Source organism: Oncorhynchus masou, chromosome 29 (genome assembly GCF_036934945.1).
Source record: "Oncorhynchus masou masou isolate Uvic2021 chromosome 29, UVic_Omas_1.1, whole genome shotgun sequence".
Taxonomy (NCBI): domain Eukaryota; kingdom Metazoa; phylum Chordata; class Actinopteri; order Salmoniformes; family Salmonidae; genus Oncorhynchus; species Oncorhynchus masou.
This window is the reverse complement of record NC_088240.1, coordinates 44,068,430-44,356,787: the sequence shown is the minus strand read 5'-3', so window position 1 is coordinate 44,356,787 and position 288,358 is coordinate 44,068,430. Positions and strand designations below refer to the sequence as shown.

The 288,358-nt window shown below is 41.9% G+C and overlaps 5 protein-coding genes across 18 annotated transcripts in view; 3 read left to right on the top strand and 2 right to left on the bottom strand.

Moving 5' to 3' along the window:
* Positions 1-69,230, top strand: part of LOC135519891 (nck-associated protein 5-like) — a 117,651-nt gene extending 48,421 nt beyond the window's left edge. For 2 of the 8 annotated variants that reach the window (XM_064945096.1, XM_064945098.1), the window contains 8 exons: positions 3,036-3,155; positions 38,074-38,247; positions 38,405-41,307; positions 41,901-42,018; positions 46,839-46,920; positions 55,286-55,675; positions 62,656-63,048; positions 69,172-69,230. In XM_064945096.1, the coding sequence (XP_064801168.1) occupies positions 3,036-3,155; positions 38,074-38,247; positions 38,405-41,307; positions 41,901-42,018; positions 46,839-46,920; positions 55,286-55,675; positions 62,656-63,048; positions 69,172-69,188 (4,197 nt within the window). In that variant the 3' untranslated portion in view covers positions 69,189-69,230. Of the gene's footprint in view, positions 1-3,035; positions 3,156-38,073; positions 38,248-38,404; positions 41,308-41,900; positions 42,019-46,838; positions 46,921-48,332; positions 48,587-55,285; positions 55,676-62,655; positions 63,049-69,171 lie in introns of those variants that run through there. The other 6 variants (XM_064945097.1, XM_064945101.1, XM_064945100.1 and 3 more) reach the window with 6 other exon arrangements.
* Positions 69,231-92,769: 23,539 nt separating this feature from the next.
* On the top strand, positions 92,770-151,495 carry LOC135519890 (ly6/PLAUR domain-containing protein 1-like). The gene is made up of 3 exons (XM_064945095.1): positions 92,770-92,950; positions 104,496-104,630; positions 150,667-151,495. The coding sequence occupies exons 1-3, from the start codon at positions 92,902-92,904 to the stop codon at positions 150,921-150,923; spliced, it is 441 nt and encodes a 146-aa protein (XP_064801167.1). The 5' UTR covers positions 92,770-92,901; the 3' UTR covers positions 150,924-151,495.
* A 2,205-nt stretch (positions 151,496-153,700) lies between these two features.
* On the bottom strand, positions 153,701-210,783 carry LOC135519889 (G-protein coupled receptor 39-like). 2 transcript variants are annotated; one of them, XM_064945094.1, is made up of 3 exons: positions 210,488-210,783; positions 209,435-210,289; positions 153,701-154,881 (listed from the first exon to the last, which is right to left on the bottom strand). In XM_064945094.1, the coding sequence occupies exons 2-3, from the start codon at positions 210,222-210,224 to the stop codon at positions 154,379-154,381; spliced, it is 1,293 nt and encodes a 430-aa protein (XP_064801166.1). In that variant the 5' UTR covers positions 210,225-210,289; positions 210,488-210,783; the 3' UTR covers positions 153,701-154,378. The 2 variants fall into 2 exon arrangements, with proteins under 2 accessions (XP_064801166.1, XP_064801165.1); XM_064945093.1 differs by having other exon boundaries at positions 209,435-210,783.
* On the bottom strand, positions 154,793-254,668 carry LOC135519887 (solute carrier family 35 member F5-like). 6 transcript variants are annotated; one of them, XM_064945090.1, is made up of 17 exons: positions 254,461-254,665; positions 252,996-253,092; positions 252,565-252,671; positions 252,314-252,448; positions 251,619-251,768; positions 251,376-251,441; positions 251,147-251,228; positions 242,086-242,276; positions 232,454-232,535; positions 232,142-232,229; positions 231,985-232,049; positions 231,559-231,663; positions 231,148-231,307; positions 230,101-230,191; positions 229,334-229,491; positions 228,909-229,009; positions 154,793-154,881 (listed from the first exon to the last, which is right to left on the bottom strand). In XM_064945090.1, the coding sequence occupies exons 4-16, from the start codon at positions 252,446-252,448 to the stop codon at positions 228,928-228,930; spliced, it is 1,455 nt and encodes a 484-aa protein (XP_064801162.1). In that variant the 5' UTR covers positions 252,565-252,671; positions 252,996-253,092; positions 254,461-254,665; the 3' UTR covers positions 154,793-154,881; positions 228,909-228,927. The 6 variants fall into 6 exon arrangements, with proteins under 6 accessions (XP_064801162.1, XP_064801163.1, XP_064801159.1 ...); XM_064945091.1 differs by lacking the exon at positions 154,793-154,881 and adding an exon at positions 199,406-201,852; XM_064945087.1 differs by lacking the exon at positions 154,793-154,881 and adding an exon at positions 223,530-225,793 and having other exon boundaries at positions 254,461-254,664.
* Positions 254,669-261,251: 6,583 nt separating this feature from the next.
* Positions 261,252-288,110, top strand: LOC135519886 (actin-related protein 3-like). Its single transcript, XM_064945086.1, has 12 exons — positions 261,252-261,439; positions 270,276-270,331; positions 270,611-270,723; positions 272,298-272,408; positions 274,339-274,434; positions 274,666-274,773; positions 275,590-275,733; positions 285,526-285,699; positions 286,456-286,548; positions 286,769-286,894; positions 287,100-287,183; positions 287,850-288,110. Exons 1-12 carry the CDS (start codon positions 261,396-261,398, stop codon positions 287,943-287,945), a joined length of 1,245 nt encoding a protein of 414 aa, XP_064801158.1. The 5' UTR covers positions 261,252-261,395; the 3' UTR covers positions 287,946-288,110.
* Positions 288,111-288,358: the final 248 nt, after the last annotated feature.

Sequence of the window (288,358 nt, the reverse complement as noted above, 5' to 3'; positions counted from 1 at the left end):
TACTAATACTATGCATATATTAGCAGCTGGGACTGAGGAGCAGGCAGTTTACTCTGGGCACTTCTGGGCACCTTATTCATCCAAGCTACTCAATACTGCCCCCAGCCATAAGAAGTTAAATAAAGGTGAAATAAAAATAAATAATAATTGGGGGTGTACCTGTGGATGTATTTCAAGGCCTACCTTCAAACTAAGTGCCTTTTGCTTGACATCAGGCATTGGAAAATCTAAAGAAATCATCCAAGACCTCATATGGGTCTTGGCTGACCGCATATGGGTCATAACATGTAACCAGATATAGCTAAATCTGGTTAACTTCAGTATGTGGGTATCATACCAAAATACAGTGCATTCGGGAAAGTATTCCGACCCCTTTTTTTCCACATTTTGTCACATTACAGCTTATTCTAAAATTGATGAAATAAATCAACAATCAATACCCCATAATGATGAAGCAAATTGTTTGAACATTTATTAAAAATATAAAACAGAAATACCTTATTTATATAAGTATTCAGACCCTTTGCTATAAGACTCAAACTTGAGCTCAGGTGCATCCTGTGTCCATTGATCATCCTTGAGATATTTATACAACTTTATTGGAATCCACCTGTGTTAAATTTAATTGATTGGACATGATTTGGAAAGGCACACACCTGTCTATATACAGCTGAAATCGGAAGTTTACATATATTTAAACTCAGTTTTTCACAATTCCTGACATTTGATCCTAATAACAATTCACTGTCTTAGGTCAGTTAGCATCACTACTTTATTTTAAGAATGTGAAATGTCAGAATAATAGTAGAGAGAATGATTTACTTCAGCTTTGGCTATTTATTTCATTACATTCCTTGTGGGTCAGAAGTTTACATACACTCAATTAGTATTTGGTAGTGTTGTGGAAATTTCCTCTATTTACCAAATCAAACCACACACACAAGTCAGAGTTAGTTATCAAAGTCCATCTTTAATTATATGAGCTCTATAGCATTTTCTGTGACTCTCAACAGTTCAGTATCTCTACTCAAAAGTTGAGAGCCCCCACACAATGGCAAATGGGATCCTTTATAGCGAAGATCCACCCCCTCCTAGACGACATGACAAAACACAGGTCTTAGGAAGTTACACAAAGAAATACTTTACTTCAAAGAGGAGTATCCCCTAGCCAGACAGAGTTGGCTATAAATTATCGTTCAGTTTTGTCTCCTTTCTCAAACTCAGACCCATAAACCAATCCTTCATATCAACAGGCATATATCAAATTGTCATTTAGATACAACCAATTCTAAATACAACCAATCCTGGACAAGCTCACGGAGAGGAGATTGAGGCTATAGGTTAAGATAAAAGGGAGCATGAGAATGATTCCAGACACTGCCATCCTCCTTTTCCCCTATGAGAAAAGTAGCGTGTGACTGGCACACACATAGTGGAGCAAAAGATATATTGACACATGATGACACTTTGACCTCTCCCCTCTCTGCAGCCCATGCAACTTAGTCTTGACATAGAACAGATAACTGCAACCTCGCCACAGTATTATACAAAAATACCATTCTGATGAGAAGTAACTTGATGAATATAAAACATCTTACATATGTTACCCACCAATTCTGATTATTCCCTAACAGTAGCGTTGCCTTTAAATTGTTTAACTTGGGTCAAACGTTTCAGGTAGCCTTCCACAAGCTTCCAACAATAAGTTAGGTGAATTTAGTCCCATTCCTCCTGACAGAGCTGGTGTAACTGAGTCAGGTTTGTAGGCCTCCTTGCTCACACACGCTTTTTCAGTTCTGCCCACAATTTTTCTATGGGATTGAGGTCACGGCTGTGATGGCCACTCCAATACATTGTCTTTGATATCCTTTGGCCATTTTGCCACAACTTTGGAAGAATGCTTGGGGTCATTGTCCATTTGGAAGACCCATTTGTGACCAAGCTTTAACTTCCTGGTTGATGTCTTGAGATGTTGCTTCAATATTATCCACGTCATTTTCCTTTCTCATGATGCAATCTATTTTTGAAGTGCACCAGTCCCTCCTGCAGCAAAGCATGATGCTGCCACCCCCTTGCTTCAAAGGTTGGGATGGTGTTCTTCAGCTTGCAAGCCTCCCCCTTTTTCCTTCAAACATAAGGATGGTCATTATGACCAAACAGTTCTATTTTTGTTTCATAAGACCAGAGGACATGTCTCCAAAAAATAAGATCTTTGTCCCCATGTGCAGCTGCAATCAGTAGTCTGGCTTCTTTATGTCGGTTTTGGAGCAGTGGATTATTCCTTGCTGAGCGGCCTTTCAGGTTATGACAATATAGGACTCGTTTTACTGTGGATATAGATACTTTGGTACCTGTTTCCTCCAGCATCTTCACAAGGTCCTTTGTTGTGGTTCTGGGATTGATTTGCACTTTTTGCACCAAAGTATGTTCATCTCGAGGAGACAGATCGCGTCACCTTCCTGAGTGGTATGATGGATGCATGATCCCATGGTGTTTGTACTATTGTTTGTAGAGATGAATGTTTTACCTTCAAGCGTTTGGAAATTGCTCCCAATGATGAACCAGATTTGTGAAGGTCTAAAAAAAAAAATCTGAGGTCTTGGCTAATTTCTTTTGATTTTCCCATGATGTCAAGCAAAGAGGCACTGAGTTTGAAGGTAAGGCCTTTCAATACATCCACAGGTACACCTCCAATTGACTCAAATGATGTCAGTTAGCCTATCAGAAGTTTCTAAAGCCATGACATAATGTTCAGAAACTTCTGACCCACTGGAGATGTGATAGAGTGAAATAATTTGTCTTTAAACAATTGTTGGAAAAATGACTTGTGTCATGCACAAAGTAAATGTCCTAACCAACTTTTCAAAACTATAGTTTTTTTAACCAGAAATGTTTGGAGTGGTTGAAAATGAGTTTTAATGACCCTAACCTAAGTGTATGCAATCTTACGACTTCAACTGTATAATTCTAAAGCTGGTTTATACTGTACAAAGTGTAAACCAACCATTATTGTGTTTATGTGGGTGAATCTCCAGGACCTGAAGGAGGAGTGTGTGAAGCTGAGGACACGCGTGTTTGACTTGGAGCAGCAGAACCGCATACTGAATGTTCTGTTCCAGCAGTGGGTCAAAACATCCACCGACCCTATCTCACAGGTAGGCTGGGCTTGGCATAGACTGGATAAAGACAAATATTGACCAGTCATAAGCATGCCACAATAGCATTTGAGTAGGTTCATGGGTTTATAATAACAATATAAGGTGATGACCTTGAACGTGTAGTCTAGAATTGGTAGATACATTTTCTTTGACTAGTCATTTTGACTTTTAAGGTAACGATATATAGCCATTGGTTATTGAAGACTATGACTTACAAAAGTCTCATGAGCTTAGTTCTATTGTCTTACCCCAGCACAACTCAAAAATTGTATTGTTTTACTTTCAAGTTCCTAAACGATATAATTGTAAACAAACATTGTATAGCTTCAAAACATGGGTAGAACTATTATTTTGAGCTCATGGATAGTCAAAGCTTTCATCCATAGCCCTGTCTTTGAATTTAAGAGCCGTTCCATTTCTCTAGATCCATCCCTTTGCTGTTTACCAAAACAAGTTTTGTTTCAAATCTAAGATTGTGCCTTTAAAGAGAGATACAGAGGTTTTCTTTAAGAGCAATAACATATCAATGCACGTTCCACCATAGAACTGTACTTGTCTACTTCAAATTCACTATGAATCTTAAGAATAGGTTCAATGAGTAATATCCAAGCAAGTTATAATAATTACAGAATAAATCTAATTTATTTATATAGCCCTTCTTACATCAGCTGATATCTCAAAGTGCTGTACAGAAACCCAGCCTAAAACCCCAAACAGCAAGCAATGCAGGTGTAGAAGCACGGTGGCTAGGAAAAACTCCCTAGAAAGGCCAAAACCTAGGAAGAAACCTAGAGAGGAACTAGGCTGGAGATTATAACAGCCAAGATGTTCAAATGTTCATAAATGACCAGCATGGTCAAATAATAATAATCACAGTAGTTGTTGAGGGTATCAGCAAGTCAGCACCTCAGGAGTAAATGCCAGTTGGCTTTACATAGCTGATCATTACGAGTATCTCTACTGCTCCTGCTGTCCATAGAGAGTTGAAAACAGCAGGTCTGGGACAGGTAGCACATCCGGTGAACAGGTCAGGGCTCCATAGCCACAGGCAGAACAGTTGAAACTGGAGCAGCAGCACTGCAAGGTGGACTGGGGACAGCAAGGAGTCATCATGCCAGGTAGTCCTGAGGCATGGTCCTAGGGCTCAGGTCCTCTGAGAGAGAGAAAGAAAGAGAGAAAGAGAGAATTAGAAAGAGCATACTTAAAACCTCTTGGAACTCTAGGGGCAGTATTTCATTTTTGGATAAAAAAACGTTCCCGTTTTAAACAAGACATTTTGTCACGAAAAGATGCTCGACTATGCATATAATTGACAGCTTTGGAAAGAAAACACTCTGATGTTTCCAAAACTGCAAAGATATTATCTGTGAGTGCCACAGAACTGATGCTACAGGCGAAACCAAGATGAAACTTCAATCAGGAAATGAGCAAAATATTTGAAGCGCTGTTTTCCAATGTCTCCTTATATGGCTGTGAATGCACAAGGAGAGAGCCTACAATTTCTGCCGTTTCACCAAGGTGTCTGCAGCATTGTGACGTATTTGTAGGCATATCATTGGAAGATTGACCATAAGAGACCACATTTACCAGGTGTCCGCCCGGTGTCCTGTGTCGAAAGTGGTGCATAAACTTCAGCTGCAAGTATTTTTCCATGTGATTGAGAGGAGAAAGCAGACTTCCACGAACGATATATCAATGAAGAGATATGTGAAAAACACCTTGAGAATTGATTCTAAACAACGTTTGCCATGTTTCAGTCGATATTATGGAGTTAATTTGGAAAAAAGTTTGGCGTTTTGGTGACTGAATTTTCGTGTTTTTTTGGTAGCCAAACGTGATGTACAAAACGGAGCGATTTCTCCTACACAAAGAATCTTTCAGGAAAAACTGAACATTTGCTATCTAACTGAGAGTCTCCTCATTGAAAACATCCGAAGTTCTTCAAAGGTAAATGATTTTATTTGAATGCTTTTCTGGTTTTTGTGAAAATGTTGCCCGCTAAATGCTATGCTAAATGCAACGCTAGCTATCAATACTCTTACACAAATGCTTGTTTTGCTATGGTTCAAAAGCATATTTTGAAAATCTGAGATGACAGTGTTGTTAAGAAAAGGCTAAGCTTGAGAGCTAGAATATTTATTTCATTTCATTTGCGATTTTTATAAATAGTTAACGTTACGTTATGCTAATGAGCTTGAGGCTATAACTGGATACAGGATTTTTCGTAGCCAAACGTGAACAAAACGGAGCGATTTGTCCTACACAAATAATATTTTTTGAAAAACTGAACATTTGCTATCTAACTGAGAGTCTCCTCATTGAAAACATCTGAAGTTCTTCAAAGGTAAATGATTTTATTTGAATGCTTTTTTTGTTTTTGTGAAAATGTTGCTGGCTATCAATACTCTTACACAAATGCTTGTTTAGCTATGGTTGAAAAGCACATTTTTTAAAATCTGAGATGACAGTGTTGTTAACAAAAGTCTAAGCTTGAGAGCAAATATGTTTATTTAATTTCATTTGCAATTTTCATGAATAGTTAACGTTGCGTTATGCTAATGAGCTTGAGGCTATAAATAGGATCCCGGATACGGGATTGCTCGTCACATGAAGTTAAATTCACACAGAACACCAGATAAGACAGGAGAAGTACTCCAGATATAAGAAACTGACCCTAGCCCCCCGACACATAAACTACTGCAGCATAAATACTGGAGGCTGAGACAGGAGACACTGTGGCCCCATCTGATGATACCCCCGGACGGGGCCAAACAGGAAGGATATAACCCCACCCACTTTGCCAAAGCACAGCCCCCACACCACTACAGGGATATCTTCATACTTATGCAATTAAATGATATTTCTGAATGATTTATTATTACAGTGTTATGACAGCCAATTATCTTGTTATTTGTTCTATTAGATATTCAAAAGGAACATGTTGTTGATTTCAAGCGAGCTTCAGGCATGTCCAATACAGATGACACCCAACCTCTATTGCCTTGAACAGCTTAAGCCTATGACACGAAGCAATCTGGATGCATTTTATGTTGCTTGCAACATAGTTGCATCTGGGTTACTCAGTGTGTCACCCCCCCCCCAAAATTGAGATATAAATCAATTCTATTTCACGCGACTGACTGTACAGTAGGCAATGTCCAATCAGTGAGCGTTTGGAACTCCGACCCAGTTGTCATGTCAACACAGGTGTCAATGCTGCTGCAAACCATGACAAAGCAGACAATCCAAATGGGAAATGTATGAAAAATTCTGGACACCATGGCCAATCAGGGTTTATGTAAATGATGTAAAAGCTAACGTAGATCTATCTCTGTCCAGTTTCAACAGAAATGCTCCAACATGAACTGCATTAATCTAGCTAGTTTGGTAAAACACTGTTGGCAAATAGGCAGCATTTTGGCAAGCTAGATAAATTGTACAGCCAGCATTTTGTCTATGTTGATGCTGTTAGAATTACCAAACATTTGATAATCAAATCATTTCTGAATCCATGATGTTGTGTATTACAGGGTTGCATTATGCATGCAATTTCAAATGCATCTGAAATGCTTTGTGTATCAGCAAAGTTGCTTGAGATCATGTCACTTGCAACTTTCATCTGGAACAGAAATTGCATCCAAATGATATTCTGTCATCTAAGAGTATTGCTGACCTAAAGAATTCTAGGAGCTACTTTGTTAATACCTTAATGTTCAAAGTAGATTAGCCCATGTAGACAGACACTATTCATATATTCATCCAGTGGGGGATTCAGCACATCTACTCCCTGTGTAGTGTTGCACAGTGTTTTGACATCTACAGTATGGTGGGTTGTTCATCTCTTTGCAAAGCCATGAACAGCAGTAGGAGGCTGCACAGATCCACCAGGGAGTAAGAATCTTGGGAGATTTTCCTATTGCTATTTCATCTGAAGAAAAAAATATTACAATAGAGAGAGGAACTAACAGATACAAAGAATTATATTAATCAAGTCTCTTTCTAGCTATTTTCAACCAAAAAATGTCCTCACTTGAAATGGTCATGGTTTGAACATAGCATAGAACATTTATGAAATGTATGAATCCCCTGCCAGTTCATTAAGTCTACTGTATGCTTACAAGTGCAGTAAGACTTCGTTCCACATGCCTGGCCTTTTCTATTAAGGTCAAATTGACCAACTTACCAAGGGTGCAACTGACTGGGCTTCTTCCTGCCGGAGATCAGTGGGTGCGTGGAGTTGTATTGGTACAGATCTGATAGGGTGTAATATGTGTTACTACAGTACAAGACTCAAGTGGGATTAGACATAGCCATGGGAAATTATTTTGAGTAGTGGTGCTTTATAATAAAGCATTGCTTGCATCTATGCAGACTAACAATAAAATATAACTCCTAATGTGATGAGTAGCCTAAGCATAGGACAAGATTCGCTCGGTAACACTATCACTGCAGCCTCAATTAATGTAAACTTCTTGTGACTCTCAAACCCAGAACTAATTAGCATAATGCAGCGGACATAAATCTTCCTAGAAAATCTTCCTATTCATGAAAATCACAAATGAAATATATTGAGACACTGCTTAGCCTTTTGTTAATCACACTGTCATCTCAGATTTTCAAAATATGCTTTACAGCCAACGCTAGACAAGCATTTGTGTAAGTTTATCATGGCAAAATGCTATGCTAGGCTCTGCTAGCAGCAGGCAACCTTTTCACGAAAATAAGAAAAGCAATCAAATAAAATCATTCGGATGGTTTCACTCAGGAGACTCCCAGTTAGATAGCAAATGTTCCTTTTTTCCAAAAAGATTATTTTTGTAGGCGAAATAGCTCCCATTTGTTCTTCACGTTTGGCTGAAAATCGTCCAGAAAATGCGGTCACTACAACGACAAACTTTTTTCCAATTTAGCTCCATAATATCGACAGAAACATGGCAAACGTTGTTTAGAGTCAATCCTCAAGATGTTCTTCACATATCTATTCGATAAAATATCCGTCAGGACAATTTGGTTTCTCATTAGAAGCGATTGGAATAATGGCTACCTCAGTACTTTACGCAAGATTTTCTGCGGGAGCCATCATGTGACCACTTGCTCAATGTGGTCCCTTTCAGCTATTCTTCAACATAAATGCGTAAAAAGACGTCACAATGCTGTAGACACCTTGGGGAATACGTAGAAAGCGTAAGCTCATTCGTAGCCCATTCACAGCCATATAAGGAGTCATTGGCATGAAGCGCTTTCAAAAAATGCGACACTTTCTGATTGGATTTTTATCTGGGTTTCGCCTGTAACATCAGTTCTGTTGCACTCACAGACAATATCTTTGCAGTTTTGGAAATGTCAGAGTGTTTTCTATCCAAAGCTGTCAATTATATTCATAGTCGAGCATCTTGTCGTGACAAAATATCCCGTTTAAAACAGGAACGTTTTTTTATCCAAAAATGAAAATACTGCACCCTAGTCGCAAAAGGTTCATGTAACATGTGGCTGTTTGCAAAAAAAAAAGCCTTTTGCGAACAGTGAGCACATTTCTTTGTACTGCATAATTACAACAGGTGTGTGAGAGAGATAATGGGAAAAACTAGAGGGGTGTTGTAACTAAATTAGTAAACAAAATATTGCACTTAATAAAACGGAGCACATAAAAAAAGTTTTAGGACCATGGACAGCTATGCGAGCCATCACGGAAAAAAGCACTGACTTGATCCAGCACCGGCGGGGCTGTGCCCTGTTGCTTGCTAGTGGGCTACGTGTTTGACATGGGCCGGAGAAGGCCTGCGAGCCGAGTGCGAGAGAATGCCATGCCCCATATTTGGTGTTGTTCTTATTTCCTTTTTTTAAAATTGTAAACTAATATAAAATAGAAGTGGGAGACTATTGCGAGCACTGCTCCAGATCACTTGATGTCTACCACAAGGGGGAGAGAAGAGAAGAGGGAGAGAGGGAGAGGGACAGAGATGAAGGAAAGAGAGATTTGAATCATCTTAAACTAAACTGTCTATCATACAGAAGAGCATGTGTCCGACTCCTAACCCCCACAACTGAATAGATGAGAGCATAAATCATGAGCTCACAACTTACAAAACAGAGCTGAGAGCTCTCCATGCAGAGTCATGCAGTTGCCATCCAACTAAATCCAGAAAAGTGGACTGACTCACTTATCACTGGAACCTCGCACCGAAGCACTACTCCCAATTACTCAACAAACCACAACACAACAACTGCGTTCAAGAAAATGCACAGTTGATTCATTTCAGTAGCACCACACAATCCACAAGCTATTGCCTATGGCGCACAAGAGTAGCCAACACATTAACATTGCAATAATATGACATTTTGTAACGCAGCAAAAAACAATTAATACATCTCCGAAAAGCATTGAATAAAGAATATTAACTTATTAACCCCTTGTAGTCCAAGAGCCCCGGGCTGCGTTTCTACTAAGCTAACATGGAATTGTTGGTCATACCAAGGATAATTTAGCTATTTTGATTTTGAATGTAACTTTTGAACGCGGGAGTTGCGCGTGATATCAGAATTCGCTCACTGTTCCAAAATGTGATTGTTATGCAACAGGACAGTTAACCGAGCTGCCCTTAAACCTAGGCATGATATGCCTGCTAATTATCTGTAGGCTGTTTCAACTTGTCAATTTTACATGATTTTCTAACAACAGTTTGAAATGAGGTGAGTTCTGCCTCTTTATTAATTCACAGAAGCAACCTATTTCACTGTGGTTGAATACTTATATTTGAGGCATGCTATGCTAATGTAAAGCGAGGATTAGCTAGATGAGCTCTCTTCGATGAGAGGCCTACAGCCCAAGCACTCCACCGGTGTTTCCTCAGGTCAAGTATGGTCACTTGGTCATCACAGAACGTGCCCAACTTTTCTCCGCTGCCTTTTCTCCAACGCCTTAGTTCGTATCAAAGCAAGTGCCTTTTTACTTTATTATACATTTTCTGTATATCATGTCATTTCTCCTGTAGCACATAGTATTTACACATGTAGCATAATGTATTCTGTGTGTATTCCTTGAGAACCCTGGACAAGCAAGGTACTGATTTCATAACCTTTATGGTGTGATACTCAATTGTGCTCATGTACTGTACACTGAACAAAAATATAAATGCAACATGCAACAATTTCAAAGATTTTAATGAGTTACTGTTTATATAAGGACATCAGTCAATTGAAATCAATTAATTAGGCCCTACAGTAATCTAGGGATTCCACATGACTGGGAATACAGATATACATATGTTGGTCACAGATACACATAAAAAAAGGAAGGGGAGTGGATCAGAAAACCAGTCAGTATCTGGTGTGACCACCATTTGCCTCATGCAGCGTGAAACATCTCCTTCGCATAGAGTTAATCAGGCTGCTTATTGTGGCCTGTGGAATGTTGTCCCACTCCTCTTCAATGCCCATGCGAAGTTGCTACCCGGTACAGTTGAAACCAGGATTCATCCGTGTAGAGCACACTTCTCAAATCAAATCAAATTGTTTTGTCACATACACATGGTTAGCAGATGTTAATGCGAGTATAGCGAAATGCTTGTGATTCTAGTTCCAACAGTGCAGTAATATCTAACAAGTAATCTAACAATCTCCAACAACTGCCTAATACACACAAATCTAAAAACAATATGAGAATATGTACATGTAAGCATATGGATGAGCGATGGCCAAGCAGCATAGGCAAGGTGCAATAGAAAGTATAAAATAGAGTATATACATGTGATATGAGAATTGTAAGACATGTAAAACATGATTAAAGTGGCATTATTTAGAGTGACATTGTATAAAGTGACTCGTGATCCATTTATTAAAGTGGCCAGTGATTGGGTCTCAATGTAGGCAGCAGACTCTCTGAGTTAGTGATTGCTGTTTAGCAGTCTGATGGCCTTGAGATAGAAGCTGTTTTTCAGTCTCTGTCCCAGCTTTGATGCACCTGTACTGACCTCGCCTTTTGGATGGTAGCGGTGTGAACAGGCGGTGGCTCGGGGGATTGATGTCCTTGATGATCTTTTTGGCCTTCCTGTGACATCAGGTGGTGTAGGTGTCATGGAGGGCAGGTAGTTTTTCTCCGGTAATGCGTTGTGCAGACCGCACCACCCTCTGGAGAGCCTTGCAGTTGAGGGCGGTGCAGTTGCCATACCAGGCTGTGATACAACTCAACATGATGCTCTCGATTGTGCATCTGTAAAAGTTTGTCAGGTGTTTTGGATGACAAGGCACATTTCTTTCGCCTCCTGAGGTTGAAGAGGCGCTGTTGTGCCTACTTCACCACACTGTCTGTGTGGGTGGACCATTTCAGTTTGTCTGTGATGTGTACGCCGAGGAACTTAAAACTTTCCACCTTCTCCACTGCTGTCCCTTCACTTTGGATAGGGGGGTGCTCCCTCTGCTGATTTCTGAAGTCCACGATCATCTCCTTTGTTTTGTTGTTGTTGAGTATGAGGTTGTTTTCCTGACACCACACGCCGAGTGCCCTCACCTCCTCCCTGTAGGCTGTCTCGTCATTGTTATTAATCAAGCCCACTACTGTTGCGTTTGCGTCTGCAAACTTGATCAAATCAAATCAAATGTATTTATGTAGCCCTTCGTACATCAGCTGATATCTCAAAGTGCTGTACAGAAACCCAGCCTAAAACCCCAAACAGCAAGCAATGCAGGTGTAGAAGCACGGTGGCTAGGAAAAACTCAATAGAAAGGCCAAAACCTAGGAAGAAACCTAGAGAGGAACCAGGCTATGGTGGCCAGTCCTCTTCTGGCTGTGCTGGGTGGAGATTATAACAGAACATGGCCAAGATGTTCAAATGTTCATAAATGACCAGTGTCGTGACGTTGTATTAGTTAATGTGATGACTTTTGCTCATCGAATGATCACAAGTTTCTAATTACGTGACTAACTGAATCAAGCAATTATTAACTCATTAACCTGGGGCACCATGGGAAAACTAGTTTTTATTTCTATTTCCCAAATTAACTCAAAGAATATCAGAATATCGATTTTACAACAGCCGCTAATTAACCAGTTGCCTCTGACAGTCTCGTTCTGAACGTCGTATAGCCCGTGAATCTGCACGGACCCGGGTCCCACTAATGAATTCGTACCACACCAATCTTCATTGAATATTTATTTACTAAAAGCTAAAATGATGATAAAAGATACACATAGACAAAACACATTATAGGCTATTGATTAGAACTTAGTATAACGGCCCAACACATTATGGCGCGTGTTACCCACAATGGGAATTTCAAAGGAGAGAGGAAAAAAGAAGTACACAAGGGAAATATACATATGGGTGAATTTGTCAGCTATGCTATTCTAACCCTAGCCTTGCCTCAAACTGCCGCTCCTATGGGTCAGAATACAATGATGTAATTACATGGTGATGATCTCCGGGGATTCTCTGCGTAGGCCTTCAGCTGTTCGATGGCGCGCTACTCCAGCGCACCTCTCTGACCGTCTTACTGGTGTCAGTATCCTTTTTGGCTTAGGAGTCTGTTCCCTCACCCCTTTCTCTGGAAGGGGTCTTCTGAGGCCAGGCAGCTTTGTAGCTCAGAGCTCACAGCATAGGAATGAAACCCTTTAGATACCACGATTCGATGGGAGATAGGTGGTTCGACTTGAATTCACCCGCTTAGACACAGCTACTCATCCGTAGCTTGGGTAGAAAATGATTTCTTTGTCCTCAAACTTGCATTGTGTTCTGGGTTTGTTGACTTTTTAAGACCCTGCTGCAGCTGGGGTCACATAGTCCTATTGTAAATTCTATACTCACAGATTTTATACCCTTGGGTCAGAAGTGGGCGTAGCCGCCTTCAGGGCAATTCTCTGGGCGTTCCAAGTTAGAGGCAAGGGCTAGGTTTTTCTCAAATCCCATTTTAGGCAACTAACTTAACATTTCATCTTCCCCAAAACATTCCCTTTGATTTGGACATTTTCCACACAACGTACAATGTATAAACATCAAACATATACTAGGAAAACTCTTCATGTTACAATGTTTTCGTAATAACGTCATCTATTAACCTTTAATAACAAAACAAAAATGACAGACATTTTCATATTCCATCTATCGTCATGACCACCATGGTGGCTGATGGAAACCATTGTTCCAAAGTCTGTTTATTTCATGTTTAATGTTCTGAGGCTGGTTCTCCATAATGACAGGACAAAGGAATTTGTCTGTGGCCTGAGATTTACCAGGGGCGTGAGGGCCATAAAACTCCCCATGTCTTCAGACCCCTAGATCTCTCCTCCTCTGTAATACATCATTACATTTCCTCCCCAAACGAGCGGCATTGGGCTCTACTGCTTCCTAAGTGTCAAAGGCAATGAAACGAAAAAATAATGGAATAAAAACATAAAAGTATACAAAATGTGTCTACCACACCATAATCATCTAATTTGGACTATGTTCTATATATGTCCAAGGTGGCTAAATGACTATCATGGCATTGTCTCTAATGTCATGTCTAGGGTGATCCTACTTGCAGGTGGGTAGTTAAGGCACTTGGAAAAACTTGGCCCCTGAAGGCCAAAGCTTACATTGGGCACATTACTGGGCTGACCTAATGAGTTCAGGAGAGGAGGCTAGTAGTATAAGACCCTCATTTGGTCTTCCATTGCACGTGTGCGCCTGTGTACCTTGTAGGGGCACCCGCCAAGGGAAATAAGACCAAGGATCATGGTAACAGTCAGGATACTGTCCAGCACCGTCCAAGAGCGGGCGACAGACCAATCTTTCGTTCTGTAGTCAGTCGGGTCAACTAAAAGTGCCTCATCCTGTACACTAAGATCAACAGTCATGGGTCCCTCGTACTGGATTTGGTTTTGAATGGCTTGTGGTAACTCAAGGGAACGTTTAGCAAAAGCGTCCGGCATTTCAAACTCTGTGTCTATCCTGTCGCCGGGAAGTTGGTATAGATCGAGGTCGTCTATGTGAATAATCGCCCTCTCTGGTACCTTAGCTAAAAACAGTCTGGTTGGGGAGGTTCAATTGGGTGAGGGACTCATGGCGTTTGTAAGTCATAGTGGCGGACACGAACGGTTGTGATGACCAACCATCGGTTCCCTACCACCTCCACTTGTGTGGTTGGTGGCCCCATCCCTGGCTGTTAGTTTGGCTATACAGCATTCTTCGCCTGGTGATTAACTTTAATACCACAAAGACGCTCAGTGTTATCCCTGACAAACGGTTTGCTAGGACAGAGGTAGTGGACATCTTTGGTTAGAGTACACATAAACAGGTTAGGGGTGAGATAGAAATCTGTGTTGTTTTCCTGGTAAGCTACAACTGGGGGCATGACAATCTTTACGTGGGTACCGTCGCGCCAAAATCCTACATTGAGAACTGTTTTCAATCTGTAGATATTCTCCATTTCAACAACCGGCAGCGTCAGTAGAAATCCCACTTCATTATGATCAACATCAACGTGTATTGGGATGGCCGACCCCAGACTATAGGCCAAATGTGACTGTAATGGCCTTATCGTGGCCAAGTGGTCCATAGAATATCCTCCAGTAACAATCAAACCAATTGGGCATGGGCATAGTCATGGTTCATGACCTCTGCTAGCTTTCCTACAGACAGGAGAGTTTTGTTCAGGAGAGTAGCGTGTGTGTTGACCACCAGAATAGTGTCCTGGAGAGACTTTCTCACATGTTGCAACCTGAGGGCCTGTGCCTTCATCTGCTGCTGAATAAGTGGCAGATAAGTCTCTTCAGTAATCTCCCTAACATTCCTGTTGACTGTGGCTAGACTGACTGCGTTGACGGCAGTGGTACCTAGGGCAAATAGTGACCCTACGGCTGCCCCTATCGATAGTAGCGCCCCGACGAATCGTTTCTCTCACCTGGGCTCTGCTAGTTCTGGCTGGGTTACTGTGAACTTTTGGAGTTGGGCCAACATATGGGCAGTGTCTAGCTGGGTGTGCTTAATTGCCTGGCTGGTCCAGTCAGCCCTGGCCCAACTCAAATGTGCCGCAGGTGGAATGTGTTGGCGGTACACATTCTCTTTATCGAGGCGGACATACACCCTTTGCGTGTGTACTCTGCAGATAGTTATGAGGAGTCCTGGGTCGTCGCGGAGAACGATTCCCGTAGGGGGTCCGTTCGTGTATACGTCTGCAGGGCGCAGAGTATCAGAATCAGCCAAAGGAACTCCATCCTACAGAAACGCATAATCAGAGATAGTTGTTTATTTGTTTTTGTAAACCAAAAATGTTTTGACAACTATTTTTCTGGTTTTCTTATTTTGAAACAGTACAGTGCAGGACAATATCAATAGTGTCAACAGATGTATATCTGGTAGCTGGGAAGCAAATAAGAGATGTTAGGTGCAACGTACTGATTCCCTGGAGATTTTATTAGTGCCTCTGACTTTGCTAGGCTTTTATCTATTTGGTGCTGGCTAGTGTACAACTTGATTTGGTTCCGGTGGACCCACTTTAATGTGGCGTTTTGTCGACCTTTGCTGATTCTGATCTGTTAAGCTACAGGTGATAGCTTCACCACAATCTCGTGTGGCCCCGTCCAGTGGGGCAGGAACTTTGTGGCGACACCCGCGGGTTTGGTGTATATGTAGTACCACACATTGTCCCCGACCTCGAACACCTGGTGTGAGGCCTTCTTGTCGTAATATGTCTTGTCCCCTTCTGCACTTCTTTCCAACTGTCCTTGAGCATACGCAAAGGTAGTCATCTCCTATTGATAAGTTGGTACAGGAGATGCAGTGGAAGCGTCATTTCGAAGGGTGTTATTCCTGTAGACCTGTTGAGTCTGGCTCTAATCGCCATCTGTACTAATGGGAGTTTGAGGTCCCAATCTTTGTGGTTGGCTGCCACATATTTCCTCAAGATTCTGTCGATTGTTTGGTTGCTCCTTTCTACCCTGCCCGGGCTCCTGGGGTAGTATGCGATGTGGAGTTTAGCTTTGACTCCCAGAAGCCTCTACAGTTTGGTCATTACAGCTGCCGAAAAGTGGGTTCCTCTGTCGCTGTCCACGATTTCTCCTTGGCCGAAATGACTGAAAACGTGGTTTAGCAAAAGAACGGCCGTGGTTTCCGCTGTGTCATTGGTCGCCGGCAGGCACTCCACCCACTTTGTGAATGCGCAAGTCACTGTGAGGAGATACTTGTTGCCTCTGGCTGACATGGCAACTGGGCCGACCCAGTCGATCTGGATCAAGCTCCAGGGGTAAGACACACCCTTGCATTGCAGTGGTGCTCTGTAAAGTGGCTTGGAGGGTTGAAACTGGCAGCAAACTAGACATCCCCTCACATATTGGGCCACGTCTTGTTCCATGTGAGGCCAGTAGGCCACCTGTCGCAATGTTTCACATGTAGCCTTGACCCCCCTATGGCCTCCACATGGCTTGTCGTGGGCATGTGTTTTAGGAACCACCTACCTTCGCGCCATGTCGGTTTCTGAAAAATACACCAGTAGGTCATCTACAAGTGTGAGGTGCTGTTTAGTTGTGTACAGCGAACACAAGTTGTGTGAACCTGCCAAAGCCAGTTCGAACACTGGGTGGTTGACAGGATCCGACAGGAACACCATCAAAGTGGCGAGGGACTCATCTTGGTGTTGCCTTGCTACCAGATCGCTTTTCAGGAATGAATGCGTTAGCAACACATTATGTTCGTGCGCAGACGTTGTCTGTGGTGCTACAAGGCTACGCGTTACCGCAGACAACATAGCCTCCTCAGTGGTTTTTTCGTCTCGAAACACTCAAGGGGTGCCGTGAATTGCACCGAATTTCACCATTGCCAAGTTTGTCACAACCAGGTGATTTGGAGTGTCCCTTTCTTCCAATACACCTGTATGTCGTTTTTGGTGATGAGGTAATCACAAGCTAGGATGAGCTCTTTGTTTTTCACATCTTTACCACTTGAAGTAGTCATGTGCTTTTGTTTCCAAAATGGCAAGAAGGTGAGTCTCGCGTAGTTTGAGTCGGTGCAGATCGCCAGTTCTGACAATTTGTATTTCACCGCCGTTTGCAGGGTGATCAGCATGATCAGCCACTTCTGCAAACTGGCTGGTATTGTTGCCAAACTGAAATTGAAGTTGTTTGCACGGAATGTCGTTGTGCCATACCAATCCCACACCAGCTTGCAAGTGGTCTAGATGGAGGTAAGAACAGCCATCTACAAATGCCAAATGCCACATGTTCTCTTCAAAGTAGTGATGGCTCGAAGGCAATGGCGGAGCGATGTCACGCGGGAGTGGTGCTGAGTTGGTTTCATCATCACCACAGCATTGACACACCGCCAAAACATTTCCCAAAGGCAGGTTTTTCGCTTCTGCATAGTTGATTACTACATCATGGCTCTGCAGCATCATAAGCCAAGCCGCTATCCTGCTGTTGTGTACAGCACCCTCACGGAAGTCACAGGCTAATGACATGTTTCTATGATCACCTTCTGTCCACCGACATAACTGGTGAAGTGTTTGATTGCCCAGACTGTCGAAAGCAGCGCTTTTTTGCAGTCTGAGTATTTGTGTTCAGCACGGTTGAGTGTTTTGCTCGCGTAAGCTACCACACGTTTGTCTTGGTCGTAGTTTTGGTACAACCCAGCGCTAAGGCAGTGCTCTGAGAAACCGACCTCCAAAAAGAATGTCTTGTCTTTATTGGGGTATACCAGGCAGCGTGCCTTGCAAAGCTGGTTTTTCAAGGAAGCCACAGCTTCGTTGTGAGTGACATCCCAGGCGAATGGGGTGTCTTTCTGAAGAAGACAAGTCAATGGTTTTGACAAGTCGGCATAGTTTTTGATGAATTGACGGGAGTAATTACATACTCTCAAGAAGCTGCGCACCTCGTGAAGGTTCGTAGGTGTTTTGATGTTGCGGACTGCTTGGATTCAGTTAGACTGTGGCAGGATGCCCTCGGCACCCACCGGAAGCCCAACGTATTTTACCTTGGTAAACAAAAAAAATTATCCTGCACCATTGTCCTTTCATGATGGCCAACTTAGCCCCTGCAGTCCCGAGTTGGGTGAGAACGTGGTCCATTTCATTGAGGTGATGTGACCAAGTCTTACTTCTCATGAGAACGTCGTCCACGTAGATTATCGTCCCCCTAGAGGCTGCGTCTGGCATTGCCTTGTGCAGGAAGATGTTGAACTCTGAGGGGGAGTTCGCATACCCGAATGGGCAACAATTGAACGTGAAGAGCTTGTTAGAGAAAGGGAAAGCCAACTTGTGTTGGTCACGAGGGTCAACTGTCATAGTCCAGAAACCATTAGCCACGTCAACGGCGGAGAAGTACTTCTCTCAACTGATGGCATTCAGTGTCATTGACAAGAGCATCAGTCTCCGACAGTAGTTGTATTACCTGTGCATGGAAACCAGGATATGGTTCGGTGACATCGTATAGGTCTTCATCGTGATGGCATGTGATGGCATGTCACTTTTGGGAGAGTTTTGGGAGAGTCATCGGTTGTTACCTCACAAGAGTGTACTTCGCATGCAGGAGGAGACGCGATATCATCCTCTGTGACGATGGGGTATATTAACAGGTTGCTGTCAGAATCGACATCCAGCCTGAACTTAGATGTGTCGTCGAGTGGCAATACGGAAGTTAGTGCGATTGCGTTTGACTGACAAGTAAACAGCGTACCTCCCTCTCCATCTAGGTCTAGGGAGGACGGAAGAGGCCCAATCACGGGAACAACCAGTTCAAAATCATGGAAGGAGTAATTGATCAATGTTCCTAGCTGAGTGTGCTGAGAAATGGAAATATCCGCTTGTGTCAGATTTTGCACCAGGAGGTAAGTGGATCTAGTGGTTAGTTCCAACAGCGGGTTGCCATTGATAGTTAGCCCCAAGTCGAATAGTTGCGGAGAGGGTTGGAAGATCCGATGATAACCCCGGACAGGGCCAGACAGGAAGGATATAACCCCACCCACTTTGCCAAAGCACAGCCCTCACACCACAGAGGGATATCTTCAAACCACCAACTTACCATCCTGAGACAAGGCTGAGTATAGCCCACAAAGATCTCTGCCATGGCACAACCCAAGGGGGGGGCGCCAACTCAGACAGGAAGATCACATCAGTGACTCAACCCACTCAAGTGACGCACCCCTCCTAGGGACGGCATGAAAGAGCACCAGTAAGCCAGTGACTCAGCCTCTGTAGTAGGGTTAGAGGCAGAGAATCCCAGTGGAACGAGGAGAACCGGCCAGGCAGAGACAGCAAGGGTGGTTCGTTGCTCCAGAGCCTTTCCGTTCACCTTCACACTCCTGGGCCAGACTATACTCAATCATATGACCCACTGAAGAGATGAGTCTTCAGTAAAGACTTAAAGGTCAAGACCGAGTCTGCGTCTCTCACATGGATCGGCAGACCATTCCATAAAAATGGAGCTCTATAGGAGAAAGCCCTGCCTCCAGCTGTTTGCTTATAAATTCTAGGGACAATTAGGAGGCCTGTGTCTTGTGACCGTAGCGTACGTGTAGGTATGTACGACAGGACCAAATCAGAGAGATAGGTAGGAGCAAGTCCATGTAATGCTTTGTAGGTTAGCAGTAAAACCTTGAAATCAGCCCTTACCTTTACAGGAAGCCAGTGTAGGGAGGCTAGCACTGGAGTAATTTTTTATTTATTTATTTATTTCACCTTTATTTAACCAGGTAGGCTAGTTGTGAACCAGTTCTCATTTGCAACTGCGGCCTGGTCAAGATAAAGCGTAGCAATTTGACACATACAACAACACAGAGTTACACATGGAATAAATAAAACATACAGTCAATAATACAGTAGAACAAAAGAAAACAAAAAGTCTATATACAGTGAGTGCAAATAAGGTAAGTTAAGGAAATAAAGATGCCATGGTGGTGAAGTAATTACAATATAGAAATTAAACACTGGAATGGTAGATTGGCAGAAGATGAATGTGCAGGTAGAGATACTGGGGTGCAAAGGAGCAAAATAAATGAATAAATACCAGTATGGTGTCAGGATTTGGCCAGGGTTGTTCCGGGTTTTGGTCACTAGATGCCCCCATTGTGCTTTTTGACCTTATGTTTTTTCCCTTGTTCCCCATTATTATTTGCACCTGTACCTCGTTTCCCCTGATTGTATTTAAACCCTTAGTTTCCCTCAGTTCTGTGCTCTGTGTTTGTATGTTAGCACCCAGCCCTAGTGTTCTGTGTTTTCTTGTCGATTCCGGTGGATGCTCTTGTGGAATTCTGTTTTTGTTTTTGAGTGTCTCTTGAGGCTTTTTTTGTGCTATTCCTACCACCTTTTGGATTTGCCATTTTTGTATTTAAGGACTTCTCCTTTTTACTTTATTAAATACACCGTCTTAAGTACTGCTGTGTCTGCCTCATCTTCTGGGATCTGCTGACTATTTTTGGCTCAGTTGGTTAAGTGACTGTTTCTCACTCCGGAGACCCAGGTTCGTAACCGGGTCCTGACATATGGGGATGAAGTAGGTAGATGGGCTAAGTACAGGTGCAGTGATCTGTAAAATGCTCTGACAGCTGGTGCTTAAAGCTAGTGAGGGAGATGTGAGTCTCCAGCTTCAGAGATTTTGCAATTCGTTCCAGTCATGGGCAGCAGAGAACTGGAAGGAAAGACGACCAAAAGAAGAATTGGCTTTGGGGGTGACCAGTGAGATATACCTGCTGGAGTGCGTGCTATGAGTGGGTGCTGCTATGGTGACTTGTGAGCTGAGATAAGGCGGAGCTTTACCTAGCAGAGACTTGAAGATAACCTGTAGCCAGTGGGTTTGGCAACGAGTATGAAGCGAGAGCCAACCAACGAGAGCGCACAGGTCGCAATGGTGGGTCGTGTATGGGGCTTTGGTGACAAAACGGATGGCACTGTGATAGACTGCATCCAGTTTGTTGAGTAGAGTGTTGGAAGCTATTTTATAGATGACATCACAGAATTCGAGGATCGGTAGGATTGTCAGTTTTACGAGGGTATGTTTGGCAGCATGAGTGAAGGATGCTTTGTTGCGATATAGGAAGCCAATTCTAGCTAATTGACATCATCTGAGTCAGTTGGAGGTGTACCTGTGGTTGTATTTCAAGGCCTACATTCAAACTCAGTGGCCCTTTGCATGACATCATGGGAAATTCAAAAGAAATCAGCCAAGACCACAAAAAAATAATTGTAGACCACAAGTCTGGTTCATTGTGAAAATGCTGGACCTTGTGAAAATGCTGGAGGAAACCGGTACAAAAGTATCTATATCCACAGTAAAACGAGTCCTATAACCTGAAAGGCCGCTCAGCAAGGAATAATCCACTGCTCCAAAACCGCCATAAAGAAGCCAGACTACGGATTGCAGCTGCACATAGGGAAAAATATTATACTTTTTGGAGAAATGTCCTCTGGTCTGATGAAACAAAAGTTGAACTGCTTGGTCCATAATGACCATCCTCATGTTTGGAGGAAAAAGGGGGAGGCTTGCAAGCCGAAGAACACCATCCCAACCTTGAAGTACGGGGGTGGCAGCATCATGTTGTGGGGATGCTTTGATGCAAGAGGGACTGGTGCAATTCACAAAATAGATGGCATCATGAGGTAGGAAAATTATGTGGATATATTGAAGCAACATCTCTAAACATCACTCAGGAAGTTGCAAATGGTTCTTCCAAATGGACAATGACCCCAAGCATACTTCCAAAGTTGTGGCAAAATGGCTTAAGGACAACAAAGTCAAGGTATTGGAGTGGCCATACAAAGCCTTGACCTCAATCCCATAGAAACATTGTGGACAGAACTGAAAAAGCACAAGCATTTCGCTACACTCGCATTAACATATGCTAGCCATATGTATGTGACCAATTAATTTTGATATACACTAGGTATACCAAATATTTGGAACACCTTCCTAATACTGAGTTGCACCGACATTTCCACTTAGAACAGCCTCAATTCATTGGGGCATGGACTCTACAAGGTGTCGAAGCATTCCACAGGGATGCTGGTCCATGTTGACTCCAATGCCTCCCACAGTTGTGTCAAGTTCGGCTGGATGTCCTTTGGGTGGTGGACCATTCTTGATACGCACTGGAAACTGTTGAGCATGAAATATCCAGCTGCTTTTTAGTTCTTGACACAGTCCTTGTCTCAATTGTCTCGAGGCTTAAAAATCATTCTTTAACCAGTCTCCTCCCCTTCATATATACTGTTTGAAATTGGATTTAACAAGTGACATCAATAAGGGATCATAGCTTTCACCTGGATTCACCTGGTCAGTCCACGTCATGGAAAGAGTAGATGTTCTTAATGTTTTGTATATTCAGTGTATACTTCCATTTAAAAAAATTAAACTGGTATGGGGCTACTGTAGTAGGGTAATATTTGATATATGTGCATATTATATACACCTCACATGCAACTCGTAATAAGACTTTGCGATTAGCCTATTAAAATGTTTATCTGACTCCATTTAGATTATTTAGCAATATGCATGAGAATATAGTTGAATTACAGTAATAAGAAATCACGAAAGGTCCAAATATGGAATTCTAAATACAAATAGATTTAGTATAAATGTAAAATGTATGGATTCACATACAAAGCATACCGCCTAAGCTACAAAGCATTAATAACAAGCATTAATAGGCATTTTCTAGGCATGATCAGACAGAGAGAGAGACAAATAATCCATGGCTTGTGCGATGGCCCATAGCTCTTGGGGGAACGATAGAAAGAAAAAGCAGGTTGGTAACACAGAAAGAGGGAAAGACAATGAAGCTAAGACCCTTTTATAACCATTTTACCATGTTTAGATTCAAAATTTGAGTTGCTGACCAATAACATTAATGTTGCGTTAGTTTATATTTATATATTGTTAATTCCATTCCTTTACTTCGATTTGTGTGTACTGGGTTTATGTTGTAAAATGGTTAGATATTACTGTACTGTTGGAGCTAAAAACACAAGCATTTCGCAACACCCACGATTACATCTGCTAAACACATGTATGTGACCAAAACAATTTGATTTGATTTGAACTTCCAATGAGACAGCTGACTACAGGATGTAAAGACAACAGAACCTCTGCTTCTTCGAAGTGTGGCAAGAGGGTTGGTGAGATAATGCAAAGAAGGCTGAATTCCTGAGAAGACAATAAATGTTGATATTATTCACTTCGGAGGCTGGGCTGCCTACACTACATTCAGACTAGTCTTCTGGGCATCCTAGATCGAAACAATCTACATGTACGTGCTCGGGAGAGTCTCACCTTTCGATGGAGGGGTAATATTAGTCTGCAGCCCAAACTGTTCGGACGCTACAGTCCTATTCATGAGAAGACCGATTTTTGGGATGTCTCCTGGTCTGACAAACATCGCTGTAGCTCTGCCAGCTTCTACCGCAGATGTGGAAGGCCGACATCGGCGGATGCTGTGGATTGAGATGCAGCCCATGCAGAAAAAAACTGATATCTCTAGCTTAAACAGACAGATTTGATGGAAATTTTTGTAATATGCCAATCAGATTTCCACAGTGGCACAGACATCAACGGGCTTGGTCTTCCCTCGTGCTGCAGGGCCAGGTGTGCCGGCAGTCATAAAACTCAAAAAGTGACCTTGCTCTCCAGTTGAGCTGTGCTTTCTTTTTCTGCGTCAATTATGGTTTTCTTTCCTCTTCTGATTGCACCAGAACCACTGCTTCAAATAACTTGTCTCCACCCGAGTTCTCATACTCCAGCACTTCAGCATTGTGTGGCGATAGCGGGATGGGGATCTGCTCACTCTGGGGGATACGTTGTCTGTGAGGCCGATTTGGGTAGCTCATGCCGTCACATCATAAATGGAATCGTTCTTAATTACTATTAGGCTGTCATTGTTATTTTTTATTTTAATTTTATTTCACCTTTATTTAACCAGGTAGGCCAGTTGAAAACCAGTTCTCATTTACAAATGCGACCATGCCAAGATAAAGCAAAGCAGTGCGACATAAACAACAACGCAGAGTTACACATATACAAACGTACAGTCAATTAACACAATAGAAAAATCTATGTACTGTGTGTGCAAATGTAGAAGAGTAGAGAGGTAAGGCAATAAATAGGCCATAGAGGCGAAATAATTACAATTTAGCATTAACACTGGAGTGATAGAGTCGCAGAGAATGATGTGCAAGTTGAGATACTGGGGTGCAAAAGAGCAAGAGGATAAGTAACAATATGGGAATGAGGTAGTTGGGTGTGCTATTTACAGATTGGCTGTGTACATGTACAGTGATCGGTAAGCTGCTCTGACAGCTAATGCGTAAAGTTAGAGAGGGAGATATGACTCCAGCTTCATGGATTTTGCAATTTGTTCCAGTCAATGGCAGCAGAGAACTGGAAGGAAAGGCGGCCAAAGGAAGTGTTGGCTTTGGGAATGGCCAGTGTAATATACGTGCTGGAGCGCGAGCTATGAGTGGGTGTTGCTATGGTGACCAGTGAGCTGAGATAAGGCGGGGCTTTACCTAGCAAAGACTTATAGATGACCTGGAGCCAGTGGGTTTGGCGATGAATATGTACAGCCAACCAACGAGACAATACAGGTCGCAGTGGTGGGTAGTATATGGGGCATTGGTGACAAACAGATGGCACTGTGATAGACTGCATCCAGTTTGCCGAGTAGAGTGTTGGAGGCTATTTTGTAAATGACATCGCTGAAGTCAAGGATCGGTAGGATAGTCAGTTTTACGAGGGTATGTTTGGCAGCATGAGTGAAGGAGGCTTTGTTGTGAAATAGGAAGACGATTCTAGATTTAAATTTGGATTGGAGATGCTTAATGTGAGTCCAGAAGGAGAGTTTATAGTCTAACCAGACACCCAGGTACTTGTAGTTGTCCACATATTCTAAGTCAGAACCCTCCAGAGCTGTGATGCTAGTCGGGCGGGAGGGTGCAGGCAGTAATCCATTGAAGAGCATGCACTTCATTTTACTAGCATTTACAAGTAGTTGGAGGCCATAGAAGGAGTGTTGTACGGCATTGAAGCTCGTTTGGAGGTTTGTTAGCACAGTGTTCAAAGAACGGCTAGATGTATGCAGAATGGTGTCTTCTGCGTAGAGGTGGATCAGAGAATCACAAGCAGCAAGAGCGACATCATTGACATATACAGAGAAAAGAGTCGGCCTGAGAATTGAACCCTGTGGCACCTCCATAAAGGCAAGTTGCTGCAGGGGGTTCTGAGATGTTGGCCAGAGTAGGGTTAGCCAGGTGGAAAGCATGGCCAGCCATAGAAAAATGCTTGATGAGATGATCGATTATCGTAGATTTCTCAGTGGTGACAGTGTTTCCTTTCCTCAGTGCAGTTGGCAGCTGGGAGGAGGTGCTCTTATTCTCCATGGACTTTACAGTGTCCCAAAACTTTTTGAAATTTGGGCCAAATCCTGGGCCAGGTCGATTAGAAAGGCTTGCTCGCTGAAGTACTCATTTTATTAGCATGGTTTTATTGATGTTCCACGTTATATTATTACTTTATTATGTATGTCTTGCATGTGTTTTAATCTTGTGTGGTCAATGTGTGTCATCCATTTAATTACGCTGTATTTGAATGCAAACCTTGGCGTTCATCTCTTCCACGACATGGTCATCTCTCAGTGCCCTTACCCGTTCCCTCAGCACATTGGCACATTTGAGGGCGCCAAGTGCACTCACCTTGGTGTTCTGTAGGGTCCTGGCCACTGCCTCACATGGATTGAACAATGCTTCACAACACAATATGCTGAAATTGTTTCTTGTTTCCCCCTTGACACTCCTGTCATTCTTCAGCATGTCGTGTGTGAAGTGGAGATGACTTTATGCGGTGCAGACAGACGAGATGAAAACCCCCAAAACTCAGTGTGACTCCAGGTTCGGGCCGACATACTGGAGACTGCTGAGAATTAAATCAAATTTGAATTGCGTTGTTCCATGGTTCTCATGTCAGTTGCACCATCAGCAGACACTCTAATATGTGCGACACAATCTCCCTCTGTACTGGGTGAGCCAGTTGTTGAATGAGCTCATTCTGTATTGTGTCCGACATCCAGTTGTCTCTCCTGAGAACCCATTCCTTTGGTAGACTGTAAGTGCATTTTATTATCAATGGTGTTGTGTCGCCTCTAAAATGCACTCCCTAGCGGATGAGAACTCACATCGATCTAAAGCAGCCACATCTGAAAACAAGGCACTGATTGGGGTGTTACCTAGAACAGCACATTTTTTAAGGGAGGTGACTTTTCATGTTACCTAAACTTCTCGGCTGCTTTGCGACAGTTTGAAAGAGTGTTATCTGTGAGTGCAGTAGGCCTAGTATGCTCATCCGCCTGGGGCTGGGCTAATGTGGAGCTGTTGCAGCCTGTGGAGTTAGCATATTGCTCCTTGGAGGCGAGGGTTTCGGTGCCAGTCACATCAGTAGGGCCTGGGCACCGAGTAACTGGTGGACTGCTGCAGGTGCTAGATGCAGCAGTCCCGTGGGTTTCATCAGTTGGAGCTGCTATGATGGCAGGTTTTTTTGGTTGGCTAGTACCAGGTTTGAATAAATCCAAAATCATTTTCTGAGACATTTTGATTTTGATCTTGTAAATACTAACTGCTAGCCTACAGGAAAGAATGAACAGGAAACCTTCAACCTTGCGGTAATGCATTGTCAATGATTGGTTGTAGTCTACAATTTGAATAATAAAAAATAAAAAATCTTCATCTCCCCTACCCCAATCCCATTATAAATGATATCAATAATGCAAAGGAAAAATAGCAGGGGGTGCTTCCATTTTGCCGCACCCCCAGCACCCCTACTTCCCACGGCTATGTATCATAGATGTTCGTAACACTACAGCACATATGGTGTGTTACAGTTAGGATTCTTAGGATATCAGTGCCCTTTCTTGTTAGAGTTTGTGTTTTCAGAAGAAAAAGACTCCTGGAGTTCCAACTGAATCAAAAACGGTGGCCAGGTGTTTCGATAATTTCCCAAGGAACCCTTGGTTTTACTTTTTTCAGTTTCTGATGAAACCCCCCAAAAAAGTTTGGGACAGATGGTAGTCGTGATTCAGATTCAGATTTGGAGTGTTTAATAGTCACATGTACAGGGTTGCAGGTGTGATTCCAGGGTACGGTGAAAATCTTAGGCGCCAAGCTCCAACATGCAGGATGAAATGAAATAAAATCATGAAAATGTCCATAGGGGGAGTAGCAGAGGGGAGGGGAGGGGGGAGGATGTAGCTATTTAGCAGCCTGTTAATCGGAGGGTAGAAACTATTGGTCAGTCTTCCAGTTTTTGCCATGATGCTCTTGTACTGCCCACGTTTGAGTGATTGAAGCGGGGACAACAGGGCATGGCTATGGGGTCCCAGATGATGTTCTTGGCCTTCCTGCGACACCTGGTGTTGTAGGTGTCCTGTAGAGCAGGCAGCGTGCACTCAATGGTGCGTTTGGCAGCATGCAGAACCCTCTGAAGCGCCTTGCGGTCTGCGGCAGTGGAGTTGCCGTACCAGGCTGTGATTCAGCCCGACAGTATGCTCTCGATGGTGCTCCTGTAGAACACAGTGAAGGCCCACGGAGACCAGGCAAATTTCTTCTGCATCCTGAGGTTGAAGAGTCGCTGTTGTGCATTCTTCACCACTGTGTCAGTGTGGTTAGACCATTTCAGCTTCTTTGAGATGTGTACGCTAAGGAATGTGAAGTTATTGACCGGGGATGGGGAAGGGGATGAGGGGGTGTCCAGCCTGGTTCCTCCTGAACACCACAATTAGCTCCTTTGTTTTGTTAATGTTGAGGGAAAGGTTTTTTACCTGGGCACCACGCCGTCAGAGTGCCTACCTCCTCTCTGTCTCGTTGTTGTTGCTAATCAGGCGCACTACTGTTGTGTCTTCAGCGAACATGATGATGGAGTCGGAACTGTGTGAGGAGTGTGTGATGCATGTAACAATAATTTTATTTAAAATCTACTCATAGTTATGCAGATAACATTTGCGCATAATATTTGTCTGTCAAATGAAAAGAAGAGAGTGTGACCTGCAGTGAGATTTCAGGCTCTCAAGCAGTTCAATCTACTGCTGGCCTCCTGGGCATCTTGAGTTTCTGTGATAAGACATTATGATGCCCCTAGCATTGGAATGAATTAGTAATGGCTCACAGGAGCATGTAATGTGGCGAATGCTCCCACTTGATTCATTGGTTCAGCACACGCCGTTATCCAGTATGCTGTGGGTGTACTAGACCACCTTACAATATAGAAATGATTTAGGCAATGACTTCATGCTTTTAGGCAGAATCCTAACTTGTTATCTGGGCACTTGACACAAATTCTTATGTTATTCTTCCATATACATCAATAAATGATTTTCACCTAGTCTATCTTATTTCAGGGTTTGTAAATAAAGATTATTCATTGAGGCAATTTGCATTGTTTCTGATGTGATTATGTAAATTGTGGATCATATGCGTTCATATGCCATTGGATTTCAGTATGGATTACAGTACATATTTTATCATGTTCAATTTAGATTCACATTTACTCTGCCCACATGACATTGGACAGTTCCCGACTGAATAAACAATTTCCTGTTTATTTGATCATGATTCCTGAATCATGTGATATGTGATGTGTACACGTTATTTCCGTTCAGAGCTTCAGGGTCAGTTTGATGTGCTCTGAAAGGACTTTCACTGGGAGAGCTCGGTGTGTCACCTGTCCCTTCCAAACGTTGGCTGACAGTGTTGAGTGAGTCACTCTACCCATTGGTGACATCGGCTTAGCCTGAGCCTCAAGCTGATTCAGTACATACATATATAAACAGACAGAGATCCAGAGATAGAACAAGAGTGAACAAAAGAGGTAGATGAAGAAAGCAGATAAACAAAGAAAGGAAAGAGGTAGCGACAGTGAATGAAACAGGTTTAAATTCGGTACCTTGTGATTTAGAAAGTATTAGCTATTTTCAGTTCAATATAAGACATCAAGCGTGTTCTATATCTGAGACATATTAGATGTAGCATGTAATATGGTAATGGTTGCTCCTGTAGAAGTTTTTGCTCATGCAGAGGCTCATGCAGAGGCTCATGCTTGTGTTTTTGCTCATGCAGAGGCTCATGCAGAGGCTCATGCTTGTGCTTTTGCTAATGCAGAAACAGTTCTAAGGCCACGGGTCATGTCTTTCTAATGACATTGGTATATGCCCTTAGAAAAAATTAAGCTTGTGATTACCAAGAAAATTAAATCAAATCAAATGACACATGCTTCGTAAATAACAGATTTTTCAACAATGCAGAGTTAAAGATAAAAAAAAATATATATATATACAGTGCCTTGCGAAAGTATTCGGCCCCCTTGAACTTTGCGACCTTTTGCCACATTTCAGGCTTCAAACATAAAGATATAAAAAACTGTATTTTTTTTGTGAAGAATCAACAACAAGTGGGACACAATCATGAAGTGGAACGACATTTATTGGATATTTCAAACTGTTTTAACAAATCAAAAACTGAAAAATTGGGCGTGCATTCTCTTAACCAGTGTCATGAGGTAGTCACCTGGAATGCATTTTAATTAACAGGTGTGCGTTGTTAAAAGTTAATTTGTGGAATTTCTTTCCTTCTTAATGCATTTCAGCCAATCAGTTGTGTTGTGACAAGATAGGGGTGTTATAAAGAAGAATGCCCTATTTGGTAAAAGACCAAGTCCATATTATTGTAAGAACAGCTCAAATAAACAAAGAGAAGCGACAGTCCATCATTACTTTAAGACATGAAGGTCAGTCAATACGGAAAATTTTGGAGGTTTCTTCAAGTGCAGTCGCCCAAAACCATCAAGTGCTATGATGAAACCGGCTCTCATGAGATCTGCCACAGGAAAGGAAGACAAAGAGTTACATCTGTGCAGAGGATAGGTTTATTAGAGTTACCAGCCTCAGAAATTGCATCCCAAATAAAGGCTTCACATCTCAACATCAACTGTTCAGAGGAGACTGCGTGAATCAGGCCTTCATAGTCGAACTGCAGCAAAGAAACCACTACTGAAGGACACCAATAAGAAGAAGATACTTGCTTGGGCCAAGAAACACAAGCAATGGATTTTGTCACGGTGGAAATCTGTCCTTTGGTCTGATGAGTCCAAATTTTTGATTTTCCGTTTCAACCGACGCGTTTTTTTGAGACGCAGAGTAGTTGAATGGATGATCTCGGCAAGTGTGGTTCCCACCGTGAAGCAAGGAGGAAGAGGTGTGATGGTGTGGAGGTGTTTTGCTGGTGACATTGTCTGTGATTTATTTCGAATTCAAGGCACACTTAACCAGCATGGCTACCACAGCATACTGCAGTGATACACCATGCCATCTGGTTTGCGTTTAGTGGGACTATCATTTGTTTTTCAACAGGACTATGACCCAACACAGCTCCAGGGATATTTGACTAAGAAGGAGAGTGATTGAGTGCTGCATCAGATGACCTGGCCTCCACAATCACCCGAACTCAACCCAGTTAAGATGGTTTGGGATGAGTTGGACTGCAGAGTGAAGGAAAAGGAGCAAAGAAGTGCTCGGCATATGTGGGAACTCCTTCAAGACTGCATTCCAGGTGAACCTGGTTGAGAGAATGCCAAGAGTGTGCAAGCTGACATCAAGGCAAAGGATGGCTACTTTGAAGAATCTCAAATCTAAAATATATTTGGATTTGGATTCGTTTAATCCTTTTTTGGTTACTACATGACTCCGCGTGTTATTTCATAGTTTTCATGTATTCACTACTATTCTACAATGCAGAAAATAATACAAATAAAGAAAAAAGCCTGGAATGAGTAGGTGATACCAAACTTTTGACTGGTACTGTGTATACAGTGGGGCAAAAAAAGTATTTAGTCATGTAATTTTCATCAAAGGTACACTTCAACTATGACAGACAAAATGAGGGAAAGAAAATCCAGAAAATCACATTGCAGGATTTTTAATGAATTTATTTGCAAATTATTGTGGAAAATAAGTATTTGGTCAATAACAAAAGTTTATCTCAATACTTTGTTATATATCCTTTGTGGGCAATGACAGACTGTTGCTGGTATTTTTGCCCATTCCTCCATGCAGATCTCCTCTAGAGCAGTGATGTTTTGGGGCTGTTGCTGGGCAACACTGACTTTCAACTCCCTCCAAAGATTTTCTATGGGGTTGAGATCTGGAGACTGGCGAGGCCACTCCAGGACCTTGAAATGCTTCTTACGAAGCCACTCCGTCGTTGCCCGGGCGGTGTGTTTGGGATCAATGTCATGCTGAAAGACCCAGCCACGTTTCATCTTCAATGCCCTTGCTGATGGAAGGAGGTTTTCACTCAAAATCTCACGATACATGGCCCCATTCATTCTTTCCTTTACACGGATCAGTCGTCCTGGTCCCTTTGCAGAAAAACAGCCCCAAAGCATGATGTTTCCACCCCCATATTCAACAGTGGGTATGGTGTTCTTTGGATGCAACTCAGCATTCTTTGTCCTCCAAACACGACGAGTTGAGTTTTTATATTTTGGTTTCATCTGACCATATGACATTCTCCCAATCTTCTTCTGGATCATCCAAATGCTCTCTAGCAAACTTCAGACGGGCCTGGACATGTACTGGCTTAAGCAGGGGGATATGTCTGGCACTGCAGGATTTGAGTCCCTGGCGGCGTAGTGTGTTACTGATGGTAGGCTTTGTTACTTTGGTCCCAGCTCTCTGCAGGTCATTCACTAGGTCCCCCCGTGTGGTTCTGGTGTTTTTGCTCACCGTTCTTGTGATCATTTTGACCCCACGGGGTGAGATCTTGCATGGAGCCCCAGATCGAGGGAGATTATCAGTGGTCTTGTATGTCTTCCATTTCCTAATAATTGCTCCCACAGTTGATTTCTTCAAACCAAGCTGCTTACCTATTGCAGATTCAGTCTACCCAGCATTGTGCAGGTCTACAATTTTGTTTCTGGTGTCCCTTGACAGCTCTTTGGTCGTGGCCATAGTGGAGTTTGGAATGTGACTGTTTGAGGTTGTGGACAGGTGTCTTTTATACTGATAACAAGTTCAAACAGGTGCCATTAATACAGGTAACGAGTGGAGGACAGAGGAGCCTCTTAAAGAAGAAGTTACATGTCTGTGAGAGCCAGAAATCTTGATTGTTTGTAGGTGACCAAATACTTATTTACCACCAAAATTTGCAAATAAATTCATTACAAATCCTACAATGTGATTTTCTGGATTTTTTTCCCTAATTTCGTCTGTCATAGTTGAAGTGTACCTATGATGAAAATTACAGGCCTCTCTCATCTTTTTAAGTGTGAGAACTTAAACAATTGGTGGCTGACTAAATACTTTTTTTGTCCCACTGTATGTATTTATATCTATATATATGTAAATAATGACACAATGAATAAATACACAGTAAATGACGAGTAAAATGACGAGTACAAATTACATGGCTATATACAGGGAGTACCAGTACCGAGCCAATGTGCAGCGGTACGATGTAACTGAGGTAGCTACAGTATGTACATATAGGTAGGGTTAAAGTGACTAGGCAACAGGATAGATAATAGACATTTGTGGTATTGTGGTATTGTTTAGCAGTTTTACGTGTTGGGGTTATCACCATAACTGGAAATTCCCTAAATAGCCAAAGCAGACATGCACATATGATAGATTTAACCAATTCCTGGACAGACACACAAATATGAATAGTGCCATCATGGCAATGTTAATAACCAAGTAATAAGGCCCAGAAACATTCAATATTAACAACACAAAGGAAAGTGAAAGTATTTTCAATGAATACCATGTCCTCACACTGACCTGGAGTGAGTTTCCTAAAAACCTTCTTAGCTAGTGGTACTTTATTTCTATCAATGAACCAGATGTGCACCACACGTAGTAGTAACTGTGGAGCGGTAGTCACATAGAGGCACACAGGAGATTCTTTCCCTCAGGGTTACGTAACGCTGCATGGGCCCAGACCAAGCTTGGTCTATTGTGCTGGTTTCCCCCGTGTCTCTGTCTCGTGTGAAAATGGAACGTGAACAGCAGTACAGCCTAATTACTGCATGGACTGCAAGCCATGGTGCTCAGCAACCCGAGAGGAAAGAGGAGAGATGAGGAAGAAAATAGGGGGAGGGTGTGAAAAGGCTTCATCTTTGCATGACCTTTTTCAGACCCTTTCTAATGCATATTTGGAGTTTTGTGGAGATGCATCTTATCCCAGAAAATTCTGAATCTTATGTGTGTCTTTCAGACATATATGATATTGGGATGGTTCTCTCTGCTACCTTACGTCAAGCGGTTCCCGTCGCGATCCAAGAGGCTTCTAAACAGTTTCTACCTCCCAAGCCAAAAAGACTCCGGAACATCTAATTAAATGGCTACCCAGACTATTTGCATTAACCCCCTCCCCCTGTCTTTTACACTGCTGTTATCATATATGCATAGTCACTTTAATAAGTCTACCTACATGTACATATTACCTCATTACATCGTTTAACCGGTGCCTTCGCACATTGACTCTTTGCCGGTACCCCTCTGTACGTAGTCTCGCTATTGTTATTTTACTGCTGCTTGTTACTTTTATTTATTATTCCTATTCGTATTTTTTTTTAACTGCATTGTTGGTTAGGGGCTCGTAAGTAAGCATTTCACTGTAAGGTCTACAACTGTTGTATTCGGGCACTTGTGACTAATAACATTTGATTTCATTTCATTTGATTACTTTCGAATATCATATATGGACATGTCCTACGGCCAGATATGGACTCACTCGACATCCTGAGATATGCGGCATCTTATTTTCTGTCTTCACGTTGACAAATATTGGCTGTATACATATCATAACTGTGTTTTCTCAGCACATTCAAAGGCCTTTCTATGAATTTTGTCCGAATTTTTTGATCCGTAATAAAGGTCAATATTATAAGTGTGTTGATGCAATCAAGGTGACATTGGTTATACCCGGCTTTTATTTCACATTCAAAATGAATCTTAACGGCAAAAAAAAAGAACATTTTAGTTATTGTACAGTATCCCCTGCTTTCAAATTCTCCTAAAGTCATTCAGATATGAAAGCAGGAAAAATTCTCCCAGCACTGGAACCGAAGTCGCCCTTGACTCGTAATCGCTGCTGTACATGGAATGTTTTTGTTTTACTGTATCGGTGATGTCAAATCTCTGAGAAACTCTTGGAGTTGCCAGCGGTAATTAGCTTGCAGATTAATCCGCTTGAACGTGCTTTTGTTTGGCATTCTCCCGCAGCGCTTGTGAAATAAAGTATAGAGCAGATCACCAAATACTAGGTGAATATCAATGAATGGACTAAATCGGCCCAGTCCCCAGCTCCCTGATGCAATTATTTTCTATTCACATTAATTATTGCTAACAGATGACACTAATGACTTTGAGCGAACGCTGGCAATGGCAGCCCTGTTAGGGATCAATTCTATTTAAAAAGGGGTCACAGTACACCTAACACTTTCCGTCTTTCAAAATGTTTTGCATGTCAGCAATCAAGTTTTCAACATATAGAACTTTCAAAATACAAGAAAGTGTCTCGGTACGATGCATTTGAAAGTTCTATATCTTGAAAACTTGCTTGCTGACATGCAAAACATTTTGGGACTGTATCAACATTGGAATAATGAAACAAATGCCAAAATATAGTTCCTGAGTGGTATTTTCCTTAAAGTTTAAATCAAAGTTTGTTGGTCTCTTACACAGTTTAGCAGATGGTATATTGAAATGCTTGTGTTACTAGTGCCTAACAAAAATGTCAGACAACTACAACAAAAGATAGAAACAAAAAATCAGGAACTAACCCAGTTCAAATCAAATCAAATATTATTTGTCACATGCGCCGGATACAACAGGTATAGATAGACCTTACAGTGAAATGATTACTTATTTACAGTTAGCCACATGTACACTTTATCAGTAATCCAAATGCAAACTATGCATATATACACCAAATTAAGAATGATATGTACACCAGTGAGCTATGTTGAGAATTCAGTGTCAATAAACAGTATAACAAAATGTGATGCACAGTAGTAGATGTATTAGAATTAGCTATGTGAAGAATACAGCACTAAATGAATACACAGTGTGAAAAACATTATAAAACAAACAATCCCGTGTTTAATGTCTCTATATACATGGGACAGCAGCAGTGGTTGTGTGTGAGTGTGTGTATACACTACCAGTCAAAAGTTTTAGAACACCTACTAATTCAAGGGTTTTTCTTTATTTTGACTATTTTCTACATTGTAGAATAATAGTGAAGACATCAAAACTATGAAATAACACATATGGAATCATGTAGTAACCAAAAAAGTGTTACATCAAAATTCTTTAAATAGCCACCTTTTGACCTTGATGACAGCTTTGTACACTCTTGGCATTCTCTCAACCAGCTTCACCTGGAATGCATTTAAATTACAGGTGTGCCTTGTTAAAAGATCATTTGTGGAATTTATTTTCTTCGTAATGCATTTGAGCTAATTAGTTGTGTTGTAACAAGGTAGGGGGGTATACAGAAGATCGCCCTATTTGGTAAAAGACCAAGTCCATATTACGGCAAGAACAGCTCAAATAAGCAAAGAGAAACGACAGTCCATCATTAATTTAAGACATGAAGGTCAGTCAATAAGGAACATTCCAAGAACTTTGAAAGTTTCTTCAAGTGCAGTCGCAAAAACCATCAAGCGCTATGATGAAACTGGCTCTCATGAGGACCGCCACAGGAAAGGAAGACCTAGTTACCTCTGCTGCAGAGGATACGTTCATTAGAGTTACCAGCCTCAGAAATTGCATCCCAAATAAATGCTTCACAGAGTTCAAATAACAGACACATCTCAACATCAACTGTTCAGAAGAGACTGTGTCAATTAGGCATTCGTGGTCAAATTGCTGCAAAGAAACCACTACTAAAGGACACCAATAAGAAGAAGATACTTGCTTGGGCCATGAAACACGAGCAATGGACATTAGACCGATAGAAATGTGTCCTTTGATCTGGAGTCCAAATTGGCTTTTGGTTCCAACTGCCGTGTCTTTGTGAGATGCGGTGTGGGTGAATGAATGATCTCCGCATGTGTATTTGCCACCGTAAAGCATGGAGAAGGAGGTGTGGTGGTGCTTTGCTGGTGACACTTTCTATAATTTATTTAGAATTCAAGGCACACTTAACCAGCATGGCTTCCACAGCATTCTGCAGCAATACACCTTCAAATCTGGTTATGGGCTTAGTGGGACAATCATTTGTTTTTCAACAGGACAATGACCCAACACACCTCCAGGCTGTGGAAAGGCTGTTTTACCAAGAAGGAGAGTGATGGAGTGCTGCATCCACAATCCCCTTGACCTCAACCAAATTGAGATGGTTCGGGATGGGTTGGACCGCAGAGTGAAGAAAAGCAGCCAAAAAGTGCTCAGCATATGTGGAAACTCCTTCAAGATGGTTGGAAAAGCATTTCATGTGAAGCTGGTTGAGAAAATGCCAAGAGTTTGCAAAGCTGTCATCAAGGAAAAAAGGGAGGCTATTTAAATAATTTTTATTTGTTTTTGGTTAGTACATGATTCCATATGTGTTATTTTATAGTTTTGATGTCTTCACTATTATTCTACAATGTAGAAAATAGTCAAAATAAAGAAAAACCCTTGAATGAGTAGGTGTCCTAAAATTAGTGTACAGTATGTGCTTGTGTTTGTGAGTATGGGCTTTTGCGCGTGTAATTAGATATGTGAGTACTGGAGTCTGTGTGTTTTAGGTGTCTATCTTTGTCTCTTACTACAGGAGATGACGTGATGGGTGTTCAACAGTCTGATTGTCTGGAGATAGAAGTTGTTTTTCAGTCTCTTGGTACTGGGTTTGATGCACCTGTACTGTCTCTGTCTGCTAGATGGTAGCAGAGTGAACAGAACGTAACTCGGGTGGCTGAGGTCCTTGATGATCTTCTTGGCCTCATCCATCAAGTGTGGCTGAGGGTTGGCCAAGTAGACCTACCATTCTGGGAACAAACACATTCTCTCTTTGCTCACAGGCTATGTGATTGAAAGTTAGATAAAGCATTTTCCTTTTGGAAACGACCTCCCATGGTTCCAGCCAGAGAGAGAAGTTAAAAGAGGAGGAATGAGGCTGAGTCATAGACCACTTGCATGATTATCAATCACTGTCCATCCTGTAGACTCACGCTAAACAACATTATTACTCATCTGACATTTGTCATTTATTATGCATTCACTTTTGAGATATGATAGAATTCCAAAAACCCAAGGGTCTACAGGCTCAGTGTATTGTACATCTTTGTCTTGGCACTGAGACCACAGATTGTAAAGCGTTCAGAAACTGGGATACAATCCAATGTATGTTATAGCAGAGGGCACTATAGAGTCGTCAATGCGTCAACAGCATTTTCGCTGATGTCCACATAGATTACATTCATCAAAAACTCTGCACATGTCAGCTAAATGGGAAATTAGCTCTAAAAGTATGTTATAGTGCCCTGTGCTGTAATGCACATTGGATTGAATCTCGGCCTTAGTTTCTGACTGTTGACCATGTGTCCAACAATACATAATCGAGACAAAACAAAGATTGTCTGCATGCACAGAGAATAGTGAATGCCTGCATTGTAGAGTGAGATTTCTGTGACAAGTGGAGTGGAGAATGTCATACCTATCCTTAATTAGCCTTTGGCTGGAAAGGGACAGTGATGTATTCAGTAGTGCATTTTTATGTTAATCGGGAACTGCTTAACCTATTTGGTAAAACTATAAGATTTAAAAAAGAATTGCTCTGAAGATGTGCTTTCTACCAAAATCGTATCAAAATAAACCTTTCTTTTTCATTAAAGTCACTTCTCTCTGCTGACACTTCACTTCCATGTCTATCTTTTGAATTTCAGTGCGGGGACAATAAAGTTTGAACTGAATTTCTGAACACACTCCTTATTTTCCAGGAAGTTCAGCGGAATGGGAAGGCAAGTGTTCCTGCAGGGAGGTGGCCCAGCCTGCTTAGTCTAACCTGTCCACGCAGTAGCTGCAGTGGCAGTGAGGCCTCATTATCCAGCGCCTCTACTGAGTACTCCAGTGGCTCACATACTTGGGCAGAAGGACGTCGCTCCTCCAAGCAGGTGAGTCTCCCAGTCTGAACTCAAACGAATTGTGTGAAGGAAAGTAATTTTTCATAAATTACAATGTAGAATGGATCCTCAACGTTCATCAAGAAATTCCAATGTCTTTAGTTTTTGTTGTTGTTGACAACTAAAATGTCTTTCTCTTTTGTCACAGTCTGTGATAAGTCGGGAGAAGAGAATGAGCGCAGGGTCAGTGTCCAGCAATCAGTCTGTCCCAGCAGAGCAGCCCGATCTAAATTGGAAGGAGGGCCACATTCTGAAAGGCCTGAAGAAGCTGCAAATGCGCAGCACAGCTCCCAAGGAGACATCTTCACTCGCCTCCACGTCACATTTCAAGGACTGCATGACCTCCAATGAGGGCATATACTCTTTAGGGGTTAAGGGTGGGCCCCACGGGGTAGTGCCTAAATTGGCATTGGCAAAGGGAAATTATTTTAAGCCAGGAGAAGGAGTCAGTACCTTAATCTCTGACTCAGACGATGCAGAGGATGAATTGCCTCAATCACCAGCCAGGGAGTCCTGCGCCCAACCCATTAAAGAGACTCTCCATCTGAAAGGAGAGCCTGCGTCTGAATTGGGAACGGCACAAGGGGGGAAGAGCTCTACGGTCTACAACTCCCAAGAGGAGCCTGTAAGACTCGTAATTCCCAGCAACTCCTTCTCACCTATCAAAGATGTCTTCTTGCTCGAGGGTCCCACACTGAAGCCTGGACTCAGCCCAACGGAGAGCCCTAACTTTATGACTGGACTTCAAAATAAAGACAAGCTAGTAGAAACTACAAGACATAGTTACAATTTGAGGCCAGAGAGCGTTAAACAGCCACAAAACAAAGTTACGGTCAAACATCTAGAGGCACAGGCTAGGGAAGTGAGCCTACCCATTCAGTATGCAGCAGCCAGAGCTCTGAGTTGGGTTAGTGAGGCCAGACAGCGCAGTGCTTCCATGGATACGAAGCAGTACAGAGAGCCGAGCAGCCAGGGTGGAGTTGACTACACCATTTTGCAGTCCCGACAGAGGAAAACAAAGCCTACGGCTTGCGACTCAGCAAGGAAGGCCTTTATCCTCCGACGCAAGAGTGCAGATGGAGGTCCAGACCAGGCCAAGCTACACCAGCCCCTACGTCAGAAACTTATCAAAGTAAATCAAAGGGCCAAGAACCACTCAAACCCTCCTGGGCCCAGTGGCCCTCGCACAAAGATTAACCTCAGCAAGGCACCAGGTCCAGCTAAGGCATCAGTACAAATGACTGAGACAGTTGAGACTGCTAGTGGGGCAAGAACTTCAGGGCCCCTTGAGAATACAGTACATGGCTCCCCTTCTTCCTCCCCTCAGAAACTGGTCAACGTTTTTGAGCCACCTGTGCTGAATGACTGCCCCAAGAGCACATCTAAAGTATCCCAACCAGTTTCCAAACTCCCATCAAGAAACGACTGTGGGGTAAAAGGCCCCAACTCCAACAATTCAGCTTGCTCTCCACTGAAACAGAGGCTGCAAGACCAGCACTCGGATTCTTCTCGCAATGATATCAGGTCTCCTTCACCTCCACTCCCACCAGGTCGGACCACCTCCCTACTTATTCGACCTGGTTATGGCTCCTTACCTCAGGCGCATAAGCCTGTGGTTATGCTCCAAACCTCTAGCACAGTAAAGGCAACTGCCCGTAGCACCAAACCTCCATCAAGTCATCAGTCATCTGTTTTACAAATGCAACCTCTAGCCCCCAACAAAATCCAAGACACTCATCATATGGCTCCCAAAATGGGTATTGAGGTGAAAAAGCTACCAAAATGGGTCCCTGCCAAAGTCTACCATCCTTTACCAACTTCGAACACTCTTCAAGAATCCAAGGAAACAGACTCTTCCCAATCCTCAATGAACAGGACTGTGGCACAAGCCTCCCATCAAGAAAATAGTGTTCCCTTTGTGGTGCAAAATCAGGACAGCTTATCTGTGTCCCAGCAAGGCAATGGTGAGCCACAAAGTACAGAGCTCTTACCTCAGGCCTCAGCATCTCTACTTTGCCATGACATAGTTAGTATCTCTCAACATTCTGTGACCAGGGCAGTAAATGCATCCCTTTCTGTTGGCTCCAAAACCAATGAGACAACCACAAAGCTGGGCAACAACTTTGCAGTTATCACTGCTATAAAGGGAGTGCAGACTTTTGACACCTTTAACCAGGACACGTACAGACGTCCAATGATGCACTGTGTCAATGCAGCTGTAGCCAAGGCCAAAGCCGGGAGAAAGCTGGAGACCCACTGTAGCTCACTAGAGGAGGCTGCACTCCCACCTCCAGTGGCAGAGAATGGTGTAACTTTGGACTGGGGATTTGATGAAGAGAGCTGGCTATTCAAGCGCTCGGTCTCAGTCTCGACCCGACCTCCTCTCCACCCGGTTATGGGCATGAATGGAGCAAAGGCTCGCAGTAAAAGCTTCGGCGCACGCTATATGGACAGACCGAACATCAGCAGGTCTGGAAATGTCCGTAGTCACATCAAAACTAACTCAGGAAGCTCTTTGAATTCTCTTGGTGATGTATTCCGGGGTAGTATGAGTTGCTCCAATAGCTACAATTGTCCAAAGAACAAATCCCACAACAATTTCATGATTGAGGAAGGCTTGCCAATACCTCTGCATCTGGAGGCCTCCAGTGATCGATTTGGTCTCAAACACCAGAGAGTAAACTCATGTTCACATCTCCGGACTGAGAAACAGTCCCCTAGCACCTTCTATGAACGTTTCCATGGGGAACCAGAGAGAGAGTCAAACATCTCCACCATCGAGGAGAAGGTCATGATGGGAATCGAGGAGAATTTGCAGAAATCTCAGCAGAAGGAGAAAACAACTGAAACTAAGCAGAAATCCGGTTCACTGTCAAACTGGTTTGGATTCCGCAAGAGCAAGCTCCCTGCTCCGATTGGTAAAAAAGGAGATTCTCCAAGGGGAAAAGAGGAGAGGAAGGAACCTAAGCTTGGATTTCTCTTGGGTGGGAAGCAGGCAAAGTTCGACAAAAAGAAGGAAGGGAAGAAAAGTGAAGGTCATCAAATGGATGGGTAAAGCTTTAATAATGTTTAGGTGGGGTAGCTGAGAAGTCATGTTCACCGTTTTACTGCTGGGAAAATAATGTTGATGAGAGGCTTCAATACAATGTAACTTCTTATTCATTACAAAAATAACCCTGCTTTAATGTAATGCATTGGTCATATTTACCACAAAGGCCGAAATCTACTGTTACTTTTCACTTAAAGTAGATTTTTGATATTGTTTTCAGTAATGATTGAAATCAATTAAATTCAAAATCAGTATCTCTGCTTAAAACTACTGAGGTCTATAATTTTGAGTCATACCTCATGTACACTGAACAATCACAACTTGACTGAACCATCAAACAGATCTCTTCATATATTTCCATGAGGTGATTTACTGCCCCAGATAGCCTAAGCCATTTCTATCAGGCACTGTCAGAAACATGTATCACTCCACTAAGTCCAGAGACCAGTTCAGACATCTTTCAGACCCATATAGCACAGTAAGGTAGGCAGTGGCTTCACAGTATCATTTATTATCGGAAACACCCTGGGCATGTTGAGTCAGTATGAAAGACTCACAGATTATAGTGGTAGCGTGAAAACCTGTTTTCTTTCAGCTCGGTTGGGAAAAGAGACTCCCAAGATACATTGCTCGTCTGCCTTTCGATGGCCTCCCTGGGAGCCCCAGGTAACAGCAACATGCAAGGACAAACCGACATCAGTGGGGACGCAAAGGTACATTCAATTATACAAGACATAAGGATTTTATGTCGATTTCAGTCAACATGGGGATTAAATAGAATTTGAAATTAGAATTGAGAAATTAGAACTAACCTTATGGGCATTTTCCCATACAAATTCTATGTCCAATTCAATTCCTGAATTGACTGGGAAATGTATTGACCATAACTCTACAATGTGTCCATTTCATGTCTAATGATTAAATTATATGCATGAAACTCTGAAAGGCCAATATTTATGTTTATGACAATGTGTTTCAACACCCATTTGTATGGACCTCATATCAGATAAGTGAAATATACATTTAACAGTGCCAGTCCATTTCTACCTGTCTGTTTTTCTGGAATACTAGTATTACTACCTCTTCCCTAAGCACTAGAAGACACACTTTCTGAAAGGAAGTATTCTGTGTAATACCATAATCTGTACAGGAAGGAAGTGGAGCTAAGAAAGACATACTGTATGATAAAAACTGACCGAGCAAGGTCCCATCTATTAGAAAAACAGAGATGTGAGATTAATACAAAGGGAAAAGGGGTGGGTGACAGAAAGAAAGAAAGAAAGAAAGAAAGAAAGAAAGAAAGAAAGAAAGAAAAAAGAAAGAAAGAAAGAAAGGAAAACATGAGAAGAATATAAAGGACCCAGGAATAAATGTGGCAGATCAGATGGATATGGAGTTCGGGTGAGAGACAAGAAAGACAAGAATGGAGAGAGAAAATTGTAACAAAGACTTACAAATAAATAAACACCAAAGAAACATAGATAACCGGAACAAACCCTTCATATGTTTAGTATGGATCAGTGTAGGTCGCTGAGGGGAGGACGGCTCATAATAAATCGCTGGAATGATGTGTTTGATATCATTCCACCTATTCTGCTCCAGCCATTACCAGGAGCCCATCCTCCCAAATTAAGGCACCAGCTGTCTACCTAATTAAATAAGAATAGCGCCGGAGGAGATGGCTGCCGTTTGTTCGGGCTCCTAACCAATCGTGCTATTTTGTGTGTTTTTTCGCATTGTTTGTAACTTATTTTGTACATAATGTTTCTGCCACCGTCTCTGATGACTGAAAAGAGCTTCTGGATATCAGAACAGCGATTGCTCACCTTGAACTGGACAAAGATTTTTTTCTTTAATGAGTCGGAAGCGAAGGATTTACTCCAGATACTGGACAGGCCAAAATCCCGTCATTCGCATGGAAGAAAAGACGGTGAAACAGGGGACGCAGGTCCAGGTGCCTTGTGAGAATTTGTCGGCGAGTGGGTAATCCGCCTCTACCATCCGTCCGATTGGCCAACGTGCAATCATTAGAGAATAAACTGGATGAGCTCCGTTCAAGACGATCTTACCAACAGGACATTAAAAGCTGTAATATCTTATGTTTGGACAGCATGGATAATGACAGTTGGCTGGTTTTTCTGTGCGTCGGCAAGATAGAACAGCTGCCTCCTGTAAGACAAGGGGTGGCTGTCTGTCTATTTGTCAATAACAGCTGGTGTGCAAAATCAAATATTAAGAAAGTCTCAAGGTTTTGCTCACCTGAGGTAGAGAATCTCATGATAAGCTGTAGATCACACTATTTACCAAGAGAGTTTTCACCTATATATTTCGTAGCTGTTTATTTACCACCACAAACTGATGCTGGCACTAAGATCGCACTCAACGAGTTGTATAAGGCCATAAGTAAACAAAAAAATGCTCATCCAGAGGCGGCGCTCCTAATGGCCAAGGACTTTAATGCAGGGAAATGTAAATCTGTTTTACCTCATTTCTACCAGCATGTTACATGTGCAACTAGACCACCTTTACTCCACACACAAAGCTCTCCCCCGCCCCTCATTTGGCAAATGTGACCATCATTCTATCCTCCTGATTCCTGCTTACAAGCAAAAACTAAAGCAAGAGGTACCAGTGACTCGTTCAATACAAACGTGGTCAGATGAAACAGATGCTAAGCTACAGGACTGATTTGCTTGAACAGATTGGAATATGTTCCAGGGCTCATCTGATGGCATTGAGCCATGGATTACAGGCAACATCCGCACTGAGCTAAAGGGTAGAGCTGCCGCTTTCAAGGAGCAGGACTCTAACCTGGACGCTTATAAGAAATCCTGCTATGCCCTCAGATGAACCATCAAACAGGCAAAGTGTCAGTACAGGACTAAGCTTGAATCCCACTACAAAGACTTCGACGCTCATCAGATGTGTCAGGGCTTGCAAACTATTATGGACTACAAAGGGAAGCCCAGCCGCGAGCTGCCAACTGACACAAGCCTACCAGACGAGCTAAATGACTTCTATGCTGATCCTCAACATGTCGGTCCCTTCGGGGTGTGTTCTTAGTCCCCTCCTCTACTCCCTGTTCAACCATGATTGCATGGCCAAGCATGACTCCAACACCATCATTAAGTTTGCCAACAACACGTGGTGTTGGTTTGATCACCGACAAAGATGAGACAGCCTATAGGGAGGAGGTCAGAGACCTGACAGTGTGGTACCAGGACAACAACCTTTCCCTCAACATGATCAAGACAAAGGAGATGATTGTGGACTACAGGAAAAGGAGGGCCGAGCACTCCCCCATTCTCATTGACTGGGCTGTAGTGGAGCAGGTTGAGAGCTTCAAGTTCCTTGGTGTCCACATCACCAACAAACTAACATGGCGCAAACACACCAAGAAAGTAAGAAAGAGTGTAGGAAAATGCCTATTCCCCCTCAGGAGACTGAAAATATTTGTCATGGGTCCTCAGATCCTCAAAAGGTTCTACAGCTGCACCATCGAGAGCATCCTGACTGGTTGCATTACCGCCTGGTATGGCAACTGCTCGGCCTCTGACCTTAAGGCACTACAGAGTGTAATGCGTACTGCCCAGTACATCACTGGGGCCAAGCTTCCTGCCATTCAATACGTATACCATGCTTTGTCAGATAAAGTCCATAAAAATTGCCAAAGACTCCAGCCACCCTAGTCATACACTGTTGTCTCTGATACCGCACTGCAGACATTACCGGAGCGCCAAGTCTACGTCCAAAATTCTTCTTAACAGCTTCCACCCCCAAGTCATAAGACTGCTGATTAGCTAATCAAATGGCTGTCCTGACTATTTGCATTGACCCATCACCCCCTTTTTTATACTGCTGCTACTTGCTGTTTATTATATATGCATAGTCACTTTACCCCTACCTACATGTACATATTACCTCAATAACCTCGACTAAAACTGTACACCCACAAATTGACTCGGTACCGGTACCCCCTGTATATTGCCTCGCTATTGTTATTTAATTATTTAGTAAATACTTTTCTTAAATCTAATTATTCTTAAAACTGCATTGTTGGTTAAGGGCTTGTATGTAAGTATGTTACAAATAACATTTGATTTGATCTCCTGTGGTATGGATCACTCCAACACATTCACACATGATCACAAACATGGCTGAGATACTGGAGATATTTAATCTACACTTAAGAAGAAATAGAAACACATCATGTAAAGTGTTGATCCCATGTTTCATCAGCTGAAATAAAAGATCCCTGAAATTTTCCATACCCACAAAAATATTATTTCTCTCATCTTTTGTGCACACATTTGTTTGCATCCCTGTTAGTGAGCATTTCTCCTTTGCCAAGATAATCCATCCACCTGAGAGGTGTGGCATATTACGTTTCAGCATGATAATGCACGGCCCCATGTCGCAAGGAAAGCCTACTGGGGCGGCAGGGTAGCCTAGTGGTTAGAGCGTTGGACTAGTAACTGGAAGGTTGCAAGTTCAAATCCCTGAGCTGACAAGGTACAAATCTGTCGTTCTACCCCTGAACAGGCAGTTTGCCCACTGTTCCTAGGCCGTCATTGACTGACTTGCCTAGTAAAATAAAAGGAACTGTACAGAATTCCTCAAGCTGAAAATGTCCCAGTTCTTCCATGGCCTGCATACTCACCAGACATGTCGCCTGTTTAGGATGCTCTGGCTCAACGTGTACAAAACAGTGTTCCAGTTCCTGACAATATACAGCAATTGAAGAACACTGGAACAACATTCCATAGGCCAAAATCAACAGCCTGATCAACTCTATGTGAAGGAGATGTGTCACACTACATGAGGCAAAACAGATTATGGCCTAAATCAATTTATTTCAAATGACTGGAATGTAAAATCTTTGAAATTGTTCCATGTTGTGTTTATAGTTTTGTCCAATGTAGATACAGAGGAAAATCTATGGACTATTTAGATTTGTACAAACATTCACAAGCAGTCTTGATAATAGAGTGAACATTAGAATGAACATTGCTTTGAAATATTTTCAGTGAAAGTCCATCATTGTCCTGATTTGATTCAGATACATATTATTTACCTGTTGCATGGATAAATTATCAGATAGTCTTGACAGCTAAAATGGCAATTGAATTCGAGTTTGTTATAGACCTATCGGAGATTTTCCACCAAACTTAAGACCTACACTGTTCAATTACATTACCAGGGGTGAAAATAAGTCAAATCTGTCAAGTTGCCTATTGGCTAAATGGTCTTCTTGCTGGTTCAGAAACTTTTGTGAGATTGTGCTTTACAAAGAACTTAAATCATGTCTTAACATAGAGGATTGGGGACCATTTATGCCTTTTAATTAATATATTCATACCACTTTATAATCATAGATTCAAACCGTGATGATAGATTGCCACCACAAATTAAATATAAAACATGTAATCACAAGTACAGACAACTCATCTGTTGCTTTACAATTCACATATCCCAATTTAGTCCCCTATTCTGTACATGTATAATTATGTTTTCTTCTTGCTTCCACAAACAGACAAAGATACAGAGGATGAACCTCAGGACTGATAATGACAACAGAGTTGCTTTGAAGAGCCCCAGTGAAGATCACTTTATCGGTAAGGGTATTAACAAAACTATTTGTATTGTACTTGATAGATGGGCCACATCGAAAATGAACCCCTTGCTCCTACCCATGGCAACTTCATGTAGATTTGTAAGAATTGGGTAGGTGTTTTATGGTAGTAACTCCACTCTAAAATCCTATCCAGATCTACACAAGTGCACTCTCCATCAGTCAATGACCATTTTACCCTCTGCTTTGACCCCTATGCAGTGATCTTCAAACGATAGAGATCCTATGAAATGAGTATTCTAATTACAAATTCTATGCTTCAAACCTGGTCCTGAATACATTAAAATCTTTCAACCATTTGAATTGCTCAAGCACTGGTAATGCTAGCAGATTTCCTTCCTAGCCCCCTAACCTCTTTTCTGTCATGTCATTTTAACCTATGAACCGAAGTGAAAGGGATGGAATCGCAGTTGAAAGAGCAAGGTTGAGAGCAAAAACAGTTTTCACTGTACGTGACACCCCTTCACTCAGCGTTAACGTTTCCTTTTATGCATTTAACTTCACAGAGAAATACGGAAGCACAGCGTGTTCGGTCTTTCTCTCATTAAGGATTATTTAGATAGGATCAAAGTGATAGCCAAGCATGCTAAAATTAAGTGTTTAAGCAGTAAGTCTAAGCAGTAACTTCCAAGTGAGTGGAGGTCTAAAAGTCACTCAGTATATTTTAGCAATTTGAACATTTAAGGACAATATGCTGACCTATGGTTAAACATTTGGATATTTGAATCCTTTACTAGTTAAATAGGTCTGCCAAAGCCATCTGTAAAATTAGCATGTCAAAAATGCATTTAGTCAAACAAAGGAAAACAATCCTTATACTTCACTGAACAAAAAAATAAACCATTTCAAAGATTCTACTGAGTTACAGTTCATAAGGAAATCTGTCAATTTAATGAAATTCATTAGGCCCTAATCTATTAATTTCACATGACTGGGAATACAGATATGCATCTGTTGGTCACAGATATCTTACAAAAAAAGTAGGGACGTGGATCAGAAAGCCAGTCAGTATCTGGTGTGACCATCATTTCCCTCTTGCTGCACGACACCTCTCCTTCGCATAGAGTTGCTCAGGCTGTTTATTGTGGCCTGTCTAATGTTGTCCCACTCCTCTTCAATGGCTGTGCAAAGTTGCTGGATAATGCACAGCCCCATGTCCCAAACATGCCAAATGGGTGACATGTCTGGTGAGTATGCAGGCCATGGAAAAACAGGCACATTTTCACCTACCAAGAATTGTGTACAGATCCTTGCGACATGGGGTCGTGCATTATCATGCTGAAACATGAGGTGATGGTGGCGGATGAATGGCACTACAATGGGCCTCAGGATCTCATCACAGTATCTCTGTGCATTCAAACTAAAATTGAATGCAATTGTGTTCATTGTCCATAGCTTATGCCTGCCCATACCATAACACCACTGCCACCATGGGGCCCTCTGTTCACAATGTTGACATCAGCAACCCACTCGCCCACACAACGCCATACACACGCTCTGCCATCTGCCATATGCAGGGATTCATCCATGAAGGGCACACTTCTCCAGTGTGCCAGTGGCCATCGAAGGTGAGCATTTGCCTACTGAAGTTGGTTACGACACCGAACTGCAGTCAGGTCAAGACCCTGGTGAGGACAATGAGTACGCAGGTGAGCTTCCCTGAGACGGTTTCTGACAGTTTGTGAAGACATTATTCCGTTGTGCAAACCCACAGTTTTATCAGCTTTCCGGGTGGCTGGTCTCAGGCGATCCAACAGGTGAAGAAGCCGGATGTGGAGGTCCTGGGCTTGTGTGGTTACACGTGGTCTGCAGTTGTGAGGCCAGTTGAACATACTGCCAAATTCTCAAAAACAAGGTTTATTTTAGAGAAATTAACATTACATTATCTGGTAGACATTCCTGCAATCAGCATGCCAATTGCACACTCACTCAAAACTTGAGACATCTGTGGCATTGTGTTGTGTGACAAAACTGCACATTTTGAAGTGGCTTTTGATTGTCCCCATCACAAGGTGCACCTGTGTAATGATCATGCTGTTTAATCAGCTTCTTGATATGCCACACCTGTCAGGTGGATGGAATATCTTGGGAAATGAGAAATGCTCACTGACAGGATATAAGCAAATTTGAAGCCAAAATTTGAGAGAAAATGTGAAAATTTTGAGGATATTTTATTTCAGCTCCTGAAACATGGGACCAATTGCGTTTTGCATTTATATTTCTTGTTCAGTGTAATAACATGTGTAAAGTAACAATTGTTTGGAGTGGAGGATTATTTGGGTGATTTTCCCTTTCAAAATCTTTTTTAAAGGGCCTGTGTGAACAATTTGATGGTGTATCCTGCAGCCCTGTTACATTCACCTGTCAAGTGACCTCCCTCAACCATTTGAAAACCTTGAAATAAGTTCAATAGACATGAATAAGTAACACCATTTCCAGTGAATAAAAAATGAGCAGATGGTTAACCTTCTAGCATTGGTCTCACCCCTAATGAAGCCTTCACATAGGGCAGGGGTCCTTAAAATTTTTCGGCCTGGGACGCAAATGAGAAATTCAGTGTTTTCCTGGGACCCAAGCTCATAAAAACATGCCACCTTTTGGGGGCCCTAATCAAGATTTGGTTAGGAGGTCCCCCCACCTCGAAGGCAAAACATTTCAGTGGCCCCCTCTTGATGATGGAGAGAAAATGTAAGTATTAGTTAATTTTCTGTAATTCAACACATGTTGCCATGGGGTGTAGAGAAAAGGTCCAATGCAGCTGTTTTTTTAATCTCATTATCAAATCCTTTCTGGCTAACAATTGAGTACCTTACAGTGATTGTTTTCAATTCAAATGATTAAAAAAAGAAAGAAAAATAGCTTCTTAACAAAGAGCAATTTCTCAAGCAAGAATTGTGCTATGATTTTCTGGGAGTTGTTTGGGTGGGGCCCTCGGGTGGGGCCCTCCCCAAAAACTGAAAATGTGCAGTTATTGGCAGAGAGGTTTGGAACTCTCCTTCCTCTTTTTCTATTAACTAATTTACCACATTGAACTTTGACTTCTATAACCAAACGTTTAGTACTCACAATACTCTATACCAAAATGACCTCATACTATATGCCACGGCAAAAAAAGGCATATTAGCTAAGTCACAGAATGACACTTCCCGCTTTGGCACACACTGGTTGAATCAACATTGTTTCCACGTCATTTCAATGAAATTACATTGAACCAATTGACGTCTATCCCCAGTGGGTTGATCCAGACAGATAAACTCAATCGTTGGCCGTTTTTTAAATTCGATTTGATGTAAACATTTTCCAGAGACAGCCATGTATGCATTAAGGAATCAATTATACAATCATGCAATTCATTTGACTTTGTTTTTACCAATCTAACTACATATCAACATAATGGTAATGATGTATTTGAATGGTAAATCTCTATTCATAAACTGGGTAAATCAAGATATAGCCTAAGCCTATTCACAATACAGGTGAATGCATATTCAATAGGAATCTGTGCATGCATTCGCTGTTTTCCTGGGGCTACAGATGACATTCGGTTTCCCTTCCATTTGGGAATTATTTTATTCTAATGATCAAGAACATTTGCATAGAAGTAGGAATCTCTTCTTTTATAAAAGTGTGCGTCTCTTTAACCCAGTTATGACGTCATTCATGACCAGGCACATGCCCACATAGTTGCTCCCGAGGATGAACCAGACTTGTGGAGCTCTACAATTATTTTTCTGTGGTCTTGGCTGATTTCTTTTGATTTCCAATGATGCCAAGCAAAGAGGCACTGAGTTTGAAGGTAGGCCTTGAAATACATCCACAGGTACACCTCCAATTGACTCAAATGATGTCAGTTAGCCTATCAGAAGCTTCTAAAGCCATGACATAATTTTCTGGAATTTTCCAAGCTGTTTAAAAGCACCGCCAACTTAGTGCATGTAAACTTCTGACCCACTGGAATTGTGATACAGTGAATTATAAGTGAAATAATCTGTCTGTAAACAATTGTTGGAAAAATGACTTGTGTCATGCACGACGTAGATGTCCTAACCGACTTTCAACTGTACATACACAACATGGCCAAAAGTGTGTATATATATATATATATATATATATATATATATATATATATATATATATATATATATAAAGAAAGAATTCAGACCCATTGAATTTTTCCACATTTTGTTACGTTTACGGCCTTATTCTAAAATGGTTTTAAAAAACAATAATATCTTGTCAATCTACACACAATACCCCATAATGACAAAGCAAAAACAAGTTGTTGTTTTTTACTCTTAAATGAGCTCAGGTGCATCCTGTTTCAATTGATCATCCTTGAGATGTTTCTACAACTTTATTGGAGTCCACCTGTGGTAAATTAAATTGACTGGACATGATTTGGAAAGGTACACACCTGTCTATAAAAGGTCCCACACTTGACACTGCATGTCAGAGCAAAAACCAAGCTATGAGGTCGAATGAATTGTCCGTAGTGCTCTGAGACAGGATTGTGTCGAGGCACAGATTTGGGGAATGGTACCAAAAAATTTATGCAGCATTGAAGGTCCACAAGAACACAGTGGCCTCCATCATTCTTAAATGGAAGACGTTTGGAACCACTAAAACTCTTCCTAGAGCTGGCCAGCTGGCTAAACTGAGCAATCGGGGGAGAAGGGCCTTGGTCAGGGAGGTAACCAAGAACCTGACAGAGCTCCAGAGTTCCTCCATGGAGATGGGAGAAACTTCCAGAAGGACAGCCATCTCTGCAGCACTACACCAATCATGGTAGAGTGGCCTGACGGAAGCCACTCCTCAGTTAAAGGTACATGACAGCCCGCTTGGAGTTTGTCAAAAGGCACTTAAAGGACTCTCAGACCATGATGAACAAGATTCTCTGGTCTGATGAAACTAAGACTGAACTCTTTGGCCTGAATGCCAAACGTCACGTCTGGAGGAAACCTGGCACCATCCCTATGGTGAAGCATGATGGTGGCAGCATCATGCTGTGGGGATGTTTTTCAGCAGCAGGGACTGGGAGATTAGTCAGGATCGAGGAAAAGATGAACAGAGCAAAGTACAGAGAGATCCTTGATGAAAACCTGCTCCAGAAGCGCTCAGGACCTCAGACTGGGGCGAAGGTTCAACTTCCAACAGGACAATGACACTAAGCACATAGCCAAGACAGCGCAGGAGTGGCTTCGTGTCAAGTCTCTGAATGTCCTTAAGTTGCCCAGCCAGAGCCCAGACTTGAACCTGATCGAACATCTCTGGAGAGACCCGAAAATAGCTGTGCTGCGACGCTCCCCATCTAACCTGACTGAGCTTGAGAGGATCTGCACAAAAGAATAGGAGAAACTCAGCAAATGCAGGTGTGCCAAGCTTGTAGCATCGTACCCAAGAAGACTTGAGGCTGTAATCGCTGCCAAAAGTGCATCAACAAAGTACTGAGCAAAGTGTCTGAATACTTATGTAAATATGAAATATGATATTTCATTTTTTTTTTGTACATTTGCTAAAAAATCTAGAAACCTATGTTGGCTTTGTCATTATGGGGTATTGCGTGTAGATTGATGAGAAGAAGAAAAAACAATTTAATACATTTTAGAATAAGGCTGTAATGTAACAAAGAATGGAAAAATTCAAGGGGTCTGAATACTTGCACATAGCTTATGAAAAGGAAGAGATGGTTAGGCCTAACCACACATCGGTAGAGATATGCCGGTGACATGCTACGACACCGGCATGCATTTCTTTATGTCAGATGGCTTCTGCGTCTCCTATACAGATATAAATGTACAGAAGGAGGGTGTTTCGTTCTTTTTCGATCTGAATATTTTGTATAAAGATAGGCATTATATTGTTATATTATAAGGGTAACTCTGATAGACCTTAAACAGTCTTCTTGACCTTAAATTCAACTGTCAGAGTCAGTTCGAGTGCCGGGGCACACTGCCTTCATATCATAGGCCTGCAGTAGCTAAAGCTTAATAATAGCCACACCATACCAAACCTTCACAAATGTCTCTAAACTTTGTTAGGGTGATGTCAAAAGTAAGTCAAGCAATTGTTAATAGGGATAATATGATCAGAAGAGCTAATGTGAACCAGGGACAAAAATGCACTATCCTCCCCTGTGCCCCCCAAAAACCCACACAACCCTCCCCAAAGCATAAAAAGTTTGACAACCCACCCCTATTTTGGACCACCCCTCTTCCAGTAAATTTTGATCTGTCCTTTACCCTGTAGTGCGAAAAATATAATTCATATTGCTATGTGGTTTAATCACCAGTGACATTTCTATACTCCGCCAACTAAGCCAATGTGTCTCATTTATCTTGTCTCCTCTGAATTAATAAATGGTCTTATAAAGATCTTTGGTCTTTACCAAAGTGATTTTCTAACTTTTTTGGCCAAGCACCTTATCAACCCTTAGCAAACCTTGAAACCTGTGTGTTAAAATCTGCGTTTAAATTTGACACAAAAAAACTGTTGATTAAGTTGATTATTTTTGTGTTCAACCACCAAGCCACATTTATGCAAAGTTGATGAAATCGAATAAAGTTTATTGGCCGTGTACACAGTTTAGCAGGTGTTAAGACGAAGACTTTGAACTATGCTGCTGGGCATTGAACTTATTGAACTCATTGAATGTGGATGAACTGTAAACATCATGCCATGAATACTACAAAATTCCTTCTCATTAATATTTACACACGAGGACACCCAAAGGACTTCTGTGCCACTTTAAGATATTGATTATACAGTTGACCTTAAAAGAGTTTAGATGTTCATACTGTTCCATTTGTGCATCTTCAGTTATTTGTAGCCACTGAACTTTGTAGGTGTTAGCTTGTCAGTCCTTGTTCAGTGTCTTTTCATTCTTTCAGGCAAATTGAAAGGAGATCAGACAAGGACAGGATCCTTAGGTAGTGCCAAGGGCTTTTTGAGGTAAATCAATGGTCAACCTCTCTGATGCTGCCTTCCCATGCAAGGAAGTGTCACAGGGGGCCTTGTTAAGTTTTTCCTTCAAAAACACTCATCAATAACGTCTGCGATCTGTATCGTGCTCTTGCCTTTATTAGTTAATCCTGTTTGTGTGACAGGAAAGTAAGAGCTACTTCAATCGTTGTTGTTATTTATTTCGAGAGCTGTTTGTCACAGGTTTGTCACAATTTGAAACTGACCCTCTGAATTGTTGTCTCTGACTGTATAATTAAAACACATACTGAATGAAGACACCCAATTATCAGTGAAGTTGTCAGTTAGCAGCCCACCTGTTTCTCTGGATTGCTGAAGAGGAACCAGTATTTTATATTCTGTTGCTAAAGAAGTCTAATGGCTGTTAGGTAGAAAATCATGCCAGCATGACAAGGAGACAGGGACCTTGATGGTTTGATTTCAATATATGTTGTTCTGAGCTGTGTTTGTCTGTGCCAGGTGCATGTGAAAGAATGCAGTGTGAGAATGCAAAATGACAGAGTTGTCATTACTGTACTTTAACTATTGTATACATTAAATATTCAAACATTGTGTTGTCCAGCATACTACATGAAGTGTACAGTTGTATTACAGTTGAAATAGATACGTATTCAATATTGCTTGATGGCATTAGCAATCGCTTTGTCACCAACTGTACAATATCATAAATGCACTTGATTTGACACACTGCCACTACATTACAATCTCAATTGGTCTCAAAAGTGCCACATTTTCCCCTAAGCTTTATCCACCATGATTCCTCTCTGTTTGGGTGAAGCCCATTCTCTCTGGTGGCAACCATGGTATCATGCGCTAATTAGCGAGGAATCATTAGCCAACATCACAGTTAAACTACCATCCATCTGGCTTGGCTCTTAGAGAGGACCTTTGCCGAGTGTCGTAGAACGATAAAAACAGACCATCTGTTGCATTAATGCACTGAAATTACCACAAGGCGGCCTGGGTGACAGCCAGTCGCAGCTGGTTAAGACTCCCTCATGCACAACATAATGTGGCCGAGATAGGACAGGGGACAAGGAGAAAACAGACAATCAAACCAGGCTGGAGAGAAAATAATTCATTAAAATTGATCATGTTGAGGATAATGTTGCATTTCATGTTGTGGAGACATATTACCAATGCTATTATAAACCCATTAATTCATAGATTTTGATGTTATACTAGTCATAACATGAGGTAGTTATCATTATTCAGAGGGCACAAATGACACAAGACAATGCTTTTTGCGGTGTGATTGGATGATACCTACTACAATTATATGAAAACATGTCATTCTGTTTACATTTTTTCATTTGTTGTGTGTAACTCCTGCATCTCCAAGCCCCATCATTTTTTTCCTTGTGCCTCAGGCTCCGGCTGCAAGATGCAAACGTCGGACAGCGGCATTGGAACATTCCCCCTCCTCGATTCCTCCTCCTTGTTCTCCTCCATCCTCCACCTCCTTCCCAAGTCCACATCGGCCCAACACTCCCTCAGTCCTCCCAGTGCTCCCAGTTCATCTAGTGAGGAGGTGTCACCCTCCCCATTACCCCGGTGGAGAGTACCGTCTGGCTCAAAAGACCATCTCTGCAGCCAACCAGGCCTGGACAACTCGTTATCCGACACCACTGTGACCCTTGTCCAATCAGTGCCTTATCCCACTTTGGCCTTCCTTCAGCCTGTCCAATCCCTGTCTGAGCCCCTTGTGACCTGTGCCAGTGTGTGTGATACCCAGAGCAAGCTGCCCAGACTAGCCTCAGGTAAAGTCAAAAGACCACTTGTCCAGAGATATGTCTGTCTGGTCATTGGGAACTCAGTCGCGGTCTCAACTTACTGTTGAGAGTTAAGGAGAAAACACATCGCACCAATTGATGGTCTGCAATTTGTTTGCTGTTCGTTCGCTTGTTGAATCTGCTAGTGGGAGACTGACAGCCGTAATTTCTCCCAGTTGTTTTACATTTCAAATTGGTTTACACTCGGTTATAGCTTTTTTACATTTAGAATCGGTTTGCAAATTACAACCGGCACTCTGTTCAGAGGTGCTAAGTATAAACGCTTGACAATCCTACCGGTGTGTCCGTGTCTTTCGAATGGTAGAATACAAAGGTGGCAAATTTTTTATTTGGTAGTGCATCAGCAGTTTTCCTCTTCTTACGTCAGTCACTGACAGTCAGTCAATTAACACCATTGCAAAATGTGTAGAATTTCAGAAAATGTGCTTTAAAACTGCATTATTTTCTTTACACCCCTTGGCAAAATAGGTGGAATGGCAGAAACATTTTCTCTCCAATGCCAAAAAGGGGGCCTCTAAAATATTTTGCCAGTGAGGTAAATACAGTCCTGGAGGTGACAGTGATCAGACCTTGTTATTACTACAACTAAAGCCAGCATTAAGGCAGAGGATCACATTTTAAGTGAGCAGAGAGAAGAGGCTTGCCCATATTAGTATGCAAATGATAGCCCCAGTTTTGACTCTGCTAAAGAGACACTCTCAATTAACCTGTCATGAGAGGAGATTTTGTGGTGATTGAAATTCACATCTCACTAGCTAGGTTTCCATCCAATTGGTGACAGATTTTCATAAAAGGCTGTGAGTGATGACGGAATGCATATAGAAATACCTTTTGAGGTATAATTACCATGTACCAAATAAAGAATCCAAGTTAAATGGGTTTCCATCGAATTTTCAACTCTACTGTTGAGTGTGCCCACTCTGGTATTGGCACATGCAATCTAGCCAACAGCTCAGATAATTTGCTGAAATTCTGACACCGACAGAGATGGCCACCTCGCTTCGCGTTCCAAGGAAACTATGCAGTATTTAGTTTTTTTACGTGATATTTATTACATTGGTACCCCAGGTAATCTTAGGTTTTATTGCATACAGCCGGGAGGAACTACTGGATATAAGAGCAACGTCAACTCACCATCATTACAACCAGGAATACGACTTTCCCAAAGCGGATCCTGTGTTTTTCCACTACCCGGGACAACGGATCGGATCCCAGCCGGCGATCCAATACAACGACGCCGTAAAAGGGGCAGACGAAGCTGTCTTCTGGTCAGGCTCGGGAGACGGGCACATCACGCGCCACTCCCGAGCATACTACTCACCAATGTCCAGTCTCTTGACAACAAGGCTGATGAAATCCGAGCAAGGGTAGCATTCCAGAGAGACATCAGAGACTGTAACGTTCTTTGCTTCACGGAAACATGGCCCACTCGAGACACGCTATCGGAGTTGGTACAGCCAGCTGGTTTCTTCATGCATCGCGCCGATAGGAACAAACATCTTTCTGGTAAGAAGAGGGGCGGGGGGGGGGGTATGCCTTATGATTAACGAGACGTGGTGATCATAACAACATACAGGAACTCAAGTCCTTCTGTTCACCTGAATTAGAATTCCTCACAATCAAATGTCGACCCGCATTATCTACCAAGAGAATCATATTCAATTATAATCACAGCCGCATACACTCCCCCCCAAGCAGACACATCGATTGCCCTGAACAAACTTTATTTGACTCTATGTAAACTGGAAACCACATTTCCTGAGGCTGCATTCATTGTAGCTGGGGATTTTAACAAGGCTAATCTGAAAACAAGACTCCCTAAATTGTATCAGCATATCGATTGTGCTACCAGGGCTGGTAAAACCCTGGATCATTGTTATTCTAACTTCCACGACGCATATAAGTTCCTCCCCCGCCCTTCTTTCGGAAAAGCTGACCACGACTCCATTTATTTGCTTCCAGCCTATAGACAGAAACTAAAACAGGAAGCTCCCGCTCTCAGGTGTGTTCAACGCTGGTCTGACCAATCTGATTCCACGCTTCAAGATTGCTTCGATCACGTGAATTGGGATATGTTCCGCATTGCATCAAAAAACAACATTGACGAATACGCTGATTCGGTGAGAGAGTTCATTAGCAAGTGCATTGGCGATGTCGTACCCACAGCAACTATTAAAACATTCCCAATCCAGAAAACGTGGATTGATGGCAGCATTTGCGTGAAACTGAAAGTGCGAATCATTGCTTTTAACCAGGGCAAGGTGACCGGAAACATGACCGAATACAAACAGTGTAGCTATTCCCTCCACAAGGCAATCAAACAAGCTAAGTGTCAAACAAGCTAGAGACAAGTCGCATTTCAACGGCTCATACACAAGAGGTATGTGGCAGGTTCTACAGTCAATCACGGATTAAAAAAAGAAAACCAGCCCCGTCGCGGATCAGGATGTCTTGCTCCCAGACAGACTAAACAACTTTGCTCACATTGAGGACAATACAGTGCCACTGACATGGCCCGCTACCAAAACCTGTGGACTCTCCTTCACTGCAGCCGACGTGAGTAAAACATTTAAATGTGTTAACCCTCGCAGGGCTGCAGGCCCAGACAGCATCCCCAGCCGCGTCCTCAGAGCATGCGCAGACCAGCTGGCTGGTGTGTATACGGGCATATTCAATCGTTCCTTATCCCAGTCTGCTGTTCCCATATGCTTCAAGAGGGCCACCATTGTTCCTGTTCCCAAGAAAGCCAAGGTAACTGAGCTAAACAACTACCTCCTCGTTGCACTCACTTCCATCATCATGAAGGGCTTTGAGAGACTAGTCAAGGACCGTATCACCTCCACCCTACCTGACACCCTAGACCCACTCCAATTTGCTTTACCGCCCCAATAGGTCCACAGACAATGCAATCGCAACCACACTGCACCCTAACCCATCTGGACAAGAGGAATACCTATGTGAGAATGCTGTTCATCGACTACAGCTCAGCATTTAACACCATAGTACCCTCCAAACTAGTTATTAAGCTTGAGACCCTGAGTCTAGACCCCGCCCTGTGCAACTGGGTACTGGATATCCTGGTTTGCCGCCCTCCAGGTGGTGAGGGTAGGTAACAACATCTCCACCCCACTGATCCTCCACAAGGGTGCGTTCTGAGCCCTCTCCTGTGCTCCCTGTTCAGCCACGACTGCGTGGCCATGCGCTCCTCCAACTCAATCATCAAGTTTGAAGACAACACTACAGTGGTAGACTTGAGAACCATCAACGACGAGACGGCCTACAGGGAGGAGGTGAGGGCCCTAGGAAACTAACCTCACACTCAACGTCAACAGAACAAAGGAGATGATCGTGGACTTCAGGAAATAGCAGAGGGAGGATCCCCCTATCCACATCAACGGGATAGTTGTGGGGGGGGGGGGGGGTAGAAAGTTTTAAGTTCCTCGGCGTACACATCACAGACAAACTGAATTTGTCCACCCACACAGACAGTGTGGTGAAGAAGGCGCAGCAGCGCCTCTTCAACCTCAGGAGGCTGAAGAAATTTGGCTTATCACAAAAAACACTCACAAACTTTTACAGATGCACAATCGAGAGCATCCTGTCGGGCTGTATCACCGCCTGGTATGGCAACTGCTCCGCCCACAACCGTAAGGCACTCCAGAGGGTAGTGAGGTCTGCACAACGCATCACCGGGGGCAAACTACCTACCCTCCAGGACACCTACACCACCCGATGTCACAGGAAGGCCATAACGATAATCAAGGACAACAACCACCCGAGCCACTGCCTGTTCACCCCGCTATCATCCAGAAGGCAAGGCCAGTACAGGTGCATCAAAGCAGGGACAGAGTGACTGAAAAACAGCTTCTATCTCAAGGCCATCAGACTGTTAAACAGCCACCACTAACATTGAGTGGCTGCTGCCATACATGTGAAAAATGTACCACTAGCCACTTTAAACAATGCCACTTAATAAAATGTTTACATACCCTACATTACTCATTTCATATGTATATAATGTACTCGATACCATCTACTGCATCTTGCCTATGCCGTTCTGTACCATCACTCATTCATATATATGTATGTACATATCCTTCTTCCCTTTACACTTGTGTGTATAAGGTAGCTGTTGTGAAATTGTTAGGTTAGATTACTCATTGGTTATTACTGCATTGTCGGAACTAGAAGCACAAGCATTTCGCTACACTCGCATTAATAACCTCTTGAAGATAGGGAATGTTGTCTCTGACTGTATAATTAAAACACATACTGAATGAAGACACCCAATTATCAGTGAAGTTGTCAGTTAGCAGCCCACCTGTTTCTCTGGATTGCTGAAGAGGAACCAGTATTTTATATTCTGTTGCTAAAGAAGTCTACTGGCTACTAGGTAGAAAATCATGCCAGCATGACAAGGAGACAGGGACTCTGATGGTTTGATTTCAATATATGTTGTTCTGAGCTGTGTTTGTCTGTGCCAGGAGGTGCATGTGAAAGAATGCAGTGTGTGAATGCAAAATGACAGAGTTGTCATTACTGTACTTTAATTATTTTATACATTAAATATTCAAACATTGTGTTGCCCAGCATACCACATGAAGTGTACAGTTGTATTACAGTTGAAATAGATACGTATTCAATATTGCTTGATGGCATTAGCAATCGCTTTGTCACCAACTGTACAACTGTACAATCCCCAAGGATTGGAAAGCTGCCGCAGTCATCCCCCTCTTCAAAGGCGGAGACACCCTGGACCCAAACTGTTACAGACCTATATCAATCCTGCCCTGCCTATCTAAGGTCTTCGAAAGCCAAGTCAACAAACAGGTCACTGACCATCTCGAATCCCACCGTACCTTCTCCGCTGTGCAATCTGGTTTCCGAGCCGGTCACGGGAGCACCTCAGCCACGCTCAAGGTACTAAACGATATCATAACCGCCATCGATAAAAGACAGTACTGTGCAGCCGTCTTAATCGACCTTGCCAAGGCTTTCGACTCTGTCAATCACCATATTCTTAACGGCAGACTCAGTAGCCTCGGTTTTTCTGATGACTGCCTTGCCTGGTTCACCAACTACTTTGCAGACAGAGTTCAGTGTGTCAAATCGGAGGGCATGCAGTCTCTATGGGTGTGCCACAGGGTTCAATTCTCGGGCCGACTCTTTTCTCTGTATATATCAATGATGTTGCTATTGCTGCGGGCGATTCCCTGATCCACCTCTACGCAGACGATACCATTCTGTATACTTCCGGCCCGTCCTTGGACACTGTGCTATCTAACCTCCAAACGAGCTTCAATGCCATACAACACTCCTTCCGTGGCCTCCAACTGCTCTTAAATGCTAGTAAAACCAAATGCATGCTTTTCAACCGTTCGCTGCCTGCACCTGCACGCCCGACTAGCATCACCACCCTGGATGGTTCCGACCTAGAATATGTGGACATCTACAAGTACCTAGGTGTCTGGCTAGACTGTAAACTCTCCTTCCAGACTCATATCAAACATCTCCAATCTAAAATCAAATCTAGAATCGGCATTATATTCCGCAACAAAGCCTCCTTTACTCACGCCGCCAAACTTACCCTAGTAAAACTGACTATCCTACCGATCCTCGACTTCGGTGATGTCATCTACAAATAGCTTCCAATACTCTACTCAGCAAACTGGATGCAGTTTATCACAGTGCCATCCGTTTTGTTACTAAAGCACCTTATACCACCCACCACTGCGACCTGTATGCTCTAGTCGGCTGGCCCTCGCTACATATTCGTCACCAGACCCACTGGCTCCAGGTCATCTACAAGTCCATGCTAGGTACAGCTCCGCCTTATCTCAGTTCACTGGTCACGAATGCAACAACCACCCGTAGCACGCGCTCCAGCAGGTGTATCTCACTGATCATCCCTAAAGCCAACACCTCATTTGGCCGCCTTTCGTTCCAGTTCTCTGCTGCCTGTGACTAGAACGAATTGCAAAAATCGCTGAAGTTGGAGACTTTTATCTCCCTCACCAACTTCAAACATCTGCTATCTGAGCAGCTAACCGATCGCTGCAGCTGTACATAGTCTATCGGTAAATAGCCCACCCAATTTTACCTACCTAATCCCCATACTGTTTATATTTATTTACTTTTCTGCTCTTTTGCACACCAATATCTCTACCTGTACATGACCATCTGATCATTTATCACTCCAGTGTTAATCTGCAAAATTGTAATTATTCGCCTACCTCCTCATGCCTTTTGCACACAATGTATATAGACTCTCTTTTTTTCTACTGTGTTATTGACTTGTTAATTGTTTACTACATGTGTAACTCTGTGTTGTCTGTTCACACTGCTATGCTTTATCATGGCCAGGTCGCAGTTGCAAATTAGAACTTTTTCTCAACTACAGTTAAATGTAATTGGATTGTACGTAACTACCATCCATCTGGCTTGGCTCTTAGAGAGGACCTTTGCCGAGTGTCGTAGAACGAAAAAAACAGACCATCTGTTGCATTAATGCACTGAAATTACCACAAGGCGGCCTGGGTGACAGCCAGTCGCAGCTGGTTAAGACTCCCTCATGCACAACATAATGTGGCCGAGATAGGACAGGGGACAAGGAGAAAACAGACAATCAAACCAGGCTGGAGAGAAAATAATTCATTAAAATTGATCATGTTGAGGATAATGTTGCATTTCATGTTGTGGAGACATATTACCAATGCTATTATAAACCCATTAATTCATAGATTTTGATGTTATACTAGTCATAACATGAGGTAGTTATCATTATTCAGAGGGCACAAATGACACAAGACAATGCTTTTTGCGGTGTGATTGGATGATACCTACTTAACCAATTATATGAAAACATGTCATTCTGTTTACATTTTTCCATTTGTTGTGTGTAACTCCTGCATCTCCAAGCCCCATCATGTTTTTTCCTTGTGCCTCAGGCTCCGGCTGCAAGATGCGAACGTTGGACAGCGGCATTGGAACATTCCCCCTCCTCGATTCCTCCTCCTTGTTCTCCTCCATCCTCCACCTCCTTCCCAAGTCCACATCGGCCCAACTCTCCCTCAGTCCTCCCAGTGCTCCCAGTTCATCTAGTGAGGAGGTGTCACCCTCCCCATTACCCCGGTGGAGAGTACCGTCTGGCTCAAAAGACCATCTCTGCAGCCAACAAGGCCTGGACAACTCCTCGTTATCCGACACCACTGTGACCCTTGTCCAATCAGTGCCTTATCCCACTTTGGCCTTCCTTCAGCCTGTCCAATCCCTGTCTGAGCCCCTTGTGACCTGTGCCAGTGTGTGTGATACCCAGAGCAAGCTGCCCAGACTAGCCTCAGGTAAAGTCAAAAGACCACTTGTCCAGAGATACGTCTGTCTGGTCATCGGGAACTCAATCGCGGTCTCAACTTACTGTTGAGAGTTAATTTTACAGCTGCTGTACCTGTACAGGGACCAAATCAGCGGAAATTCCAGAGCGCCAACTAATAGTACTCGATGCAACTCAAACTTTCATTAAAACACACATGCAAGGTACTCAATTAAAGATACACTCGTTGTGAATCTAGCCAACATGTCAGATTTGTAAAATGCTTTTCGGCGAAAGCATAAGAAGCTATTATCTGATAGCATGCAGCCCCCTGAAACACACGAAGGGGACATAAACAAAGAAATTAGCGTAGCCGGCGCTACACAAACGCCGAAATAAAATATAAAACATTCATTACCTTTGATGAGCTTCTTTGTTGGCACTCCTATATGTCCCATAAACATCACAATTGGGTATTTTTTTCGATTAAATCGGTCCATATATACCCAAAATGTCCATTTATGATCACCGTGAAATCCAGGAAAAAACTCACGTTTCCCAAAGCAACGTCATTTTTTAAAATTAAAAAAGTTGACGATAAACTTTGACAAAACACTTCAAACTACTTCTGTAATCCAACTTTAGGTATTAGTAAACGTTAATAAACGATCAAATTGATCAGGGAGCGATCTGTATTCAATAGCAACAAGTTTGGAAAACGTTGTCCACTTTCCCCCTTCCATTTTTTCCAGCTGTGTACCCGAAGACAGGATGTGCCTATTACTCATCTGACCAAGGATTTAGTTGCATAGAAATCACAACACTGGCGACATCGTGTGGAAGCTGTAGGAACTGCAAGCCCATCTCCATCTATTATACCGTGCAATAGACAATACAGAGACTGGCGGATTGATTTTTTCTTCGTCGATTTTGTGATCAGGTTTCCTTGCGATTTTGACCACGGAACACGTTCTGTTATAGTCACAGACATCATTGAACCAGTTTTAGAGTGTTTTCTATGCACACATACTAATCATATGCATATACTATATTCCTGGCATGAGTAGCAGGACGTTGAAATTTTGTGCGATTTTTAACAAAAAGCTGCGAAAATTCGCAGCAGCCTTAACAAGCTTTAAGGAGAAAACACATCGCACCAATTGATGGTCTGCAATTTGTTTGCTGTTCGTTCGCTTGTTGAATCTGCTGGTGGGAGACTGACAGCCGTAATTTCTCCCCGTTGTTTTACATTTCGAATAGGTTTACACTCGGTTGTAGCTTTTTTACATTTAGAATCGGTTTGCAAATTACAACCGGCACTCTGTTCAGAGGTGCTAAGTATAAACGCTTGACAATCCTACCGGTGTGTCCGTGTCTTTCGAATGGTAGAATACAAAGGTGGCAAATTTTTTATTTGGTAGTGCATCAGCAGTTTTCCTCTTCTTACGTCAGTCACTGACAGTCAGTCAATTAACACCATTGCAAAATGTGTAGAATTTCAGAAAATGTGTTTTAAAACTGCATTATTTTCTTTACACCCCTTGGCAAAATAGGTGGAATGGCAGAAACATTTTCTCTCCAATGCCAAGAAGGGGGCCTCTAAAATATTTTGCCCGTGAGGTAAATACAGTCCTGGAGGTGACAGTGATCAGACCTTGTTATTACTACAACTAAAGCCAGCATTAAGGCAGAGGATCACATTTTTAGTGAGCAGAGAGAAGAGGCTTGCCCATATTAGTATGCGAATGATAGCCCCAGTTTTGACTCTGCTAAAGAGACACTCTCAATTAACCTGTCATGAGAGGAGATTTTGTGGTGATTGAAATTCATATCTCACTAGCTAGGTTTCCATCCAATTGGTGACAGATTTTCATAAAAGGCTGTGAGTGATGACGGAATGCATATAGAAATACCTTTTGAGGTATAATTACCATGTACCAAATAAAGGGGTTTCCATCGAATTTTCAACTCTACTGTTGAGTGTGCCCACTCTGGTATTGGTACATGCAATCTAGCCAACAGCTCAGATAATTTGCTGAAATTCTTGCACCGACAGAGATGGCCACCTCGCTTCGCGTTCCTAGGAAACTATGCAGTATTTTGTTTCTTTACGTGATATTTATTACATTGGTACCCCAATTAATCTTAGGTTTTATTACATACCGTCAGGAGGAATTACTGGATATAAGAGCAACGTCAACTCACCATCATTACTACCAGGAATACGACTTTCCCAAAGCGGATCCTGTGTTTTTCCCACTACCCGGGACAACGGATCGGATCCCAGCCGGCGATCCAATACAACGACGCCGTAAAAGGGGCAGACGAAGCTGTCTTCTGGTCAGGCTCGGGAGACGGGCACATCACGCACCACTCCCGAGCATACTACTCGCCAATGTCCAGTCTCTTGACAACAAGGTTGATGAAATCCGAGCAAGGGTAGCATTCCAGAGAGACATCAGAGACTGTAACGTTCTTTGCTTCACGGAAACATGGCTCACTCGAGACACGCTATCGGAGTTGGTACAGCCAGCTGGTTTCTTCATGCATCACGCCGACAGAAACAAACATCTTTCTGGTAAGAAGAAGGGCAGGGGGGGGGGTATGCCTTAAGATTAACGAGACGTGGTGTGATCATAACAACGTACAGGAACTCAAGTCCTTCTGTTCACCTGAATTAGAATTCCTCACAATCAAATGTCGACCGCATTATCTACCAAGATAATTCTCTTCGATTATAATCACAGCCGCATTTCGGGCATATTCAATCAATCCTCATCCCAGTCTGCTGTTCCCACATGCTTCAAGAGAGCCATCATTGTTTCTGTTCCCAAGAAAACTAAGGTAACTGAGCTAAACAACTACCACCCCATAGCACTCACTTCCATCATCATGAAGTGCTTTGAGAGACTAGTTAAGGACCACCTCCACCCTACCTGACACCCTAGACCCACTCCAATTTGCTTACCGCCCCAAAAGGTCCACAGACGACGCAATCGCAACCACACGGCCCTAACCCATCTGGACAAGAGGAATACCTATATGAGAATGCTTTTCATCGACTACAGCTCGGCATTTAACACCATAGTACCCTCAAAGCTTGTTATCAAGCTCGAGACCCTGGGTCTCGACCCCGCCCTGTGCAACTGGGTACTGGACTTCCTGGCGGGTCGCCCCGTCAGGTGGTGAGGGTAGGTAACAGCATCTCTACCCCGCTGATCCTCAACACTGGGGTGCCACAAGGGTGTGTTCTCCTGCCCTCTCCTGTACTCCCTGTTCACCCACGACTGCGTGGTCATGAACGCCTCCCACTCAATCATCAAGTTTGCAGACAACACTACAATGGTAGGCTTGATAACCAACAACGACGAGTCGGCCTACAGGGAGGAGGTGAGGGCCCTCGGAGTGTGGTGTCAAGAACATAACCTCACACTCAACGTCAACAAAACAAAGGAGATGATCGTGAACTTCAGGAAACAGCAGAGGGAGAACCCCCCTATCCACATCAACGGGACAGTAGTGGAGAGGGTAGAAAGTTTTAAGTTCCTCGGCGTACACATCACGGACAAACTGAATTGGTCCACCCACACAGACAGCGTGGTGAAGAAGGCGCAGCGTGGTGAAGAAGGCGCAGCATGGTGAAGAAGGCACTTTTGTCACCAAAAGCACTCACAAACTTTTACAGATGCACAATCGAGAGCATCCTGTCAGGCTGTATCACCGCCTGGTAAGGCAACTGCTCTGCCTACAACCGTAAGGCTCTGCAGAGGTTAGTGAGGTCTGCACAACGCATCACCGGGGGCCAACTACCTGCCCTCCAGGACACCTACACCACCCGATGTCACAGGAATGGCATAAAGGTCATCAAGGACAACAACCACCCGAGCCACTGCCTGTTCACCCCGCTATCATCCAGAATGTGAGGTCAGTACAGGTGCATCAAAGCTGGGACCGAGAGACTGAAAAACAACTTCTATCTCAAGGCCATCAGACTGTTACACAGCCACCACTAACATTGAGTGGCTGCTGCCATACATGTGAAAAATGTACCACTAGTCACTTTAAACAATGCCACTTAATATAATGTCTACATACCCTACATTACTCAACTCATATGTATATACTGTACTCTATACCACCTACTGAATCTTGCCATCTTCATGTAATACATGTATCACTAGCCACTTTAAACAATGCCACTTAATATAATGTTTACATACCCTACATTACTCATCTCATATGTATATACTGAACTCGACACCCTCTGCATCTTGCCTATGCCGTTCTGCACCATCACTCATTCATATATCTTTATGTACATATTCTTCATCCCTTTACACTTGTGTGTATAAGGTAGCTGTTGTGAAATTGTTAGGTTAGATTACTAGAAGCACAAGCATTTCGCTACACTCACATTAACATCTGCTAACCATGTGTATGTTACAAATAAAATTTGACTTGATTTGAGATAGTGTGGTTAGGCCTATAGCCTATGTTTTTTTAATAAGAACGAATTATTATTTACAATGACAGCCGAGGAACAGTGGGTAAACTGCCTTGTCCAGGGGCAGAACGGTAGATTTCTACCTTGTCAGCTCGGGGATTCAATCTAGCATCCTTTCGGTTACTGGCCCAATGCTTTAACCACTCTGATAACTGCCGCCCTAAAATGACGAGATTATTAGGAGATTATTATGGACAAAAGAGCGAGATTATTTGTATTTGTCCAAAGGCAGCCAAACACTGATGATCCTGTCACCAGAATCAGACACTCAATGTTTACAGGAAAGGAGCATTAAGATCACTGTGCAATTTCACCAGAATGTGAAGTTCATAAATTAATTTAATCTGTAGCCGAATAAACTGCATGATTTCCCAAGTCTCCAAGTTTACTTCAAGTTGATGGTTATTATAACAATATTTGGGCATAAAAGTGTTTCCACCAACATTTATCGCGTAACTTATTAGACCTGTTTATCTGATATGTACTTAACTCTGAGGTTGGATGGAAACCTGGTTATAGTGATGCACAGAGCGTTAATTGTTTGGTTGGCACAATTTCTGAGATGGGGTGTAGTGTCAAGAGAAAAACAGAAAAAATGGCCAATGTTAAGTGATGCCCAGATAATGCCTTAGGATGGGACAATAATTTCTGTTAATTACCGAACACCAGATTCAGTGAAAAAAGCTCTATGCTCTAGATGTTTTCTATTACAACTGTAATGTTCTCCTGTTACTGTTTCCAAAGCAATAGAACAATCCCTTAATAGCTTATTTTCTGGATGAGGTTCACTTTGTATGGGATGACACTCAGTATCATGTATCATGCAGTATCATGGAAACAACATACAGTCAGTATCAAGTATCATGCAGTATCATGAAAACAACATACACTCAGTACCAAGGAACATGCAGTATCATGGAAACAACATTATTTTTGAAAGCAATATGTTCGGGAAAAAACATGTTGTGATCTAACAACTAGAGAGGATGTGCTGCCGAAAAATGAGGAACTACTGGGAATGGATGTAATATTATTGTATGTTTAATAAAATGTGACCTTTTTATACATGGAGAGAGTGTTGCACCCTACATCTATCTGCATTGCAGATATTGTTACCCTGAGGGTGTAAGAGCAAATCAACTTGACACTGCTGTTATATTGCTGTCTTAGAATACTTAGAATGTAATGACCAGGGCCTCCCTAGTGGCATAGTGGTCTATAGCACTGCATCGTCACTACAGACCTGGGTTTGATCTCAGGCTGCGTCACAACTGGCTGTGACCGTGAGTCCCATAGGGCGGCACACAATTGGCCCAGCCTTATCTGGGTTAGGGGAGGGTTTGGCCGAGGGAGCTTTTCTTGGCTCATCGTGCTCTAGCAACTTCTTGTGATCCCTGCAGGCTGATCCTGGTTGTCAGTTGAACGGTGTTTCCTCCGCCACATTGGTGCAGCTGGCTTCCAGGTTAAGCGGGCGGGTGTTATGTTTGGCGCGTCATGTTTCGGAGGACGCATGACTCATTTTTCGCCTCTCCTGAGCCCGTTGGGGAGTTGTAGCGATGGGAAAAGATTTAAAAAGGGGGTAAAATACTACAAAATGTATGTATTGACCATACAACTTGAACAAAACCGTGCTCTCTCTTCTTTTTTCAGCAGTTAGAATGACATGATCATGAAGACTGACAAGGACAACTGCTAAGAAACCATCAGCAGTGAGTTGTTTTTAAAACATTCTTATTTGTTTTTATTGGTAGGTGGAATGGAAATAATGATATTGAGCCATTTCAAATCAAAGACCAGCCCTGTCAACATAGAGAGCAGACAAAACTCCAGTTTGCTGTTAGAACAGTTAGCTGATTTATATCCAATGAATTGATTATAGCAATCAAGGAATGCACACAAGTCATTTTTAGAATAGAATACATTTTCTAAAATCATCGGTAGTTGATCAACCATAAGCCTGCACTTACAGGAGTAAATATGAAAGAAGACTGGTTCTGTGGAACAAGTAAAAATATACAATTACACAGCAAATGTACAAATATTTATTTAATTTTAATTTATTTCACCTTTATTTAAACAGGTAGGCCAGTTGAGAACATGTTCTCATTTAAAACTGCGACCTGGCCAAGATAAAGCATTGCAGTGCAACAAAAATAACAACACAGTTACACATAAACAAACGTACAGTCAATAATGCAAAATAAATTACAAATAGAAAGATATATGTACAGTGTGTGCAAATGTAGAAGAGTAGGGAGGTAGGCAATAAATAGGTCATAGAGGCAAAAATAATTACAATGTAGCATTAATACTGGAGTGATATATGTGCAGATGATGATGTGCAAGTAGAAATACTGGGGTGCAAAAGAGCAAGAGGGTAAGTAATAATATGGGGATGAGGTAGTCGGGTGTGCAATTTACAGAGTGGCTGTGTACAGGTACAGTGATCGGTAAGCAAGCTCTGATAGCTGATGCTTAAAGATAGAGAGGGAGATATATATATTTTTTTACCTTTATTTAACCAGGCAAGTCAGTTAAGAACAAATTCTTATTTTCAATGACGGCCTGGGAACAGTGGGTTAACTGCCTGTTCAGGGGCAGAATGACAGATTTGTACCTTGTCAGCTCGGGGGTTTGAACTTGCAACCTTCCGGTTACTAGGCCAACGCTCTAACCACTAGACTTCAGCTTCAGAGATTTTTGCAATTCGTTCCAGTCATTGGCAGCAACGAGAGCATAGAGGTCGCAGTGGTGGGTAGAATATGGGGCTTTGGTGATAAAACGGTTGGCACTGTGAAAGACTACATCCATGTTTGCTGAGTAGAGTGTTGGGGGCTATATTGTAAATGAGTTCGCCTAAATCAAGGATCGTAGGATAGTCAGTTTTATGTGGGTATGTTTGGCGGCGTGAGTGAAGGAGGCTTTGTTGTGAAATAGGAAGCCGATTCTGGATTTAATTTTGGATTGGAGATACTTAATGTGAGTCTGGAAGGAGAGTTTAGTCTAGCCAGACACCTAGGTATTTGTAGTTGTCCACATATTCTAGGTCAGAACCATCAAGAGTCGTTATGCTAGTCGGCGGGAGGGTGCGGGCAGCAATCGGTTGAATAGCATGCACTTAGTTTTACTAGCATTTAAAAGCAGTTGGGAGGCCACGGAAGGAGTGTTGTATGGCGTTGAAGCTCGTCTGGAGGTTTGTTAGCTTAGATTGTAGGATGGCTAGGGTGTTAAGCAAGTCCCAGTTTAGGTCACTTAACAGTACGAACTCTGATCAATTCAATTCACATATGGTGTCCAGGGCACAGCTGGGGGCTGAAGGGGGTCTATAACAAGCTGCAACGGTGAGAGACTTGTTTCTGGAAAGGTGGATTTTTATAAAAGAAGAAGCTCAAATTGTTTGGGCACAGACCTGAACTATGCAGGCTATCTCTGCAGTAGATTGCAACTCTGCGCGCTTTGGCAGTTTTATCTTGTCGGAAAATGTTATAGTTAGGGATGGAAATTTCAGGATTTCCTAAGCCAGGATTCAGACATATGGCTAGGACATCCGGGTTGGCAGAGTGTGCTAAAGAAGTGAATAGTGAATAAAACACTGGGAGGAGGCTTCTAATGATAACATGCATGAAACCATGCTTTTACAGTTACATGTGGGATAATGTGCTCTGAAGCCATTAGCAAGCCATGAATAAAAGGCCTGCTGAAGTGTGTGAGTCATGGTTGATAATGGAAGTGTATTCCTACGGCTACCCCCCTTACTACCACGATGAGCAGCCATTTTGACAGCAACATTCTAACAGTCTAATAAATGCATTTCATATATGCTATTGGAAAAAATAATAATTTGGTTGTGTTTATGAATGTCTTGGGTAACATTAGAATACGGGAAAAAAAAACAATTTCAATGAACACAATAGCATTTCCATTAGTTTATGTTACTGACTATCAGCTGCCACATGCTCATGTGTGGAGCGCATGGAATAGTTATTCTTGGAAAATGTGATATTTTGAAAAGAGCTAATCTTTTCCATTTGGAGAGTTATTTGGCAAAGGTTTTGGAAACCTCGGAAACTTCTGTTACTATATCGAAATCCTCCATGTAGGGTTGCAAAGCTACCGGTAATTTACCAGAATCTTTTTTGTTGTTGTGAATTTTACTCTCTTTTTCTCCCCAATTTTGTGGTATCCAATTGTTAGTAGCTACTATCTTGTCTCATCGCTACAACTCCCGTACAGGCTCGGGAGAGACAGAGGTTGAAAGTCATGCATCCTCCGATACACAACCCAACCAGCCGCACCAATGTGTCGTAGGAAACACTGTGCACCTGGCAACCTTGGTTAGCGTGCACTGCTCCTGGCCCGCCACAGTTGTCGCCAGTGCATGATGAGACAAGGGTATCCCTACCAGCCAAGCCCTCCCTAACCCGGACGACGCTAGGCAAATTGTGCGTCGGCCCACGGACCTCCCGGTCACAGAGACTGGGCGCGAACCCAGATGCTCTGGTGGCACAGCTGGCTCTGCAGTACAGTGCCCTTAACCACTGCACCACCCAGGAGGCCCCAGAAATTTTGTTAATGTTGGTAATTAACAGCTAATCTATGGCTATCTATGGTAACTTTGGTAATTTATACTTGAATAACTAAAACAACAAGTAATTCATATATAGCAGGGGTGTCAAAGTCAAATGGACGGAGGGCCAAATAAAAAATTTAGCTACAAGCCGAGGGCCGGACTGTTCGAATGTTCATTGAAAAATTTTTAAATGACGCATATAGTCTAGTGAACCTAATTGAACCTACTGAAAACCTAACAAATATATTCCAATATGATCAGATAAATAAAGCAATATTTTCTTATGGCTCTGTCAGTAATCTTTAATTTTCAACAGACACAAAAGACAAATTTCCTTTATATAAAAATCCCCATAACATGAACATTAAATGAAAGAAACCGGTATTCAAGGCACCATCAGTAGCCTATATTTTCTATTTTAGCAAAAGTGGGCTAAATTTACTTCAAAGAAAAAAACAATAATAGCAATTTTCTATCATCCACTCAACTGAAATATTTTTAAAATATAATTGGATTGAAATACAATAAAATAAAGTGCAAAAATCTATTAATCAAAAACAACACTTTGTTTAAGGAGAAGTAACATGCAGTGAAAACAAATATTAAACTTTAACTTTTAAACTTGAACTGAGTAAAAACTCTAAATATGTGATTGCACAGTAATGTTCACTTGTTTGAGGTTGAGGGTGATACTTGGTGGTGTCCCATCTTTTCCACAAGTTCATCAATGTTCGGGGTAAGGCTCTGAGCTGAGGAAATCCTCAGAATTGAGTGGAGGTGTTCAGCAGTAAGTCGACTTCTGTGTGATGTTTTGTTCAGGTTCATCAAAGAAAAAGTTGTTCACACAGGTATGTGCTGCCAAACATAGACAACGTTTGAGCAGCCTGGATGCGCAGCTGGGGCATTGTGTCGGGAGGAAACGGGCGAACTCCGCAGCACCCACTGCCGCATATTTTGCCCTCAGTGCATCATTGCATTGGAGGTCAATCAACTCCATTTGGAGGTTTGGTGGTGAGCTTTCCACGTCAACAGCAAATGGGTTACCGAGCAGTTCCAACCTGCTTTTTTGTGCTTCAAAGTCAGCAAATCGGCGTCGAAAGTCAGCGGCAAGCATACCTATTTTATCAGCCAACTGTGCGCTCGGGAACGCACTGGTAGAGAGCTTCTCTTTCATGGTCTGGCAGCTGGGAAAGTGGCTCAAATTTTCTTTCCGCATCTGCGTCTCCCACAGAGTCAGTTTGGTTTTAAATGCCTTCACTGTACTGTACATATCAGAGATGACATGATCCCGACCCTGCAGCTGCAAGTTCATTGCATTCAGATGACTCGTAATGTCACACAGAAAGGCCATTTCACACAGAAACATTTCGTCTCGGAGTTGTGTTGTGTCTTTCCCTTTGCTGTCCAAGAACAGACAAATCTCCTCACGAAGCTCGAAACATCTTTGAAGCACCTTTCCCTGGCTTAGCCATCGCACCTCTGTGTGATAAGGCAAATCACCATGCTCCGTTTCTAACTCCGTCAGAAATGCCTTGAACTGGCGGTGATTCAAACCTTTGGCTCTGATAAAGTTAACTGTGCGCGTGATGATGCTCATTACATGCTCCATTTTCAAGGCTTTACCGCACAACGCTTCCTGGTGTATGATACAATGATAAGCTGTCAGCTCACCTGTCGCGTTTTCCTCTTGCATCTTTTCCCGTATCTTCGCCACCAGTCCGCTCCTGTGTCCACACATCGCAGGTGCTCCGTCGGTTGTCAAACCCACGAGTTTTTCCCAAGGCAGCTCCATCTCATTTACACATCTTGACACCTCTTCATACAAATCATGCCCCGTAGTTGTGCCATGCATAGGACGTAAAGCCAAAACTCCTCTGTCACGCTTAGGCTGGAGTCCACTCCGCGGATGAAAATTGACAACTGGGCAATGTCAGAAATGTCGGTGCTCTCATCCACAGCCAAGGAATATGCAATGAAATCTTTTCCCTTTTTCACAAGCTGCTCTTTTAGATTGATGGACAACTGGTCTACTCTCTCGGCAATGGTGTTTCTGCTCAGACTCACATTTAAAAAGAGTTGCCTTTTTCTGGGCAAACCACAAACTTTAATCATGCAGTTTTTGATGAAATCCCCCTCCGTAAATGGCCGGGCTGATTTAGCGATCTCTTCTGCCAAAATAAAACTGGCCTTGACAGCAGCCTGGCCTTGTGATTTGGCTTTTTTGAACAGAGCCTGTCGAGATTTGAGGCCTCGTTTTAATTCCTCTGCCTTTTGTAGCCTTTGTTCCATGTCCATATTCTTGTTTTTGTCCGCGTGTTTCGTTTCATAATGTCGTCTCAGATTATACTCTTTCAGTACCGCCACACTTTCTCCACACAGAAGACACACAGGTTTTCCAGCTACCTCCGTGAACATATACTCCGACTCCCACCTTGTTTGAAACCCCGGTTCTCAGTGTCCACCTTCCGTTTTGCCATTTTTGATGGGTATCTGAAAGTTAATTTTACTGTGATGCTGACGACTGCTGTGCCAATAAATATTGAAATGAAGCAGCCTACTGCTCGGTGCGTCACCGTTGCATTGTGGGAAATGTAGTATTGGTGCGTGTAAAAGATCTGCGGGCTGCCGGCTTGCTGCGGTCTGCGGGCCGGTTCTAATAATAAATCAAGATCATCCCAGGGGCCGTAAAAAACCTTCTCGCAGGCCGGATGTGGCCCGCGGGCCTTGACTCTGACATATGTGATATATAGTATTCCTTTTTTTACATCTGTGTTCATATTGTCCATGAGTTTCTCGTGGTAGACCATATAGTAAAAGAGAAAATTGGTTTATGTTAAGGATAATGTTTTACAGCTAGGTCATTAAATTGAATTGATTATTTTATATGTTAAAATTGCCATACAGAGGGCCAGAGTTAATTACAGTTACTGGTCATAATCTGAAGTACCGAAAAGGGCCACTAGATGTCTTGTGATAAATTACATAAAATCCTTGAACGTTACCAAAATTCTGGTAGTTTACAGGTAAACTTAGATAGTTTCCTGTAATTTACCCTCCATTTACCCTTAACTGCATGTGACTCTATAGGAGGATTTGAAAAAGTAACTTTTTGGCGTTCCACTGAAAAAAATGACATCCTCTTAAAACTGCTTATAACACCAATTCTGTTTGTGATATCAAAGTTCTAACATACTGTAAGTGTGTTAAATAGACCTACACTACTAAGGAAAAGTCAAGGACAGAGGGGGCCATGACTTAAAAAATGGCACAGATATTTCCATCTTAAATCCGCATGCAGTCAAAATGACTGCCTCTGCGCTTCTATTGTTAATGAGTGCATCCTGTCAATGTTTTTGGTGTTGGTGGATATCAAATAAGATGGAATTCATTCTCAAGGAAGTTCTGCATTAAATATCTCAATGCATTAAATCTCTCATGAAATAGGTGCGATTGTTTAGTATAGTATTTTATTAGGTTCCCCGTTAGCTGTTTCTAAAGCAGCAGCAGTTACTCTTCCTCACAGCAGTTACTCTTCCTCAGGTCAATTTTGAGAATAGCAACTATAAAAATAATAAAAACAAGTAGGTCACTATCAATTCACTTCCAAAAGTATTATATTGTTTCCTGGTTGCACTCGACCACGATAAAGCTCTTGATTATTTATCTTCAATTCCCTTGAAAAATTGGAGTATGATGAGTCATTTAACAGTGATCTGTGGATGCCACACTTATAGTCAAAGACGGGGGCCACCCTGATTTCTCTGTCAGGTTCATGAGAGTATTGATTAAACCCATTACTATACCACCCCACAGGTCTAAGTTATTTGTCAAGTGCGGCCTCTAACACTCCACCTTCACTGGATGTCCCCAGGAGGAATGATAACAGACAGGAGGACAGAATGACCATAAATATAGTCTAGTGTATTCCTGTGTGTCACTGTAAAAGTAAGTAAGTAATGTAGACTGACTGGAACATCAACACATATATTGATGACAGTACAAATATATTGATGACAGTACTTTTATCTATTTTAGGTAACTTAATTGAACTACCATTCAAAATAATGTTCTATGTATAAAGCACTTTGACCATTTGGAAAAGAATGTTAGACATTATAGTGATTCGTATTTCATCATTGAAATTTGAGACTGCACTTGACTGTACAGAGCCGTGCAGCAGGTCAAAGTCAAGACTTGACTGATAGATTGCACTGTCGTATACACTGTTATACACTATCCCAGAACTGCTCCTGTGTACTGTTTTCTGCTACATGTCCTGTTATTTCACAAGCATCGGAAGAGGCTGTAGTTTGCTGTAAGGTTAGGAATTCGACAATAGCCCGAGGTCTGATACATCTTACTTTCTCACCACGTTTGTCTGTCAGAAAACTGTTTTAGTTGTGTGCAGGAAAGTGAAGTTTACGTGAAGTGTGACTTCCCGCCTTCTGTATCGCTTTTTCTGTATATGTTACATTTTCGTGAGAGGAATCCAGGAAGTATGTGACATGTATTTCTGAGTTTTTTTAATCACTCTTGGCAGTAGCCTTAAACATGTCTTTGCAATGTGCTGGTCCCAAGGTCAAAGTAAAATATTAACAGTAAGGTTAGTATTTGTTGTGTGTATTAGCTAAGAGCATAACGATTCACAATATTAATAATAATGTATGATTGGTGAACCAGGGTTTTTGCTGGTCAGGTAAGGGCCCCATGCACAGCTGCAATCATTTAATTCAGTCCTCTAGGTCCCCACTTTGACCCAATGATCATATGATCAATGATCATATCTTTAAAGCCAGAGGTTACACCTGATCTATATGTGTTCCCACAAAAATCTCCTCTGAAACCGACTAAATAGCCATGGAAAGAGACATCAAATGTAATTGGTAGTTCAGAAAGGGGTGATTTAGAATACATTAGCATCTCTCACCTCCCACTAGTTGTTCTTGTTTAATGCTGTAATGTACTTAATTAACATTTAAAAGTCTTTGTCATTTGAATAACAACCTTGGGGCTAGGTTCCATCGTCAAATATGCAGACTTCAGTGAAACATCATTATGAACAAGAATGATTGAAGTTTATGACTTTGACCCTATGTTGCATTCCAACACCTTGGCAGCTGCAGAGCGACAGGTGTCTCGAACATTTTGCTGAGCTCATAATCGTCCAATTGCAAATGATTCATGCCATTGCAATGAAACTCCTTGATTGTCCATATGGCTGAAACGCTAAGATTTGAGGTACTTTTGTATTATTAGTAGGAAGGTTGAAGTTTAACTTTCATCCCAACAGCAGTGGGTGGAGATGTTGCTGTTATCATAATGAAACAATTGCATTTTTTGTGTGACACAGATGTTGATTTTTCCCCATGTACCATCTAATACTGTTTTCCTCTTCCATTTCAGAATAAATTCTGGAACAAAATGAGCAGCATTGAGGGGAGAGAGATAGAGAGAGAGGGCAATCAGCAGGCATGTAACCTACAGGGAGATGCATGATTACAATGGCTCATGGTCAAACAAAAGCACTATACCTACCTTTAGGAATAGAACTGCCTGTGAAAACATGTTATGTCAACATATGAAGGCTAGAAGCCTGAAAGTTGCCCATTTCCTTCTGATGAGTTTCTGTCCACAGGACCCGAAGTGTTAAAATCAGTAAACTATTGATTTACAGTCACAGGCAATTATAATCGTCCTTGGACTTGGTTTGCTGTACTTGACACACATTAGCCTCTTCAGTAGCTTTACCAGTTAGCTCCCACTTAGGTACTGTGCTGTAATTTCTAATTACTCCTTATCTTGTCAATTTAATTGTAGACGGATGGCGTGGGAAGAACGCCACAATGACCTTCTCTCTTTCGGGAGTTTTATGAAAGAGATAGTTTACTCAATTTACAAAATATTGATTTCCTTACCCTGTAAGCAGTCTTTGGACAAGGTAAGACAAAATTCATGCCTTGGTTTTACTTACAGGATAAAGTAAAGAATATGTAATTTAGTCATTTGGGTGAACTATCTCTTTAACAGTTAGCAAAACAATACAGACTGACTTGCTAGGTTCTGCGCTGGGCAATATGCGGTTGGGTTGTTTAGGAACAAAACCGATGCGTGCTCAACTTTGGGGCAAAACAACTATAAACTGCAAAGGATTATTGAAAACGTGAAATATATTTAGTCTCCGAATGTTTATTGAAAACATACTTTTGCCCAATAAGCACTTGTTGTTTTCTCTCAAATAGATAATTAAAGATATTGGGTAGCTAGCTAGCGAATTTTTGCCCTATTAGCATAGACATACAGAAAGTCAAGCACCTCAAAACAAGACATGGTATCAAGAACAAGATACAACTAGCTGAAACAAACCACACACGATTCCCCACATGGCAGCTTTGTCAATGTTGCTAGCTATCAGACCATGCAGAATAATTACAACTCATGGTCTTCTGCCCTATAAATGCGCAGGCATAATTTGGACGTTGTCAGGCAACCTGTCTATATGTACTGTCAACTGACACACAAAATCAGTGTGCAACAAACATAACTTCAAGGACGTCTGACTGGCTAATATGCTATCAATCACAGAAGTACAGTATCGGCAGGATCTCCACTCATAACTGTGTCGTTCCACCTCAAAAATCACAAGAAATAAGATTGACATCCCTCATCTCAGATTGTTCTGAAATCGGTTCTGTAGTTAGTGACAGATTCCATTAGCGTTCCTGAAACATTATTTTGTTGAAATATAATTTGATCTCTGAGAAATTCAGCTAATTGATTGCACACAATTGGGCATTTTAATTGACAGGAGTCTTATAATATTCAATAAATACAGTACCCAACATCCGATATGGACCAAACATGGGATGACTCAACTGTATGTCACTACGTTGAATAGATTCACCCTAAAACCGCATGAACAAGTATATTAAAAAGCATGTTAGCTTTGTATATAACAAGCACTTTTAATGACTTGTTACACATTACTGAACTCTTGTATGTACAGTATACCTATGAACTCAGTTATACATAAGCGCAACATGAATATTGCTATGCAGTCAGCTCAGGGAAATACCATTACTCATTTAGGAAATACTTAATAGATGGCTATATGGAAGTTATAAGCAGGTTTTCAATTTAACCCCAACACGTAATTTTTGTATAATGTAATGTATATTTACAGTGCCTTCAGAAAGTATTCACACCCTTTAACTTATTTCACATTTTGAATTGTATTTTTGAATTTATTTAACCTGGCAAGTCAGTTAGAAACACATTCTTATTTACAATGATGGCCTACCCCGGCAAAACCCTCCCCAGACAATGCTGGGCCAATTGTGCGCTGCCCTATGAGACTCCCAATCACGGACGGTTGTGATACAGCCCAGGATCGAACCCAGGTCTATAGTGACGCTTCTAGAAACCTGCGCCACTCAGGATCCCTGTGTTACAGCCTGAGATTAAAATGGATTAAATATAGATTTTTTTGTCACTTGCCTACACACAATAACCCATAATTTCAAAGTAGAATTATGTTTTTCGAAATTTTTACAAATTAATAAAAAATGTATAGCTGAAATGTATGCCTAAATAAGTTTTGTGGTACAAATTTGCTAAGCATGTCACATAATAAGTTGCATGGACTGATTGTGAATGACTGCCTCATCTTTGTACCCCACACATACAGTTATTTGTAAGGTCCCTGAGTCGATCAACAAAAATTATATTTACTCCACAATACTAACCTAAATGACAGAGTGAAAAGAAAGAAGCCTTTACAGAATAAAAAATATTCCAACACATGCATCCTGTTTGCAATAAGGCACTAAAGTAAAACTACAAATATTATAGCAAAAAAAAGAACTTTATGTCTTCAATACAACACATCACTGAGTACCATTCTTCACATGTTCAAGCATGGTGGCGTGTGTAGGTGAGAGAAAACAATTTAATCCATCTTGAATTCAGGCTGTAAAACAACAATGTGCAATAATTTAAAGGGTATGAATATGTTCTGTATAAACTTTATATGTATAAAATAACTGTGTGAGGTATTGCATTTAGGCAACTCACTTTTAAGCTCCAAATAAAATGCATATTGTGTACTCTACTGATCTTTTCATTGTTATGAATGCATCATGACATGTTTGGCTACTTTGGCTGGTATATGAAATGTTTTGCTTCCCTAACTCTTTTTTTAAAATTGTTTCCCTACCTTGACTTTTATACATTGTGACGACCATTTACCCCAGGGTGGTCTCTCTCCTCCTGGGTATACAGTAGTGCATAATCAGTCCTGGTAACCTGGGGTATTTTAGACACCACAACAGAGGCAGAATAAGGACATATCAAAAATATATTAGCACTGTTGTGACCTATTGTATTGCCCCCATATTCCCAACCAACCATAGTCCATTCTATGACAAAATGTGTAAATGTAGTATGATAGAAAACAACTTTGGACTTTCAGAGAAGCAAGCCAAAAATTCCCTACAACTATTGGGATACATATCAGGTAAATTTTCCATATGACTACGGAGATAGTCTCGATTGATACTCCCTATAAAGAAACATTAAAGAGGCAATCTGCATTTCAACAAAAACAAAGTTTCTGAGCTACTGTTTTGGTAAAATACCTGAGGTGTGGGGCTGGAGAAATGTAACAACTTTCAAAATTCATAGACAGAGATATGTGTGCAAGGACTGAGCGTACATGATATTCTAATTATTGTGTTAATCATGTTTTGAGGCTGTACAGTATTTGCTTACAATTAAACAATGGAGTAAAACAAGATTTTATTTTGGTATGACACTTGAGCTAAGCTAATTAGGAATTTCTAAGTTATAGTCAATACAATCACAGATTGCCCTTTTAACCTTATGTATGAAACAAACTATTGTGTAACATTAATTGACGACTATGACATATTTTTGCCAACAGATTAAAGTATTACAATTTCAAACAAAATAAGTCATTTGAATGGATGCCACAAATACTTATGAAATACCACTGCTTTCCTCTAATGCACACTTACAAATGTATATCACTGTTTATACTCATGACAACCCTTTAATTGTTGCAATATTGCATTTATTTTTAAGAAAATATGAACAACTGTTAATTGATGTTTTATGAGTATAGTAATATACATATGTACTAGCCATTTAAGCAATTCTAACGCGTCAAGGAAGTCTTCCGACATGGTACTGGTTGTGAGAGCATGACGTCTTTGTTTTGATATTGTTCATATTAATGGAGAGTCACTTTCGAAAGACTACTGTATGTTTTTAGTATTCATGTCTTAAAACCCAGTATTTGTATGCTGTACATAAGTATGGTGATTTCTTTACTATTCATCCTCAGCTGTCTGTTTTTCTCAGAACTCATTGCCAGTCATGTTCCCCTATGTGATCATTTGTCCGATGTTTGACAATACTTCCCTCTGTTCTATCCAAAACCCATTGGGGTGAAATAAACTATTTCAGCACTTATGGTGTTGCTACCACCAGGGGACATTGTTATGTCATAAAAACCTGACTACGCCAACTGGTGGAGGTTTGGGACCAGTTGGGAACCACAGTAACCGTGAAACACAAGGAAGCAAGAGTTCAGCAAAAAGTATTAACATTTATTTAAAACAATAGGCAGATGGGAAACTAAAGGGGTTAGCGTGGAATCGATTATACACAACAACAACAAAAAAATAGTTTCCTGTTTTAGGGGATAAGGGAATTCTGGCAGCCTGCCAGTCCAAGCCTCGTTTTACTCCGGTTCTATCCACTCATCTGTGTGTGCCTGAGGCACAAAGAAACAAGGAACAGCAAATATTTCTCAACTGTTGGCTCAATATTCACAAGGTTGAGGAATTGTTGCTCTCATGATAATCACCTCTTAACACTAACAGTCCAGTATTCAAAATATAGATACAGTAATAATCCAATCCACATCAATTGTCAATACTTTAAAAGCATTTGTCCTTCCTTTTAAGAGCAGTGAGCCAGGTATTGCAGGTACGTTAAAAGGGAGTGAGATTAAAAGACAGCAATATTGGTCCTTTGACAGGCATTTAATGTTTCACTTCCCTGTTTACTTTGTGAACCAGTCCGGATTTTGCCGCTGATCAGTCTGATGCGCCTTCAAAACTTCATCGTAACTCCGCTCCGTTTTTTCAGTTCCAGTGTTCGCAAGAGGCCCTTCCTCATCTCTGTCCCAAACCATTCTGGCACACCTTCTTCTTCTTCAAGTTGCATCGCGCTGAGCGCCTGCTCCCTCTGATCTGAAAAAACACAAACATCACACGTTGCTTCCATGGCCTTTAAATACACACCTCAATCTGGTCATGCACCAATGGGAATGTACTGTACATTGAATTATTGATCCTTGCCTTCTCACGAGGGGCTGAGAAATTCCGGGAAGTGGTGTGCTCCTGTATTCCCTCTGTAGTAGCACTCCAATGTTGATAGGGATGCTCCTGTGAGTAAACAGTGGAACTTCCAACAAGGGTAAATAAGTGAAACAGTGCCAAAATGGTGTGATCAAGCCATTTTATGGTGGAATGTTCAACTAAGACCTCATTATCATTTTGTCTTTGTCATTTCAGGATAGTTAGTGTTATATTGACCAAAATAAATACTTTTAACAATCACACACATTTTATGTCTGTGTGTGAACAGTCAATGTGGTTTGTGAGGGTATTTGTACATACACTGGCAATATACTGTAAGTACAAAATCTGCTTGCAGTGTATACTGTACATAACAGACTTACAAAGCTGTCACATTGCCTTAACACCACTGTTGAGAGTTAAGTCCATGGGTCAAATAATCATTGATTACCACAGTGACTCGAATCTCACCTTTGCGAAAGCTCACCTGTCTTTTCTCCCAAATCTGTCTTAGAATGAGGATCTACTGTACTTCTAAAGAATCCATTGAAAGTAAAAGTGCCTTTAACCTTGAGCAGTGACAGCTGTCAGATGACTTAAGTCCTGGCTCTAAGTCACTGTGACATATGCCTTCCCTTTGATGAATAGATCTTGATTCAGCATGAACCCCGGGATTCTTTTTCCAACAGGCAAAATGTACAGGGCAGCAAATGTTTTGCTATTGGTTTGAAAGTCTCTCTCCACATCTTGATCCTGTTGTCATACCATATTTCATTTCAGCATCTGAACCGGCAGAGACCTTTAGTTCAATGTTATTTGAAGGTCTATTTGTTGTATATTTGAACGTTTGATACAGTGCCTTGAAAAAGTATTCATCCCCCTTGGCTTTTTTTCCTATTTTGTTGCATTCCAACCTATTGAGTTCTATTTGGATGTCATGTAACAAAATAGTCCAAACTGGTTTAGCAAAATTAAAAATATTACTTGTTTAAAAATCGCCCAGAATAGTGGTGAGTGCATATGTATTCACCCCCTTTGCTATGAAGCCCCTAAATAAGATCTGGTGCAACCTTCAGAAGTCACATAATTTGTTTTAAAAATGTCCACCTGTGTGCAATCTAAGTGTCACATGATCTCAGTATATATAAACCTGTTCTGAAAGGCCCCCAGAGTCTGCAACACCACTAAGCAAGGGGCACCACTAAGCAAGCAGCACCATGAAGACCAAGGAGCTCTCCAAACAGGTCAGGGACAAAGTTGAGTAAAGACAGGGTTGGGTTATAAAAAAAATTGAACATCCCACGGAGCACCATTAAATCCGTAATTAACAAATGGAAAGAAAATGGCACCACAACAAACCTGCCAAGGGAGGGCCTCCCACCAAAACTTACGGACCAGGCAAGAAAGGCATTAATCAGAGAGGCAACAAAGAGACCAAAGATAACCCTGAAGAAGCTGCAAAGCTCCACAGCGGAGATTTGAGTATCTGTCCATTGGATCACTTTAAACCTACACTCCACAGACCTGGGCATTACGGAAGAGTGACCAGAAAAAAAAGTAACTGCTTAAAGAAAAAAAATAAGCAAACACATTTGGTGTTTGCCAAAAGGCATGTGGGAGACTCCCCAAACATATGGAAGAAGGTACTCTGGCCAGATGAGACTGAAATTGAGCCTTTTGGCCAAGGAAAACACAATGTCTGGCACAAACCCAACATCTCTCATCCTCCCCGAGAATACATCCCCACAGTGAAGCATGGTGGTGGCATCATCATGCTGTGGGGATGTTTTTCATTATCAGGGACTGGGTAACTGGTCAGAACTGAAGGAATGATGGATGGTGCTAATTTCAGGGAAACCTGTTTCAGACTTCCAGAGATTTGAGACTGCGACGGGGTTCACCTTCCAGCAGGACAATGATCCTAAGCATACTGCTAACGCAACACTCAAGTGGTTTATGGGGAAACATTTAAATGTCTTAGAATGGCCTAGTCAAAGCCCAGACCTCAATCCAATTGAGAATCTGTGGTATGACTTAAAGATTGCTGTAAACCCAGTGGAACCCATCCAACTTGAAAGAGCTGGAGCAGTTTTGCCTTGAAGAATGGGCAACAATCCCAGTGGCTAGATGTGCCAAGGTTATAGAGACGTACCCCAAGAGACTTGCAGCTGTAATTGATGCAAAAGGTGGCTCTGCAAGGTATTGACTTGGGTTGATGAATAGTTATGCACCCTCAAGTTTTCTGTTGTTTTGTCTTCTTTCTTGTTTGTTTCACAATAAAAAATGATTTGGCATCTTCAAAGTGGTAGGCATGTTGTGTAAATCAAATGATAAAAACCCCTCAAATCTATTTTAATTCCAGGTTGTAAGGCAACAACATAAGAAAAATGCCAAGGGGGTGAATACTTTCTAAGCCACTGTAGTTTCTGATATTTTCCTTGCTATCCAAGCCAATGCCTCAAAGGTTGGGCTCAATTCAATCCGTACCAAAGTTCAGCGCTATAGGGCGCTTGAAATGTAAAGGTAATTTCGATTGAGCCAACATATGCAATGCTTACCATGAATGCAGTCTCCGCGAACACAGGACAATTGCATTGAAATGTAAATTGTGCTATAGTGCTGAACGTTGGCATTGCGGATTGAATCGAGCCTTAAGCAAGCTTTGGGTAACAGTGTTATCCTGGGATTCAATAAGATCGCTACTTTTTGGCTATGCACCTTTAAAAGGCAATGTTACTGAGTTCTCTGAGACCACATTCACGGTAAACGCTGCATATGTCTGCTCAATCGTAAATGTAAATGTCAGCCACTCTATTATGCAGATCTAATGCTGATCGGGTTTAATGCTGGCTTTAATATCATTCATCGGCATTCATGACAGGTATAATAAGACAAGAAAACTTCACAATTCACAAACATTTCACAAAATCTGCAACGTTCTAACCCTAAAGAGAGAGATCAAGCTTACTTGATAACAAACTGGTGAATTACAGTCAACGTGAGCCTTATGGCTGTAATCAATCGGCATCGCCGGAGTTCAGTGGTATGTATAGCATGCTTGAAATATTAAGGTAATTTCCGATTGAGCCGACATATGCAGAGTTTGCCGGGAACGCAGTCTCTGCTAACATGGGAACATTGTCTTTAAATGCTAATCGAGTACAATGTGGAACTTTGGCAATAGAGATAGAATCCAGCCCTTAGTAACAATGAGTTGGATGTTATTTTCAACTAAATACAAAGATCTTGTTTCAGTTAACCCCCAAGGGGGTTTATTTTTAAAAAGTCATAATTAAAGTATTCGTAATCCCCCACTTACTGAGCTTACTGGGGCCAATTAACAGATTTTGAGCTCTAATGAAGCAGGGTATTCTTAACAATTAACAGTCTCTTGATGGGAAATTATGGAGGAATAAATAAAGCTAATTAACTTAACTCAGTAGCCTAGGTCAAGAGCAACTCCTCAATAGCCCCCAGATCCTGTCAAGAGGGTATGATGGAGGGAGAAAAAAAGTCTGTCTATCTCTTGAAAGGTCATCATTAATAATACAAATATGTTCGTAATTGACTTACTTGTGGAAATAAAGGTTTGATAAATAAACTACAAACCATTTTGAAAAGAAAGGAACAGTGCAATAAACGATGTTGGACTGGTCAGCAATGGCTATAGGCTTGATGAATAGGCTACTATACAGTATATACCTCTTATTGATTAAAGTCTTAGTCATTCTGGTGGAACATTTGAAGGTTGACATTCAAAGTGTTCCTTGTGAAAATGTTGCTAACCTTCACACAGGAACATGTGGGCAGGTGTAGATAGCCATCTAGTGAAAATGAGTTTGGAGCCTGGAAAAAGTAAATCGCCGTGGAGCGCAATTCAGCAGCACGAGACAGGGTGTTAGATGGTTTTCCAGAGGAAATTGCAGCTCAGTTTGAAACTCTTATTTGGAAAGAGCACCATGCTGTACAATTTCTGATTTCTCTTAGCAGAAAAAGGTACTGTATCTTATCTACTATGACCCTTTCTACATACACAGTACATTTTGCAGTGATAAATCAATACTTAAGAGTTAATTTTAGCACTACCTCAGATAACATATGGTCTCACTATATAGAGTGTAAAAAGTACACAGTGTTACATTTTGAGTGTTAATGTAGTGTAAAAAAATCAACACTGCTTTCATTACACTTGACGGTGTTACCTAAATGTAACACTATAGGGTAATTAACTATCACAGTTGTCAGGATTTGGCCAGGGTTGTTCCGGTTTTGGTCACTAGATGCCCCCATTGTGCTTTTTGACCTTTTGCTTTCCCTTGATCCCCATTATTATTTGCACCTGTGCCTCGTTTCCCTGATTGTATTTAAACCCTTAGTTTCCCTCAGTTCTTGGCTCTGTGTTTCTGTCAGGACCCGGTTACGAACCCGGGTCTCCGGAGTGAGAAACAGTCACTTAACCAACTGAGCCACGAATAGTCAGCAGAACCCAGAAGATGAGGCAGACACAGCAGTACTTGAGACGGTGTATTTAATAAAGTAAAAAGTGAAGTCCTTCAGGAAAACATGTAACTCCACAACCTCAAAAGGAATTCCACAACAACAAGGTAATCCACAAGGTAATCCTCCAAGACAAAAAGGTAAATCCACAAGGTGGTAGGTAAAGCATAAAAAGCCTCAAAAGATACTCAAAAATAAATAAACAAGAACAAAAAACAGAATTCCACAAGAGCGTCCACCGGGATCAACAAGAGTACACAGAATACTAGGGCTGGGTGCTAACATACAAACATAGAGCAAAGAACTGAGAGAAACTAAGGGTTTAAATACAATCAGGGAAAACGAGGCACAGGTGCAAATAATAATGGGGATCAAGGGAAAGCAAAAGGTCAAAAAGCACAATGGGGGCATCTAGTGACCAAAAACCGGAACAACCCTGGCCAAATCCTGACAACAGTGTTATTTCAATTCAACACTAGTGTTAATCTAAACGTAACTCCTATTAGTGTTCAACAAAAGCACTGTTACAGTAAATAATTTTGGGTGTTTTTTTAACACTGTGTGGTGTAAAGCCTCATTTACATATTTCCCGTGGGCCTTTTCTTTTTCGAGTGACGAGTCACCACCCATGCCATTATTTGTTGGTGACAGAGACATGATTGTTGAATTCTTTGCTTTCAAAGGCCTGTGGCTTTTATCAAATGAGCACATAGGTGAAAGTTATCATAAAACCTTTTTGAAAATACATTACATACAGTATATCATAAGACCTTACTTTGATGGCCTAGTTTAACCTAAGACAGGGATGTTAGGAAATTCCAAGTTTACAGGCCACATCAAGCCTGCAAGTCACATTATGATGGCTGGCAAAGTGATGTGTAATTCGTATTGGAATTCAGCCAGAGATTGGATATCCAACAGTTGGCATTTTTATTCACCCACAACCTGCATTCAGAATGACAGTCGTCATTAGGAACATAGATAAAGGAGCCTACCTAAACCATTTAAACCTGAACAGCCATTTCAGTAACAGGTGCAATAAATCTAACTAACAGATTGGATTTGTTTAGAAAAATGTGTGATATTTATCTTTGATTAATCAAGATTAATCTCTCAATCAAGATGAATCAATCATTCAATCAATGTGCATGCAAAAACACTGATTTTAAAAACAATCCTAAAAAATGTACGTGCTGTAGAGCATGCTGGGAAATACAGTGGCCTGCGAAGGTATTCACCCCCTTGTCATTTTTCGTATTTTGTTGCCTTACAACCTGGAATGAAAATTGATTTTTGGGGGGTTTGAATCATTTGATTTACACAACATGCCTACCACTTTGAAGATGCCAGATATTCTTTCCTGTGAAACAAACAAGAAATAAGACAAAAAAACTGAAAACTTGAGCGTGCATAACTATTCACCCCCCTAAAGTTAATACATTGTAGACCCAACTTTTTCATCAATTACAGCTGCAAGTATCTTGGGGTATGTCTCTATAAGCTTGGCACATCTAACCACTGGGATTTTTGCCCATTCTTCAAGGCAAAACTGCTCCAGCTCCTTCAAGTTGGAAGGGTTTGGCTGGTGTACAGTAATCTTTAATTCATACCACAGATTCTCAATTGGATTGAGGTCTGGGCTTTGACTAGGCCATTATAAGACATTTAAATGTTTCCCCTTAAACTACTTGAGTGTTGCTTTAGCAGTATGATTAGGGTCATTGTCCTGCTGGAAGGTCTTAAATCTCTGGAAGACAGGTCTCCCTCAAGAATTTCCCTGAATTTAGCACCATCCATCATTCCTTTAATTCTGACCAGTTTCCCAGTCTCTGACGATGAAAAACATCCCCACAGCATGATGCTGCCACCACCATGCTTCACTGTGGGGATGTAATTCTCGGGGTGATGAGAGATGTTAGGTTTATGCCAGATATAGCGTTTTCGTTGATGGCCAAAAAACTCAATTTTAGTCTCATCTGACCAGAGTACCTACTTCCATATGTTTGGGGAGTCTCCCACATGTCTTTTGGCGAACACCAAACGTGTCTGCTTGTTATTTTCTTTTAGCAATGTTTTTTTTCTGGACACTCTTATGTAATGCCCAGCTCTGTGGAGTGTAGGGCTTAAAGTGGTCCTAAGGACAGATACTCCAATCTCCGCTGTGAAGCTTTGCAGCTCCTTCAGGGTTATCTTTGGTCTCTTTGTTGCCTCTCTGATTAATGCCCTCCTCCTAGTTTTGGTGGGCAGCTGTCACTTGGCAGGTTTGTTGTGGTGCCATATTCTTTCCATGTTTTAATTTAATGGTGCTCTGTGATGTTCAGAGTTTTGGATATTTTTTTTTTAACCCAACCCTGATCTGCACTTCTCCACAACTTTGGTGTCCCTTGCTTATTGGTGTTGCAGACTCTGGGGACCTTTCAGAACAGGTGTATATATGCTGAAATTATGTGACAGATCATGTGACACTTAGATTGCACACAGGTGGACTTTACTTAACTAATTATGTGACTTCTGAAGGTAATTGGTTGCATCAGATCTTATTTAGGTGCTTCATAGCAAAGGGGGTGAATCCTTATGCACACACCACTTTCTCGTTTAAAATTTAGTTTTGAATTTATTGAAAGAAGTTATTTTTTTCATTTCACTTCACCAATTTGGACTATTTTGTGTATGTCTATTACATGAAATCCAAATAAAGATACATTCAAATTACAGGTTGAAATGCAACAAAATAGGAAAAACACCAAGGGGAATGAATACATTTGCAAGGCACTGTATGATAATGATGGGTGTGGTTTTGGCTGGGACTGTTTACTCTCCATAGTGTAAAACAATAACTCTGGTTATCAACACCAACACTGGGGTGCTTTTTACACCACTCTTACAGAGTGAATTTAACTCCTGAATCAACATTAGAAATGTTACACAAAAAAATCAACACAACCATGCAATCATAACGGAAAAACATATCTCATTGTGTTCATATGCATGAATACTGATAAGGTATACAAAATAGCTATAGACATGGGCAAACTGGCTATTTGGCAAATCTAGATAATACCAGAAGTGCCGGACCATCTTTTATTGGGGTGGGCTGGTAAAAAATAAATTATCTCGAAAAAAATAAAAATTAAAGACATGTTCGGCGGCCAATGGGCCATTTTTTTAAATTACTTTTGCTCAATTACTCTGTTGTCATAATAATCTATATTGAGAATTTTGCTGAACAGCGGTCAACAGCCGGCCCCCCTACCAAGATTTGCTGGTTCGGTTTTCTGATTGGCTGAGCTGAGGAGGCGCAAATTCACATTCAAAGTCAAATGTGACCCAATTCGGGAAACTTGGCGTATGTCGCAAGTCACAAATTCACAAGAGAGCCGTTTGAACGTAAAAAAAAAAATCATCAAAATGCCTTCTCTAACGTGACCTTTCATGTGCCTTAATAACAAACTTGTGCACCATCTGTAAATATAAATAACATTGTTACATTACGAGCCTTCTTGGTTAATAAATCCTCTCTGGGATAGGGGGACGCAAATGTCCCACTTGGCCAATTGCAAGGGAAAATGCAGAGCGCCAGATTCAAATAAAATACTATAAAATTCAAACTTTCATTAAATCACACATGCAAGATAGCAAATAAAAGCTACACTCGTTGTGAATCCAGCCAACATGTCAGATTTCAAGAAGGCTGTTGGGCGAAAGCATAAGAAGCTATTATCTGATGATAGCACTGCAGTAAACAAAGAGAGAAATAATATTTCAACCCTGCAGGCGCTACACAAAATGCAGAAATAAAATAAAATAGAAATAAATAAATATAAATCATGTCTTACCTTTGACGAGCTTCTTTTGTTCTTTCGTTGGTACTCCAATATTATTTGGCGAGTTTGATCCAGAAAAAAACAGCTTCCAGTTTGCGCAAAGTCACTACAAAATATCTCAAAAGTTACCTGTAAACTTTGCCAAAACATTTTGAAATACTTTTGTAATACAACTTTAGGTATTTTTAAACGTTAATAATCGATCAAATTGAAGACGGGTCTATCTGTTTTCAAAAGAGGACGAGAGGAAACTAACGCTACTTTTCAAGTCTTACCCAACTCTCAACATCGTTACCCTTTTCCAAGATGGCCGTACTTCTTCATTGCACAAAGGAATAACCTCAACCAAATTCCAAATACTGGTGACATCCAGTGGAAGCGGTAGGAACTGCAAACAAGTGCCTAAGAAATATCATTGCCCCATGAGAAGTCATTGAACAGACAGCGACTTCAAAATAAATAATTCTGAATGGTTAGTCCTCTGGGTTTTGCCTGCTACATAAGTTATGTTATACTCACAGACATGATTCAAACAGTTTTTGAAACTTTAGAGTGTTTTCTACCCAAATCTACTAATAATATGAATATCTTATATTCTTGGCATGAGTAGCAGGAAGTTGAATTTGGGCACGCTATTTATCCAAAAGTGAAAATGCTGCCCCCTATCCCAAAGCCACAGAAAAAGTGAGCAACCTTCCCACTAACCATGATTGGCTGAGATAATGAGTGGGCTGTACATGCTGAGAGAGGAGTTTGACTTGGTCTGCCATATTGAAGACGTCTGTCTATTTGAGCTCTTCAGTCTGTGTTGGTAATCCTGTTGAACATTTTTTTAAATGTATTGTGTAGTGGAGCTGCATAAGTGTTGCTCTCCATTTTCTGGAGGATCAAGTTTTGAAATCAGTGGAATTAGAGTATGATAGCTAAAGAGATGGAGAAAACACCTGTCTCCGGATTACATCTTCAAACTAAGGACAACCGTGGTATGGCATTCCTGACAGGGACACGCGTCCATGATGCATGTTGATGTACAGTATACAGGTAAGATAGTCTAGTGTTAGCTACGCTAGCTATATGTTAAGATATGTTGTGTTTCTAATTTTGACAGAAAGTGTATTGTTAGCTAGCGAGCTAACGTTATGATTTGTTTCCAAGAGGCGTTTTCTTTTTTAGTTAGCGCCTTATGTTAGGCAGTGTTGGAACTTTGTTCATTGTTGTTTAACTAGCTAACTTTAGCTGGCTGGCTCGTTAGCTAACATTACTTGACGTGCTTACAACACCCGTAGAATATGGCCGGTGTCAGTAAACGTCTGCAAAAAAAAGCGTAATGAAATTCTTGCCAGCTGAGCTGGTTAGGCTGTTTTCATGTTATCCAGAGGTAAACAAATCATCGGCCAGAGCATCAAGTGTACGCTCCGAGAGCAAAACGAGGTGGGTGGGGCTAAAGCTTAAGGTGCTGAATGGGTGTAGACAAAGAAGAGCTCTTCACTAGATACCAAAACATTAAAAGGAGATTTTCTCAATAGTGGGTTTAGAAGTTGATCAACTTTCAAAGCGGAATAATTTTCCATTGTTTCTCAAAGTATGATATAGCATTTTGTAGCTCTGAGTCTCTACTTTAATCCAATGTAAAAAATAAAATAAAAACACAATTTCACATTTTGCTACATAAGACCAAACCCAGGTTGTGAGTCACAAATGCAATCATCAAAGAGAGTGATACCTGTTCTGACTCTCTGTCAGTCACTCAGTCAGAATAGATCAATTGAAATGTGTCACGCTGATGTGACTAAAATGCCAGGGCTGAATTTTTGTCCCAGTCCGCCCCTGGTAATAGATGACTTTTTTAGCACTGGAAATCTGATTAAAATCATAACATGTTTGGATTAAACACATAATCATATCACACTGTACACTTGCGACCGCCACTCCCCTCCCAGTTATCTCTGGCAAGTGCGGTGGCTGGTCTCATTGTCGAATCAGAGGTACGCAGCACTGAACGTTTAGGAGGCTACCATGGACGTTCGTCGGATCCATAAATGGACAGTGCACTGCTCGCAACATCACCAGGTCTAATGTGTCCTTCCCAAGCGACACCATCGAAAGAATGCGGCTGCTTACTTATACAACTTTGTTCTGGTTTATCATCAAAGCAGGTATGTTACCCACGGGATTTGTTAACTGTAACGCTGCAAGCCGTTTTGGAATGCAATGGATAGTCTACCTAAATTATGTGTAATACCAGACGATATGCGTATAAATGGAGTAGGCATAGTATTAATAACGTGTTTTGTTTTACTAATTGTTTTAACGCTCTAACAATATCTGGAGAGGGAGATAAGCTCAGGGTGGGTCATTGATTGCCAGTAGGTTACCCTGGTGCGCAAGCAATTTGGTTAATTTGAAAGGGGGGGAAGTTGATAACATTTTCGGTAGTTTTTACTTCTCTGTGATATTTCCTACTGCGTCTTTACGCACGGTTTGGCACAGTTGACGTGGGAACGCAAAATGATTATCTTTACACCAGTGTGTGGATGTCAAGAGAATGAGACAAGCCTGCTTACAGATGGAAACACTGTTCGAAATAATTTTGACAAAGGAGTGTATGCAACCAGTACCCGTTAGTGCGTATTGGTGCTTATATTATCACACATTCCTTGTAGCCTACTACACTTACCCGTTTGAGAATACTTAATTTGTGCCAAATGCTGCTGGAACAGGATCCGGCGTCTCTCCTTTTTGGACTGTTTCGTTCCAGGACCTATTTGGCCGGATACATACATACATACAATTGCCTCTTAATTAGGTATCCTAAAGACCCCGAGTTGATTCGGGTTGGGTCGAATGCTCTTAAGGTTTGCGCAACATTGTAACCTACAGTGCATTCGGAAAGTACAGAACTTGAATCTCGTTCTGAGACACAGACGCGCTTCTCACACAGCCACGGCCATGCGTTGGTATCAAACATACTGTGCATTCGGAAAGTATTCAGACCCCTTTACTTTTTCCACATTTTGTTATGTTACAGCCTTATTCTAAAATGGATTAAATATTTTTCCCCCTCATCAGTTTACATACAATACTCCATGACAAAGCAAAAACGGATTTTTCGAAATTTTTTAAGAAAATGAAACGGGAATGAAACGAAAATATCACATTTACATAAGTATTCAGACTCTTAGTAGTTTCTTGAAGCACCTTTGGCAGCAATTACAGCATTGAGTCTTCTTGGGTATGATGCTACAAGCTTGGCACACCAGTATTTGGGGAGTTTCCTTCCATTCTTCTCAAGCTCTGTGAGGTTGGATGGGGAGCGTCAACGCACAGCTGTTTTCAGTTATCTTCAGAGAAGTTCTTATCGGGTTCAAGTATGGGCTCTGGCTGGGCCACTCAAGGATATTCAGAGAATTGTCCCGAAGCCAACCCTGCATTGTCTTGGCTGTGTGCTTAGGGTTGTTGGAAGGTGAACCTTCACCCCAGTCTGAGGTACTGAATGCTTTTCATCGAGGATCTCTCTGTACTTTGCTCCGTTCATCTTTGCCTCGATCCTGAGTAGTCTCCCAGTCCCTGCCTCTGAAAAACATCGCCACAGCATGATGCTGCCACCACCATGCTTCACCATAGGGATGTTGCCAGGTTTCCTCCAGATGTGATGCTTGGCATTCAGGCCAAAGAGTTCAGTCTTGATTTCATCAGACCAGATAATCTTGTTTCTCATGGTCTGAGAGTCTTTAGATGCCTTTTGGCAAACTCCAAGTGGCTGTCATGTGCCTTTTACCATAAAGGCCTGATTGGTGGAGTACGGCAGAGATGGTTGTCCTCCTAGAAGATTCTCCCATCTCCACATAGGTACTCTGGAGGGAGCTCTGTCAGAGTGACCATCGGGTTCCTGGTCACCTCCATGACCAATGCCCTTCTCCCACAATTTCTCAGTTTGACTGGGAGGCCAGCTCTAGGAAGAGTCTTGGTGGTTCTAAAAATCCTCCATTTAAGAATGATGGAGGCCACTGTTTTCTTTTGGGCACTTCAATGCTGCAGAATTTTTTTGGTACTCTTCCTCAGATATGTGCCTCGACACAATCCTGTCTTGGAGCTCTGTGGACAATTCCTTCGACCTCATTGCTTGGTTTTTGCTCTGACATGCACTGTCAACTGTGGGACCTTATATAGTCAGGTATGTGCCGTTCCAAATCATGTCCAATTAATTGAATTTACCACAGATGGACTCCAATCAAGTTGTAGAAACATCTTAAGGATGATAAATGGAAACAGGATGCACCTGCGCTCAATTTCAAGTCTCATTGCAAAGGGTCTGAATACTTATGTAAATAAGGTATTTCGGTTATTTATTTGAAATGAATTTGCAAAAACGTATAAAAATCTGTTTTCACTTTGTCATTATGGGGTATTGTGTGTAGATTGATGAGGAAATACAATAATTGGATCAATTTTAAAACAAGGCTGTAACGTTACAAAATCTGGAAAAGTCAAGGTGTCTGAATACTTTCCGAATGCACTATATGTTTGAGACCAACGCATGGCCGTGGCCGTATGAGAAGTGCGTCTGTGTCTCTTAGAACTGAAACGAGATTCACGCTCTATGATCTCTCTCCCTCGCTCTGCTCTGATAGACATGAATGAGCCGGCAACTCTCATCTCTCCAGCTTTGCACGTCATTATTTATTTCCTTATAGAACAACACAATCTCACACTCAATTCATTCAAATATGCACAGTATTTCAGCAGATGTTGTGCCTTTTTATGTGGTTTTGTGTCGCTTCATTCATGTGAAAATACGCACATTTTTGTTCAACTTAATTTGTTGGAAAATACACACATTTTTTGTGCGACTTCATTCATAGAAAAAAATCGTTTTTGGGGGGCAAACTTTGGAAAAAATCTTTTGAAAGTTATTGGAGCAATGCGTTTTGGGCAATGGTGTTCTGCAATGGGTTTTTTGTGTCCCACATTTATTTATATTAAAAAAACGTGTTAACAACTCAATATTGTTAACAACCAGGTTGCCAACGAAATACTTATAATAAAATAGTAGCCTTACGTTTTTTAATTTATTATTCATGCCAATGCTGTTTTCTGTGCTTGTTTTTTCTTAATACTTTTGGAAACTGGTGCTATGTCAGATTTATGAGGGTTGCCAAATTGTGGTTATAGCTGTATTTGTCCGTTTTTTTTGTGGTATTGAGGAAGTTATTTGATTGGGGAAATGGGATACATTTCCATTATGGGAAATGAATGAATCATTAAACGTGGGGAAACAGAAGACCTGCAAAAATCTGTTTGGTTTAAATTCCCCTGGTGCAACTGCATGGTATTTGCAATTATCAATTAAGCCATATCATTGCAGTTAAACAGGTACATGTAAAATAATGAATTATGTTTGCTTACGCTAATGGCATTTCCAAGGCCGTTTCATGATGATTTTTACGGTCATGTCAATCATGTTATAGACTTAGGCTATTGTAACAAGGCATATGCCAACATTGTAGGCCTACTGCCTCTGCCCAGAGGCCTACTAGGCTTTCACGTCAATAGCTGTTAGAGCTCACTTTGCCATGTATGAGCCCTGGTTAGAGTCCCTGTTGCAATTTCTTCTGCTATATTGTTGGCAGTGTTGGGCTCACGTCCAGCTCACGTCTAGTTAAGTGATCTAGTGGTGGGAATCATTCTGTTTTTCAACATTGTGTTGGGTGTAATTACATTGATATATCTAGTGAACAATGGATAAGCAACAATGGGAATGACAGATAGAAGTAGTCACTACAGGTATCATCAAGCCTTACATCAAAGTTGCCTGAAGCGGAATGGAAAGTGCTATGCCATTTATTCAGAAGAAAATCCTCTGTGACTAGACATTTACATAAGTTAACTTACCAGTGTGGACCCAAAACAAACACATTATACACATTTACTAACAACCTGCTCAAAGTGTTATTACAACCATGGTGTTCTTTTGTTACTGAAGTTTATATATCAAGTAACCTGACAATGATCCACATCATATGGGAAGACAAATAATGTAAGTGTGTTATGCAGCAAAACACAACTATCCTTTTTTAGGATGCAAACCAGTAATATTAATCAATGTTGATCTAATGAGATGGATGAAGGATTTTTATGGCCTAGAATTGAGGCCTTTCCCAGTCATGACGGATGAAACTATGGCCCTCTTGGTTCTCATTGGCAAAGACTGAACTCAAGTTAGTGGTTATATGTCAGACTCTCCTATAACACTTTACCCAAATGTTATACCCCAGGGTGATATAACTTGTAGTATTTTCATAGGGCTGTGAAACCCATAGACGAACGGCTTGAGACTGAGCATATCTCACTGGGAATTGCTGCTGACATTGAACATAGCTTAAGGTTAGGGTATTTAGTTAATTTCAGACTCTCCTATTCCACTATTCCCAACACATTATACCCCATATGTTGCAAATAAACCCTTTTTAGGCTGATATAACGTGTATCATTATTATAGGGCAGTGAAACCAATAGCCGAATTGCTTCAGACTAAGCATTTCTCACCGGAAATTGCTGCTTACATTGAACATATCTTAGGGTTAGGGCATTTAATTAATTTAAGATTCTCCTATGCCACTATTCTCAACATCTTATACCCCATAGTTTTTAAATAAACCCTTTTTAAGCTGATATAACTTGTATCATTATTATAGGGCTGTGAAACCCGCAGGCGAATGGCTTCTGCCGTGACGTGACTACCATTAATGTGATGACGGCTATTTTATCAAATCTATTAACTACGTTAAATTATTACATGATTAAATTAATCACCTAACAATTAACTCATTAGTAACTTGGGGCACCATGGAAAAAGTTTGCTTAATGAGTTACCATTTCCTGAATTAACTCAGGAATATATCAGAATATATCTGATATGCATCTTGGGGCGGCAGGGTAGCCTAGTGGGAATCCCAGAGCTGACAAGGTACAAATCTGTCATTCTGCCCCTGAACAGGCAATTAACCCACTGTTCCTAGGCTGTCATTGAAAACAAGAATTTGTTCTTAACTGACTTGCCTAGTTAAATAAAGGTTAAAAAATAAAATAAAATATCGTTATCATACCAGTCATCCATTAATCATTATTTATTCATATCAGTCTCATTCTGAACGTGGCAAAATTCTTGGATATCTGCACGAACCCTTGTCTAAATGATGATTCAGCGATACACAAATTGGCTTAATTATTTATTTACTAACTAACTAAATAATCACACAGAAATACATAAACACAAACATACATAAATTGAATTGATTACTAACATAATGCAATGAAAAGTCCCTAGTGGACTAACCCGATATGACGGCTTGTTACACAATGAAAGGGATGGGAAAAGAAAGAGCGGGAGAGACAGAGAGTGGGCTGATTGTACATACATGTGGGAAATACGCTCATCATAAATATGGATATTTAGCACCCTAACAACCGCTCATTCAGATTTAGAAATGCAACACATATTTACGCTTGTAGGTCTTTGTCATCTCTCTGTTGAAATCTCCCGTCCGTCTATGGCGAGTAGTTCGATTTAAGTCTCTGGTTGTGTAAGTCTCTGGTTGTCCACCAGAGGTCACATGTTGTCGTAGGCTTTTTGTCTTTGAGTGTTTTTTGTTTGTTTTTTGTTGTTGTTGAATTTGACCCCTTTTTCTCCCCAATTTCGCGGTATCCAATTGTTGCAGTAGCTACTATCTTGTCTCATCGCTACAACTCCCGTACGGGCTCGGGAGAGACGAAGGTTGAAAGTCATGCATCCTCCGATACACAACCCAACCAGACGTACTGCTCCTTAACACAGCGCGCATCCAACCCGGAAGCCAGCCGCACCAATGTGTCGGAGGGTACACCATGCACCTGGCAACCTTGGTTTGAGTCTTACCATTTTTTGGTCTTGTGGTTCTAAACCATTTCAATGTGTAGCCACCACTCCATGCTTTCTGGTCTAATGTAAATGTTGATACTATTCATTTATGCACTCGCCTTGGAGGGCGGTTCCATCACGTTGTAACAATATCTGTGTTCACTTGAGTGTGGTTACTGACTTGGCAATTATCTCATTTAGAAGGCTAAAATCACATTTAATCTTCTCACAAATAGTTTAATTTTTAATCATATAAGTTTTACAACATTCAAATCTAATAACTGGAACGTGTACATTTGTAGCGTTATTTAGTTATACCATCCATAATAATATCACAAAACAATCAACTTTTGAAAGGATTTATTGTTTGGGTCCTCACCAATCATTCCAGACGTTTGGATTTGAAAACTAATACTCCTATGCCCAATCTTTTGATGTTTGAAGTTTTGGCAAGATTCTCTCTCTACACACATCAGATTCCTTTGTTCAATATTGCAGGAGGAGAGTTTATGACCAGTCATTAAAGTCATAAGGCCAGCCCACTTCCCCCCGTTCCTCTCTGGGGGGAGAGAGAGGGTGGGGGTGGGGGGCTCTCTTTGATCCTCACCCAGGAGTGAAAGTCATGTCACTTCAGACTGAGCATTTCTTTTTTCTTTTCTTTTTTTTTTGTTGTTGTGACTTTTACCGCCTTTTCTCCCCAATTTCATGGTATCCAATTGTTTTAGTAGCTTCTATCTTGTCTCATCGCTACAACTCCTGTACGGGCTCGGGAGAGACGAATGTGTCCTCCGATACAAAACCCAACCAAGCCACACTGCTTCTTAACACAGCACCATCCAACCCGGAAGCCAGCCGCACCAATGTGTCAGGGGAAACACCATGCACCTGGCAACCTTGGTTAGCACGCACTGTGCCTGGCCCGCCATGGGAGTCGCTGGTGCGACAAGGATTTCCCTACCAGCCAAGCCCTAGTGTAATCCGGACGACGCTAGGCTAATTGTGCGTCGCCCCATGGACCTCCAGGTTGCGGCCGGTTACGATAGAGCCTGGGCGCGAACCCAGAGTCTCTGGTGGAACAGCTGGCACTGCAGTACAGACTGCATTTCTTACCATTTATTTACGGAGAGCAATTTCCGTTTTATAACAGGTAGTGTCCATTTATTTACAGTAATGTGTTGATTAATTATTACTTTATGTCAGTGGAAACATGGAATATGTATAAAAATGCCAAATATATCAAAAGCTAATTCAAGCAGAGATTTACAACTATTTAACCATGTTAATTATTATTGAAACATGCAAACTACAAACATTTAACTAGTTAAAGATAATGAATACATGACAACTACATACAAATATTTAATTACAGATAATTCATACAAAGTCAAGAGTTAATAACATGAGTACAAACAAAGTGAGTGTGTGTGTGTATTATGGTTTGTATTATAATTTTCCATAATGAAAATGTATCAAATCAAATCAAATTTTATTTGTCACATACACATGGTTAGCAGATGTTAATGCGAGTGTAGCGAAATGCTTGTGCTTCTAGTTCCGACAATGCAGTAATAACCAACAAGTAATCTAACTAACAATTCCTAAACTACTGTCTTATACACAGTGTAAGGGGATAAAGAATATGTACATAAGGATATATGAATGAGTGATGGTACAGAGCAGCATAGGCAAGATACAGTAGATGGTATCGAGTACAGTATATACATATGAGATGAGTATGTAAACAAAGTGGCATAGTTAAAGTGGATAGTGATACATGTATTACATAAGGATGCAGTCGATGATATAGAGTACAGTATATACGTATGCATATGAGATGAATAAAGTAGGGTAAGTAACATTATATAAGGTAGCATTGTTTAAAGTGGCTAGTGATATATTTACATCATTTCCCATCAATTCCCATTATTAAAGTGGCTGGAGTTGAGTCAGTGTCAGTGTGTTGGCAGCAGCCACTCAATGTTAGTGGTGGCTGTTTAACAGTCTGATGGCCTTGAGATAGAAGCTGTTTTTCAGTCTCTCGGTCCCAGCTTTGATGCACCTGTACTGACATCGCCTTCTGGATGATAGCGGGGTGAACAGGCAGTGGCTCGGGTGGTTGATGTCCTTGATGATCTTTATGGCCTTCCTGTGACATTGGGTGGTGTAGGTGTCCTGAAGGGCAGGTAGTTTGCCCCCGGTGATGCGTTGTGCAGACCTCACTACCCTCTGGAGAGCCTTACGGTTGAGGGCGGAGCAGTTGCCGTACCAGGCGGTGATACGGCCAGGATGCTCTCGATTGTGCATCTGTAGAAGTTTGTGAGTGCTTTTGGTGACAAGCCGAATTTCTTCAGCCTCCTGAGGTTGAAGAGGCGCTGCTGCGCCTTCTTCACGATGCTGTCTGTGTGAGTGGACCAATTCAGTTTGTCTGTGATGTGTATGCCGAGGAACTTAAAACTTGCTACCCTCTCCACTACTGTTCCATCAATGTGGATAGGGGGGTGTTCCCTCTGCTGTTTCCTGAAGTCCACAATCATCTCCTTAGTTTTGTTGACGTTGAGTGTGAGGTTATTTTCCTGACACCACACTCCGAGGGCCCTCACCTCCTCCCTGTAGGCCGTCTCGTTGTTGTTGGTAATCAAGCCTACCACTGTTGTGTCGTCCGCAAACCTGATGATTGAGTTGGAGGCGTGCGTGGCCACGCAGTCGTGGGTGAACAGGGAGTACAGGAGAGGGCTCAGAACGCACCCTTGTGGGGCCCCAGTGTTGAGGATCAGCGGGGAGGAGATGTTGTTACCTACCCTCACCACCTGGGGGCGCCCCTTCCCCAATCAGTTAGCTTCATCGATACCACAAAAAAATAACAGAAACGTCTGTATTTATTCTCCAATCTGGCAACTCTCACAAACCTCCACAAAGCCTTGTATAAAATGGATTATGAAAGAAATGGTGTGATGTACACAATAAAGTGGAGCCTTGTATTAAATGCATTATGAAAAGAAATGTGTAATGTAGGCTCCACGAAATATGAAATGCGCTATGAAGAAAATCATGTAGGCCTACTGTTGACTACACACAAAAAGGGGCCTTTCTGACCACAATTGCACCAGTATCCCAAAGTATTAATAAGTGAAAACAAGCATAGAAAACAGTATTGGCATGAATATTTTTTTTAAAGCAACAACAAAAGGCTGTTATTATATTATAATTATTTTGGTGACAACCAGGTTGATCAAAAATATTGCGTTGTTGACACGTTTTTTTTTAAATAAATAAAAGTGGGACACAAAAAAAGGCAGTGTGGGACACCATTGCCCATCATACATTGCTCTAATATTTTTTTTTAAATTGTCCCGAAGTTTGCTCCCCAAAAATGTATTTTCCTACGAATGAAATCGCTCAAAAATGTGTTTCTTTTCACATATTTCCACGAATTGTGTGTGAAACTGTTGTGCGTACGAAGGGTTCTGGAGGAGCTGCAGCACCCCTGATTAATTGAAATACATTTGCCAAATGTATAGAGTAACTGCTGTCTGTTCAGAAATAAATGAAATGATTTATAATAGATTACTACAACACGAGAAAGCATATAATTTAGCCACAGACCATCAGCTTCTTAAAAAAATGTTGGCCTAGCTGTAGAGTGTACCCCAATAACAAGGCATAGTCTACAGTAGAGGAACGGGCGGCAAATCTGTCAGTGAACAAACAGCATGCATACAAAACAGGCCTTTAGCAATATTTCAGATACAATTGCTGGAAAACACAGGTTGGAAAGCAAATGGCTCCTGCTGAAAAGAGATGTCTCTAATCTGTCTGCTGTAGGCTACCAAAATATTTGGTCAACTTTCAAGTAGACCTATTGTTTTATAAAGTAAAAGGAGAGAGAGCGAGAGAGAGGCTTTTAGCACGAGCACATCGGCCATCACCAGCGAGTGAGCTGCGCATCATTGAGTGAGTCAGTAAAGATGGAAAGCATTTTCCTCCTGATATTGTAGGCTCCATTGTGTGTCTGCACACACCTAGGCCTAGGCTATTGATGGAATCAACACAAGGCCAGTTTTATTGATGTCAGTGTCAAGTAGCCTGTCATTTCCATCATTTGTGTGTTATTATGGTGCTTTCATGAGAACTGGGAACTCTGGAAAAAACGAGGTTGAATCATGACGTCAGTGATCTTCATGTTAGAAAGTCGGCGCTCTAGAAAGAGGCCTGAGCTCCCGACTTGGAATTCCGTGTTGGATGACCTTTCAAAACAACTTTTTTTCCCAGAGTTCTCAGTTGTCTTGAATGCACTAAAGTCAGAAGTCAGAGATTTCCTAGTTACGAGTTCCCATGTTTTGAACAAGTCATTAAAAAAGATTATGCCAACGTTTCCAGTCATGTAAAGTTATGTGTAGAATTGCATGAAATGCATTTATAAAAAGCCACATTTCCCCCAAACCGTTGACCACTAAAAATGTTCTCCATGTGTGCAACTTCTGCAAGTGCCTCTACTCTACTACTCTATGCCACTACGCAAATGCAATGATATGCATGCAATGCTTTACTATAAAGGTGATTTTTTTTCTCATGCGTTCCGGTACCTCAGTGCTCCCTATTTCACAACACTACCGTGCTTACATTTTGCTCAGGCACCTCCCGATTTAACAAATTATGCACTGGGAATATATTATGTTTGGTAGTCTCATTCTATTGCTTAACATTGAATGACATCAACATAATTTGTTTTGCTCACGTAATAGAGGGAGTTTAATGCTAATAGAACTCTCCTGTGCTGCATATCAAATGTTTCTCTCTGCCTGCCAAGAATGTCGTTTTTGATGTATCCCTGAAACCTGGTTTGACTGAATTAGTGTAACTTTCCCCTGGGTACCTGGAAAAAACGCCCATGTACCCTGACATGGCAATTTCCCAACTGTCTGCCCTTATTAACAGTTTGGTATGTTTACCAAAGCAGAACTCCAGAAAATGAGTGACATTTGGATGGGGCATACTGTTGCACACTGGATGATGGAGCAGTGCTCATTGTGCAGTCAACTTGTTCCCTTTACATTTTTATTTGAAACCCAGTCACTACTCAACTGTAGCTGGAAGAAGTTGCTTGCTGTGGTCATAGTTGGTAAATAAGGTGAATAAGCTACATTTAGATTTTTTTTTCAGATCCATTTTCAAGTTGAATAAGGTCTGACAGGGCTCTCTGATGCTTGTGTGATTTGTTGGGGGACACAATGGCCTGTTAAGAAAAAATGTATCTGTATCTGATATCTGATGTTCTGTCAGGGGAGCACACTCTCGAACATGCACAATGCATCAGGTGAATGTTTCACGTCTGCTGATGTCAAGTTATAGGGTTTTGTTGAATTACAATACATATTTTATGATTATACTGTATGACTTAGCCACGGTAATTGCAGCTGCAGTTGTAACAGGAATCTTGTCATATTAGCCGATATCAAAATATTTTCAGAGGAAAAAAAGGTGAAATGTGCCAAAGTGCAGGATTGGACTATAGTTGCAGAAGTAGTGAAAAAATAAGGCTGAAATCCACATGAGTTTTATAGTTTGGACATGTCTGCACAGATATTTGTGAACTGTTTCATAGTTTGACCATACCATGCCATACTGTATGTGTTCTTTGCACAGTATATTTCGTTGTCTATGGGTATACTAATGTCTCACTTTATACCTTTGTATTGAATTGTAATGGATTTTGAGTTCTTTCATTAGAAAACTTGATTCATACAGGTAAGTCAATTAGGAACAGATTTGCAATGGAAAACCTGTGTTTCTCACGTATGTTGCAGGGCTGGCACTGCAGATCCAGTGTTATCAGTGTGAAGAGGTCACTCACAATGACTGCTCCACACCCGAGTTCATCGTCAACTGCACTGTCAACGTGCAGGACATGTGTCAGAAGGAGGTACTGGTGAAGGAAGACGGTAAGCCACATATGATATGAACTTACTTGACTTCAACCCTTCTACTCTGTGAGAAGCATACAGTAGGCCAATCGAGCCAAGAAAGGTGTGTTTCGGGTTGTTTGGTCTTGACGATTGTGTCGAGATCTTTCCGAAAGGTGCCTTCTATCTGTAATGTGTACAAACATAATACATAAATGGTTGGAGATTCGCTCTGTGAGTTTGAAAAAGACCTGAATGCATTCAAATAAACATGAAGAACTTTACCCCACTTGGCAAAGACATCAGTTAAACGTCTAGTTTTGAGTTACATTGGTTGAGATGTCAACTAACATGAATTCAACCAAAAATGTCACCCTGTCAATGAATATAGGTAAACAATTGGGTGAAAAATGACTAAATTCCCTTCTGTTGATTACTTATAGAAAAACCAGTCAGTTTTCCACGTTCATTGAACTTAATCACATTGAATTCTTTGGAAATTATGTGGAAACAACAATGATTCAACAAATTTGGACTCTGTGGGTCTGGCATCAATCTATCCACCTGAGCTCCTAGATAGCCTGCTAAACTTCTATAGTTTGCTAACTTCACAGATCTTGGATCAGCACAGCTTGAATTAGCCCATGTTTAGTCAATGGTTCTGATGACAGGCAAAATTCCTGCAGTGCCCCCCCCCCCTTCGTTAGAGGACAAAAGTAACCTTGTTTTTACATTTTTGTTGTTGCTGTTTTTTTGTTACACATACAGCACCAGTGAAAAGTTTGGTCACACCTACTCACTCAAGGGTTTTTCTTTATTTGGATTATTTTCTACATTGTTAGAATAATAGTGAAGACATAAAAACAATTAAATTACACATACGGAATCATGTACTAACCTAAACAAATCTAAATATATGTTACATTTTAGATTCATTAAAGTAGCAACCCTTTGCTTTGATGACAGCTCTGGACACTCTTGGCATTCAATCAACCAGCTTCACCAGGAATGCTTTTTCAACAGTCTTGAAGGAGTTCCCACATATGCTGAGCACTTGTTGGCTGCTTTTCCTTCACTCTAAGGTCCAACTCATCCCAAACCATCTCAATGGGGTTGAGGTCGGGTGATTTTGGAGGCCAGGTCATCTGATGCAGCACTCCATCACTCTTCTTCTTGGTTAAGTACAACTTACACAGCCTGGATGTGTGTTGGGTCATTGTCCTGTTGAAAAACATATTATAGTTCCACTAAGCGCAAACCAGATGGGATGGCGTATCACTGCAGAATACTGTAGTAGGCATGCTGGTTAACTGTAACTTGAATTCGAAATAAATCACAGACAGTGTCACACGCAAAGCATCCCCACAACATCACACCTCCTCCTCCATGCTTCATGTTGGGAACCACACATGTGGCAATCATCCATTCACCTACTCTGCATTTCACCAATTTTGGTTGGAACCAAAATCTCAAATTTGGACTCATCAGAACAAAGGACAGATTTCCAGCAGTCTAATGTCGATTGCTCATGTTTCTTGGACCAAGCAAGTCTATTCTTCTTATTGGTGTCCTTTAGTAGCGGTTTCTTTGCAGCAATTCGACCATAAAGGCCTGATTCACGCAGTCTCTTCTAAACAGTTGATGTTGAGATGTGTCTGTGAGCCAGCTGTATCATAGCGCTTGATGGTTATTGCGACTGCACTTGTACTTTCATCAAGGCACACCTGTTATTTGAAATGCATTCCAGGTGACTACCTCATGAGGATGGTTGAGAGAATGCCAAGACTGTGCAAAGATGTCATCAAGGCAAAAGGTGGCTACTTTGAAGATATAAAATACATTTAGATTTGTTTAACACTTTTTTGGTTACTACTTGTCCTCTCGCTCAGTTGTGCACCGGGGCCGCTCCACTCATCTTTCTATTCTGGTTTGAGCCACTCCTCTTTCTGTTTTGGTTAGAGCCAGTTGTGCACATGGAACGTTACTGGGATGCTTTATTACAACTCATGAAACATGGGACCAACACTTTACTTGTTGTGTTTATATTTTTGTTAAGTATATATTACATGTACTAACAATAGTCTAGTCTAAACAATCAACCATCATATTGGCTGCCTCATACCATTACTAGTTTACAGGAGTAGCTTGTATTTCAAAGAATTTCGCCTAAGCTGTCGGCCGAGTGCGGTGCGACTGAATACCATAGTGACAATTACTGCCAGTAATTCATTTTATCACATGGCTGCAGCTGTAATGGGCTATATTTTCAACTCATTATGCACAATGTATAAGCCTGATTGTCCATAATCAATGAACCATAACTTTGAAATCCTACATTGGGCTTTACACATAACCACCTAAATGGAAGAGAAGAATTCACAGAAAAAGAAGAGAAGAAGGGCCCAAGGCTGATGTGCATCAAAAACAGTAGGCCTGCGTATTTCTGTTGTTGTTCATATAGGTCCTAGCCTGTCATTTCTTCATGAAGGCCTACTGAAAACGTGGGTGAGCTGAAGTGCACTTATATTTGCCCTTACATAAGGACTCTACTTCCAATCCATCAGTGTCCCATTTGCCTATTCATTCGATGAACATCTGTTGTGAGTTGCAGACATAAGCAATCGCTTATAATAGTAGCCTAATCAATAACTTCTAACACAATATCACAACTAAAAATACAATTCTCTTTCATTATACAACATATGTCAAATAGCTGACTGAGAGTAATGTTGTGTATGCCTAATTGGAAATTACTGGCTCGGCATGGTTACTCACAACCAGGTCGTGATCTTGGAGTCCCTGAAGAGTTGGTTGTTAATGTACAGCTTGTCCAACACCAGGTGCACCTTCTGGCCCTGTGCCCTGTGGTGTTTAAGTTTAGGCTATAGTAAGCGCATCCTATCCATGATCTGGCCAGAATATTGCTCATTGATAAAGAACGTTGTTCCTTCAGTTCCCTTCCTCTTTTCAGCACTCGTTTTGTAATGGGTCAACCTGGCCACAATAGGTCTCGGTTTGTTGGGAACTTTCCTTCCAAAGTGGTGTGCCAATTTTTTTATCCACCTTAGCAACCTGTTCCTCCGTCATCCTGAGTTGTTCCACCTACCACATCATATCCCTTGTGTATTCACCAGTGCAGTATTAATCAGCATTCAAAATCATAGTCAGTTAGCCAGAATAACTGTGATGAAGGTGAAAATATAACATTAAATCATTCAGCGGAGCTATTATGTCCAAGTCAGAATTGGAAACCCAACTAATTTACATAAAACCCTTTCAATATTTAAAAATAACAAGTAGTGGGGAGAAGGTAAAGCATGTTAAACAGTGATAATAAATTATTTGCCTAACTGTTGCAAGTAGAACATCTCATTTGTGTATCACGTGGCTCCAATACTCTGACTGAGCATTATAAACCTAGGATAAAAATAGTTGTTGAAAATCCTTGCATGTAAAAAATATCTTTTGAAGTTGTAGACTTACGTAACATGAGCCATTTTAACATGGATTCTCTTCAGAAATTAAACCACAGAGACAAATTAACTGGTTATAGTGCATTCAATGTGTTTTGTGAACATTATCTTCTTCAGGCAAGGCAAACCAGATAGTGTTTTAATGCAACTTTTTAAATATTTATTATTTGACCCCTTCAAATCCAAATCAAATCAAATTTTTGTGGTCACATACATGTGATTAGCAGATGTTATTGTGGGTGTAGCGAAATGCTTGTGCTTCTAGCTCCGACAGTGCAGTAATATTGGTTATTATACTAGTTATTATATAATATATAATATCATTATATATAATTATATAATACTGAGGGCGACGCACAATTGGCCTAGCGTCGTCCGGGTTAGGGAGGGCTTGGCCGGTAGGGATGTCCTTGTCTCATCGCGCACCAGCGACTCCTGTGGCGGGCCGGGCGCAGTGCGCGCTAACCAAGGTTGCCAGGTGCACGGTGTACCCTCCGACACATTGGTGCGGCTGGCTTCCGGGTTTGATGCGCGCTGTGTTAAGAAGCAGTGCGGCTTGGTTGGGTTGTGTATCGGAGGACGCATGACTTTCAACCTTCGTCTCTCCCGAGCCCGTATGGGAGTTGTAGCAATGAGACAAGATAGTAGCTACTAAAAACAATTGGATACCATGAAATTGGGGAGAAAAAGGGGTGAAATAAAATAAAAAATAAATAAAAAATTTAACATTTTGAACCAGGAACAGATATAGCCCTTGGTTCTCTCCAGACCTGACTGCCCTTTACCAACACAAAAACATCCTGTGGCGTTCTGCATTAGCGTCGAACAGCCCCCGTGAAATGTAACTTTTTAGGGAAGTTAGAAACCAATATACACAGTCAGTTAGAAAAGCCAAGGCTAGCTTTTTCAAGCAGAAATTTGATTCCTGCAACACAAACTCAAAAAAGTTCTGGGACATTGTAAAGTCCATGGAGAATAAGAACACCTCCTCCCAGCTGTCCACTGCATTGAAGATAGAAAACACTGTCACCACCGATAAATCCACTATAATTGAGAATTTCAATAAGCATTTTTCTATGGCTGGCCATGCTTTACACCTGGCTACCCCGACCCTGGTCAACAGCACTGCACCCCCCACAGCAACTCGCCCAAGCCTTTCCCATTTATCCTTCTCCCAAATCCAGTCAGCTGATGTTCTGAAAGAGCTGCAAAATCTGGACCCCTACAAATCAGCCGGGCTAGCCGGACCCTTTCTTTCTAAAATCATCTGCCGAAATTGTTGCCACCCCTATTACTAGTTTGTTCAACCTATTTTTAGTGTCATCTGAGATTCCCAAAGATTGGAGAGCAGCTGCGGTCATCCCCCTCTTCAAAGGGTGGGACACTCTTGACCCAAACTGCTACAGACCTATATCTATCCTACCCTGCCTTTCTAAGGTCTTCAAAAGCCAAGTCAACAAACAGATTACAGACCATTTTGAATCCCACCATATCTTCTCTGCTATCAATCTGGTTTCCGAGCTGGTCATGGGTGCACCTCTGCCACACTCAAGGTTCTAAACAATATCTTAACCGCCATCGATAAGAAACAATACTGTGCAGCTGTATTCATTGACCTGGCCAAGGCTTTCGACTCTGTCAATCACCACATCCTCATCGGAAGACTCAACAGCCTTGGTTTCTCAAATGATTGCCACGCCTGGTCCACCAACTACTTCTCTGATACAGTTCAATGTGTCATATCAGAGGGCCTGTTGTCTGACTCTGGCAGTTTCTATGGGGTGCCACAGGGTTCAATTCTTGGACCAACTCTCTTCTCTGTATACATCAATGATGTCACTCTTGCTGCTGGTGAGTCTCTGATCCACCTCTACGCAGACGACACCATTCGGTATACTTCTGGCCCATCTGTGGACACTGTGTTAACAACTCTCCAGACGAGCTTCAATGCCATACAACTCTCTTTCCATGGCCTCCAATTGCTCTTAAATACAAGTAAAACAAAATGCATGCTCTTCAACCGATCGCTGCCTCCACGTCCAACTTCACTACTCATGACAGTTTTGACTTAGAATATGTGGACAACTCCAAATACCTAGTTGTCTGGTTAGACTGTAAACTCTCCTTCCAGACTCACATCAAACATCTCCAATCCAAAGTTATATCTATAATTGGCTTCCTATTTTGCAACAAAGCATCCTTCACTCATGCTGCCAAACATACCCTTGTAAAACATATTATTTATCCGTTATTTTACAAGGTAAGCTGACTGAGAACACGTTCTCATTTGCAGCAACAACCTGGGGAATAGTTACAGGGGAGAGGAGGGGGATGAATGAGCCAATTGTCAACTGGGAATTATTAGGTGACTGTGATGGTTTGAGGACCAGATTAGGAATTTAGCGAGGACACCGGGGTTAACACCCCTACTCTTATGATAAGTGCCATGGGAACTTTTAATGACATCAGACAGTCAGGACACCCGTTTATCGCCCCATCCGAAAGATGGCACCCTACACAGGGCAGTGTCCCCAATCACTGCCCTGGGATATTGGGCTATTTTTTTAGACCAGAGGAAAGAGTGCCTCCTACTGGCCCTCCACTTCCAGCAGCATCTGGTCTCCCATCCAGGAACTGACCAGGACAAACCCTGCTTAGCTTCAGAGGCAAGCCAGCAGTGGTATGCAGGGTGGTATGCTGCTGGCTAAACTGACCAACCTACCGATCCTCGAATTCGGCGATGCCATTTACAAAATAGCCTCCAATACCCTACTCAATAAATTGGATGCAGTCTATCACAGTGCCATCCGTTTTGTCACCAAAGCCCCATATACAGTACTACCCACCACTGTGACCTGTACGCTCTCGTTGGCTGGCCCTCGCTTCATACTTATCGCCAAACCCACTGGCTCCAGGTCATCTACAAGACACTGCTCGGTAAACTTTACCTATCTCAGCTCGCTGGTCACCATAGCAGCACCCATATGTAGAACGCGCTCCAGCAGGTATATCTCTCTGGTCACCCCCAAAAACAATTCTTCCTTTGGCCTCCTCTCCTTCCAGTTCTCTACTGCCAATGACTGAAACTAACTACAAACATCTCTGAAACTGGAAACACTTAACGCCCTCACTAGATTTAAGCACCAGCTGTCAGAGCAGCTCACAGATCACTGCACCTGTACATAGCTCATTCCCCTACTGTATTTATTTATTTATTTATTTTGCTCCTTTGCACCCCAGGATTTCTACTTTGCACACTCATCTACTGTCAAATCTACCATTCCAGTGTTTTAATTGCTATATTGTATTTCCTTCGCCACCATAGCCTATTTATTGCCTTTAATACGTTGGGCAGTTCGCATCGTGCGGTGCGGTTGCTGTACCAGGCGGTGATACAGGATGCTTTCAATTGTGCATCTGTAAAAGTTGGTGAGGGTTTTAGGTGACAAGCCAAATTTCTTTAGCCCTCTGAGATTGAAGAGATTAAATGTTGCGCCATTCTTCACCACACTGTCTGTGTGGGTGGTCCATTTCAGTTTGTAAGTGATGTGTACGCCATGGAACTTGAAGCTTTCCATAATCTTCACTGCAGTCCCGCTGATGTAGATAGGGGGGGTGCATCTTTTGCTGTTTCTTGAAGTCCACAAACCCATTTAGCCACTGCACCTATCTGTATACAAAGTAATTCACTGTACAACATAAATATCTGGTCATGGTCTCAGTCTTATAATCCACCTTTGATAGTGTTGGAGTCATCTTTCCAATGGGTCTATTGTCCTTGATGGTTGTTGGTTTCTTCCTGGTGTTTGGATTATCTTCATAACGGGTCCAGTTTCTTAGCACTGGGTCTGCTTTGTTATCACACTTCTTGAAATTGGGGATTTCTGTTTGGGGGCCATTTTTCCTTCCAGATGAACAAACACAATAAGCCCCTGTCTTTCAAAGCATTACATGTGATTCAAGATCCAAAGGGCATGGACATTGTACTGTGGAGTCGAAAGCACATTATGAAATTGTCCACATGAATGCACATGTACATTTATGCTTTTATCTCACTGCTTTGTCATTATCGACTCCGCTGTGCCAACGAGGCTCGGGGAATTCCTTTGACCTGCTTAAGTCTTATCAGTGTTTGAAATGTAACTGATACTTTTCCATTTGTTTGGCTCTGTGTGGCCACATTCATTAAAAACCACAATGAGAGTCTATTTGATTGAGGTAAGTACACTGCTTCCTAGAAAGATAGAGGTGTCTGACGTGCGCGTTCTAACAGAGATTAAGGCCTAGATCCCAAGCCATGTACTCCATGTCTGCGTCCATCAAACTATACAACTTCTTTCCAGCCAAGTGGCTGGTGGCAGAACAATGGAGTTTCTGTGAACATCACCCAAAAGAGCCATCTACGAAGAAAATCCATCTGAGAAAAAAAAATCTACACTTCACATTTAAATGATGGCCATTATTCAGCCATGCTCTGAGGGACAGAATCGCCTACTCCCTCCCTCCCTCCCTCATCATCATCCCCCTCAGATTATTTCTTGAGAAATGACAGGGTGTGTTGCGGTTTCACTTGGCTAGAGTGCTCTGCTTTCCCACACTCCCCTGGCTGGGATGATGATGATTGCTTGTCTCTGCTTGGTTGCAGTTCATTTCAATGGCTGCTTGTTCTTTTGTGGAGTGCTTCAGCCAAACAGCGTGGCCTACTTGAGGACTCCAGTTGCTGAGAAATTGCCTCTCCCTTGTGTAGAGGCTGTCATTAAGAATATATAATCGCTACCCGTCATTATGTTGGCAGCCATCTTACAATAGATGGTAAATAATTCAGTGTAATAATACAAACAAAAAATACAGTGGCTTAGAATTGGAAATCATGCAATGAACATAATATTGATGGATGCTGCTCTGTCAGAATGGGAATATTGTTAGTTGTGGTTCCACACAGAATGCGCATCTAGTGGGACATTTATAGCTTTTTTTGGACAGGCACCAGGTACCCTAGCAGTTGAGAGCGTTGGGCCAGTAACCAAAAGGTCGCTGGTTCAAATCCTAGAGCAGACTAGGTGAAAAATATGTTGATGTGCCCTTGAGCAAAGCACTTAACCCTAAATACTCATCTAAGTTGCTTTGGGTAAGAGCATCTGCCAAATGGCTTAATGTACATGTTAATGAAGTGTACAACAATACTTAATATATAGACATTGAAATAATGCCTGACAACCATTCAGAGCTGCAGGCTACAGGTTTATTTATGTGGTCCATGAATGACTTTTGATATGGTCAATTTAACCATGGCCTCATCCACAGACAGTTAAAGTACGATGACATGACACATGAGGATGTCAACACCTTCATAAAATATCATTCAATCTACATGGTAAACAGCAGTAACATAAATTACGACTGTTTCATATAAATGTTTCATGGTGTGCCTTACCTGGTGTGTGTCTGTGTCTGTCACTTATCTATTTTAAGGGATCTGTGCATTTGTCAGGGGTGCATAACTGGTGGCATGGAAGTCAAACGCAGGAGAGCAGAACTTGGTAAATAGCTGGAGCCGTTTAATGTACATAACTACCGGCATACAAAAATAACAAAACACATGGGCACAAAAACCCGTATCGCACAAGTCACATAAAGCACACGTACTTACAATAAACAATTCCCGACAAGGACATGGGGGAAACAGAGGGAACATATACAACATGTAATTAAGGAATTGAAACCAGGTGAGTGTGACAACCAGACAAAACAAATGGAACATGAAAAAATGGATCAGCGGTGGCTAGAAGACCGGTGACGTCGGCCGCCGTACACTGCCCAAACAAGGAGAGGCACCGACTTCGGCAGTAGTCGTGACAGTACCCCCCCCCTTGATGCTCGGCTCCAGCAGCGCGCTGACACCGGCCTCGGGGACGACCCGGAGGATGAGGCACATGGCGATCCGGACGGAGACGGTGGAAATCCCGCAGCATTGAAGGGTCCAACACGTCCTCCTCCGGAACCCAGCATCTCTCCTCCAGACCATACCCCTCCCAGTCCACGGGGTATTGAAGGCACCTCGAGGGGGCGGAGGAACCTCCCGCACCTCAGCTTCCTGGAGCGGACCAGCCACCACCGGCCAGAGAAGAGACACATGGAACGAGGGGTTAATGCGTTAATCAGGAGGAAGCTGTAACCTATAACATACCTCATTCACTCCCCTCAGGACTTTCAATGGCCCCACAAACCGCGGACCCAGCTTCCGACAGGGCAGGCGGAGGGGCAGGTTCCGGGTCGAGAGCCAGACCCGGTCCGCCGGTGCAAACACCGGGGCCTCACTGTGGTGACGGTCAGCGCCCACTTTCTGGCACAGCACGGCGTGCTGAAGATGGACATGGGCGGTGACCCATGTCTCCTCCGCGCGCCGGAACCAGTCATCCACCGCAGGAGCTTCGGTCTGACTCTGATGCCACGGAGCCAGAACCGGCTGATACCCAAACACACACTGAAAGGGAGAGAGGTTAGTGAAGGAGTGGCGGAGCGAGTTCTGGGCCATCTCTGCCCAAGCCACGAACACTGCCCACTCCCCCGGCCGGGCCTGGCAATAAGACCTCAGAAACCTACCCACATCCTGGTTAACTCTTTCCACCTGCCCGTTACTCTCGGGGTGAAAACCTGAGGTAAGGCTGACCGAGAAGACCCCCAGACGTTCCATGAACGCCCTCCAGACCCTCGAAGTGAACTGGGATCAGACCCATAGATCAGACACTATATCCTCAGGCACCCCAATTTTGCCGGAAGATGTGCGCAAACAGGGCCTCCGCAGTCTGTAGGGCTGTAGGGAGGCCGGGCAAAGGGAGGAGACAGGACTTAGAAAAACCATCCACAATGGCCAGGATCGTGGTGTTACCCTGTGAAGGTGGAAGATCGGTTAGGAAATCAACCGACAGGTGCGACCACGGCCGTTGTGGAACGGGTAAGCGTTGTAACTTACCTCTGGGCAGGTGCCTAGGAGCCTTACACTGGGTGCACACCCCGAACAGGAGGAAACAAACCCTCACATCCTTAGCCAAGGTGGGCCACCAGTACTTCCCGCTAAGACAGCAAACTCTCCGATCAATCCCAGGATGACCAGAGGAGGGTGACGTGTGGGGCCAATAGCTCAACTGGTCACGGACAGCAGATGTAACGTACAGATGCCCAGCTGGACACTGGGGGGGAGTGGGCTCTGCATGTATCGCCCGCTCAATGTCCGCGTCCAGCTCCCACACTTCTGGCGCCACCAAATAAGAGGCGGGGAGTATGGGCGTGGGATCCATGGACCGCTCCTCTGTGTGATACTGCCGGGAAAGTGCGTCTGCCTTAACGTTCTGGGAACCTGGTCTGTACAAAAGGGTGAAAACAAAATGGGTGAAAAACATGGCCCACCTTGCCTAGCGAGGGTTCAGTCTCCTCGCTGACTGGATGTACTCCAGATTGCGGTGGTCAGTCCAGATGAGAAAAGGGTGTTTTGCCCCCTCAAGCCAATGTATCCACGCCTTCAAGGCCTTGACTACAACTCCTGGTCCCTCACGTTATAGTTTGCTCCGCCGGGCTGAGCTTCTTCGAGAAGAAGGCACAGGGGCGGAGCGTCGGTGGCGTACCCGAGCGCTGAGAGAGCACGGCTCCTATCCCAGCATCGGACGCGTCCACCTCCACTATGAACGCCAAAGAGGGATCCGGATGGGCCAGCACGGGCGCCGAGTTAAACAGAACCCTTAGTTGCCCAAAAGCCCTGTCCGCTTCAACTGAAGGCCCTAAAAATCGTCAAAGACTCCAGCCACCCTAGTCATAGAGTGTTCTCTCTGCTACCGCACGACAAGCGGTACCAGAGCGCCAAGTCTAGGTCCAAGAGGCTTCTAAACAGCTTCTACCCCGAAGCCATAAGACTCCTGAACATCTAATCAATTGGCTACCCAAACTATTTGCATTGCCCCTCCCACTCTTTTACACCGCTGCTTCTCTCTGTTGTTATCATCTATGCATAGTCACTTTAATAACTATACTTACATGTACATATTACCTCAACTAACCGGTGCCCCTGCATATTGACTCTGTACCGATACCCCCCTGTATATAGTCTCGCTATTGTTATTTTACTGCTGCTCTTCAATTGCTTGTTACTTTTATTTCTTATTCTTATCCGTATTTCTTTTAAACTGCGTTGTTGGTTAGGTGCTCATAAGTAAGCATTTCACTGTAAGGTCTACACTTGTTGTATTCGGCGCATGTGACTAATGAAATTTGATTTGAAATGTAATTCCCTATTTTGCAGCTTATCTAAATTTGGCGTTACTATTCATACAAATTCATTTACTGTATATCAGAAAGGAATTCAAATGCAGTCAGTCACGGGGCGTTAAATCCACACTTCCTTTATGTCGTAAATCATTTTTTATTTTTTTTTATTTTTACCCCCCTTTTTCTCCAATTTCGTTGTGTCCAATTGTTGTAGTAGCTACTATCTGGTTTTTTGAAGTTAAATGATTTTTGAAGTTATCCCTGTGGTAATGTAAGCACAGTGCATGTGTTATTTGGTCAGGTAGAGATTTGGAATAACGTACCCTTGTGAAGGTTGTTGATAGAGTTATTTGATCATTCCATTGAATCACTGGGATACTAGCCAATGGAGAGTCCTTATATTGCCAAGCCTTTAAATTATTATTGAAGTTATGTAATTTGGTTAGGTTGAGATTTGTAATCGTGTGATTGACAGTTACGGGGTACCACTGTTGGAATGTTTTTGTCGGTTTTGGATTTGATCAAGTACTACTTTCATTTGATGTGAAGTTGGCTTTTATGTTATTGTACTGTTTACAGCCTCGAAATATATTTTATATTCAACTTCATACATATTCATGACTTGCGTGTTGGATGACTGAAGTAAACACTGTTTAGTAAGTGAAATATTAGATTTTCAGCACATGAATATGTTCCCAAAATGTGGTAGGCCTATGGCTTTTAAGAATTCCATATTAGTTACATTGTAACAGGTAAGCTCAGTCATATTCAGCTAAAATATTATTATTTGAACCCAGCTCTGGGATCATGAAGGACATGAGAATAACAAAGGAAGATTATCAGGACACCAATAAAGTAGGCCACCAATTTGTTTCCACCATTCCACCAAGTTATGATATTGTCATGCCTACTCCCGCTCCCATTCTCGACGGCGCCAGGCGGCCAATCATTATGCACACCTGTCACCATTTTTACGCACATCAGCGCTCCATTGGACTCACCTGGACTCCATTACTTATTGAGGGTGCCAGGAGGCCCAACATTACGCACACCTGCGCTTCATTGGACTCACCTGGACTCCATCACTTATTGATTGCCTCCCCTATGTCTGTCTATTCCTCAGTTTCATCCCCAATGTATTTTCGTTCCGCCTTTCCAGTCACTGTCCTTGTTTGTTTCATGTCAGTTATTTATAAAAATGTTGAAGCAGTTTGGAAAAGTCTGTATAGCTTAAGCGGAGGGCGCATCGATGGTACTGTTTACCCAGGGATAAAGTCAGTCTGTCAGACAGGCCAGGAGCTCTTCATCAAGGCCCATCGCTTAGTCAGACATTCCCAATTCCTCCATAGTAGCCTCTCCTTCGTAGTTAGCTGATCTTCCATTGCCTACAGCATAGCACCCACCTGGGTGATGCTTCAGCTGCAGTAAAGCGCAAGAAATCAACCACCCTTCAACAGTGGTCAGGAAGAGTCCATCAGCCTCTCTAACACCTTAGACACCATAGTCTCCATCTTCCAATTGGCAGGTGAACCAAAATGCCGGAGCAGCTGCTGGATTATTTAAATGCAAAAATTAACCATCCAGCTAGCTAGCTAGCCAAGGCAAACAAACTGATTGAACAATTCCTCTAACTTTGAGATTGAAGACCACCATGTTGATGTGATCAAAACAGCTTTTTTTAAAAATGAAACAAGACATACAAAAAGTGTTAAAATATTTACAAAATGTACAGGAGCTCTCTGGCTAGGTGACCTCACGTCGTCATGGCAAACATGGAAAGCTACAAATCATGTTGATGAAATGTACTAAATTTACTGAATTATGTATTTTCAGTCTATCCTTACCACCCCCTCAAGCCAGGCGTCTAGGTGAGAATATGTCTATGTCTGACTACATAAGACTAACCCAACTCAAAGTGACTTGTATACACCTTCCACTGTCCAACAATGGACACTGTACTTACAGGATGTGAACCTGCAAAACTCAGCAGTGCACTCTGAAGATGGTTGTTCTCCCCTCAAGGCTTAAAGCTGGAATCCTTAATGGTGAAACTGCCATGTCCATTTGGGATATTATATCAGCATAGAAATTACTTCAAAAATAACACACAGTTTTTATTCCCTCGGACATCATTTCACCTGCAATAGAACAGCAGAATATGTACAGCATTTTTTTATACCACATTTCTTGACGCACCACCTGTAATGGCATTCCTCCTCCTCTTCTGAGGAGGAGAAGCGAGAAGGATCGGAGGACCAATGCGCTGCGAGGTAAGTGTCCTTAACGTTTATTTAAAGATATAAACTGAACACTACAAAACAATAAACGTGAAACGACCGAAACAGTACCGTGTGGCAACAAACACACACACGGAAAACAAACACCCACAACTCAAAAGTGAAATCCAGGCTACCTAAGTATGATCCTCAATCAGAGACAACTAACGACACCTGCCTCTGAATGAGAACCATACTAGGCTGAACTCAAAACCCCAACATAGAAAAACACACATAGACTGCCCACCCCAACTCACGCCCGACCATACTAAATAAAGGCAAAACAAAGGAAATAAAGGTCAGAACGTGACACCACCTCAGTTTCGTCCACACAACAACAACAATAACAAAGGTGCAGGGACAGACAGCGTCACTGTTTCCCGTAATGCGGATTCAATATTTAATAGCCAGCCATTTACCCAGAGGGTAAATATCTGTCTTCAGGGCGATGGAGAGGTAACTGCAGTAGTGCTCATCAGTGAACTTTGCTATTTCAACACCTGCTCAAACTTTTGTCAAAGTCCCTTACATAAATTAATGATTTATTTGAAAGTTTGAGTTGGATATTGTGCTTGCTGTATACTGTAGACTCTGATTTTTGCAGCCCTGTCCATTATAATTGGCGGATCAATGTGTGGTTAGGTTCAGTGAAGAGTCTGGTCCAAGAGATGATGAAGCATTATAAGCCATAGTTGTGAATACAACTGCATTTGGTTTAACTACGGAATGTGCCCTCCTCTCTTATTCATTCCTATACAGACTGTATATTTAGCCAGTTTATTGGCTAACTTTAGTATTCAGCTGATCATGGTTTGTGGTCATCAGCTATCCTTTAGCTCGAAAAGCTATCGCCAGTTTTGTACAACGTGACATACCGGACCTATTTTTCTCTCCATATCCCCGGATTTCAACCGCAAGCTCTGGACATTTACACCTGGAACTCGCAGCTAGCTAGCTGCTATCCATGTGACTATTGGCTTACGTCTTACTGCCGATGCGGAGCCCCACCGGGCCTTCACGACTGGACCACCGACGTTATCTGCCCGAGGGAGTTATCCAACTGGCCCCTCTGTTGCGACGTTACATGAACACCCATCTGCGGCCCGCTAATCGTTCTCTGTCTTATCGGCTGCTATCTGAATAGGTCTATCGGACAATTTGTCTTGGGTCACTATAACTATATCTATTTTGCCAATTGGATTGATCCCCTCGACCACACGGAACCCCACTAATCTTCCGACGGAAACGCACGAGGTGGCTAAAAACAGACCTCCATCCTATGCTAGCTTGCTACCGATGGCCCGGCTATCTGTCTGAATCGCCGTGACCCCAACCAACCTCACTACTCACTGGACCCTTATGATCACTCGACTAAGCATGCCTCTCCTTAATGTCAATATGGCTTGTCCATTGCTGTTCTGGTTAGTGTTTATTGGCTTATTTCACTGTAGAGCCTCTAGCCCTGCTCATTATACCTTATCCAACCTTTCAGTTACACCACCCACACATTCGATGACATCACCTGGTTTTAATGATGTTTCTAGAGACAATATCTCTCTCATCATCACTCAATACATCCACAGTATTCACATCCTACCATACCTTTGTCTGTACATTATACCTTGAAGCTATTTTATCGCCCCCAGAAACCTCCTTTTACTCTCTGTTCCGGACGTTCTAGATGACCAATTCTCAAAGCTTTTAGCCAGCCGTACCCTTATCCCACTCCTCCTCTGTTCCTCTGATGATGTAGAGGTGAATCCAGGCCCTGCAGTGCCTAGCTCCACTCCTATTCTCCAGGTGCTCTCTTTTGATGACTTCTGTAACCGTAATAACCATGGTTTCATGCATGTCAACATTAGAAGCCTCTTCCCTAAGTTTTTTTTATTCACTGCCTTAGCACACTCTGCCAACCCGGATGTTCTAGCCGTGTCTGAATCCTTGCTTAGGAAGACCAAAATTCTGAAATCTTCATCAACTACAACATTTTCAAACAAGATAGAACGGCCAAAGGGGGCAGAGTTGCAATCTACTGCAAAGAGTTCTGTCCTACTATCCAGGTCTGTACCCAAACAATTTGAACAATTTCTACTTTTAAAAATCCACCTCTCTAAAAACAAGTCTCTCACCTTTGCCGCCTGCTATAGACCACCCTCTGCCCCGAGCTGTGCTCTGGACACCATATGTGAACTGATTGCCAGCCATCTATCTTCAGAGCTCGTGCTGCTAGGCGACCTAAACTGGAACATGCTTACCACCCCAGCCATCCTAAAATCTAAGCTTGATGCCCTCAATCTCACACAAATTATCATGGAACCTACCAGGTAGCGCCCCAAAGCCGTAAACAAGGGCACCCTCATAGATATCATCCTAACCAACTTGCCCTCTAAATACACCTCTGCTGTTTTCAACCAAGATCTCAGCGATCACTGCCTCATTGCCTGCATCCGCAATGGGTCCGCGGTCAAACGACCTCCACTCATCAAATGTCAAACGCTCCCTGAAACACTTCAGCGAGCAGACAATTCTAATCGACCTGGCCGGGGTATCCTGGAAGGATATTGATCTTATCCCGTCAATGCCTTCCTCACCATCTTAAATAAGCATGCCCCTGTCACACCCTGACCCATAATTTGCTTTGTATGTTCTATGTTTTGTTTGGTCAGGGTGTGATCTGAGTGGGCATTCTATGTTGGATGTCTTGTTTGTCTGTTTCTGTGTTTGGGCCTGATATGGTTCTCAATCAGAGTTAGGTGTTAGTCATTGTCTCTGATTGGGATCCATATTTAGATAGCCTGTTTTGTGTTGGGTTTTGTGGGTGATTGTTCCTGTCTTTGTGTTTGTTACACCAGAGAGGGCTGTTTTCGGTTTTTCACGGTTCTTGTTTTTCTATATTGTTCTATTTTCATCCTTATTAAAGATGTATCTAAATAACCATGCTGCGTTTTGGTCCGCCTCTCCTTCAACACGAGAAAGCCGTGACAGCCCCATTCAAGAAATGTAGAACCAGGAACAGATATAGCCCTTGGTTCTCTCCAGACCTGACTGCCCTTAACCAACACAAAAACATCCTATGTCGTTCTGCATTAGCATCGAACAGCCCCCGTGATATGCAACTTTTCAAGGAAGCTAGAAACCAATATACACAGGCAGTTAGAAAAGCCAAGGCTAGCTTTTTCAAGCAGAAATTTGTTTCTTGCAACACAAACTCAAAAAGATCTGGGACACTGTAAAGTCCATGGAGAATAAGAACACACACACGGAAAACAGCTGCCCACTGCACTGAGGATAGGAAACACTGTCACCACCGATAAATCCACTATAATTGAGAATTTAAATTAGCATTTTTCTACAGCTGGTCATGCTTTCCACCTGGCTACTCCTACCCTGGTCAACAGCACTGCACCCCCACTCCCCCCGCCTTCCCCATTTCTCCTTCTCCCAAATCCAGTCAGCTGATGTTCCGAAAGAGCTGAAAAATCTGGACCCCTACAAATCAGCCGGGCAAGACAAACTGGACCCTTTCTTTCTAAAATTATCTGCCGAAATTGTTGCCAACCTTATTACTAGCTTGTTCAACCTCTCTTTCGTGTCATCTGAGATTCCCAAAGATTGGAGAGCAACTGCGATCATCCCCCTCTTCAAAGGGGGGGGACACTCTTGACCCAAACTGCTACAGACCTATATCTATCCTACCCTGCCTTTCTAAGGTCTTTGAAAGAAATGTCAACAAACAGATTACCGACCACTTCGAATCCCACCATATCTTCTCCGCTATTCAATCTGGTTTCAGAGCTGGTCATGGGTGCACCTCAGCAACACTCAAGGTCCTAAACGATATCTTAACCACCATCGATAAGAAACAATACTGTGCAGCCATATTCATTGACCTGGCCAAGGCTTTCAATCACCACATCCTCATTGGCAGACTCAACAGTCTTGGTTTCTCAAATGATTGCCTCGCCTGGTTCACCAACTACTTCTCTGATAGAGTTCAGTGTATAAAATCGGAGGGGACAACAGGTGTCCGGGACTCTGGCAGTCTCTATGGGGTTGCCACAGGGTTCAATTCTTCCAGTATACAGTATACAGTATACAGTATACATCAATGATGTTGCTCTTGCTGCTGGTGAGTCTCTGATCCACCTTTACGCAGATGACACCATTCTGTATACTTCTGTCCCTTCTTTGGACACTGTGTTAACAACTCTCCAGACGAGTTTCAATGCCATACAACTCTCCTTCCGTGGCCTGCAATTGCTCTTACATACAGTACAAGTAAAACAAAATGCATGCTCTTCAAATGATCGCTGCCTGCACGTCCAACTTCACTACTCTGGACGGTTCTGACTTAGAATATGTGGACAACTACAAATACCTAAATCAAATCAAATAAAATAAAATTTTATTTGTCACATACACATGGTTAGCAGATGTCAATGCTAGTGTAGCGAAATGCTTGTGCTTCTAGTTCCGACAATTCAGTAATAACCAACAAGTAATCTAACTAACAATTCCAAAACTGCTGTCTTATACACACAAGTGTAGGATGATAAAGAATATGTACATAAAGATATATGAATGAGTGATGGTACAGAGAGGCATAGGCAAGATACAGTAGATGGTATTGAGTACAGTATATACATATGAGATGAGTATGTAAGCAAAGTGGCATAGTTAAAGTGGCTAGTGATACATGTATTACATAAAGATGCAGTAGATGATATAGAGTACAGTATATACGTATACATATGAGATGAATAATGTAGGGTATGTAACATTATATTAGGTAGCATTGTTTAAAGTGGCTAGTGATATATTTTACATAATTTCCCATCAATTCCCATTATTAAAGTGGCTGGAGTTGAGTCAGTGTGTTGGCAGCAGCCACTCGATGTTAGTGGTGGCTGTTTAACAGTCTGATGGCCTTGAGATAGAAGCTGTTTTTCAGTCTCTCGGTCCCAGCTTTGATGCACCTGTACTGACCTCGCCTTCTGGATGATAGTGGGGTGAACAGGCAGTGGCTCGGATGGTTGTTGTGCTTGATGATATTTATGGCCTTCCTGTAACATCGGGTGGTGTAGGTGTCCTGGAGGGCAGATAGTTTGCCCCCGGTGATACGTTGTGCAGACCTCTACTACCCTCTGGAGAGCCTTACGGTTGTGGGCGGAGCAGTTGCTGTACCAGGCGGTGATACAGCCCGCCAGGATGCTCTCGATTGTGCATCTGTAGAAGTTTGTGAGTGCTTTTGGTGACAAGCTGAATTTCTTCAGCCTCCTGAGGTTGAAGAGGTGCTGCTGCACCTTCTTCACGATGCTGTCTGTGTGGGTGGACCAATTCAGTTTGTCTTTGATGTGTATGCCGAGGAACTTAAAACTTACTACCCTCTCCACTACTGTTCCATCGATCTGGATAGGGAGGTGTTCCCTCCTCTGTTTCCTGAAGTCCACAATCATCTCCTTAGTTTTGTTGACGTTGAGTGTGAGGTTATTTTCCTGACACCACACTCCGAGGGCCCTCACCTCCTCCCTGTAGGCCGTCTCGTCGTTGTTGGTAATCAAGCCTACCACTGTTGTGTCGTCCGCAAACTTGATGATTGAGTTGGAGGCGTGCGTGGCCACGCAGTCGTGAGTGAACAGGGAGTACGGGAGAGGGCTCAGAACGCACCCTTGTGGGGCCCCAGTGTTGAGGATCAGCGGGGTGGAGATGTTGTTGCCTACCCTCACCACCTGGGGGCGGCCCGTCAGGAAGTCCAGTACCCTGTTGCACAGGGCGGGGTCGAGACCCAGGATCTCGAGCTTGATGATGAGCTTGGAGGGTACTATGATGTTAAATGCCGAGCTGTAGTCGATGAACAGCATTCTCACATAGGTATTCCTCTTGTCCAGATGGGTTAGGGCAATGTGCAGTGTGGTTGAGATTGCATCATTTGTGGACCTATTTGGGCGGTAAGCACTGTCTGGTTAGACTGTAAACCCTCCTTCCAGACTCACATCAAATATCTCAAATCCAAAGTTATATCTAGAATTTGCTTCCTATTTTGCAACAAAGCATCCTTCACTCTGCTGCCAAATATACTCTCGTAAAACTGACCATCCTACCGATCCTCGACTTCGGCGATGTCATTTACAAAATAGCCTCCAATACCCTACTCAATAAATTGGATGCAGTCTATCACATTGCCATCCGTTTTGTCAAAACCCCATATACTACCCACCACTGCGACCTGTGTGCTCTCGTTTGCTGGCCCTCGCCTCATACTTATCGCCAAACCCACTGGCTCCAGGTCATCTACAAGACCCTGCTAGGTAAAGTCCCCCCTTATCTCAGCTTGCTGGTCACCATAGCAGCACCCATATGTAGAACACGCTCCAGCAGGTATATCTCTCTGGTCACCCCCGAAACCATTTCTTCCTTTGTCCGCATCTCCTTCCAGTTCTCTGCTGCCAATGACTGGAACTAACTACAAAAATCTCTGAAACTGGAAACACTTATCTCCCTCACTAGCTTTAAGCACCAGCTGTCAGAGCAGCTCACAGATTACTGCACCTGTACATAGCCCATCTATAATTTAGCCCAAACAACTACCTCTCCCCCTACTGTATTTATTTCTTTTGCTCCTTTGCACCCCATTATTTCTATCTCTACCTTGCACATTCTTCCACTGCAAATCTGCCATTCCAGTGTTTTACTTACTATATTGTATTTACTACGCCACCATGGCCTTTTTTGCCTTTACCGCCATTATCTTACCTCATTTGCTCACATTGTATATAGACTTATTTTCCTACTGTATTATTGACTGTATGCTTGTTTTACTCCATGTGTAACTTTGTGTTGTTGTATGTGTCGAACTGCTTTGCTTTATCTTGGCCAGGTCGCAATTGTAAATGAGAACTTGTTCTCAACTTGCCTACCTGGTTAAATAAAGGTGAAATATATATATTTTTAAAATAAATATCTTGATGACAGATTTATATTGATAATATAATATAATTAATAGCATTTCATTACAATGCTTTGTTGTGTTTGATACATTATAAAACTGTTAGTAAACTGTTGAAAGTGTAAATATAACCTTCATCAGAAGATACATATTTACACAGAGTGGTCCTTCAAGGATATCTCTCAAATGATGTCTCAGTAGGGACGTCAAACGTTCAGGATGCTGCACATACATTGTGGAGGCTCTTGTCTAAAAGCACCCGGTTAAATAGTGTTTGACAGCAATTTTTACTCTCTAAATGGTTAAATTAGTTCAAAACAGTTGCAATATTTTTTGAGTGGGCAACATTAACTATCATCTTAAATTTACATGTTGAATACTTTTCCCATATTCAATTATTGTATATTGTGATCATTTCCTGAATGTGGACAGTTTGTGTTACTAACTTACACAACCTTGCATTTTCACCCCATAAAATGTCATGGAATTATACATCCTTCTTTACCGCAGATTGGTGACGTTAGTATAAAAGTTTATAGTCATCACGATGGCATAAGCTTGATTGCTTAAAACAGAACAATACATTTGGTTTTGTACCCTTGATTTTGTTGCATGCTGGGGTGAGCAGGTTTTAGAACTCTTGAGTTAATGAAGTTGCATGGAAAATACAGGGCGGTCTCTATAGTAGTTAGCTGGCCAAACACCAATACATGGATTTTACAGTCAAACTATCACTTAAATAGCAGCCAACTGTTGTCACTGTTGATATCCTATGCAGCGTCGTGATTAATTCACGCTATCTAACAGAAAAGGTGTTTCCCCTTTCTGTGATGGCGGCCTCCCGAAATCAACATCTGACATTCCAAAATATATACTGTAGATATAAGCTACAAGTACTCGTCTAACCAACCATGTATAGGTTATTCCAAGTTTCTGTGTGGCCTTTGAATAGTGTTGGCTTAAACAACTCTTCACCCCAGACGTTTGCCCCCTGTACTATTCAGCGTGATATCGTTCCCCCAAAGATGCACGTATTGTTTTTTGCCCTAGCACTACACAACTGATTCAAATAATCAACTAACCATCAAGGTATGATCATTTGAGTCATCAGTGTAGTGTTAGGGAAAAAAACAAAACATGCACCCATTGGGGTCCCGAGAACCGAGTTTGAGAAATGCTGAGCTAGCCGTTTCTACAAATTGTCCTCTAACCAGTGATGTACACATTATTCCCAGATTCCGTGTGGTTTTTGATCTGTGTTACTTTTAACAGGACGTGCAACCTCATCTCCCCCTCTCGCGCAATGGATTTCAACGTGATATCGATATGAGTGATTGACAAATAAGTGTTGTGTTTCTCTTTCCGTTTTGGCGACCCCAAAATCACAATGGCTCACTCCAAAATGTAGCTGCCTGTCTTCTGCAGGTTGTTCTCTAACCATTATTTTGTTTCAACAGCACACCAGCTGATTTCCCCCTAAATGATATCAGTGACGTATTGCCACTTTTCAAAACACCACAGTTTTAGGTGTGTGTGCAGATTAAAAGGTGCTTGTTTAAAAAAATAAAAGTAATATGATAAGTAATTGTTGCACATGTATGTGTAGATAGTACATTTTATGGTTAGGTTTTCAATATATCACAAACTGTTTCTGCATATTGGTTATTAATTTGGAAATGTTAAAGCTGTGCTTTGACATTGGGCTATTTATCAACAGGAAGCAGTAACAGCATAATTTTACACTTAAGTTTTAGGAATATAAATGAAACTTTCAACACTAATTTCCAATGGTATTGTACTTAATTGGATTAAAACGTGCTGAATGAGTCCAATAATGTGCTGCGATTTATTTATTTGCCCTGCCTAGTCTCAGCCACCCAGAGATTACAACTATTGTAACTATGACATTATTGTTTGTGTTGAAATACACCGCAGTGCCGTTATTGAAACCACAGTAGAGGTTCTAACCACATTATTATTTTTCTGTCCAGTTTGCCAAGGCCACTCGGTAGGTTTGTCTGCGTTTCTGACTGCATGGCACAGAAAAACCCACATTTAAAAGTGAAATCCCACCGATCCACACGAAGGTCCACTCGCCGCTGTCCGTGCAGCCAACCATATCATTTCTCATTAGTGTTTGGGAGTACATGGTACATTTTTTTACTCTCTTTTCCCACAAAATACCTCAACACGATAATTTAGACCGGGTAGTGCTGCAGACTCTATGGAGTTCCACTCTGAAATTGAAATTAAATCCCTCTAGTGGAAAACTGGTCAAAAACACGATTGTGTTTGGAATCTTTGTGGTCGTTCATGCAATATGAATGAGTGATTCACCATTGCCTGGTGATCTAAGATTTGTTATAATAATATTGGCAAGACTTACTCGGCTCACGCTTTTTAAATTACAGCACCCTTGTTGCTGGTATGGAATACAATCATACTGCCTAATACATAAAGGGTGTAGTGGCACTGTCACTTTAATCTAAATGACGGCAGAGTGCCTCAGGAATCGCATGCAAATTTCAAGATAATGCATGCAGTCATCCATATTAGCGAATTAGCTTAAAATTATGTCATTATACATATTTCTATGATCTCACATGAGGTACCAATTATGGAACATTAGGTACAGAACGTCATACACAAAACAAGGTGAAAGTTTGAATGGTTATTGAATGTTTCACTTTCGTAGCCTGACAATAGAAAACAGACTACAGTTTGATACTTCTCTGTTTGCTATGCTGTCATGGACTACTCATCCGAGGCTTTCTTATCCCCCCCCCCCGAGCTTTTCAAACACTGCCATGTTTACCAGCTTAGGATGCCACTGTGATGACAAATTTGTGTATAAAGAATTTTAAATGGAATGACATATGTCACCACCTCAGTTTCCACTTTTATATTGGAGAGCCACAGTGACAGTGTCAACTCCATGGTTGAAATGGTACACTAATAGGGATGCTAGAGGGGCCTTCTGAGACAAGGTGTCAGCTGAGCACTAACTCAGCGCCAACATTTGTTTGACACTAGGCTCAAAGGTTCGCTAGCACCGGTAGTATTTATACTTTGACGTTCAGTCATGAATGAAGTCTATTGGGCTTTACTTACACAGATGTGAAGACTTTTGTAGGTGCACATTTTGTTGTTTTCTGAATGGTTGTGTACAAAATTAGATTTGAGTTATGATGACTGTATTTTGAGTCATGACTGTTTTCCTTGAATTAGATTAGGAACAACTCAAAGCTCATTTTGTGCAAATCACCAGTTCCTAACCACTTACTTGCAATCTGAAGTAATTGCCTATACATTGAAATGCTTACATAAGACAGACACTGCACATGTTGATGACACACAATACAAAATTTTAGTTAAACCATAAGAAAGAAAACTAATTTAATTAAATACCATTCCTTTTCAATTAGATGTCATAGTAGCGATAGTTCCAAGTCTCAATATAATATTTGTGACTTTGGCAGAAGCAGTGTTTATTGTGAATGTCTGTCTTTTCTAATGTATTGTAATGTGGAAAATGGAGTCTGTGTGTATGACAGAATTAACTGATTCATCAATAGATGGTGTAAGAGTGACAATCATATCGACAAGGGCTTCAGAGTTGAATTGAAAATAAATGTTAGAAATTCACACACTCGGTACTGCTTTTGGCAGAATTGATGTCAGAAGCATGTCCCCACTAAGTTCCACAGGAATGCTCTCGGTGATGTGCGCTGAATACATGGTGTGAAATAGGTCAAGTCTATTTTTTCTACGTTTGACAAAAAAAGTTACTTTCTATTCAAGGGGGCAGATTCTCTGATACCCGTCTGGGATAAGCTCTCACCAACTGTAACATTTCAGTTGCATCTCGCACCTGCACTTATCTGTCCATCAAACATGTAAACAACTATCATACATGTTCCACAGCAAGCTACTCTATCCAAACCAATTGGTGGAGTAAATGATTGAGCTATATGTAATAACTATGTTTATTTAATAGGGTAAAAAATGAATGAAAACTATACGAACCTTTATTTTTTGGGTGCTGCGAACAGTTTAGAACTTTTATTTATTGTTTTTATTTAACCTTTATTTAACTAGGCAAGTCAAACTCTTATTTACAATGGCGGCCTACACCTGCCAAACCCAGACGACGGTGGGCCAATTGTGCACCGCCCTATCACAGCCGGTTGTGATACAGCCGGGATTCGAACCAAGGTGTCTGTAGTCACGCCTCAAGCACTGAGATGCAGTGCCTTAGACCGCTGCGCCACTCTGCGCTGGTCGGTACAATGGAACGTAAATAAATAAATAAGGGTTCTGCGCAGAACAGAGCGATTGGAAAAAAAATCTGGTTCCAACCTCTGGTACAAACTAATGCTATTTTGAGTCTATATGAATCGTGGACTGACAGGAAATGAAAACATGTTTTTGAATAAAATGCCCTGGTTATGCTTTACATTAAGTTGCCCTTATTACTATGTAACTACACAGTATTAACTGTGGTAACAACATAGTAGTTACATAGGTATTACTATGTAATGACTTGATAATAGGGTTGCAGTTATTACACAATAGCGGACATGGATTAGGATGGTGGACCAAATGTAGTTATACCACAGATTGTGCTAATTTATTGGCACATTGAACCATGTTGCATCCGTAGTGTAAGAACTCTGTGGGTAGTGAATTCCTCCACCTTTATACACCTTCGCCATTGGAACAAGGACCGTGTAATTCCACATCCACTTGCTGAAGGTTAATTCACATGTGTAATTACTGATGTTATTACACATTTTCCGATAATGTTTTGTAATTACATGTTTGAAAGTCACCTGTGAATTACCATGTCAATACCTCAAACCAAAATGTGTATACTGATACAGCCCTTACAAAAACGTATGATAGTATTACTATGGTACTTTAATTCATACCATGGTACTGGTATGGTACTTTCACTCATACCACAGTATATTCTGAATCATGGAAATGTACCATGATTTTAGCCTTGAAGTATGATGGTACTACCATGGTACTGCCATTACACCTAATATTACCATGATATGGCATCATTTATAACATGGTATAGATCTGAATCATGGAAGTGTACAATGGCAGTATTCAAAATGGCGCCGGAGGAGATGGCCGCCATTTTACAGTCTCCTAACCAATTTTGCTATTATGTTGTTTTTTTTTCGCAATATTTCTTAATGATTTTGTACATAATGTTTCTGCAACTGTATCTTAAGGAAGAAAAGAGCTTCTGGATATCAGGACAGCGATCACTCACCTCGGGTTAAACAAAGATTTCTTCAACAACAACAACAGCAGCAAACAGGACTCACACAATAACCTCCAAACACACCACAGGGTAGACATCCCCATTATTTGCAAAAGGAAGCGACGCAGAAGACGAAGAGCGGATGCCTCGTCCGGACCCGCAGAAGACAACTAGGAAAGCTGCCGTTACAGTCAATATTACTCGCCAACGTGCAATCATTGGACAATAAACTAGACTAGGTAAGGTCAAGAATATCCTACCAACGGGGCATCAAAAACTGTAATATCCTACAGAGTCGTCACGGAATCGTGACTGAATGACGACATGGATATTCAGCTAGCGGGATACACCCTGCACCGGCAGGATAGAACAGCACACTCTGGTAAGACGGGGGGGGGGGGGGAGCACGAAGTCTAAGGAAGTCTCTAGATCTTGCTCACCTGAAGTTGAGTATATTGTGATAAACTGCAGGCCACACTACTTGCCTAGAGAGTTCTCAGTTATACTTTTCGTGGCTGTTTATTTTCCACCACAGACAGATGCTGGCACTAAGACAGAACTCAGTCAGCTGTTTAAGGAAATAAGCAAACAGGAAACCACTCATCCAGAGGCGGCGCTCCTAGTGGCCGGAGACTTTAATGCAGGGAAACTTAAATCAGTTCTACCAAATCTATATCAACATGTTAAATGTGTAACCAGAGGGAAAAAATGTTGAGATCACCTGTACTCCACACACAGAGACGCGTGCAAAGCTCTCTCTCACCCTCCATTTGGTTAATCCGACCACAACTCTATCCTCCTGATTCCTGCATACAAGCAAAAATTAAAGCAGGAAGCACGAGTGACTCGGTCTATAAAAACATGGTCAGATGAAGCAGATGCTAAACTACAGGACTGCTTTGTTATCACAGACTGGAACATGTTCCGGGATTCTTCCGATGACATTCAGTCACTGGCTTTATCGATAAGTGCATCGAGGACGTCGTCCCCACAGTGACTGTACGTACATACCCCAACCAGAAGCCATGGATTACAGGCAACATTCGCACTGAGCTAAAGGGTAGAGCTGCCGCTTTCAAGGTGCGGGACTCTAACCCGGAAGCTTACAAGAAATCCCGCTATGCCCTCCAACGAACCATCAAACAGGCAAAGCGTCAATACAGGGCTAAGATTGAATCATACTACACTGGCTCCGACGTTCGTGGGGTTTGCAGGGCTTGCAAACTATTACAGACTACAAAGGGAAGCACAGCCACGAGCTGTCCAGTGACACGAGCCTTCCAGATGAGCTAAATCACTTCTATGCTCACTTCGAGGCAAGCAACACTGAGGCATGCATCAGAGCATCAGCTGTTCCGGACGACTGTGATCACGCTCTCCGTAGCCGACGTGAGTAAGACCTTAAAACAGGTCAACATACACAAGGCTGCGGGGCCAGACGGATTTCTAGGACGTGTGCTCCGGGCATGTGCTAACCAACTGGCAGGTGTCTTCACTGACATTTTCAAAATGTCCCTGATTGAGTCTGTAATACCAACATGCTTCAAGCAGACCACCATAGTCCCTGTGCCCAAGAACACAAAGGCAACATTCCTAAATGACTAGAGACCCACAGCACTCACATCCGTAGCCGTGAAGTGCTTTGAAAGGCTGGTAATGGCTCACATCAACACCATTATCCAAGAAACACTAGACCCACCCTAATTTGCATACCGCACAAACAGATCCATAGATGATGCGATCTCTATTGCACTCCACACTGCCCTTTCCCACCTGGACAAAAGGAACACATATGTGAGAATGCTGTTCATTGACTACAGCTTAGCATTCAACACATAGTACACTCAAAGCTCATCACCAAGCTAAGGATCCTGGGACTAAACACCTCTTTCTGCAACTGGATCCTGGACTTCCTGAAAGGCCACCCCCAGGTGGTGAGGGTAGGGAGCAACACATCTGCCACGCTGATCCTTAACACTGGAGCTCCCCAGGGGTGCTTGCTCAGTCCCCTCCTGTACTCCATGTTCACACACGACCGCATGGCCAGGTCCGACTCCAACACCATCACTAAGTTTGCTGACGACACAACAGTGTGTGTCTTCACTGTTGATCACCTGATCGACGACGAGACAGCCTATAGGGAGGAGGTCAGAGACCTGGCCGGGTGGTGCCAGAATATCAACCTATCCCTCAACGTAACCAAGACTAAGGAGATGATTGTGGACGATAGGAAAAGGATAACCGAGCACGTCCCCATTCTCATCGACGGGGCTGTAGTAGAGCAGGTTGAGAGCTTCAAATTCCTTGGTGTCCACATCAACAACAAACTAGAATGGTCCAAACACACCAAGACAGTCGTGAAGAGGGCACGACAAAGCCTATTTCCCCTCAGGAAACTAAAAAGATTTGGCATGGGTCCTGAGATCCTCAACAGGTTCTACAGCTGCAATGTCGAGAGCATCCTGACCGGTTGCATCACTACCTGGTACGGCAATGGCTCTGGCTCGGACCACAAGGCACTTCAGAGGGCAGTGCGTACGGCCCAGTACATCACTGGGGCAAAGCTGTATGCCATCCAGGAACTCTACACCAGGCGGTGTCAGGAAGACCCTAAAAATGGTCAAAGACCCCAGCCACCCCAGTCATAGACTGTTCTCTCTACTACTGCATGGCAAGCGGTACCGGAGTGCCAAGTCTAGGACAAAAAGGCTTCTCAACAGTTTTTACCCCCAAGCCATAAGACTCCTGAACAGGTAACCAAATGGTTATACAAACTATTTGCATTGTGTGCCTCCCCAACCCCTCTTTTACGCTGCTGCTACTCTCTGTTTATCTTATATGCATAGTCACTTTAATTATACATTCATGTACATACCTAAATTGGACCGACCAACCAGTGCTCCGGCACATTGGCTAACCGGGCTATCTGCATTCTGTCCCACCACCCGCCAACCCCCTCTTTTTACATTTCTGCTACTCTCTGTTCATCATATACAGTGGGGAGAACCAGTATTTGATACACTGCCAATTTTGCAGGTTTTCCAACTTACAAGGCATGTAGAGGTCTGTAATTTTTATCATAGATACACTTCAACTGTGAGAGACGGAATCTAAAACAAAAATCCAGAAAATCACATTGTATGATTTTTAAGTAATTAATTGTCAGCCGCTTGCTCTAGTGGTTGCTTCATGCGCTCTCACTCTACTGTAGAGTGGCTCTCGCGCTAGCCTGCCTAGTCAGTGAGTCAGAGTCAGTTGATTGAGAGTCTGTGAATGTGAGCCTGTTGGAGAGTTGCAGCGATGAGTTGCAGCGATGAGACAAATTCATAATTGGATGTGACGAAATTGCGGAGAAAAGGGCATAGAAGCTAACGTTGGCTAAAGTTACCATTAGAGAGTCATATTTACTGCCACTGTTTACCCGCCCTTCATTGAATTTCTTCACTTTGACATGAGGAGCATCGGCGAAACGGGACTTGTCTCTTTTGAATGTCAGCCATTACATTGAGCCGCATGGCAGAGTTGACTCTTTTCCGGCTTACAGACTGGCTGTCAGTCGACAAGTCATCGATGTGCTGTCCATTTATTTGGTGCGTTTGTTCCAGAAAAACACCGGTTCCAACTTGCGCAATGTGACTACAAAATATCTCAAAAGTTACCTGTAAACTTTGCCAAAACATTTCAAACTACTTTTGTAATACAACTTTAGGTATTTTTTAACGTAAATAATAGATAAAATTGAAGACGGGGTGATCTGTGTTCAATACAGGAGGAAAACCAACTGTAGCTAGCTTTCTGGTCATGCGCCTCTATCTAACAGTACACTTGAAGTTACCCTACAGTGCATTACACAAAGGAAAAAACTCAACCAATTTCTAACGACTGGTGACATCTAGTGGAAGCGATGGGAACTGCAAGAAGGTCCCTTAGAAATCTGGATTCCCAATGAAAACACATTGAAAAGAGAGTGACCTCAAAAAAAATCTAAATGGTTTGTATTCGGGGTTTCGCCTGCTTAATAAGTTCTGTTATACTCACAGACATGATTCAAACAGTTTTAGAAACTTCAGAGTGTTTACTATCCACATCTTCTAATGATATGCATATCTTATCTTCTGGGGATGAGTAGCAGGCAGTTGAATTTGGGCATGCATTTCATCCGGACGTGAAAATTCTGCCCACTGTCACCAAGAAGTTAAAGATGGATAAGCCATGCACATTTGCATTATTCAGAATATCTAGAGATAGAAGTTCCACTACCAGAATTAATAAAAAGGGTGAAACTGGGCATCCCTGTTGTACACTTCTGTTGATACTGAATATTTTAGATTTATTAAGGTTTAGTATCACATAACCATTTTCAATTCAATCTTGAAACATACTAATAATAGGGTATTCTAGTAACCCCCAAAACTACCTATAGACAGGCCATCAGGGCCAAGTGATTTACCTTTTTTCATTGAATTCAGAGTCTCTAATTTCCTTAATTACAGGGACATAATTCTGAATGTGGCAAATGTAGCTTTCACAAGCATCTTCCTGAAATTGTGAGTTGTAAAGGTTTTCATAAAAGGAATTAACAAATGTTGATATTGTAATGGGATCTTTGCATAATACATCATTCATTTTGAGTGCCATTATAGATTTTCTTTTGTAGTTTCTCCTTTCAAGTGCAAAAAAATAACTGGTGTTTCTTTCCCCCTTTTCAATCAATTTTGCTCTTGATCTGACAAAGGCACCCTTTGCCAGATCCGTGTAAAGCTGTTCTAATTCTAGTTGTAAAGATTTAAATACAGACTCTTCTTCTTGAGATAGATTATCTTTCTTTAGAAAACTGTCAAGCTTGCTCATCAAATCTTTTTCTCTAAGGTTCTTCAGGTGCTTCAACTCAATGGTTACAGCTCTGACTTCATATTTGAAGAATCCCCATCTTTTCTTGCAAAAAATATCTTTGGCTAACGATTTGATGTTTCCAATGAAAATAGGACTTTAAGAAGTATGTTGTTTCCTTTCCAATATCCTCAAATACCTTTTGATTTTTTAGTAGCTTGTAAATTCAGGGAAATCAAATGATGATCCGAAAAGGGAGTCAGCTGATGATTTACATCCATAACAAATTGTAACATAAAGGGGGAAATTAGGAATAAGGTTCAGGTATAACCCTTTGCATCCAGATTGAAATAATGCCAGGCATCATCAACAGAGAAATCCTTGCATAATGTTATGATGATATTGCTATTTTGAGAGCTTTGACTCATTCTAGGAGGAAGATTATCAGCAGATGTATTGTTAAAATCTCCTGAGAGAACTAGAAAATACTCTGAGTATTTGTTACGTATATGTCACGAATACCACCGAAGGTGGCTCCCCTTCCTGCTCGGGTGGCGCTCGGCGGTCGTCGTCGCCAGTCTATTAGCTGCCACCGATCCCTTTTTCCTTTTCATTTGTTTTTGTCTAATTGTTTTCACCTGTTCCTTGTTGGCGTTTTAGGATGGGTGTTATTTAAGTTCATTTTGCCCGCTGGTGTTTGTGCGGGCTTGTTGGTTGTTACGTTTGGTGATGTATCGTGTCTAGGTTTTGTGTTGGTTTAGCGCCAGTGTTTTGAGCATTCACCCATGTTTTGGACCTGTTACGATTTGAAGGACATGAAAGCGTTTTCCCATTCATTTTGCTCTCTGCATCTGACTCCTCACTCATTTCACTCACCCGGCGTTACAGAAGCCCGCACCACCAGATGGAGTCAGCAGAAGCAGCGACCACCCCTCTCCCCACGATGGAGTAGAGAGTCCTTCATCATACGTCCATCCTCCATCGCATCGGATCAGCAATAGATCAAATGATGGAGAGGATGGATCGTTGGGAGAGGAGTGGTCTCCCTACTACCCCACCTACCCTCCTACCAACAACTCTACCATCTCCTTCAGCGGGATCCGGTGCCAGCGCTCTGCGCATCACGCCTCCGAGGTAGTACGATGGAGCGGCGGCGGGGTGCCAGGGATTTCTGCTACAACTAGAGCTCTACCTGGCCACCGTTCGGCCTGCTCCCTCGGACGAGGAGAGCGTGAGTGTCCTCGTATCCTGCCTGACGAGTAGGGCCCTGGAGTGGGCCAACACCGTTTGGAACGGACCCGACTCAGTAATGGGCCACAACCTGGAGTTCACCCGCCGTTTCCGGGCTGTGTTCGATCATCCTCCGGAGGGCCGAGCGGCAGGTGAGAGGTTGTTCCATCTCCAGCAGGGGACGAGGAGCGCGCAGGACTTTGCGTTGGATTTCCGGACTTTGGCCGCTGGAGTTGGGTGGAACAACAGGGCCCTGATAGACCATTATAGGTGTAGCCTAAGAGAGGACGTCCACAGGGAGCTGGCTTGTCGAGACACTACGCTCAGCTTGGATGAGCTGATCGACATGTCTATCCGGCTAGACCATCTGCTGGCTGCTCGCGGATCTTCTGAAAGGATCCTGTCAGTTCCACCACCTGCACCCCCGCTCCAATCCCGATGGAGCTCGGAGGGGCTGCGTCTAGGGAGACCGGAGGAGGAGGCTCCTCCTGTACCCATTGTGGCTGGAGAAGGCACACTTCCGGTCGGTGCTGGAGGAGTCCATCTGGGAGTCAAGAGGGCAGGCGGAACACTCCTCGGTCACCCCAGGTGAGTCAGCACCACACTCTCCAAGAGCTTCCTGTTGGACACATGTTTTTGTTAATCAGTTTCCTTAAGTTTTTCCCTCTCTCCAGCATAAGGCGCTAGTCGATTCAGGCGCAGCAGGGAATTTTATAGATTGCGGACTCGCTCAGAGGTTGAGGATTCCGTTAGTTAAGGTAGACCCCCCCCTTCCCCGTGCACTCCTTACATAGTCGACCGTTAGGGTCAGGGCTGGTCAGGGAGGCCACGATTCCTCTGGAGATGATTACGCAGGGGGATCATAAGGAACGGATTAGTCTGTTCCTTATCGATTCACCTGCATTTCCGGTGGTACTAGGGATTCCCTGGCTGGCTATTTACACTCCTAAACTTTCGTGGAGACAGGGGGCTCTCCAGGAGTGGTCTGATGAGTGTTCAGGCAGGTGTTTAGGAGTTTCCATCGGTGCGACAACGGTGGAGAGTTCAGACCAGGTTTCCACCGTGCGCATTCCTGCTGAGTATGCCAATTTGGCTATCGCCTTCAGTAAGAAGAAGGCGACCCTATTACCACCCCATCGACAGGGGGATTGCGGGATAAACCTCCAGGTAAACGCTGCACTCCCCAGGAGTCATTTGTATCCGTTGTCCCAGGAGGAGACGTTGGCTATGGAGACATATGTCACGGAGGCTCTGGGACAGGGGTACATTCGGCCCTCCATGTCACTCGTCTCCTGGAGTTTCTTTTTCGTGAAGAAAAAGGAGGGTGGTTTGCGTCCGTGTATTGATTATCAAGGTCTAAATTCCATCATTGTGGGTTTTAGTTACCCACTACCTCTCATCGCTATGGCCATCTTTCAATCTTTCGTTAATGAGATTCTCAGAGACCTGCACGGACAGGGTGTAGTGGTGTATATTGACGACATCTTGATCTACTCCGCTACACGCGCCGAGCATGTGTCTCTGGTGCGCAAGGTTCTTGGGTGACTGCTGGAGCGTGACCTGTATGTGATGGCAGAGAAATGTGAATTTTCCAAACGAGCCGTTTCCTTCATGGGTTATCACATTTCCACCTCGGGGGTGGTAATGGAGGGTGATCGCGTCAAGGCCGTGCGTAATTGGCCGACTGCCACCACGGTAAAGGAGGTGCAGCGGTTCTTTGGGTTTGCCAATTACTACCGGAGGTTTATCCGGGGCTTTGGCCATGTGGCGGCCCCTATTACCTCATTGCTGAAGGGGGAGCCGGTGCGTTTGCAGTGGTCAGCAGAGGTGGACCGAGAGTTCCGCCGTTTGAAGGCGCTATTCACCGAAGCGCCAGTGTTGGCACATCCTGACCCTTCTTTGGCATTTATAGTGGAGGTGGATGCATCCGAGGCTGGGGTTGGAGCTGTGCTCTCCCAGCGCTCGGGTACGCCATCGAAGCTCCGCTCCTGTGCTTTTTTTCCCGAAGAAGCTCTGGCCAGCGGAGCGGAAATATGATGTGGGGGAAAGGGAGTTGTTGGCCATGGTTAAGGCTCTGAAGGTGTGGAGACACTGGCTTGAGGGGTCTAAGCACCCTTTTCTCATCTGGACTGACCATCGTAACCTGGAGTATATCCGATCAGCTAGGAGACTGAATCCTAGTCAGGCAAGGTGGGCCATGTATTTCACCCGATTTTGTTTTACGATCTCGTATCGACCAGGTTCCCTCAATACTAAGGCCGACGCGCTGTCCTGCCTATACGACACTGATGACCGGTCCATCGATCCTACTCCCATGATTCCGGCTGCCAAGCTGGTAGCACCGGTAGTATGAGAGGTGGACACGGACATCGAGCGGGCACTAAGGGAGGAACCTGCGCCTTCACAGTGCCCGGAGGGTCGTAGGTACGTGCCGCTCGCTGTCCGTGATCAATTGATTCGATGGGCACATTAAAGCGTTTTCCCGTTCATTTCACTCTCTGCATCTGACTCCTCACTCATTTCACTCACCCGGCGTTACAGTATATCCTGGAGAATTCTGGTAAATTGGGCAAAAGGGGTCTTATTTAGAGAATGCAAGTTATGTCCATACTCATTAAAGATGATGAGTTTAACAGTTACTATGACCCATCTGCCATCCTGTGAAGATGTGGATTCTAGAATATCGCCTTTAAACTTGTGGATTAGCGTCAAAACACCAGCCGAACAGTTTGATCCGTGACTGAAATAGGCCATGTCTCCCCAGTGTGATTTCCAAAACTTCAAGTCACTTTCACACTAATGAGTTTCCTGAAGAAAGACAAAATATCCATTGATGTGTTTACAATATAAAAGTAAGGCTTTCCTTTTTGTAAGATCTCTCAAACCCCTAGAATTTAGGCTAACGATATTGAGTGAGTTGACAACAAATTCCTGCATTACAAAATAAAGAGACACAAACTGGACAACATATGTAGTAGTGTGAAGAATAAAACAAACAGTAAAGAGTGAGAGGGTTACTCCGACGGAAAACTACGCTCATTTGAGGTAGCGGTAGTTAACAGTATAACAAATCACAAAAATTTGGTTGGCAACTGTTCATAAATTGTAGTCAAACAGTAAATGTACTTGTGGCAGTACAGTAAATGTACTCTTAGCAGTACTCACAATTGTGGTTCATGTCATCAGAGTTAACCAGTAATCTTTCTTCCTTCGATGAACGCGTGACAGCCCTTGAACCCTGACTTCTTTCCCTCTTGTCATGCTATCTGTATAAGCGGCCACAGTTTCTCCGTGGCTGTCTGATCCTGCGGCATCAGAGCCTCTTTGATCCTGAGCTTCTTCTCATCCAGAAACTTGTTCCCCTTGGCCATTTTCCAGATGATGTCCCTATAGTGGCGATTAGTGAAGCATAGGATGACATTGCGAGGGGCTCCATCAGATCTTCGTTTCCCAAGTTGATGTACCACGTCAATCACGCCTCTTAGCTTGTCTTTGATGCACGGAGCCACCTTTCCCAGGATATTGATGACTGATTCCCTAATGTCCTCTCCCTCTACCTCTATTACACCTTGGATTTTCAGATTCCACCTGCGAGAGTACTGTTGAAGTTCATCTACATTCTCACGCAGCTCATTATTTTGCGATTGCAGTTTCTTCAGCTCGTTCTCTAGGAATGCTATATTTTCCTTGTTCTCGCTCACAACTGTGTGAAGCTGACAGACAGTCTCTGACAAATGATCAATCTTCTTTGATGTTTCTTCGGTAGCCACCTCTATGATGGACACTTTGGAGAATGTAGCGTCTTGTTTTGTAGTCAGTGTCTGGATTGCAAAGAAAAGTTCAGACATGGAAATGTCCTCTTTCACTTTTTTTCTCCACTATATTTTTAATTGGGGTTCGAGGTAAATCAAATCAAATTTATTTATATAGCCCTTCGTACATCAGCTGATATCTCAAAGTGCTGTACAGAAACCCAGCCTAAAACCCCAAACAGCAAGCAATGCAGGTGTAGAAGCACGGTGGTTAGGAAAAACTCCCTAGAAAGGCCAAAACCTAGGAAGAAACCTAGAGAGGAACCAGGCTATGTGGGGTGGCCAGTCCTCTTCTGGCTGTGCCGGGTAGAGATTATAACAGAACATGGCCAAGATGTTCAAATGTTCATAAATGACCAGCATGGTCGAATAATAATAAGGCAGAACAGTTGAAACTGGAGCAGCAGCACGGCCAGGTGGACTGGGGACAGCAAGGAGTCATCATGTCAGGTAGTCCTGGGGCATGGTCCTAGGGCTCAGGTCCTACGAGAGAGAGAAAGAAAGAGAATTAGAGAGAGCATATGTGGGGTGGCCAGTCCTCTTCTGGCTGTGCCGGGTGGAGATTATAACAGAACATGGCCAAGATGTTCAAATGTTCATAAATGACCAGCATGGTCGAATAATAATAAGGTAGAACAGTTGAAACTGGAGCAGCAGCACGGCCAGGTGGACTGGGGACAGCAAGGAGTCATCATGTCAGGTAGTCCTGGGGCATGGTCCTAGGGCTCAGGTCCTCCGAGAGAGAGAAGGAGAGAATTAGAGAACACACACTTAGATTCACACAGGACACAGAATTGGACAGGAGAAGTACTCCAGATATAACAAACTGACCCCAACCCCCCGACACATAAACTACTGCAGCATAAATACTGGAGGCTGAGACAGGAGGTGTCAGGATTTGGCCAGGGTTGTTCCAGTTGTTTGTCAGTAGATGTCCCCATTGTGCTTTTTGTCCCTGTGTTTTTCCCTTGATCCCCATTATTGTTTGCACCTGTGTCTCGTTTCCCCTGATTGTATTTAAACCCTTTGTTTCCCTCAGTTCTGTGCTCTGTGTTTGTATGTTAGCACCCTGCCCTAGTGTTCTGTGTGCTCTTGTCGATTCCGGGTAACGTTCTTGTGGTATTTTGTTTTTGTCTAGTTTTGGTGAGTTTCTTTTTAGGTCTTTTTGTGTTTTACCTTCCACCTTTTGGATTTGCCATTTTTTATTTATTAAATACACCGTCTTAAGTACTGCTGTGTCTGCCTCATCTTCTGGGTTCTGCTGTCTATTCGTGGCTCAGTTGGTTAAGTGACTGTTTCTCACTCCGGAGACCCAGGTTCGAAACCGGGTCCTGACAGAAACACAGAGCCTGGTCCCATATCTCATTGGACTTTATTACTGGACTTCCTCCATCCCATGGCAATACTACTATCCTAGTCATAATCGACAGGTTTTCAAAGGCGGCCAGGTTCGTCCCTCTGACTAAGTTACCTTCTGCCAAGGAAACGGCTGAGTTGGTAATTAATCATGTGTTCCGAGTCTTCGGCATTCCTCAAGATGTGGTTTCTGACAGAGGTCCCCAGTTCGCCTCAAGGTTTTGGAAGGCCTTCTGCCAACTCATGGGGGCTTCTGCCAGTCTATCTTCAGGGTACCATCCGGAGTCCAACGGCCAAACAGAGAGGATGAATCAAGAGCTGGAAACCACCCTCCGATGTATGACTCGTGACAACCCGTCCACATGGTCATCCTTTATTGTTTGGGCCGAATACGCGCACAACACCTTGCGCTCCTCCTCCACTGGTATGTCCCTGCACGAGTGTCAGTTTGGCTATGCTCCTCCATTGTTCCCGGACCAGGAGGCAGAAGTCAGAGTGCCTTCAGCCTTGAGATTCGTCAGACGCTGTCGGCTTATGTGGAGGAAGACCCGTCTTAATCTGATGCGTTCCTCACAGAGGTATCAACAACAAGCCAACAGACGTCGCCGTCCCGGGCCTACCCTGTGCCCCGGCCAGAGAGTCTGGCTCTCCACAAGAGACTTACCTCTACGGGTGGAGTCTCGCAAGCTGTCCCAAAAATACATCGGTCCCTTCAAGGTTGCCAGGAGAGTTAACCCAGTTTCTTATCGCCTACACTTACCCAGATCCCTTAAGATTAATCCCACATTTCATGTGTCTTTGTTAAAACCTGTTGTTTTTTCTCCCCTTGTCCCGGCAGACAGACCTCCCCCTCCGCCTCGTGTCATTGGAGGCCAGCCGGCTTATACCGTCCACCGGATACTGGATTCCCGCCGGGTGCAGCGGTCCTGGCAGTATCTGGTGGACTGGGAAGGCTACGGTCCTGAGGAGCGCGCTCCTGGGTTCCTGCCAAAGACATCCTGGACCCTGACCTCATTCGTCAGTTCAGGGTCCTCCACCCTGAGAGAGCTGGTAGGAACGTCAGGAGCCGTTCCTAGGGGGGGATTCTGTCAGGATTTGGCCAGGGTTGTTCCAGTTTGTCAGTAGATGTCCCCATTGTGCTTTTTGTCCCTGTGTTTTTCCCTTGATCCCCATTATTGTTTGCACCTGTGTCTCGTTTCCCCTGATTGTATTTAAACCCTTTGTTTCCCTCAGTTCTGTGCTCTGTGTTTGTATGTTAGCACCCTGCCCTAGTGTTCTGTGTGCTCTTGTCGATTCCGGGTAACGTTCTTGTGGTATTCTGTTTTTTGTTTTTGTCTAGTTTTGGTGAGTTTCTTTTTAGGTCTTTTTGTGTTTTACCTTCCACCTTTTGGATTTGCCATTTTTTATTTATTAAATACACCGTCTTAAGTACTGCTGTGTCTGCCTCATCTTCTGGGTTCTGCTCTCTATTCGTGGCTCAGTTGGTTAAGTGACTGTTTCTCACTCCGGAGACCCAGGTTCGAAACCGGGTCCTGACAGGAGGGGTCTCAAAAAGAGGTTGCAAGGATCTCATCCTGGTCCGTCTTGTTCTTTCTCTTGCTTGAGCTAGTGGCATCTTGTGTATCCATGCTGCTCTGGCTCTCGTCGTAGCTGGCATGCCTGCCGTGTTCTGTGAGGCTTGGATATTCCATCTTCTGTTGTCTTTCTGTCGTGTTCTTCCCATTCAATTTGACAAGAAATATACTCTAAACTTGCTATATGTAGCTAAAACAAGTTATAGTTAGTTTCTTGCTACATTGAGAGTGTTAGGTTCTAAACAAAGAGAGTAAAAATTTGCGGACGACTAGTAATGCTCAAATCAAGTTTATTCACCCAATGGGTGAGACAGTTGAACAGAGTAGTGATCAAAAAACATGCTATTTTTTTATTGTACTCGCTACCATGTTACATCTTTGTAAGGGAGGGTGGTAAAAGCTAGCTAGTGTTAACCCATGGATGACAAATCGAGATAGCTAAGCCCTGGCACAATCTCAACATGTTTTCCAATTCGGTCAATAAACATTACAAAATTGTCAAACTCATGACACATTTAATTAACAATGTTATTTCACTATTTTGAGACTTACATTGCACTTTTGCACATTACAAACCTTAAGGTTTGTTGGGTTGGGCTGTTGGAGAGGTTAGGTTGTGTTTCGGAGGATGCATGGCTCTCGAACTTCGCCTCTCCCGAGTCCGTACGGGAGTTGCAGCGATGAGACAAGACTGTAACTACTACTAATTGGATACCATGAAATCGGGGGGTAAAATATATATCTTTTTTTTTAAAGAGCGTCTGCTAAATGACAAAAATGACTATATGTAAATATCTATTGTTGCCTCTTACAAGCCAAATTGTAAACATCAGATGTGATAATTAAGTTTACTTGGTACTCAGAAGGGCACTGCAATGGGATATCTGCCGTTTTACAGGCTCCTGACCAATTCTGCTATTTTTTTCTGATCTTAACTTATTTTGTACATAATTTTTCCGGCCATCGTTTTCTATGACCGAAAAGAGTTTCTGGACATCAGAACAGAGATCACTAACCTTGATTTGGATGAAGATTTATACTTCAATGAGTTGGCGGTGCTGGACATACTGCTCACCCCGGACCAGGCCTAAATCCCAAAGACTTGGAAAAGGAAAAGACAACGTAAGAGATGCCTACATACTGGCACCCTGATGAAACTACTTTGCAGAGTAAATAGTAAATCTCTACCCTGCGTTCTATTGGCAAACATAAAATCACTGGAGATTAAACTGGATGAGCTCCCTTCAATAGTATCCAATCAATAGGACCTATGTTTCTCAGAGTCGTGGCTGAACAAGGACATAGATAATATACATCTAGTTGATTTTTCTATTCATCATCAAGACCATACAGCAGCTTGGGGTATGGTTAGGGAGAGGGGTATGTCTGTTAACAAAAGCTGGTGCTCGCTCTGTAATATTATAAGGAAGTCTTGTAGTTCTGTTCGCTGGATTTAGAATACCTGCATGATAAGCTGTAGACCATACTATTTACCAAGAGGGTTTTCATCTATATTTTACATAGCAGTCTATTTATCCCCACAAACTGATGCTGGCATTAAGATTGCACTCAACGAACTGTATAGGGCCATAAGCAAACAAACAAACAAATGCTCATCCATTTCTACCAGCATGTCAACTGTGCAACTAGAGGAGACAAAATGTAGATCACCTTTACTCCACACACAGAAATGCATACTAAACTCTCCCTCACCCTCCATTTCCCCAAAACTCTATCCCCCTGATTCCTGCATTCAAGCAAATACTCAAACAGGAAGTGCCATTAACGCCCTCAATACAGAAGTGGTCAGATGAAGAAGATGCTAAGCTACAGGACTGTTTCGTTGGCACAGACTGGAATATGTTTCGACATTCATCCAATGGCATTGTGGAGTTTACCACATCAGTCACCAGCTTAAGTAATAGGTGCATGGACAAGATCATTCCCTCAGTGACCGTACGTACATTTTGTCACGCCCTGACCATAGAGAGCTGTTTATTCTCTGTTGGTTGGGGCGTGATAGTGACTAGGGTGGGTCATCTAGGTGATTAATGGTTTATGTTGGCCTGGTATGGTTCCCAATCAGAGACAGCTGTTTATCGTTGTCTCTGATTGGGGATCATATTTAGGTAGCCATTTCCCAATTGTGATTTGTGGGATCTTGACTATGGATAGTTGCCTAGTAGCACTGTTAACGTCATGTTTCGTTTGTGCTTTATTGTTTTGTTTGGTGAGTTTCGATTTATTAAAATATGTGGAACTCTATGCACGTTGCACCTTGGTCCAATCATTATGACGAACGTGACAGAAGATCCCACCACCAAAGGACCAAGCAGCGTGGTCAGGAGGAGCAGTGATCCTGGGCCCAGGAGAAAAATGAGTGGAGGACATCATGGACATGGGAGGAAGTTATGACAGGGGACAAGACCCTGCCATGGAAGCAGGCAGAGGCCGCGAAGGAGGATCAACAGCGACTCTGAAGTTCATGACCACGACGGAAGCCTGAGAGGCAGCCCCAAAAAACATTTGGGAGGGGCACACGGGTTGGTCGGCGAAGCAGAGGGGCGAGTCTGAGAGCGAAGAAGAATATTGGGATAGACTGAGCGAGGAGTATTGTGAGATAGTTGAGGGGAGTGATGAGGTAGAGTGGGTGTTTTGGTGTCTGGAGCAAGACAGTCGCCGTGAGGAGCATGGGACTAGTCAGGCACCATGTTTTGCGGAGATACACAATGTGTCTCCAGTGCGCAACCACAGCCCGGTGCTTTCTGTGCCAGCTCCTCGCACTTGCCGTGCGAAAGGGAGCATCCAGCCAGGATGGGTTGTGCCGGCTCAGCGCTCCTGGTCTCCAGTACGTCTCCTCGGTCCAGGATATCCTGCGCCGGCTCTATGCACTGTATCACCAGTGCACCTTCACAGCCCAGTGCGTCCAGTGCCAGATACAGTTCCCAGTCCAGAACCTCCAACGACGGTCCACAGTCCGGAACCTCCAACGACGGTCTACAGTCCGGAACCTCCAACGACGGTCCACAGTCCGGAACCTTCTGAGACGGTCTATAGTCCGAAACCTCCTGAGATGGGTTACAGTCCGGAACCTCCTGAGACGGTCTGTGGTCCGGAACCTCCTGAGACGGTCTACGGTCCGGAACCTCCTGAGACGGTCTGCAGTCCGGAACCGATCTATGGTCTGGATCCTCCGGCGACGATCCACAGTCTGGAGCCTCTGGCGACGATCTATGGTCCGGTGCCTCCAGCGATGACACACGGTCCGATTCCTCCTGCGGACCCTCCCCTATTATGCCCATCCGCACCCTCCCCTATTGAGTCAGGTTTTGCGGTCGGAGTCCGCACCTTTGGGGGGGGGGGGGGGTACTGTCCCGCCCTGACCATAGAGAGCTGTTTATTCTCTGTTGGTTGGTGCATGGTAGTGACTAGGGTGGGTCATCTAGGTGATGAATGGTTTATGTTGACCTGGTATGGTTCCCAATCAGAGTCAGCTGTTTATCGTCTCATATTTAGGTAGCCATTTTCCCCATTGTGATTTGTGGGATCTTGAATATGTATAGTTGCCTAGTAGCACTGTTAGCGTCACGTTTCGTTTGTGCTTTATTGTTTTGTTTGGTGAGTTTCGATTTATTAAAATATGTGGAACTCTACGCACGCTGTGCCTTGGTCCAATCATTATGACGAACATGACACATATCCCAACCCGAAGCCATGGATTACAGGAAACTTCCACACTGAGCTAAAGGCTAGAGCTGCCACTTTCAAGGAGCGGAACACTAATCTGGACGTTTATAAAAATCATGCGTCAGCAAGAAAAAGGAACTGATCGTGGACTACAGGAATGGAGGGCTGACCACGACCCTGTTTACATTAACTGGGCTGTGGTGGAGTGGGTCGAGAGCTTCAAGTTCCTCAGTGTCCACATCACTAAAGATCTAGCATGGTCACATACACCAACACAGTTGTGAAGAGGGCACAACAACGCCTATTCCCCCTCAGAAGGCTAAAAAGATTTGGTATGGGCCCTCAGATCCTCCAAAAAGTTTTACAACTGCATCGCTGTGAGCATCTTAACAGGCTGCATCACCACTTGGTATGGCAACTGCTTGGCATCCGACTGCAAGGCGCTACAGAGGGTAATGTGTACAGCCCAGTACATCGCTGGGGCCGAGCTCCCTGCCATCCAAGAGAGCCCTAGAAATTGTCAAAGACTCCAGCCACCCAAGTCATAGACTGTTCTCTCTGCTACCGCATGGCAAGCAGTACCAATGCACCAAGTCTGGAACCAACAGGACCCTGAACAGCTTCTACCCCCAAAGCCATGAGACTGATAAATAGTTAAATAGTTAACCAAATAGCTATTCGGACTGCATTGACCCTTTTTGCACTAACTTTTTTGACTCTTCACATATGCTGCTGCTACTGTTTATTATACTATATATCCCATTGGCTAGTCACTTTATTCCTAGTTATATTTACATATTTACCTCAATTACCTCATACCGCTGCACATTGACATGGTACTTGTACCCTGTGCCAAGTTATCATTACTCATTGTGTATTTATTTTTCATTTTATTATTACATGTTATTCATTTTCTATTATTGCTCTATTTTCTTTCTCTGCATTGTTGGGAAGGGCCAGTAAGTCTACAACAGTTTATGAAGCATATGACAAGTTACATTTCATTTAAGCTATTGTCTTTCATTTAAGTACAGTATTCCACGACCTGAAAGCTCTTTGTGGCGTGCCAGGATATCCATCCCCTCACATTTAGCCCACAAAGCCATAATGTTGTAGGCTATACTTACTCTGTTCACAATTGATCGTTTGATACCAGTTGGGAAGAGATAAGTGGAATTACAATATTGTCTTTGTAAATGGGACACCAACTGTAAACAATTTCTTTATGACACTGTTCTCCGTGTTTAGTTAAGCCTCTCCCTATAACTGCATTTCATGCTTTGCTTTGCATGTCCTGTTGACACTGGTTATTCACATACACTATGCTGTATATACAAAAGTATGTGGACACCCCTTCAAATTAGTGGATTTGGCTATTTCAGCCACACCTGTTGCTGACAAGTGTATAAAATCGAGCACAAAGCCATGAAATCTCCGTAGACAAACATTGGCAGTAAAATGGCATTACTGAAGTGCTCAGTAACTTACAACGTGGCCCGTCATAGGATACCACCTTTCCAACAAGTCAGTTCATCAAATGTCTGCCCTGTTAGAGCTGCCCTGGTCAACTGTAAGTGCTGTTATTGTGAAGTGGAAACGTCTAGGAGCAACAATGGCTCAGCTGTGAAGTGCTAGGCTACACAAGCTCACAGAACGGGACCGCCGAGTGCTGAAGCGCATAGCGCGTAAAAAATAGTCTGTCCTCAGTTGCAACTCTTACTACCGAGTTACAAACTGCCTCTGGAAGTAAGGCCAGCACAAGAACGGTTCATTGTGAGCTTCATGAAATGGGTCTCTATGGCCGAGCAGCAGCACACAAGCCTACGATCACTGTGTGCAATGATATGTGTCGCTGGAGTTGTGTAAAGCTCGCCACCATTTGACTCTGGAGCAGTGGAAATGCACTGTTTTTCATAATTTGGGCTAGGCCCCTTAGTTCCAGTGAAGGGAAATCTTAATGCTACGATTCTGTGCTTCCAACTTTGTGGCAACAGTTTGTTGAAGGACTTTTCATGTTTCAGATGGACAATGCCCCCCATGTACAAAGAAGGGGCCATACAGAAATGGTTTATCGAGAACGGTGTGGAAGAACTTGACAGGCCTGCACAGAGCCCTGACCTCAACCCCGTCGAACACCTTTGGGATGAATTGGAACGCTGACTGCGAGCCAGGCTTAATCGGCCAACATCAGAGCCCGACCTCACTAATGCTCTTGTGGCTGAATGGAAGCAAGTCCCCACAGCAATGTTCCAACATCTAGTGGAAAGCCTTCCCAACTCCATATTAATGACCATGATTTTGGAATGAGATGTTCAACAAGCAGGTGTCCACATACTTTTGGTCATTTAGTGTAAGTATCACTCTCAGACTCAGCTAATTTTCATCTTCCCTGTATTGAATGCCTCAGGTCTACATGTTCATTGCACTCTAAAGGATAAGCACTGCCACACCCAATGTCCTCTCACAATATGATTACACTACAGCAGACTATCTGTAGAAAATTCATACTCTGGAAAATTCTTAACATAATCATTCTCAAGAGCCCGATATCTTGAACATAACAGAAATTCGGTGGCCTTGAGAACCTTCATGCAAAACCAATGGACATGGCCATGGGTAATAATCTTCAAGAGAATCAACTCGAAGGCATACGAATACATAGCCATCCAGGTGATTATTGGTGCATACCTTGTAATTGTAATTTTCATGGACTGACTTTTATCTCAGAATGATGACTAATGCATCTTCTGTGACTCAGGAGGACCTCCTTCTGCTATTGTGCGTTTGGTAACAAGGTACTGAAGAGGGCATACATTACCTGACTCCATTACTTGGTAATTGGTTTTCTTTGTGGAGACAGAGCTTGTAGATTCACTATGGGATCACTGAATTAGTAAAGAAGCTCTCTCAAGAGTCTCACCTTGACCACGCCGTCTAGTTGGAGTGCCCGAACCCTGGATACATGTTTTAGTTATGCCACACACTGTTCATAGAGATCGGGAAATCGATGGATGGACGATTTTCCAAATGTTCATTAATGTCTAACAACAGATCTAATAACTTGTCTGTGCACTGTATGGCTGTATTACAATTTATTAATTATTAGAACTCCTCTAATAAACCACACATTTTAGGTGTAGATTTGCTTTCCATAAACAGTCACACAGACATACACAGACTGCCTGATTCAAACTGTATTTTATTTTCACGTCTTCCCGACCAGCCCGGTTCCAACAACTATGGTGGATGGCTAACCAAGCCCACAGTGTAGTACAGCTCAGCTTACCTCAGAGGTGTGTTATAAGTATCTTGGCATACAGTATCTAATGGCAATGTTTCTGTCCTTTTTTTCAGGAAAACACTACCGCAAGTCCTGTGCCTCGTCTGGTGCCTGCCTCATCGCCTCCTCTGGCTACCAGCAGTTCTGCACGGGGAAACTCAACTCAGTGTGCATCAGCTGCTGCAACACACCCCTCTGTAATGGACCGCGTCAGAAGAAACAGAGTTCCAGAAAAAGAGTTCCCTCTGCTGCCTCGTCTCTAATCCCACCACACAGCCTCGCCCTCATTTTTATTCCCTTCCTCCTGCACCCATCCTCCATATTCTGCTGACAGAGCCTATGATTGGCTGGTTTGGTCTCCTCAAGACTGTGGTCCAGCTTTTGGACTCAGCCTGTGTTTCAGTGAAAGGTTTCCCAGCCTGTACGGTGTCCATATCTTTAATGGATGTGTGACACTTTCCTAACATGGACACCGTATTTAGAAAATGTCCTAATATGGACAGTAACTTGAGGTCTAAAGACATTGACTGAAATGAGGTATTGATACTGACAAATATGTTTATCGAGTGAGTCAGGTGCACCACATGTTTGATAGACAATAGGCAGGTTAACCAATGACCCAAGTTTATTTGACAAAAGCAAGCTATGTGTAATGGAAACGGAAGATATAGATCGACAACATTTTTATCCATTTGACAGGGGTGTATTTAACTTTTGCTGAACTTTCCTTATTGCTATAATGATGATGGAAACAGTGTTTTTTTAAATAAATGCTGATTGTCACCAGTCAAAAGTTTGGACAGACCTACTCATTCCAGGATTTTTCTTTATTTTTACTATTTTCTACATTGTAGAATAATAGTGGACACATCAAAACTATGAAATAACAAATAGAGTCATGTAGTAACCAAAAAAGTGTTAAACAAATCAACATATATCTTCAATTTGAGATTCTTCAAAGTAGCCACCATTTGCCCTAATGACAGCTTTTTGCACCCTCTTGGCATTCTCTCAACCAGCTTCATGAGGTAGTTACCTGGAATGCATTTCAATTTTAACAGGTGTGCCTTGTTAAAAGTTAATTTGTGGAATTTCTTTCCTTCTTAATGCATTTGAGCCAATCAGTTGTGTTGTGACAAGGTAGAGTTGGTATACAGAAGATAACCCTATTTGATAAAAGCCCACGTCCATATTATGGCAAGAACAGCTCAAATAATCAAAGAGAAACAACAGCCCATTGTTAATTTAAGACATGAAGGTCAGTCAAGTGCAGTCGCAGAAACCATCAAGCGCTATGATGAAACTGGCTCTCATGAGGACCGCACAGGAATGGAAGACTCAGAGTTACATCTGCTACAGAGGATAATATCATTAGAGTTACGAGCCTCAGAAATTGCAGCCTAAATAAATGCTTCATTGAGTTCAAGTAACAGACACATCTCAACATCAACTGTTCAGAGGAAACTGTGTGAATCAGGTCTTCATGGTTGAATTGCTGCAAAGAAACCACTACTAAAGGACACCAATAAGAAGAAGATACTTGCTTGAGCCAAGAAACATGAGCAATGGACATTAGACCGGTGGAAATCTGTCCTTCGGTCTGATGACTCCAAATTTGAGATTTTTGGACTCATCCACTCTGTCTCTGTGAGACGCAGAGTAGGTGAACGGATGATTTCCACATTTGTGGTTCCCACCGTGAAGCATGGAGGAGGAGGTGTGATGGCGTGGTGGCATGGAGGTGCTTTGCTGGTTACACTGTCAGTGATTTATTTAGAATTCAAGGCACACTTAACCATGGCTACCACAGCATTCTGCAGCGATACGCCGTCCCATCTGGTTTGAGCTTAGTGGTTTGATCTTATCATTTCTTTTTCAACAGGACAATGACCAACACACTTCCAGGCTGTGTAAGGGCTATTTGACCAAGAAGGAGAGTGATGGAGTGCTGCATCCGATGACCAGGCCTCCACAATCCCCCGACCTCAACCCAATTGAGATGGTTTGGGATGAGTTGGACCGTGGAGTGAAGGAAAAGCAGCCAACAGGGGCTCAGCATATGTGGGAACTCCTTCAAGACTGTTGGAAAAGCATTCCAGGTGAAGCTGGTTGAGAGAATGCCAAGCGTGTGCAAAGCTGTCATAAAGGCAAAGGGTGGCTACTTTGAGGAATCTCAAATATAAAATATATTTTGATTTGTTTAACACTTTTTTGGTTAGAACATGATTCCATATGTGTTATTTCATAGTTTTGATGTATTCACTATTATTCTGCCATGTGTAAAATAGTATAAATAAAGAAAAATCCTTGAACTAATAGCTGTGTCCAAACTTTTGACGAGTACTGTATGCTGGGCATATGATGTCATCGCATTACTTTAAAGCTCCACTCCACATTTAGTTCTAAATGCCAACTGCTTGCAGCAACAACAAAAAATATCATAAAATTAATGTTTCTTTGCAGGACAAGGATTGTCCTGACTTTCACAAAGGCCTGAATTGCTTTGCCTTGCTTTTCTTGCCCTGCTGGCAAGTTTTACCATCCAATTATTTCAGATCTACATTAGTGTCATTTCACCATGGCATGGGCGGTGGAGGTACGTTGGCACATGATAGTTATTATAATATGGCAAATATTAGTAAATTATTTAATTTGATCAATGTTGCTGGCTTTTGCAAGCCTACCTGAGAAATTAAACAGATAGGTGGGAGGGCATACTGGCTGTCGCCAAATTATTAATGCGCTATTTGCCTAAATGTGTAATAGAATCACTTAAACCACATTTTATTCGACAATGTAGGTTTTTGCTAAAAAAAAGTTTTTTAGGTGTGACATCACTATGTACAGCTGTTTTTATTGACACAAGATAGTTAATTGGAAACGCACCGTAACAGGCAATTGTCACATGTATTTTCTATGCAGACTTTCTAAATGTCAACAAAAAAATCACTGGACAAGTTAATGGAAACATAGCTGTTGACTGGCCAACTGAGGGCACTAGAAGGTAATATGTACATTTATAGATGAACTGGATGAGGTATATTTGTACATTAGATGAAATGGAGTACAGAGACAAAAGATGAAGAAAAACACAAATAACACAACAGAGGAAGTGACCATTTTTAATGTTAAAATAATGATGCTGATACATACTGTAGTGATGAAACATAAATTACATTTGTCTTGAGATCAAATCATATGCACTGGGTCCAATTTAGGAAGTGGTCAACTCTGTCAGTGGATGCCATACAAATGAATGGAAAAGTATACTTTGGACACATGTCATGATGAATAGTGTTGAGCTTAGTTTTCAGTGGCATCTTAAGTGACTGTGAAAATAGGAGTTACAGTAGGGCCGAGAGAAGTGTCATCTCATGTAATGGAAACAAATCACTGTAATTAACACTGTTCAAATATCAAGCTTTTCCAGTGTTCCAGGTATTACAATGTACAGTATGAGATGAAATTGGTAAAAATGTCCAGGCTGTTCTTTGACTGGATGTATTACTGTATGTTAGACTCCTCACATATTATGTCTGTAGAGGCACCTCTCTGACAAATCAGCTTGTGGCTGAGTTGGATGACACCCTGTATCCCTCTCCGATGAATTGAATACTGTAATACTGAACACAGCTAAGTGTCTCTCTTTTGGATAATCTTTCAAAGTCACCTAGAAGTCTTTCTGGACTGTATTGACTCACAACGTCAATTCTACTTCATAACCTCAGCCAAGAAGCATGTTAGAGCACAAGTCAAAACAACTGTCATACGTGTATTTTCAATAAACTATATTTCAGTCTCTTCGGGGATGTTTCCCTTTCCGACTGAATTTGAAAGTGATTCATCGGTTGTGGGGAGGGCCTCCTCAGGGCTGCGAGGTGAGGTGTCCTTAGGACTATGGAAGGTAGTGAATGTAGGCATCTTGAACTCCTTGCTCTGAGTCTGAGTAGACCTGTTGCCACCACCACGACGCAGTGACTTTAGCAGGGGCCGCAGTGAGCGGGCCGAGTTGGCCTCGAAGCTCCTCAGAGTCCGTTTGTTTACGTGCTCGATGGTGAGGCGGCAGCGTAGCACCTGGACGAAGACCTGTCGGAACTGGCGGGAAGAGAGGTTGTACAGGAAGGGGTTGAGCACGGAACTAAGGTAGAAGAAGGTGTCGGCCACAGGGTGCAGCACCACATAGTTGCGGAAGTAGGACATGGTCCAGCTGGACTTAGGCACGGCGGCAGTCATCAGGCGACGCACCTGGTTGGGCAGCCAGCACACGGTAAGGGAGCCCACGATTAAACCTGAGAAAGAGGGAGGGGGAGCGAGAGAGAGGGAAGGAAGGAAAGAGAAAAAGTAATTAAGAATATTCGATAATGGTAGTAGGGGGCAGTGGACCACACCTGGGTTAAAATATATGCATATTAAGTATTTGTTATTTAAATACTTGTTTTCTGTGTATTTTCATATAAAGTGGCTAAATCAGCTACTTCTATTTGAAGTGTTTGAAAGTATTTTCAAATAACTTCCTATAAATAGCAAGAACTATTTTCAAATACTTTTTTACAAATATATTATTTCAAATACCACCTAGAAGACCTGGGTTCAAATGCATGGGGCGTTTAAATATTTCATATTTTAAAATACACTGAGTGTGGCAAATAAACCTGATAGATATCTTGCAGCTCCCACAAAACGAGTAATAATTTTGAATTTTTTAAAGATAAAGATACAAAGCGGTAATTAGAAACAACAACACAATGACAATTTTAAAAGCTAGGAAAATGTATATAAATCAGAATTAAACAACAGTTGGACTGTTCCTATAGCCTTCTTAGACTCAACAATTCTGAAGCAATTATCAGCAGACAAAAATACTGAATAAAAACAGAGATCACCCAAGAATAAATATTAGATGCTGTTAAAACAGTTGCATGGAGAAAAGCACCAGGAATGAATGGCTTTCCCATAGAATTCTATTAAGTAATTTGGGTCAAAGTAGCCCCCCTACTTACATATGACAACACGTCACTCAATTCAGTACTACCTAGTTTCATGTATCAAACAGTTAATTCAGTCAAATTAAAACCAGGAAAATCTGGAGAGTCCTCTGCTGATTAAAGACCCACAAGTTGAAAATATTGTGACAAAATAATAACAAAGATTAAAAGCAATAGGATTGCAAACGTCACACCAGACTTCATATACACTACCTTTCAAAGTTTGGGGTCACTTAGACATTTTTTGTACATTAAAATAACATCAAATTGATCAGAAATACAGTGTAGACATTGTTAATGTTATAAATGACTATTGTAGCTGGGAACAGCAGAATGTTTATGGATGATCTACATAGGCACACAGAGGCCCATTATCAGCAACCATGTTAGCTAATCCACGTTTATCCTTTTAAGAGGCTAATTGATCATTAGAAAACCCTTTTGCAATTATGTTAGAACAAGCTGAAAACTGTCGTTCTGATTAAAGAAGCAATAAAACTGGCCTTCTTTAGACTAGTTGAGTATCTGGAGCATCAGCATTTGTGGATTCGATTACAGGCTCAAAATGGCCAGACACAAAGAATTTACTTCTGAAACTCGTCGGTCTATTGTTGTTCTGAGAAATGAAGGCTATTCCATGCGAGAAATTGCCAAGAAACTGAAGATCTTGTACAACGCTGTGTAGTACTCCCTTCACAGAACAGCACAATCTGGCTCTAACCAGAATAGAAAGAGGAGTGGGAGGCCCCAGTGCGCAACTGAGCAAGAGGACAAGTACATTATAGTGTCTAGTTTGAGAAACAGAAGCCTCACAAGTCCTCAACTGGCAGCTTCATTTAATAGTACCCGCAAAACACCAGTCTCAACGTCAACAGTGAAGAGGCGACACCGGGATGCTGGCCTTCTATGCAGAGTTCCTCTGTCAGTGTCTGTGTTATTTTGCCCATCTTAATCTTTTCTTTTTATTGGCCAGTCTGAGATATGGCTTTTTCTTTGCAACTCTGCCTAGAAGGCACACATCCCAGAGTCGCCTCTTGACGTTGAAACTGGTGTTTTGCGGGTACTATTTAATGAAGCTGCCAGTTGAGGACTTGTGAGGCGTCTGTTTCTCAAACTAGACACTCAGTTGACTAACTGTAGCCCGTCTGTTGCTCTGCACAACTCATGTCAGCCTCCTTTGCCTTCTTTCATCAAAGAGCCATTTTCGACCACTGGCCTGCCGTTGGCTGGATGTCCTTTGACCATTCTAGATACACACAGGCATCAGCTGAGCGAGAAAACCGTACCCCGTTCAAAGGCACTTAAATATTTTGTCTTGCCCATTCACCCTCTGAATATCACACATAACAATCCATGTCTCAATTGATTGATGTGGATTTAACAGGTGACATCAATAACGGATCATAGTTTTAACCTGGATTCACCTGGTTAGTCTGCCATGGAAACATCAACGTTTTATACACTCAGTGTACATGCCTTACTTTCCAAATGTATTTCCAAATACATTCCAATACTCAACTACTTGCATTCTAAATGAAATATCCAAATACCGTACTTACTCTGAAATGTCATTGAAATACCCAAAATAGTATTTCAACCCAGGTCAGTGGACTACTGAATAATGCAAATATTTTTGTGTAGATTGGGTTTGCTTTGCCATCTAAACCAGCGTTGATGCAATGATATGCTTTCAAGAATACTCAGAAACAATGCCTTTTGTTGGGTGTTTTTGGACATTTTTGTGCTGTCTCTTTACATTAACTGATTTAGTTTCCCCTGGTGATTTATAATGCTAATTATACTAAGACATAAACAGCCCTTTGAGATTAAGTGCACTGTTAAAAAAATACAGGTCTGTGCTGTTGTAAAAAAACAAACACTGCCAGCTAGTCCTTAGGGCAAGGTGATTTCAAATTGCATTTAAATAATTTGTATTGATTTATATTCATATCAGCATTCTACTATTATGAATTGAGGACTGAAATTGAAATGCTGTGAAATTCAAAAAAAGGGAAAACAGAAATGATGGTGTGTGGAGTTACTTTCTTCAGCCCTGTCTCACAGTAAAGTGGAGCTGAGAGTGTAAGAGGTGCAGTATGGGTCGACACTGTGAGGGGTCCATTAGAGAAATTCCCTAAAGGGTAATTAAACTTTCTTACTGTCTCCTTGCTCATTTTATTGAATGTCAGACTACAACAGTACCCATTCTAATGAAAAACATTATACAACAAATGAAGAAAAACCTAAACAGGGATATATGTATTTTTATCCGATTTATGTTTTCATTAATGGGGCTTTCTTAGCTGGGTGTAACTGAAGTGTAACTGTGCCAGGCACTTATTTTTTTAAGAAAACCCCAGAATAAAGGCAACTGCTGAAAAACATTGTTATGACTAAACATTATCCTTGCCAAAATAAATTAAATGGGATTTTAATAAGAAGTACCAAAACATTTTCTTGGTAGTTCTCAGACTGTAGAAATCCTCTGTGATGATGAGGCACAGGTTTTTGAGACATTCCTACCTGGCTAATGTTGTATGTACCTCTTTGGGGAAAACACTGCTAAATAGATTCTACACTGCAGGACAAAGTGGCAACAATTTGCTTGATTGTAAAAGAATAACTCCCGCACACATAGTTACGATCCTCATTAATTTATTGGAACACTTTTAAGTATAAAAACAAATAAGTATTAAACAGTCTAACACCTTAAGTGTTGAAATACATAGTTGAACAATTTAGTTTAACAATTTGCTGACAAACACTTACATGAAGTTGTAGATTCTACAAGACATAACTATTTACACTATTCTTATTACCAGTATATACTCAGCTGCTTATCTAGAAATCCACATGCAAATGACAGTTCCTGTTGGCTTTGGCTCATACATGTTCTTTGTGCAGACTTGAGTCTATTTGAAAGACGTCATTCAGCAGGTTGCTCTTCCATTTACAAACAGAATTCTTCCACAGTGTGAATGCACAATGAGGCAAAGTCATACAGTAATCATGGCTGTGAAGCAGCAAGCTAACCTTCACTTTATCCCTGGGGGAACTATGAAGTAAAGGTTTAGTTTGAATCTACCAACTGTCAGGAATGGGTCTTCAAAAACTCAAGACAGAGAAACTTTAATGTCAAACATACAGTATAGGTTTAGATAATTGGCAACAGCCTGGTGTGTTATGTTTATGCTATAATTGGTGCACAAACCATGAGTTATGGTCTCAGCACATCTATCATACGCTTTAAGCGTCAAACTAAAGTAGACTAAGCTGACAGTTTAGCATGTGGAGGTTATGTGGTGTGGAACAGGGAAACCCAAGAGCAGACTCAGACGAGGGGACTGGGATGAAGTAACCAAGGTATTTATTGAAACACAAGGGGAAGATGGAGTGCAGGCCAGGGGAACCTCGGGCGGGTTGCAGGAAACCAGGTGCGGAGGCTGAGGCTGGAGCGAGAGGGGTTGAGACAGGGTTAGCAGGTCCTGAGGGGAATCCAAGGGAGCAGTAGAGTGGGGAATCCAGGTAAAAGTAGCAGGATGAGGAGACATGGGACTGGAGACATGGACCAGGAGTCAGAGCGGGCAGAACAGTAACGGGGAGGAAAACCGTGTCAGGCAAGGAAAACAGGCACAACAGGATCTAAATAGTAACAAACGGATAGAACCATAGACTGACTGAGCAGAGATTACGATCTGGCAGTGTGGTAGTAGCAGGGCTGAATATTTGTAGAGGTCTTGATTATTTTGCAGCTTGTGGAGATCTGCTGACTCCAGCACACCTGTCACTGCCCACACAATCACACACAGAGGGAGAGAGAGAGAGCACTGGGGTGGTGGCAGTTCAAGGAACTGCTGCAGGAGGAGACAGGGGACTGGAGCAGACAGGTTTAATCAGGGATACATGGAAGGTAGGATGGATCCTGAGAGAGGCTGGGAGTTTCAGGCGCACAGCAGAGGGGTTAATGACACGGTCAACTTCAAAGGGACCAATGAATCGGGAAGGAAAGTTTCTTCGATGCCACCTTCAATGGCAGGTCCTTTGATGAGAGCCATTTCTTTTGAGCTGGGGTGTAGACTGGGGCTGAGACCCGGCGATGGTTGGCTTGGGACTGGGTCCTGCCTGGGCACAAAGAAGGGCAGCCTGAGCCTTCCTCCAGGTACGAAGACAACTGTGCAGATGGTACTGGACAGAGGGAAGCGCAACCTCTTGGGCGGGGAACAAGTGGGGTTGGTAACCCAGAACACACTCAAAAGGTGACATACTTGATGAGGTGTTGGTGAGGTTGTTGTGGACATATTTAACCCAGGGTAGCTGAGTGCTCCAGGAGAAAGAGTTAGCAGATGTCATGCAGTGTAGGGCATTCTCCATCTCTTAGTTGGCCTGTTTGGTCTGGCCGTTGGTCTGGGGATGATATCCAGAAGAAAGACTGACATTGATACCAAGAGCTGAACAGAAGGATCTCCATAACTAGGAGGTAAACTGGGGTCCCCTGTCAGAAACAATGTCAATAGGAATGCCATCCTGACGAAACACACGGGGTACTAGCAGGTCCGCAGTCTCTCTGGAGAACAGAAGCTTGGAGAGCGGAATGAAGTGAGCCATTTCAGAAAACCTGTCAATAATGGTGAGGATGACAGAGTTACCGTCAGAAGGGGGAAGGCCAGTGATGAAGTCCAGAGCTATGTGTGACCAGGGGCAACTGGGTATGGGAAGACGGTGCAGCGGCCCGAAGTGGGTTTAGTGGAGGTTTTGTTCCAAGCACAAACTGAGCAGGCTGAGATACGGGACCCGATCTCCCAGGCAAAGGCGGCATTGATGCAGGTGGATGGCACAATGGCTTCTGGCTCGGTACCCGTATTGTCGATGGTGAACTGGCGGGAGCGGGCATCAGGCTTGGTATTCTTTGAACCGGGGCGATAAGTGAGTGTGAAATTGAATCTACCCAAGAACAAGGCCCATCTGGCTTCCCGGGAGTTCAAACGTTTGGCGGTCTGGATGTAGGACAGGTTTTTATGGTCATTCCACACGATGAAGGGAGGGGACAGAGCACCCCAGTCAGTGACGCCATTCCTCAAGAGCCAGCTTAACTGCCAGGAGTTCCCGGTTTCCAATGTCAAAATTCCTCTCTGCAGGTGAGAGCTTACAGGAAAAGAATGCACATGGGTGGAACGTCTGATCAGAAGGATAACGTTGAGACAGAACAGCACCTACCCCGGTGTCAGAGGCGTCCACCTCCACAATTAAATGGAGTCCTGGGTCAGGCTAAGGACCGGAGGTGAAGCGACACTTGAGTTTCAGGAATGTTGCCTCAGCCTCAGGAGTCCAGTGGAATGGGGTGGAGGTGAGAGGGGTGAGAGGTGCAGCCAGACGGCTGTAGTTGCAGAGGAAATGTCTGTAAAAATGTGCAAACCCCAGGAAACGCTGTAGCTGCTTCAGGTTGGAGGAAAGACACTGAGGAAAGACACTGAGGCAGCATGGAACTCACATTTTTCAGCTTTAACAAAAAGCTTATTCTCCAACAGCCGTTGAAGAACTTGGCGAATGTGTTGCTGGCGAGCCTCAGGGTCTTTGGAAATAATCAGGATTTCATCTAAATAGACAAAAACAAAGTATCCAATCACATCCCTCAGCACATTATTGACTAGGTTCTGGAAAACAGCCGGGGTGCTAGTAAGACCAAAAGGCATGACCAAATACTCAAAGTGACCCAGTGGTTTGTTGAACACAGTCTTCCACTCGTCCCCATCTCTTATGCGGACAAGGTGATAGGCATTCCGGAGGTCGAGTTTGGTAAACACCATGGCGCCATGGAGGGGGGCAAAAGCAGAGCTGATGAGTGGCAAATGGTACTTGTTCTTTACTGTGATATTATTCAGCCCACGGAAGTCTATGCACGGCCTCAGTGACCTATTCTTCCTTTTCACAAAGAAAAACCCAGCACCCAGCGGGGAGGAAGATGGCTTGATGAGTCCCGCAGCCAGAGAATCCTGGATGTACCTCACCATAGCCTCTTCCTTGGGGCAAGAGAGGTTAAATAACCGGCTACTGGGAAGAGGAGCTCCAGGCTGGATGTAAATGGGACAGTTGTACGGCCGATGAGGCGGCAACGACAGGGCATGGTGCTTGCTGAACACAGGAGCTTGATCGTGATACTTTGGAGGAACTGATGACTGGTCCGGAGGTTCTGGAATGAACTGGGGCACAGACAAGGCAGGGAGGGGGAAGGGCAGAATGTAGAGAATTAGAGAGATAGGATGAACTCCAAGTGGTTACCTTTCCGGCGGTCCTGTCAATCTTTGGGTTGTGTAGCTTTAAAAATGGATGGCGAAGAACCAGGGGGGAGTAAAGGAGAGTTGATTATGTGGAAACTGATCTTTTCCTGGTGGTTTCCAGAGAGACCCGGGATGACAGGGATGGTTCTCTCAGACACGGGCGAGGAGCTGTCCGTTGAGAGCATTGGTATCAAGGGGTGATCCGAGTGGGACAGTGTCCAGGCCCAACACCTCGGTCCAGGAAGCTCCCGTCGGCGCTCGAGTTGATGAGAGCAGATAGAGAAAAAGCATGGCTCTGACAGACAAGGTTGCCTTCAAGCAAGGGTCTGGGGGAAGATGGGCAGGCGATTTGGCTCAACAGTACACCCCCCACTACTGCCGAGCCCCCTTTTTTGATGGACGCAGGGAACAAGTGGAGACAAAGTGACCAACCTGGCCACAGTATAGGCAGCTCCTAGTGCCAATTCGCCTCTGCCTCTCCTCTGGAGAGAGACGGGTCCGGCCGAACTGCATGGATTCAGGATCAGGAAGATCCTTGGAAAGGGGATGCAGTCGAAGAAGGAGAACAAGGTGCTGAACAGATGTTATGGTGCATGCAACCCTACCTACTCTCTCCCTCCAATGCTCACTGAAACGGTTGTCGATGCCGATTGCGAGAGAGATGAGTTCATCGAGTCTATCAGGCTCATGCCTGGACACCAACTCGTCCTTGATGGTTTCAGTGAGCGCGTTCTGGAATGCTCCCTGAAGGGGCTACCATTTCTGCAGCTCTCAGCGGCGAGGGTGTGGAACTCACATACCATCTCAGCAACACTATGGGGGCCTTGATGGAGGGACAGGAGTCGGTTAACCGCATCCTTACTGATCGTACTGTTACGCGGAGTGGAACAGAGAAGCCCAAGAGCAGACTCAGATGAGGGGACTGGGATGAAGTAACCAAGGTATTTATTGAAACACAGGGGGAAGATGGAGTGCAGGCCAGGGGAAGCTCAGGCGGGTTGCAGGAAACTAGGTGCGGAGGCTGAGGCTGGAGCGAGAGGGGTTGGGACAGGGTAATCAGGTCAGGAGGGGAATCCAAGGGAGCAGTACAGTGGGTAATCCAGGGCAGAGTAGCAGGATGAGGAGCCGTGGGACTGGAGACATGGACCAGAGTCAGAGCGGGCAGAACTGTAGCGGAGAGGAAAACCGTGCCAGGCAAGGAAAACAAGCTCAACAGGATAACAGGATCAAAATAGTAACAAACGGATAGAACCGTAGACTGACTGAGCAGAGATTACGATCTGGCAGTGTGGAAGTGGCAGGGCTGACTATTTGTAGAGGTCTTGATTATGGAACAGGTTGCAGCTGTGAGGGTTTGCTCTGACTCAGCACACCTATCTCTGCCCACACAATCACACACACAGAGAGAGAGGGAGAGAGCACTGGGGGAGGGGTGGCAGGTTAATGAGACACGAGATGAGCAGTAGAGGGCATGGCAGGAGTAGATGTAACAGTGGAGGTTAAACTCCAACCCTGGGTGGTAGTGAGTTTGGAATATTATAGTCTAACTATTCTCTTACCTATGCACATGCTAGTACTGTGTTGAAGATACATTATGTCCAATATCCACACTCAACCATATTTCTAACTCTAAATTAATAATGCTTAGTTACACACCAACAAATGCATCCTGAAGATACAACTTCCTGAAAGTGTTTACTTGAATGCATCAAGAACTCAAACTTAACGTGTCGATGGGCACCGATTTCCCAATTGACATCAATTCAAGGAAATCGAAATTGACAAGATCCACAGCTCGAGTTACAGACATCGGAGAGGCAAAAAAAGTATGTATATTTTATTCATTACAAACATGTCTCTAGACAATACATGCCTAAAGGGGTAAACAGAAAACTGATAGGGTAAGTCAAATGGAAACCCCTCAAAGAATATTGAGGACGAATACATGAATAACAAAGCTATTAAATCTGTATTTGCTCCAGTGGTGTTCAAACCTTTTTCACATCTGGACAAATTTTCACTAGTCCAAATGTAAGAAAATGTTGACAAAAACAGCACAATTTTCTGACTGTATGACTATGCATGAAATATCTCACCATATTACATTACTATAACCAAGGGGTTTGTGATAATTTGACCATCAATAATAGATCTGCTTCTCTGGCTATTTGTATTGTGCAGACCAAGTTGTTCTTGTGCATGTTGGCCTTTAATTGAAAATGAGCTTAATAATCCCGAGAGGAATTTCTCATTCAACTGTCACGGTTTGGGCCATATAATTTCTATAGACAAATAATGAAATTACTTTTTAGGCCAGTCATTAGTACTCCATAGCAGCTATTTGTTAGCTACGTAAACTTGATTTGTAATTATTTTCTTGTCAAATGTCAATTTTATCTATAACGATAGATAGGTATGTCAGAGACGCATACTACTCAAAATTGGAGCACGGAAAGGTCGGAGTATGAGTCCATATCAAAGTATGCGAAGAGCACGGAGGGCACTTCTCAAATGCGTACTCTGTTTGTTCATGTTTACCTGCCTACGTACCGTAGATGGCAAGCCCATAATAAGTCAATAAGGCTAACTGGCTAGCTACTAGTGCTAGTAGTAGAATTGACATCTGTCCTGCATAATATTTGTTTTAGGTCATTTTTGCCTGGTAAACTATGGTTAGCTACATTATTACGATTCACATATAGCTTGCTGATAGTTATGAAGTAATACGGTTGCTTTGTGTATATCTTGTTTAGTTTAGTGTTGTTTAGTTTACTGGCTGGAAGAAGGTCCAATGAATGAGGAGGCGAAGCGTGAGGAAGTAGGGGGAGTGCGAGTGCTTCTCAAATGTATTGCTTTATGCGTGCTCCACACTCTCGTCCTCACAAGAACAAAATCAAGTGAATGTGGTTGGAAAACGCACTCAGAGCATGAGAGTGTAGAGCGCAGTAGTATGCATATTGATCTATGTGAAGTATCAATACCCTAAGCCATAACACCTCACAGACCAGTGAAACAATACATTTTCCATTAACAAGCTCCAATCTGTGCTACCAGCTTCAATTTAGATTTTTCCCAAGCAGAACGACGAACCATGACGGCCACAGGCCCACTTCCACCGGTCACCGTAAGCCATATTAGCTTGTCTCCAGGCAGAGGCCAATCCATGAGCAGGCCACTGTGACCATAGCATGTTAGCCATAGCAGAGGTCAACCCAATACAGGCTGGACAGGCCACTGCACTCAGCAGAAAAGCCTGCACACTGTACTGTATACGCTGCTCTCGTGCTTCATTCCTGCACACGCACATTACTCTCCATACATATGAGACTGGAGCATAGCATATGTCTCAGTTAGACTGCTGAAGGGGTTGTGGGACATGGAAATGCACTACTCTTTGTATGCTTTTGATGGAGCATAATAAATTAAGTTAATTTATATGATTGTGGAGATATTTTTGAATACCAAAGAACCATGAGAACCAATTTTTTTTTTTTTCATGGCAAAAACCTTTAACCACTTTGTGTGGAAAATCAACCAGGGGCCTGTCACAATAACCCTTAACAAGACAAGCACATGACTTGAAGCTTATGAGAAGGATAGAGGGAGAGCTAAAGAAGGAAGTGATTGAGGGAGGGAGAGAGAGAGCAGAGAGAGGCTACAAGAAAGAAAAAGAGGTAGATGGGACGAGATAGTGATTGGAAGAGTGGGAAGGACAGAGATAAAGAGGAGAAACAGGATAACAAGAGAGATGGAGAATAAAGCCAGTGGAGAGATAATAAAGAGCCAGAGCAAAACACACCACACATTAAGAGCTCTCTATCGGATAGACACAGACAAAAGAGGCCATGCTTACACTTTTCAGTGGATGATCATTATTGGCGCTATCCACGGGTCCACTGGTTCACATTAGACTAATACAGTCCTGCAGGTGCAGCATTAGAGTCCCGCAGGTGCAGTATACATACAAAGGTGATGAGAACACGGCTCTCTGATCTGCTACTCACAAACCAAGCCAAGAGTTCATGGTCCACACAACACAAAAGTCTTCACTACCCTACTGCTTTTGAGGAAAGGGTACTAAATGACAGTTTTCTTCAATTCAAAACAACGGGGGACTTGTGTTAGGCTATAATATATTCAAAATAACCCAGTGCAACCAATTGGTTAATTTCATCCTTATCAAATGGAAGATTCATGACTAGGATCATAAGCAGTTACACACAAATTACTAAAGTGTGCAGTTTGTTGCCCTTGAGCATAATGAACCACTTTTAAATACATTTCTTTACACACACCTTATTACATTTCTGTCAGTTTAATAAAAATCAAAGACAATAGCAAGGCTGAGTGAGCTTTCTTTGAGAATCGATTAAGTCTATCTTCCGCGTGACCTTTTAGCTGATACCATGTCCAAATGTTACATTTAGCAGAGAGCCATGAAGACCATGCTGACTGCTATTCTATTTGCTCCAAATTCCTGTGGAGGCAATCGATCCCCGGATTTGGCTCTTCCTATCCCATGGCTTCCTCATTCTAATGTGGCCAGTCACCTGGAACATTGGCATTTGGCCAGCATGGATTGGTGCCCGTGAAACAGCAATAGAATACAACTGTAAAACGTTCAAATGTTATAGCCTCCATAATGGTAGTTGTCAATGAATGTTGATTGGTGTTTTTTTGTTGTTGTGCTGTGGGTCTTTGATTGAATACAGTATCTAGTATCTATCTAATGCCATAAACACACACCACACACATACAAGTCAAAACATTTGTAGTCATACCTTGTTGTCAAGGCACACAAAAGGTACACAAACTGTGCACACCCACATATACATATCCCCCCTTCACTCCCAACACACACACACACACTGTATATCACCAGCATTCACCATTATCATACATGCTTGGCGAAACACACTCATGTTCTGGCTCTGGGTCTGTTTGTTTTTCTGCTATCCTGCTGGGCGCTCCTGCTTCCTCACACTGTATATTATGAAAGAACCGTCTGGACAGCCTGGTCCCATGCCACACACACATACACAGACAGTACAACAGAGCCCCCAGACAGAGTATTACTTTCTCCTGTCAAGGATAATACAGGTCCAGTTACTAATTAGAAAGCAATTAAAGCTGATTATTCAACCAATTCATTCCCTGTCTCGTCTATAACTGGAGTCTATCTGATTGAACCTCCCGTATTGTGTGGCTAGATATCGCTCCGTGGTCGTTACACCACTATTGTTACGTAGTACAAACAGGTTATAGAACCTGTAAGCAAATGTGTGGTTAAAAACGCCCTAGAGTTGATTGATGCACCTGTGCGTCACACAGTGAAGTCATTGTGAATATTGAATAGCTTCCGTGTGTTTAGGCCAGGCCCCCAGTGTCAGGTCTGGAGTGTGAAGTCAAGAGCTCTGCTGGTCGGCTACTGCGTAGGCAACCTAGCAGTACCAAAAGCCCTTGTCTGTCCTAGAAAGCCTATGTAAATTACGATTTCCAGAACGTACGCAATTTTGGGGGGGAATGCCCATTTTGGGCTCTAACATTAGTTTATTATGATCAAGTTCGATCTCCATGATTAATTATTTAAAAGTTTGCTACAAGTCAAGATATTTAATTAAATAGTGATCCATTCTGACTAAAACATTTGTGCTGACAGAGACCAATCACGGGCCGGCAGGCTACAAGAAGGCTCGTTTGATCTTTGCATGTGTCTGAGGCAAGATGAAAATGACTACATCGGCCATGATCCTTTGCAAGTTACGGCCCCTTTCACAAGGATACTTAGCAGTATTTTGGTGCCCTTCAGTCCCATTCAGCAATTCAAATACTTCCTGCTTCATGCACCATTGTGAGTTTTCCATAGGAATATGTGAATAACGTCGGGGCTATCACTACCTACTGATTTGAATGTCTATGGTTTATGCTAGAGAATTTCTTGTAGTGGCTGCAGCTCAATCCCCTATTTTTTTCTGCTATATAAAGTTTGTGCCTATTCCATAACATGGGGCTTGTGAAAGCCGCCTTTTCGTACACATGAGCGGATCCGTAAAAGAAAATAGTCCAGAACCGTGTGAGCTACAGACTAATGTCACCACCATTGAAAATTGAGTATCACAAACATGCCAGTGCCGGTTGTTTGGCTCTACGACATACACAAGCGATACAGCAGTCGTCTGAACTCTGTCACGGATGTTCTCATTTCAAAAAGGTCTTCTCACAAACCGACTGTTAAGACCGAACCGTTGGAGTGACAAACAAACACTAAGGTGTCGGTTGTTCTGCTTCAGGGGAGTAGTCTGAAGGTAAAAATCACAAAAAGTGCATAGGGGTATAATGTGCCACAATAACATGACCAAATAAGTGTCAAATGTTTAAATTTTTTCCTGGGTTTTCTTATATCTCTCAGATAGACACTGTATGTTTTTCCATGTACCAATGTGTTATTCAATGCATTTCTATGGGCTATAGCGGTAAAGGCCAATTCAATGTTTCAAATAATACATTTCTATATTTTTTTTATACGTACAGAGGTCCTAAAATTCTAAATCAAATGGCAAAATTATACATTTTACGGTCATCTTTCATACAGTGGCTTCCGAATCTATTCACCCCCTTTGGCATTTTTTGTGTATGTCCATAACATGAAATCAAAATCCATTCAAATTACAGGTTGTAATGCAACAAAATAGGAAAAATTCCAAGGGGGATTGTCATGGCCTGACCTTAGAGAGACGTTTTATTTCACTATTTGGTTAGGTCAGGGTGTGATTTTGGCCGAGTATGGTTCCCAATCAGAGGCAGCTGTCTATTGTTGTCTCTGATTGGGGATCATACTTAGGCAGCCATTTTTCCCACTTTCTGTTGTGGGATCTTGTCTTTTTGTGTTGTATGTGTTTGCACTACAAGCTTTACGTTCGTTGAGTTGTTTATTGTTTTTTGGTGGAACATTTATTATTAAAGACAATATACGCCTACCACGCTGCACCTTGGTTAATTTATGATAGGGAGTTTGAGGACAGTGAGCGTAATAGGGATGAATACTTTTGCAAGGCACTGTGCTCACAACATGGGAAGTTCTTATCGCCTTAGAGAAAAATGTTCATCCGTGATGATCAACTGCCACCATGCGGAACTTCCATAACCTACCACGCTACTCAATTTGTTCGGCCTCATTGACATCCATGAAACACTTCTTTGCCTCTTTTTGGGTCTGTAAAACGACATAATGATCATCCTCCCAGAACACGGCAGGATATTGCAACGAGTATTTCATTCCCCGTTTCAGGCACTTATGCCTCACCTCCATGAACGCATTTCTTTTGTCTTGAACCTCTGAAACAGTCATAGAAAAACTCCACCTCTGTGGTATTGAAGTCGTTCTTCGAGTATTTTGATCAAAGTCTCCATTTTTTCAACAGTGTTGCTTAGGCGGTTGTTCTAAGTAATTTTTCCATGTAACAAGTGAAATCGCAAAAAAAAGTCTCTGGATCCTTCTTTAAGGGTCACTTTTGCAGAGTCCTATTTGCCATCTCTTCAATCTAAGCCTACAGGAAAGTTTGCCTGAAAAATAGCACCCTTTACTGGCTCAAAATCAGCCTGTTACCAACTCTTAGTAAAAAAAATATAATAATTGTGTATGACCAGATACAATACTATTTCACAGTAGACAAATTAACGACAGATTTTCAGCATCCTTATAGGGAAGGGCATTTAACGGCACTTGTACATTTAACGGCACAACAAATGAATGATAATTGGCTGAGAGAAATTTACAATAAAAAGATTGTGGCAGCTGTTTTGTTAGATTTCAGTGTAGCTTTTTACATTATTGATCATAATCTGCTGCTGGAAAAATATATGTACATCCCTTGCAATATTGTGGATCGAGAATTACCAATAACATCTGTTAAATACGTGTATGTGACCAATAAAATGTGATTTGCCTAACAGAACACAGAGGGTGTTCTTTAATTAATGGAAGCCTCTCCAACACAATCCAGGCTCAAGTCCAAGTCATCTATAAGTGTTTGCTAGGTATAGCTCCGCCTTATCTCAGCTCACTGGTCACCATAGCAACACCTACCTGTAGCACACGCTCCAGCATATTTCACTGACCACCCCCAAAGCCAACACTTCCTTTGGCCGCCTCTCCTTCCAGTTCTCTGCTGCCAATGACTGGAACAAATTGCAAAAATCACTGAAGTTGGAGACTTATATCTCCCTCACTAACTTTAAGCGTCAGCTGCCAGAGCAGCTTACCGATCGCTGCAGCTGTACACAGCCCATCTGTAAATAGCCCATCCAACCAACTACTTACCTCATCCCCATATTTGGTTTTCTGCTCTTTTGCACACCAGTATTTCTACTTGTACATCCTCATCTGCACATATATCACTCCAGTGTAAATTGCTAAATTGTAATTACTTCGCCACTGTTGGCCTATTTATTGCCTTACCTCCTTACTTCATTTGCACACACTGTATACAGATTTTTCTATTGTGCTATTGACTGTACGTTTGTTTATCCCACGTGTAACTCTGTGTTGTTGTTTTTGTTGCACAGCTTTGCTTTATCTTGGACAGGTCAAATCAAATCAAAGTTTATTTGTCATGTGCGCCTGAATACAACAGGAAAACAACCTTACAGTGAAATGCTTACTTACAGGCTCTAACCAACCGTGCAAAAAAAGGTATTAGGTGAACAATAGGTAAGTAAAAGAAATAAAAACAACAGTAAAAAGACAGTGAAAAATAACAGTAGTGAGGCTATATACAGTAGCGAACCTACATACAGACACCGGTTAGTTGGGCTGATTGAGGTAGTATGTACATGTAGATATGGTTAAAGTGACTATGCAAATATAATGAACAGAGAGTGGTGGGACACAATGCAGAGAGCCCGGTTAGCCAATGTGCGAAAGCACTGGTTGGTCGGGCCAATTGAGGTAGTATGTACATGAATGTATAGTTAAAGTGACAATGCATATATGATAAACTGAGAGTAGCAGCAGCGTAAAAGAGGGCTTGGGGGGTGGGGGCACACAGTGAAAATAGTCCAGGTAGACATTTGATTACCTGTTCAGGTTTCTTATGGCTTGGGGGTAAAAACTGTTGAGAAGCCTTTTTGTCCTAGACTTGGTACTCCGGTACCGCTTTCCATGCAGTAGTAGAGAGAACAGTCTATGACTGGGGTGGCTGGGGTCTTTGACAATTTTTAGGGCCTTCCTCTGACACCGCCTGGTGTAGAGGTCCTGGATGGGAGGCAGCTTAGCCCCAGTGATGTACTGAGCCGTAAGCACTACCCTCTGTAGTGTCGTGCGGTCGGAGGCCGAGCAATTGCCGTACCAGGCAATGATGCAACCCATCAGGATGCTCTCGATGTTGCAGCTGTAGAACCTTTTGAGGATCTCAGGACCCATGCCAAATCATTTAAGTTTCCTGAGGGGGAATAGGCTTTGTCGTGGCTTATTCACGACTGTCTTTGTGTGTTTGGACCATTCTAGTGTGTTGGTGATGTGGACACCAAGGAACTTGAAGCTCTCAACCTGCTCCACTACAGCCCCGTCGATGAGAACGGGGGCGTGTTCGGTCCTCCTTTTTCTGTAGTCCACAATCATCTCTTTAGTCTTGGTTACGTTGAGGGATAGGTTGTATATCAGTTGTAAATGAGAACTTGTTCTTAACTGGCCTACCTGGTTAAATAAAGGTGAAAAAAATAAAATAAATAGAAGTCTTCAGATCATATTCTGAACTTTTCCAATGCCTAGTGATTCTTCCAAAAAATCACAAAGCATATGGAACAAATGTAGAAACTCTGTTTGCCTCTGTATGTTGCAGTACAGAGACAACATAGAGAGAACAGTAAGTGTTGATCTATCTAAATAAACAGCTATGGTTCTGTGAGAAAATCACTTAGATTAGTGCAATATGACTCATATCCTCTTCGGAATGAATGAAGTTGCTTGAGTGGTTTAACGACGGACGATTAGTTAGCTAATTAATTTGATCATCCACAGTGGCTGGATATCATCCCAACAATATAGACAGTCACATCTTAACCCATTTGCTATGCGAGGGCAGCAAGTACATTTGTGCCTGACAGACAAGCAAACAACTGGAGATTTTTCCAGGTTTAAAAGTGCCCTTACTGGATCCATGGACTTAGATATAATGAAGAAATATTGGCAGGGGAGGTGGGAGTCCGGATCTTCCTCCTCCTCTTCCTTCTCCTCATCATCCTTCTCCTTCACTTCTTCCTCCTCATCCTCCTTCTCATCATCATCATCCTCCTCCTCATCTCCCTCATCCTCCTTCGCTTTCTCCTCTTCATTCTCCTCCTTTGCAACCTCCGTAAGGATCTGACTCTTTAATTGTTATTTTTTTGCCTAGAATGACATACACAATTCTAACTCATGTAGCTCAGGCCCTGAAGCAAGGATGTGCATATTCTTGGTACCATTTGAAAGGAAACATGTTGAAGTTTGTGGGAATGTGAAAGGAATATAGGAGAATATAACACATTAGATCTGGTAAAAGATAATACAAAGAAAAAACAAACATTTTTTTGTACCATCATGTTTGAAATGCAAGAGAAAGGCCATAATGTATTATTCCAGCCCAGGTGCAAGATTTTGGCCACGAGATGGGAGCAGTGCATGTGCAAAGTGTATTACTGATCGAATGGACCATTGCATTTCTGTTCAAAATGTTGTATCAGGGCTGCCCAAATGTGCCTAATATGTTCATTAATAACTTTTCATGTTCAAAACTGTGCACTCTCCAAAACTATAGCATGGTATTCATTCACTGTAATAGCTACTGTAAATTGGACAGTACAGTTAGATTAACAAGAATTTAAGCTTTCTGCCATATGTCTATGTCCTGGGAAATTTTCTTGTTACTTACAACCTCATGCTAATCGCATTAGCCTACGATAGCTCAACCATCCCGCAGGGGACCCACCAATTCTGAAAATATTACTTCTTAGGGTTAGGCCCCTTTTATCTCAATTTCCGCCTGAATGACGTGCCCAAAGTAAACTGCCTGTAGCTCAGGCCTTTGAAGCCAGGTTATGCATATAATTGGTACCATTGGAAAGAAAACACAGAAGTTTGTAGAAATGTTAAAATAATGTAGGAGAATATAACACAATAGATATGGTAGGAGAAAATCCAAAGAAAAACCACCCAGATGTTTTTGTTGTTGCGAGACCATCCAGAAAAAGGTCATATTGTAAATATTGTAAATTAGCTCCCTCGATGCAATTCCTATGGCCTCCACAGGTTGTCCGCAGTCTATGTTCAAGGTTTCAGGTTTAACTTCCAAAAACGAATAAGTAATAACAGTTTTAGTAGAAGGACACAGTCTTGGAAATCTGTGTTTGTGCGCGCCATGAAGAAATTCTTTCCTAAATAAATATTATAGTTTGATTTAATTTTAGGGTATCCAAGGAGTAAATAGAAATGTATTTTGACTTGTTGAAATAAAGTTTAGGGATAGATTTTCGGATTCCATTCTCTGCAATTTGAACGAGTGGATTACTCAAATCAATGGCGCCAACTAAACTGACTTTTTGGGATATAAATAAAGGCTTTTATCTAACAAAACGAGACTACATGTTATAGCTGGTTCCCTTTGGATGACAAATCAGAGGAAGATTTTCAAAAGTAAGTGAATATTTAATCTTTATATGTGAATGTATGAAACCTGTGCCGGTGTAGTGCCGGTGTGCAGTTAGATTAACAAGAATGTAAGCTTTCAGCCAATATAAGACACATATATGTACCAAAATGTTTAAAATCCATAATATTAAAATAAAACAACAGTATACAAGGCTTATTGACATTTGAGAGAGGCATAAAGCAATCACAGGTGTTGATTGGGAGTGCTAAGACAACAACGGGTAAACCGTTAAGACAACAACAAAGTGTAAATGTCAATAAATGGGCAGAGAGAGTCAGTTAGCTACATACAGGGCATGAGTTTGAGGCTGGGGCCGACAGATAAACAAAATTAAGTACCGTGTTAATGAACAGTCCAGCAGGCATCAGCTGTGTAGCCGAGTGAACATAGGGTACAATGAGCAGCGATAGATGAAACAGGGAGCCGTTCGGTAGTCAATTACTACGCTAAGCGAGCAGGTGACACAGTGTTCAGGAAGCAAGCAGGTCGGGGCTAGCAGATGGATCGTCACCACATCCACGATGCAGAGGCCGGTAAAAGAGCACATTGGCCGAATTACGTCAGCAGATCAGCAGACCAGTCGTGATGGATCGGCGGGGCTCTGTGTCAACAAAGGGTTCAGGCCAAATTGGCAAGAGAGGTATTGAAGTGCCATGACATAACAGATAACTCCACGTTAAATTGTAACTGGCATAGTCGGTAGGATGAATAAAGGTAAAAGGTATAATGACGAAGAATTTTTGTCTAAGAATGTACAGACTTGACACTAAAACAAACTGCCTCACACCAGAGAGGAGTAGAGCTCTGTATTAATCTCACTAATGCTGAAGAGGGAACCTGGGCTCTAGCATCCATTGGTTATACTCTGATTAATACAGGAGGCCCATAACAATGCTTTATGGAAAACAATGACTGTGGGAGCCGGGAGACAGGGCCAAAAGAAGAATGCCTCCCTTGCTCCATCTATTCATCTCTCAATTTGACCACTGCTGGTCCTCAAGGCTTTCTACAGCTGAGTGCCAATTAGGAACAGGCATATTCTTATTTTCTGGTCATGTCACAGTCCCATCCTGAAGGTGGAAGGGATGGAGGGAGTGAGAGGAAAGAAAGAGGAAGTGGAGAAAAGTTGTTAGTAAGTTGGTTAAGCAATTCACCTTCAACATCTTTGTGTGTGTGGGGAGTGCAACTAACGTCACTTGTGTGGTGAGCATTTCCATACATCTTACAAGGCACTTCTGATGCCAACTGGTAGGCTATAAAACACACATTTTGTCTGTTTATAGCTTTGACTTCCAGAAGTGCTCTGGTAGCCATAATCAATCTCATCAATGATGACTGACTGAACATGCCAACAGAAAATGTTCAAACACTGCTCAATGCTAAGCTGATAATATTGTGGACTGTTTCATGATACTGCAAATAAGACTATGCACCAAGTCTGTAACCAACAGGACTCTGAACAGCTTTTACAGCAAGCCATAAGACTGCTAAATAGTTAACCAAATAGCTACCAGGACTATCTTCATTGACCCTTTTTGCACTAAGTCTTTTCAAATCAAATCAAAGTTTATTTGTCACGTGTGCCGAATACGACAGGTGTGTAGACCTTACAGTGCAATGCTTACTTACAGGCTCTAACCAACAGTGCAAAAAAGGTAATAGGTGAACAATAGGTAAGTAAAAGAAATAAAAACAACAGTAAAAATACACTAAAAAATAACAGCAGCGAGGTTATATACAGTAGCGAGGCTATACCAGTAGTGAGGCTACATACAGACAACGGTTAGTCGGGCTAATTGAGGTAGTATGTACATGTAGATATGGTTAAAGTGACTATGCATATAGAGAGAGTAGCAGCAGCGGAAAATAGGGATTGGCGGGTGGTGGGACACAATTCAGATAGCCCGGTTAAACAATGTGTGGGGGCACTAGTTGGTCGGGCCAATTGAGGTAGTATGCACATGAATGTATAGTTAAAGTGACTATGCATATATGATGAACAGAGAGTAGCAGAAGCGTAAAAAGAGGGGTTGGCGGGTGGTGGGACACAATTCAGATAGCCCGGTTAGCCAATGTGTGGGGGCACTAGTTGGTCGGGCCAATTGAGGTAGTATGTACATGAATGTATAGTTAAAGTCACTATGCATATATGACAAAAAGAGAGTAGCAGCAGCGTTAAAAAGAGTTTGGGGGGTGGGGGCACACAATGCAAATAGTCTGGGAAGCCACTTGATTACCTGTTCATGAGTCTTATGGCTTGGTGGTAAAAACTATTGAGAAGCCTTTTTGTCCGAGACTTGGCACTCGGGTACCACTTTCCATGCGGTAGTAGAGAGAACAGTCTATGACTGGGGTGGCTGGGGTCTTTGAAAGTATTTAGGGCCTATCTCTGACAAAGCCTGGTGGCAGGAAGCTCCTGGATGGCAGGCAGCTTAGCCCCAGTGGTGTACTGGGCCATATGCACTACCCTCTGTAGTGCCTGATCTCATGCCAAATCATTTTAGTTTCCTGAGGGGGAATAGGCTTAGGGAATAGGCGCTCTTCACAACTGTCTTGGTGTGTTTGGACCATTCTAGTTTGTTGGTGATGTGGACACCAAGGAACTTGAAGCTCTCAACCTGCTCCACTAAAGCCCCGTCGATGAGAATGGGGGCGTGCTCTGTCCTCCTTTTCCTGTCGTCCACAATCATCTCCTTAGTCTTGGTCACGTTGTTATTCTGGCACTACCAGACCAGGCACCATCTGACCTCTTACCTATAGTCTGTCTCGTCATTGTCGGTGATCAGGCCTACCACTGTTGTGTCATCTGCAAATGCAATGATGGTGTTGGAGTCGTGCCTGGCCATGCAATGGTGGGTGAACAGGGAGTACAGGAGGGGACTGAGCCCGCACACCTGGAGGGCTCCAGTGTTGAGGATCAGTGTGGCAGATGTGTTGCTACATACCCTCACCACCTGGGGGTGGCCCGTCAGGAGGTCTGCTGAAGGAGGTGTTTAGTCCCAGGATCCTTAGCTTAGTGATGAGCTTTGAGGGTACTATGGTGTTGAACGCTGAGCTGTAGTGAATGAATAACATTCTCACGTTGGTGTTCCTTTTGTCTAGGTGGGAAAGGGCATTGTGGAGTGCAATAGAGATGGCATCTTCTGTGGATCTGTTTGGGCGGTATGCAAATCGGAGTGGGTCTAGGGTTTCTTGGATAGTGGTGTTGATGTGAGCCATTACCAGCCTTTCAAAGCACTTCATGGCTACGGACGAGTGCTACAGGTCTCTAGTCATCTAGGCAGGTTGCCTTCGTGTTCTTGGGCACAGGGGCTATGGTGGTCTGCTTGAAACATGTTGGTATTACAGACTCAATCAGGGACATGTTGAAAATGTTACCTGCCAGGTGTTCAGCACATGCTGGGAGCACACGTCCTAGTAATCCGTCTGGCCCTGTAGCCTTGTGAATGTTGACCTGTTTAGGTCTTACTCACGTCGGCTACGTGGAGCATGATTACACAGTCATCCGGGACAAATCAAAATATCTCAAAGTGTACAGCACTTTGAGATATCAGCTGATGTACGAAGGGCTATATAAATAAAATTGATTTGATTTTGATTTGAAAATAAAATAAAATCTGATGCTCAGCTGAGAGGAGCTGATGCTCTCATGCATGCCTCAGTGTTGCTTGCCTCGAAGTGGGCATATAAGTGATTTAGCTCATCTGGTAGGCATGTGTCACTGGACAGCTCGCAGCTGTGCTTCCCTTTGTAGTCTGTAATAGTTTGCAAGCCCTGCCACATAAGACGAGCGTTGGAGCCGGTGTAGTACGATGCAATCTTAGCCCTATGTTGATGCTTTGCCTGTTCGATGGTTCGTCAGAGGGCATAGCAGGATTTCTTATAAGCTTCCGGGTTAGAGTCCCGCACCTTAAAAGCGGCAGCTCTCGCCTTTAGCTCAGTGCGAATGTTGCCTGTAAATCCATGGTTTCTGGTTGGGGTATGTACGTACAGTCACTGTGGGGACGACGTCCTCGATGCACTTATTGATAAAGCCAGTGACTGATGTGGTGTACTCCTCAATGGCATCGGAAGAATCCCGGAACATGCTCCAGTCTGTGATAGCAAAACAGTCCTGTAGTTTAGCATCTGCTTCATCTGACCACTTTTTTATAGACCGAGTCACTGGTGCTTCCTGCTTTAATTTTGGCTTGTAAGCAGGAATCAGGAGGATAGAACTGTGGTCAGATTTACCAAATGGAGGGGCGAGGGAGAGCTTTGTACACGTCTCTGTGTGTGGAGTACAGGTGATCTAGAATAGTTTTCCCTCTGGTTGAACATTTAACATGTTGATGGAAATTAGGTAGAACTGATTTAAGTTTCCCTGCATTAAAGTCTCCGGGCCACTAGGAACCCCACCTTTGGGTGAGTGGTTTCCTGTTTGCTTATTTCCTTATAAAGCTGACTGAGTTTGGTCTTAGTGCCATCGTATGTCTGTGGTGGTAAATAAACAGCCATGAAAGTATAGCTGAAAATGATCTAGGCAAGTAGTGTGGTCTGCAATTTATTACAATATACTCTACCTCAGGCGAGAAAAATCTAGAGACTTCATGAGATATTGTGCACCAGCTGTTGTTTACGAATATGCACAGACTGCCTCCCCTCGTCTTACCGGAGTGTGCTGTTCTATCTTACCGGTGCAGCGTATATCCCGCTAGCTGAATAATTAATGTCATCATTCAGCCACGATTCCATGAAACACAAGATATTACAGTTTTTGATGTCCCGTTGGTAGGATATTCGTGATCGTACCTCTTCTAATTTATTTTCCAATGATTGCACGTTGAAGAGTAATATTGACAGTAAGGCAGATTTCCTTGCCTTCTGCGGATCCTTACGAGGCATCCCGCTCTGTGTCCTCTGCACCTGCGTCTCATCCTCGACTCATAACATACACTGTTGCTACTGTTTATTATCTATCCTGTTGCCTAGTCAATTTACACCTACCAAAATAAATGACTTGAAGTTGGAAGTTTACATACACTTTAGCCAAGTACATTTAAACTCAGTTTTTCACAATTCCTGACATTTAATCCTAGTAAAAAGTCAGTTAGGATCACCAGTTTATTTTAAGAATGTGAAATGTCAGAATAATAGTAGAGAGAATGATTTATTTCAGTTTTTATTTCTTTCATCACATTCCCAGTGGGTCAGAAGTTTACATACACTCAATTAGTATTTGGTAGCATTGCCGTTAAATTGTTTAACTTGGGTCAAATGTTTCGGGTAGCCTTCCACAAGCTTCCCACAATAAGTTGGGTGAATTTTGACCCATTCCTCCTGACAGAGCTGATGTAACTGAGTCAGGTTTGTAGGCCTCCTTGCTCGCACATGCTTTTTCAGTTCTGCCCACAAATGTTCTATAGGATTGAGGTCAGGGCTTTGCGATGGCCACTCCAATACCTTGACTTTGTTGTCCTTAAGCCATTTTGCCACAACTTTGGAAGTATGCTTGGGGTCGTTGTCCATTTGGAAGACCCATTTGCGATCAAGCTTTAACTGATGTATTGAGATGTTACTTCAATATATACACATAATTTGCCTGTCTCTATATGGCATCTATTTTGTGAAGTGCACCAGTCCCTCCTGCAGCAAAGCACCACCAAAACATGATGCTTCCACCCCCGTGCCTCACGGTTGGGATGGTGTTCTTCGGCTTGCAAGCTCCCCCTTTTTCCTCCAAACATAACGATGGTCATTATGGTCAAACAGTTCTATTTTTGTTTCAACAGACAAGAGGACATTTCTCCAAAAAGTACAATCATTGTCCCCATGTGCAGTTGCAAACCATATTCTGGCTTCTTTATGGCGGTTTTGGAACAGTGGCTTCTTCCTTGCTGAGCAGCCTTTCAGGTTATGTCAATATAGGACTCGTTTCACTGTGGATATAGATACTTTTGTACCAGTTTCCTCCAGGATCTTCACAATATCCTTTGCTGTTGTTCTGGGATTGATTTGCACTTTTCGCACCAAAGTACTTTCATCTCTAGGAGACAGCACGCATCTCCTTCCTGAGCGGTATGACGGCCACGTGGTCCCATGGTGTTGATACTTGAATACTATTGTTTGTACAGATGAACGTGGTACCATCAGGCGTTACTCCCAAGGATGAACCAGACTTGTGGAGGTCTAACTGATTTCTTTTGATTTTCCCATGTTGTCAAGCAAAGAGGCACTGAGTTTGAAGGTAGGCCTTGAAATACATCCACAGGTACACCCCCAAGTGACTCAAATGATGTCAATTAGCCTATCAGAAGTTTCTAAAGCAATGACAGCATTTTCTGGAATTTTCCGAGCTGTTTAAAGGCACAGTCAACTTATTGTATGTAAACTTCTGACCCACTGGAATTGTGATACAGTGAATTATAAGTGAAATAATCTGTCTGTAAACAATTGTTGAAAATATTACTTGTAGATGTCCTAATTACTTGTAGATGTCCTTGTAAATGTCCTAACCGAATTGTCAAAACTATAGTTTGTTAACAAGAAAATTGTGGAGTGGTTGAAAAACTAGTTTTAATGACTCGTTTAATGACCTAAGTGTATGTAAACGTCCGACTTCAACTGTACAAGCACAATATGGCCAAAAGTATATGGACACACCTTCAATTTAGTGGATTTGCCTATTTCAGCCACCGTTGCTGACAGGTGTATACAATTGAGCACACAGCCATGCGATCTCCATAGACAAACAGTGTCAGTAGAATGGCCCGTACCTAAGAGCTCAGGGACTTTCAAAGTCATAAGAGTCAGTTCATCAAATTTCTGCCCTGGTCAACTGTAAGTGCTATTTTTGTGACGTGGAAAAGTTTAGTAGCAACAACGGCTCAGCCGCGAAGTGGTAGGCTACACAAGCTCACAGAACGGGACTGCCGAGTGTTGAAGTACATAGCTTGTAAAAATCGTCTGACCTCGGTTGCAACACTGACTACCGAGTTCTAAACTGCCTCTGGTTGTAACGTCAGCACAAGAACTGTTCGTCGGGAACTTCATGAAATGTGTTTGTATGGCCAAGCTTCCACACACCAGCCTAAAATGATCATGCGCAATGCCAAGTGTCGGCTGGAGTGGTGTAATGCTCGCCGCCATCGGACTCTGGAGCAGTGGAAACGTGCACTCTGGATCGATGGATCAGGCTTCACCATCTGGCAGACCGACAGACAAATCTGGGTTTGGCGGATGCCAGGAGACGATACCTGCCAGAATGCATAGTGCCAACTGTAAAGTTTGGTGGAGGATGAATGATGGTCTGGGGCTGTTTTTCTTGGTTCGGGCAAGCCCCTTAGTTCCAGCGAAGGGAAATCTTAACGCTACAGCATACAATGACATTATAGACAATTCTGGTCGACCATATCAATGTGTGGTCTCTGTGATATTCCCTCATATATTTCTAACTAGACTAGGTTGAAGTTTGACTTTTGAGAATATCAAAGGAAAAGGACTGAATCGTCTCTTGGAAAAACACTGCAGGTATTCAAGAAAGTTCATGACCAACCCTTAAAATAGAATATAATACTAAATAAGTCTATCCTCAGCTTTTAAAAGAGAAAGGTTTAAAAGCACCTGCTCTGAAAAATAATGACAAACCTTAATATACCTCAACACATCCTGAAGGGCATGTTTTTTTCCCCTTTCTGAATTACCTTTTAATTGCTTTTTAAGAGCATATCAAAGTCAAGATTGTACACACCAGGCCACTGTATTGTTTGTTTCCATCGAGTGAAAAAGCCTTGAAATGAATTCCTGGCATTTGCTTATCCTCGAGGAGCTACAGAAAGGAAAACTTGTCCTCCCCCATATTTGTCCTTGTAGCCCTACCCTCAACAGAACCATCAACCATTTTGGAAAAAATAAAGAAAAAGTGTGTCACATATTTATACACAACATTACAGTCTTTAGACAGACATGGGCCTACAGGGAAATATGTTAGCCTACCCATACCATTTATGTAGGCTAACGCTGTGCAGTAGCACAACGATAATAGGCCTATACCTGTCACCGCACAATGGCACTGTAGAGATAGGGCCTAGCTTTCAGTGTCTCTGAGGGGTTAGGTATGGGCAAGATAATACTGCTAGAAGGTAGCACACAAGAAACTAATCTCATTTTACCTGAGGCCTCTCAGTGCTACACACGGTGTAAAAGATCACTACAACCCTGAAGCATTTCCATCGAGAGAGGAAGGCCAGGTCGAAGCTTTCTTATAAACATTGAAATATTGACATTTTAAAGATCTAATGCAGAGGTTTTTTTATCTCACTATAAAATCATTTCTGGTTAACAATTAAGTACCCTACTGTGATTGCTTTGAATTAAAATGGTCAAAAAGAAACAAAAATAGCTTCTTAGCAAAATGCAATTTTTCATGCAAGGATTTTGCTAGGACTGTCTGTGAGTGGTCTGAGAAAGGGGTCTAATTGGAGGACACTAATGAGTGGGATGTGTAACCTGAAAACTAGCTGTTATTGGCAGAGGAGAGCAAACTTATTCCTATACCTTATGCCGCCTGGTGATGTCACCAGGAGGTCCCAAAAAAAAACACCCAGGCAAACAAAGCTTAAATTTCAGGTGGTCTTTTCAAACAGCTCTTACACAAAAAGCATTATCATAAATTTCACAATATTATTCTAACCTCATAGTATGGTTTGTTTTTGCTCTGTACTCCAGCACTTTAGATTTGATGTAATGACTATGAGGTAAAGTGCAGACTATTGCGTGAACCGTTTGGAAATTACAGCACTTTTTAAGGAGCCAAAAGTATTGGGCCAAATTCTCTTATATATGTATTAAAGTTTAGTATTTGGTCCCATATTCCTAGTACACAATGATTACATCAAGCTTGTGACTCCAAAAACTTGTATGCATTTGCTGTTTGTTTTGTTTGCTGTTTGTTTTGTTTTTGTTTAAGATTATGTTGTGCCCAATAGAAATGAATGGTAAATACTGTAGTGTGTCATTTTGGAGTCACTTTAATTATAAGTAAAAAATAGAATATGTTTCTAAACACTTCTACATTAATGTGGATGCTACCATGATTACTGATAATCCTGACTTTATTGTGAATAATGATGAGTGAGAAAGTTACAGACGTACAAATATAATAGCCCCAAGACATGCTAACCTCTCACCATTACAATAACAGGGGTAGGTTAGCATTTTTGGAGGGGTATGATATTTGTGCGTCTAACTTTCTCAAAAATAATCTGAAACACAAGAAAAACAAACAGCAAATGCATCCAACAAGTGTGTCAAGTCGCAAGCTTGATGTACTCATTGCGTGCTAGGAATATGGGACCAAATACTACACTTTTGACTACTTTTATACACATAAGTGAATTTGTCCCAATACTTTGGGTACCCTAAAAACGGAAGGACTATGTACAAAAATTAATTTCTTGTCACGTTCTGACCTTAGTTCCTTTTTTATGTCTTTATTTTAGTTGGTCAGGGCGTGAGTTGGGGTGGGCATTCTATGTTTTGTTCTGTTGTTATATTTCTATGTGTTTGGCCTAGTATGGTTCTCAATCAGAGGCAGGTGTCAGTCGTTGTCTCTGATTGGGAGTCATATTTAGGTAGCCTGTTTTCTATTGTGTTTTGTGGGTGGTTGTATCCTGTGTTAGTACCTTCACCATACGGGACTGTTTCGGTTGTTTGTTTGTACTGTTGTTATTTTGTTCAGTTGATTTATTAAATACATCATTATGGACAATTACCACGCTGCACATTGGTCTGATCCTTGCGACTCCTCTGAAGAAGAGGAATTCCGTTACATTTCTAAGCGATTCACCTGATATGGATGAAAATACCCTCAAATTAAAGCTGACAGTCTGAATGTTAATAGTCAATCTACTGTATAATTTCAAATACAAAGTGCTGGAGTACAGAGCCAAAACAACGAGAAATATGTCACAGTACATTTACATTTAAGTCATTTAGCAGACGCTCTTATCCAGAGCGACTTACAAATTGGTGAATTCACCTTCTGACATCCAGTGGAACAGCCACTTTACAATAGTGCATCTAAGTCCCTATACTTTTGGGACTCATTATATATAAAACACAAAGAAATCACATTTTTGACTGCACTGGACATTTAACAAGGTAACAGTATGACGAGTGCTACTGAAAGGTATTACAGAAAAATACAGTGACAAATTCTCTAATTTCTCACAAACTACTCAGTGATGTTAGTATCCTCAAAGACCAAAATGTGAGAACAATTACAGAAAATTGCATGTGCTTCTAGCATCCAAAATTGATTATGTCATGTAAAATGAATCAGTCAACAATGTCAAATTATGGCAACTTGATTCTTATTTGTATCCCACCACTATCACATCAAGCCCTACATATTGTAAGACAAGTAAACACACCCACACAATTATTCTGTCATTGCCCTCTGTGCCGTCACACTATGAAGCCATGCTATTCTCCCCTGTCAGCCATTGTCTCCTGTGTGTGAGTTAGTGAGTCGAGCTGTCACTCTGAGGTAGGATTGCCGATAGCAACACCACTAAGGCAGGGAGCGCATCATTAAAAGTATGTGGCTGTCATTCTGCGGGAGGGAGGGGAAAAAGGATGGAGGGAGGGAGGAGAGGAAAGAGGGTGTTAAATCGACCTGCCTGGAGGGAATCATACATCTCTTGTCACAAATCCTTCCCTGAGGTTTGTTTTACTTCACCATCCGGCAGGTAAAAAGGGGACCATCGTCTGTGGCGCAGTCATACACAATAAATAAACAACATCGATCCAATGGACTGCGGTTTAAGAGTTGTGTAGGTGGCAATAGGGTTGTCACCATGTTTATGAAATATGGATGCATTCTGGCTGACTGGGGATGAGAGAGAGTTGATAGAGGGGAACGGGTCTTTAAAGGACTGAGAGGTTTAAAGGATGTAGCCTAAGACTGATTCAGTGAGTATGAAGTCCTTACAAAGGGGCATAGTCAACAGATAGGTGGTGCAGGCCTCATGCACTGTAACTTGATGACAAGCAGACTTGTTTTGAAGAAGTTGTGAAGTCTAGGAGTATTGAGTCTGTGTTGACATTAAGAAACCGACGAGAAGCAATGCCTCCATTGTATAAGAGGAGACAGGAAAATGTGAATAAATTGACTGCTCATGCACAAAACGTAACAGTGTAGACTAATTACCAATTGTTAAACGATAATTACACCATTGTGACAAGAGGAGATCGAAATCCCATGTAGCTGTGAGTGCTATTCAACATGGGGTGTGTCAAGTACTTACACACAACATCCTCAACAAGTCTGATTTACTCTAATAGAAAAATAGCCATGTCAAAGCCACCAACCAATAAGTGAAAGGAAGCAAATAAACCACTCTGTATGTTTATGCCTCAAAGCACTTTTATATTTAACCCTTAATTTACCAGGTAAATTGACTGAGAACACATTCCCATTTACAGCAACGACCTGGGGAATAGTTACAGGGGAGAGGAAGGGGGATGAAGAGGCCAATTGGAAGCTTACAGCTTTTACCACACCACATATCTATCTTGTCGGTGTGGAATAATACACGCTACACAGACAATGTTCACACCACACGTTGGCTGAAAAGGGCGCGTGTCAAAGGCTGAAGGCGGCAAAACAAAAATGAATATTAGTTTCGCAAATGCAAGCTGCCGTGACCGACCAAAAATATCTAAAGCAATTAACCTTATGTTCTATTTGTGATGTGTGGGCAACTGAACGAGTTGGCACACTGCTTTTAATTACTCTCCAAAGTCACAGAGTCCGCCCAAGATTAAAAAGTTATTTTCAAGGTAAAGTGGCAAGGTGACAGTGGCATACCTGACTCTTTCAGAGGTAACTGACAGCGGTGATTACCACAGTCCAGAATGTTTTTAATGAGCACTTCTAACAACCCCATACAGATACATTTTGACTAGTCACACTGAACTCTCTCAGTATAGTATAATAGGCCTTTTCTAGATAGTAACGTGCCTATCTACCCCAAGCCACTTAACCATATTGGAGCAGTGGTAAGCAAGTTTGCCTAAGAGCCAGGAGAACTGCGTTTTAAACCCGCATGGAGCATTGCTACAATATTGTCATGTCAGCTTGATTAACTTTAGTTGAAATCTCAGCACAGAAATACAGTATGATACGCAAAGCAAATATATGAAAATGTGTAGACCTGAATAAGGATGTCGCTTTGAGACAAAAAACTGTCAACGCAAGCACAAATTTGACCCTAAACTCAATAAGACCTCTATAGGAAAATGAATCAATGCATTTCTGAATGTATTGCTGCTGCACTTCCTGTCTCTCAATATTGGTGCAGTTATGAATTTTAGAGTAGCTGAGAGTGATATGATAATTTTATGACCCTAAGGGGAGTTAGGTAGAGCCAGGTGAAGTGGATTGATTAAAATAAGCCGTCGGCAATGACGACCATTTTTATAGACATAATTTGCACTGCGGGTCTATGCAGTGGTACACGTAGGGCTGTGACGGTCATGGGATTTTGGATTACAATAATTGGCCAGTCAAATGATGATGGTTCCGTGGATGACATGGCACCATAAGGTAACCTAGGCAGAGAACTCTGTAAATATTGAACATATTTTGTATTATTTTTTTTACATTTTGGGGGGCTTTGGCTACTCTAGGGTTTGATCACTATATCCTGTGGTCTTGACTCAGCGTTGCTGAGTAGTAAAGTACAGATACCCCCACTGTCACGACCTGACCTGAGTATTCTTTGTTTTCTTTATATATTTTGGTTAGGTCAGGGTGTGACGAGGGTGGTATGTGTGTTTTTGTCTCATCTAGGGTGTTTGTAGTGTCTAGTTTTTTTTTGTAGATTTATGGGGTTGAATCCATCTAGGTGTTTATGTAGGTCTATGGTTGCCTAGATTGGTTCTCAATTAGAGGTGTTTATCGTTGTCTCTGATTGGGAACCATATTTAGGCAGCCATCTTCTTTGGGTATTTTGTGGGTGATTGTGTATGTCTAGTTGCATGTTAGCACTATGTTTCATTAGCAGGCACGTTTGTTGTTTTACTTCGTGTTTTTCGGCATCCATTAAAATTATGCATTCAGACCACGCTGGCTTTGGTCCACTCCATACGACGATCGTGACACGCCCAAAATACTTAAGTAGTACTTTAAAGTATTTTTACTTAAGTACTTTACACCACTAGTTCTATCCATTCTATTTATATGTTTGCAGCTGTGGCATTGTGGAGGGCGTTGCCTAGGCAACCAAAGACTCGTTTGCTTGTTTCAGCAAAGAGCAACAAAGTTTCATCACGTTGATAAGAGTCCATGTTATGGCCGAATCGCACAAATGCCCGGCTGCCCTGTCTTGTCAGCTGTTCATTCCACACAAAAATAAGAATAAATGTTAAACAGTTATGAAGGTAATTGTGGATTTGAACTTGCAACCTTTCGGTTACTAGTCCAATGCTCTAACCACTAGGCTACCCTGCCGCCCCAAATGTTGGACTGCATACTGCAAATATGCATACAACTTAGTAGAGTAGGCCTATACACAGTCACTAATAAAGACTTAACAATAACAGTAATTCAATCAAATAAAAAGGCCTAAACATGCATAGCCAATTTAAATGTTTCTATTGAAAAGGGAGTGTAATTGCCATCTTCTGGTTAAAAGCAATAGATACTTACTTATGTTAGTTTATAGGACCTGAGAGTAAAGCAAGTCTCAACCTGTCAACACTAAACACATTGTCATACAGAACATTAACCATTCTGAATGATTGTCTGTTTACAATGAAAGAGACAGAGACGAACATCTTTGCACACAAGGCAAATTGACATGCAAATAAGTCAAACAAGTGCTACGTGTAACTGCAAACACATACAGTATGCTTTTGTACAAAATACAAATCAGTGAAATACTAATGTAAAACTGTTTTCACTCTTTCGCGGTGCTGTAAACCTTTATAGAATATACAAAAAACATATTTTAGGAGGAATACACAGTCATGACTTTGCACGATTACAAATACAGTATAGCCTATGTTATGGGATAGGATAGGTCGTTTAGTTTAGTTCCTATGAGCACAATAAAAAAGGGCCCAGATTTTTGGTGCAGAAAAAGAGGGAACATGCTTTTACCCCTCATTTCATCGTCCCTACATACCAGAATCATCTAACGTAATTATCCAATTCGTGGATTGACTTCAAATTAAATATCTGCACCCACTACTAAAAGCCTCCTCAAGGATATTATGAACATCACTATTACACTACTTAATATTTGTGTTTTAGGACGCAACATTTTTCAGGCAATATTCACTTTTTGTTTTTGCGCTTGTGCCTACTTTTTTCTGGATGAGTTGGGTAGAGCGTCTAATCTGCATCTTTTATAGCCTACCTGTTGATATGCTTTGCGCGAGCACCATCTTTGAGAATCCCTTCCTCTGTGCATTAATAAATAGGTGAAAATAAATTGGTCTACACTAGCCTAACAGTTGTGTAAATCATTCAATCCCTGTTTTCCTTTGCCTGGTGCCATGTATTGATCCAGTTCTACATAACATTCTCTGATGAAACCAGGCCAGGGATCAGCCTGATCTCTTAGACTAGACTTAACATACTAAATGAAAATCCGAGACACTCAAATTAGTGTGATATGTTACATTTGGTATGGTTAATAACCCAAATGACTAGCAACCCAAAGCTTGCTTGTTCGAATCTCATCATGTACAACTTCAGCATTTTTAGCTAGTTGCAAATCTACACCTACTTACTACATTATAGCTACTTTATAACTACTTAGCATGTTAGCTAACCCTTCCCTTAACCCTTTAACCCAACTCCAAACCGTAACCTTAACAACTAGCCTAGCTAACGTTAGCCACCTAGTTAAATTTAGCCACAACAAATTGGAATTTGTAATATACACTGCTCAAAAAAATAAAGGGAACACTAAAATAACACATCCTAGATCTGAATTAATGAAATATTCTTATTAAATAGTTTTTCTTTACATGGTTCAATGTGCTGACAACAAAATCAAAAAAAAAATTATCAATGGAAATCAAATTTATCAACCCATGGAGGTCTGGATTTGGAGTCACACTCGAAATTAAAGTGGAAAACCACTCTACAGGCTGATCCAACTTTGATGTAATGTCCTTAAAACAAGTCAAAATGAGGCTCAGTAGTGTGTGTGGCCTCCACGTGCCTGTATGACCTCCCTACAATGCCTGGGCATGCTCCTGATGAGGTGGCAGATGGTCTCCTGAGGGATCTCCTCAGGACCTGGACTAAAGCATCCGCCAACTCCTGGACAGTCTGTGGTGCAACGTGGCATTGGTGGATGGAGCGAGACATGATGTCCCAGATCTGCTCAATTGGATTCAGGTCTGGGGAACAGGCGGGCCAGTCCATAGCATCAATGCCTTCCTCTTGCAGGAACTGCTGACACACTCCAGCCACATGAGGTCTAGCATTGTCTGGCATTAGGAGGAACCCAGGGCCAACCGCACCAGCATATGGTCTCACAATGGGTCTGAGGATCTCATCTCGGTACCTAATGGCAGTCAGGCTACGTCTGGTGAGCACATGGAGGGCTGTGCGGCCCCCCAAAGAAATTCCACCCCACACCATGACTGACCAGCAGAACGTTCTCCACGGCGTCTCCAGACTGTCACGTGTGCTCAGTGTGAACCTGCTTTCATCTGTGGAGAGCACAGGGCGCCAGTGGCGAATTTGCCAATCTTGGTGTTCTCTGGCAAATGCCAAACGTCCTGCACGGTGTTGAGCTGTAAGCACAACCCCCACCTGTGGACGTCGGGCCCTCATACCACCCTCATGGAGTCTGTTTCTGACCGTTTGAGCAGACACATGCACATTTGTGGCCTGCTGGAGGTCATTTTGCAGGGCTCTGGCAGTGCCCCTTCTTGCACAAAGGCGGAGGTAGCGGTCCTGCTGCTGGGTTGTTGCCCTCCTACGGCCTCCTCCACGTCTCCTGATGTACTGGCCTGTCTCCTGGTAGCGCCTCCATGCTCTGGACACTACGCTGACAGACACAGCAAACCTTCTTGCAACAGCTCGCATTGATGTGACATCCTGGATGAGCTGCACTACCTGAGCCACTTGTGTGGGTTGTAGACTCTGTCTCATGCTACCACTAGAGTGAAAGCACCGCCAGCATTCAAAAGTGACCAAAACATCAGTCAGGAAGCATAGGAACTGAGAAGTGGTCTGTGGTTATCACCTGCAGAACCACTCCTTTATTGGGGGGGTCTTGCTAAATGCCTATAATTTCCACCTGTTGTCTATTCCATTTGCACAACAGCATGTGAAATTTATTGTCAATCAGTGTTGCTTCCTTAAGTGGACCGTTGGATTTCACAGAAGTGTGATTCGGAGGAGGAGATGATCGTGGAAAGAAGGTGCACCCCCCTATCCACATCGACGGGACAGTAGTGGAGAAGGGGGAAAGTTCCTTGGCGTGCACATCACGGACAAACTGAAATGGTCCACCCACACAGACAACGTGGTGAAGAAGGCACAACAGCGCCTCTTCAACCTCAGGAGGCTGAAGAAATTTGGCTTGTCACCAAAAACACTCACAAACGTTTACAAATGCACAATCGAGAGCATCCTGTTGGGCTGTATCACCGTCCGGTACAGCAACTGCTCCGCCCACAATCGTAGGCTATCCAGAGGGTAGTGTGGTCTGCACAACGCATCACCGGGGGAAAACTACCTGGCTTCCAGGACACCAACACCACCTGATGTCACAGGAAGGCCAAAAAGATCATCAAGGACAACAAACACCCGAGCCACTGCCTGTTCACCCCGCTATCATCCAGAAGGCGAGGTCAGTACAGGTGCATCAAAGCTGGGACCGAGAGACTGAAAAACAGCTTCTATCTCAAGGCCATCAGATTGTTAAACAGCCATCACTAACATTGAGTGGCTGCTGCCAACATACTGACTCAAATCTCTAGCCACTTTAAAAATAAAAGATTGGATTGAATAAATGTATCACTAGTCACTTTAAACAATGCCACTTTATTTAATGTTTACATACCCTATATTACTCATCTCATACGTACATACTGTACTCTACACCATCTACTGCATCTTGCCTATGCCGTTCAGCCATCGCTCATCCATATATTTATATGTACATATTCCTATTCATTCCTTTACACTTGTGTGTAAAAGGTAGTTGTTGTAAAATTATTAGATAACTTGTTAGATATTACTGCATGGTCGGAACTAGAAGCACAAGCATTTCTACACTCGTATTAACATCTGCTAACCATGTGTATGGGCAGTCATTAGAGAAGCCAAGGCTGTTGAGTCTGCCGATAAGAATACGGTCATTAACAGAGCTGAAAGCCTTGGCCAGGTTGATGAAGACGGCTGCACAGTACTCTTTTATCGATGGCGGTTACCATATCGTTTAGGACCTTGAGCGTGGCTGAGGTGCACCCGTGTCCAGCTAGGAAACCAGATTGCATAGCGGAGAAGGTACGGTGGGATTCGAAATAGTAGGTGATCTGTTTGTTCACTTGGCTTTCGAAGACTTTAGAATGACAGGGCAGGATGAATATAGGTCTGTTAACAGTTTGGGTCTAGAGTGTCTCCCCCTTTGAAGACTGGGATGACACTGGTGACAGTGTTTCCTAGTCTCAGTGCAGTGGGCTGCTGGGAGGAGGTGCTCTTATTCTACATGGACTTTGCAGTGTCCCAAAACCTTTTGGAATTAGTGCTGCAGGATGCACATTTCTGTATGAAAAGGCTTTCCTAGCTGTATGAAAATGCTTTCCTAGCTGACCGAGTATATTGGTTCCTGACTTCCCTGAAAAGTTGCATATCGCGGGGACTATTTGACGCTAGTGCAGTACGCCACAGGATGTTTTTGTGCTGGTCAAGGGAAGTCAAGTCTGAAGTGAACCAAGGGCTATATCTGTTCTTAGTTCAAAATGTTTTGAAAGGGGCTTCCTTATGGTGAGGAAAGCACTTTTAAAGAACAACTAGGCATCCTCTACTGACGAGATGTGGTCAATATCCTTCCAGGATACCCGGGCCAGGTCGATTAGAAAGGCCTGCTCGCAGAAGTGTTTTAGGGACCGTTTGACAGAGATGAGGGGGGGTTGATTGACCGCGGACATAGCATACCAAACATAACATTTCATACTAATGAGTTTCCCTGATTTTCGCTTACTATGTTACGTACCCCTATTGTCAGGGTGCTTTCTTCAAATCAAATTGTATTGGTCACATACACATATTTAGCAGGTGTTATTGCGGGTGTAGAGGAATGTTTCTTTTTTAGAGGAAACAAACTTTTTATTGGGGGGGGGACTGACTGGTTGTAATATGAGTTAAGTTTATATGACCTGATTAAATGTATCCACACATTTACAGTTAACTGTCTGGTCTGTATTGTTGCTTACTTTTTCGACACTGTTGAATTGTTAACTGCCTGCAAATACACTGAATCAACCAGAACAACTTCTTCACCTTGCTCACCTTTGCAAGAGAAAGTCGATATGAAGAACATATTGGCCGTGTGTTTCAGATGATTATGGAGATGCTTTTGTATTTCTTGATTTCAGACGCGGTCTATTGTGCATTTTCATTTCAAGTAAAGTAGCCTAATTTTGCAGGTTTTGCAGAATATATTATTGTAATTTTCTGTGAGGGGCACAGTGGGGTACTGACACACTTTTTTCCAGAAATATTAATATATTGGATTTACTATTATTTTCTACATATGCTCTTAGAAAAAAGGTTTCCAAAGGGAGAACAATTTTTGGTTCGAGGTAGAACCAGGTTTCGGTGGCCAGCTATATGTAACGGCTTTCGTCTGGTGAAGGAGAAGCGGACCAAAATGCAGCGTGGTATTTTTGATACATGTTTAATGACGACGAAAAAACACGAACAATACAAAAACAACAAACGGACCGTGAAAACCTATACAGCCTATCTGGTAACAACAAACACAGAGACAGGAACAATCACCCATGAAACACTCAAAGAATATGGCTGCCTAAATATGGTTCCCAATCAGAGACAACGATAATCACCTGCCTCTGATTGAGAACCGCCTCAGGCAGCCATAGACTATGCTAGACACCCCCAAGACAAAACACACCACAAAAACCCCATGTCACACCCTGGCCTGACCAAATAAATGTAGACAAACACAATATATATCGACCAGGGCGTGACACTATATCTTGTCCTTTTTGTATGTACTATTATTTGTTGGTCACCACTTACTAGCATTGACTTTGCTGATAGCTACTTTATTGAGGAAAAATTTACTTACTATGACTAAGATGTGGTTGTCCCACTTAGCTATCTTAAAATGAATGCACTAAAAGTAAGTCACTCTTGATAAGAGAGTCTTCTAAATTACTAAAATGTAAACAACAATAACTCGTTTGAGCTAGTCGACCAAGGAGTCAAGACTGAGCTGGTCCTGGATCCAGGTAAGTTTGCTGTCTCCTGGGGAACATGCATACAACACGGTCTGCATACTCCAACTTCTCACACAAATGCACACATTAAATCAGGTTACAGACCATTTATCTAGGCCTAGGATCCATAGACTTAGCGAGTGTTGCAATGTTAGTATGCTAGCTAGCTGGTTTCGTAACACCTATGACTACGCCCAGCAGTGGGGTAGTGTTCATATTATTGCTGGTTTTTACAGTTATATGTTGAAGAGCTGGCCATTACTCTTCTTTAAAAGGCTTACAAAGAGACTTAGACTAAAACTGTTCCAACATTTTTTCAGTTATGCTCAGTCATCCTGCTCCTATTCAGGTTAAGGGGAGGGTGAAGGGTGTTGCATGTTCTTGGCTCAATTTGTTTGTCACACAAAGCTGTGATTTGCCTGCTGTTCACTCTCAACTGGTGGAAGACGACAGTCTGATTGAGTGTCTGTCGCAATCTGAATGAGAACAAAGCTCTGCATCCCAAATGGCACCCTATTCACAATGTAGTGCACTACTTTTGACAAGGGTCTATTTGGCTCTGGTCAAAAGTAGTGCACTACATTGGGAATAGGGTGTCATTTTGGACGTATCTTATATGATTCATCTCTAATCTCCACTTGACACACTGGTGCTGCATTTCAAATAATGTCAGAATACACAATTCTTAACAAACACTAAGGCACACTGTGGTTCAAAGTTTCCATTAGTTTAGATAGAACTGGCTTTCAATGTGAAGTTGACCAGACAAGAATTCATGCTGTATTCTCAGGATTGAGGGAAAGATGAACAGAGCAAAGTACAGAGAGATCCTTGATGAAAACCTGCTCCAGAGCGCTCAGGACCTCATACTGGGGTGAAGGTTCGCCTTTCAACAGGACAACAACCTTAAACACACAGCCAAGACAATGCAGGAGTGGCTTCGGGACAAGTCTCTGAATGCCCTTGAGTGTCCCAGTCAGAGCCCAGACTTGAACCCGATCAAGCATCTCTGGAGAGACCTGACAATAGCTGTGCAGCAAAAATACACATCCAACCTGACAGAGCTTGAGAGGACTTGCAGAGAAGAATGGGAGAAACTCCCCAAATACAGGTGTGCCAAGCTTGTACCCAAGAGGACTCGAGGCTCTAATCACTGCCAAGGGTGCTTCAACAAAATACTTATCTAAATGTGATTAATAAAAATGACAAGAATTATAAAAACCTGTTTTTGCTTTGTCATTATGGGGTATTATGTGTAGATTGATGAGGATTTTATTTATTTAATCAATTGTCGAATAAGGTGGTAACGTAACAAAATGTGGAAAAAGTCAAAGGGTCTGAATACTTTCCGAATGCACTGTAAACTGGTTACCAACATAATTAGAGCGGTAAAAATAAATGCTTGGTCATACCAGTTGTATATACTGTCTGATATACCACAGCTGCCAGCCAATCAGCAGTTTGTAATTAAATATATACTCATAAAATGACATAATTTTTATAGTGAAGCATTACAATTAGACTTGCTAGATTAATCTCAAATGAACATGCCCAAACTAGAAGTCTCCAAAATGAATACTTCATCAGGCCTACCCAGAACTAATTTGTAAAGTGAGTTGAGTCAAAGAAGCATGACAATTGAACAGAACATCACTTCAAATGGGTTCCCCCCATATTCATCCAACATACTCATCAGGAGACAGGGAGGATTTTCCATGACTCCAAGAATTTGCCTGAGAGGCAGATTGACAATTTCCTTAAGGGATGGGCTGGGGGTAAACGCAGTGACCCACGGTCACAGAGAGCACCAGCATCAGAAGACGAGGAGGGCAGCTCCAGTCCGCCCAGAACACTGAGGCACCATGCAGGGGAAGAGCAGATACACTGGCCTCTTCATCATAGCTCTATGTGGGGTGGCCTGGTCTGTTGAGAGAGTTATTCAGCGTGGACAGCCAGATAAAAAGCACAAACGCACATTCTGTAGGTACTGCAGTGAGCACTACACTGGCTTGGCCTCCATTGAAGATGTAGCGGGTTTGGCTGGACCTTTTGGGACACCAATAACCAAATGATAAGGTGTTGGAATAACCACTCAATCAATTCTGTTTAAACAGTGCCTTCATTGCCAAAAAAGTACTGACATTGTATCAGTTCAGTGATTTGCGATGAACTTTCTACTGCTTTGAGGAGATGCGCCAGATGACCCTGGTCCATGAGAAGAAGACATAGGAGGCCGTGCGTTACTGTAGAAAGAATTTCACTGACATCGTCATCCTTCTCTCTGAGAACGAGAATAACGTTGCAATTAGAAAGATCCAGGAGGAGATAAAGAATAACACTGATAGTGTAGATGGGTTTCCCGCTTCCTTGGTGGCTACTGTCTGTGGGTGAACAGGGATGCCTTGTAGTACGAGAACAGGGAGGGTTGGGATGATAATTGTTCCTCTGCATATCCTTGCAGAAGCATTACCACTAAAAAGCTCCATTGGGTAACGTAAAAATGTGAGAGGAAGCTGAGGTTCATCTGCTACAAGGAGTGATTCGGTACATTATGTTTGCTGAGAAGTTGTTAATTACTAATTATCATAATTAATAGTTACCTCTATGACTTAAGAGAATCGCAGATTGAGAGAAAATTCTTGCTCGTTCTTTTCAGTATTCACAAATTATATATTACATGTATAAATATCCTATTGACTGTATAACCATTAACAATTAAACATATCTTTATGTAAATACATTGTTTGAAATTGTCATGCCCTGGTCATATTATATTGTGTTTGTCTTAATTTATTTGGTCAGGCCAGGGTGTGACATGGGTTTTTTGTGGTGTGTTTTGTCTTGGGGGTGTATAGCATAGTCTATGGCTGCCTGAGGCGGTTCTCAATCAGAGGCAGGTGATTATCGTTGTCTCTGATTGGGAACCATATTTAGGCAGCCATATTCTTTGAGTATTTCGTGGGTGATTGTTCCTGTTTCAGTGTTTGTTGTCACCAGATAGGCTGTATAGGTTTTCACATTCCGTTGGTTGTTTTGTATAGTTCGTTTTTTCATTCCTCATTTAAACATGTATCAAAAATACTACGCTGCATTTTGGTCCACTTCTCTTCCACCAGACGAAAGCCGTTACAGAAATAGTGGTTAGAGACAGTTTAGTATAAATAATGCTATCATGTGTTAACATTATCCAGTTAAACTTTACCTTACATTATGCACTTTTTAATAAACTGCTTATACGATGCCATTAATAGTTTATAATTTCATTACAGAGATTAGCACTTCATGCAGTGCAACAGAACATATATTTACCTATTAACTTTACTTATTGGGGTATTAATTAAAGTTGGTGTCCATATTATTTTCATCCTCGTCTGTGTAGTAGTTACACACGATATTATCTCTTTCCTCGTTACTGGTACTGTCACCGATAATAGTAAGATTTGTCCAGGACTCAATTGTTCCACCATTCACCATTGTCAATTACTCTAATAACTTCTAATAGTAACTGTATCCACTGGTGAATTGGGGGAAAGAGTGAGGTGGTTGCCATCTTAGTCAAGAGATGTTTTTGTAGCAGTTCTGCCTGCCAACAGTAATCTTCTCTCATTTTTATTTTACTAGGCAAGTCAGTTAAGTCTTATTTTCAATGATGGCACAGGGAACAGTGGGTTAACTGCCTTGTTCAGAATGACAGATTTATACCTTGTCAGCTGAGGATTTTGAACTTGCAACTTTTAGGTTATTGGTCCAACGCTCTAACCACTAGGCTACGCTGCCGCCCCAGATTGCGGGGTTGTCATCATTAAGTAACATAATAGATGCAAAGCATTAAATATTTCAATTCATTCACTATGAAATTAACTTGCCCCAGAAGCATTTAACTGCAGGGCACTCCCACATCATATGAAGTAATGTGCCTACCTGATTTAGGGGACACAGTGTACAACAGTTGGGCGATGAGGCCAATTTAATTGTAAAATGTTTCCTTGGTGTTAAAGACATATATCAGTGAAGACCAGTGGTGGAAAAAGTACTCAAATGTCATACTTGAGAAAAAGTTAAAATACCTTAACAGAAAATGACTCAAGTAAAAGTGAAAGTTACCCAGTAAAACACAACTTGAGTAAAAGCCTGAAAGTACCTGGTATTAAATATACTCAAGTACAGTGGTAGAACAAGTACTCAATCGTCATAATTGAGTAAAAGTACAAAGTAAAAGTAAATGCTATACATCAAATTCCTTATATTAAGCAAACCAAGCGGCAAGATGTTCTTATTATTTTTAATTACGGACATACATGGGACATACACACTCCAACACTCAGAGATCATTTACAAACACAGTATTTGTGTTTCATGAGTCCACCAGATCAGAGGCAGTAGGGTTGACAAAGTGTTATATTGATAGGTGCCCTAATTCTGTCTTGGTTGAACATTTTGAATGTAATGAGTACTTTTAGGTGTCAGGGAATATGTATGGAGTAAAAAGTACCATGTTTTCTTTAGTAATATAGTGGGGTAAAAGTAAAAGTTGTAAAACATATAAATAGTAAATTAAAGTACAGACACCCCAAAAACTAAGTAAGAAGTACTTTAAAATAGTTTTACTTACACTACCATTCAAAAGTTTGGGGTCACTTAGAAATGCCCTTGTTTTTGAAAGAAACGCACATCTTTTGTCCATTTAAAATAACATCAAATTGATCAGAAATACAGTGTAGACATTGTTAATGTTGTAAATTACTATTGTAGCTGGAAACTGAATATTTGTTATGGAATATCTACACTGGTGTACAGAGGCCCATTATCAGCAACCATCACGCCTGTGTTCCAATAGCACGTTGTGTTAGCTAATCCAAGTTTATCATTTTAAAAGGCTAATTGATCATTAGAAAACCCTTTTGAAATTATTTTAGAACAGCTGAACACCCACCTTCAGGGAAGTCAACTGATGTTCAACATCTGTACCCATTCAACATAGGCTAAATTTACATAGTTATTACTTCTAAACAAAAACATTTTAGGGGGTTCTCATAGGCTTACAATACTGTTTTTGTATTATTTCTTGTCAAAGACTCCAGTCACCAAAGTCATAGACTTTTCTCTCTGTTACCGCATGGCAAGCGGTACCGGAGCGCCAAGTCTAGGTCCAAAAGGCTCCTTAACAGCTTCTATCCCCAAGTTATAAGACTGCTGGACAATTAATCAAATGGCCACCCAGATTATTTCCATTGATTTGAACAGTCGCTAAGATTAAATTTAGTTGTGATTGTTGCAAAATACCTATTTTGAATGATTACCATGGAAGTAATGGTTGAGTCTTACTCAATGGATGGCAAATGTTGCTATTTAAAAAAAAATCTAAACATTAAATTCTGTCTTGACTTTGGAAAGAGTAATAGCTACCGGGTCTGAAAAGAGTGTTTGTTGAGAACGCTGTAACACAGTTAACAAATTTCCAAATTCTTTTATTGTGATTTATTCAGCGAAGAAGCAAATGCAGTTGCATTATTTTTATAAAACCTTTGGTGGCATCCCAAAGAATCCAGGGGTCATTGACAGAATTTTAATTGATCATTATGAATGAATTTAGTGAAATTTCTAATTGATCCCAGAATGTATGACTTTGCAGTAATGAAATGTTGAAACAGCATCTTGTGGTTTTTTAGGAGATTCATACATTTGAAATAGGCAGTTGTAAGCATAGTGGTCAGACAAGCTCATATGTGAAATTTCTATTTTCTTAATTAAAGAAAATATAGGTGTAGAATATAGTATTAAATCGGTTGGTAAGAATAATTTATGCCTGTTTGAGTAGAAAGTGTACTCTTTTGCTTCAGGATTATCATCATCATGATATTAATCATCAGAGGATAACTACCTCAAAACAATGTAATTTAAATTTCCATTGGCTCAGTATGACATGATTGAGGTGCCAGTGTCCATGCTGCTTGACAAGCTGAATTATGCCTGCTCCAGTGCACAATGAGTAGGGGCTAATGGATGAAACCCCATTTCACGCCTTCGTCACTGTAATATGGCCAGCCATCCCCCTGTCCTGTCAGAACCAGAACCCGTAGGGAGGTCACCGGAGCACATACTGTACACTCAATCTGATTCTCACTCTATCCAATTTCAAAGACACAATTAAACCAGTGAAGATGTACGGGCCGACATGTAATTGAGTCCGACCCATGAAAATGGCATCTTGTTTTTACACTCCAGGCAATGAGATCATTACACCAAAGGGGCAATCAGTTATTGCTATGTTTGAGTGTGTTCACTTACTTTAAAATATAACATGAATAAAATAATAATATTGTACAAAATATACTATTCTATGATTTCACCTTTATTTAACCAGGTAGGCCAGTTGAGAACAAGGTCTCATTTACAACTGCATCCTGGCCAAGATAAAGCAAAGCAGTACCACAAAAACAACAACAGAGTTACACATGGGATAAGCAAACGTACAGTCAATAACACAATAGAAAAATCTATGTACAGCGTGTGCAAATGTAGTAAAATGATCGAGGTAAGGCAATAGTGCCATAGTGGAGAAATAATTTCAATTTAGCATTAACACTGGATTGATAGATGTGCAGATAATGATGTGCAAGTGGAGATACTGGGGTGCAAAAGAGCAACTTTTACAAAGTTTAGGATAAGGTTTCAAAAGGGCATGCAAGTCTTTAAATCAATGTGCTACTTTACATCAATGTGTCTTGTGCTAATACAGTAAAAGCATGATGAATGTTGATGGGTCAAAGACGTATAAGGTTTTCAAAGTAACAAAAAAATGAAACAGCAATTACAATTCTCTAAAATGCTTGTTTAATGTTCAATGGTGTGTCACCTATGCCCTTATATAGTTATATTCAAAAAATAAACCAATCATTAATTTTTACTGTGATTCATATGAATGTATCCTATTAAAATGTAATTCAGTATAACACTAAGTTGTTTTTTTTAATTGTAATTTTATGCCCATTTTTCATAATCACAAGGTTATATATCCATGCTTGGACTGGCAGAAATATAACTACCCAGAAAAAAAATGACATTTTATTTTGAATATCACATATTTGACGTGTCACGGGTACAACTCAATTTTCTTTTACAAAAACTATCTGAAAAAAATCTATGAAAATATCTTTCACTTCATCCTTTGAGATTTGTTTTTGTCTCTCTGAGTCAACACAAAATTATTGTATTTTAATATAAAATACTGGTGTTATACTGTATGACACTATGTTGTTACCCTGACTGACATATCACTACAACCCACTAATATTGATTAAATGTGATTCCTTCAGCAATAACAATAATGATCATATTAACTATTATTAGAAGTAGCAATAGTATTTTTCTTTTAGCTATTTTTTAAGATATAAAACTGTGAAATAAAGATAAGATGTTTAAAATGTGCAGGCTAGCTGAACTTAGATCACTTCCATACTAGAGAGAGAGAGAGAGAAATGACCTATACACCACACACAAAGAACATGGGTTTTACTATGCAACATAGTTTAACTGACACATGAGGTACAATTTAATTCACGTAGGATTAAATTATCATCAACATTTCAAACAAAGCATCAATTAAAAAACATTCCATAAACATTGGGCAAAAAAACAAACTTTGCTTAAAATCACCACGAAACAGTGGATATCTTTCTCAAAGTAATATCATGAAATTACGTCGTCAGGCATTTGAAAGAAAATACATAAAAAATGATCCCACGAACGTCAAAACAAAACATTTCTGTATTCTGAACATCAGAATATTAACCAAATCCATTGTTTGAACATCAAATGGAACTCATCAACGTTCTCAAACTGAACTCATCATTCAATAACATCTTTAAAACATGGCTTTATTTTTAGATCACTTGTGTATGTCATTTTCTTGTGTAGGCCTATGTAGTATTCTGTAGCCTAACTGGTGTATAACTTGGAATTTGGACTAATGGATCTCTGTAAACTTTTCCCAGTCAGAGTTGCAGAGTATTGAATTCCTTTGTTTTGTAGTACACGGCTCTGGTTCGGAGATTACTGCTTGGACATCCGACTTGAAGTAGTATGTGATGTCCTTAACTTGGGGCCATGCAAATGAATTATTTACTTCAGCTGCTTGTTGCATGCAACTGATTTCCATCTTCTCTCCCACAACCTTCAAAACTTGGCCGACAAATGGCTGGTAATCGTAATTGACTATTACGAACTTTCTGTTTAAGTCCTCTGGTGGTTTCACCATTGTGGATAGGCTGTCTTCTGTTTCTGCATTTTGCTTCTGAAAGTCCACCTCTGTTGGAGCATTGCACTCACAGGAGATGCATGCTCGGGGGCAGCAGGACACCTCCCGATGGTGGATCTTTCCAGGTCCTTTGCAATGATCTGGAGGATTTTTAAGGTTCCTTTGACAGCTGGCAACTCATTTGGAATAGCTTTATCAAATAGGTTAATCTCATCTTTAGAAATCCAGAAGTACTTTACACATGACTGCGTTTTCTCCAGCATGGTGTAGAGCTCCTTTGGGCTCTGGAGGTCACCGCCGTTTTTTGACAAACTCACCTGCACAACGTTTCATGGAACCACCAAACCCAACGGGTGCACCTTTTCCGTGGGACTTTTCAGAAAAATTCCACGTTACCTTTTTGAAACCCATGAGAAATGGCACCGTGCTCAGTAGGCAGAAATTATTTGCATTTCTATATTGTGTGACGGGGCCTTCACTCATGCAGTATAGTGTGGTCAGGGATGTTTTTTTCCATTCATATTATCGAAGACGGGCTTCAGAACAGCCCACATGGCACGCTCGTCACGCCGAATGGAATCTGAAATGGAGACATAGGATTGGCATTCCTGTGATGTGTACACAACACTTGTGTGTACAGTTGCCTGCTTACGACTGCCCCCAAATTGAAAATCCTGAACCTCTGTATGCAGCTTACACGCACAATTTTCTTAAAAAGTCCATGTGGATTACAACCTCATGTTCTTTAAGTGTGTCTTTTAAGTTTCGGCACTGCTCAACTTGGTGCAGCCAGTTAAACTGCAGGTACACACATGCAATTTCACCTACACAAAATAGCTACGTAAAATGCCCATCAAACTACTTCAATTCAAACTTGTACAGTCTCAATTTTTCATAAAGTTCCCCAAATGTGAAGCAGCTATTAACTAATATAATTCAAAATAAAAAAGTATCCATAATTGTGTGTGTGTGTGTAATACAATATTAACAATCCATCAGTTATACCTTAATGTTTTATTGAACTGCAGTTAACTACAGTGTAATAGTGCAACTTAATGTTAAGTGTTATCCACCCAGCTTTATATCCTATTCTGTTGCTGACAGTAGCATGAAACCATGAAAACAATACCTTGCTTTTCTTCTGGCTAGTCTTTCCTCCCTAACTGGATCTGCGTTTAATATTTTGCCTGTGCCGTGCAGCCCTCTCCTTATTAGACAACGGCATCTACAATATAAAGATAATGTGCCTTGAAATACGTTAAAATGCCATAAAATTGTTTGAAATGCTAACATTCAGTATTCATTCAACAAGTAACTATGAATTGCATGATTAAATGTTGTAAACTAGTGAAAACATGGGATAACAAAGCTACTGTCATTCAGCATAATGGGTGACATTGTGGTATAACATTTTTAATTGTATTTTTTTATTTTTCTGTTATTTTACCAGGTAAGTTGACTGAGAGCACATTCTCATTTGCAGCATCGACCTGGGGAATAGTTACAGGGTAGAGGAGGGGGATGAATGAGCCAATTGTAACAATTGAAACTTTTGTTGTGCTGAAAAAGTGTGATACTGAACAACGGATTTCAAACAAACATATTTAACAGGAAGTTCCTTGGCCACCTATATAAAGTAATGACCTATAAAGATTATCCTTACTTTTCATATTTAATATAGCTTTTTATAAAATAATAACATTAAAAGTACGTTTTCTGTGTTGTTCTGAAGGACATGTGGATGTTACTAGAGGGTGAAAAGGTGAAATCATCAAATATTTCAGAGAGATTTACTCACCTCATCACATTGATAGAGGGTCTTCAATGGGTATTATTTGTGATGTCACATGATTACCATCATGTGATATGCATGAAAATGGCATTTTACATTTGCTATATTGATTGACATTGATGAAGTGCAGAAGTCTGGGCAAAAGCTATTCAAGTTATTAAATATTTTTTAGGTGCAGTATGTCACCTATTATTCTATGTATTGTTGCAAACACGAGCACAATTATGCCATGGGTGTTCATTTATATTTTTAGGATGAATTTCTACCTTTTAAAAACACTTCTGTCATTAGAATTTTAACCCAAAAGGACATTGACAATTTAGAGGTCAATAACTCCCTTAATGTAATAGTTTGCAACACAAACATTTCTGGGTCAAAAGTGTTGAGTGATTTAATATTATATTTCTACATATTTATCTTTTTATGTTAAATGAATGGCCTTGGGACATCAAATTTAAACGTCTCGTCTTTGACCCTGATACTACAGCGCCGTGTTACAGGTAAGTGGTTAGAAATGGTAACACTGTGCCCTCAGACTCAAATCATCAGGCTGATGGCATTAGTTAATCTCTCAGATTAGTTAGTGAAAAAAACACTGTTCTAGACCTGCTGATTAATTCTTCCTGCCCCACCTTAACGGGAGGCTGATAAATTACTGAAGCTACTGGCTAAATTACAGTCATGCTAATAGAACCTTACGTAGCAAAGCCTTTTGTCATGAAAAGGGGGAGCAGATGGTACAAAGCATGACACGGGATAAATCATCTCACACAATGAACACTAGACTGGAAAATGAGGGTTTGACGAACATCTACATAATTTATATTGCAGCAAATTTGGGAGGTAGCCCAGACTAGGACTTGAACCCAGGACCAGCAATTGTTAACCAGGGACTGCTTTACAGTTTTTCCCAAAATTGCACTTTCTCCATGACACTTAATTTATTTTGACACTAGACATGTACTTAACCTTACTATGCTCCAGCAACTCACCAATGCTTCACGTCCCCAAGATGTCTCCGTACTATGGGGGACCAAGCCTTCTGCCCCCTCGCCTATGGAATGCTCTCCCTGAACATCTGAGAGCTGCTCCATCAATCAGAACTTTTAAAATGGGCCTTACAACATATTTATACAGACTGTCTTTCTTATAGTCCTACTCCTTTTAGCACCTATTCTACTACTGTAATTCTACTGTACTTCCTGTCTTGATTCTAAACGTTTTTACACTGAACAAAAATATACAAGCAACATGCAACAATTTCAAAATTGTACTGATACAGTTCATATAAGGAAATCAGTTAATTTAAATAAATTCATTAGACCCTAATCTATGGATCTCACATGACTGGGAATACAGATATGCATCTGTTGGTCACGGACACACGCCCCTACTTTTTTTTTAAGGTATCAGAAAAACAGTATCTTATGTGACCAGCATTTGCCCCATGCAGCGTGACACATCTCCTTCGCAGAGAGTTGATCAGGCTGTTGATTGTGGCCTGTGGAATGTCGTCCCACTCCTCTTCAATGGCTGTGCAAATTTGCTGGATATTGACGGGAACTGGAACACGCGGTCGTAAACGTCGATCCAGAGCACTCCAAACATACTCAATGGGTGACATGTCTGATGAGTATGCAGGCCATGGAAGAACTGGGACATTTTCAGCTTCCAGGAATTGTGTACAGATCCTTGCGACATGGGTGCCGTGCATTATCATGCTGAAAAATGAGGTGATGGCAGCGGATGAATGGCACGACAATGGGTCTCAGGATCTCGTCACAGTATCTCTGTGCATTCAAAATGCCATTGATAAAATGTTGTGTTCATTGTCCTTAGCTTATGCCTGCCCATACCATAACCCCACCATGGGGCACTCTGTTACAATGTTGACATCAGCAAACCACTCGCCCACATGGCGCCATAGACGCTGTCTGCCATCTGCCTGGTACAGTTGAAAACGGGATTGATCTGTGAAGAGCACACTTTTCCAGTGTGCCAGTGGCCATAAACGGTGAGAATTTGCCCATTAAAGTTGATTACGACGCCAAACTGCAGTCAGGTCAAGACCCTGGTGAGGACGATGAGCACGCTGATGAGCTTCCCTGAGACGGTTTCTGACAGTTTGTGCAGAAAAAAATTGGTTGTGGCTAACCAGTTTCAACCGCTTTCTGGGTGGCTGGTCTCAGATGATCCCGCAGGTGAAGAAGCCGGATGTGGATGTCCTGGGCTGGCGTGGTTATACATGGTCTGCAGTTGCGAGACCGGTTGGACATACTGCCAATTTCTTGTGTTGTGTGACGAAACGGCACATTTTAGAGTGATCTTTTAATGTCCCCAGCACAAGTTGCACCTGTGTAATGGTCATCCTGTTTAATCAGCTTCTTGATATGCCACGCCTGTCAGGTGGATGGATTATCTTGGCAAAGGAGAAATGTTCACGAACAGGGATGCAAACAAATTTGTGCACAACATCTGGGAGAAATAAGCTCTTTGTGTGTATGGAACATTTCTGTGATCTTTTATTTCAGCTCATGACATGTTGCATTTATATTTTTGTTTCGTGTATTTTATGTCATTTCTTTAAATCATTATTTATATTTTTGTCTATGTAGAGCATTGAGATATCACTGTGTTATACAAATTAAATGTATTATTATTATTTCATTCTGATTGCAAGACAAACTCAAGGATGCTATGTTGCAATACTAGCTGTTGAATACAACCACACCGCTCTGAAAACAAATACACATAATTACATATGAATCCCTTTCAAAGTGCCACTTGCCAAGTGGCAGCAGACCAGCCAGGCACTGATATTCCTACCTTGCAATCATTTGAAGGACAGCTCTTTAAGCACTGCTCAGTGAGCTGTTGTACCTTCAAGTAGTGATCACTGGTCTAGTAGTGAAATGAAGCCACGATGGCATAACCAATTATGGAGATTGTTGTTGTCTGAAAGGGCTGTGATGGTATTTAGGAATGGAGAAGCCTTAGGATGTGAATGAACAAAGTAACTAAAGAAGATACACATTTCTAAGGCGAATCCAATGATGATTTAGCATATGCCTGGTTTCTAAGCGTACATGATATGGTTAGCGTATATGCTACTGTAGGCCTATATTTTACAACTGGACATTCTGCAAATTTATATCACTTATATAACTGTTGATTTAGATGAATAATATATCATATATATGATATAATTATATTTAATATATAATAGATGACACACAGAAATGTAAAAATGCAAGGGTATGTCTGTGTCCTAAATATTAATATGTATACAGTAAAAGGTTCAAGTAGGTGGTTGAGAGGAGCAGAGTGCAGTATTGAGGAGAGATGAGGTTACACACTCAGCCAAATTCAAGTAAATCTGCCCATTTTCAATTTGATAACACAAGTACCCCCAGTGAGATCTAATGTACCATTAATAGAGTCATTTTAATCTTAATATATCATACTGTTGGGTTCTGAAAATCTGAAATATACTTATTCAGCTCACTGAGGGAGAGAGGGGAATGATTAACGTTTACACTCTGTCCGGATATATTATTGTTAGCCATCAAGGATCCTATGGGAGGAGAAGAGACACTCTGGTACAAGTCAACATGACAGCCGTGAGTTGGGGAGGAGTGAGTCAGGTCAGATGAGGTGAGGAGATATCACTAAAGTTCGGTCGAGCAAAAGAGATGCATTGTCTTTTCAGATGTGTAGGAGGAGACTCAGTATAGGAGAAAGGAGAAAATATCAGTGCTTGTGTGAATATCTCTTATGCCGCTGTATGACCCAATGGGTGAATAAACTTGGTTTAAGCTTTACTAATTGTCTGTGAAATTCTACAAGGTTCATTTAGAACCTAAAAATACATTATATTCACGTTGACTTCCGATACTCTTTGCCATGTGGTATTATTTGCTGTTGGGATAAACTATTGCCTGGAAAACCTGTAACCAATTGAGAGCAAACACTTCACATGTGCATGTTGACTTGTCTGCACGCAGCCACACAAAATAATCATTATAGTCAATGTCAAGATGGATTACAGGCCTCCAATTCTAGACCAATGTCTCTGTCAACAAATGTACAGTAAACAAGGCTTCCTGCTTCCAGCACACAAGGACTTTACATTCATTCAAGACATGAGAAAATACAATAATACGGTCCAGAACTAATGAAGAAATAACTCTGCATACTTAATGTGTATACACACTTCAATGTTGTGTGGTATTTCTTCTATCCACGTGACATCAATATAACATGGCCAACTACAGGCGTGTTCTTCATGCGAGTTCCCTTGAGATTCTCTGTGGACAGTAATGGCACAGACCACCCCAAACAGAAGACGTATGTGTGAAATCAATCCTTTGAAGGGTCATAACATTTAAAAATGGTATCGTGGAGTCAATCAGAGCTTGGGGCCGAGAGCAGCATTTCCAGTGTTAAGTAATTTTTATTTTTTTATTTCACCTTTATTTAACCAGGTAGGCTAGTTGAGAACAAGTTCTCATTTACAACTGCGACCTGGCCAAGATAAAGCATAGCAGTGTGAACAGACAGAGTTACACATAGAGTAAACAATAAACAAGTCAATAACACAGTCGAAAGAAAAAAAAGAGTCTATATACATTGTGTGCAAAAGGCAAGAGGAGGTAGACAGACTCAACACAGAGGTGGCATCACAGGTCCCAGTGTGGTGTTGTGAAAAAAAAAAACATTCAGGGGCCCATCGTTTTTCCTGATCTGGTAACCTACGCAGGTAAAACTACAGACATTATATAGTATGGCTTGACTAATCAGTTGTAAAAATGTTTAAAATGGGCTATGATAGAACCAGAGTTTTTCTTATCAGGTTACATGGATTTGAGAAAACTCCTGGCCTTGGAGAGGATGAAAAACCTGTCAAACTGCAGCAACAGTACTTATATATAGGACTAGGGGGTTTCCTATACAGACACAGAGAAAGCAACATGATAGTTCTATTGTCCTAACAGAGCTTGCTTTATGCAGATTGGCAGTGTTGTCCTGACATATGCAGCTGGAGGCCTAAAAAGAAATTGACTTACAGTCTATGTCAGCTATTGTTTTTATAGATTAATTCCAGTTAATACTTTTAGATTGAAAAAGGTAGGTAGCCTAGTCAGCCCAAGTTTGAATGTAAACCAAATGCAAACTTGAGCTGACAAAATGTTTCTTCATTCCGTTGATGCAGAGGTTCCATCTACTTTTATAGCACTCTAATTCTATAGGGTTGGTCTTTACCTCCTTGTTGTCTTTCAGGAGTAATGAGACCTTCTTTTCCAGGTAAGCACTTTTCGTTTTGCTTTCTTTTATCTCAGCAGCATTGAATTCAAACACTTTAGATGCTTTCGTGATCATGAGATTGTTCTGTTTGATTTGAGAGTTAATGTCATCAAGTGTTTTGTCTTGCTTATCAAACCTGTCTTTGAGCATGTTATCTCCAAGTCGTGTTGCATTTGAAATCTTGTCTACTTTTGGTTCATTTTCATCTCCTTCCCCGGGTTTGCCTTTATCTTTGTGTTGTGGTCTTTAATGGGGGAAACGTGAGAGGAATCCCTGCGTCTGTCTTTTGGTCCTGATGAGGAGGGGGTAGCCAGGACATAGTAGTGGTCAGATGCTTTTGCTCTGTAGCCTTAGTGTTGTTGCAATGGTTGTTGCTAGCTCCTTTGACACTAGCTTTCAGAGGACCGGATCCTGAGGAAAATGTTGACATTGACATTCTCTTCTAGGTCAATAACCAACAGTATAGTGACTAATACATATTTTTATTTACAGTATTTTGAATTGAGTGAAGTTCAGGTTGTAAAAATAAATTGAGAGACTTCGCTAACTAGCTCTTTGAAGTTTGCGTGCTTTGGTCGTCATCTTGATGAAATACCCAATGCCGGAGGAAAGTGAAGAGAGCGCCTTGAGATTTGTGCGTTGCGTCCAGCATGCACGACCTGTGATTTCCATGAATCTGATTGGTCAAGACACAGCAAAGAGCTTGCAGCAGCACTTCGATGTGAAGCACTCCAATGTGAAGGACAGAAATTGCGCTCGAGTTGTGAGTTGACAAATCATGAGGCAAATAGAAATACAAAAAAACAACACTGGCCATCTTTTTAACTCTTTGCGACAATATATTTTATTAACCTAAATCAAAATCGCCACACATTTTCCGGCGGCCCTGTCACAACAGCTACACTGTCTACCAGTTGGAACGCAATGGTGTACACGCCCTGTGTAACACAAACATGCACAAGGACACACACACATTGTGGCCACCAGTTGGCTAAACAAAATGTATCATCATCATTTCAAAATTGCAATTAGATATTTTAGGTAGAATGTAAAAGTGTCAACTTACCTAGAAAAAGGATGGTTTGCTTCTTGGCGGCTTTGACCCTGGCACTCTCGTGTTTTGGCTTGTCCTCAACTCCGTTGACCCCTCTTCCTATGGGCCCCATGGTTTTCTGAAGGACCAGGATCATGGCCCGACACATGACCCCCACGCTGACCAGCACCACCATGTACACAATGAACGCCACAAAGATACTGGCCCTGTACATTCCCCACTGGTTTCTCAGGTTGGTGCAGAACGTCAGGTTCTGGACGGGCATGATGGCTCGCTCTGGGACATAGCCCTCCATTCCTGTGACGAACAGCAGCGGGAGGGCTACGAACACGGACGTGACCCAGGCGAGAGCGATGAGACTCCCCGTTGTTCGCTCTCTGCCCAGGGCCTTGAAGCGAAACGGGTGGCAAATGGCAATGTAGCGTTCAAAGCTGAGCGTCGCCACGTTCAAGATGGTGGCGTAACTGCAGGCCTCGAACAGGAAGTTGTAGATCTTGCAGGAAGCGTCACCCGAGGCTGAGGTAAAGGGGAACCACGTGGCACTGTAGAGCTCTACGGGCATTCCTATGAGGAGGACCAAAAGGTCTGAACATGCCAGGCTCACCATGTGGTCCGTCACATACTTTTGCAGGTAGCCATTCTGCCGCAGCACCTGTGTCACCCGAATAGTGATTCCATTACCCACGATGCCTGTGAGCAGGATGAGGCTGTACAGGATAGTGAGGAAGACTTTGATGGCATAGTTGGGCTCCAGCTCCTTCCAGTCTTTCTCCTCGGCTATCTCGGCCTCCCCCTCATTCATGGTTACTGAGTTTCGATTTCCAGATATAGATTTTTTCCTAGCGTATCAGTTCAGCAGGGCAGAGTCTGTAATAGAGCCCAGAGGAAATCCAAACAGCCAGGGAGAGATATATTTTTCAGAGATAAAATAATATATTTCTGACACCCTCGTCCAAAACCGTGGTTAACTCTAAAAGTAGATTAACTTAACACCTCTTTGTTTGACCTCTTTGTTGCCCAGATAAGCCATATCACAGAAGAATATTAGGATCCTATTAGACATACCAGAAAGTTTCTTCTTCGTTTTAGCTTCTTTGAAACACACGGCTCAGCGTGGCAGGAATATCCATTACTGGCCTGAAGTCTGAGTTTTGTACCATCGACCGTCCATTACAGTTCTTCATCCAGAAAGTATTGGATTTACTCCTTTGCTTGTGCCATGCTTCAAGCTGCACCCTGACAGCAGGCACTGATTTTCTCCTATCTCCTCTCTCCTACGAGTTAAAAATTAAACTTCAGAGCAAGGGAGAGAGAGAGAGAGCACGGCCCTGTTCTGTTATCACTACTCAAGTGCAGTATGAACCCTGGCTAAACTTCAGGGACAAGGGTGATTGTGTGTAGGCGGGACCAAGGGTTACTACACATTACTTTAGTCTTACAGAGGTGTGGCCCTTCCCGAATATTATCAACTCCCATTTGGATGAATATAATACTTGCCAGAACTAAAAAAATGTAACTTTGCTACATGGCACATTTATTCAAACACTATTCTTAGGCTTATTTACACAAATTAAAACTATTTCAGAGTATACAAATTACTTTTGACACTCTTCCACATGCTTTCTAAGAAAACAGAAGTGGTGAAATAACTTCACTGTGTAGGATGAATGTAACAAAAGACATACCGGTACATGGAAGTTCAAAAGTTCGAATGGAGGAAGTTGTATTGAAATTAGCCAGACATGACTGAATTAAAGTGCATACATTTTCTATTGAGGCCGTATCAAGTGCATATCATTTGACATTAACAATGAGCTGGCTCCAGACAGGAAGTAAATCAAACAAATACTAACACTTTGATTTAAGACAGGAAAAGTGACTGTATCCATTCTATGAAAACTTGGCCTGCAATTCGCTGATTTCACATAAGCATATTCCACAACAATTTGAGGTGGGTAAAGTTATAAAGCAGGTTTTACAAATCTGATTACAGCACAGACTTGATTGGTTGAGTGCCAATCTCGGTATCCTCAAAAGCTCTCAGGCAGATAAAGCATGATAACCCAGGCCTATCTGCATGACAAAGCGTTGTCAGACAGGTGCACTCTCAACAGCGAAGCTAGCTAAATCAATTTGGTTTGTTTACAATAATTACCCTACCTCTTCATTTTCATCCCTTTTATATTTTCCTAATGATCTATCATTATGTTCTGTAATTGCCCTGATTGTAAATGTCTCTGTAAAACTGATATTTGAATGTTGTATAAGACGAGATGCTGACGTGCGTTTGACAAAACAGCTGAACTGAGTGCATGATGAATCACGAAAGAAATGTATCTCTGCAAGTAATGTACAATTTACATTTACATTTTACATTTAAGTCATTTGGCAGACGCTCTTATCCAGAGCGACTTACAAATTGGTGAATTCACCTTATGGCATCCAGTGGAACAGCCACTTTACAATAGTGCATCTAAATCATTTAAGGGGGGTGAGAAGGATTACTTTATCCTATCCTAGGTATTCCTTAAAGAGGAATAGTAATAGTACAATGGGCAGAACACAGAGAGACAGGTATGACATTTCCCAATGTCAGCTTATGAGGATAGGTGAGAGCTTTATCCTCTCATGAGCCTCTCACAATTATGGTCCAATTCCATTACTACAATTCATGCCAGCTGAATTTGGATATGGAATTTGTCCATGTAACTGCAATTATCTTCAATGACGAGACAGATTGGATCCAAACCAGAAATGTATTTGGAAGCCATATATTCAAGACAATCTGCTGACGTAATTTCACTGCTACCTTCTGTCTTCATCTTTTGTAGCTAGTAGAAATATACATTCTATAAACAGGAATGTGGTTTCTAATTAGTGTTGTCATAAACACCAATGATCATACAATGCAAGAGTTGATCTATTGTTTTTCCTCTGTACCAGTTTCTGACTCGTAAGTTGGTCTTAAAAAGTCTCAAATGTTTTTGGCAAGATTTCTTGGACTTAAATTGAAAATAGCTTATTGTGGGTCAATGTAATGATGTACAGTAGATTACACTGTACATACTATACTAAAAACAACACTCATACTATCACTATTATTTGGGGAGGCAGGTAAGCCTAGTGGTTAGAGCGTTGGACTAGTAGCCAGAAGGTTGCAAGATCAAATCCCCAAGCTGACAAGGTAAAAATATGTTGTTCTGCCCCTGAACAAAGCAGTTAACCCACTGTTTCTAGGCCATAATTGAAAATAAGAATTTGTTCTTAACTGACTTGCCTAGTTAAATAAACAATAACATTATATTAGTCTTTCAGGATGGAAAACCATTGTACAATTCAATTGTGTAGGCCATAGAGAAGTCTGAAAAATGAATACAACTGTTAAGAGATGGTGTTAGGTGGAGATCTGCTCCCCTGATTTGGCCTTTGGCCTTCTCAGGCTGAATTAAAAACACTATCTGGCCAAATGAACGACCATGAACATACTGCTATCTTCCAACCTAATCAGGGAGCAGAGAGGAAGAGGATTCACTGAATACAACACAATATCTGAACTGTAAACCAGAAGTCGTTTAGCCTTGGGTCTTTTGTAGGTAGTTCTTTGACCAATAACAGAGATACAGAACGAAATTATAAAGTGTGAACCAACACAAACCTTAGCTAACAAATCCTAGGTAACCTGAGCCCTACACAACAAATCATGTTTGAGGAGAACTTTGGTCAACTCTGAGTTCAACTCAGGATAACCGGTACCACGAATGTGGCTCACCTTTAAGCCAGGTACATTTCTATGGCAACAAATCCTTCAGAACGATCCTGAATGAAGTCTCTGAGCCTAGAAATGAGGAAAAATGAAATCAGACTCCCTCCCTCTTGCAAAGATTGCGTCATCATCCCCTTCATTTGAGGAAGACGACTGATAAAATATTTTCTTTAATATTTTTGTGTTAAAAAATAGTCATGTTAAAACACCTATCACATTACAAATGTAGTAATGACAGAATACATTTGAAACTTCAGATAGTAAAACTTTTGGATAACTAAATACAATGATTGCATATAGTTCGGAGTGGGAAAAAAAAGCAGCTTGTGTATTGATAAGCACACCAAAAACGACATTAACGATAAATAATCAAATAAAGATGGCACTTCTAAAAGCCTATTTCACATCAAAGCCTGCTGAACTTCCAAAATAACTTTTATTTTGACTTCAGCACAAATTAAAATGTGACACTGACCCGCCTATGGATTGATGTTCCAGCATTGTCTCAAAAAAGAGTTTGGCGTTTGACTCGCCATGTGCGAGAAGCACATGCAGGTACAAGCTTGCTAGGGTTACCGGCAGGCAGACGAGCAATATCCACCTGCATATTATGGATGAGGCCTGAGCTGGAATGTTTAGCTAACTGAAGCTGGCTAGCTTTATAAGTAAATCTAGCTTGCTTCGTAGTATACCACTCGGCCCTGTGGTGAGTACATGTTGTTTGAAGCACAGTAGACCAACATAGCTACAGAAAAGTGGCAGGTTTTGAAGCTATGTGCTGGAAAATCTTGGTAGTGCACAGTTAGGGCTGTGGTGCTCATTTGAATTTCATGGCTTTTTCAGCTTTTAACCAGCTTTAACTTTTTTTGTGATGTTATTGAAAAGATTTTAAGATAAAAATAGTAAACTAGATGGCAAAAAAAGTATCTTAACTGAGGGAGAAAGTGGGGATAAAAGGACAAACCTTATGAAAAAGCACTATAGCATTCCTATAAGAAACTGTACGTTTTTATAATACCCTATAGTTAGCTTATAGTATACTAAGATATATTATTTTGGTATGAAAATAATATAGAATGATTATAGGAGTCTCTATAGTATGTATTTTTGACCTATAATGACTTAAAAAATATCCAATAAGATTTCAATAGTATAAATGTTATGCAGCATCTCTATAGTATTCTTAATTTAAATAGCATTCCTGTATTATTTTCCATATAATTCCACTGAAGTTATTGAAAGAATTCCTACAGGCTATTCCCGTCGGGTTTGTTATAGTATTCTAATTGAAGTGATGAATATTATCCAAGAAAAAACATTTCCTGCAAGCAAAAAAAGAAAGCCAACCAATATTTATTTTATATTCCAACATGGGTATAGCCAGGTTACTTTTAAAGTAGTGTGGATTTTTGGGATGGATACTTTCAATACATTACATCAATTAAAAACATGTTGCATCTTAGTAAAAACCAGACAAGTAATATTAATGTTAATGTATTTAAAAAAATATATATATATCTATTCAACTGAACATGTTAACCACATGTTAACCACAATCCAATATAATAAGTGATGGCCTTGCATCACTGATGTATGTCCCTGGTAAGTTATCAATGAGTGATACTATTAGAAAACACAGATTCAATGACATTCAACACACATTCTGTGATCTCCAAATATTGCCCAATTCCAGTGAAACTAAATGCATGCGTTTTAACTGGAAGCTGCACGTCCCTAACATATCTTCACACTGGATGGACCTGAATTAAAGTACATTGGCCAGGTCACCACTGCAAATGAGAATCAGCTCTCATTATTAATCAGCACAATAACATCAACCAGCTCTTTAAAAAACACCCATAACTAATCTCTCTCATAAGTGTTTGGCAGAGGGACAAGCCATCCATCCACATAAATACATTTACACTTGATATCTTCGAAAGAAAAAGCTTTTTTTTTCACACACATTTTTTTTAACGAGATGCCTAGAATGCTGTTGATGAACAAACGGTCTGCTTGAATTACATGTGGTTGAACCACAACAATGGGAATAGGTTTGTTTGACAAAGCAGCTTGTTTGACAAATGCAATTCAGTCTAACAAAGAAAAAGAACAGCAGTTGTGCAAAACATCCATTTTTTAACACGACTGAGGTATTATACTTTTTTTTTTCTCTGAAATGTTGTAGTTAGTTGGGTCATAAACAATCTGTTCATAAATGAATCAACCGTATGACTCCACAGGTTGAGACGGGACAGATCCTGTAATTAGTTCTTCCACAGCGAGTTTTACAGAAGCTGATCACTTATATGCAGTGATTGCGGTATTCTTGTCATTTCCGTTGGCGGCTTGAGATTTAGCAGTGTGTCTAATTCTGTAATTTGTCGACCTATGTACCATGGATTCAAACAGTTGCACGGTGTCCAACCAAAGAGACAGAAGTTGTCGAGTTATGCCGAGAACAGAATGCATGTCGTCAAGCACAAAACCTAACACAATGTTGAACAATGGAAGCAAAAACAGAGTTGACAACCCCTTTACACCATTTTGCAGAATGTCAGTGTGAGCAGCGTGAAATACCTTATCCTTAAATTGATTGTGTGATTGTTCAATATCCAGTTGTTGACAGTAAGGATATGATCTTACATATCCTCTGCCTTTGGGGACAACTTTACCAGGGTGCAAACACCAAGCACGCCAGATTTGTACCTTGTCAGCTCGGGGATTTGAACTTGCAACTAGTCCAACACATCAACCACTAGGCTATACTGCCGCCTCAATATTCTGGATTGAATTGCTTACAGTAATGAAGGATTGGCCTGGCTATTGCATCTGAGGAACAAATCAAGAAGACCTTTGTACTCTTCAGAATCCCACTATTATCTTTAAAGTAATGAGTTTTGGGCTAAATCGCAACATTCACAATAAAAAGGTTTTAAAAACGTTATCCATTCTTGGTTTTTCTGGGCCAAACCAAAGTCCTGCAACCATCACATTTTCTTTCCGATATATGTAAGGCAGTTCATTTATGGTAAATTGAAAGGGACAAACTGAGTAATTTGAGGAGTTAAAAATGGGTACTCCATCACAGCTCCAGGTTCATGTTAAATCATCAGCAGATAGGCTCTTGTCTTTCAGTAATGTCTAGTACATCTTGCCATCCATGACATCCTCGATATCATATTCCTCTTCCTTCACTGTTTTTCTCAAAATATCTATTCCATGGATCTCCAGTGTATCTCGCAGAAGGTCCCTCAAAAGGTATTGACAAAAAGAAACGTTTTGTTTCTCTGATGAAAGACGTTCCACAGTGTGAGCAATTTGTGCCTTCGGGTTGTTTTTCTAAGTAATTTTGGCATTCATCACAAAATAAACGAGACAGCTGTCAGGGATGGATTACCCCAAAACTTTTTCAAGAGATATTTAGATGTTGGAACAAGCAAATTCAGCAAGACAGTAGGTCTATCAGGGCAGTTCCAGTCAGGTGATGATACAGAACAAAGAGCATTATTGCCATAAGGCATTGCCCCTTTGTTACTGATGCCCCAGGGTATTTATTTATCCGTTATTTTACCAGGTAAGTTGACTGAGAACACGTTCTCATTTACAGCAACGACCTGGGGAATAGTTACGGGGGAGAGAAGGGGGATAAATATGCCAATTGTAAACTGGGGATTAATAGGTGAATGTGATGGTTTGAGGGCCGGATAGGAAATTTAGCCAGGACACCGGGGTTAACACCCCTACTCTTACGATAAGTGCCATGGGATCTTTAAATGACCTCAGACAGTCAGGACACCTGTTTAACGTCCCATCCGAAAGACGGCGCCCTACACAGGGCATCAAAGTACCTGACACGCGACTAAATCATCATTAAACTCTAAATAATCAGAGCCGTGTTGATTGGGGTTTGTAAGTAGCTAACGTTAGCTGGAAACTAGACACTGAATACAAAACACTGACAATGTACCATCTAGCTAACAAGTTAACTAGTTACTGTATCTAGCTAGCAGATATACAGCTAGTGTATAAATACCAGTAACAGCATAGCTAAGCAATTGAACACCCCAAGCAGTAATATGGTTGTAGCTACATTAAACAAGAAATCTAGTTTTCTAGAGCTCACACCGAGCTAAGGCAATATAACAACAACAATACCTTAATATTCCTGCTTGACCTGATCTGTCAAGGAAAAGTTTTCATCACGCATCCATTTTTTTATATGGTCCCCTTATCCCTCGGACTGGAGGCATTTCTTACAAGGGTAAGCAAATTAACTAATTGTTGAAAACTGCTTGCATTATGTCAACTGCCTATGAAACGGATTCCGTAGCTAGCAATAAAAATAACGTGCCGGCAAAGCATAAAAGGCGCCAAGCTCTACATAACTAAATCGTGCGCATGGGCAAAATTTTAAAAACTGGGCGCGAGCAAATAAAACAACGGTTTACTCTCAGTTTGCACTTTGCAGCAGAAGCAAAATGTCACCAAAAATGTATGCACTTGTGGATAAAAAAAAAGATGGGACATCAGAAATTGTTCCAGTGGAAAATATTGAAGAGTTTGATGTGACGTGCGACAATCGTCGTGGAAATATTCAGTCAATAATATTTTTCAAATACCGGAGCATGTGAGTTCAAATGGGCTTTTATTACAGAGTAATATAAGCCAAGCTGGTTCATGAAAACAACTGCCTTTCTAGCCTTGGCACACACTTTTTACACAGGTTTCATCCTTATGTCACACATAGTAACTCCTCTTTATGTTAATGATTCATCCCCTCTGACATTTAGTCACCGTTATCTTTTAGCCTTGCACAAATTTTAGTTTGGTTTCACATTAGGGCATGGAAGCTTTAGAGCCATAGCAATTAAACAAAAAATAAATAGGCATGTTCACTCCCAAGACAGGTGCATGTCTAATGGTGCCTAATGACCTTTATACACATACAGAGTGCACTTATTCTGCTGACCACACATGTTCTGGAAAAGTTCCCAATAGGTGTAACCACAGCAACAGTAAATATTAGGCCATAGCACTGGTACAGAAATAAACAGTCATGTCCAGTCCCCAGACAAGTGCATGTCTAATGGTGTCTAATAACCCAGACACACATATGGAGTGCACTCATCCTGCTGACTCCTCTGAAATGTATAATGGACACATATGCACTGGAAAATTTCCAATACAATTTGAAAGAATGTATTGTTAATTGGCAGCGTGCGGGGAAGAGATATCCCGCGTTTGTCATGGCTCTGGATGGTAAGCTAACTAGCTAGCTAACATTACCCAGATAATGACACAGTATAACGTAGCTAGCTAACAATATATGGTTAATGTTATCAATTAATAGACATTAATATATGGTTAATGTTATTAATCGTTAATGTTATCAAAGGTTATACCACCAAGACATTGGTTATAACAATAACAACTAATGTAGCTAACGTTAGCTAGCGAAGTTATCACTTAAGTACACTAGTATGTGTAGGTAGCATGCTAACCACTGGCTAGTTAGCTGTTCGGCAGGCCGATCCAACGGCTTACTAGCTGCTAGCTTACTAGCTGCTGATGAATAAAGTTGATGCATTAAAGGTGAATTTAACCCTGTCTCATCTACTTAATACTAATCACTAATGTTAGCATAACACTTTGTCATAAAAATCTGATTTCTCTTCAACACAACCAAATACATTTAAAAACTATATTTCTGTGGTTAATAATTATGTCTGAAACATCTCCAATCATTGAGACTAAAAAACACCACAAATAGTGTAAATTGCTGGTCTTTAAAAAATGTTGCCTATTCATGTCTAAATTTGTAAGCTTTACAAAGAAACTTTGTCCTTTCAGGCCAGACCTCAAAGTGACACAGAGAGTGAGGACCTCACCTTAGTTGCAAAACAGAATATGCAAATATAGCTAACCATGAAAACTTTCAAATAAGTGAACTCAAAAGAGAAAATGCAGCACTCAAGACAATCTCTCTCTTTGATTGAAGGTAAGCATTCCTGTGGATGCTCCCACAGAATATTCTCACCCTGCATGCAAGTCCAGGTTTAGTTTGGTATATATCCATAGATGTCAAATCAAAGTTTATTTGTCACGTGCGCTGAATACAACAGGTGTAGACCTTACAGTGAAATGCTTACTTACAGGCTCTAACCAAGTGCAAAAAAGGTATTTGGTGAAAAATAGGTAGGTAAAAAATAAAAAGGCAGGCTATATACAGTAGCGAGGCTACCTACAGACACCGGTTAGTCAGGCTGATTGATGTAGTATGTACATGTAGATATGGTTAAAGTGACTATGCATATATGATGAACAGAGAGTAGCAGCAGTGGAAAAGAGAGTTGGGGGTTGGGGGCACACAATGCAAATAGTACGGGTAGCCATTTGATTACCTGTTCAGGAGTCTTATGGCTTGGGGGTAAAGACTGTTGAGAATACTTTTTGTCCTACACTTGGCACTCCGGTACCACTTGCCATGCGGTAGTAGAGAGAACAGTCTATGACTGTGGTGGCTGGGGTCTTTGACAATTCTTAGGGCCTTCCTCTGACACCGTCCGGTGTAGAGGTCCTGGATGGCAGGCAGCTTAGTCTCAGTGATGTACTGGGCCGTACGCACTACCCTCTGTAGTGCCTTGCGGTCAGAGGCCGAGCAGTTGCCGTACCAAGTACTGATGCAACCAGTCAGGATGCTCTCGATGTTGCAGCTGTAGAACCTTTTGCGGATCTCAGGACCCATGACAAATCTTTTTGGTTTCCTGAGGGGGAATAGGCTTTGTCATGCCCTCTTCACAACTATCTTGGTGTGTTTGGACCATTCTTGTGTGTTGTTGATGTGGACACCAAGGAACTTGAAGCTCTCAACCTGCTCCACTACAGCCCCGTCGATGAGAATGGGGGCGTGCTCGGTCCTCCTTTTCCTGTAGTCCACAATCATCTCCTTAGTCTTGGTGACGTTGAGGGATAGGTTGTTATTCTGGCACCACCCGGCCAGGTCTCTGACTTCCGCCTTATAGGCTGTCTCGTCGTTGATCAGGCCTACCACTGTTGTGTCATTTGCAAACTGTGATACTGTGATTAGGTTCAGTTGTAGGTGTATCTGTGAGTAGGTGCAGTTGTAGTGTCTACCAATTGATAGTTGAATGCATATTACATGTAAGTGTAATGATAGCACATTATGTTCTATATTTTCAGAGTTGCCAGGTTTGCTCCACGAGGTGAAAAACCTAAAGAGGGAGAGAATGAGACACACAACTTCAAAGGGTGTCTGTGTGTTTGGTTTATGCATGATGACCAGAATGAAGAGTAGAGATTGGGAGTAGGAAAGATGAAAGGAGGTGGTTGAATGAATCCCTATTCACCTTCTCGAACTGTCTGTCATATTGTGTGTTCCCAGACATCATGGCTAGTGGATCCACACCCATCTCCAAAACTCACATTGTGTTTCCTCTCTCACCAGTTTCTCACCGTGAGTGTGTTTGGTTTAAGCATGATGATCAGAAATATGTGGAGTAGAGATTGAGAGTAAAAAATATGATTAGAAGTTGGAAGGTGGTGGTTTAATGAATCTGTATTAAATCTCTTGAACTGTCTGTCATACTGTGTATTCCCAGACATCATGGCTGGTGGATCTACACCCTTCATCCAAACCCCAAAAGCAGCACTCCAAGACATAGCCGTCACAACCCTACGAGACAGCATGGTAGGGTGACTTGAGCTGTACAGCGGGGATGCAAACTAGTCACAATTTGAATACAAAAGCAGGTGTATTAACATTGTAACAATACAGCATGCAGAAATTGATTGTATGCTTGTGCAGTTTTGCTTAATTTAATGTAAATGTTTAATGCATATTATAGTGCAATCATTATTTTTCTTATAAGTATGCAAAACATATTCACGAAACTATTTCTCATTAACTACTAAAACTATCTAACGGAGTACAGCAAGCAAACAACTTGAGTCATGGCAGAAAGGACGACGAGAATGGTTTTATAATTCAAATACATTTACTTAAAGGGGTGGTTCATCGAAAAATACTTTTAACCTCCTTAGAACATTTGCTTAGGCATTAGCCTTTACCAGAGACCGTGTTTAGGCTAGTTGGATCAGTATTTAGAATTCTACAATTATATTACAAAATGCAACATTTACGATTTTATCTAGAATGTATGAAAAACTATGCATTTATCCTCACTTTATGCAACAAATGTTGTCTTGTTATTGAATTGCCCAAGAACAATCGGTTTTGCTTTAAAACATGTTACAAAAATCAACCTACTAGAGCTAATATTTTATTCAGTTTGTGTCATCTGGTTGATACAAATCTTTGAAATAAGAGGAAGCGTAAGTAAGTTCTGACTCTGACCCAAGTCGCGGCTTGGCGCAAATTAATCGAAAATTACTTCCTGGATTTTAATGAAAAAATGACCGATATCATTTGGGAAATATTAGGCTAGGTAAATATTTTAGGAAAGTAATCTTATTCCTTCAAGAATACTATAGTATATCAGAATATTTCTATAATAATCTTATAGGATCACTATAACATTGCTATAGTTATTGCTATATTTCTACTATAAGAATGCTATATTCTATATTATGTCCGAGTGAACCACAAGTTTTTGTACGTTTTTTTTGTTGTTATATACAGTGGGGCAAAAAAAGTAATTGGTCAGCCACCAATTGTGCAAGTTCTCCCACTTAAAAAGATGAGGACTGTAATTTTCATCATAGGTACACTTCAACTATGACAGACAAAATGAGGGGAAAAAAATCCAGAAAATCACATTGTAGGATTGTAAATTAATTTATTTGCAAATTATGGTGGAAAATAAGTATTTGGTCAATAACAAAAGTTTCTCAATACTTTGCTATATACCCTTTGTTGGCAATGACAGAGGTCAAACGTTTTCTGTAAGTCTTCACAAGGTTTTCACACATTGTTGCTGGTATTTTGGCCCATTCCTCCATGCAGATCTCCTCTAGAGCAGTGATGCTTTGGGGCTGTTGCTGGGCAACATGGACTTTCAACTCCCTCCAAAGATGTTCTATGGGGTTGAGATCTGGAGACTGGCTAGGCCACTCCAGGACCTTGAAATGCTTCTTACGAAGCCACTCCTTCATTGCCCGGGCAGTGTGTTTGGGATCATTGTCATGCTGAAAGACCCAGCCACATTTCATCTTCAATGCCCTTGCTGATGGAAGGAGGTTTTCACTCAAAATCTCACGATACATGGCCCCATTCATTCTTTCCTTTACACGGATCAGTCGTCCTGGTCCCTTTGCTGATAAACAGCCCCAAAGCATGTTGTTTCCACCCCCATGCTTCACAGTAGTTGTGGTGTTCTTTGGATGCAACTCAGCATTCTTTGTCCTCGAAAAACACGACGAGTTGAATTTTTACCAAAAAGTTATATTTTGGTTTCATCTGATCATATGACATTCTCCAAATCTTCTTCTGGATCATCTAAAAGCTCTCTAGCAAACTTCAGACGGGCCTGGACATGTACTGGCTTAAGCAGGGGGACACGTCTGCAGGATTTGAGTCCCTGGCGGCGTAGTGTGTTACTGATGCTAGGCTTTGTTACTTTGGTCCCAGCTCTCTGCAGGTCATTCACTAGGTCCCCCCGTGTGGTTCTGGGATTTTTGCTCACCGTTCTTGTGATCATTTTGACCCCACGGGGTGAGATCTTGCGTGGAGCTCCAGATCGAGGGAGATTATCAGTGGTCTTGTATGTCTTCCATTTCCTAATAAATTCCTCCCACAGTTGATTTCTTCAAACCAAGCTGCTTACCTATTGCAGATTCAGTCTACCCAGCCTGGTGCAGGTCTACAATTTTGTTTCTGGTGTCCTTTGACAGCTCTTTGGTCTTGGCCATAGTGGAGTTTGGAGTGTGACTGTTTGAGGTTGTGGACAGGTGTCTTTTATACTGATAACAAGTTTAAACAGGTGCCATTAATACAGGTAACGAGTGGAGGACAGAGGAGCCTCTTAAATAAGAAGTTACAGGTCTGTGAGAGCCAGAAATCTTGCTTGTTTGTAGGTGACCAAATACTTATTTTCCACCATAATTTGCAAATAAATTCATTAAAAATCCCACGTGATTTTCTGGATTTTTTCCCCTCATTCATCTTTTTAAGTGGGAGAACTTTCACAATTGGTGACTGACTAAATACTTTTTTGCCCCACTGTATGTATAATACTATTTTATAGTAATCCTATAGTACTTTTTCATAAGGGAAGAATCACAATTTAAAAAAATCTTACAATCGGATTTGGAAAAATAGCACTGGAGTCATACCAACTAAAAAAACAATATTTGAGACAAGAATGAAAATCTTTAGTTTTAATAGTGCTGCATAACATTAGAAAAAGGACGTATGCAATTTCACCAAAGACTCTTAAAAGAGCCTGTGATGATAGGGTAAACTACGATGATCACACTTAGATAAATCTGCATACATCTTTTCAAGAGACCCGTTAATAAAAGGACAGGAAATTACCAAAACAAAATCTGATTGGACAGAGGAAAAAGACATCCTTCCACCAAAGTACCTGAGAAAGAAAAAACAAGCTTCTTACGATATACGCACATTCCGTAAGAACCGATGAAAACAATACATTTTTGAAAACGTGTTATATATATATACACAATGCACTTATGTATCTGGCACCTCGCCCATCAATAAGAGACTTCAACATGGATGATATGGGGGAAAATCTGATAAATGTTTAGATAGGAAACAAATGATCAACTTTCATAGGATGTATAGTTCCAGAGTGCCTGGGTTTTTCACAAGTAAAAATAGGCTACAGGAACCACATGTATTAAACAGCCAAATACATCTCACAGCTGGTTTCCTTTGCGCAAGAATCATAGCTGATGGTAATAAAAGCTACTGGCTAGGGTAGATTGTTATTTATTTTTTTACAATGTGAAAGTAACAACTGAGTTGGACAAAGGTAAAAACCTGCAATTGAGGGGCTGAAGTTTTTTTTCACTTTACAAGGCAAGTTATTACTTCCTGCAGTTAGCTCAAGTCATAAAATGTCTTCCACAATGGGTGCTGGGCAAACACTCCATAAAGTTCTGTACACAGGTTGACAGCTGGTGGAATAACATGATAACATGCCCTTTGTCATTGTGTACATCAAGGGTTACAGAAGAGACAGTTCACTTTAACTGATCAAACATGTGTTTAAGTCAAATAAAATCATCAATAGAATAAGGGTGAGTGGGTGATTGATTTGCATTTCATGTGCTGATCAAACAAAATGTGTCTAAAATACAATTGTTGGACATAGAAACTCTATTATAGCATAGACTTGTCAGTTTTCAACAGGTGAAAGATATTTAATCAAATCAGGTCCCCATTCGTGGCTCTGCAACACACCCAAAGTGTTATGAGTAATCTCAGATGCAATAACATTTTCTTTTTAAGACTATGGGAATCTAATTGGATGAAAAATAGTGCTTCTGGAAAATCCATGTACTTGGTCTTAAATCCTTTTTAGTGTCATAACAGTCAAGACTTTAAAGAACAAAAAACATTGGAGTAAACCATTTTTCGGAGAACATGAAGGCTAGATACTCAGAGGGTCTTTGTAGTAGTCATTTTTCAAAATACAAACTAAAGTAAGAATACATAATTCGAATTTCATGGCGTAGTACAGTATTTACACCTGTTTTGAGATGGTTACTGTTTTCGGTTGGAAAGGCAACAGCATTATAACTTCTGTGGAGCAGCTTAGCTTAGTCGAGGGGTTAATGTCAATTCCCATGCTAACACATACAAAAGGCTTCATCACAGTTTGCCTTCATGATCCAGCATTACCTGGCTGCCAGGGGCCAGAGATGGAGAGATGTAGAATATGGGGGAGAAATCAAATGCGGTAGTTCATAGGCTGTAGTGCAGTCTCCTTATCTGAGACTGCTTGTTCACAGGAACTGCTTCTCTGTGTCTCAAGAGTGCTGATCAAGGGACAGATCCTCCCTGTCGATAAATCCTTATTCATTATGATCGAAAAGGCAAAACTAATCCTTTATCAATACTTTAACTCTGTGACCATTTGTGAATACGCCCAGATCTCTACATCAGATGTCACCTAATAGCCTGATGATCAAATCCATGACCAACTTGTTCCACCCAAACTATTTCTACATTAACGATAATTAATTTTGCCTGCTCCCACACCTACTCCTGTGAACAAGCAGAGACCCTTTCATTGTTAGAAATTGCTGCCGCTGGAATAACAACCTTGCTCTTCTCCTTATAAAACCACTCTGTCCCTTTATTTAAACGTGTACCAATTGAAGTGGCCATAATGAATCATTGATAAAAGGCCGGCACCTTCAGTACCATCAAGTTTTTCTTTTTACACATCCAACACAGCAAAACACACAATCTCAGTCAACAACGAGTCGCATCAACACTGTACAAAGTAAAAAGAGTTCATCTTGTAGAGATGGAACGTCAACTCCACACTGCAGAGAATAAATCGTTTGAATAAGACGCACTGGACGTAGTTCAAAGTCTCTGATTGGTTGCTTCAAGATTGTCACTTCAGCATGCCGCTCCGCACTGTATTCACGATCTGGTGAGAGACAGGAAAAGGTGAGCGTACACCTTGTTTTTCTATTGGAGACAGATGTTTGCAGGTCTCACTGACTTATTCTGATATAAAAAGGGAGATCTGAAAGACATCCATTTCATGTGCCTGTTGTTCACATATTTTTTTATCTTGCCGATATCAGGTCGTTAGAGGCCCCAGGGAGGGTCTCAAACGCATTGTGACTAAAGCGGTGTTGCCTATCTACCGGAAGTTGATGCTGTTGCTATGCAACTTCTTGTTAGCTTAGCTTGTTAGCATACAACTTCATTAACAATATCCATTGAGAACACACAACTATACCACTTAGCTAAGCTAAGAATGACGTGAATAATCAAGTCAATAAACGCTGGGTAGTTCGATAGCATATAGTTAATATACTGGTAAGTTCTATATATTAGTAGCCAACTAACGTTAGGACGGTATCTAGCTAACATACCGGTACATAAAAGCAACTGCTGTAATGATATGCTACGTGCTTCGTAAGGTTAGAGAAGTTAACAAATTAACAAACCAATAAGCATACTACATACTCAATTTACGTCACAAATAGAACAGTTAGTGCAGTTAGTATGAGTATTCAAACACAGCTTTAGTCATCATTGCTATGAAAACCACTGACAGCCTCCAGCTGGTTGCGTTGAGAAAAAAAAAAACTTTGCTACATAATCATCAGCATAAATCCAGCAGAATACTAGCTGCATGTCTACCTTGGTAAAAGGGGGAGGGTATTTATCAGACAAATCCTCAATAGTCTGGAAGCTCGGAATAAGTACTCAATGGTTGGCTCTAATACAGCATTCACCAACAGCACATCTACGAGACACCATGTCTTCATTTAAAATGTATTGAAAACCCTGAAAATGGAAAACTAATTACATCTTTTCACATGGTGAAATCCAGATCCCTTGGAGTAGGTGGGCGATGGTCTTATCTAAAATATTTACTTGTCCTTCCTGTCCTTCCTCTCTCACTCAATACTGTCTAAACATTGAAGTAGATAAATGCACAACAGATGTTCAAAGACAAAACAAATTACATGATTATAGGAAGTGAGTGAATCCAGTGTTTTCCAGATGATAAGTGGCAAATATCCTTGGACAAATAGAGGAGATTTGTGTCTTATCAAATTAAATGTTAGTCACATGAGCCGAATACAACGGGTGTAGAACTTACAGTGAAATGCTTACTTACGAGCCCCTAACCGACAGAAAGTAGTATGTACATGTAGGTAGGGTTAATTAAAGTGACTATGCATAGATGGATGACGAGTGGCAGTGGTGTGGAGAGGGGAGGGGGGTGTGGCAATGTGAATAGTCTGGGTAACCATTTGACTAGATGTTCAGGAGTCTTATGGCTTGGGGGTAGAAGCTGTTTAGAAGTCTCTTTGACCTAGACTTGGAGCTCCGGTACCACTTGCCGTGCGGTAGCAGTGAGAACAGTCTATGACTAGTGTGGCTGGAGTCTGACAATTGTTAGGGCCTTCCTCTGACACCACCTGGTATAGAGGTCCTGGATGGCAGGAGGCTTGGCCACAGTGATGTACTGGGCCGTTCGCACTACCCTCTGTAGTGCCTTGTGGTTGGAGGCCGAGCAGTTGCCAAACCAGGCAGTGATGCAACCAGCCAGGATGCTCTCAATGGTGCAGCTGTAGAACCTTTTGAGGATCTGAGGACCCATGCCAAATCTTTTCAGTCTCCTGAGGGGCAATAGGTTTTGTTGTGCCCGCTTCACGACTGTCATGGTGTGCTTGGACCATGTTAGTTTGTTGGTGATGTGGACACCAAGGAACTTGAAGCTCTCAACCTGCTCCACTGCAGCTCCATCGATGAGAATGGGGGCGTGCTCAGTCCACAATCATCTCCTTTGTCTTTATCAGATTGAGGGAGACGTTGTTGTCCTGGCACCACACAGCCAGGTCTCTAACCTCCTCCCTAAAGGCGGTCTTGTTGTTGGTCAGAGGGCATAGCAGGGTTTTTTATACGTTTCCAGGTTAGGGTCCCGATCCTTGAAAGCAGCAGCTCTAGCCTTTAGCTCAGCGTGGATGCTGTCTGTAATCCATGGTGTCTGGTTGGGGTACGTACGTACGGTCACTGTGGGGATGACGTCATCAATGCACTTATTGAAGCCAATGACAGATGTGGTGTACTCCTCAATGCCACTGGAGGAATCCTGGAACATATTCCAGTCTGTCCTGTAGCTTAGCATCTGCTTCATCTGACCACTTTTTTATTGATCTAGTCACTGGTGCTTCATGCTTTCATTTTTGCTTGTAATCAGGAGGACAGAATTATGATCAGATTTGCCAAATGGGAGGGCGAGGGAGAGCTTTGTATGCATCTCTGTGTGTGGAGAATAGGTGGTCCAGCTATTTTCTCTCTGGTTGCACATTTAACATGTTGATAGAAGTTAGGTAAAACTGATTTAAGTTTCCCTGCATTAATGTCCCCGGCTACTAGGAGCACCGCCTCTGGGTGAGCATTTTCTTGTTTGCTTATGGCGGAACACAGCTCATTCAATGCTATCTTAGTGCCAGCCTCTGACTGCGGTGGTATGTAAACAGCTACAAATAATATAGATGAGAACTCTCTCTGTAGGTAATGTGGTCTGCAGCTTATCATGAGAAACTCTACCTCAGGCGAGCAATAGCTCAAGACTTCCTTTCGATATCGTGCACCAGCTGATGTTTATAAAAATACATAGACCAGACGGTGTTGTTCTATCCTGCCGGTACATCGTATAACCAGGCAGCTGTATGTTGATATTGCTGTCATTCAGTCACGACTCCTTGATGAACAAGATGTTACAGTTTTTAATGTCCCGTTGGTAGTTTAATCTTCCCAATAACTTGTCAATTTTATTGTCCAAAGAATGCATGTTTGCGAGCAGAGTTGAAGGGAGTCAGGTTTATTATTTATTACTGTGCCTATGTTTGTGTTGCTTCACAGTCCCCACTGTTCCATAAGGTGTTTTTTTAATCTGTTTTTTAAATCAAATTTTACTTCTTGCATGTGGAATAGAGTTCCATGTAGTCATGGCTCTATGTAGGTAACCTCAGATTGTAACAGGACATAGAACAATTTAATTTGTGTCTCCTTACCCTGTGACTGGCTGGTGGATCACGAGCAGAAGCTTTCATTGTCATGGGAGACAGTGTGTAAGGGAATAAGGCTTTCACACTGTTCACTGTCCTCTGGCAATCTGAGGGAAGAGGCCATGACCATGATCATAATCACTACCTGAATGGGAACAACTAGCATTCAGATAAGAATTCAGTGCAATCACAATACATCAAATTAGCGCCATAAAAGCAAAATAATTTAAAGACAATCCCAGCAAGCCTAACGGCAACTAACACTATCCATTGTCCTGGATTCAACGGGGCACATTTCAATTTGGGCAAATTTAAGTGTGTGTGTGTGTGTGTGTGTGTACACAATTACTGTGAAAGTCAAACCTTACAAAGCATTGGCCAAGTAAACAGTAGGCAACAATACAAAGAGTAGCAAGTGTTTTTCCCAGTACCTTTGAATCCGATGTTTCGAGCGGCATATGAAGGCAAACACTCTTCGTAGCCCCACCATGACGGGGTCCCAGTTGTTGTAGTGGCATAACAGAGTGGCGATGAAGAAGGAGAGGAAGACGGGAACCGCTCCAGCGAAAAACAGCCAGGAGAAACTCACCTGGGGACCGAAATATAGCAATAAAGAATGTGATAGCTGCTTATATAGTACACCTATAGATGTACAGCAAGTGCCAGCTGCCTAACAGTGGGTCAAAAACATTCCAATACTTGCAATAAAGCTACATGTATAACAATCACCACCATCTCAGAAGGGCGGCTTCTTATAAGATGAGTGCATTGTACTTGAACTTCAGTGTTACTAGCTAGCATGTCATGTATTTATGAAATGAGAGTTGTTGACTTGACATCTCAACAGACTGGATATCCAACATCAGAAGCATGGGAGTTTTCTAACTATTGGCACACAAAAAAACATGCTATTTTTAAACTTCAAATGATGCTATATCCCATGCAGTCTACGAAGGGAATAGCTTCTAAGGCTTCAAAGTTAGATCCCCACAGACAGACAGACAATGCTCACTCATAACCTTGCTAGATGACACCCTGTCATAAAATTAATTACGCTAAGTGCCATGTGACAAAGCATCCATCACAAACCAATTCCACTTTATTTGACCTATAAACTGATACACCACCTTTGGTAGAGCAGCCATGCTCAAGGGTGTGATGGCAACAGACATGCAGTAATAATAGTGCCCCCTCTTACCTTCTGCATGCATATGTCTGCTATGATGGACAGTGGGATGGTGAGGCTGAGGGCCAGAGTGCCTATGAGGGAGGAGGTGAGGAAGCAGCCCCTATGGAGAGAACACACAACATTATATTGAACACACAACAAGGTTGCAATTGAATCAAATGCAAAAATACTCCTCTTACGCAATAAATAAAAATGTATCACTTGGCATAACTCTGCATATCACACTATAGCCCCATGGTCACCAACAGGTTGATCTCCTACTGCGCTGGCCAATCGGATTGCTCAAATCACCGTGCCTACAGCTTCCACGACCAAAATTGGATACCAGCCTACTGAAATTTCATAACTTTCAAAACCATGACCAGAGAAAGACTGTTCATGAATACAGCAAAGAGCTGCTGTTTTTAGGAGTGCGTTCATGTCTAGGTTTTTATTCAGTCCCATCAACACTTTTTATTCAACATCATTACATAACATGCTTCTCCATACTTCCACTCATGCTGCAGCTGCAATGAATGAGGAGCCAAGTGTATCGATAGGCCTGCGTTTAAAAAAAATATTATTATCAGCGTGTCATGTCTATTTTAATATTGAGGAATATTTCACTTTCTTTGGTCATAGGAACAACATGAATCTGTGCATGACGCAGATGCGGTCTGACTTGAGTTTCACCATCAGGTGGAAGACGGTGTCCCCTCTCTCTGGTCAGTCTCACCAGAGGAAAGGAAGGAGAGAGCAGGGACTGTGAGAAGCGGACCCTCTGCTTTTTGACTGTGAAAGTGATCTTGACTGGTGACCACTGCTATAGATAGAGTGACCAATCTTAACCCGAGATATGTGTGGGTAACTTACATTCTGGTGCATATCTCCCATTCACCTCAATGCATAACTTACGTGCAAGTCCAAGTTACGCACAAATATATCATTTTCCGATTCAAGATACATGTTTCTGCACAGTGTGTGTTTCTGCAGTGTGAATAGCAGAGTGGACAAGGAGTACATATGCGGTCATTCAATCAAACCAATCAATCCATTCATTCATCAACCGAGACGCACCAGAGCCAGAGGAACTCGGAGAGCACAGTGCCGATGAGGCCGTTGATGAGGATGTAGGTCCACACTAGCTTGCTGGGCAGCTCAAAGGCCTCAAAGCCTGTGTAGTGAAGCACAAGGAAGCCTGGCCATAGGAGGAGCAGGTTGAACAACCCCACAAATCCTAAGAGACACAAATAAGAGAAGATGACAACTTTATTAATACTGATGTGTTGACATTTAGTGTTATTTGCAGGTGAAAATGTTATATATTACATATTACAAACATTTAATTGAATATAATTACTTTATACACAATTCAGGATCATTATATGGAGTTATATCAATGAAAAGAGCATATGAAAATCAGCAACAGACCAAGCTGCCACACCTGACTCTAGTAAGATGTTTAAGACCTAACTATGATCTACTTACCAAAGAACATAGGGATGTCCAGCTTGTCCTCCCGGTCCACCTTCCTCTTGATCATGACGATGTAGACCGCGTACAGCGCAGCCCCAGCCACCGACCACAGGGAGCCTGAACATGACACGACTTCATCATGTTATGCTAATTTACATCCCCTTTCTCATGGTTACTCTCCAAATTTTTTTTTCTGCAATAAAAGCAAACGTGACATCGTGGTATGGCTTGTACGTCTAGAGATGATTTCATGCTTAAATAATACATTGTATTTATATAGCACATTTCTAGGACACAAATCAAGTACAGTACAAGACATGACAAATACACACAATATGAAGAGGGATAGAAAAGTAACCGGAGGAAGGAAAAAAGACAAACAAAAACAGGTTTTGAGGAAGGACATTTATCTGGAGCACTTCTTATCTCCATTGTTACCTGTAGCACCTTTCCCGTCGGGGCTGTCCATGCTGGAAAAACTGACCAGGGCCACTCCTCCCATGCTATGGGGAAAGGGACCAGACAAACAATGTAACTACAGATAGTAGTAAGAAGCCAGAGTAACTACAATTATTCAGCTGATGTCATGGCTTACCACAGAGCCACAGCTAAAAGCTTGGACAGAGTAAAGCGGTCACTGCTGTTACTGGGAAATACGGCCGCCAAGATGAGGGTGAAGAGACCTGGCGAGACAAATACTAGTGAGAATACCAACAACCTGTACAAGGTAACACCCATTCTGTTTACTAACAACGTAACATTTCTTTGCAACAAGATTTTTACAAAGGAACAATAATGACATTTTTATTTTATTTTAAACATCCATGTTTTTTTTGTTTTTTTTCCTATTGTAAGATCCTACATGTACAATTAGCTGAGTAAAGTCATATTTAGTGTACGGACTCACCTGAAGTGGAGGACAGAATGTTCACTATGGCAACCGGAGTGTCAGACAGGGCCTCTTGGTAGGAGAGGTTGGCCAGGAACCACTGAGGGAGAGCAGGAGGGGGATACGGGTCAGCATGACACACTTCTAATATGTACCAAATACGGTAGATTGACGATTACTCATGTGTGTAGTCTTCCCTTAGCTCTGAGTCATTGCTCATGTGGGAAATGAGTGATGATACAAAGATTTGTTTACAAGCGCAAAGTTTGTAAGATAAACGAGTTCAGGAGTCTGCATGCATAATGTGTTATTTTACACTAATTTACACTATTCATGAAGGGCAAACCCCAAAGCCATGACTTGTTGTTGGGGGGGGGGGGGGGTCATTCCACCTCAAAAAGCACAAGAAAGAGGTTAGACACCCGCCATCTCAGATTGTTCTTAAAAATGTTTCTGTAGTTAAGACTAGCATTCCAAATCAAATCACATTTTATTTGTCACATACACATGGTTAGCAGATGTTAATGTGAGTGTAGCGAAATGCTTGTGCTTCTAGTTCCGACAATGCAGTAGTAACCAACAAGTAATCTAACTAACAATTCCAAAACTACTGTCTTATACACACAAGTGTAAGGGGATAAAAAATATGTACATAAAGATATATGAATGAGTGATGGTGCAGAGCAGCATAGGCAAGATACAGTAGATGGTATCGAGTACAGTATATACATATGAGATGAGTATGTAAACAAAGTGGCATAGTTAAAGTGGCTAGTGATACATGTATTACATAAAGATGCAGTAGATGATATAGAGTACAGTATATACGTATACATATGAGATGAATAATGTAGAGTATGTAAACATTATATTAGGTAGCATTGTTTAAAGTGGCTAGTGATATATTTTAAATAATTTCCCATCAATTCCCATTATTAAAGTGGCTGGAGTTGAGTCAGTGTTGGCAGCAGCCACTCGATGTTAGTGGTTGCTGTTTAACAGTCTGATGGCCTTGAGATAGAAGTTGTTTTTCAGTCTCTCGGTCCCAAACTTTGATGCACCTGTACTGACCTCGCCTTCTGGATGATAGCGGGGTGAACAGGCAGTGGCTCAGGTGGTTGTTGTCCTTGATGAACTTTATGGCCTTCCTGTAAAAATCGGGTGGTGTAGGTGTCCTGGAGGGCAGGTAGTTTGCCCCCGGTGATGCGTTGTGCAGACCTCACTACCCTCTGGAGAGCCTTACGGTTGTGGGCGGAGCAGTTGCCGTACCAGGTGGTGATATAGCCCGACAGAATGCTCTCGATTGTGCATATGAAAAGTTTTAATGCTTTTGGTGACAATCCAAATTTCTTCATCCTCCTGAGGTTGAAGAGGCGCTGCTGCGCCTTCTTCACGATGCTGTCTGTGTGGGTGGACCAATTCAGTTTGTCTGTGATGTGTATGCCGAGGAACTTAAAACTTACTACCCTCTCCACTACTGTTCCATCGATGTGGATAGGGGGGTGTTCCCTCTGCTGTTTCCTGAAGTCCACAATCATCTCCTTAGTTTTGTTGACCTTGAGTGTGAGGTTATTTTCCTGACACCACACTCCGAGGGCCCTCACCTCCTCCCTGTAGGCCGTCTCGTCGTTGTTGGTAATAAAGCCTACCACTGTTGTGTCGTCTGCAAACTTGATGATTGAGTTGGAGGCGTGCGTGGCCACACAGTCGTGGGTGAACAGGGAGTACAGGAGAGGGCTCAGAACGCACCCATGTGGGGCCCCAGTGTTGAGGATCAGCGGGGTGGAGATGTTGTTGCCTACCCTCACCACCTGGGGGCGGCCCGTCAGGAAGTCCAGTACCCAGTTGCACAGGGCGGGGTCGAGACCCAGGGTCTCGAGCTTGATGACGAGCTTGGAGGGTATTATGGTGTTAAATGCCAAGCTGTAGTCGATGAACACATAGGTATTCCTCTTGTCCAGATGGGTTAGGGCAGTGTGGTTGAGATTGCATCGTCTGTGGACCTATTTGGGCGGTAAGCAAATTGGAGTGGGTCTAGGGTGTCAGGTAGGGTGGAGGTGATATGGTCCTTGACTAGTCTCTCAAAGCACTTCATGATGACGGAAGTGAGTGCTACGGGGCGGTAGTCGTTTAGCTCAGTTACCTTAGCTTTCTTGGGAACAGGAACAATGGTGGCCCTCTTGAAGCATGTGGGAACAGCAGACTGAGATAGGGATTGATTGAATATGTCCGTAAACACACCAGCCAGCTGGTCTGCGCATGATCTGAGGGCGCGGCTGGGGATGCCGTCTGGGCCTGCAGCCTTGCGAGGGTTAAAACGTTTAACTTCTTGAAACTCCCCATCCCGGATCCGGGTTTGTGACTAAAGCCTCAGGCTCATTAGCATAACGCAACGTTAACAATTTCTGAAAATCGCAAATAAAATGAAAATAATGCGTCTGCTCTCAAGCTTAGCCTTTTCTTAACAACACTGTCATCTCAGATTTTCAAAATATGCTTTTGAACCATAGAAATTGACTAATTTGTGTAAGAGTATGCAAAGCTAGCATAGCATTTTGAGTAGCATTTAGCACGCAACATTTTCACAAAAACCAGATAACCAAATAAATAAAATCATTTACCTTTGAAGAGCTTCTGATGTTTTCAATGAGGAGACTCTCAGTTACATACCAAATGCGCAGTTTTTCCTGAAAGCGTCTGTGTGTAGGAGAAATCGTTCCGTTTTCTACATTGCGTCTGGCTACCGAAACGAACCGAAAATTCAGTCACCTACAACGTAAAACTTTTTCCGGATTAACTACATAATATCGACGGAAACATGGCAAACGTTGTTTGGAATCAATCCTCAAGGTGTTTTTTCACATATCTCTTCATTGATATGCAGTTCGTGGTAGCTTGCTTTCCTCTCTGTATCCCATGGAAAAATACTGGCAGGTGACTTTTGCGCACCAATTTCGGCGCAGGACACCGGGCGGACACCTGGTAAATGTGGTCTCTTATGGTCAATCTTCCAATGATCTGCCTACAAATACGTCACAATGCTGCAGACACCTTGGGGAAACGACAGAAAGGGCAGGCTCATTCCTCTCGCATTCACAGCCATATAAGGAGACAATGGAAAACAGAGCCTCAAAAATCCTTGTCATTTCCTGGATGCCATCTCATCTTGGTTTTGCCTGAAGCTCACGTTCTAGGGCACGCACAGAGAATATCTTGGTATTTCTGGACACGTCAGAGTGTTTTCTTTCGAATGCTATCAATTATATGCATAGTCGAGCATCTTTTTGTGACAAAATATCTTGTTTAAAACGGGAACGTTTTTCATCCAAAAATGAAATAGCGCCCCCATAGATGTAAGAGGTTAAATGTTTTACTCACCTCGGCTGCAGTGAAGGAGAGTTGGCATGATTTCGTTGCAGGCCTTGTCAGTGGCACTGTATTGTCCTCAAAGCGGGCAAAAAAGTTATTTAGTCTGCCTGGGAGCAAGACATCCTGGTCCGTGACTGGGCTGGTTTTCTTTTTGTAGTCCGTGATTGACTGTAGACCCTGCCACATACCTCGTGTCTGAGCCGTTGAATTGAGATTCTACTTTGTCTCTATACTGCCGCTTAGCTTGTTTGATTGCCTTGGAGGGAATAGCTGCACTGTTTGTATTCGGTCATGTTTCCAGTCACCTTGCCCTGATTAAAAGCAGTGGTTCGCACTTTCAGTTTCACGCGAATGCTGCCATCAATCCACGGTTTCTGGTTTGGGAATGTTTTAATCGTTGCTATGGGAATGACATCTTCAACGCACGTTCTAGTGAACTCGCACACCGAATCAGCGTATTCGTCAATGTTGTTGTCTGACGCAATACGAAACATATCCCAGTCCACGTGATGGAAGCAGTCTTGGAGTGTGGAATCAGCTTGGTCGGACCAGCGTTGGACAGATCTCAGCGTGGGAGCTTCTTGTTTTAGTTTCTGTTTGTAGGCAGGGATCAACAAAATGGAGTCGTGGTCAGCTTTTCTGAAAGGAGGGCGGGGCAGGGCCTTATATGCGTCGCGGAAGTTAGAATAACAATGATACAAGGTTTCGCCAGCCCTGATTGCGCAATCGATATGCTGATACAATTTAGGGAGTCTTGTTTTCAGATTAGCCTTGTTAAAAGCCCCAGCTACAATGAATGCAGCCTCAGGATGTATGGATTCCAGTTTGCAAAGAGTTAAATAAAGTTCGTTCAGAGCCATCGATGTGTCTGCTTGGGGGGGAATATATACGGCTGTGATTATAATCGAAGAGAATTCTCTTGGTAGATAATGCGGTCGACATTTGATTGTGAGGAATAAATCAGGTGAACAGAAGGATTTGAGTTCCTGTATGTTTCTGTGATCACACCACGTCTCGTTAGCCATAAGGCATACGCCCTTGCCCCTCTTCTTACCAGAAAGATGTTTGTTTCTGTCGGCGCGATGCGTGGAGAAACCAACTGGCTGCACCGACTCCGATAGTGTCTCTCCAGTAACATTTTGTTGAAATATAATTTGATCCCTGAGAAATTAAGCAAACTGATCGCACCCAAATTGGCCACTTTAAATATTAGGATTCATATAATATTCAATACATTAAAATAACATCCGATTTGGACCTCCAAAAAATTCTAACAATGAGTAAGACATGATAATTCCAAAATAAATGGTAAAGAGCCACCCACAGAATCCCCACGCCAATCCCACCCTAACAACGAGTATATACAGTCGTGGCCAAAAATATTGGCACCCTTGCACTTTTTTCAAATAATGCACCATGTCTTCCAGAAAACTATTGAAAAAAATATTTTGGTATCCACATATCATATCTTCGGTTTGCAGTTGAACAAAACAAGAATAATTTAGAACATCTTAGCTTATTCCACAAAGAAGTCCTAATATGACACCGGACAATATTATTGGCACCGTCTGGAAGTAGTTACAAATAATTTAATTTCAAGCAGGTGATTCTTCTTTACTTTGGAATTAAACTCACCTGGGGTGCTTGCTATATAAAAACACACTAATTCAAACAGTTTCAATAGAGAAAACGACTCATTCTCCCTGTTCTGTGTCACTGTGTGTACCGCAATGAGCATGGAAAAAAGAAAAGAGAATTATCTGAAGAGGTCAGACAATAATATATCTTTAAAGTGTTTTTTAATTTTATTTAACTAGGCAAGACACTGAGGGACAAAATCTTATTTACAATAACAGCCTACCGGGGAACAGTGGGGCAGAAAGATAGATTTTTACCTTGTTAGCTCTGGGATTCGATCCAGCAACCTTTCAGTTACTTGCCCAATGCTCTCGACAATCTCAAATCTCCAGAAACCTTGATGTTCCTGTTTCCACCGCACATAAAGTTATCAATATGTTTAAGGCCTCTGTAACCAACCTCCCTGAACATGGTTGAAAGAGGAAACTCGAAGGAAGTGAAGGATTGGTGGAGAAAGCACCTCGATCAACTGCCACACAGATTCAAGACATTCAGACCCAAGTTAAGAGAGTTAACTCGCACCATCTGACGCCAACTGACCATCTTGAATCACACCGTACCTTCTCCGCTGTGCAATCTGGTTTCCGAGCCGGTCATGGATGCACCTCAGCCACGCTCAAGGTACTAAACGATATCATAACGGCCATCGATAAAAGACAGTACTGTGCAGCCGTCTTCATCGACCTTGCCAAGGCTTTAGACTCTGTCAATCACCATATTCTTATCGGCAGACTCAGTAGCCTCGGTTTTTCTGATGACTGCCTTGCCTGGTTCACCAACTACTTTGCAGACAGAGTTCAGTGTGTCAAATCGGAGGGCATGCTGTCCGGTCCTCTGGCAGTCTATGGGGGTGCCACAGGGTTCAATTCTCGGGCCGACTCTTTTCTCTGTATATATCAATGATGTTGCTCTTGCTGCGGGCGATTCCCTGATCCACCTCTACGCAGACGACACCATTCTATATACTTCCGGCCCGTCCTTGGACACTGTGCAATCTAACCTCCAAACGAGCTTCAATGCCATACACCACTCCTTCCGTGGCCTCCAACTGCTCTTAAACGCTAGTAAAACCAAATGCATGCTTTTCAACCGTTCGCTGCCTGACTAGTATCACCACCCTGGATGGTTCCGACCTTGAATATGTGGACATCTATAGGGTACGTAGGTGTCTGGCTAGACTGTAAACTCTCCTTCCAGACTCATATCAAACATCTCCAATCGAAAATCAAATCTAGTCGGCTTTCTATTCCGCAACAAAGCCTCCTTCACTCACGCCGCCAAACTTACCCTAGTAAAACTGACTATCCTACCGATCCTCGACGACGTCATCTACAAAATAGCTTCCAATACTCTACTCAGCAAACTGGATGCAGTTTATCACAGTGCCATCCGTTTTGTCACTAAAGCACCTTATACCACCCACCACTGCGACCTGTATGCTCTAGTCGGCTGGCCCTCGCTACATATTCGTCGCCAGACCCACTGGTTCCAGGTCATCTACAAGTCCATGCTAGGTAAAGCTCCGCATTATCTCAGTTCACTGGTCACGATGGCAACACCCACCCGTAGCACGCGCTCCAGCAGGTGTATCTCACTGATCATCCCTAAAGCCAACACCTCATTTGGTAGCCTTTCGTTCCAGTTCTCTGCTGCCTGTGACTGGAACGAATTGCAAACATCACTGAAGTTGGAGACTTTTATCTCCCTCACCAACTTCAAACATCTGCTATCTGAGCAGCTAACCGATCGCTGCAGCTGTACATAGTCTTATCGGTAAATAGCCCACCCAATTTTACCTACCTCATCCCCACACTGTTTTTATTTATTTACTTTTCTGCTCTTTTGCATACCAATATCTCTACCTGTACATGACCATCTGATCATTTATCACTCCAGTGTTAATCTGCAAAATTGTAATTATTTGCCTACCTCCTCATGCCTTTTGCACACAATGTATATAGACTCTCTTTTTTTCTACTGTGTTATTGACTTGTTTATTGTTTACTCCATGTGTAACTCTGTGTTGTCTGTTCACACTGCTATGCTTTATCTTGGCCAGGTCGCAGAACTTGTTCTCAACTAGCTTACCTGGTTAAGTAAAGGTGAAATAAAAAAATAAAAACCCCTTTTCATTGAGTTATATGGTAGGAGACCCAGGAGGACCCCACTGCTGAGAGAGAGAGACATAAGAAATCCCGACTGCAACTTGCCAAAACACACCTGAACATGCCAAAATCTTTCTGGGAGAATGTGCTGTGGACAGATGAGACCAAATTAGAGCATTTTAGTAAAGCACACAATCTCTATGTTCACAAAAAAAAAATCCTTCAAAGAAAACACCTTCCCTACAGTCAAACATAGAGGAGGTTCAGTGATGTTTTGGGGTTGCTTTTCTGCCTCTGGCACTAGGTGCCTTGAACGTGTGCATACAAGGCATTTTGGAACGCGATGTCAGACCCAGTGTCAGAAAAATGGGTCTTTGTCGAAGGTCACGGGTCTTTCAGCAGACCCCCAAAACACTTTAAAAAGTACCCAGGAATGGTTCAAGACAAAACGCTGGACTGTTCTGAAGTGGCCAATAACTTGTGGAGAGATCTGAAAACAGTAGTTGGGAGAAAGCACCCTGGGAGAAGTGGGCCAAATTGTCAGTACAGAGGTGCAGGAAGTTAATCGATGGCTATAGGAAAAGCTTGATTGCAGTTATTTTAACCAAAGGCTGTGTGACAAAATATTACCTCTAGGGTGTCAACAATTTTGTCAATGCCATTTGTTTATTTTCTGATTTAAATTGATATATTAAGTTCTGAATCAAAAACAAAGGTTCTGCAATTTTAACAGTGAAATAAAGAATTGTGGAGACCAAATCCTTTGGTAAATATTAATTTATTTGTGAAAATTTAAAAAAGTGCAAGGGTACCAATATTTTTGGTCACAAATGTAGTGTCAGTTTCCTATGTCTGACAAGTAGTATGGAGCTGCGGCTCAGAGGATTATTTGTAATGTATTCCCAGTGAGTTTGGTGATGTTTTTTTTCCCCTGTTCAGAGAACAGAAAGCATGGGTGACATGTCTGGTGAGTATGCAGGCCGTGGAAACCTGAGACATTTTCAGCTTCCAAGAATTGTGTACAGATTCTTGCAACATGTGGCCGTGCATTATCATGCTGAAACATAGGCGATGGCAGCGGATGAATGGCGCGACAATGTGCCTCAGGATCTCGTCACAGTATCTGTCCATTCAAATTGCCATCGACAAAATACAAATGGTTTTCAATGTCCTTAGCTTATACCATACCATAACCCCTCCGCCACCATGGGGCACTCTGTTCACAACATTGACTTCAGCAAACCACTCGCCTACAAGAGGCCATACACGCTGTCTGCCATCTCCCCAATACAGTTGACACCAGGATTCATCTGTGAAGAGCACACTTCTCCAGCATGTCAGTAGCCATCGATGGTGAGCATTTCCCAACTCAAGTCGGTTATGATGCCGAACTGCACTCAGGTAAAGACCCTGGTGAGGATGACGAGCACGCAGATGAGCTTCCCAGATACAGTTTATGCAGAAATTCTTCAGTTGTGCAAACCCACAGTTTCATCAGCTGTCTGGGTGGCTGGTCTTAGACAATGCCGTATGTGAAGAAGCCAGATGTGGAGGTTCTGGGCTGGCGTGGTTACACGTGGTCTGTGGTTCTGAGGCCGGTTGGACATACTGCGAAATTTTCTAAAATGACAGAGATGGCTTACGGTAGAGAAATGAACATTAAATTCTCTGGCAACAGCTCTGGTGGACATTCCTGCAGTCCGCATGTCAATTGCATGCTCCCTCAAAACTTGAGGCATCTGTGACATTGTGCACATTTTAGAGTGGCCTTTGATTGTTCCCAGCACAAGGTGCATCTCTGTAATGATCATGCTGTTTAATCAGCTTCTTGAAACGCCACACCTGTCAGGTGGATGGATCATCTTGGCAAAGGAGAAATGCTCACTAAAAGGGATGTAAACAAACTTGTGCACCAAATTTGAGAGAAACACATTTTTTGTACATTTAGAAAATGTCTGGGATGTTTTATTTCAGCTCATGAAACAGGGGACAAACACTTGACATGTTGCGTTTATATTTTTGTTCAGTGTAACTTAATTTCTCAGAGATCCAATTTTATTTCAACAAAATAATGTTGCAGGAATGCTAATCTTATTTTTTTCTAACTACAGAAAGGATTTCAGAACAATCTGAGATGGTGGGTGTCATGACATGGAACGACCCTGGGGGTATTCTTCAGCAAACACACTGCAGCAAAATTAGTAGTACGAGCAGCAATAACTCATCAATGATAATAATAAACTGTGTAGTTAACTCACCTACTACTGACACTTAACAGCAATGTGACAAGTTTAACTACTTAGATTAAGATGACAGATTTTTTTTTTTAAATAGAAAAAAAAAGCCTTTATTGCCTTAGGGAATTGAACCAAATCTCAAATGTATATACTCCAAAGATGTATTTAAGATACTGACTTTTCTTCCTCCAACTTAATACGGAGGTGCCCAGCTAGTATACTAAAGTTCGAGAGTCTACCAAGTTAATAAGTCTACAGACACTAACAAAACAAGTTCCCACAATATAAAATTTATACTCACCACAAAACAGAAGAAGAAGCTGATCTTGGCCACATCGGTGACGGTGAGCTTGCCCACAGTGCGGAGCATGGACTCCTGGTCCTTGGCGGCAGGGAAAGACATACGGGACAGCTTGGCTTCCAGGGCCTGTGTAGATGGGAGCTGGCGCACCTCCATGATGTTGCTGAAGCGCACCCGCTGTTTTTTAGAGGCTGAGAGGCGGGAGGATAGAGGGGTGCAGAGAGAGCGAGAGAGATCAGTGTTTTAGGCCTTTGTGTCTTTGTATAAGAAGTTAATAAAGTGGTAGCTAGATGGATCACAGCATGACAAATGAAATGAACGAGACAATGAACCCTTCATCTAACGCATGCTTTTTTTCTACTTATGTAAAAAAAGCAATGTATTTAGCACAACCGTTTTCTAAAAAGCATCCGGTGCCGTATACTGGGCTTTTTGCATAAAAATAGCATGGGATTGAATTGGGCAGCTTTGATTGGACACTTGAAAGTGTAGGACCCTGGAAGCAAAAATTTACGTAATCTCCAAATGTACTATAATCATTCTATAACGATCGACAGAGAAATATGTAATCGTTTCATAATGAGAAACAATAGAGGAAACTAAGCCAGAGGGTCACTCAAAAGGTCAAACTTGAGGGCCATCACATCTCATCAGAAACACTACACCAAACATCTCGTTAGATGTAAAATTACGCATAGACGACCTACTAGGCTAAAAAAATAATCTAAATTACTTCGATTTCTTGATTCGTTTTTAGATTAATTCTGATTATGTATATACTGGCTATTTTGTTGCAATGGCATACCAAGAGGGACAAACGGTAATATTGCCACTTTTTTTCTATATTTTCAAGCGAAGGTCTTTTAATGGAGTACGCGAGACAGAGACGTTAGCGTCGCCGAGCCGAGTTCTGCTAGGAGCAAACCGAACCTAATATGTGGGCGCCTTAAAAGGTACATTTCACGGCTGCTCTATTTCACTATATATGTACTACATGTCATTTGCGTCATAAAAATTTTGAATTTTCTCACTCCACGCATATATGAGCGTTTCTGAATCCCACCAGTAGAAACGGACCAGCTACATGTCCTGGTTGTAAGCAAACCATAAAGAGGATAGCCCCGTGGAGGTGTATAGAATGATGTGAGACATATCAAAATGTCTGTCTGTTGCCAGCACTTTCAGCAAGAGGACTTCGAAACAGACCCGTAATCTCAATTGATGGGGTTGCCATGTCATGAAACTTTGAAAAGTGATGCTATTCCATCGATGTTCTTCTTCACTTCAAAGAGGAAGGCATCAGCCAACATTAGCGCAGTATAAAATAAGTCAAGCTGAGGTAACGTTAACGTTACCTGGCTAACGAACTACATGGGTTTATCTAAACCAACATCTAGCTAGCTTTCATAATACGCTGGCAAGACATTCCAAATAATATGAATGTAATTAACCAGCTGCTATCTGGTGATGTGACTTGTAACCTTGCAAGTTAACCTTTGGTTAGCGAGCTAATGTAACCTACTGCTGCAGAGGATAATATGACTAACATTGTGTTCTATTTAGAGTCCGATCCCATCAACACATGCAATGGCATCAACATCAAGCTCAGTACCAGGAACATCTATCACCTAAAATCGCACGGAAAACGGTACCGGAGTGCCAAGTCTAGGACCAACAGGCTCCTTACCGGAGCGCCAAGTCTGGGACCAACAGGCTCCTTAACAGCTTCTACCCCCAAGCCATAAGACTGCTGAACAATTAATCAAATGGCCACCGGAATATTTACATTAGATACATTTTTCCATGACTCAATGATGAAGAAATAAATATACTGGAGCTAGGCATAAACATAGTATGTGTCTTGTCACAGCTGGTGTGTTTACAATTGGGCTACAACTTCCACTGTAGTTCTCTCTGTATTGTGCAGGCATAGTTGATTGAAGGCTTGAAGACAAAATTTGAGAAAAGTCAGTATCAGTAAGGGGGTGGTGTGGGTGACTGACTGGTGGGTTTTGTGTTTGAAGGACAGTATGCATGAGGGGGTGGGTGGATATAGTACCTTGCTTGAGTGTCTATTGATGGCACCGCCCATGGCGGCAGACTGACGAGGGTGGCATTTTTTGAGCTAGACGCACCAACAACACCTAAAGCCTCACATAATTCTGCCCCAAAACAACAAAAACTGTCTCTCAACCAATGGCATATGGGCTGTTTAGGTGAGAGCTGATGCCTTACTGTGATAAGCAGTACCCACTTTGTCAAAGGCGCAGTTGGGAGAGGTCGCAGCGGTGCTCCACCAACGTTCCGTCTAAAAAATAATCTAACATAAATCATGTAGCAGATAGGATGTGGTAGATTGAGTATGTGGACATTTTCCTGTAGCCTACAGGCTGGAGATAAAATGTAATGAGATGGACACCTTTAACGTCATGCAGGTTTCTCCGATCAAATAGCCTAACCTAAATGGCGCTCAATCAAAAGAAAATGTGCTGTAATGTTATCATATCCTAAAAAAAGAGGACAGGTCAAAGTAAAATGGACAATCTGGAATGGACAATCACAACTGTTGTCCAGGAGTTTTACCCATTGTCATGATCAGTGGTCTCAAGTTTTAATCTGTACATTTTTGACAAGCTGAGCATAGTGAAAAAGAAAATACTTCTGCATTTCCCACTGTGTAAACACATTGCAAATAGGCTCACGATAACTCCTGATAAAGTTGGGTAGCTGATATTAAGAGCTTAATTAGGCCAATTGATTATTCACAGGAATCAGGACCAATAAAGCCAATACTAGACAGTCGGCCTACCACATGGATGGGCATTCATAAAATTACATTGTGAGCAGACATGGTAAACTACACCCCAGTAAGCACAAGCCAATGTCTTGGAAGGTAGGCTTACCACATGGATGGGCATTCATAAACTGTAGGCTCGTAAGCATGGACCGATGCCTTTTAGATTTTTGTTCAGTTCGGACCGGCCTCGATTTCCACATCCACTGGTCCGGTCCAGACCAAACATGAACCAATCACAGACGTCTATGTTTGGTTCAAATTTTGTCTGGTCTGGACCAGCATGGACTTGTGCCAAAAATGTAATTTCAGAACAAAAAATGTGCCTGATTTCAACAACTGGAAAAAAAGGTTGGTTTTTTTAACTTCTGGAAAAATATGTATTTTAAACATTCGAAAAATACTTTTCACCTTTCATTCTGAACCTAAATCGAACATAACTTCAATGTCATTTTGTTACTGGGACTATTCTAGTTTTGCAGGGGGCCTGCGTTTTTCGGTTTTGCCTTGGGCGGCAGAACAGCAAGAACCAGCCCTGATTGATGGGAACAAAGTAGTAAGATGTTGGCTAATCACTGACTACTGTGTGTCCTACAGACTAATTCTTCTGCTGCTGCTAATGACCTTGACACCTTTTTTAGTAGTACAGAGCCCATAGACCCATTTGATGAAAGCTTTCAACCTAGAATAAGCTCAACCTCATCTGATTTTGAAACAAGCCAGGACAGCCAAAGGTATTTATGAAAGTACAATACACTCAAACAAAATTGCCATTATAAAAAGGTTGGTTCAAGCCCAGCATTATCTTGGTAACCAGTTTAAAAATAGCAATAAGGCACCTTGGGGGCTTGTGATGTATGGCCAATATGCCATGGCTAAGGGCTGTGTCGTAGCACTCCGTGTTGCGTCGTGCTTAAGAACAGCCCTTAGCCGTGGTAAATTAGCCATATATCACACCTCCTTGGCCTTATTGCTTAAATATACTAAACGGTCTACAAGGCCTCCTCAAACTTTTTACACCTTTGCAGTCAGTTCTTTGGCATGGGGGAGAGGGGCTGTTATTATACTCTCCTAGCCTATTCATACTGTAGGTGATCATACACAACTAGTCAAGTCCCCCTCAAACGTCTCACATCTTTGCTAACAGCCCATTTCAATGCCCCATTATTGACTCTGAGTGTAACCACACATACCAGTCTACTGTACCATTTTTTGTGTACAGATGGACATGATTTAGTGTATGGCTACACATCCTCATGATCAGTCTTCATGTTTTATACATCCTCATGATCAGACTTCAGGTCAAAGCAGTGGGTGGTGAAGAACATCGCCAACGCCTGCTAACCAGCTGCCATTACCCAAAACACAAGAGGTTCAAACAGTTGAAGAACATTCTGGAACATTCAACCAACACAACATCCATATTCAGTTAGACTGATGTAGTATAATACAGAATGCCTTGTATGCTCACAACTGCATTGCGGTAGAGATTGCTAGCTGTTGTACATAATATTTTGTGTGTACTGACAAGTGACTAAATGATTCCAGCTGCATCTGAAACCAATTTAGTGTTGACTTCAACTTCAGGATCAATTCATTGTGATATCCATATAATGTATTTGGATAAACTAGCTACAATCCTATTGCTAAAATAAATTATGCAGTGAGTTGGTTAATCATGTAAAATAATTTGTTGGCAAGTAAACATGTTTCAATAAAACAGTAGATTAGTCTGTCAATATAGCATATAAGTAGACATGGCTTGTAATCAAGACAGCGTTTATTTGCTCTGGAGACAGATGAGTTTACACAGCAGTATGCAGGAACAGTTATGTGAATGTATGGCATACAGTAGAAGATAGATACCATTAACGCTTATAACACTAGTTCTAAAAAGGGAATACTTGCATATGGTGTGTTTGGGTGGTGCAGTGAGGTGTTCGGAGTCACTTTGATACAAGGGACGATTGTTGTTATCGGACCTTTCACATCTCTTGAGAGTCAACTTCTTTGTGTCCAAGCGGTATCGTCTGTGAGAGAAAGGCAAACACCACTATTAGACATTCATAGGCAATCCCTGTGTACTGTTTGTATTCCTACTGTAGCAGCATGGTGTAGAATGAGACATCCCACAGACACACTCTAGCTAGCTAGAACACACAGGTATCGTTACTCCAAGACTAATGAGTCATAAAGCCAAAGTCATTTCTTTACTCTCTGCCATCATCATCATCAAAACCCTTCTCCAGTTTTGCTCTTAAATGACAGTCACTGAGGCTAACTAGGCTAGTTGGTTAACTAGCTATAACGTTAGACTACAGTACATTTTTAGGTATAGCAAACACAGCTAGCTTGGCTTGTAGTGATACTAGCAAGCCCACTTATTGCTGAATTGATCATTAAATTGTACTGTACTGAACAACACTGACACGTGTCAAATGAATGGTTATGTTGCTACCTGGCTACTGACAGCAAAACAACTTACTCGTTTGTTACTTGCCCTCCTGAGTCCTGGTCCAGCTGGTCTAAGCTGCCACCGCTGCTTGCCGAACTCATAATTATTATTTATCCCTGCTGTGTCAACTTGTCTTCCGTGTATTCCGACTCAAATAAATAGGGTTGCATGTTCCTAAAGAAAAAATGAACATTGTCCAGCTCTTCTTGGAAAGAGGAATCATCAGTAGCAGCCATTAGCTCGGTTTCCTCCAATTGGCGACAGATTTTCATGAAAAAATAATCTGCATTAAGAAAATATGCGCATTTTACCACCAGTGGTGCGTTTACACCAAACAGACTAGAGGATAAACATTTGTGCACGATGACGTAGTGCACACAAAATTAACTTTTTATGTACCGAACAAAAATCTAAAATGTTCAGTGTTTCCAACACATTTTCAACTCTACCGATAGTTTTGTCACAAAACTTTTATGGTAAATAAGAATGTTTCTAATCACTTCTACATTAATGTGATTGCTGCCATGATTATGATAACCCTTAATGAATCGTGAATAACAATGAGTGAGAAAGTTAAATGCAGAAATATCATACTCCCAAGGCTAACCTTTCATCAGTGTGGGTTAGCCTTGGGAGTCTAACTTTAGTCTAACTTTCTCACTCATTCACAATTCATTCAGGACTATCCGTAATCATGATAGCATACACATTAATGTAGAAGTGTTTAGAAACATATTCTGTTCATATTTACAATGAAAGTGACTCAATAAATGATTTTACAATTCATTTCTATTGGGTACAAAATAATCTGAAACACAACCACAACAAACAACAAATGCATCCAACAAGTTTGTAGTCCCAAACTTGCTGTAATCATTGTGTGCTAGGAATATGGGACCAAAAACTAAACTTTGACCTACTTTAATACACATAAGTGTATTTGTCCCAATACTTTTTGGCCCCTAAAATGGGGTAACATACACAAAATGTGCTGCAATTTCTAAACGGCTCACCCGATATGGATGATGAAAATACCCTCAAATTAAAGCTGACAGTTTAACAACAAAAAATGTGTCACTGTCCCTAAAACTTTTGGAGCTCACCATAGCTCCAGTGAACCTGTAAACTAGTACATCCCTGTTTTGAAAAGCCTGCCTTCGAGGGTCAGGAACAGTTCATTGGGCTCCCGTCAGGCTGTATTTAGTCTCTTTACAAAGCCAGGCAAAATGAGTCAACCTAAAAATCCTGTAATGTCCTGGCAGATAGTCCAATGGCTCTATTTTTTATTTAACTAGGCATGTCAGTTAAGAACAAATTCTTATTTACAATGATGGCCTACACGGCCAAACCCGGAAGCCGCTGAGCCAATTGTGCTCCGCCCTATTGAATTTAATTTAATTTTGGGTAACAGACATACACAACAAAATGTACAATGTGGACCCAGAGGATATCACTTGAAAGCATTAATTAAAACGCTTGTTTCCAAAGTGGTCCTCGATGGTAAAAACAATAACGCATATAATGGGACTGCCAATCACGAACAAGGACAACCATATCTACTCACTGCTAGCATGATCATGCAATTGGAAAAACACAAAGACCACAATTATTGCAACAAAACATAACTCCATTCAATTTTAGATCAGACAGCAGGCTTAATCAATCAATGACGTCATTGGTTGAACTCTCCCGGCGCAAAAAAAAAAAAAAGTCCAGCTATAGTGCATAATTATGTCTGAAGCACCCTCTCATCACTCATAATTATGTAGAGGCTGGAAAAGCATCCCAAATCGTGTCTATTGGTGAAGCTTCCGTTTAACAGTCCCATTCTACAACCCCATTATTTGCCAAGGTCTTTACATGTAAAGATCAACCTTAGCCAATAACAATGTGTTCAATGATTATTATGTGCAATGTCTTGACTTCTGTTTGGAAACTCATCTGCATGTCCCGATCTCTTTTTTTATAAAACATTTTTATTTCTTTTTTTAATGTTTGCATGTTCATATATATAATATTTTTCTTGTTTGTATGTTCACCTGCCCGAGGACTGCAGACAGAAATTAGCTGTTGGCTAAATCTGGTACAACAAATGTGTACTGAGTGTGTACTTATGTGTACTGAGATTGTTGTACTGTACATTGTCCCTCTTCAAATAATGTTTTTTTTTTTTCAGAGAAAAATCTAGAGTTTAGAATGTTTGCCTATGATATAAATTATTGTTGCTATGGCTTTGCAATTCATATACAAGGGACTCTAGATTTCTAAATGTTTGGTTAAATTGTTACGACAAGATGAGGAGCCAATACAACGATGGAGGGAGGCAGGTGGGCACCGGTTGCCAGTCAAATCACAGAACCATTCGTGTTTGTAGCCAGCGTGGGAAATGAACACCCGCCAAATGAGGGTCGATTTTGGCATTGTCGGGTAAGAATGTCTGTTTCACAAGCCACATTGGCAGGTGGTCATACACAGCATTTGGGAACAGTTTTTTTCATTCCAAACCCCAAATGCAGAAGCTGGTGAAATTGACCTGAAAGGCTACTAAAAGTGTGATTTTGTTCTTGGTTAGTCACATCGTTTCGTCACACACTAGGTTGTTTTTCAATATTAGTTTGAATTTGCTGCAACTCTCTGCTGCTGGTGCAGATACAGAGATTCCTATCTCTAACAGACAGACACAGAGGGGCAGCTGAACTTATTTGTTTTGCTCCTAAATATCAACTCATGTAGTCCTTGTAGAAAATGTCAGTGTTACAGCCCTGAACTAATAATAATAAATAAGCCGTATCACTCAGCATTTTGTGGCAGGGCAGGCACTTTGTTTATTCTTGATTGATGTTCAGTTGTAGAATTGTTTTACTTTTTTGCTATTTTATCAAAGTTATTTATTTTAACCTACAGTACATTGGATAAAACACAAAAATGTAATTAGCAATATACCACATTACTTCTTACTAGTAATACATTTATTGTTTTAGAAATGTTACATAACACGCTCTTCAGTTTTTTGCAATACATTTTTGGTGTAATTATGGCGTAAAAATATTTTGGCTGGTAGATGTAGAAATCTACATGACACAGTGTCTGGTGGAACAAAAAGTAAATGTCCCACCCTGGTTGTAGCCTGTCGAGAGGGCCTATGTTATATCTAAAAATTATAAAAAATTATCAATAAAGAAATTCAAGTTATGTGAAGCACCTTATCCTCACTGTGGTCAGGATTATCATATTCTGTCTGTCAATCATGAATTTAACCACATCTAAGCACTCTGATGAAGAGAACAAAGATTGCCCATAGGGTGAAACAAGTAGCCTAAATGATTGAACATGGAAAAAATCATCTCAATCACTAAGACAATCCACAGGATTCCTACTCACTAACATGATGAAATATTGATTATTGAAGGTTTCTTAAAAAAAGAAACGCTCATTAAACAACCACTGCGGTCTAAGCCACTGCATCTCAGGGCTAGAGGCATCACTACAGACATCCTGGTTCGATTCCAGGCTGTATTACAACCGGCCGTGATTGGGAGTCCCATAGGGCGGCGCACAATTGGCCCAGTGTCATCCGGGTTAGGGTTTGGCCGGGGTAGGCCGTCATTATAAATAAGAATTTGTTCTTAACTGACTTGCCTAGGTAAATAAAGAAATGTAAGAAAATATATTTTAGGCTTGGTTTACCAGCTGAATAAGGCAATATGATTATTTATAGATCTTTAAATATTTTATCTACATCCTTAGTATGTTGGTTAGTCTGCTAAAGGTTTTATTTCTATATATAAAATAATATATATTTTAATACTCACTGGAATCACAGTCTCCATTGGCACAGTTTGTCTGTTCTGTGGGAAGGTCCTGAAACTTCACAGGAACGTACAGGGGTTCACTCTGCAGTAAGAAAGAAAGTCTTCAACTAATGCACTCAACTAAAAGCATTTCTTATCATCACATTCATTACAGTATATTCAGCCAGCCAACAGTAAAATCTAAATGTGAGTCAGGGAGAATACAAAAAAGCAAATCAATTATACTCACTAGGGTATGGTCATTCAAACTAGTGTCATTGATACAGGGGGTAAAGTAGGCCTCGGCATCAGCAAACTGTGGGAAAATACTGTAGGTTAGATTGGGCTGTTTCATCATAGCAAATCAACATTACCTTAGTATCAACAACCACTACAAATATACTGCATGCGCTAAGCAACAATTTATCTTTAGAGGGAAACAACAATGTTTCGTTGCCCCCATGTGGTTGTGGGACGTCAGTGCTATACGTACAAAGGCAGCGTGTCGTCCCCGGAGACTGCCCGTGCACTGCTGCCTCCATGGCCTCCACAGCAGGAACCCCAGCAGGTACAGCACAAACATGGAGGTCTTGGTGAACGTGCTGAAGAAGGGCTTGTTGTACTCCTGCCGCTTGAATATGTACTGGTGGGAAATAGAAGTGAAAAAAGTATGACTTACTGTTCAAATGTCTGGCACTTCAAACTGATCCAGTGCAGATTCAAGAAAAAAATAATTAGGGTGAAGTCACTTTGAAACTATTGAGATGTGGCTATTCCTAGTACAGGGCGGGGGGGGGGGGGTATTAAAAATGTCTGGATAGATATCATAAGCAACATGGTGAAAACGTGACCCCACTAGTAGGCAAGGTGGAGCTACTACCATATTCCTAGTCAATCCTTTCAGATCTACACAAGTGCCTATGGGGCAGGGGTTAGTGGTCAAGCATTGTCGTGTAATTGAACAATAGTCTTAAGATTGAGCATATTATCCTATATAAAGGGCACCTATCCCAGGCCACCCATTTCTGCAATGGTGCTGGTTTTCATTTCTCACTGTACACTGTAATTGTCTGTAGATTGCACCTGCCAATCAGTTCCAAGCTATAAAAGCAAATACAAGTAGGAATGTGGCCCACGAAACCAGGGGAGATGTGCGCCCCTGGTCTACAGGAAGTGCTAGTGTCTTACTGAGGTGAGCTCAGAGGAAGCCACCCAGATGACGTCCACCAGCAGGAGGATGACCACCCCCAGGGCCATGCGTCTCTGCTGGGCCACCGTGCTGCCCTGAGAACCCATCCGGTTCATGATGAACACCCACACCATCTGGACAAACACACAAACTTGTTATTACACACACACACATTTCAAAACGGTTCATAAACAAATACCAAAAACAGATGTCTGGGAGATGTTCTTCAGATGTGACACAGTGACAGTACCTGGAAATCCTAATACAGGATTCTTCAGAGTTTTGGACTTTCTGACTCGGAACAGGCAGGAATCTAAAACAGTGTCAGTGGATAATGAGAAACACTGTCCAACAATCCTGTAGGGAGTGCAAAAAACCCATCAACCGCAATCTACTATACGTCATATTGTTATACAACACTGAACGTTACTGTTTGGGTCAAAATCCATATAGATATCTGCAACCCAGACAAAGATGATATAGGCTATGCCTAACTGTTTAGTGACAATGGTTTCACAGGATACAAGAATGTGGGTTTTCTTCAGAGCTGCCTCAACCAAAACTTCTTTGTGACGTTACAAACTACTTTGAACACATTCTAACATCTGTACACCTTTCAACTGGTTTACCCACAAATATTAGAGTTTACAATTACTTTATAAGAACTCTTTAGGATCTTACCAGGTCGACCCCAGGAAAGGCACGTTGGCTCTAGGAGTTGCTGTGCAGACCGGTTCAGGAAAGAGGAACACCAACATGGGGCTTCACAGGCACCATACTTCACATGCAATGAAACAGGGAAACCAAATAAGAACCTGACCATGTTCATTATCATAGCAAAGACCATTTGAAAAATAAGAAATCAATCAGCAGAAAAGAGGTAGGCCTCCACACAGACGGGTATGACGGGACTATTCACGGATTAGTCTGAAAAGTCATTGATGAAGTATGCTATGCTCTCCTAATAAAAACACATAAGCCTACATCATTCCTGCTAGATTTAACTAAATGCTCATTTTTGCACAACCGGAGTAAACACATATAGCTCTCTCATGGGTGTACTTACTAGGAAGCAAACAGGCCAAAACAGGGACCAACCTGAACTTGTCCATTATGAAACCGTTTTAGTTGGAGAATGCACCAGATCTTGGAGGTGAAATCAGAGGTGCCTAAGGTTCAGAGCTAGGTCCTTTTGAAACATGGCCTATCCACAAGGGGACTTGAGAAGACTCATGAGACCATAGCCCTACTGGTAAAATGCACATGATATGATGGGGTACTTCAGGGGTACTCTGGGCAGAGAAAAAAACAGTTGGTGGTACAGTAACCAAAAAAGGTTGTGAACCACTGGATTAGCAGACAGGGAGCAGCTCATGAATGAACGCATTCATTGTTCTAATGTTTGCTCAGTGTTGCATTAGCTATGCTTGTCTACTAAGGAGGAATCATGTACGCTAACGTTACAACTATGATTAATCCTTTGCATAGGGCGTTTCAGATTTGCATTATTTAACTAACGTTACAAAGTAGCCCTTCATCCACAGCATCATCAAAGAACTGTGGAGTAAATTCCCGATGAAGGTCAGAAAAAAAATCCTGGTATTTTTAGCCAAGTAGCTAAATCGAATAATCACGCTCACGGAGGCATGCACAACATACATTTGTCAAAGGGGTGAGAGGAGTTTGACACGTCACTCTGACAGATTACTGTCTGTAACACTATAACGTTAGTTAAGAGGTAGTGCTTGCGGAGGTGCCCTTCATTTGATAATCAGATCTTTCTAAGCAGCTCACTAGCTCGATTCATCATTCATAGGACAAACAAGAGCGAAAGAGGGGGAAGTTGGCTTGCTAACTTACTTAGCAAGATAAACCATTTCTTCCTATGCTCATAAGGACTCACGAGTTTATTAACTAGCTGCAACATCATGCCGATTAGACGGAAGTTATCTAATTTAGCTAACGTTAGTTGTTAGTTTACCTGGATTCGTTTAAAATGAATGTAACAAGTTATTTTTGCAATATGAGAACTGCAGTACTAGAGCCATTATTAGTCAACGCGTGAACTAGCTAGCTTACAGCTAACGTTAGCTACAGAGTAGCTAGTTAACGTTACCATCAACAAATCATTTGTATTTAACGTTACCTAGCTAGCTAGATGGTAAGTAGGTTTCCTTCTATTTGACGTGGTCGTTCATTCCTCGTCTTTGCAGGAAAATACAATAGCTTGATCATCGGTAATACATGTTCAGTGTGCGATGATAACACATATCTAAACAAACTGGTTTTGTTGTAAACATTAACTATCCTTATGATTCCTGCTCAGGTGACTCTGCTTAGTCATTTAAATAAGACGCAGAGACTTTTGGGATATGTAGTCTTAATTTGAGGCTATGTATAATATTTTAGACTCAACAAGAAGCAGCAAGAGTGCAGCTGGGGTTGGTAGAAAATCTACATTTGACATGTCGGCCGACACAGAATCAAAACATTTATATGGGATGTATATTTTATCGACATGTACAGTATACAAAATATATACATATATAAAATCAATCCATATATTGAAGGAAATACTATATATCAGAGTATTTAAAAAAATAAAAATAAGTCAATCTAAATCTACATGTCATTGGAGGCATGTGTCAACATTCATTTATCAAATTTGATACAATTAATGAATACAATTATTGAAGCAATACTATAATGCTACCATATTCAACACAATAGATTAATTGAATTTGTTGAAGGAATACTATACCATATATCAAGAGTTATTTTGAATAAAATAATTGCAATAGACTAGTGCACACGCCTGAGAAGAGGACCATTGTGATATTGCAAGCTTTTTAGAAATCCATAATCCATGCCCTTTTTCTCAGATTTGTCAGAAAAACAAGGACAGTGGGAACCAGACAGATCTTTTAGAGATCCTCAGGTGCAAGTGCTATTTGACATACTGCATCTGTCTGATGATAATGATGACCCATTGTATCTGATGACAATTTTGGAAAGGTCTATAAAACAAAAGCTGCATTTTTAAGCTCTGATTTTAAGAAAATTATGGAATTATATGAAAATTAAGTGGGATGAAAACAACACATTACAAATAAGTATATGGCAACATAGGCAAATTTGAAGGAAGTCAAGTATATATTGACAAATTAGATTAATCCATTGGCTAATTTCAAGCTGTCTAATGCATGTGTGTATTAAAATGCAATGGCTTAATTATGTAGCTAGCACTGTAAAACTCATTCCTGGCCCAGAGCTCTCTGTTCATCATATATGCATAGTCACTTTAACCATATCTGCATGAACATACTACCTTAATCAGCCTGACTAACTGGTATCTGTATGTAGCCTCGCTACTGTATATAGCCTGTCTTTTTATTGTTGTTTTATTTATTTACTTACCTATTGTTCATATAACACCTTTTTTTGCACTATTGGTTAGAGCCTGTAAGTAAGCATTTCACTGTTAGGTCTTCACCGGTTGTATTCGGCTCGCGTGACATATATACACATGTATACATGTATGTATATATGTGTGTGTATATATACATGTATGTATATGTATGTGTGTATATATGTGTGTGTATATATACATGTATGTATATGTATGTATATATACACATGTATGTATATACACATATACATACATATATATATATACATACACACACTAATATAATATTCATGGAGCATAGCGTGTGTGTTTACAGTCTGGGTTGATCTGAAGTGTCCGCTGCACATAGAAAGGATTAGAAATGTGTGTGACAGGAAGATAAAAACACTAATGTTAGCCAAGATGCTTCAGTTATCATGCCAATAGAAAGAACTCAACACAGTTGGCTTGCACCACTTTCCTAGCTAGCATTAGCCTGCTAACATTACTGCTGACTAACTAGCAGGCTGGCTAGTGGAAGTAAACTAGTCCCTCGTGCTAGCTAGCTAGCATTAGCCTGCTAACATTACTGCTGACTAACTAGCAGGCTGGCTAGTGGAAGTAAACTAATCCCTCATGCTTGCTAGTAGTTAACGTTAGTCCCTCAACCTGCTAAGTAAAAAAAATGAGGCGGCCCTGGCAGAGGTACCTGCTGCAGAAAGATGATATTTACACACTGCCTTACCAAGCAAAACAGGCAGTCACTGCTCATAGCGTGGAACTGAGAATAATGTATTGAAAAAAATGTATTTTATTTACCTTGGTTTCACAGTAACTTTATGCAGTTATTGCTAACATGACCCCCGTTTTCTCCAAAACACAATAGAGGCAGGATACTTGCCCGCATGTATTTAATGTAGCAAAAATGAAGAACTAATTTTCGACCAAATGAGCAATTACTGCCTTTTTTGCTTTTCCTCAATTACCTCGACGCCGGTGCCCTCGCACATTGACTCTGTACTGGTACCCCCTGTATATAGCCCCGGTATTGTTATTTACTGCTGCTCTTTAATTATTTGTTATTCTTATCTCTTAATTTCTGGGGGTGTATTTTCTTAACTTCATTGTTGGTTAAGGGCTTGTAAGTAAGCATTTTACTGTAGGATCTACACCTGTTGTATTTGGCGCATGTGACATATACAATTTGATTTACTTGGTAGGGCAGTACAATACGTTCTGTAGCTACTTAGCGAGAGCTTCTGTTTAGCTTGTGCTTATTGAGTAGCCTAATAATGAACTTAAGTTACTGTAAATGGTTACCTATCTGACCCTTTGCATAGGTATTTCTGACCCATTTCAATACAACAATATCCAGTGATATTGTGTCCAGTGTCCCACTCTCTCCCATTGACAGGACCATTCACACAGTCCAGTCACTCAGCCCTATCAAGAATCTCAAGGTCCTACACTACTTCCTCATACAACACCCTAATGAGAAGCAAAAGGCCTGGCCCCATGACTAAGTTTGCATATCTCTCTAACCCTGCTGTACCCTACCATGCTGAGACAATCTGACTCTAGAACAACATTCAACATTTCAAAGGATAACGTGAAGGTTTTGGCTCAATAAAACAAAGTAAAACGCACCAATCCCTGTCCTAATTTCAACAATGTGTACTAATGATGTATACCTCTCATTTTTTGTAGTAAATCTCGCTCATTTGTGCCCCTGGTCTGGAAACTCAGTCATATTGTTTTACTTATTTTCAACTTCAGTATTCAAAATGTTCTGGCTGCTCCCATAGTAATTATACACTGAAAGTAGGACTTAGTTATAAAACCTCTCATATGTTGTTTGTCATTAGATAAAAGAGGACCCGAGGCCTCTGGATCTGCAGATGGATACAGAGAAGATATTGTCTCAACACTCACCTTCCAATCGGTGTTTGCAACTCAATAGTACTGGAAATGACACCCTTCAAGTACTGAGCAAATGTCCAAATGAATGAAATGCCCTTCATTTGCATTGCAAATTGCTTTGCTTTGGTTTTTGTGACCAACTGTACGAATTCAAATGATCGAAACAGCTATAATCCTAATTGAGCAGCTTGAGTGCCATTACTCAGTGTTGAAGTCATTAAACCCACATTTCTGAAACGTTTAACCTGCTGTGCTCTGCTCCCTATACTATCAACCTGAAGTGCAACACACCCTCCTGTTTCGTCAAATTAAATATGAACACAGAGCAGTTTACAAGCTACATGTAAAATATAACACCAGAATTGAATGACCATCCCTTAGATATAAATCAACACAAGAACACTATAGATCTGGAGAAAGTGACTTTGCCAAATATGAGAAGTCTATCACTAAACCTGCATTGGAAATACTTGACATATGTATTAATCATAACAGATAATGGCAATGCACCATTCTACACATATCTACGAGTTATATCAAGGCTGTGACAATCCACCTTGATATGGCCTATAGTGGTGACAGACTGTACTGTCAAACAAAGCTGAGAGATAGTGAAAGACTATTGGAGATGCAGCTTGATCCAATGCACTGTAGTTCGCCAGTAAAATATTCTAGGTTATGTTTTGCTGGTATTTCTTCAAAGCTTTCATATTAACCTCATTTGAAGTTTCACTGTGGTACAATAATACACTGAGTCCATCGTGATATGGAATATGGGTTTATTAGACACATACATGAACACGTACATGAGTAAGTCTTTGTCGGAGCTAACAAGCCACAGCTGAACGACGCTTGTAATTTTGTTCTAAACTCAATGAAGACAAACAAACAGGCCACTGGTCGATCTAAACACATCTGCGAGTGATATCACTGAGCTGTGACAACGCGTCTTGCTATGGCCTATAATGGAACATATTGATTACTGTCAAACACATTGACTTCTACTGTAACTGTAGGCTATTGTGTGCTTAACTTTCAGAAACATTAACACTGGAAAAAATTGTTTTGAAAATTGTCATGGTAGATCTTTCATCACCGCCAGGGCTTCCCCCAGACCGATCACCTGCTGAGTTTCTCATGGACCCTCTGCCCGACACTTTAGGCACTGTGATAAGTTCTGTGCTCGCTCTCTCCCACAGGCATGGCACTCCATCTCTCATTGTTCTATCTGTGCTTGAATGTTATATTAGGGGGTGTATACTTCAAGGTACAAAAATAAAATAGGATACATTTAGTCATTATTTGTCTTTTGTTATTCGATGCACAATTTTGGAGACCACAAACGAGAAAACAAGTTGATATCCAATTTTCGTTTTGAACTTGAAAAATTATAAAATTATACATTTCCTCGTTTGGCCTTGCTGAGATGAAATTAAATAGGAATTATCCTTAAGCACACGGACCTATTAGGCATAAGCAACAGATCTTGATGAGTGTTATTTTAATGAGTTGGAACGCCCTCTGTGGTGCTGAATGGACTGCCTGGATCGCGCAATGATATTAAAGTTGAACCAACTTGTGGTGCTGAAGGATAGCTCTGACATTCGGCCAGTTCAGGAACAAACAACAATTTGCAGTAAGCTTATATCCTAATAGGCCTACGACTATGTGGTATAGCTATTTGTAGGCTATAGCCTAATGTAAATAGATATAGCTTAATATCATTGCACTGTTTGCAAGGAGTGCCAGAAACAAACACTTTATTCTGAAACACATCAGTCTATACTTGTTCTGAGAAAGGAAGGCTATTCCATGTGAGAAATTGCCAAGAAACTGAAGATCTCGTACAATGCTGTGTACTACTCCCTTCACTGAACTGGGCAAACTGGCTCTAACCAGAATAGAACGAGGGACACATTATTCCATTTCTGTTAGTCACTTGTCTGTGGAACTTGTTCAGTTTGTCTCAGTTATTGAATCTTGTTATGTTCCTACTAATATTTACACATTAAGTTTGCTGAAAATAAACACAGTTGACAGTGAGAGGACGTTTCTTTTTTTCCTGAGTTTATTTTTACTAAAGAAAAACCTTTGAATTAGTAGGTGTCCAAAATTTTGACTGGTACTGTATGTAAAAAAATATATATTTTTTTTGTGTGCCTGGAGCACAGAGAGTAGCATAGAAACACATCAAGACAAACCCTTCTTAGTATGCTATGTTTTCTCTGATTTATGCCAGTTTGAAAGAGATTGCAACCTTAGGGGCGAAATGCACATGATGTAAGATGACCTGAAAGAGTTATCCATACAGACAGCGTGATTGATAGGTTAAACTCACAGGCATCTTGAAGCCGAAGTAGGCTAGGCACCCACAAAGGTGAATGGCCCAGACATGCCAAACCACAAAGCCAAGATGGCCACAAGCGTGCTGAAGGGGATGGCTGCCAAGAAGCCCTCCACCCACAGGATCAGGTTAATCAGGAAGTCTGCAAACATGAGCCTGAAAGGTAGGGGGGGGCAGTGAATATTTTACTGGAAAAATGAGCAATAGCATCACCTCCATAATTTCCATAGACTAAATAGTTTTTGCAGTCAAACATGTTGCCAGGATGTGTAAAAGCTGTTATTGACGGAGTATATTTATCAAAAATACATAGAAAACGTTGTGGTTCCGACAAGGAGTATTCATTCGAAAAGTTTTAGATTTCATCCTAGCGAATAATTTTTATTAAAATGTAGTCCACTCCTGATCGGCTAAACGTTCACATTTGTAAAATACGGATACCAACACAACACTCACTGTTCTTGTTATAAATGCATGACTGTTGTCTCGAGTTAATCAGGACAGCCCTGATCAACAGTCACAAAGTGGTTTACAGATACCCAGCCTAAAAAAAACTAAGCAATGTAGCGGCAATGCAGTGACTTCCTGGGCTAAACTTCATCAGTAGAAGTCTGGGACAAAATAGAACTGAGGTTAGACGCTAAACTCGGAGCAAGCAGATTCGACATGAGCAAATGTAGTTTTGATTCATAGATGAAGATTCCCCAGTTGCAAGTTTAGTAAAGTAGTTGATTTAATTCTCAAATTGAGTGGCATGCTTGCAAATCTTATTCAATGTATTCACATAATGTATCAAGCAAGTTGTGTTTGCAAGTGTTGTATTTATTCACACATCACTTACGTGCTTGCAAGTGTTGTATTTATTCACACATCACTTACGTGCTTGCAAGTGTTGTTCGCGACTACAAAACTGATAATACAGGTGAAACTCATTTGACATGTGCAAATCATATTTTATATGCATGTACACGTATGTCTCTATTTTACCTTCGAACACAGGGGCCACTGTGAACCACCTTACTGCCTGCATTGCTCAAGCTCTCCCCGGCGTCAGCCATCTTGCCTCTCCCTGCATGTTTCCACTAGATAACGCAGCCACAAAGTACAAATTGGCTGTATCGGAAAATTAATTACTTTTTTTGTGCTTTTTGTTCTTATTTAAAGCATAGGTTTAGGCATAATGTTGGCGGTGTGGTTAAGGTTTAAAATCAGATTTTAAGTTGAGAAATTGTAGAAAGAGGCGGGGGTTTTGATTTTGTGGCTGTGTTACCTAGTGACGACCTGCCTGTCCAAGACCGAGTGCGGAAGTAAAAACTGTACTGTGCGGGTTCTGGATTCCGTACTCCTGTGGACGGTTTGCAAGATCCTCCACCGACACAGACTGCTTTCAATTCAAAACAAACATTTGTGATTACCAGAAGTACACGAGATGGCAGGACGATTACCGGCGTGTGTTGTCGACTGTGGTACAGGGTAAGCTATTCAAACTAGAACGCGGTGCATACAGAGCATCGAGATTTTGGGTGTCACCGATACAGAGCCCATCGCTGCCAGCAACTGGGTGTGTTGCTAGTTAGCTTGCTAAATATAATCAATGTAACCTTTCATGCCGATGCATTGCGAAACAAATGTGTTTGTTGTTTTGTTAGGTCATTATTGCACGACTGTTTCATTGTAATTGACTATGCGGTTTTCTGTGTTCGCTAGTTGGCTAACGCGTTAGCTAGATGTCTATAAGCTTGCTAATTGCTTGATACCAGAACATGTTTTTCTGTTGGAAAGGCTTTTTCAATACAAAATAAATACTAACCCCATATCTGTTTTATTTGACTTACTTTGAATGGACATTTATAAATGGGCTTTGCATGTTTTTTTGTACTATTTAATGGTAGCTACTAGCGATGCAGTCCATAAGTAATTTTTCACTACAAGTCATCCCGAATTTGAGTATGCGCAGAGCGACTTCCTATATTGTCGACTTCCTCATTCACGCTTTTTAGCCCATATATGGTCGTTTTCGGCATCTGAACATGTTTTTTTGATTAGCAAACTTCTCTAATTTCTTCACTTTAGCCATAGACTGATCCTTAAATATCTCAAATAAAACTACACATTATTTTTCGGAATAACAAAGACTGATTCGATTTCGTAAATAAGCAAGGGAATTTCCACTGAAGGGTGACCTCACAGTTCTACAACGCTTTTCATTGATTGTGCATACTTCTGCTTTATGCCCAATATTTTTTCGATGCCAATATATTAATTGCCCGTCCCAAGATGTTTTCAAAGCCAGTGAATTAGGAACAGTTGGGTTTAGGCTTATCCCTCATTATTGAACTGTGCAATACACCACAACATTCTAGTTGCCTCGTTTTAGCAAATAATCACTTTGGTGAATCTTATTCAGTAACACAATAATGTTTTTGTTCGGTCCTCAGTCTTTGAATAATTATTGCTAGTGTAATGTTCTGCATCTGTTACTTGTGTTCATTGTTAGTCCTACTTATTGTTTATCAATGTACATGATTTAATCTAAGGAGCAATATCCAATGTATGCATTTGATATATCCTTGGCCTAGATGTAGATTATTTGAAATGACAGGGATTTATGTTTAATACTATAGTTAGGGTTATTGCCTAACTGAGATGCGACTGTGCTGCAGCACTTGCATGTAAAGACTTGAACTCGTTACTCCGTATGTTGCCCTGCATACCTCTCCACTTATCTTTCCCCCTCCCTTTGGGCTATTAGACTAGTGCATCTGGTCCTCGCTGGGGAAGAGGACAGGAAACTACAGCTGAGGATGGAGAATGAGGCTAACTCCTTTGTAAAGCAGATGTTTGAAAATGCTGAGAAGGCCAAGATGCTAAAGTACCAAATCAGCAGAAGTCAAATCGAGTACACCACCACACAGCTCATGAGTCACGCTCAGATAGCCAAAATGTGTGAACTGAACTCCACATCCTTTTACCTCGTGCACAAGTGGGATGCTATTCTTAGAGCTCAACTGTTCCATTTCACTGTTATTGTAGGGCTAGTTTGTCCACTCCTCTGTAAAAGTTATGTTCGGGCCTATGTGAAAGAGCCACTATTTTATGTAGGCCACTGTGTATCATATATTTTTTTTGCAGGGGTCCATTCTTGGTCAAAACAAATGCTTCATATGTAGGCTAGGTGTTGCAGGCCAGGCTTGCAACTGAGACTAGTACCTGCGACTAGGGTGGAGTCGTCATTTGCTTATCATCCGCAGCAAACTGTTTTTATGTCGTATATATTTAGGCCTAATCATTGTCTAAATTTAGCCTGCATTTGGCCTTGATTCACAGTGTAGCCTAGTGGATAGGCCTAGTTAGCATTTCAGAGAGAGCTACCCAGTCCAGGCCCACTGCCCAATCCCGAATTGATCTCTATCCCCTACCTTCTATCTCTTTCATAGAAAGTGGGCCTAGATTTTTAGAAGATTGGGTGTAAGCAGTATGTCAGAATATCCCCACTATAGAGCAGGGGAGTTCGAGAGGAAGGTAGGCTCTCCATTGTCCTATCTCACCTATCCAATCCTTTAAGATATAGTGACGAAGGGCTAGGGCAGGGATCAGCAAGTAGATTCAGCCCTGGGCTGATTTATTTTTAATTACAAATAGTTTGTCGAATGCAAATTGACCGCAAGAATCTCAAACAGATATATTTGACTAAAACCTAGTCATTGCTTACATTTGTATACGATCATGTCTCTATATTTTTAGTTGGAATAGTTGGGTAAAGATTTCCAAAATTAAAATCACTTGGAGCTGATTTCCTAGTGTTTTTAATTTGACAACGCTAAATAAGAATACTAGTTTGCTCAGACACTTGGGGCACCAAAAACCCCACCCGTGGGCCAAATTCGGCCTGTGGGCCCCCAGTTGGGAACCCTGGGCTAGGGGTTGATTTGGAATTGAAACACTCCTCTGTTTGTGGTTGTGTCCACTGCTAGGAGTGTGGTGTAACAGGCTTGTTGAGGCAGGTAGCTACCCCAGACAAGCTAGGGCTGTTCAGTGGAATGAAGCCCTAAGCCTATGTTTTTGTGTCTTGCACGTTCCAAGTGCACATAGTAGAATTCTCCTTCTTCCCTCATAGTTAGGCTTTTGTAACCAACTAGGCCAAGCCTACTTTCTAGCTAGGCTATAGCCTATTCATTGAAACTATGGAATTGAAAAGCGCCTCAGACAATGTCTCATCCTTATTGTAGTGTCAACTAAGCTAGGCCTAAATCCTTATGGTATTGTCTCAACTAGGCTATATCCTTAAGGTATTTTCTCAACTAGACTAGGCTATATCCTAGAGCTGACCACATTTTAGTCGACTGGTCATTTGTTTGGTCGATAGACTGTTGGTCGACCGAGATTTCTTTAATCGAGCAGTCGCAAAATATCTATATTTTTATTGGTGCACAAGACATCTGTCTGATTTGCACCTGTCTCAATGGACTAATCCATTGCAGAGGCCACAGGGATGGCACAGTCCATCACTCTAAGACATGTGATACTGAAATGTAATGTAAAAATAATGGTGCACACTAAAATCAATTTGATTACAAATGCACTTTCTCCCTCGATGGATAGGGTCGCTGTCCTCGGTTCTTAAATGTAATTTACAGTGCGTTGTATAATTGGTGCCTTTCCCTATGTTGCTATGTGCATAATAGTAAAGTTAACCAGCATACTGGGATTGAGAACAATGCAGCGGAGGCAGCTGCAGCAGAGATGAGGAAACAGCCCTTGCCTTAGCCTAATTGTCTAAGCAAATTTAGTAGAAAGGAAACCCCAACTTAATTAGGTCTGTAATCAATAGCCTAACTGGCTTTATAAATCATCCACATATACAGTATCTACAGAAGTTAGACAAATCTTGCTTCTGTTTTCTGTTTGAGTGTTTTTTTAATAGCCTACTGATTCTGTGAGCACCAAGCCTCATGCAACGGTAAAATGTCGGACAAAGCAATTTCACAGATTCGGCTGTTTTTAATCTTTGCTCTGCTGTAATAAAGGCTTTACAAAAATGTTTTGTTAGAACAGAGTGGTAGTACTTATTTATTTAGTGTTTACACTGTTCCAAACAGGCAGAAAAATAATACAGCACCTCTTTGTCACACATAATATGCACACAGCTCCTATACCCTCTTTTCTTGATCTCCTTCTTATTGTTATTACAATTATTATAAACATCATAATAATATGTAATGTCGTTGTCATTAGTAGGCTTTGTTTATTAGCCTTGTATATCCACCGAGCTGTAGGCCTCAGAGCGCGTCCTGTTTAGTCTTAACTTATTTACGCCTATATTTCCGTAAATAGGCTACTGTATAATTTGTTCATGCCATCACACAGCATACGAGACATTCATGCTTTGAAATGCAATCAAGCATTTTAGTTTTCAAATGAAATGACAAAGGGAATTTTGAATAATTTGCCTTAACAATAAATAAACCGCAATTCACAAATGCATGCAACTGTTTCTAGTCTGCTGTAATAAAGGCTTTATACTAGGGCTGGGCGATATGGAAAAAATATATCACAGTATTCTTTTCTTTTTTAAATGGACGGTATGACGTATTTGACAGTATTTTTAGTTTTTGAATAATAAAAGTTCTACGTTTTCTTTATGAGTAGTGCGTTATCCTGGGGTGGCAACACATAGACTCATTGAAATCACTTAGAATGTTTCTCCATTCTGATTCTTTTATACTGTTCAATTCAACTTCAACCAAAACAAATTTCAGCACTTTTATAATTTCTGCATTTCCTGCACTCAATTGCAGTGGTGGAAAAAGTACCCAATTGTCATACTTGAGTAAAAGTAAAGATACCTTAATAGAAAATGACTCAAGCGGAAGTCACCCAGTAAAATACTACTTGAGTAAAAGTCTAAAAGTATTTGGTTTTAAATATACTTAAGTATCAAAAGTAAATGCAATTGAGATAATGTACTTAAGTATCAAAGGTGAAAGTGTAAATAATTTCAAATTCCTTATATTAAGCAAACCAGATGCACCATTTTCTTTTTATTTACGAATAGCCAGGGGCACACTCGGACATAATTTACAAACAAAGCATTTATTCATGAGTCCTCCAGATCAGAGGTAGTAGATGATCAGGGATATTCTCTTGACAAGTGCGTGAATTGGACCATTATACTTTCCTGCTAAGCATTCAAAATGTAACGAGTACTTTTAGGTGTCAGGGAAAATGCATGGAGTGAGAAATACAGTATTTTCTTTATGAATGTAGTGAAGTAAAAGCTGTCAAAAAATAGTAAAGTACAGACACCAAAAAGAACGACGTAAGTAGTACTTGAAAGTATTTTTTTACTTAAGTACTTTACACCACTGCTCAATTAAGATAATTGCCACACTGCCACCAAGGGCTGCACGATATGGGTAAATCATCTAGGACTTATTTTTAACCAAATGTTGCAATTGCGATTTGACTTGCCAATTATCAAATTGTGTTGGTCACATGCATACAGCAGGTGTAGACGTTAGAGTGAAATGCTTACTTACGAGCCCCTAACTAACAATGCAGTTTCAAAGAATACAGATAAGAATAAGAGATCAAATTAACCAGTAATTAAAGAGCAGCAGTGAAATAGCAATAACGAGACTATATACCGGGGGGGAGGGGGGGGTATCGATATAGAGTCAATGTGCGGGGGCACCGGTTATTTGAGGTAGTATGTACATGTAGATAGATTTATTAAAGTGACTATGCATAGTTAACAACAGAGTAGCAGTGGTGTAAAGGGGGGTGGAGGGGCACTGCAAATAGTCTGGGTAGCCATTTGACTAGATGTTATGGTGTCTTATGGCTTGTGGTAGAAGCTGTTTGGAAACCTCTTGGACCTAGACTTGGCGCTCCGGTACCGCTTGCCTTGCGGTAGCAGAGAGCACAGTCTTTGACAATTTTTAGGGCCTTTCTCTGACACCGCCTGGTATAGAGGTCCAGGATGGCAGGAAGCTTGGCCCCAGTGATGTACTGGGCCATTCGCACTACCCTCTGTAGTGCCTTGCGGTCGGAGGCTGAGCAGTTGCCATACCAGGCAGTGATGCAACCAGCCAGGATGCTCTTTCGATGGTGCAGCTGTAGAACCTTTTGAGGATCTGAGGACCCATGCCAAATCTTTTCAGTCTCCTGAGTGAGAATAGGTATGTCGTGCCCTCTTCACGACTGTCTTGGTGTGCTTGGACCATGTTAGTTTGTTGGTGATGTGGGCACCATAGAACTTGAAGCTCCCAACCTGCTCCACTGCAGCCCCATCGATGAGAATGAGAGTGTGCTCGGTCCTCTTTTTCTTGTAGTCCACGATCATCCACAATCATCTCCTTAGTCCTGTTGTCCTGGCACCACGTGGCCAGGTCTCTGACCTCCCTATAGGCTGTCTCATCGTTGTTGGTGATCAGGTTTACCACTGTTGTGTCATCTGCAAATTTAGTGATGGTATTGGAGTCGTGCCTAGCCGTGCAGTCATGAGTGAACAGGGAGTACAGGAGGGAACTGAGCACACACCCCTGAGGGGCCACTGTGTTGAGAATCAGTGTTGTGGATGTATTGTTACCTACCCTTACCACCTGGGAGCGGCCTGTCAGGAAGTACAGGATCCAGTTGCAGAGGGATGTGTTTAGTCCCAGGGTCCTTAGCTTAGTGATGAGCTTTGAAGGCACTATGGTGTTGTACACTGAGCTGTAGTTGATGAATAGCATTCTCACATAGGTGTTCCTTTTGTCCTGGTGGGGAATTGCAGTGTGGGGTGCAATGGAGATTGCATCATCTGTGGATCTGTTGGGGTGGCAAATTGGTTTAGGTCTAGGGTTTCTGGGATGATGGTGTTGATGTGAGCCATGACCAGCCTTTCAAGGTACTTCATGGCTATAGATGTGAGTGCTACAAGTCGGTAGTCATTTAGGCAGGTTATCTTAGTGTTCTTGGGCACAGGGACTATGGTGGTCTGTTTAAAACATGTTGGTATTACAGACTCGGACAGGGAGAGCTTGAAAATGTCAGTGAGTCTACACAATCACTGGTATTATCAGTCTGTATTGGGTAGCTAAGTTTGCTCTTACTCAGTACATTTATTAGCCAGCTATTAGCATTAGCAGCTAACAATTAGCGTCACACAAGATTTAGGGCAACTTGCTAAGAAAATATAAACTAGCTCGTTTGCTGATGTAAGAAACACAAACTAATAGTGTCATTATAGAATGCCAGTGGGTTTATATTAAGAAGCAAAGTAAAAACAGCGTTGTTGACATCAACATTGTTGCATGTGCTGCATTGACCATGCACACTGAACGCAAGCGTCTCGTGGTTGAGGAACATCAAATGCTCTCCTTGAGCGACAGGGTGTGGCTAGGTCTGTCTGGAAAGTGGCACGGCGAGAAAGAGCGGAGAGAGATGACTCAGGTAGCGAAGTAAACTATAAAAATTGACATTAGACATGGCGTATCAAATTTAACAAACCTAACATTCAAATAACGCTATAGAAGGTAAATTAAAATCCCAAACCGGTCCCTGCATCAATAACGGTATATCATAAAATATGGTATACCGCCAAGCCCTACTTTATTTTTTGATTATTTTTAATTTTAATTTTAGAATAGTCTCTGGTATACTTATTTAGTGTGTCCACTGTTCGAAATTGTCATTAAAAAATAAAAAGAGAAATATTGTAATCTAACAGCAACTGTTTGGCACACAAAATCCTCCTATACCATCATTTTATAGGTGTATTGGATTTATTGATCTCCAGTACTTTTTCCACAACTTCCATAGATGACTTCCCCTTTCCCCCTGAGTAACCATTTCGAGTTTCTTTTTCACGTCCGCCACATCCATTTTGCTGTCACTTGTTCGGAGTTATAATTGTTATAAACAATTTATTGATGTGATTATGATAGGTTATAGGTCAGGCCCTATTGGTCACATGCATTCGCTGCTTACATTTTTCACGTAAAGAGAGCAAGGGTTGGGGGAATAGGCTATTTTTTTTCCCCCAAAAATGCGGGATTTCATAAACAACTTTTCAGTCAGAAACAATTAACAAACTACATGGCGTAAATGATTCAGCACGGACTGCGCAATAAACATTTTCTGTGCTGTGATGCCTTTTCGCTGCTGTAGAGAGGAGAGCGAGACAACGTGCACCAGTCACACAGGAACTCGCCGTCATTGTTTTGAACACAGTGTGAACACGTTCTTTCTTGAGTCATGTGTGTGTTTTATCGATTGGTCAAATGAACAGTACGACTCTTGGGCAACTAAGACTATTTTTAGTCGGGGACAGCCCTACCATATTTCTAGCTAGTGTGTGTATCAACTGGGCTATGTCCTTGTGTTTGGTTCATGCACTTTAGAGACTGCTACTGCCTCCTAAGTACATGAACTGAAAGACTGCACTGTTATGACTAGGAGTTACTTGCCTACTGTAGTCTTTGATGCACACTGTGCTTTGGCACTCTTCAACAATGTCCTCTATCATTCCCACGGGCCCTGTCCAGGAAACGACGGGAGAACAGAGCCACAGCCGCCGACATCTGGCTAGCATGTGCCTAGCAAAACACCACGACACAAAGGATCATAGAAAAGCTCATGAAATGTACAAGTATTTAAGTATTTGATGTAGTATTTAAGCTAGGTTATGTTCCAAGGGTTATGTCTACACGTGGGAAAAATTTGGGAAATTGTTTTGACCACAAAAAAAGACCATTAGATAGGTTTCCAGGTATGTGTGGGAAGTCTGTGCCATGCTAGCCTAAATGCCCACCCCAAGTTTTCACAGAGATTTCTGCCGACCGGCAACTTTCAAACTAATATGCCCATTTGAATGATTTTGACAGTTTCTGTACATTTTTGGGTTGAGCACTCTAGGCTTCATTATCGATCTGTGCGAGGCTTTAGCCTACTGCAAGTGAACTTCAAATGCAACACTGCTGGCACTCAAACCAGTTGTAGGATGACGCTATGCTAAGATTTATACGCGTGTTGTATTTTGGGAAATGTATGAATAGCCGCTTTGATTCCAAATGCCCTTTTACACTCTTCTTATCGAAGGGTAGGCTATTCAGAGTCGAGCTGCAGTTGTTGGCTCTGATCCATGGAAGAACAGGGGTTGTATTGAAGCTAACCAAAATATAGTCTAGGCTTGCAAATATATATATTTTTCTTTTCTTTTTTACAAACTGGCACCCATACAACATAAATTTGCACAGTGAGCATGTGTTAAGTCTACCATGGCTGTTAAATCTAATGTGGTTGCTACCTTTTCTCTCTCTTCCAGATACACAAAGCTGGGGTATGCAGGGAACACAGAGCCACAGTTTATTGTTCCGTCATGTGAGTATATGTGTCCAGACAATTCGCCTCGCATAGAGGGTAGGCCTAACTGTTGAACTTGAACTCAGCCAATGGTGTTTTTGTTTTTTAAATGTTGTGTTGCCTAGACCAAAGTAATTTTAAAGCTGGTCAAGCAGAGAGCTAACACGGTTCCAAAGTGAGAACACACATAGTATCCCTTACAAAGCTCTTTCATCAAACACAGCCTTAGTCTAATCGATTCTCTCTCTCTCTTTGTCGCACGGTCTCTCTCGCTCTCTTTCACATGCTCCCTCCCAGGTATTGCAATCAAAGAGTCAGCCAAGGTTGGATCAAGGACGGTCAAGGGGGTGGACGACCTGGACTTCTTCATTGGCGACGAGGGGATAGACAAGCCCAATTACGCCACAAAGGTACCGAACCTGTTGACTTGAAAAGGCCCACCCAATACAGTATATCAAAGCTCACATAAACCACAAACAAACCTGCCCAATGCCAACCATGACAGCAAAACATGACAGCCTAAAAGTAATTTGACCAATACAATGCACAAGCCCACCAATTGGAAGTTGTCATGTAAGGCGTGTCACGCGGCCTGCCGGGCGTGCCACGCGGCCTGCCGGGCGTGTCACGCGGCCTGCCGGGCGTGTCACGCGGCCTCCCGGGCGTGTCACGCGGCCTGCTGTGTGTTTAACAGATTCCTATTCCAAGGCAATATGGAAACTTCACGAGAGGCATCTGTCATAGCTAGTCACTAAGCCATGTGATGAATGTATGTTAGTGTCACTAAGCCATGCAGGCCTACGAATTGTATGTTATTGTATGCTGAACAATAAAAATCAGAAAACCAGTCCTTATCTGGTGTGATCACCATGTGTCTCTCTGCATGAGGCTGATCACCTTCGCAAAGAGTTGATCAGGCTTTTGATTGTGGCCTGTGGAATGTTGTCCCACTCCTCTTCAATGGCTGTGCGAAGTTGCTGGATATTGGTGTTAACTGGAACCCGCTGTTCTACACGTCGATCCAGAGCATCACAAACATGCTCATTGGGAGACATGTTTGGTGAGTATGCAGGTCATGGAAGAACTGAGACATTTTCAGCCACCAGAAATTGTGTACAGATCGTTGAGACATGGGGACATGCATTATCATGCTGAAACATGAGGTGATGGCGATGGATGAATGGCATAACAGTGGGCCTCAGGATCTCGTCACTGTATCTCTGTGCATTCAAATTGCCATAGATAAAATGCGATTGTGTTTGTTGTCCGTAGCTTATGCCTGCCCATGCATAACCCCACTGCCACCATGGGGCACTCTGTTCACATCAGCAAACTGCTGGCCCACACGATGCCATACACGTGGTCTGCAGTTCTGAGGCTGGTTGAACATACTGCCAGATTCTCTAAAACAATGTTGGAGGTGACTTATGGTAGAGAAATTAACATTACATTTTCTATCAACAGCTCTGGTGGACATTTTTGCAGTCAGCATGCCAATGGCACGCTCACTGAACTTGAGACATTGGTGGCGTTGTAACAACTGCACGTTATAGTGGCCTTTTATTGTCCCCAGCACACTGTGCACCTGTGTAATGGTCATGCTGTTTTTAATCAACTTCTTAATATGTCACAAGTATCAAGTGGAACGATTTATCTTTGCAAAGGAGAAATGCTCACTAACAGGGATGTAAACAAATTTGCGCACAACATTTTTGAGAAATTAGCATTTTGTGCATATGAAACATTTCTGAGATCTTTTATTTCAGCTCATGAAACATGGGACCAACTCAACTACATGTTGCGTTTTATATTTTCGTTCAGTGTACCTGGTTTGTCACTAGGTCATGTCCTAAATGTAAGTTGGTGTACTCAAGTTTCATTCAACCATGCACTAAAGTGTATGTTGGTTTACTTGGTGTCACTTAGTAATTTACTAGCCTTTGTGTTTGCCTGTGTGACTGACCTTTGACCTCTCGCCCACCAGTGGCCGATCCGTCACGGCATCGTGGAGGACTGGGACCTAATGGAGAGGTTCATGGAGCAGGTCATCTTCAAGTACCTGAGGGCAGAGCCTGAGGACCACTACTTCCTGTTGGTAAGAGGCCCATGGGCCAAATGGGACATTTACGGAATAGGAAGAAACCATATTGATGGATAGAGGGTAGGCTCTCTTTCCAACGTCATGGGAGAAACAAAAACCATCTGTACTGTGGAACTCAAGGGCCTAAGTTGTGCACCCGTGGTTTAAAAAAGTGATGTCATAAATGTCAACAGTCTTGAGGAAGCACGACTATATCGGCACTGTGAGCCATGTGAAATGGATCTTCTAGTGAAGGGAACTGAAACTAAATGTTTAAAACAGTCGGCCAAAATCTTTACATAATGAGCTTTATCTCATTCTCTGTGAAATGGGGTGCATTTAAAGCCAGTGTTTGTGATCCGTTAACACAAAGTTGACTATTCCTTAAAAGGTTGAAAATAGAGCCTATTTCAAAAGCACTTCTTAACTTAACCCTGACAGTTATAAATGCATTGCGAGGCTCTTAAAATGCATTGTAACTAAGACTTGTTCTGCAGGTTCAAAGCGAGGAGTTTTGCATGTAATTGAGGTGACGGTCATGGAATTTTGGATGACGTTTATTCACCTAAAATAGGTGAATAGAGGAAAAATGAAAAGAAATAAAGGTACTTATTCAAGAACGGTCAAGTGTAATGTATTACAAAAATAAAGCGAATTAGATGGAATAATTTGAAAAATGCTACATTTTTCTTGAATCTTCAACATGAAAATAATACATTATTTTTGGTATTTATTTAATCCAAAATTAAATCTAGAATCGGCTTCCTATTTTCGCAGAAAAGCATCCTTCACTCATGCTGCCAAGCATACCCTCGTAAAACAGACCATCAGCATGAATGAAGGATGATTTTCTGCGAAAATAGGAAGCCCCGACTTCGGCGATGTCAATTTACAAAATAGTCTCCAACACTCTACTCAACAAATTGGATGCAGTCTATCACAGTGCCATCCGTTTTGTCACCAAAGCCCCATACTACCCACCACTGCGATCTGTACGCTCTCGTTGGCTGGCCCTCGCTTCATACTCGTCACCAAACCCACTGGCTCGAGGTCATCTACAAGTCTCTGCTTGGTAAAGCCCCTCCTTATCTCAGCTCACTGGTCACCATAGCAGCACCCACCTGTAGCACACGCTCCAGCGGATATATCTCACTGGTCACTCCCAAAGCCAATTCTTCCTTTGGCTGCCTTTCCTTCCAGTTCTCTCCTGCCAATGACTGGAACGAACTGCAAAACTCACTGACGCTGAAGACTCATATCTCCCTCACTAGCTTTAAGCACCAGTTGTCAGAGCAGCTCACAGATCACTGCACCTGTACATAGCCCATCTGTAAATGGCCCATCCAACTACCTCATCCCCATATGGTATTTATTTATCTTTCTCCTTTGCACCCCACTATCTCTACTTGCATATTCAACATCGGCACATCTACCATTCCAGTGTTTTACTTGCTATATTGTAATTACTTCGCCACCATGGCCTATGTATTGCCTTCCCTCCCTTATCCTACCTCATTTGCACACACTGTATATAGACTTTTTCTACTGTATTATTGACTCTGTTTGTTTTTTCCATGTGTAACTCTGTGTTGTTATATGTGTCGAACTGCTTTGCTTTGCCTTGGCCAGGTCGCAGTGGTAAATGAGAACTTGTTCTCAACTAGCCCCCCTGGTTAAATAAAGGTTAAATAAATAAAAACATTGTTAACGAGTCCATGTTAACGCTGAAACGGACTCTAAAGCACGAATGCCCGGCCATCCGGTCTTCAATCAGCTGTTCATTCCACACGCTAAAATAATTAAAAGGTCATAACCGTCGGTTTTTCGGTAATTGTGCCAGCCCTAATTGAGTGTCCATGTGGTTGTTATTAAACCTGATGCGGGTTGGATTAGTGTGTCTGTGTGTGGAAGTCTTAACTCCCAGTACTGTGGTGTCCTCTTGCAGACAGAGCCTCCTCTGAACACACCAGAGAACAGAGAGTACACCGCAGAGATCATGTTTGAGTCCTTCAACGTCCCAGGGCTCTACATCGCAGTGCAGGTAAAGCTTAATCTCTGGGAACACAATTTTATCTAGCACACACTGCTGATATGCTGTTAAACTGTATAAAACACAGACTCCGTAACTGCCTCTGCCCTCTACTGTTTAATGTTGTGGTAAATGATGTGGTCAATGACATTGCGGACTTGCTGATGTAGGACACGACAGTGTTGTTTTACAATGGTGTCACATTGATGCTGTTTTCTCTGTCGTCGTTGTCCCCCCCCCTAGGCTGTCCTGGCACTGGCGGCCTCCTGGACATCCAGACAGGTAGGGGAGAGGACACTGACGGGGACGGTCATCGACAGTGGAGACGGAGTCACCCACGTTATCCCTGTGGTGAGTGGCACATCAGCTGACCTAAGGACAGCCTTCTCACACATGACAGAAAATACAGATATATTACAAACACAGTATAGGGAGAGAACTTTTTGTGATGGGGAGGTACAATCTGAACTGGTTTGTTTGTTCCATTACAAAGTGTTTGGATTCTGTGTGCCATACTGAACACAACCCTGGTTGTAGTGAAAGGCTACCTCACCTCAGCCAGACCTCTAATCATTCAAGTTGAGGTTCATGCGTGGCCTCATTTGCTTGTCTCCTTTCGTATTTTCTGAACTGATCTTAAAAAGACTGGATTGGTAAAAGCCAGGGAAAAGATTCATACTCTAGGTATGTTTTTTTTCTTTCTTGTCCATTTATTTTCAATCAGTGCAGATGATGGAGAGGAAACTATGAAGTAGGCCACTGTATACTTTCGACACAGACTTAGGTAAAGAAGGAATTTCCTGGCTAGAACACAAGTTGTGCAATGGTGATTTAGTCACCATTTTGGTTTTAAACTGCCCTGCAGGATGTACAAGCCACTGCTTATTCATGGTCATTCAAGTTTGGTAAAAGTATACAGTATATTCCCTCATAACCTTTTCACACTACTGAGCCAAAATTAAGCTGTACTGGCCTGGCTTTGTTACACATCCACCATATTTGCTGGAAACCATGCTGAAAAGGACAATGTGAAAATAAAATAGTAGTAGCAGTAGAATAATTTAAACATATATGCATCTACTTTGACCTATTTATTCTTATATGCTGTGACATCACCTTACTCCAAGCATTGTGAAGTCTGACTCGTCTGTCTTTGTGTTGCTATAGGCTGAGGGCTATGTCATCGGCAGCTGTATAAAGCACATTCCCATCGCTGGTCGTGACATCACCTACTTCACCCAGCAGCTTTTGAGGGAGCGGGAGGTGGGCATCCCCCCAGAGCAGTCCCTGGAGACAGCCAAGGCAGTCAAGGTAGGTTGCAGCGAACTCCATTTCCGAGCATCCACCACTCATCCTATTACTAACCACTGTACCGGTTCATAGTATAGTCAAGGAGCCAATCCTAGACCACATTTTCAACCCTAACTGTATCCCTGGTTCTCTGAGGCAAGTTTTCCCAGAATGTTGAATTCCTAATTGAAATGATCCTGTGTTGTCTTAGGGTATTTTCACACAGAAATTACATACCCTGTTGCAGTTCCATAGGCCAACAAAATACTGTATGTTTCGCTTTCACAAGAACGGTTTCGGGGACGATTTACAACACATTCTATATGGTATTAGCATACTAGCTTGGCTTGACTACAACAGGTCAAAAGTTCCATGCAAATCATGCTACTGCATCACAATACCTGTTACTCTGGTCCCGGACCAACCACTCTGGCAGAAGTCTCACTGTTTTGTCTTTCTGGCACTAGTCTACTAGTCCCATTTATTGGTTTTCAAATCATGTAGAGGGCTTGGGCTGTTGCACAATAGCAACTAAAGCTCATGTAAGTCAGTTTATAACATTCCATAATTGTTTACTCTGAGAGTTCCTCATAATGACATTGGCTGTGGCCACAGGGCCTAAAAAGTAATTCCAATTTCTATTACTAATAGGGATAGACCAAATGGGGCAGTTCCATGCAATCTTATAGCCATACTAGGGCTGGGCGATATGGTCAAAATATCATATCACGGTATTTATTAAAAAAATATATTAAAAAAAAATAGAATTGGACAGTATTTTATGTTTTTTTAACAAAAGTTCAACATGTGCTTTGAGTAGTGTGTAAACGTAGGGTGGCAAGACATACATTCTAAGTGATTTCAACAGGTCTTTCTCCATTCTGTTTTATACTGTTCAATTCGACTTCTCCCTAAATTAATTTACAGCAATTTCTGCATTTACAGCACTCATTTGAGATCATTTCCACACTGCTACATGATATGGGCAAACAATCCAGACCTTTTTTTAAACTAAGTGTTGCAATTGCAATTTGACTTCAATTTAGCGCAAAAACACTTGTGTGAACTATTTGAATCATGGAAATAGAAGGATTATTCAAATTCTATAGTTATTGTATAATAGTGGGCACTTTGTATACAGTGTTGTTTGACATGACAACAAATGAAAAGAGGAAGGCATGGCCAGGAGGAAGGCATGGCCAGCTGTTGAGAAATGCTTATTGAAATTTTCGATTATCATGGATTTATCAGTGGTGACTGTGTTACCTAGCCTCAGTGCAGTGGGCAGCTGGGAGGAGGTGCTTTGTTCTCCATGGACTTTACAGTGTCTCAACTTTTTGGAGTTAGAGCTTCAGGATGCAAATTTCTGCTTGAGAAAGCTAGCCTTTGCTTTCCTGACTGACTGAGTGTATTGGTTCCTGACTTCCCTGAACAGTTGCATATCACGGGGACTATTCGATGCTATTGCAGTCCGCCACAGGATGTTTTTGTGCTGGTCAAGGGCAGTCCGGTCTAGAGTGAACCAAGGGCTATATCTGTTCTTAGTTCTACATTTTTGAATGGGGCATGCTTATCTAAGATTGTGAGGAAATTACTTTTAAAGAATGACCAGGCATCCTCGACAGACGGGATGAGGTCAACAGCGGAGGTGTATTTGGAGGGCAAGATGGTCAGGATAATGTCTATGAGGGTGCCAATGTTTACGGATTTAGGGTTGTACCTGGTGGGTTCCTTGATGATTTGTGTGAGATTGAGGGCATCTAGCTTAGATTGTAGGACTGCCGGGGTGTTAAGCATATCCCAGTTTAGGTCACCTAACAGAACGAACTCTGAAGCTAGATGGGGGGAGTTCAATTCACAAATGGTGTCCAGGGCACAGCTGGGAACGGAGGGGGGGGGGGTCGATAGCAGGCGGAAACAGTGAGAGACTTATTTCTGGAGAGGTTAATTTTTAAAATTACAAGTTTGAACTGTTTGGGTATAGACTTGGAAAGTATGACAGAACTTTGCTGGCTATCTCTGCAGTAGATTGCAACTCCTCCCCCTTTGGCAGTTCTATCTTAACGGAAAATGTTGTCGTTGGCTATGGAAATCTCAGAATTGTTGGTGGTCTTCCTAAGCCAGGATTCAGACACGGCAAGGACATCAGGGTTGGCCGAGTGTACTAAAGCAGTGAGTAAAACAAACTTCGGGAGGAGGCTTCTGATGTTGACATGCATGAAACCAAGGCTTTTTCGATCACAGAAGTCAACAAATGAGGGTGCCTGGGGACACGCAGGACCTGGGTTTACCTCCACATCACCCGAGGAACAGCGGAGGAGTAGGATGAGAGTACGGCTAAAGGCGATCAAAACTGGTCGCCTAGAGCGTTGGCAACAGAATAAAAGGAGCAGATTTCTAGGCGTGGTAGAATATATTCAGGGCATAATGTGCAGACAGGGGTATGGTGGGGTGCGGGTACAGCGGAGGTAAGCCCAGGCACTGAGTGATGATAAGAGGCCGTATCTCTGGATAAGCTGGTTATAATGGGTGAGGTCACCGCATGTGTGGGAGGTGGGACAAAGGAGGTATCAGAAGTATAATGAGTGGAACTAGGGGCTCCATTGTAAACCTAAACAATGATAATTAACCTAAACAACAGTATACAAGGCATATTGACATGAGAGAGATGAGAGAGACATACAGCGAGGCATAAAGTAATCTCAGGTGTTGATTTGGAGAGCTAGCTAAGACAACAACGGGTGAGACAACAACAGCTAATCAGCTAAAACAACAACAGGTGAAATGGCGATGAATGGGCGGAGAGGGTCGGTTAACTACACACAGGGCCTGAGTTCGCGGCTGGAGACGAAAGATAAACAAAAAAATAAACAGAATGGATTAATGGACAGTCCAGCAGGCATCAGCTATGTAGCCAAGTGATCATAGGGTCCAGGGGGCAGCAATAGATGGAACAGGGAAGCCGCGGAGTAGTCGCTACTATGCTAGCACGCGGGCAACACAGCTCTTAAATTTAGTAGCCCGGGGCTAGAAGAAGCGTCTGCTCCGACGGAGGCTGGTTGAAGGCACAGCAGATGGAGTATTCGTCGGCAGACCAGTCGTGGTGGTGCGGCGGGGCGCCATGTTAACTAAGGATCCAAGCCAGATGGTGAAAGAGGTGTTGTAGTAATTTAGTTTTCTAGCCAGGAGATGCGCCTGGCTCACGGCGAACTGGTGCTAGCTTCGGGGCAGGGGCATTAGCCACTATAGCCACTCGGTAGCAGCGGTGATCCGGTGCCAAGGTCCAAAGCTTACGGCAAGGATCCGGTGGAGTAGTGTGTTCTAGCCATGTTGGAGTCCAGGTGAACAACTGAGTAGGCCGAGAGTTGGGCCTCAGGGATAGCTTCGGTACTGGGTAACTCGGTGGGTGCTAGCTAGCTGTAAAGATCAGGAGAAATGGTCCAGGGATTACGGCAGGAATCCTGCGTTGTAGTGGAGAGACAGTCCGTTACTGGTAGGCTGGCGAGTATTATCCAGGCTAAAAAAATAAAAAGTAAAAATAAAAAAGGGCTAGTATCTGTGCATAAGGTAAAGGCCGCTAGCAGTGGCTAACAATGACTAAATAGCTTGTAGCTAATTAGCTGGTTAGCTTCTGATGGCTAGGTGGTTCTTTCTATAAGGTCTAAAAATTAAAAATAATAGCGGTATCACACTGGGTAAGGCAGGTTACCGGAAGGTATAATTGAACGAAAATGGAGAATAGATTGAAAATAAAATTGAAATATATATATACAAAAAAATAAAAAAGTACACGAGAGAACGAACAAAACACGTCTGCACTGCTACGCCATTTTGGAAACAGTCGTCTTGTCAATGTCTTAGACACTACAATTAAATGTGCTGCTTTGTTTGTGGATCTGTCAACAGCATTTGATACTGTTTATATTGATTAAGTTGTCCTCGATATGCCTGAGCTCTGACACCTATTTATGGTTTCATGATTACCTTAGTGGCAGAACTCAGACCATTGTGAATGATTGGGTTAAGTACAAATGTCTTGAAATATGTAAATGTGTTCCACAGGGGTCGATACCAGGACCTGTTCTTTTCACTATTTATAGTCAATTTGTTACATTTTTTAGATTTAATCTATATGCAGATGATCCTATTATGTACGCAATTACCCTGACTGCTGACCTGGCTGTGACATGGCTACAGTCTGATTTTGCTGTTGTGCAGGAAGCCCTTACAGATTTTAAAACTCGTGCTTAATAGAGTACCACAGTATGAGTCGTAATACCCATAAAACCTAGCAGTCAAACTAGGAAATGGTTCCAGTCGTTTTTCCACAATTCATTTTGTTAAGAAAAGTTACCTTGTCCGTGAGAGATTTACAGGGTATGGTACTTTGTGAAAACGGTGCCGACAGAGAGGGCTGCCTCGCTTCTTGCTCTTAGGAAACTTTGCAGTATTTTGTTTTTTATTAATATGTATTATTTATTACATTGTTAGCCCAGAAAATATTTTGTGTTAGTACATACAGCCGTGAAGAACTATTAGATATCAGAGCGGTGGTAACTCATCAGCACTACCAGCATCACGACCAGGAATACGACTTTCCCGATGCAGATCCTTTGTTTGCACCCCCCAGGGCAATTGAACTGATTCCAGAAGCCGACCCAAAACAACACCGGCAAAGGAGAGGTACTCGGGGTTTTCCTTGAGTCCAATTTAGGAGGTGCACACACCACCCGCCGCTTCCGAGTATATTACTCGCTAATGTTCCGTCTCTGGATAATAAAGTTGATGAGCTCAGAGCGTGGGTCTCTTTCCAGAGAGACATCAGGGATTGTAACATACTCTGCGTCACGGAAACACGACTTTCTCGGATATAATGCCTGAATCGATCCAGCCAGCTAAATTCTCAGTTCATGGCGTAGACAGGAATAAATATCTCTGGGAAGAAGGATGGGGTGTATGTTTAATGATTAACGACTCATGATGTAAGAATGCTGTTCATTGACTATACAGTGGTTATTCCTTTAAAAGTTGTCATACTGCGGCACAGCTTGCGGAGTGCCACAGAATTCTATGGCACGTTATTTAAGTGTCAGCCATTGTTGCCATTAATGCTTGTTAATGCTAGTTTGACCATCAGAGGGCATCTTTGAAGTTAAGTTATTGATATAACATGAGCTGTAGACCCAAGAGTCCTGTTTACTGTACAGTAGGTGTTTTAGTATAACTTACTAATTGGCATACAGGCCATACAGGCCAACATACTGAAGCACCATGACCAGGATCTCTATTCATTTAAGTGAGCAGATTGGGGCTTTCAGGGGGAATGGAAAATCTACTGTTAGATTGGGGAATATGTAGCTGAGATGTACAGCAGTTAAAATAAATAGCTGCATTATGAAAGATTATTTTTAACATTTTATTAACGAAAGCATAAAGATGTTAAAGCACATAATGCGCAGTATTTTTTCATCAGGCATTTTGCGGTTGCATGAGGTTTGGAGTTAGAAATGTAAAACTTTAGAGTAATTAATACACTACTGTAAATAAACACAGCATCTACAGTGGTACAAATATGTTATTGAATTAAAAAAAAAATCAATGTTACACTAACAAGTGGTTGCCATGGTGAATGATCCAATAGTAATTGGTATAACTCCGTGGGGCGACGCACAATTGGCCTAGCATTGTCCGGGTTAGGGACGGTCTGGCCGTGAGGGATATCCTTGTCTCCTCGTGCATTAGCGACTCTTGTGGCGGGCCGGGTGCAGTGCACGCTAACCAGGTCGCCAGGTGCACGGTGTTTCCGACACAGTGGTGCGGCTGTCTTCCAGGTTGGATGGGCGCTGTGTTAAGAAGCAGTGTGGCTTAGTTGGGTTGTGTTTCGGAGGCTTTCGACCTTCGTCTCTCCCGAGCCCGTACGGGAGTTGTAGCGATGAGACAAGATAGTAACTACTAACAATTGGATACCACGAAATTGGGGTAAAATTCAAAAATTATTATAATAATTGGTATAACACGACTCTCAGAACTCAGAAAATTTAAATACTTGCAGATGAATAAAATGGCCCTGGATGTCTAATTCAATTTGAAGGATTCTAAATTAATATCTAAGGACAAATCTGGTCTGTGAGAATATGTAATAGATTAGCGTTCTAACTCACCCTTGTGATAGTGTGGTGGAATGACCAAATACCACCATCTACCACTAACGGTCATGGCATAAGCTCAAAACGTTTAAAGGAAGAACCACTGTCGCTCAGCATTCAACACCATAGTACCCTCCAAGCTCATCAATAAGCTTGAGGCCCTGGGACTGAACCCCGCCATCTGCAACTGGGTCCTGGACTTCCTGACTGGCCTCCCCCAGGTGGTGAAGGTAGGAAATACCTCCACTTTGCTGATCCTCAACACTGTGGCCCCACAAGGGTGTGTGCTCGGTCCTCTCCTGTACTCCATGTTCACCCATGACTGTGTGGCCAAGCATGCCTTCAACTCAATCATCAAGTTTGCAGATGACACAACAGTACTAGGCTTGATTACCAACAATGACGAGACAGCCTACTGGGATGAGGTAAGGGCTCTGGGAGTGTTGTGCCAGGAAAATAACATCTCACTCGATGTCAACAAAACAAATGTGATGGACTTCAGGAAACAGCAGAGGGAGTACGCCCCTATCCACATCGACGGGACAGCAGTGGAGAAGGTGGAAAGCTTCAAGTTCCCCGGCGTACAGATCACTGACAAACGGAAATGGTCCACTCACACAGACAGTGTTTTGAAGAAGGCGCAACAGCGCCTCTTCAACCTCAGGAGGCTGAAGAAATTTGGCTTGTCAGCTAAAACCTGCACAAACTCCTTACAGATGCACACCCGAGCATCCCGTTGGGCTCTATCACAGCTTGGTACGGCAACTGCACCACCTGCAAACGCAGAGTTCTCCAGAGGGTGGTGCGGTCTGTCCAACGCATCATTGGGGGCAAACTACCTGCCCTCCAGGACACCTACAGCACCTGATGTCACAGGAAGGCCAAAAAATATCATCAAGGACAACCACTCAAGCCACTGTCTGTTCACCCCGCTATCATCCAGAAGGCGAGGTCAGTACAGGTGCTTCAAAGCTGAGCCCGAGAGACTGAAAAACAGCTTCTATCTCAAGGCCATCAGACTGTTAAATAGCCATCACTAGCATATTAGAGGCTGCTGCCTATAAACATAGATTTAGAATCGCCGGCCACTTTAATAAATGGAAAACTAGTCACTTTAATAATGTCTACATATCTTGCATTACCTATCATATGTATATACTGTATCCTATACTATTTTACTGTATCTTATTCTATGTCGTGTTGACATTGCTCGTCCATATACTTTTATATTATTAATTCCATTCCTTTACTAGATGTGTGTGTATTGGGTATATGTTGTGTAATTGTAAGATATTGCTGCACTACTCCTCGGATGGTGCTATAATCGAGTCCATGCGTACAAATACCTTAGTATTTGAATTGTCAAAAAACATACAACTGAGCTTGTTAAGAAACTGTTTTAAATTATTTATTTTTTACAGAAGCAGATCTTGTCTCTCTTTAGTCAGCTGCACAATCTCTCTTTAGTTGACTGCACAATCTTTCTACCTGTTGATTATGGTGATACTATTTATCAAAGTGCAGCCGCCTCTACTCTTAAACCCTTGGATGCCGTTGGAGGAATTGGTGCCTCTAGGTAAATTCAGACGGCTGTAACGTGACCTTTCTACTGAAGAATGTTTTGTTTTTTTATATAATTGTATTTTGCTTTTCGTGTATTGTTGTGTAGTTTAATGTGTTGTTTTGTATTTTTACGGGTATTGTGGTGCTGTACAGGGCTCATCTGGAAAATAGACCTTGATCTCAACATTGTCTCCCTGTCAAAATAAAGGTTAAATATATTGTGACTGTATGAAGGTATGCGCCCCAACCGCATTCCTCTATCAACCACCAGCCACCACTCACACAGTTAAGATTTGGTCACTGTTTGCACTTAAAGTTGGGAGGTTGACTGAGTATATGAATAGTGCTAGCACACCTCACAATGTTTTATGAAATGTAAATAAAGAAAATACTAAACCAAGATGTCTTAAAGAGGATGTGAAATGTTCACTTTGCCTGTAGTGTGTTGACTTCAACACTAGGTGGAACCCTTATTCCACCGTAAAGTTTCATACCTCAACGCAAAGAACAACATCACTTGATATTCAAACTGCTCTTTTGTGAAGAAGTTTGAAACGTGGGATACATAGATGTGGTTCTGATTTTGATTGTTTTGTTCGGTTTACAATTCAAGATAGACCGCTTGACTCCCCTGGTGTTTCTTAGGGTGTGCTGTTCCCATTAAACCCATGCTTGTAATTGCTGCTCGTTTTTACCAGAATCCATTGTGATTCACTTCGCTTCCTTTGATCCAAAGCAGTAAATGTTTATTGGAAGACTCATCTAAAATCCTTGTTGGCCCTTGTGTTGAAGATAATTGTTTTTCACCACGAGACAAACACTTATCAGGCTTTTCATCCTACGGAGAATTGACTACTGACTGCAATTGGTAGCTTGATTTGTATTCAGTGTTCTTGCTCTTGGAAGGGAGCTATCCAATCATTTGCGTTCATATCTACCACAACGTATGTTATGGAGAATTATGTGGAGTCCTGGGTTTTTTGACCAAATTATTTAGAACGTAATTAAGGCCAAACTCATGTGGGTCTTAACAAGGCTGAAATCATGTAGGTTCTTAATCAGCAACAGCTTAATCGAGGAAGAAAAGTCACTGGTCTCAGGATTTAACCAATATGTTTTTACCTCCCTGAGTTGATTTGATCATCAAGATAAATACTCAAACTTAAAACGATAAATAACTATTGAACTTTTTAAAACTTTCAGTTCTGCTCTGTAAGACCACACTGGTTCTACATGATGTAACATGCAGTGAGCTCCAAAGTATTAGGACAGTGACACATTTTTTTGTGTTTTGGCTCTGTACTCGATTTGATATTATACAATGACTATGAGGTTGAAGTGCAGATTATCCGCTTTCATTTGAGAGTATTTTCATCCATATCATGTGAACCATTTAAAAATTACATCACTTTCTGTACATATTCCCTGCATTTTAGGGGACCAAAAGTATTGTGACAAATGCATTTATGTGTATTAAAAGTAGTAAAAAGTTAAGTATTTGGTCTGAGATTCATAGTTCCCCTATTGTAATGGTGAGAGGTTAGCATGTCTTGGGGTATGATATTTTTGCGTCTGACTTTCTCACTGAACATTATTCACGATTCATTCAGGACTATCCGTAATCATAGTAGCATCCACATTTTAATGTCAAAGTGTTTAATATTATATTCTTATTTGCATTAAAAGTGGCACAATACATTTTTTACCATTCATTTCTGAGAAGCAACCAACACAAACGGCAAATACATCGAAGTTTGTGTACTAGGATTATGGGACCAAGAAATACACTTTTGACTACTTTAAATACACAAATAACTGAATTTACATTTACATTTACATTTAAGTCATTTGGCAGACGCTCTTATCCAGAGCGACTTACAAATTGGTGAATTCACCTTATGACATCCAGTGGAACAGCCACTTTACTTATGGTTCCCTAAAATGGGGGGGATTAACAAAAAGGGCTGTAATTTCTAAACAGTTCACCCTATATGGATGAAAATACCCTCACATTTAAAGCTGTATCCTTTCAAATCCAATGTCGCCAGTTACACTGTAGTTAAGCATCCACTCACGCTTTGTCTTCCATGTCTTTTTAAACCAGGAGCGGTTCAGCTACGTGTGTCCGGACCTAGTGAAAGAGTTCAGCAAGTACGACACGGACGGCTCCAAGTGGATCAAGCAGTACACCGGCATAAACAACATCAGCAAGAAGGAGTTCACTGTCGACGTAGGCTACGAGCGCTTCCTCGGCCCTGAGATTTTCTTCCACCCAGAGGTTAGCAGTGAGCACTTTGCTATTTAAACGGCTGCATAGCGAGAGGTTTGCACTCTGCTAATTACCTAGCATACTATGATTGGGAGATGTTCCTCTTCAGTGCCATCCTACATTAGCATAATGTTAGCAGAACTCTGACCCCCAGGTCTCTAGGTTAGAGTAGCTTAAAATGAGTGGTTCGGACCATCATAAGTAGGGTACTACCACACTGAAAGCACAGATTACCTATAAATACAAACTACAGCCAGGAGATGAGTTGTGCAGTTAAGGGCTGCAGAGGCCAGAGTGGATGATGGATAAAGACGTCTTTAAAATGGTTAAGATGTTATTTTAAGGTTACACTATGCAGAAATGGCTCCGCCATTTCCTAGTTGCTAAAACTCTAGTAGGTTGCCTAATTTCACTTTATGTGACAAAATAAGCTAGTATAGTGTAGAGAATCATTGTACCGTCTAAACCGCTGTGAAATATATTTTCCATAACCAAAAATATGGTTTCAGCTGTTTTGAATCTGGTGTACAAACCCAAAAGTAAAAGATAAACTTAAGAACGGGAAGCATAGAAATAGGACAGGTCTTCTGCTTCTTAGGCTTGCTTTCAGGTAGAATGATAGATCTATAACTCACATTGCTTTGTGAATTTGGTCAGGTCGACCAAAAAGTTACATATTGCCACTTTAAGATATTTATCTGTCAACATAGGCATGTACACACTTTTAAACTTTCTCTCACACTCTTCTTCCTCACAATCCACCAGTTTGCCAATCCTGACTTCACCCAGCCCATCTCTGAAGTTGTGGACGAGGTTATCCAGAACTGCCCCATTGATGTCAGACGTCCCCTTTACAAGGTAATCATATCCCTGAACTACATGGATATTGGTTTAAAAACCACATCCAATTAATATCCAATCAGCCCTTTGGGTTTGACTTGTACAGACTTCTCAGGTTCTCTGGGCCCTTTCAATATTGTGTGTATGCGTGTGGTGTGTGTGCTCGAGTTGAACCCTGTTTTGTGTGTTAGGGCATGTGTTAACCAATCTTAACTAGACACACTGTGTTCTTCTCCAGAACATTGTATTGTCGGGCGGCTCCACCATGTTCAGGGACTTTGGGCGGCGCCTGCAGAGGGACCTGAAGAGGACGGTGGACGCCAGGCTGAAGATGAGCGAGGAGCTGAGCGGGGGCAAGCTCAAGGTGAGAGCAGTCTCTAGTCATGGTGATCTTACTATAGTTGTCTCTTTAGCCTAATAATAGTGGTCCCCACGAGCTGCTCCTGTTATTTTTCCTGTATTTTTTTATCTTCGTTGTAACCAGCTATAGTTTTGGCAGAGCATTAGGTTAATGTAGGAGGTGAGAAATGTAAGATCTTTATTTGTGTTGTTTGCTTTTGCCCCCTCAGCCCAAACCAATTGATGTGCAAGTCATCACTCATCATATGCAGAGATATGCAGTGTGGTTCGGAGGATCCATGTTAGCCTCAACTGTAAGTTTCACAAATCCGTTGCGCCGTCCTGTAGGGAGAAACTACAACTAAAATTGTGGAAATTAGTATTAGTTGTTCTATGGCACACATTTCCTGTTATAAGGAAACCTCTTACTTGGCACATAGTAAAGCAACTTAATGATTGAAAATGTCATTCAGAAAATGTTATTTTATATGCCATCTGCAAAACTTGCCTACCTAAAAATGTAGTAGTGCTGAAAGGTTACTGTCAGCACTTTAGCTGAATTTCAGTGATTTGCATTGTCAGCATGATTACTGCCATGTCGTGCTTACTTTACAACAGGAACTCTGGGACTGTGTGATGTGCCTGTGAAGTGGGTTGTCATCAGCGTGAGATTTTACAGCATAGCATTACAGACTTTTAGTCTTAGGTTGTCCAGGGCATCATTTATTTGTTTCTGTTTTATGACATGTCCTTTTTGGTTTGTATGGTTGAGATGCGCATCTGAAACATGTTTTTAAGATGGAAAAAAAGGAGGGAGCCTCTGCACAGCAGTGTGTCGAGTTCCAGGTGCTGGTTTTGACAGGAACAAGTAGTATTCAAAAACAAGCGTCATAACCGCACACAAAGGTTGTTTATGTTTTCATTTGTTTGTCTTCTATTCAAATATGCCAAATATCAACACATTGCTTTCTCTTTTTTAGCCTGAGTTCTACCAGGTATGCCACACCAAAAAGGACTATGAGGAGATTGGACCTAGCATCTGTCGCCACAACCCCGTGTTCGGAGTCATGTCTTAACTGTGGCCCTCCAACATCCTAATGGTTAGACCGGGTGGGGTCGGTAGGGTTGGGTTGGGAAGGGAGACAGTGGGTCAGGGGTGGTGAGTTTGTGCTTTTTGATTGCTTGTTCACTCTGGATGTACAGAACGAGAGGCGATACAGAGGTTTTTTTTGTTTGTTTTTTAATGAGAAAAAAAGAAACAGTCCGGCTGGAAAATGTATTGTGAATGTTCCTTTTTTTGTTTTGTTTTTGTTTTCCAAAATGAGGGAAATATGGTTTCTAAACCAAAACAATAAAAGATCATTTCCGGATCTGTCAAGCAACATGCAGAAAGCTAAACGATGATGGTAAGGATGGTGGTGGTTGATGTAATGATGATGACAACAACATTGATGATAATAAAATCAGAAGTCATAAAACATTATTTATG

What these genes read in the sequence shown, in the direction of transcription:
- LOC135519887 (XM_064945090.1), bottom strand. Translation starts at nt 252,448, where the DNA reads ATGGTGTGGGTGTTCATCATGAACCGGATGGGTTCTCAGGGCAGCACG. An exon ending in CATTCTGTCCTCCACTTCAG is followed by an intron (nt 232,230 to 232,453) that starts GTGAGTCCGTAC and finishes TTGTCTCGCCAG; the next exon opens with GTCTCTTCACCCTCATCTTG. An exon ending in TCGAAACATCGGATTCAAAG is followed by an intron (nt 229,010 to 229,333) that starts GTACTGGGAAAA and finishes CTCTTCCCTCAG; the next exon opens with ATTGCCAGAGGACAGTGAAC.
- LOC135519890 (XM_064945095.1), top strand. Translation starts at nt 92,902, where the DNA reads ATGCGGCTGCTTACTTATACAACTTTGTTCTGGTTTATCATCAAAGCA. An exon ending in CTGGTTTATCATCAAAGCAG is followed by an intron (nt 92,951 to 104,495) that starts GTATGTTACCCA and finishes CGTATGTTGCAG; the next exon opens with GGCTGGCACTGCAGATCCAG. An exon ending in GGTACTGGTGAAGGAAGACG is followed by an intron (nt 104,631 to 150,666) that starts GTAAGCCACATA and finishes CCTTTTTTTCAG; the next exon opens with GAAAACACTACCGCAAGTCC.
- LOC135519886 (XM_064945086.1), top strand. Translation starts at nt 261,396, where the DNA reads ATGGCAGGACGATTACCGGCGTGTGTTGTCGACTGTGGTACAGG. An exon ending in GGCTCTACATCGCAGTGCAG is followed by an intron (nt 274,435 to 274,665) that starts GTAAAGCTTAAT and finishes CCCCCCCCCTAG; the next exon opens with GCTGTCCTGGCACTGGCGGC. An exon ending in AGATTTTCTTCCACCCAGAG is followed by an intron (nt 285,700 to 286,455) that starts GTTAGCAGTGAG and finishes ACAATCCACCAG; the next exon opens with TTTGCCAATCCTGACTTCAC.
- LOC135519889 (XM_064945093.1), bottom strand. Translation starts at nt 210,224, where the DNA reads ATGAATGAGGGGGAGGCCGAGATAGCCGAGGAGAAAGACTGGAAGGAG. An exon ending in GCAAACCATCCTTTTTCTAG is followed by an intron (nt 154,882 to 209,434) that starts GTAAGTTGACAC and finishes CCTCTTTCTCAG; the next exon opens with GTTTAATCGTGGGCTCCCTT.